This window comes from Pan troglodytes, chromosome 10 (genome assembly GCF_028858775.2).
Source record: "Pan troglodytes isolate AG18354 chromosome 10, NHGRI_mPanTro3-v2.0_pri, whole genome shotgun sequence".
NCBI lineage: Eukaryota > Metazoa > Chordata > Mammalia > Primates > Hominidae > Pan > Pan troglodytes.
The window spans coordinates 16,983,302-17,262,967 of NC_072408.2; the positions used below are offsets into that span (position 1 = coordinate 16,983,302).

At 38.4% G+C, this 279,666-nt stretch overlaps 9 protein-coding genes across 34 annotated transcripts; 5 read left to right on the plus strand and 4 right to left on the minus strand.

Annotated features, from left to right (window-relative positions):
* Positions 1-1,704: 1,704 nt before the first annotated feature.
* Positions 1,705-17,675, plus strand: KLRF2 (killer cell lectin like receptor F2). Its single transcript, XM_016922956.4, has 6 exons — positions 1,705-1,893; positions 5,173-5,271; positions 9,000-9,047; positions 13,310-13,458; positions 13,718-13,830; positions 15,963-17,675. Exons 1-6 carry the CDS (start codon positions 1,824-1,826, stop codon positions 16,105-16,107), a joined length of 624 nt encoding a protein of 207 aa, XP_016778445.2. The 5' UTR covers positions 1,705-1,823; the 3' UTR covers positions 16,108-17,675.
* A 15,274-nt stretch (positions 17,676-32,949) lies between these two features.
* On the minus strand, positions 32,950-66,847 carry CLEC2A (C-type lectin domain family 2 member A). The gene is made up of 9 exons (XM_001143480.7): positions 66,543-66,847; positions 65,902-65,985; positions 59,667-59,851; positions 58,823-58,930; positions 52,008-56,644; positions 46,477-46,560; positions 42,335-42,501; positions 36,982-37,085; positions 32,950-33,965 (listed from the first exon to the last, which is right to left on the minus strand). Exons 5-9 carry the CDS (start codon positions 52,060-52,062, stop codon positions 33,851-33,853), a joined length of 525 nt encoding a protein of 174 aa, XP_001143480.2. The 5' UTR covers positions 52,063-56,644; positions 58,823-58,930; positions 59,667-59,851; positions 65,902-65,985; positions 66,543-66,847; the 3' UTR covers positions 32,950-33,850.
* Positions 66,848-74,664: 7,817 nt separating this feature from the next.
* CLEC12A (C-type lectin domain family 12 member A) lies at positions 74,665-139,578 on the plus strand. 14 transcript variants are annotated; one of them, XM_009424824.5, is made up of 8 exons: positions 74,667-74,753; positions 92,830-92,940; positions 100,215-100,313; positions 100,587-100,775; positions 101,835-101,986; positions 103,273-103,382; positions 123,146-123,376; positions 127,908-128,184. In XM_009424824.5, exons 1-7 carry the CDS (start codon positions 74,744-74,746, stop codon positions 123,330-123,332), a joined length of 858 nt encoding a protein of 285 aa, XP_009423099.1. In that variant the 5' UTR covers positions 74,667-74,743; the 3' UTR covers positions 123,333-123,376; positions 127,908-128,184. The 14 variants fall into 14 exon arrangements, 13 of the variants coding, with proteins under 13 accessions (XP_003313529.1, XP_009423099.1, XP_009423100.1 ...); XM_009424825.5 differs by lacking the exon at positions 127,908-128,184 and adding an exon at positions 123,662-124,752; XM_016922959.4 differs by lacking the exon at positions 127,908-128,184 and adding an exon at positions 123,665-124,752.
* On the minus strand, positions 121,730-159,488 carry CLEC1B (C-type lectin domain family 1 member B). 3 transcript variants are annotated; one of them, XM_063786332.1, is made up of 16 exons: positions 159,430-159,488; positions 156,674-156,849; positions 152,691-152,821; positions 148,802-148,878; positions 144,928-145,003; positions 144,435-144,626; positions 142,107-142,199; positions 138,179-138,353; positions 137,057-137,125; positions 129,303-129,540; positions 127,678-127,942; positions 126,928-127,026; positions 125,804-125,923; positions 125,489-125,640; positions 123,787-123,893; positions 121,730-121,942 (listed from the first exon to the last, which is right to left on the minus strand). In XM_063786332.1, exons 11-16 carry the CDS (start codon positions 127,739-127,741, stop codon positions 121,798-121,800), a joined length of 687 nt encoding a protein of 228 aa, XP_063642402.1. In that variant the 5' UTR covers positions 127,742-127,942; positions 129,303-129,540; positions 137,057-137,125; positions 138,179-138,353; positions 142,107-142,199; positions 144,435-144,626; positions 144,928-145,003; positions 148,802-148,878; positions 152,691-152,821; positions 156,674-156,849; positions 159,430-159,488; the 3' UTR covers positions 121,730-121,797. The 3 variants fall into 3 exon arrangements, with proteins under 3 accessions (XP_063642402.1, XP_063642403.1, XP_009423096.3); XM_063786333.1 differs by lacking the exons at positions 142,107-142,199; positions 144,435-144,626; positions 144,928-145,003; ... (2 more) ...; positions 156,674-156,849; positions 159,430-159,488 and adding an exon at positions 139,658-139,698; XM_009424821.5 differs by lacking the exons at positions 126,928-127,026; positions 137,057-137,125; positions 138,179-138,353; ... (5 more) ...; positions 156,674-156,849; positions 159,430-159,488 and having other exon boundaries at positions 129,303-129,486.
* On the plus strand, positions 139,607-147,650 carry CLEC12B (C-type lectin domain family 12 member B). The gene is given in 7 exon segments (XM_003313485.5): positions 139,607-139,716; positions 141,642-141,740; positions 143,376-143,594; positions 144,105-144,259; positions 144,465-144,580; positions 147,186-147,223; positions 147,226-147,650. Coding segments are annotated over 7 exon segments (828 nt in total). The 5' UTR covers positions 139,607-139,625; the 3' UTR covers positions 147,336-147,650.
* Positions 159,489-159,538: 50 nt separating the features above from the next.
* On the plus strand, positions 159,539-195,029 carry CLEC9A (C-type lectin domain containing 9A). 2 transcript variants are annotated; one of them, XM_016922958.3, is made up of 9 exons: positions 159,539-159,833; positions 170,318-170,472; positions 180,683-180,786; positions 181,340-181,470; positions 182,957-183,037; positions 189,808-189,954; positions 191,736-191,887; positions 193,413-193,534; positions 194,499-195,029. In XM_016922958.3, exons 4-9 carry the CDS (start codon positions 181,380-181,382, stop codon positions 194,629-194,631), a joined length of 726 nt encoding a protein of 241 aa, XP_016778447.3. In that variant the 5' UTR covers positions 159,539-159,833; positions 170,318-170,472; positions 180,683-180,786; positions 181,340-181,379; the 3' UTR covers positions 194,632-195,029. The 2 variants fall into 2 exon arrangements, with proteins under 2 accessions (XP_016778447.3, XP_063642400.1); XM_063786330.1 differs by lacking the exons at positions 159,539-159,833; positions 170,318-170,472; positions 180,683-180,786 and having other exon boundaries at positions 180,835-181,470.
* Positions 195,030-198,507: 3,478 nt separating this feature from the next.
* CLEC1A (C-type lectin domain family 1 member A) lies at positions 198,508-252,224 on the minus strand. Of its 5 annotated transcripts, none has more exons than XM_016922962.4 (7): positions 252,141-252,224; positions 227,774-227,896; positions 218,092-218,190; positions 210,268-210,444; positions 204,529-204,680; positions 202,317-202,435; positions 198,508-200,517 (listed from the first exon to the last, which is right to left on the minus strand). In XM_016922962.4, the coding sequence occupies exons 2-7, from the start codon at positions 227,886-227,888 to the stop codon at positions 200,337-200,339; spliced, it is 843 nt and encodes a 280-aa protein (XP_016778451.3). In that variant the 5' UTR covers positions 227,889-227,896; positions 252,141-252,224; the 3' UTR covers positions 198,508-200,336. The 5 variants fall into 5 exon arrangements, with proteins under 5 accessions (XP_016778451.3, XP_520737.5, XP_063642401.1 ...); XM_520737.7 differs by lacking the exon at positions 252,141-252,224 and adding an exon at positions 240,248-240,699; XM_063786331.1 differs by lacking the exon at positions 252,141-252,224 and having other exon boundaries at positions 218,050-218,190; positions 227,774-228,370.
* Positions 240,669-242,873, plus strand: LOC473360 (heterogeneous nuclear ribonucleoprotein A/B-like). Its single transcript, XM_054663085.2, has one exon. It carries the CDS (start codon positions 240,798-240,800, stop codon positions 241,401-241,403), a length of 606 nt encoding a protein of 201 aa, XP_054519060.1. The 5' UTR covers positions 240,669-240,797; the 3' UTR covers positions 241,404-242,873.
* On the minus strand, positions 245,736-258,850 carry CLEC7A (C-type lectin domain containing 7A). 6 transcript variants are annotated; one of them, XM_528732.6, is made up of 6 exons: positions 258,574-258,850; positions 256,330-256,428; positions 255,154-255,291; positions 253,885-254,036; positions 252,141-252,259; positions 245,736-247,491 (listed from the first exon to the last, which is right to left on the minus strand). In XM_528732.6, the coding sequence occupies exons 1-6, from the start codon at positions 258,674-258,676 to the stop codon at positions 247,359-247,361; spliced, it is 744 nt and encodes a 247-aa protein (XP_528732.2). In that variant the 5' UTR covers positions 258,677-258,850; the 3' UTR covers positions 245,736-247,358. The 6 variants fall into 6 exon arrangements, with proteins under 6 accessions (XP_528732.2, XP_001144825.1, XP_003313535.1 ...); XM_001144825.5 differs by lacking the exon at positions 255,154-255,291; XM_003313487.6 differs by lacking the exon at positions 252,141-252,259.
* Between the last annotated feature and the right edge of the window lie 20,816 nt (positions 258,851-279,666).

Genomic DNA, 279,666 nt, shown 5'->3' on the forward strand with positions numbered 1-279,666 from the left:
AACTTGATCCAACTTGACCACTTTGACCCAATGAACCCTATATTTAGAAGTGCACAGAAGCATTTTATCACAAACATAATTGTGCCATTTTGGAGGCAAGGCCTGAACAGTTCCAAAGAAGCACAGTAAACTGCATGAGCAGATGGCTCAGACTCCGATGGCACATGTTCGCATTCCTTTGCTATCTCCACCTCAACCATACCTATGACCCAGGTTGGGGATGGAAAAGAGGGTTCTGTACGATCTTACACTGAAGTAGTCGAAAAAAAATAGGTTTATCAGTGGATATGTAAAATACGGCAGCTGGAATAGATGCCACACTACAGTCCCATTCAGGAGAAGGCTGTGAAAGACAGAAGTGAAGGTAAGTCTTCCCACTGAACAGAAGTTTGGACAATATGTCTGGTTGTGAACCTGACAGGAAGGATAAGCACTCAGAGAAATACATCTAAATCGTCTTATCAGAAACTAATAGGTGAGATGACTTGTCAGAAACTCAAAAAGAACAAAATAGAAAAATGAATGAGAAGCTAAGAGGTACATATAGAGATCATGCAGAATGGACACGGCATGTGTAAATATTCATTCCCATGTAAATACTCACAAGTGACATCCAGTGTTGAGGAGGAGACTCAATAATCAGGTGAACACAACATGTGCTGTGGGAAACAGTCAGCCACTTTCCCCAGACACTCGGTGTTAAATCAATGGATTGATATTGAGTGGCCACGTAGCAGAAACAGAACCATTAGCGTGTGTGTGTGTGTGTGTGCGTGTTAAGTGAAATATATATAAAATAAGGAATGTGATTATGGAGGCTGGTAAGTCAAAATTCTGCAAATGAGCATGGACAGACTGGGTACCTAGGAAGGCTCAATTCAAATGCAAAGTCCACCGTCTGTAGAATCAGGAGGAGCTAATGCCGCAGATAAAGTCTGAAGGCCATTGCTGGAGAATTCTCTCTCACTCAGGGAAGACAAGTCTTTTTGTTCTATTCAAGGCTCCAACTGACTCAATAAGGCCCAGTCACATTACAGAGGAGGCAAATCTGCCTTACTCAAAGGTCACCTATTTAAATATGAATCCCATCCAAAAACACCCTCACAGAAATAAGCAGAATGATGTCTGATCAACTATCTGGACTCTCTGTGACTCAGCCAAGTTGACACAAAATAAACTGCCACACCTACTGAAGGAAAATCTGCCTGGCGTTTTCTGAAAAACAAACAAACAAACAAAAAAGTTTAAAAAGTTAAATTCTTTGCAAGTGATTCCGATTTTCACTAACTTGAGACTTGCTGATCTTTTATTTTCCTATTTTTGTCCCATCTAACCATTGTTATTTGGACTCTACTAGTCAAATATGTCCCAAATAACAAAATTGCTATTTTAACTTTTTTAATTTGAATTTTTATTTACCTAGACATTTGTTTTGTTTGTTTAGAGATTATTTGTTTTATTTTATTTTTTCTCTTACTTTATTATAAAAGACATGAAGGAAGGAATTATGTTTCTAATACACCGCACACAAGTGGCAGGAACACACAAGTCCATTTGTTGAAAACAGTGGAACACACTAGCTACCTTTACCTTGAAATTCACAGAATTGTAGCCAGATATTAACAAGCTTATATCCATTTTCATTTACCAACACATCCTGTGTGGTTTTAGACATCTGTGTCTGAGTAAATTTTGACTATTTTTGGCCTTCCTTTTAGTTTTCTTTTAGTACCTTGTGCCAAAGAGACATATCCAAGGTTGAGATTAGTTTCCATTTTCTTTGTACTATTTTCTGGATAATAAGACATTAGACATTTGAAGAGATGGAGAATGAAGATGGGTATATGACGCTGAGTTTCAAGAATCGTTGTAAATCGAAGCAGAAATTTAAAGGTAGGAATACTGCTCCCCATCACCGCATTTAAAATTTCATTATTCTTCTAGGAAGAGAATTATCTTAGAATATTTTTAACATCTTAAAATTGATCATAATAAGGAATATAAAAATGGTCATAAATTGTCTGTTAGATTATTTAGATTCATGAAAGCATCAACAATAAAAAGTCTGCATTTTCAGAGCCATGAGGTAAGAGAAATGCGAATATGACGATGTGTAATCCTGTGTGTTGTAGCATAAGAACATAACTTTCGAAGAAAAGGCTGAAAAATTGTGTTTTTACAGAAACTTCCTCCTACAAAACTTAAAGTTTATATAAACTTAAAGCATATATATATGCTTATATATATATTTATGCTTATACATATATAATATTTTTAATCTTCATAAAAGCCCTATAGGATTGGTAGAACAATCCACTGGGAATGCGAGAAGAGAGAAAAAAAACCAAAAAAACATTAATCTTTGCTCCTTAGGGCTGCTCTGTGGTTGGCTTTGTTTGCTTTTTCAGGAATTTTGAAAACAATCTTGTTGAAATAGCAAAGACCTAAGTTAAGATGACATAGGCCAGAAATTCAGAATTACCAGTCACAGTGGCAGTTCTGCCATATGTATTGAACATTCTCGTGTACAATCACATTTTATATCTAGCAAATGCAAACTTCCCCTGCACCCCCTGCCCCCACAAAATGACACTTTTCTTATTATCTGAAGACTCAGGATCTTTTTTGTGTTTCAATATCATGAAACAAATGTTTACTTTTTCAATAGTAACTTACTTCCATGCAGCAAAAACTAGTACCATTGGTGTTAAATTGACTGAGGCAGACCAGGCACGGTGGCTCATGCCTGTAATCCCAGCACTTTGGGATGCAGAGGTGGGCGGGTCACCTGAGGTCAGGAATTTGAGACCAGCCTGGCCAGCATGGTGAAACCCCGTCTCTACTAAAAATACAAAAAAAATTAGCTGGGTATGGTGGCGTGTGCCTGTAATCCCAACTACTTGGGAGGCTGAGGCAGGAGAATCGCTTGAACCCGGCAGACGGAGGTTGCAGTCAGCTGAGATCATGCCACTGCACTCCAGCCTGAGTGACAGAGCAAGACTCCATATATAAAAAAACAAAAAAAAAATATTCAGACCCTAAAGCCCACAGACTAAATGTATGGCTCTGGGCAGAAGCTTTTAGCCTTCTTAAATCTCAATACTTTGATATATAATAAGAAAAATCTACCTGATGATGCTTTTATGTGGATGTTAAACTAAATTTACTATTTTTTAATCTATAAACTACTTTTTAATATACAAATGTGTACAGAGACTTAAAATCTGAGTATTGATACATAAAATATAAGATAATATCCATTTAAATTATGAATGAAGGAAGGATAGGGCTGGGAAAATAAATTGGGCCAGAAAAATTACTGTAGGCATGTTTGTGCTTGCTATACATTTGCTTCCAAGCTTCCTTGTTATTACTGACCTAAGGGAATTCTTACCAGTTGTTCAGTTCACATTGTGTATAAGATAAAGTTACACCTATTCCTTAAGATTGATATAATTAATCTTGATCCTAAATCAGAAAAAATATTTTCCTGAGTTCTCATGAAGCACATAAAATAATACAATTAGTGTTCTTGCAATAGTAGCACTAGCAGATTTTGTAAGACAGTTTCTTCATATAGCCCCGTGTAAGCCAATGGCATCTAGCCAAGCAGTGCTAGGATAGGCCAGCATACTGCACTTCAGGTACTCAGCTCTCTGTTCACCTGGCTTGATATAGTATGTAAATCATGGCTTACATGAAAATATTAATTTTTGGTCTATTGTTCGGTTTTTTATAAATCTTATTTGGCAAGAAGTTTAAAGTCTCCCTCCCTGGCATGTATGGAAAGAACACTTGTTAAGTACAGATCCATATACCCTTGATTGGTATTTTCTCATAAAATTGCAGAAATGTATTTTGATGATTTTCAATTAAGTAGAAGTCTTTCCATATTTGCTTGAACAGCAGAAATATCTACAGGGAAGAAAAAGAAAGAAAATTATTTTGGACTTAGTAATACAGACAATTGAGGAGTAAATTTCAAAAGGTACACTACATACAGTAAATTCTCTAAGTATATACTATAGATCTAATCAAATGCAGTAAATCCATAAAACCTATTGAAGTAAAGCATCCACACAGAAATTAGATTTGAGAAACAGCACTTTTATTATGACTTAGAAGACAAATTATTTGTGAAATGTACAACCAAGGTGATGAAATTAAATGTTTGTTTACAGATAAAATAATAAAAAATAGGGAATAATTATCAGAGTATCTCAAATTACTTTGCTTTCTCTTTGGCCACTAGCCTGGCAAACTGACTAAAATGATTGTAGATTGAGATATTAATTATATGATGTCTGCATATAAAAGGAACCTGTCATAGTTTTGTGAAAAAAGTGTATACATCCAATTTATTCAAAAGTGCTAATATGTGGAAAAAAGTAGATAAAATTGAAAGAGGATTATTATACATGCCCCTGTTTAACCTCTCTAGAGATTACTTGTTTATTCCTTTATAAGGAAACTATTCTTGCCAACTCTAATGCGATGAAATACTATAGCATAGATGTCATATAAGCATCATTAATTGGAGATCTAATACTATCTAAGCTGAAACTGACTCCTGTCTAAAGAGTCAAACCCAGAAAAATATAATATATTACAGGTGTAAGGTGAAATAAAATGTGGATATTTCCAGTACAGTGACTGGTATATAATAGAATTTTAATAAATATTTCTTTCCCTCTTTTATTTCTTAGCAGTGAGTTGCTAAATTGAATAAAACACGTAATTGTGCCTGACATAGATATATACATTTTATATATTATTCTTTCTATATAATTTACATGTATAGAATAATATATATGTTTACATTGTATATATTTATATTTTATATAATATGTTATAACAAATATTTATATCATATATAATATATATAATATGTATTTGTATGTATAATTTATATGGAATTTAAGACATCATTTTTAGGTCCTCAAAAACACCACCAAATAATTAACAAGTCTATGTCAGTACAATCCAAAACGTTTAATAATAGTAGTATCTCCTTGGTTTGGGATTCTAGACTTTTTATTTTTAAATTTTCATTTAATCATAAATTCTAATGACATATCTAAAATGAACATGAGTTGTCTCTGTAATAAAAATGAAACAGAAAAATATTTATAAAGTGAATAATCACTAGAATTCTAAAATTCAACATTTCAGATTTCTCCCTATATCCACAATATTATTGTCTTCTGCTCATATTTGGATGCATTGTGATCCTTATTTTCATTATGACAGTGATTGACCTGAAGTTCTGGCGTGAGTAGTAAATTTTTATTTATTTGAACATTTTCAGAAGATAAATGTTGATCCTTCATTCCCCTTAATGCCAAGATAAACTCTACACTGTAGTCCAAAACTGGCATATGTCATATTATAAAATTATATTAAATTTAAAAAATTAAATGCTCAAATGCAAGCTTGGTATTTATTCCGCATCTTTTCTTATAAAGAACCCCCAATAGAGGTTGACTTTATTATCTTATAATTAAAAAAGTAATGTATCTTTACTAAAAGAGTATGTGCTCATTGGTATCACTTTGTGAGATCATTATTTAAGTATATATATATATATATATTAAGACCCATCTGAAAACCATTTTAGGTAGACTTCCAGACTTTTTTCTTCCTGAAGTGGTACTTATATGTGTATACTGTAGCTATTCTATTTGAACAACCAAAGAAATTCATTATCTTTGATTTTTCTGTCTTGCTTTTAAGGCTGTGAGCTAAAATGAGTAGTGTTTTACATATAACATGACAGGAAATAGATTTTGGGGGCTTTTGAGATGAGATTTCTAAAAATAGGTGAGTCCTAAAGCAACTTCTGTAGCGTAGAAGATCCTTTACTTCTTAATAAAGGATCCATATTTGTATTGGGCAATTGGGCAATTTTGTGTTTTTCCCAATACAACAAGGGAAAATATCAGACTTTTCTCAGACCAAATATATATCCTACTTAATGTATTTTTTCTCTAAATATCAATGATATACCTCAAATTTGTTCAATGCAACATTGAAATCAATTACTAATTACCTGAAAATGTCCACTTATTTAACATTCAATGTTAAACGACTATTTTTAGTCGTTATGAATCTATCTAAGTAGGTATTGCTTTCTGTTAACCAGTAATTCTAAGAAGTTGAATCCACTGTAGTAATTACTATGGCTTTAAAAATGTTCCTAAAATTCAGGAGATAATTTCTTTTTAGACACTGAGTATGACCTTTACAGGCCACTCTGCTCTCTTGTAAATCAGTTTTCTCTTCAAATAAAATATAAATGGTAAAATGACATAAATAATGCAATAATTATTCTTTTAAAGAAAAACGCTATTGAGAAGAAATCAATGAAATTTGACATGTTGATGAATTACTAGTAGTAAAAATATTTTTTTCTAGCCATATTTTTTATTCTAATAAATTAGCAACAATTACAATATGTGTGTTTCTGTAAAATTTGTCCTTGGATTTTGACCAGTTTAAAATATTCTTCATGGCTTCCAGTCAAAATGGAGTATTGACCATAAATATTTATATCTCCTCTCTCCCAATAATCTATCCATAGAAGAAGAAAAGATAACAAAATAGAGTAAATTAATCAAAGCACATAGAATGGAAAGGGGAGAAAATTTTAAAGAAAATGAAAAGTGGATAGCATAATGCTATTGGATAAATCAATGGGGAGAACCTTAGTTCAAATAAAGCATAAAAGACAGCTGCAGTGTAGATGAAAGCTGTTCATCATGGTTAAGCTAAGGCAGGGCTCCATTTCAGAGAGGAGAGTCAGAGGGTAAATGGAGGTCTAAAACAAGGTAATTCTTTAATACATACAATGCTTATTACCAATTAAATTTAAAAATAACTTTTGAAAGCCAAAAATATGAAGCAAACTAATTAAGTGAAAGACTTTCTAAGCCATGCTCTTTTTGATTGGTGTCTTGTCAATCTGTCGGTCTATTTACACAGTGGATTTTGCCCCTGTATCATGCAAAAAAAAAAAAAAAAAAGAGAGAGAGAAGAACTCTCTAAAACAGCGAGATATGTAGATAAAGCTAGGTAGAGCTCCTGATTTATGGACTGGTGGTCGGTGCAATAAGGTGTATACCCACTTGTTTTGGTTTTGGAGTGAGAGAGGGGAGTAGTGTGTAGGTCTACTACATAGCTTGGCTATTTCTTGTGCCATTTCTTCTGAAAAGTCATGGTAGCTAACCAAATATCCCAGAGCACAGAGCAAAATGTCAGAAAAAAAAAAACATAAATAAATATAAGAGGATATCTGAGATGGAAAATCAAAAAATGCCTGTTTATCCAGAAAGGTCAATAGCTCTTTTAACAAGCTTCCAGAAGAAGAAAATAGGTGAAAAAAAGTACATATGAAATAATGAAAAAAGTAATATAAACCATTTCTCAAGAGTAAAAGCAAAACCAAAAAACATGAGTTTTCAGCTTACAAGAACCCACTAAGTTCGGAACAGAATATAAAAACAGATAATACATAGAAAGAGATGATAGATTAGATAGATATAGATAGATAGATAGATATAGGTAGATAGATAGATAATTTCAGATCACCATGAGTAAAAATATAATCCTAAAGGGTTTACATAAATAATTAGTTTTCTCCCAAAGCAAATTAGCATCAGATTTTTAAACGCACGTAAAAAGATTCTACTGGAGCAATGCCTTCAAAGTTACGAGCAATCTTGATTTTAACTTAGATTTAAAACAAGAGTAATCAAGTAAATATTTTTTCCATTCATTCTTTTGGAATAACAACAGCAAAAAAGAATGTGGGAGGTGGGTGGCTAACTTTGGATAGAATGAAGCTAGCCCAAGAATATAATTAAAAGACTTTTCAAATTAACAGCTATTCTGTTTTCCTAGCTAGCAATTAATTCTGTCTATATGAAAACAAACTACAAATAATGCAACTAGGAAGCTGAAGGAACTTGATGATATGGTCAAAAGAGTTTTTTTTTTTTTTTTTTTTTTTGGTCTGCAACAAGGGAAAATAAGATCAAGACTAGGCGTTGGAGCTCATGCCTGTAATCCCAGCACTTTGTGAGGCCGAGGCAGGTGGAGCGCTTGAGCCCAGGAGTTCCAGACCAGTTTGGGCAACACGGCGAAACCCCGTCCCTAATAAAAAAAATACACAAAAATTAGCTGGGTGTGGAAGTGTGCGCCTGTACTCCCAGCTACTTGGGAAGCTGAGGCAAGAGGATGGCTTGAGCTCAGGAGCCAGATGTTGCAGTGAGCCGTGATGGCCCACTGCACTTCAGCTTAGGTGACAAAGCCAGACCCTGTGTCAAAAAAAAAAAAAAAGTTAAGAATAGTAATAAAAATGAAAAAAAAAAAAAAGAAAAAAGAATGTCAATTAAAAAGTCCAGTGAAAAAAATAGTATACAAAAATGTAACATCATACATGAAGTCTAAGATCTCACATAATATTTAGAATTGCAGGCCAGGCATGGTGGCTCACACCTGTAATCCCAGCACTTTTGGAAGCCGAGGCGGGCGGATCACGAGGTCAGGAGATCGAGACCATCCTGGCTAATATCATGAAACCCCACCTCTACTAAAAATACAAAAAATTAGCTGGACGTGGTGGTGTGCGCCTGTAGTCCCATATGCTCGGGAGGCTGAGGTAGGAGAATGGCGTGAACCTGGGAGTCGGAGCTTGCAGTGAGGCGAGATTGCGCCACTGCACTGCAGCCTGGGCAACAGAGTGAGACTCCGTCTCAAAAAAATAAATAAAAATAATAAAAATTAAAAAATAGAATTGTGATTTGCACTTAAAGGAGTAAAAACAGATATGGCGAAACGTAGTTAAATCTGGGGAAGAAGAGGAGTGGATGCATAGGAGAAGAGAAACTCACAATTTTTATTAGTATGCCTTCATTTTCTGCTGGTACTTTATTCTCATGTACCTAGATTGCTATTAATTTTTAAATGTTTCTCATATCTTTTCTTTGCACTGAGTACAGATAAAAAAATGGATTTCTCCCACAATGTAAACATCAGCAGTCTATCAGGTAATACTCTTTTTGTTTGTTACGTGCTACTCTTAGGGGTAAATTTAGTTTTGACTTCCCTCTTCCTGGCGTTCACCCATGTTACACAGTAAGCCAACAGCACTGGGGGAGAAAGGTATGGGGCTGAAAAGGACATCCTCTTCCTCAGTGCCATTGCTGTGTATCAAATGGTTGAAAGGCAGGACAATTGTGGTGATTTCTAGGAGGAAAAAAAATAGGGTTTTAGTGAGTCAACAACAGGATGATAGTGGATTTCCTGCCATACCTAACTTGCCAAATATTTATCGAGCATCCACTGACAGGTGTGACATGTAATGGCTGTAGGCTGTAGTGCGAAGAGTGTGGGCTTGAGATAGACCTATGTTTGAATCAAGAGATTTCAGCCAACTGTTCACATGAATTTAGGCAAATTAAACATAGTTTTTTAAACTTTCAAATGAGGATATTATAATAATAACTGTGTCACAGAATATTTCATGTAGATTAAACAAACTGTGATGATTAATTTTCTGTGTCAACTTGGCTAGGCCACCATACCTAGGCAGTTTGTCAAATACCAGTCTAGATGTCACTGGGAAGATCTTTTTTAGATGAAATTGGATTTTGCATTTGTAGATTTTGAGTGAAATGGATTATCCTCCATAAAGTGGGTGGATCTTATCCAATCAATTGAAAGTCTTAGAAAAACTGCTGAGGTCCCCAAAGGAAGAGGAATTTTGACCTCCAGACTTCCTTCAGACTGAAGATATAATATTAATTTTTCCTGGGTTTTCATCCTGTTGGCCTATTCTTTGCGTTTTGGACTTGCCTGCCCCCACAATTATATGAGACAATACCTTAAATCTCTCTCTCTATGTGTATATATATATGTGTGTGTGTATATATGTATATACATACATATATACACACATATATACATATATGTAAATGCCATTGGTTGTGGCTATGGAGAACTCTAATACAGTAATACAGTGTGGAGGCAGTATAGTGCAGTGGATAAGAACATAGGCTATAGAACTAAGCTAACAGAGTTAGAGTTTCAGTTCTGATATTTATATGCTATATCAATATATAAAGTTAAATAATCCCTATGTACCTCAATTTCTTCATCTGTAAATTGGGGGTGATAATGACACCTACTCAATAGGATTTTATTTTTTATTATATACTTAAATTTTTATTATATAAATATACATGAAAGTAGAGAGAATTGTATAATAAATCTTCTTGTACCTTTAAAACAGCACCAATAATTATCAATACATAATCAATATTTTCCATCTGTATCTCCACCATCATCACTCCCTCAAACTAGATTATATTAAAGTAGTGACTAGATATTATACCACTGAATATTTAAATACTTCAATATGTGAATCTTATAGCTAAAGGCTCGTTTTGCTTAACACAATCACAATCTCACTATAACTCCTGCATTTGTTTTTGATTGATATATAACAAATTACCACACACTTGGCAGTTTTACAACATATACTTGTTACCTCACAGTTCCCACGAGTTGGGAGTCAGGGCACGTTTCATTAAGTCCTCTGCTCAGGGTCTCACAGGGAATGCAGTGTAGATGTTGGCCAGACCACCCATCTTTCGAGAGCTGAGGTTCCTCTTCCAAGCTCTCTCTTATGGTGTTGGCACAATTATTTGTGGTTGTAGGGTACAGGTTACTGCTTTCCTTCTGGCTTTCAGCTATGACTCCTCTAAGCTTCTGGAGGCCTCTGCATTTCTTTACCACGTGTCACTCTTGTACACCCTCTCGAAACATGGAAGCTGAATTCTTTAAAGGCAACAGGAGTTATCTCTGTCTTCAGGAGAGGCCTCAACCCTCTTTCATGGACTTACATCTGATTAAGCCAGACCTAGTTGGGATAATCTTTCTTTAGATTAACTCAAAATCAACAGATGGGGACTCTTCTTTTGTTTTCAAAATCCCGTCATCTTGCTATCTAATATAACCTAATCATGCAAGTGATATTTCGTCATATTCACAGGTCTTACCCATAGTTATGAAGAAATTACACAGGTCATGTGCACCAGAGGCTGGACCTATGGGGTCATTTTGGAATTCTGTCTACCGCAATTCCTAACAAAGCTAGCAATAACTTCTTAATATCCTCTAATAGTCAGCATTAAAATGTCTTTTTTCCTTTTCATTTGATTTCTTAGAATTATAATCAAAGACTTTAATTGCATTTGGTTAATATGCCTCTTGAGTCTTAATTTATAGACACTTGTCCCCTCCTTTTAATTTTTTTTTTTTTTGCCATTTATTTGTCAAAAGGTAGGTCATGGTTGGGCACAATTTCTCATATTCTGAATTTTCCTTTTCATATCTTCCTGGTGTCATTTAACTCTACAAAGATATTTTAGAAACTAAGTGTATATAAGGTGCTTAGAAACCTGCCTGGCCCACGACAATGGCTATATGTGTATGTTGTTATTATTATCTAAAACATCTAATAGAGCAGTTGATATAAAGAGTTGCTCAATAAATGTTTTTCTCAATTTTCATCCTGTATTTCTTCTTCTTTTAGAAGATGGGACTTAAATCTGAGTTACCTACAATAACTCTTTTGGACAGTTAGTGTCCACATCTTGCATCTTCTGGTGTTTTACAATGCTACACTCATCATTTGGAGTACTTTCATTGTGTTTGGCAGCACTCCAGTGGTACTTCATTGACCAGTCTGTCAATATCTACATAATAAAATTATTTCATCCAAGTGGCACATTCTCACTAGTAATAGTGAATAAATATCCCCTCTCAAATCATAACTTGGGAGGTATATGAGAGGTCATTTTATACCTTTTAGCAAACAACTATGTATTTGTACAACTGAAATTACAATTTAGTTATCCTGAATCTTTTCAATTTTTTTTAAATTATAATTTTTCAGCATTGGCCACTCTTGCCCTGATACAGCATGTATTCATGAGTTAAGAATATATATGAAGTTTCATGAATCTAAATTTAGGTCATAATAACCTTCTTCAAATTATACCTGCTCAGGTTACTTTTTAAATCTTAGCTGGACACATAGTTTAATTTCTAAAAGTAATTTTTTTGATACAATTTTAGGGTCATAGTTGACAGACTAAAATATTAACAATGAAAATATGACATGTTTTAACTTAAAAATATTTAATCCAACCATTCAACATTCAACAATAAGCATTTATTACATACAAAGTACTAAATGATAAGAGAGTCAAAGACGAATATGACAGTCCCACCTCACAAACCTTCCAATCAGGTGGAGGATATGGAGATTTTTACAAGTGAATAGGACGTAAACCATTTGTCCTTTGCTTTAGCAAAGGTATCAATTATGATATCTATGTGTTGAGTCTTACAGATAGCAGAAATTGACTGGGTCAAGGCTTCCTTTTTGAGGTGGAAATATAACTGTATATTAAAGAAAAAGTTAGCGGGTAAAGAAGGAAGAGGAGGCTATTCAAGACTAAGGGAACAGTATGAACGAAAAGCACAGGAGAATAAGTACCCAATGCATCAGTAATAGTAAGTAATCTCACAGACATGAAGTGCAGGTTGTAAAGACAATCTTGAAATGTCAAAGGAATTAGAACCAGATAGTGGAGGAAATTACATAATAAGCTTTTACTTTTTCAGTTGGTAATTAACTGTCAAAAATGTTATAATTTGCTTCCTCTGATTATGGGGATCAGAATTCACAGGCTTTGTTCTCCCCTACTCCATCATCCAAAACCCTGCCCGACTCCTGGAAATACACAGGTTAGTAAATTATTCTCATTTTACAGAACTGCTTTTTTTTTTTTTTTTTTTTTTTTTTTTTTTTTTTTGAGACAGAGTTTCGCTCTTGTTGCCCAGGCTGGAGTGTAATGTCTCGATCGCGGCTCACCACAACCTCCACCTCCCAGGTTCAAGCGATTCTCCTGCCTCAGCCTCCCAAGTAGCTGGGATTACAGGCATGGGCCACCATGCCTGGCTAATTTTGTATTTTTAGTAGAGACGGGGTTTCTTCATGTTGGTCAGGCTGGTCTTGAACTCCCGACCTCAGGTGATCCACCCACCTCAGCCTCCCAAAGTGCTGGGATTACAGGCGTGAGCCACCGCGCCTGGTCTGAACTCCTTTTTATTGACCAAAAAAAAAAAAAAAAAAAAGAGTTGGAAAAATCTATTTTCCTACGTAGTCACATTTGATAATATTTCTATCTTCCCTGTTGGCTGTAAAGTTTAATTAATTTTCCCCTATATTTTCCTTTAGGACACAATTATTTGTGCCCAAATGACTGGCTGTTGAACGAAGGGAAATGTTACTGGTTTTCAACTTCTTTTAAAACGTGGAAAGAGAGTCAACGTGATTGTACACAGCTACACGCACATTTACTGGTGATTCAAAATTCGGATGAGCTGGTGAGAAATCAAAAACAGGATCTAACTGCACAAGGGAAAATGGCTAGGTGCAAGTTCACTGCCTAAGAAGCTTGGGAGGTTTATTGTCGTTGCTTTTGAACATGTGTTAGCCACAATGTAGTCACTATTGTTCATGAAAAAAATGCTAATGTATATGAGAAAATGTATTTTATTAATGCCGGCACAGAGACTTACACTATAGAAGGCATCAAAATTTTTTTAAACAAATGAATGAATAAATACACTATTTCTTCTGCAGGAGTTCATACAGAACAGTTTAAAACCTGGACATTTTGGTTGGATTGGACTATATGTTACATTCCAAGGAAACCTATGGATGTGGATAGATGAACACTTTTTAGTTCCAGAATTGTGAGTAGTTATTTGTAAGGGAGGGGTGCTAATGTTTATTTATAGAATTATTTTTATATTAAACTTCTTCCCTTTCCATTCTTTTTTTCCTTCTTTCTCTGTTTTCCCTTATCTTTACATTTTTTTCTCCTTTTTCCCTTTTAGCTCTCTCTTTCCTTTCCTTCCTCCCCTCCTTTTTTTTCTTTGCTTCCTCTCTTCTTTAACATTCACTAATTTTGAAAAATGGGATGGAAAGTATTCATTTTGTCACCTGGCAGTTTAATTGTCCAAAATTCATAATAATTTTTAAATTTCTAAGCTGATTTAAATCTCATTTGAAATAATTTTATGCAAATACTTCTCATGTGGTAAAAGCAAAGACAAAATTCACCTATAAATAAAAGCTGGAATGTGTAGAAAGGTCTGGAGTTGAAATCAGAAAACATGAATTTAAAAACTTTGCCCTTCAGAAATTCAACTAAACTTGTTGATATCCATTTCTTTTTCTTTTCTTCTCTCTTTCTTTCTCTTTCTCTTTTTCTTTCTTTCTCTTTCTCTTTTCTTTTCTCTTTCTCTCTTTCTTTCTTTCTTTTCTTTCTCTCTCTCTCCCCCTCCCTCCCTTCCTTCCTTCCTTTGTTTCATTCTTTCTTTCTTTCTTTCTTTTTCAGCAGAGCCTTGCTCTGTGGCTCAGGCTGGAGTGCAGTGGCATGATCGTGGCTTACTGCAGATTTGACCTTCTGGGCTCAAGCAACTCTCCCACTTCAGCCTCAGAGTAGCTAGGACTACAGGTGTGGTGCCATCACACCTGGCTAATTTTTTGTATGCTTTGTAGAGACGGGGTTTTGCCATGTTGCCCATGCCGGTCTCCAACTCCTGAGCTCAAACTATCACCCACCTCAGCCTCCCAAACTGCTGAGATTACAGGTGTGAGCCACCACTCCCAGCCTGATACCTGCTTCTTTATCTGTATAAAAAGATCCACGATACTTTCTTCACATTGTTCTTATGTGAACAGCATGAGGTGTTGCATGTAAGAGTGCTCTCAAATTCTGAAGGGTCACGTTTAGACATTTTCTTCTGTGCTTTCAGTTACTAGTCATACTACCAAAACACTTGAGATGTGGTAAGTCCGGAGCAAAGGCCATGGAGTCATAGTTCATTTCAGTTTAGATATTTATCTACTCCTGGATACATCTATTCTACATTTAGTATCATCCTTCGTGAGCATAAAACTAAAGGATGAAGTCGTATCCATTTCCTGGACCTGCTTTTAATGCAATATTTGAAAAAAAGTAAGATTTATTACTAATTTTTATTATAATTAATATTATTTTTTACTTTTTTGGAAACCAGCATTACTATAAAGGTAAAATATCACTTTTAAAAGCTTTTATCCTATCATTTAAGGAAAACAACACACATGCAGGTGGTTATAACAGTGTTCAGTCTGTATTTTCTTAAATAATCATTAGTAACTGGAAAGAATAGTTTACAAAATAGCTCTCTTCAAAGGCATTCCATTTATACATTGCACATCATCCTAACCTTATACTGTGGAAGTTATATGAGGAATTTAAGAGTCACCTAATAGGTTTTACTTTGACTTAAACAAAATCTTGGGCGACTGCCTCCCAACTCACATTGTTATAGCATACCTATCACTATGTAGTTTCTATTGAAAACTTTCATTTTGGCATCTACTTACCTATAAAAAATTATTTATGCTGCTATGTGGAAAATTAATAGATAGGAGACAAAACTGAAATTATGGAGGTCAGTTCGAAGGCTATGGCTAGAGATAAGGGACAGAGAATGGTAGCTTGAGTCTAAATTGAGAAGCTGGGAGAAGTGAATGGATAGAAGAGATAATCTGGACATAGAATACTCAGGTCTTGCAGGTGTAGATAATGAGAGGTTTGAGAGGTAAGGAAGAAGCTGGGATGTCTTCTAGCGTAGCTCGAGCTTGCATGGTGTTGTTACCAAGATAGGAAAGAGGAGAAGAGGCTGCATTAGCAATGAAAATTCCATTCTAAAACCTCTGCAAAACTTCGGCTGCTGAAGAATTACCTATAAAAGTTTGGCTGGAGAAAACTTTAAAAGATACTACTATCATTTTAAGATAAATGCTGAAAAATCTGTCCTTTGTCTCTTAGGTTTTCAGTGATTGGACCAACCGATGACAGGAGCTGTGCCGTTATCACAGGAAAGTGGGTGTATTCTGAAGACTGTAGCTCCACATTTAAGGGCATTTGCCAGAGAGATGCGATCTTGACGCACAATGGAACCAGTGGTGTGTAAACATACAACAAAATGGAGAAATACTTTGCATGTTAAAGCAGAGCCAGATTTTAAAGACTTAAGATTTTTAGGTAAAGTTTCTAACAGAAAATTTCTGCTAACAGACATCATCTAAATAGGAGAAAAGTATTTTATCCTGAATTGACTATAAAGACAACTTCTGAACAGAACTTTTACTCTATGCTTGGATTTCTGGTTTGTCTTTTCCATGGCATTGACAATAAAAGCTAAATAAAAAATTAGTAATTATTTTAATAGTTATTTAATAGTTTGATTTTTTTTGCATTTAAAATAGCATAGAATAAAACAACTTTAAAGGAATGTTATTTAGCTATATGTGCTATGTGGTAGATTGGAAGGAAAGAAGCAGTATATGTACAAATATAATATTTGAAGCATGGAATTCTGAATTTTTCATCTGTGTATTATAGCCTGAAGTGTTTGGTGGGGAGTGGGTAATGAGAAATTACCTACTGGGTATAATGTACAATATTTAGGTGATGGATAAACTAAAAGCTCAGACTTCTCCACTCTGTGATATATCCATGTAACAAAATTATGCTTGTACCCTTTAAATGTATTCAAATAAAATAAAATAAATTCATGTGGCCAAATATTCAAAGCAAAAAAAAAAAAGCAAATCCATGCATGTAAATTAAGAATTGAAAGAAATACGTATGGATGTTAACAGTGCCTATTCTTTTTCTTTAGTGAAATACAAATTTATTTCTTTTTCTATCCAAATATAAAATTTTAATGTAATGCTTCTCAATGAAAAAACTACAATAATTGTTTTTATTTTTAATATATGTCTTTATTCTTTAAAGCTTTATTGAGGTCAAATTGATATACAAAATATTGCACATACTTAATTTTTACTTTCTGGTGAGTTTGTGTACACTTGAGATGCCATCACACAGCTAAGGTACTAAACGTATCCATCACCTCCAAATATGTCCTTATGTTCTTTTGTGTCTATCTGCTTTTATTTTTATCAGAACACAACACGAGATACAGTCTCTTAATTTTTTTTTTTTTTTTGAGACAGAGTCTCACTCTGTTGCCCAGGCTGGAGTGCAGTGGTGCAATCTTGGCTCACTGCAACCTCCGCCTCCCAGGTTTAAGTGATTCTGTGACTCAGCCTCTTGAGTAGCTGGGATTGCAGGCATGCACCACCATGCCCAGCTAATTTTTGTATTTTTAGTAGAGACGAGGTTTCACCATGTTGGCCAGGCTGGTCTCGAACTCCTGACCTCAAGTGATCCACCCGCCTCAGCCTCCCAAAGTGCTGGGATTACTGGCATGAGCCACCGTGTCCAGCCTCTCAATTATTTTAAAGTGCGCATTACTAAATTGTTAATAGTAGGTACTATGTTGTAGAAGAGATCTCTAGAACTTATTCATCTTGCGTAAATGAAACTTTCTGTGCTTTCAGCAGCAATTTCCCATTTCCCTTTCCCTCTACCCCCTGGAAACTAGCATGCGATTCTCCGTTTCTGTGGGTTTTATTTTTAACAGAAAAACACAAAACCCTATTTTTTCAGTATATTAAAGATTAAATGTAATCTAATTCTGCCTCTTTTTCTGCGTATGTGATGCAGGATCTTTTGCTCCTTAGTTCAGCTAAAATCCAGGTTCTTGTCACACGACCAGGAAAAATTAGGCACGTGGACCCATTGAAAAGTGAGGAGAACAGAATTTATCAAAAGAAAACTCTCAGTATAAAAAAAAAAAAAACCAGGGGAGGCATCCTGCCAACAGTGCCACCTCACAGATTGAATACCAGGCGATCACACACACAAGCTGAAGAGGCCAGGCTCCTCCTGCCTGCATAAGCTTTGAATTCTCGGTGTCTCTACCCCATTCTCCCAATGTGCAAGCAGGCCCCCAGTCCACTGTGGGCATGACCAGACAAGGCCTTGGGTAGTTTCCCTCATCTGCACAAAATCATCTGATGTAAACACTTTTGGGGTGGGTCAGAGATTCTCTGGGGACCCGCCCTTATCTGCCTACTGCATCTATCATACGCGTTTTCTATTCCTTGGATTTTAACTCCTTCTAAGCATTTGGTGGAAAATAGACCAGGCACATCGCTATAGTTATGCCATTTCTTTCATGGCATTTCCTCCAAATTAAGTGTTCTCAATTTTCATTAAAAAGAAATCAAACTTACAGCTGGCAATAAAGTACTAAAATGCTGTAAGCATAAAATGACTATTTGAAGGAATTTGCCATGTGGCTTGTTTTTCATGTGATGCCATAATTCATTCCCTTTTTATCAAACATAGTTAATCCAACTACTTTATTTTTCTAAATGAAATTCTATATAAAGTTTACTTTTCCTCTCATTTTGAAACCAGCCCAATTTCCTCATAGAACTGATATTCATGACTTTTTTGAATAAACATAGAAATTGACCCTCCTGGTCCTCAAAAGTGAAACTCACATTTGTCTTATCTGAGATCCTTCCTCGGGAAACTGACCCTCAAGTGAGGAACAGAAACTCATCAGATCACCACATCCAATCATATGCCAGACCCCTCATCCATTGCTTTCTTACTTCTTCCTAGTATTTTTTTCCTGCCTTCCCTCGTATGTAAACCCCAATTTTAGTTTGTCAAGGAGACAGGTTTGAAACTTTACCTCCCACTCTCCTTGACTACTGCACCCAATTGCCTTCTTTCCTGGCAAAACTCATCTCAGTGATTGGCGTTCTGTGTGGTGAGCAGCAGGACCTAGACCAAACCCCTGGCATGTTGGTAAGAATTTATTTAAAACATTTCATAATAAATGGAACAGCTATGTCCACTATGTAAATGAGGCAATTAACTCCTTCAAGAAGTTTTCTGTAGTTTATTCTACATTATCAAAATTTATAGCCTATTAACTGTGAACAAAGATGGAAAGAGGAGGATGAATTGCTCTGAATTGATAAATTTACTCCCTCTAAAGAAGTACATCTAACTGCCGTTATATTAAGGATAAGGATGAAGACTGATTTAACTGCTTCCTGCTGACAGGGGACACTGTTTTGGGGAAACGGCAGTCAGAGCTCCCTCAGAGGCCTATCTAAGGGGTCCCAGCAGAAGAAGCCATTGTCGGAGGCTCCGGTTGCAAGACCATTTGGAGTTTGAGGCCTGAAGGCAAGAACAGACAAACCGTATTATTAGAAAACATATATCGAAACGAAACAAAACAAGGGGAGGAGTAAGAATGGCTTGAAAATTCCGAGGTCTTTTATCAGTTTGCACAGGGAGAGGCAGGCGAAAAGCCCTACTGGTAAAAAAAAAAATATATTTACCCTTTTGCGGGCATGTTGGGCTCCTGGGATCCCTTCCCCAGAGCCCAATCCTAAGCCTACTAGTTTAACGTTTGGGAAATTAACCTTTTCCACTTTGGAGGATGTATCTGAGGGGAGTGTCCCATAGCACAGAGATACAATTACCTAACTGAGAGGAGTATCTCATAGTATGGAGACACAATTACCTAACTGTGAGGAGTATCCCGTAGTATGGAGACACAATTACCTGTCTCTCCTCTGAGAGAACAGAGGAGAAGAAAGGAAAAAGAAGGCATTTTTCAAGGAGTCCCAGGGGTCCAGGATGCATTTGAAAGGGGCACAGACTGAAGTTGAATGGCTTGCCATTGAGAAAGAGGGGAGCAGGTGTCCCTGACTCCCTTCTCTTCCTAGCAGATAGCCAGCGTATGTGAGGGAGAGAGGGAAAAGCAACCTTTTTCCCTCTTCCATCTTTGCATCCCTGAGTCCCGGTGACATTGGCAGGTCCTGCCAAGAGTGCCAAAGCGGCTTTCACCCCTGAAGCAGGGGAGGCTAGAGAATAGGAAATGTCCACTCTAACCTATGTCTCTTTCCCACCTACTGTCAGTAGCCTTGGAGTTCCCTAGACCTCATTTATGCCATGGATATCAATGTGGCCTTTATCCATGAAACAGGAAGCTTGGGGTTGCCTTAATCAGCAGGAACCAGCCACACTCACCTGCATTCTGCCTCTTAACTTCCATTATCATCTGCCTCTGGATCCCTCAGATCCAGTTTTCTTTCCTAGGGCTTTGACCTGAAGCTTGGAATTGAGTCTAGGACAAAAACATGTCTCGGAGGAGTTGCATGGACTCCTTATCATAAGTTAAATGCTAAGGTGAAAGTGAGGAACTGAGTCCTCCTCCAATAAGGGAGAGGAAAGAATGTCTTGTGACATACCCAGCTAACTGGTGGCTACAGTTATGTTGCTAGGATTTGGGTGCATGCTGCTTGGCTTTGGTTAGCTCCCTTTGTCTTACTTTCCCACAAAGGAAACCTTCCGGTGATGGGCACCCTATTTATTCCCATCACTTGGCAGGATTTGCAGGATAATTGCTCAAAACTATAATATTGATCCAGATTTTTACATTACCCATCCCTCTTGTTCTTTCTGACCTGAAGCCAGAGATTGCTGGTTGCTTCACAAGAACATGCAGGATTAGCCTAAAATGTAAGCAAAAACTTCAAAACAACTAGTGATTTTAGAATTTAATAACAAATGTATAAGCTTTGAAATATAGTTCTCTCTCTGCAGTCCTCATTTTTGTTAAAAAAAAAATCACCCTAAGACTGAGTTTTTTCCAAAATAGACTTTAGTTTTATGCTTGGCCTGATTATTTGCATAAAGTGCAGCAAGAATAACTATTTCTATGTAGGCCGTTTGGATTGGCTTTGATGGAAATTTGTTCCACAAGGAATCTCAGATAAGACCTTTTAAAGCCCAGCCCAGTCATGGGTTTGCATCCTCAAAACCCTATGAGTTGGGTGATCCTCCCTTCTTAAGGTCCCAGGATAAACTTGGAGCTTCTAGACCTGTTAGAAAGTGACATTCTTTACTGACCACAGGTCAAGAACCCTGTACAGGGACTGAGTAAGCAAGGGTATGAGGCCAGTTTCCCCACTGGACTTTTATTGGCTCTGCAAGTCGAGATTGACTTCTTAAAGGCAAGCTTACCCTTCCAGTTAAAGTGTTGGTAAAATAAACACTTTCTCCAATTGTGTCCTGTTGCAAAAGAAAAATGGATTCTTATTGCACTGATGCAAACAACCATATTGCCGTAAGTTAAGAACACTCACAGATAGTTTCCAAATTCTAGAGGAACCAGGCGGAGAGAAAAAAAACATGCTCCAGGTCTTGATTACAGGAGTATACACCTTATTTAATTATTAAAGGCCGTAAATAACTCAAAATAATGTTGACTCTGCAAAACAAAACAAGGATCAATAATATTCCAAGCAAAGGTTAAAAAGGTTGCTTCAGCTTTCTGAGTTCAGTTTATTTAGTTAACTCATGTTTTGCTTGACATTCGTGAACATTTCAGCTCTTCATGACCCCTGTACAGTTTTCTTTATTCCAATGTCACAATCTCTAAAGTTATCAGAGATCTGTATTTAAGAGCACTTGTCAAAGTTCTATAGCTTATTATAAACCATCTTTGAAAAGGATTAAAACAAGACAACAATTGTCTGTGAATAGCAAAATGTCCAGGGTAGTTACACTTAGAAACACAATTGACAAAGAAGTTTGGTTATTTCCGTGGTTTACATTAACCTAACATAACAACTTTAATTATGACTGATAGCATACACTCAGACATTAGAATTATAGAAATCCCATACAATTTTAGAGCATACATTATCTTTATTCACCAAGATATAACCTAAAAAAGATTGAACAACATTTTGGCAATCCCATGTACCTAAACATGTCAAATAATCCTGTTTACTTCATTTTTCTGGACACTGTAGGGGCCCTCTGAAGTATTTGAAAAGCCAGGTGCCAGGGAAGCCAACTTGGAGACTGAAGTTTGATTTTGGGAAGGCTGTCAAATATGTTCAAGATTTAAAACACTGATAATATGAAATAGAATTCCAGATTACCATAAATTATTTATTTTGCCAAAATGATGACTCAGAAATTTTAAAGAAGCAAAAACCTTTTATAACCCTTTACAGATTTTGCCAAAGAGCAGATTAGCACCATAGGAAAACCTTGTTATGATTTTATTTCAATGCTCAATTTACAGAAAAATCATATAATATCCTTCTTGAATGTAGCCAATATGTTCACAAAGAGAACCTCTTCTGCAAAATTAATTTTCACAATTCTTCCACCACTTCTTTGAACCTTCAGCTTTTTCCTATTTTATCTCAAAACAATCCTTTATCCCGAGGCCAAAGTTTACATTTCCATGCCTTCTTATAACCTTTTGCAAACAAAAACACATTTTACTGTTCTTACATACCTTGCTTGTAAATCTATTTTCAGTAGTTTCCACTAATGCCTAGCAATTTTTAACTTTAAGGTAAAACCTGGTAAGTTACTTTAATTGAGTGCTAAGTGTAGCCAAGGTTTGCCATTTTTTTTTTTTTTTTTTTTTTGAGATTTAGTCTTACTCTGTCGCCCAGGCTGGAGTGTAGTCACACAATCTCGGCTGACTGCAACCTCTGCCTCCTGGGTTCAAGCAATTCTCCTGCCTCAGCCCCCCAAGTAGCTGGAATTACAGGTGTGCACCATTGCGCCTGGTTAATTTTTGAATTTTTAGTAGAAACGAGGTTTCATCATGTTGGCCAGGCTGGTCTTGAACTCCCAACCTCAAGTGATCCACCCACCTCGGCCTCCCAAAGTGCTGGGATTATAGATGTGAGCCACTGTGCCCAGCTGGTTTGCCTTTTTAATGTTAGAAACAAGTGCTCAGTGCCAGGCAACCTGCTCGGGTCCCCTTCCACACTGTGGAAGCTTTGTTCTTTCGCTCTTTGCAATAAATCTTGAAAGAAAAAAAAAAAAAAAGAAAGAAACAAGTGCTCAGTGCCACAAAGAAGAACCAGCATTGAGACAAAGGATTTCTCAGCAAGGCAATTTACTTCTGCAGAAAGGTGTTGCCTGCATCAGCCACCATCGCAAGAGCACACTGAACAAAGGAGAGTAAGGGTTTTTATTCCTAATGCAGTCCCTGCTCCTGTATCATTCCCCATTGGCTGGAGTTAGACCACACAACCTAAACTAGTCCCAGTTGGCTAAACACTTAAACCTTCTATATAAGGTAGACACGTGATGGGGGAGAAGGAGGGAAGGGAAGAGGTCTGCCTGTGGAGCACGAGAAGGCTAAACTTTTTCTGAATAAGGAAAGGAATGTAGAGTGAGGCTGAGACATGTCTGGGTGTGTCAGGGCACAGCAAGAACAGGAGGGCTGTTTGCAGGATAGAAACAAGAGAGTACAAGAAGTTTGGGCCTCTGAACAAAGAACAAGGACATTACACAATTAAACCCTTTGAAGAGGAATTTATAATCTCTGGCAATTTCCCTCTTTGTTTTTTTTTTTTAATAATTCCTCCTCTTCAAATTTTTCTAACATAATTTGGCTTTGCTGTTCTTCTTGATCACCTAGGAATAAGAATATGGAGAAGGAGATGTAGGGAAGGTTTTTGTGAGAGCTGTTTCTATAAGCCTTTGTACTAGGCCTCAGGCACAGAATATGATATAATATCCTACAAGAATAAGCACATCTATTATAACAGCAAAAGAAGTAAGGATTGAGGACATAAGTCCTTCCCATCTGCTGAAACATTTTTCCATTAAATTAGTGAAGGGATCATTTATTCCTGAATTCTTAGCTAGTTCATTGGATAAAACAAGAAGACATTGTAATGCTTTTGTTATGGTTCCACTGGAAGCAGTATTATTAGGTATAAAAGTAGAATATTGAGTTCCAATCATGACACAGACCTCACCCTTATCTGCTAGTATCATATCTAATGTTATTCTATTTTCCCAAGCCATTTGGCTGGTGGGTCCTAACTGTTTAGCTGTTCATTTAATAGCATCTTTAGTATAGTTAACAAATTGTTGCTGGTTGTAATAGATGTAATTTATCCAATTTACATTTTTATTTATAGTTAACCACCAGAATAGTAGGGACTCAAACCCAGCAGTTATTTGATTTTGGGACTTAAATTCATCTGGGACTCCTCTCGGGACTCCAATGGCATCTATATAAACATGAGGGTCAAAGGACCCATGAGGGACATCTCTTGTTTTACGACGCTTTGTTTTTATCCTTTTTGGTTAATGAAATGCCAGGGTGAAAGGGATAGCCAGTTGGATCAGAGTGCAAGTGCTGCTCTGCTCCAGCTACTTGGCAAAGTGTTCAGCAATGGTCCGTCACAATACTACCATACATCCACTTGACAATGGATCAGGGCAGACTGATTGGTTAGCTCTTGGAATGACTTAAGCTCACTGCATCCCTTTAGGTCTCCAAGAATGCTAAGTTTTCTCTCTGTCATGAGAGACACAAGGTAAAATTGGCATCAGGAGATGGAAGCTGGATGGACCTCGGGGACTGACCCACAGGGTGCTGGACTTTGGGGAATAGCAGAGAGAGAGCTCCGCATGATTCATGACCCCAGGCTGTGGGGTGTTGGGAGAGAGCTACCTTACAATTTGTGCCTGGTCGGCTGGAGGACCATACGAGTGGAAACGGGATGATTTAGGCCTCTGGCCTGCAGTGCGCGCCAAGTGTAACAATCGTTTTTGTTTAGAGTGCGGATGGAATATTTAATCCTTTCCAGCCAGTCATTTGCATCTTTGTACCCCATCTCTAGAGCTATGGTCTGCCTTAAATCTTTTACCTCTACAACCATTACCTTAGTTGGGTGGTTCGAGAGATGGGAGGAGAGCGCTGAGCCTGATATGTTTGGGGACAGTGTTGGGTCCCACATGTTCTCCAGACTCTGGGTCTGGATTTCTTTATTGTTCTTAGCTGATGCTCTAGCTAACCTCAGAGAGAAGATTCCTATGGGGTCTCGTCCTGTAACATTTGCTCCTAACCAATACCATTCAAATATGGAGGGTTCTTGGGCCATTGTTTGGAGATTATCTATAATTAGCAATAAGGGGTTACACTGCAATGACTTACAATTTGGTGGGGTGGGACCATGAATAAGTTGGAGTTTCTGTTTTAGTCCTTGCAACTTCTTTGGAAAAGGGGGCCTGGCTGTCCACCGTCCATATTGGGTGGTCTGCCAAACATCCGTCCAGTCACCACAGGGACTTTTTAAGGCTCCATACTTATACTTGGTTGACTCAATACGGTATGGACATAAATACTTATCTACATTTGATAGCTGCCTTTGAGCTTGTTCATCTCCACATGAGATAACTGAACAAGCATCAAACTCGAGGGTTAAGGGATGATTAGTTTGAGTCACATTGATGACGAGGTGACTTTCTGCTGGAAAGAAAAGGGAAAATAAACAAGTGATTATTAAGCCCTTTTTAGAGTTAGTTTGGTGAGAGTAGGCCCTAGGATAACGGCCCATTTTTCTCTGATTGTGGAAGTCTCTCCTTTCACTCACATGTGGTGTGTCCATCCCCTTTCAGCTGTGCGGTGGTTTCTATAATCACGAGCACTAGATAGGGTCCTTCCTAAGCTGGTTCAAGTTTTCCTTCTTTCCAGCTTTTGATGAGAACGTGATCCCTAGGCTGGTGCTGATGTGCAGGGAACACCAAGGGTGGCGTCTGTGCTAATAGGCCTTTAGTTCAGAGACAAGAGAAAGTGGAAGACAGTCCACATACATAGCTTTTGAGGAATTGGTCTTTAGTTTCAAATGTAGGAATATCAGCAGTGGAGTGTAAATAAGGCAACCCATATAGTATTTCATAAGGAGATAAGCCAATATATTTTTGATGGGCAGTTCAGTTTCATAACAAGGCAATGGGGAGGCATTTTAGTCCATGGGAACAAAGTCTCTAGGACTAATTTGGTTAGGTGGTTCTTCGGAGTCTGGTTCATTCTTTCTACTCTTCCTGATAAAGATGGGTGCCGGGGGTATGGTATTCCCATTTTATTTCTAATACTTGGGCTTTTTCAAAACATGTACAGTGAAATGAGTCCCATTATCTGACTCAACATTTTCTATTAATCCAAGCTTAGGTATAATATTTTCAGTTAATGCCTTAACTACATTATTAGCAGTCACATTTGAAAAGGGAATAGCTTCTACCCAGTAAATGAGGTGATCCACTATTACTAATAGGTATTTCAGGCAACTGATTGGAGACATTTCTGTGTGATCAACTTGAACACTTTGAAATGGTGTTAGTCCTGGATTTCTTCCCCCAAGTGGTGATTTTCTTGGAGCCCACTTATTAGTTTTTTTTTTTTTTTTTTACATATTAGACAGCTATCTGTAACTTGTTTGGCTAGGGTATAAATTCCTATACACCCATAAACTGCTGTGTCACACATAGTTTGGGGTCCCCAGTGGGCCCCTTGATGCAGCTGAGACAAGATTTCCCTCATGAGGGGTTTCAATAATATTTCCCTTTGATCTGGTAATACCCATTTTCCTTCTTGGTTTTCTGTAGCTCATATTTTGATTAATTTTTCCTTTTCATTGGGAGAGATAATGGGGACTGCAATAGGGGGAGGAAGACAAGGGGTTAAGTGAAAAACAGGCGCTTCAGAGGAAATAGCAGCCTGTTTGGCTACCTGATCTCCAAGGTTATTTTTCTGACTTTCAAAGGAAAAGCCTTTTTGCTGTCCTGGAACATGGACAATAGCTATCTCTTTGGGTAACTGGAGAGTATTTAGTACTTGGGTGATTAACTCTTTGTGGATGAGATCTTGGCCTTTATTGTTAATAAGACCTCGTTCAGTCCAAATCTTCCCGAAGGTATGAGCTACCTCAAAGGAGTACTTAGAATCAGTATAAATGGTCCCTTCCTGGTTTTGCAAGCATTTTAAAGCCTGGCTTAATGCAAGCAGTTCACAAGTTTGGGCAGACCAATTATTAGCCAATCTTCCTGACCCTATTTCTACTAAAGCTTCTCCATCTATTATTGAATACCCATTATGTCTTTTTCCCTCAATTACCTGGGAGGAGCCATCTATAAACAAATACCACCCAGTTTTGAAAGGTGTGTCTTCTAAATCTGGTCTGACTTTTGTGTGGTAGTTCATTAAATCTAAACATATGTGTTCTCTTTTTAGGTTTGGATACCCTGTTAAGAAACCTGCTGGGTTGAGTGAGTTATCAGTGGTTAGTGTTAAATCATTTCTTTCTATTAGAATAGCTTCGCATTTTAAGATGCTTGAGTCAGTGAGTCACCTCCCTGCCTTTTGGTTTAAGATAGTTCTAACTTGATGGGGTAAGCTTACCACTAATTTTCCCCCAAAGGTTAACTTCCTGCTTTCTTCAGTTAGTAATGTGGTTGCTGTGATAGACTGAATGCATTCAGGCCACCCACTTGTACTAGGTTTAAAACCTTTGACAGGAAGGCTACAGGCTGCCTGTGGCTTCCGTGTTCCTGGGTAAGTACCCCTAAAGCCACCCCATTATTCATGTTAACAAAAAGGTGGAATGGTTTTTCTAGGGAGGGTAAGGCTAGAACAGGGGCAGTTATAAGCATATGTTTTAATTCTTCAATTTGATGAATTTCTTCAGAAGTTCACAGAAGATGGTCAGGTTTCCACTGGGTAAATTTTTGGTATAAAAGTTTAGTTTTTAGAGCATATGAATGAATCCATAAGCAGCAATATCCAACTAATCCTAAACATTTTTGGAGCTTCTGCTTAGTTTGAGGCAAAGGTAAGGATCTGATTCCTTCTACTTGTTCGGGTCCCATCCTTCATTTGCCTTTACTTATTAAGTGCCCTAAATATATAACTTCAGGTTCTACAAACTTGAGTTTTCCTTTTGAAACTCATAGTCCTTCCCCTTGTAAATGGTTAAGAAGGTGTGTAGAGAAGGCAGCTACTTTCTCTACATTTTCACCAGATATGAGAAGATCATCCACATATTGGAGCAGACATATGTGTTTTGGGGTATGAATTTATTCTGAAACCTGTTCTAAATTTGGCTAAAAAGACTAGGGGAATCTGTGAACCCTTGGGGCAAAACTATCCATCAGTACTGTTGTTTCTGTCCAGAATAAGGATCTTCCCATTCGAAAGCAAATATGTCCCGACTGTCCTCAGCCAAAGGACAGGCCCAAAAGGTATCTTTTAAGTGTATTACTGTAAACCATTGATGGTCACGTGGGATTTTGCTGAGGATGGTGTAAGTGTTAGGGACAACAGGATAAGTCATCTGGACTAATTGGTTGACAGCTCTGAGGTCTTGTGCTAGTCGGTATGACCTGTCTGATTTCTTTACAGGCAGTATTGGGGTGTTAAAAGGGGACATGCAGGGTTCAAGAAGCCCGTCTTGAATGATGCTTTAAATTACGGGCCTCAAGCCTATTCTGCCTTCTAGGGGAATGGGATATTGTTTTCTTCTTACTACTTCCCCAGCAGTTTTCAGCTTTATGTGTTTTGGAAGGACTTGAGGTCTTCCTTGATTTTCTTCTCTTGACCAGACATCAGGATGGATGTGTCTTTCACCCACACTGGTAAGTAGGTTTAGTGAGGTGAGGAATCCCTCTGGGCCAACATGTAAGCTGATGCTTAGTTCTAGCATTAAGTCCCTTCCTAACAGGTTAATTTCTGCTTCCAGGATTAATAGAAGCTTTATATGAGTTGATCGGTTTTTATACTGACTTCTGTTTCTTCTAAGATTTTAGCTTTAAATCCTTCTCCCTTTACCCCTGAGACAGAAAGTTCTGAGGAGCAGGTGATATCAGATGGAGGGAAACAAACAGAGGAGCGGGCTGCTCCTGAATCTACTAAAAACGTTATGAGTTCATATTTGGGTCCCACCTCTAAGTTTATCAAGGGCTCTTGGTGGGACTTGAGATAAAAGAGACAGAGCCCCTGGCCCCCCCTATTCTTCCTCAAAAGTCATGAGTGGAAGGACTTCTTTTTATTTTTCCCATTCGGGACATTCCCTCTTAAACAGCCCTGTTCTTCCACATTTAAAACATCTATTCTGTCTTTTCTCTGTTTTGGGATTCTTTTGGCTTGGCCCCCCTGTGTTCTTTATAGGGTCTAGCAAATGAGGTCCCGGATCCTTTAGTAGGGGGCTTGGAGCCTCTAAATGGAGGTTTGGGTCATTTATAGATTTTGGCCCCCTGGGGGCTTTGTTTAGAAATGTATTGATTTGGAGCCCCCTGTTGATAGGTGGATAGCATGAATTTTGCTTTCACTTTTTGCTTTTCTTCGTATCTTCTCACATATACCTTTTGAGTTTCTCTGAGAAATTCACTTAGAGGATGATCTTTCCAATCCTCTATGTTTTGTAATTTCTTGGAAATGTCTGCCCAACTATTAGTAAAAAAATGAAGCTTTAACATTCCTTGTCCTAGGGGATCTTATAAATCTAGGCCTGCTTATTTTTTCATTTGCTCCTTTAATCTGTTTAAGAATTCTATAGGCTCTTCATCCTTCCCCTGTTGTGTGCTGAGTGCCTGAGACAGAGTCTGAGTCCAGGGTACTTATTCTTGAGTTCTTTTTATCATCATCTCCCTCAGGTCTTGCAGGTTTTTCCAGTGAGCTATGTTGTTATTGTCCCACCAGGGATCTTGGGCAGGGAATTTCTCGTCTGCTGTAGAAACGTTTTGACTGGGGGGTGTTCATGTTCTCAAACTACCATAGTGGCCCTAAGGATCATGCCCCTTTCTTCCCCTGAAAACAGGATGCCCAGGATGGACATTAACTCAGCCCAAGTATATAACTGGGGTCCTAGAAATTGATCACCGACCTGATCTGCCACTCGATGAGGGTCATCTCACAGTGGCTTGAGTTCTTTTTTAAAGCCTGGAACTTCTGAACTGGTTAGAGGAGCATTTACGAAGCTGATGGCACCCCCTCCCTGCAGCACCTCTTTTAAGGGGCAGAGAGTCAGAGCTGATTCCCCAGGGATAGGAGATAAAGGGAAGTTTTGAATATCCTTTTTACATTGCTCTACCTCATGTTGGAGTCCTTTTAGAGAAGAGTATTTAGGCTGGTAAGGAGCTGGCTCATGGGATGATAATTCCCAAGAATTGGGGTTGTAAGGGGTGGGGAACAATGTGAGCAGGGGAGGGATTTGGAGTGGGGTCTGAGGTGGCAACAGCTGCCTGAGGGGGAGAATTGGGGGTATTGAGTGGAGGAAGATGGTCTAGGGGATCCCACGTGTTGATGGGCTGTCTAGGAATAGGGACCTTTTCTCTTTCAGAGGAGTAAGATTCTAGCTTGCTCCCTCTGATTTTTAGAGGGTAAAGGAGGACAGGTCCTTGCCTCCAACAAAGAGCATACTCTATATCCTCCAGAGACACAGGGCTTTTGTCATTAATATGCTCCATTAAAAGTTAACAAATCCATTCTTCACTGGACCCAAATTTTGGCCAGAAAATTGAGGGTTTGAGGATTGGCTCTCGAGCCCAAATGAAGCAAAAATACTTTATCATTTGCTGCTTTCTTTTACGTTTGGTTCTTTTATTATCTTACCAATATTTTAGCATAAGCCCTAGGGAACTATCAGGAGGAATTTCATCATCTGCCTGACTCTTTATTTTCCCTGTCTTATTTAAAACATTTCCCATCTTGGAGGTTTGGTATGGTGTCTAACTGGAGCAGGCTTTTTCCCTGGAGTTTTCAACCTCCCCTCTATTGGAGGTTTCTAATGCTTCTGGGGGTGTGGGGGCTCAACCTCTCCTACTAGAGATTTCTTGCCCTCCCTTCTTCTAGAAGCTGTGTGTGAGTCTCAATCTCTCCTACTAGAGATTTCTTGCCTTTCTTCTCCTAGAAGCTTAACTCCCCTTTTACTGGATGTTTCTTGCAATCTTCTCCTTTTGTTTTGTACTCACTCAGCACAGTAGTAGTGCTTGTTACCATTCACACACTTTCAACCTCGAAGATATCCCGACCTCCAAGGAAATACTTTATTGCCCCTGCAACATTTCTTACCTTGTCCTGTGCATAGAGTCACCTGGTTGCCGTGGTAGGTAAGAATCCTTTCCACCCACGTTGCTGAGAGTGTGGGTTTCTTCGTCATGCTGGGGGAGGTCCTGATCCCTTTCCCTCTGAGGCCACTGCAACGAGACAGTGTGATGCATCTCCTCATGGGAGACGATCTGGGACTCTTCCCCAGAGGAGAAAGGGTATCCCTGATGAGCCCCTATGATTGTTAGAAACAAGTGCTCTGTGCTGCAAAGAAGAACCAGCACTGAGACAAAGGATTTCTCAGCAAGGCAATTTACTTCTGCAGAAGGGTGCTGCCTGCGTCAGCCATGCAGCACACTGAACAAAGGAGGGTAAGAGTTTTTATTCCTAACACAGTCCCTGCTTCTGTGTAGTTCCCCATTGGCTGGAGTCAAGACCACACAACCTAAACTAGTCCTGACTGGCTAAACACTTAAACCTTCTATGTAAGGTAGATGAGTGATGGGGGAGAAGGAGGGAAGGGAAGAGGGCCACCTGTGGAGAATAAGGCTAAACTTTTTCCAAATAAGGAAAGGAATGTGGAGTGAGGCTGACATGTCTAGGCATGTCAGGGCACAGCAAGAGCAGGAGGGCTGTTTGCAGGCTAGAAAGAAGAGAGTACAAGAAGGTTGAGCCTCTGAGCAAAGAACAAGGACATTACACAATTAAGCCCTTTGAAGAGGAATTTATCCTCTCTGGCATGAATTAATGGTGTGATTAGTTCCATATGTTGCCAGACCTTACCAGTTGTGAAGCCAGCAAGTCCAAGAATTCTCAAAACCCCAAAAGTAGTTTATAACCTTAAAATATTTAGCAAACCTTGACTCCAACCTGCATAATTTAGCTCACCTATTTACATTTTAGTGACACCTGCATTTTACCAATAATTTTTAAGGCTGTTTTTATTTCTCAAAGATTAAAGTCATGTGAACTGAAAGTACCACAGCTTTTATCTTCTCCTTAAAAAAATACTTGATCCAAGCACTTTTCTTTAGGACAAATTAATTAGAGCTCTTTTTGTAAACATCACACACAGTATACACACAGACAGGCAGAAGAAAACCCAGTCCCTGGGTCCATTTTTTTTAAGAGACAGGGCTAGGAGAACATGTAGATATCTAACCTGATAGGGTTAGATATCTCATCACCTAAGGCAGGGCTGCTAAACAAAGCCTTGTCATGCAGTTATTGGCCATGCCCCCAGGATGTAAAGCAAGATGGAGGCCTGCAACACAAACCATACAGCCATGCACAGCACACCAGATTGGCTATAGCCCAAGACTAGCCCCACAAATCCTTTTTCATAACAAAAACTTTAGAGAGTACAAACAGTGATAGTTGGGGGGCCTGGCCTTGTAAAAATGTCCTCTAAAGGGAAAAAAAAATGTAAAGGTTAACTGCTGATGGGGTAGAAGAAGGGGATAAAAAATCAGTTTAAAATGCCTGGGGAAGAACCTCTTATTCTTATGAAAGTGGATGCTCCACCAGGGGAAAAGCTTAATTTTCATCCAATAAAGCTGAAGCCCTTGGGTGGGGAAGGGGAAGGCTGTGGTGGCTTGTGGCTGGGAGCCAGCCAGCTGGCTGTGCAGGACCCTTAGGCCATGAGTCCCAACCCCTGCATGGGGGGAGGCAGAGTGAGGAGACCCCACTTGCCTGTCCCTCTTGAAAAAGGAAGAAAATGGCCTTTCCCCTGACCCTTAGAGTGACGGGGTTTGGGGGCATGTTTCCCCCACCCTCAGAAGCTGGAGGATGAAAATAGGAGCAACAGTGAGAGGTTTCGAGGCCTCATTTCATTCGCCTCTTCTCGAGCACCCATGTTATGTGCCAAAATTGTTGCAGGACTTTTCCTTAGTTCAGCTAAAGATGGTGTTCTTGTCCTGCCCATGTCCATAAAAATCTATGCTCACAGATGTTTTAGAGGATGAGTAAATCCGGGTTTTATTGGGTGAAAAGCAAAAAAAAAAAAAAAAAAAAAAAAGGAAAACAGGATGCTCTGTTAGACCACTTCCTGCTGACCATTCTAATCTCAGGTTCCACACAGGAAGAGGAGGGACGATGCTCGCTCTTCTATGCTGCAAAAGTTGTGAACTTCCCAAGGCTCCACCTCAGTGGGCAGACTGGTGGGAGTTTCTCCCGGGCACTGCTTCCCACCTGCCTGTCTCATTTTCACACTGTAATCAAGATACTTTTTTTTTCTCTAGTTTTTCTTACTATCTATCCATTTATACTCACATTCCTACTTGTTCTGAAAGATCACAGTTACCCAGGCAGGTAATTAAAACTGCACTAATGCAACAAGGCAGCTTTGATACAACCTTTGAATGCCCTATAGAATTTAAATTTTATGAAGCATCCAAATATGTGCCCCAAATTAATTTTCTTTCCTTTTTCTTACTTGGGAGATTGCATTTTTTTTCACGAACCTACTATTTGGTCACTTTGATATTTATTACTGTAGTCTATAGAGTATGTTATAATTTTTATGTATAACTCATAATTTATCAGTGTTTATTATTTGTAGATGCTATGTTCTGAGTATTTGGGTCCTCCCAAAACTCATAAATTGAAAGCTAATCACCAGTGTGATGGTATTAGGGGATGGAGCCATCCATCAGGAGGTGATTAGTTCATGAGGATGGAGCCATAGTGAATGTGATTGTGCCCTTATAAAAGGCTCCAGAGAACGGCCTTGTCTCTTTAACCATGGCAGGGCACAGCAAGAAGTTTCCATCTATAAACCAGAAAATGGGCCCTCACCAGAGGTTCTGTATTCTATAACAGAATAAGTGAGAAAGCCACTTTTGCATAATTAGCTCTTCTTTCAATCTTGAAGTGTGATAGTCATTTTCAAGTTTTTTCTGCTCTATAAAAAATATTTAGGTTTGCTGCAAATCCACTTGATATCAATAAATCCTCTGGAACTATGGACTCCATCAGCACTCAAGAAAGCAAAGGATCCGTTCCCTATAATTTCAAACCTGAAAAAGAACACTCTAAATCAGTCTGGGAACCACTTACGGCTGTAATCAAAAAGACAATTAATAATAGAGTGATTTTAAATATATTATACCAAACACTGAGCTCCCAGAAAATATACCCACCCATCACCATATGCTGCATTAAAATATCTGGTATATTAAGGGAAAAATAAGACTGAACATAAGTGTTGGAGTTAAAATCTGTAACCCTATTTAGAACAACTTGTAGATAGGCAGATAGACACGTATAGGTATACAAAGACAGGGGTAAAACCCTTCTTTCCTTCCATTCTTCCTTCCTTCCTTGGTTCTTTCCTTCCTTTCTTCTTTCTTTCCTTTCTATCTATATGCAAAGAGAGAGTGTTTGCCAAATTCAAAGATTCCTGAAATTAAAAAAATTCAGTTTTCTGGCATAATTTTAGGCAATGTACTTTTTCAAAAAGTAAAAATAAGATTTATATTTACTTGGTACTTTTGAAACATACTGCAATAGAAACCTAAGAGACTGCATACTGCAATAGAAACCTAAGAGACTGCTTATAGTCTTTTTTTTACATTTTATCCTCATGGATAGAAAGAATCAATATTGTGAAAATGGCCATATTGCCCAAAGTAATTTAAAGATCCAATGCAATACCCATCAAACTACCTTTGACATTCTCCACAGAATTAGAAGAAAACTACTTTAAATTTCATATGAAACCAAAAAAGAGCCCATATAGCCAAGACAATCCTAAACAAAAAGAGCAAAGCTGGAGGCATCATGCTACCTGACTTCAAACCATGCTACAAGGCTACAGTAACCAAAACAGCATGGTACTGGTACCAAAACAGACATATAGACCAATGGAACAGAATAGAGACCTCAGAAATAATGCCACACATCTACAACCGTCTGAACTTTGACAAACCTGACAAAAACAAGCAATGGGGGAAGGATTCCCTATTTAATAAATGGCGCTGGGAAAACTGGCTATCCATACACAGAAAACTAAAACTGGACCCCTTCCTTACACCTTATACAAAAATTAACTCAAGATGGATTAAAGACTTAAATGTAAAACCCCAAACCATAAAACCCCTAGAAAAAAATCTAGGCAATATCATTCAGGACATAGGCATGGGCAAAGACTTCATGATGAAAACATCAAAAGCAACAAAAGCCAAAACTGACATATGGGATCTAATTAAACTAAAGAGCTTCTGCACAGCAAAAGAAACTATCATCAGAGTAAACAAGCAACTAACAGAATGGGATAAAATTTTTGCAATCTACCCATCTGTCAAAGGTCTAATATCCAGGATCTACAAAGAACTTAAATAAATTTATAAGAAAAAAAACATCAAAAAGTAGGCAAAGGATATGAACAGACAATTCTCAAAAGAAGGCATTTATGCAGCCAACAAACATTTGAAAAAAAAAGCTCAACATCACTGATCTTTAGAGAAATGCAAATCAAAACAATAATGAGATACCATCTCATGCCAGTCAGAATGGCAATTATTAAAAAGTCAAAAAACTAAAGATGCTCGTGAGGCTGTGGCGAGATAGGAATGCTTATACACTGCCGGTGGGAGTGTAAATTAGTTCAACCATCGTAGAAGACAGTGTGGTGATTCCTCAAGGTTCTAGAACCAGAAATACCATTTAACCCAGCAATCCCATTACTGGATATATACCCAAAGGAATATAAGTAATTCTATTATAAAGACATATGCACACATATGTTTATTGCAGCACTATTTACAATAGCAAAAACATGGAATCAACCCAAAGGGCTATCAAAGACAGACTGGTTAAAAAAAAAATGTGGTACATATACACCATGGAATACTGTTCAACCATAAAAAAGAATGAGTCCATGTTCTTTGCAGGGACATGGATGAATCTGGAAACTGTCATCCTCAGCAAACTAACACAGGAATAGAAAACCAAACACTGCATGTTCTCACTCATAAGTGAGAATTGAACAGTGAGAACACATGGACACAGAAAGGGGAACAACACACACTGGGGGCAGTAGGGGGTGGGAGAAAGGGGAGGAAGAGCATTAGGACAAATAGCTAATGCATGTGGAGCTTCAAACCTAGATGATGGATTGGTAGGTGCAACAATCCACCATGGCAGTACCTATGTCACAAACCTACACATTTTGCACTTGTATCCCAGAACTTACAGTAAAATAAAAATATATTTTAAAATTAATTTTCTTTGTTGATAAACAAATCTTTCCTTATTTATAAGTATAATTTGTCCTGTCTTGCATATTTCAATATTTGTTTTATTGGTTGCTTTTTTTAATCTAGCATGTTACTAAAATAATAAGGCAGAGATACATATGTATCCACGAAACAATTATATAAATAAAAAAGTAAACTAAATAAAAAATAAACAAAAATTAAAAAAATAAATATAATATTGCTTATGATGAACATTTGGAAAGCTAAAGACAACTATACAATCCTCAACCATTTTAACCCAAGAAACACTTTTAACAATTTTAACCCACCCAGGAAATGCTTACAGAAATAAAAATAAATAAAATAAGCAACAAATAAATAAAAACAAGTAGTATTCATTGTGGTGGGCATTTGGAATGTTAAAGACAACTATAAAGTCTTTAACCCTTTAAAGACAAAGAAATCTTATATACACTTTACTTGGAAAGGAGTACAAGTAATACGTGAGTTTTGGCTTAAAATTTGCAGAATGATTAAATTTGAATTAGCAAAAGAGAACTAATTGTCAAGGAAGAGCTTGACAATAAAGATAAAATAACAAATAAAAATAAAAATGGAAGATTTCACCATGTGTTATTTAACAAGGTGAGAAGAAAATGGGTTGCTCTAGGGTATGCTTCAATGTGAAAGGGCATATGTCATAGATTGGAGACTAAAAAGTTAATTCTACATGGAAAATAGAAAGATTTGTTTATAATAATACAACTCAAAATGATTTAAAATTTTTCATATGACACACCAGAATAAGAACATTCCTAATACATTGGAAACTCACCAATCATTGAATGTGGTGCCATTTGTCCATTTCCAAGAATCTCCTTGTTTCCTGCTTAGTCCAATCCAGTGCATATCAGTTCCTGCGTACCTCTTCAAAAATTCCTTTCACAAAACAAAGGGAATCAGCGATTACTTAATATGTTACAGCACATTGCTGAACATGCTTCCCACCCCAATTATTCTATCTTTTAGGATTCACATTCTAATTTGTCTTCCCTGATGCTTCTATAACAAACAGCACAGATGTTGATGTTTGGGTTAGTTTTATCAGAAAGATTTTCATTTTGCTTTTTTGCATCTTAAGTATCTCCAAATAATTGGGCTACAACCAAGTCATTGATACCCTTTAGTATGAATGTCACTGATATTGTATGTTTTTTCATATAATCAGAGATAAAACTAACTTCTATATAATTTACTGCAATGAAATCTATTATGTGATGGCTTTAGTCACTGCTCTATTGGCTTTTTGCTATTAAGCCACAAACCTTTCATTAGCTTTTTGTTCTTTTAACTTTTATTTTAGGTTCTGTGATGTATGTGAAGGTTTGTTACAGAGGTAGACTTGTGTCATGAAGGTTTGTTTTACAGATTATTTCATCACCCAAGTATTAAGCCCATTAACCAATAGTTATATCTGTCATATCTGCCATCACATAGTTCTGGGTTAATTATGGCAATGTGCTAATTGAGATCAATAGGAGAGGACTGGAAAGTGTTTTATGTACATCATTTACATAGGCACTGAACAAACTTCTGTGTTAAACAGAACAATTAACTAATTAAAAGTGAGTCTTACCCAATCCAAATATACATGTCAGTACTAGATCAAAGATAAAAGTAGACAGACTCATTAGTTCACAAAAGTCATTTAAAAATTAACTCATCCATAACAAAAGAACCATAAATCAATCACGTAAACACCACTGCAACCATTGTTGTTCTGGTTTTAGCTCTTTGAGGAATTGCCACACTGCTTTCCACAATGGTGGAACTATTTTCACTCCAACCAATAGTGTATAAGTGTTCTTTTCTCTGCAACCTTGCTAGCATTTGTGGTTTTTTGACTTTTTAATAATATCCATTCTGACTGCTGTGAGATGATATCTCGTTGTGGTTTTAATGTGCACTTCTCTAATGATCAGTGATGTTGAGCTTTTTTTCATGTTTGTTGGTGAAATGTATGTCTTCTTTTAAAAAGGGTCTCTTTATGTCCTTTGCCCAATTTTAATAGGGTTGTTTTTCTCTTGTAAATTTGTTTTAAGTTCCTTAGAGATGCTGATGTTAGACTTTGACAGATGCATAGCTTGCAAAAGTTTTCTCCCATTCTGTAGTTTGTCTGTTTACTGTGTTAATAGTTTCTTTTGCTGTGCAGAAACTCTTAAGTTTAATTAGATAATATTTGTCAATTTTTGCATTTTTTTTTACTATTGCTTTTGTTGTCTTTGTCATGAAATTTGCCTGTTTCAATGTCCAGGATGGTATTGCCTAGGTTTTCTTCCAGGCTTTTTATAGTTTGGGGTTTTACATTTAGGTCTTTAATCCATCCTGAGTTGATTTTTGTATATGGTATAAGGAAGGAGTCTTGCTTCACTCCTTTGCATATGGCTAGCCAGTTATTCCAGCACAATTGATTAAATATGGAGTTCTTTTCCTATTGCTTGTTTTTGTCAGCTTTGTCAAAGATCAGATGGTCGTAGGTGTGTGTCCTTATTTCTGGGCTCTCTATTCTGTTCCACTGGTCTATGTGCCTGTTTTTGTACCAGTACCATGCTGTTTTGGTTACTATAGCCCTGTAGTATAGTTTGCAGTCAGGTAACATGATGCTCCTAGCTTTATTCTTTTTGCTTAGGATTGCCTTGGCAATTTGGGCTCTTTTATGATTCCACATGAATTTTAAAATAGTTTTTTCTTTCTAATTTCATGAAGAATATCATTGGTAGTTTGACAGGAATAGCATTGAATTTCTGTCAGTTCAATGCCATTCCAGCCAGTTCAGCCTGGTTAAGAACTCTTGTTGGAGAACTGGTGCAGTTGTTTGGAAAACATATGACACTCTGACTATTTGAGTTACTGGAGTTCTTGCATTAATTCTGTCTCGTCTCTGCAGTGGGTGTCAATTTAACTGCAGTGTATATTTAGTACAGTCGATAGATCTCTTTTCTGTTTTCATAGGGCTGAAGCTTTGTGCAGGGTCTTTATTTGAAGGTGACTTCTTTAATTTTAGAGGGGGTTATGTTAGTGAGATATCTTTGGTGTTGAAGATTTGAGGTGTGATCCAGTAGGTTGCGCTTGGACGTATTTGTCAGTTGGGAGACTCTTGATCCATTGTGTGACTCCCTTACTTTTCCTCACAGTTGCAGCCATGTTCTCTCTCAATGTTCTGAAAATGTGGGTTTCTCTCCCACTTGAGTGCTGGCTGTAGATTGTGACTTGGCAATTCTAGGCTGCCCACTGCAGCCCTTGGGTGATCTCAGTGTTTATGTTTCTTTCCCAACTTGGAGGCAGCAATGGAAGAGACCTTAGTAGTGGTAAAAGCCAATGGTCTTTTGCTTTTCTCCTGGGAGCTTCACTCCAGAGAGATGCAAGTAAGCAATCATTCAGTGCAATCAGCCCAGGAGGGAGGGTCTCTGCTGTGGGCCCAAGCTGGAGGTTCCATGTCTGGTGATGAGCAAGGTGGGTGAGCAGAGCCTGTGGAGATGGACTGGCCTCCTCTCCTGCAACTTGTTGGAGGTGTGGATGAGAGACTTAGGGTCTTTGCTCCTTCATTAGTCTGAGGGCAGCAAGGGCAGTTCCAGTGCAGAGGCAGTGGTAGAGAGGTTTCCTGTTGCCCCTGGAGGCTCTCTCTAAGACATTCCAGAGCTGCTACTGGCTCAATAGCTCTTGCGAGGGGGGCTGGAGGCCCAGGCCTGGAGGACCCTCCTGGTGAGGAGACAAGGAGATGGGCACTCATGTAACAGTCTGGCCACTTTATCATAGGGCTGCTGTGGTATGCTGGTGGCCATCTCCAGTCCCTATTTACCTCGGATTTTCTGATACCTCTAGGTACCAACAGTGAAGCCTACAAAACAGCAAAGAAGGTGGCCTGCCCCTCCCTCTGTGAGCTCTGTGCCAGGCAGGTACATAGCTATTACCGGCCCAAGAACACCTGTAGGAGGCAGCTAAAGACCCTGGTTAGAGATCCTGCCCAGTGAGGAGGAATGGGATTGGGTACCCACTTACAAGGGCAGTCTGGCCACTTTTTTGTAGAGCAGCTGTGCCGTGCTGGGGGACCACTTCCACCCCTGGTCAACTTGGACTCTCCAAAGCCTGAAGGCTGGATGGCTAAGTCACCCAAACAGCAAAGATGGCTGCCCACATCTCCCTCTGGGAGCTGTTTCAGGGAGGTGCAATGCTGTTATTGATGGCTGGCTAGAACTCCAAGCCAGTGGGTCCTATCCTGTGAGATGCCATGGAAGTGGGTCCTGCAGAATGTCGCTGCTCAGCCTCCTGGATTCAGCCCCTTTACTAGGGACGTGTAAGGGGGTCTAACCTCCCTCTTCGCTGGAGTTTCAACTACTTTTGCTGGGAAGCCTGGAACTCCTGGCTATCTGAGGCTCCCGGGTCACTGCACATGCCTGAGAGGCTGCTCTTTTGAAGCTCCACTTAGCTCTGTGTGTCAGACTGAAGGCCCCGGTGGAGTTGGTTCACAAGGGGATCTCCTGACCCGAGGGTTGCAAAGATCCATGGGAGCAGCATGGGTTCCAGGGGTTGCACATTCACTCACCACTTCCCTGCGCGAGGGGAGTTCCCCTGGCTCCATGTCGTTCCCAGGTTGGCCATCGACCTGCCTTGCTTTTCTTCATTGTCTATGGGTTGAGTTGTTTCCTTGATTACTTCCATTGCGTGTACCCTGGATGTTTCAGTTCAAAGTGCTGTATTTACTCACCCGTTCAGTTCCTCTCTTTGAGAGCTGCGCACACCAGCTACTTCTAGTCGGCCATCTTGGCCGCTCTCCAACCCCCAGCTTTTCCTTAAAAACTAATCTATTTTCTTACTCTGTGTCCCTAGAGTCCACGTGTCTCCTTCTTTGCCCTCTTTACTTCCATTAATTCACTCGCTTCTTCGAAGTGCACATATTTCCTTCATTTCCTTGTCTCTAAATTCTAAGAGCTGTATTTTTAAAAATTTTTTCTGTCTATGCTTGGTAGAATGCAAATTGAAAAGGGTTTAAAAAATCTACTTAATAATCTAAGAACATTTAATGAAGACATTTAGATACATAAACAGTATGCATTGTGGTAAAGGACATGGCATCACTAGTCATCTTGCCTGGGTTCAAATCCCAGCCCAACAACTTATGGCTGTGTCATTGGCTGGGTTACATAACATTTCTGTGACTGACTTTCCTCATCTTTAAAGTAGGGAGAGTTATATAACTCCTTCATGGGTGTTAGTAGAAGATTACATGAGATTATATAGTTTCAGTGCTTAGAACACTGTTTAGCACACATTGTCATATACAGTTGACTCAAACAATGTGGCAGTTAGGGGCACTGACCCCCTGTGCAGTCAAAAGTCTGTATATAACTTTTGACTCCTCAAAAAGTTAACAATGCTGTGTATGGTATCTCATGCTAATTCTAGCACTTTGGGAGGCTGAGGCAGTAGAATTGCTTGATCTCAGTTTGAGACCAGCCTGGACAACATAGTGAGACCTCATCTCTACAAAAAATAAACAAAATTAGCCAGGAGTGGTGGTCTGCACCTGTAGACCCAGCTACTCAGGAGGCTAAGGTGGGAGGATTGCTTGATCCCAGGAATTCAAGGCTGCAGTGAGCTGAGATTGCACCACTGCACTCCAGCCTAGGTGCCAGAGTGAGACTCTGTCTTAAAAACAAACAAACAAACAAACAAAAAACAAAAACAGAAAACTTAGCCACTAGTAGCCTGCTGTTGACTGGAAGTCTTACTGGTAACATAAAAGTAAATTAACACATATTTTCATGTTATTTGAATTATATGCTGTATTATTACCATAAAGGAAGCTAGAGAAAAGAAGATGTTATTAAGAAAATCATAAGAAAGAGAAAATCTATTTACTATTCATTAAGTGGAAGTGAAGACATCGTAAAAGTCTTCATCCTCGTTGTTTTCATATTGAGTAGGCTGAGGAGGGGGAAGAAGAGGAGGGTTTGTTCTTGCTGTCTCAAGGGTGGCAGAGGAAAAATAATCCAGGTATAAGTGAACCCACACAGTTCAAACCCATGTTGTTCAAGGATCAATTGTATTATAGTATTAGCTATTATTGTTTTATTATGTTTTTATACAAACAATCTCTGAAATTACTGAAGACTTTTCTGTTTTCTTACCATGTCTTCTTGTGTATCAATCTGAGCAAGTTCTGCTTTCTGCAAACTACAAAATATTTTACTGGCTGTCCAATTTCTGGTATCATCAGAAAAATAGAAACACTTATCTCTCACTCCAAGCCAGTCCCCTGAACATGCCACAGGTTTAGCATGCTTGGACCATGTGGCTGAAAAAAAAAAGAAAGAAATGATCAGATAAAGCATAAGTTAAAAAGTGTTTCTACTCATTCAGGTGTATTAATTTTACTTTTTGCTCCCACAGTTTGAGGCCTGTAAGTTAGCTTCCCCCCTCCCCAGAATGAGCATGAATTAACTTCCCCTGTCTGTAAGGAAGATCATTTAGTGATCAAGCAGTGCATACTTTTTTCTATTTCCCTGGCTTCTATTTTGAGAAATGGAACCATTAGCTTCTCATAATCTATATTAATATCCTGCCAAAAACAATGCATAAAATGTAGCTATAAATTCTGCAATCAAGGTAGAGTGCTGGAGATCTGCATGTAATTTAGGTTTCAGAGGTTAGGGTAAGAAATGGAGGCTTTCCTTTACCTATGAAAACACCCAAGCTAGGAAAGTGAAACTCGCCATAAAGGACAACACATCAGTGAAACATAAGAATTAGTGAAACCTTTGTTTCATTTCATTTACATCCAGTGCTGAAGAATATGGAATAATAATGAAAGCACATTGTTTGGAGATTTACTGTCTCAAGGTTTTATTTAGGTGCTAAGTATTCAGAATAAGACAAGTCCATGCATTCCACATGTTTGAATAAATTAATGCAAGTAATAAAGAGCCAACTATATGCTCAAATGTAGGGCAAACTCCAAAGGCTGCACCCCCTACTCCACCATGATTTATTATTATTATTATTATTATTTTGTAGTGCTCAGAAGTGGATACAGGCTACTACACAGGGTGTAAGATATAATGTGTTTCAACTCTCTCTCTCTGCTCTTTTTGTTTTGTTAAACTTTAAGTTCTGGGATAAATCTGCAGAGTGTGCAGGTTTGTGACGTTGGTATACATGTGCTATGGTGGCTTGCTGTGCCTATCAACCCATCTTCTAGGTTTGAAGCCCCGCATGCATTAGGTATTTTGCAATCTATCCATTTGACAAAGGACTAATATCCAGAATCTGCAAAGAACTTAAACAAATTTACAAGAAAAAAACAAACAATCCCATCAAAAAGTGGGTGAAGGATATGAACAGACACTTCTCAAAGAAGACATTTATGCAGCCAACAGACACAGGAAAAAACGCTCATCATCACTGGCCATCAGAGAAATGCAAATCAAAACCACAATGAGATATCATCTCGCACCAGTTAGAATGGTGATCATTAAAAAGTCAGGAAACAACAGATGCTGGAGAGGATGTGGAGAAATAGGAATACTTTTACACTGTTGGTGGGACTGTAAACTAGTTCAACCATTGTGGAAGACAGTGTGGTGATTCCTCAGGGATCTAGAACTAGAAATACCATTTGACCCAGCCATTCCATTACTGGGTATATACCCGAAGGATTATAAATCATGCTGCTATAAAGACACATGCACACGTATGTTTATTGTGGCACTATTCACAATAGCAAAGACTTGGAACCAAACCAAGTGCCCATCAATGATAGAATGGATTAAGAAAATGTGGCACATATACACCATGGAATACTATGCAGCCATAAAAAAGGATGAGTTCATGTCCTTTGTAGGGACATGGATGAAGCTGGAAACCATCATTCTCAGCAAACTATGGCAAGGACAGAAAACCAAACACCACATGTTCTTACTCATAGGTGGGAATTGAACAATGAGAACACGTGGACACAGGGAGGGGAACATCACACATCGGGGTGATGTTGGGGTTGGGGGAGTGGGGAGGGATAGCATTAGGAGATATATCTAATGTAAATGACGAGTTAATGGGTGCAGCACACCAACATGGCACATGCATACATATGTAACAAACCTGCACATTGTGCACATGTACCCTAGAACTTAAAGTATAATAATAAAAAAAAGAAAAAATAATAATCGCCATACTGACTGGCCTGAGATGGTATCTCATGTGGTTTTGATTTGCATTTCTCTACTGACCAGTGATGATGAGCTTTTCTTTATATGTTTACTGGCCACATAAATGTCTTCTTTTGTCTTTCTGCTCTTTTTAATCAATGAATAAATGAACATAAAAACGTACTGTAGAAACTCTTGTCTATATTTAACTTCCAGATGTTTAGACAGCAATAACATTAAGCTCTAAGACTACACTGACAGTAGAGACTATAAACAAGAAGACTATCAGTATTCTTGAGAATGCCCGAAACCCAACCAAACCCAACCCAACCCAATCAAACCAAAACAAAACAAAGAGCAGTGCTACTTAGCCAAATTTAAGTGCTAAATTAAGCAAACCATGCATATGGAAAATCAAGTGCTGGGGACTATTTGGCCATGGCTCAGGAATTAAATTCTACCTTTGGATCTTTTTCACAAAATAAACCCATAGAACCCAGAGGAAATTTAACAACTTCATTTTTACAAATATTGCGATTCCAATGAGACAATCTTGCAAAAGGTCACATATGCCGTTATTTCTTTGTTTTTTTTTTTCATTTAACTTAATATGATAGTGAAGGAGTTCAGAACATGATGCCTCGAAATATGTCACTCAGGCATATAGACTCTTTTGAGTTAAAGGCACTTTTAAAACAGCAGATGCAAGAGAAAACACTCTGAGCTTCCTTCTTTTTCTTATAAGCAGGAGATAAAATACCTATGTGAAAGATATCTTCTCTATACCAGAAGGAAAGCAACATTCTTATAGTCAAGGATAGGTAGTTGAGGCCAAAGGAAATGTGTGCAAACAACATTTGTTAATTTAACATTTATCTTTCCAGTCACTTTTCTACTCAATTAATTACCCTAGATCAAACCTCTTTGTCTTGCCACATTTTCATAATTTATTACCCTTTGTTGAATTCAATATATAAGTGTTCAACTCTACCTGCATCTTTAGGCTTTCATAAGGAAGACGTGCATGTCACACCAAACTTATATTAACTAAACGCATGTGCTTTGCTCAAGTTGATGTGTCTTGTGTCAATTTCATTCTCAGGCCCGCAGAAAAACCCTGAGCGGGTAGAGGTAAGATTTTGCATCCCAATTAACAGAAATAAATAAAGTTTTATAGAACAAACTATTAGTGACATAACTTACTCTTGATTAAAAAGAAATTAAAGGAATGCTACAATTATGAAGGTCAAGCTGCATGGTTTTTAAAATTTATCAAGCATTAGAGTTATACAGCCAAGGTTTTTGATCCTAGGTCTGGAATGTATTATTTGTGAGAGGCAACTTACTCATTCTGTCCTGTATATTTTTTATCTGTAAATGGATTTTCTTATACCTGTATCCTAGTCTAATGAGGATTAAATACAAATAACAGAGCATAGTGTATTTAACATTAGCTCACTAATTCACAAACTCTAGAAAAGAAAATTATCTGTAACAAGCCCATAGAACTGATGTTTATGTGGGATTTTTTTTATAAATATAGAAATTGATCCTCCTAGTTTTAAAACTTGAAACTTACATTTGTCTTATTTGAGTTCATTCTTTAGGAATCTGACCTTTAGTCCTCTCAGATAGTAACAGGAAACCGAAAGTCACCAGATCACCACTTCCAGACAAGGGACTCCTCACCGCCATGATTGTCTAACCGACCACCAGCTCCCTGTTGACCAACTCTTCTTCCCTACCCCTCCCTAATTCGGGAATAGTCATTGTCTCCGGGATTGGCTCTCTGTGCCCTGAGCAATGGGACCTAGACTGAACCCCTGGCATTTCAGTAACATCGCTATTGCTGTCGCCATCTGGTGGTCATCTAAGAATTTAAGATTATTTTTCTTAAGCATCAAGGACTATAAAGTCAAGAACATAATTCTATTGTAAAACTGAGAGTGTTTGGGGGAAAGGCAAGGATTATGGTAAAAACGGTTGAACTGGTAAAAATTTGAGGACAAGTGTCTATAAAACCCTTTAATCACTCTAGATCTGGGAGATTTGGAGTTAAACTTGAGATATACATGGACCCGTCAGGCGTGAAGAACCATAGAAACTGTATGAATTAAACCACTCACCTATCATAATAATGCAAACTGTAGTAATAATAATACTCAGGAAGCATATAAGGCCAATCTTCCAGTTTTGTATCAACTTGGGAACTGCAAATTAAATCAACACATATTATACAATTTCTGAATAAACACTGACTCGATATTATTACTGGTGTATTCCTCTCCTATAATTGTTAATCAGGAAACCCTCAATCAAGTACATACATCTCAAAATAACAAAGGGTAGCAAACCATCAAAAAGTGCAAGGAAGATAAGTACCAAAAAATGATTGCTATAGCTGTTCAGCTCGAGAGAGTGGTGAGTGCAGAAATCACTGAGTTTTGGGGGAATGAGGAAGGAAAGGAAAGGAAAGTTTACTTAAAAGGTAGAAATAGTTTGGGGGATTATAAGCAAAAAGGCATAAAGATCATCAAAAGGTCCACGATTAGAACAAATGTTTATAACAGATATATAAGGCAATAGGATTAAAGACAGGAAAGAAAGGAGTCATAAGGTCATGACAGAAGACCTTAAATGAGAGATATATTTTTCTTTATTCTTTAAGCCATGGAGGAAATAAACAATGTGTTTCAGCAAGAGAATATTCAAGATAAGAGCAGCAATTTATTTATTTGTGGTAAGCAAACAAAATTAGAGAAGACTCAGGATTTGACACTCGTGGAAATGCTGTGAGGTTAAGAACAAATAATAATTCTATTAATGATAAAGTAATTGTAGCTGATATATCATTAGTAGATGTAGAAACAATCTAGGAAGAATGTGCGTGTATGTGTGTGTCTGTGTGTGTGTGTGTACAGTCATGCATAGCTTAGCAATGGGGAGATATTTTGAGAAATGTGCCTTTAGGTGATTGTGTCATTGTGGGAACATCATAGAGTGTACTTACACAAACTTAGACAGTATAGCCTAAGTTTGTGTGATTCATGATCACCAGACTACAGATAATGTGCAATAAAGTAATTTCAAGACTGGATTGAGAGAAGCCAGATTCTGAGATGTTTACAAAGAGAATGTTTGATAGGAAGAAGAGTTTGGTAATTTATCTTACATCAAGAGAAACAATAGCTAAAGATAGAAAACATAAAATGTGTTTTTTTTTTTCAAGATTAGGGAGAAATGAAGAACAAGGAAGAGGAAAAGATAAAAACCACTGCACAAATTTCAGACACCCAAAAGAGTAATTTGTGGGCAAAGCCATGTCTTACACAAAAGGTATTGAAACAATTGAGAAAAAAAGGCTTTACCATACTGCAACATCAGCTTACAAAATTTATTTAAGACATATCATTGACCTGAACATACAACCTGAAACCATACAATTTCTAGAAAACATAAAATAGTTTGTGACCATGAGAATTAGTAAAGCTGTCTTAGGGAAAGAAGAGAAAGTACAGTGTAAAATTAAAAGAAAATGATAAATTGAATTTAATTGAAATTTAAGGGCTGGGCACAGTGGCTCATGCCGGTAATCCCAGCACTTTGGGAGGCCAAGGAGGGTGGCTCACCTGAGGTCAGGAATTTGAGACCAGCCTGGCCAACATGGTGAGACCCCTTCTCTACTAAAAATACAAAAAATTAGCTGTGCATGATGGCAGGCACCTGTAATCCCAGCTACTCAGGAGGTTGAGGCAGGAGAATACTTGAACCCAGGAGGCGGAGGCTGCAGTGATCAGAATTATGCCACTGCACTCCAGCCTGGGTGACAGAGTGAGGCTCTGTCTTAAAAAAGAAAAAGAAAGAAAGAAAGAAGAAGGAAAGAAAGAAAGAAAGAAAGAAACCTCTGCCCATTTCAAGATACAAGACACTGTTGTGAATATAAATATGCAAGTTACAGACTGGGAGAAAATAGTCACAATACGTGTATGCAAAAAAGACTGGTATCGAAAATACTAAAAGGTCTGTAGTTTAGAGATATAGTACAAACAACTTGATAAAAAAAAGAACCAAAGTCTTGAACAAATACTTACAGAAGAATACACGCAAGTGAGCAATAAGCACATAAAAGATGTTCCATATTATTAGTCACAAGCAAAATGCAGAATAAAACCACAATGGAATATGACTACATGCCACTTGCACTGTTAAAATGAAAAAGACTGGCAGCACCAAGTGTTAGCAGGATATAGGGGAACCGAAACACATACACAACTGGTTGAAGTACAAAAATGTATAAGTGTTTTGGAAAATTCTTTAGCAGTTTTTATTTTTAATTAAAATATATGTCCTTCATTCCTGTTCTGGCATGTGATATTTGCAATAGATTGGAAGTCATCCCTACTGTTCTCACAGTGACAACAAAAAAAAAGCTGAGAAAACTAAATAAAAACAACACTTCTAGTATGCAGAAATAGTATTGATTTGTTAAATGTGCTCTTTTAAGTAACCCTCTTGAACTCTGGTATTATTTTTAATAGTTTTCTAGTTGATTCTATTGATATTTATTTTTATATAATCAAATTATCTGAAAATATTGCAGATACAACTCTTCCATTGCAATCCTTGTCCTTTATAATTCCTTTTGTTTTCTTATATCACTGGTTACCTTTAGCATTGTACTACACTATTGCTAAACAGTAGTAGTTACAGTGAACATTTTTTTCTTGTTTTTAATCTTAAATGAAATGTTTAAATTTTCATTATTAAGCACTGTAAAAATGCTGTATAAATTTAACATACAACATTAGCAATTTAAAAAAGATTTTTTCTATTCCTAGTTTCTTAAGAGGGACTTATCTCAGATAGACATTGAATGTTATCATGTTTCCTTGTTGTTATCAAATGCACTTACTGAATAATTGTGTGGACTTTCTTTCAAAAAATTTTAATAGGGTAGCTTGCACTGATATTCTGATATCTAAGCATTCCTAAGATAAATCCACTTGTATATGAATTTTTAACTGCTTTGTTCTATATAGTAAATAAATATTTTCTTGGAATTTCTACTTCTAATTTCATAAGAAGATGAGTCTGTTTCTTTTTGTCTTGTTCTGACTTTGTTTGGAAATCAAAAAGTCTATTAAATCGGGGTAAATTTCTCATTTTGCTATTTTTTGAAGCAAGATGTCCAGTACAAAAATTAGCTATTTCTTGAAAGATCAGTAGATTACTCTATTTTAGTTGCCTTTTCAATGTATTTATTTTTAATTTCTAAAATTCTATAATTATTTATTTCTTCTCATTACATTTTGGCATTTTATATTTCTTAGACCTCTACATTCTTTTTTTTATATTTATAAGCGCATTAGTGTTTTAGTTTGCTAGGCCTGCCTTAACAAGTTGTCACAAACTGGGCGGCTAAAATTAACAGGAATGTATTGTCGTACAGTTCTGGAGACAAGAAGTCTGAAATTAAGATGTTGGTCGGATGGGTTCCTTGTGAGGCCTGTAAGGAAAGAATCTGTTCCAGGCCATTCTCCTTGGCTTGAAGATGGCATTCTCCCTGTATATGGATCCGTCTCTAAATTTTCCTTTTTTATGAGAACACCAGTAATATTAAATTAGGTCCCAACCTACCGACCTAATTTTAACGTGGTAAAGACACTATCTCCAAACCAGATCACATTCTGAGGTAGAGGGGGTTAGAGCCTCAATATATAAAATTTTAAGGGAACAGAGTTTGCCCCATAATAATTGATGAATTATTTCCATAATGTTTTATTAAATTTTAATATTTGTGGGTTTTGTGATTATTTGTACTTTTTTGATATTTTCTTTATTGTATCGTCTTCTGCACACTTTTAGACATCTAGTTCTCTCGTCTTTTCTAATAGCCACCATTTGATTTGTTATTCCTCTCATTTCTTCTCTTTTTCACTAACGTCTCCTATTATCTCATTTTTTAATTTTGTATATTTTTCTTTCACTCTATTGTGCCAGATGCATGTTTTTTTTCTTATCTATTTTGTTTGTACACTTTTGAAGTTTCAGTTTGAGGTATTTGGCTTTTATTAATTTTAGAAGTTGGAATATTATTTCTTCAAATATTTCCTATCCGCTATTCTTTTTTTCTCTCTCTCTGTTTCAGATTCTTGTTATCTAGAAGGTGGCATTTCTACTTCTATTTTTCATATCTCTCAGCTTTTATTTTATATTTTCTAACTGTTTTCTGTCATGTTTTTAATAGCATCTCCTAGGTCTTATTCATTCTTAATCAGCATCCATTCTATTAATTAACTCCTCAAAGTGTTCTTTATTTCAAACACTATATTTCTATAATTATTATTTTCACTTGGTTTTTATTGTGTTCTTGGCGCTTCTTCATTTCATTAATATCTTTTCTTTTGGAGCATTTTTATTATGCTTTAATTAAATTCTCAGACTAGATGTTCTAATGATTCCTGCAGCCCGGCTTTCTCATAATCTTCCAGTACATGCTTCACAGTACTTCATATTTTGTCTTTTCGTTATGCAATGAGATAAATTTTCTTCCACTTTTTACTCTCTAAACTCTTAAATCTGTTACCCAGACAAGCCTGACTAATTTGTTTGGCTAAAGGAATGGAATCTTATTTCTTTTTGTAATACTAATGTCCAATTGTGTAAAATGTAGACTAATTTTTAAAATTTTTCTTATGAAGTTTTCATAGATCAAGAGTTCGTAACTATGACCAATAGTTAGAATATACAATGAAGTAAATTTAACCTTACCCTAAAGAAACTTCTAAATAGAACATCCTTAAATTAAAATGGAAAGTCTTCTAAGACAGAGAGATATTATCACTGAAAACATTCTAGTATAGGCTGCTAGAAATGCTGTAGCTAGAAATCGTATGGTAGATGAAAAGTTTTACTAGGTAGCTACTGAGGTCTCTTCAACCTTTAAGAGTATCAGGCTTACTTATTATTAAAAGAATTATCCCAATTGCCCTGGGAATTCATATCAGTAAACTCTGATAGTGGTTTCAGCTGGAGTCCTTAACTCATTTCAAGATTTTACTTTTTATCTCTTCACTGTCTTTATCTTAAAGTTTTGGCAGGCTTCCTGTTCCAGTCATTTGGCATACAATTCATTCGTTTTCTTTAACATAAACCCTCAGAACTATTGTGAATGGAGGGTGTTTGTATGTGTACCTTGTTTTTATTTATTGGTTTGTTTATGTTTCAATCCACTGAAAACAAACTTCATTGTTGGCCTTAGCTGAATCTTACAATTTTTGAAAAGTTCTTTTCAGTCTTATGAAGTCACAATCATCAAGCCTCCTTCCAGAGTGAAGCATTTGCTTTTTATTCTGTATAAAAGTGTTAAGCAATTTTTTTCCTGTGAAAGTACATTTTAAAAATATTCTTATTGAGATATAATACACGTACCATAAAATTCTCCCCCAAAACCTTCTTACACACAAGCTTATACCCTCTCTTGCAGACATAAAACTCTACATGCTCTAACAGGCTTCCACAATTCTCCAGAAGTGCTTCCCCATCCCTCACTTACTTTAGTAGACTTTCATGGTAAGTAGAGTCCATATTTTTAAGCTGTCCTGTATTTTGTTTTATCTTTCCTTTACTTCCTTCTCATTCACTCTATAAAACTTACCTATCCGATGTATGAAGCCATCAGCTCTGCCATCCCGTAGCTCTGGATTAATCATGGCAAGGTGCTAACCGATGGAGATCAGTAGGAGAGGACTAGAAAGCTTTTCATGTACATCACTTATTTAGGCACTGAGCAAGCTTCAGTCAAAAGAGACTTAACCAATCCAAATGGAAAACATCAGTACTAATTTTAGATCAAAGATAAAAGTAGGCAGACTTGTTAGTTTAAGGAAGGAATTTAAAAATTAACTCATCCATAACAAAAGGATCGTAAAGTCAATCATGTAAACACCACAACAACCGTGCTATGGAACATTTCCATCATCTTTCTTTTTTTCCTTGTGTAATCACTATCTTTTCTGACCCTGGACCCTGGCAAGCATTACTTTGCTTTATATCAACATAGTTTTTCCTTTCATGGAATTTTTTTTTTGAGACAGGGTCTCACTGTGCTGCCCAGGCTGGAGTGCAGTGGGGAAAACATGGCCCATTGCAACTTTGACCTCCTTGGCTCAAGCAATCCTCCTGCCCTACCCACCCAAGTAGCTGGGACTACAGTCGCGCACCATCATGCCCTGCTAATTTTATTTTTTGTAGAGACTAGGTCTCATTATATTGCCCAGACTGGTCTTGAACTCCTGGGCTTAAGTGATCCTCTGGCTTCAGTCACCCAAAGTACTGGGATTACAGGCATGAGCCACCACGGCCAGCCCCTTTCATAGAATTTTGTATAAATGGTATCATATAATATGTAGTGTCTTGTCTCTTGCTTATTTCATTTATAATACTTTTGAGATTCACTCAAGTTGTTGTGCAGGTAAGTAGTTCATTCCCTTTTATTTCTTAGTAGTATTCCTATTGCATGTTATACCAGAAATTATCTCTTTGATCACTAGTTGATGGACTTTTGTTTCTAGGGTGGGACTGTTACGTATGAAACTGCTGTACACAAGCGTTTTTGTGTGAGCAAGTTTTCTCTTGGATAAATTCCCAGAAATTGAATTGCTGCATCATATAAGTATGTTTATCTTTATAAAAAGCTGTAAAACTGGCTGGGCGCGGTGTCTCTCACCTGTAATCCCAGCACTTGGGGAGGCCGAGGCGGGTGGATCATGAGGTCAGGAGATCAAGACTATCCTGGCTAACACAATGAAACCCCGTCTCTACTAAAAATACAAAAAATTAGCCGGGCCTGGTGGCGGGCACCTGTAGTCCCAGCTACTCGAGAGGCTGAGGCAGGAGAATGGTGTGAACCCGGGAGGCGGAGCTTGCAGTGAGCCGAGATCGTGCCACTGCACTCCAGCCTGGGCAACTGAGCAAGACTCTGTCTCAAAAAAAAAAAAAAATTTGCTTCAGCCTGGAATCTTTGCTTTTGGTGCTTCGGTGCAGAGACAGAAAACGGGCACTCAGAGTCACACTGGTAGTTGCACACTGTATCTGCAGAGGGCGTGTCTCATCTGTACCCCGCTGGGTTACAGGATTTCAGGAGGTATTTTTGTCCACCTGCGAATTCCGTTTATTACCTTTCATTTAACAGACAGTGTCTTTCCTTTCTGCAGTTGATTTTGCTAAAGAGGCAATTCATAAGGTGAGGTCCTACTCATAGTATGACTTGCTTTCTCACGACCTCCTTCCATTTTTAGTAACTCCCTGGTCTATTTGGTGCCTATAAAAAAAGAATCTGGTAATGGAGACTTCTTTTAATATGGAAATTTGGTCTGGCAATAACTTATTCCTTTCCACATGTAACTGACCCAATCTGGTTTCCAGATGACAAGTATGCAAGCCCCAGATGTTGAGAAGCCATATTTCAACTGCTTCCTGCATCTGTTGAAATATAATTGTTCATACTTGCCATCCCTTATGTTTCTTGTAACAATTTGCACAGTTCTTGCCAGAATAAATGCCATTCTCTGTATGCTTCAGAGAATTCCGCAATTTGATCAGTGTGTGTGTGTGTGTGTGTGTGTGTGACCTTCCGTAAAACACTTCTAAAGGGTGAAAGCTCTTGTATGGCATAGACATGAATTCCTTCCTCTGGTAATAATTAGGTTATTTCCAGAAGCACAGTGTCATTTTTTTTTTTTTTGAGGTGGAGTTTCTCTCCTGTGGCCCAGGCTGGAATGCAATGGTGTGATCTCGGCTCACGCAACTTCCACCTCCTGGGTTCAAGTGATTCTCCTGCCTCAGCCTCCTGAGTAGCTGGGATTATAGGCATGCACCACCATGCCTGCCTAATTTTGTATTTTTAGTAGAGACGAGGCTTCTCCATGTTGGTCCAGCTGGTCTCGAACTCCTGACCTCAGGTTATCCACCCGCCTCGGCCTCCCAAAGTGCTGGGATTACAGGTGTGAGCCACCATGCCCAGCCCATTCTTTAAATAAAAGCTTTCCTGTTTAAGGCTTTTCAAAGGAGCAGACCACTTTGAAGATTCTCCCTAGGGTTGATATGTGTCTAATTCATTTTATAAAATTATTCTTATCTTCATTTTAAAGCTTTGGCTATACAGTCAGAAATGTCCTGGATAACAAACTATTTTGTATTTAATTTAATTTGCCTCTTCATTGTCTTATTCAACAAACATTTACAGAATGCCTAATTAGTACTTGGCATTTTTCAGGGTGCTTGAAATACGTCTGTGAACAAAATAGACACAGATTCCTTTACTCATGGGGTTTCCATTCCAGGAAGTTTAAACATAAAGACTAAAGATAGTAAACAAATGATACGATATTCCATATTCCAGTATGTAATAAGTTCCACTGAAAACAAAAGATAGGCCAGGTTAAAATTGATTAGTAATATCAAGGTTGAGGAGTGTGAGTTGCAATTTTAATAGGGTAGTCAGGGTAAGCATCACTGAGAAAGTGAAATGTAAATGAACTTTGAGGAGGGAAAGTGCCGTGTGGATACCATCATCCTGGTGGAATTGTGTGAAGATCCTAGGGCAGATGTACGCCTGGCACATTCCGGAAAGAGTGAGGAAGCCAGCTGTGTCTGGAGGAGAACAGTAAGAGAAGAGTTCAGCTAAGTACCAACAGGGTAATTCTGTTTTTGCCATTCTGAGGCCTGTGGCTAATATTCTAAGTGAAATGGGAAGATGGAAAATTATTTTGAGCAGAATAGCGGTGTGATCTGACATACATTTAATATGTTCACTCTGGGTACTGTCCTCAGAATAAGTTGGAAGGGGATGCAATCCACTCACCTAGCCTGAAAAAGTATACTTAAAAATGTTCAAAGTTCTGCTCATGTTCATAAAATTCAACCCGTAGCCCATTATTTGTTCCTTTCTCTTTTCTTCTTTACCTGTCAAATTTTCTCCACTGGGCGCTCTGACTCCTTTTAACATTATTTCTATTTCAGTACAGCTGGATAGAAATGTCATCATTAGGAGATGCAAAGCGGTCCCCTTCTAATGTGATAGTCACCACTCCAGAGATGGCTAATGGAGATGTTTAATGACCTTAAAAATGCATAAGTCTCATTCCCCATCCTCCTTTTGCTAACGATGGTCATTTTTTGTAGCACAATAATCTGAAAATTTTAGAATTATTTTTGTTCTTGTACGGTACAGCATGTAAATTATAATTTAACAACACCTGCATTTAACCTGCTAACACAGTTTACACACTATTAAATCCCGGCCCCATAGAGAATGAGAAGATGAGAAGATGCTGATAAAATTTGCTTCTGATGATGCTGAACACACCATCTATTTTTTCTCTTCTTTTTTTTTGAGACGGGGTCTCGCTCTGTCACCCAGGCTGGAGTGCAGTGGCATGATCTCTGCTCACTGCAAGCTCCGCCTCCCGGGTTCGCACCATTCTCCTGCCTCAGGCTCCCGAGTAGCTGAGACTACAGGCGCCCGCCACCCCGCCCAGCTAATTTTTTCTATTTTTTAGTAGAGGGTAAGGGGTTTCACCATATTACCCAGATGGTCTCCATCTCCTGACCTCGTGATCCTCCCACCTCAGCCTCCCAAAGTGCAGGGATTACAGGCTTGAGCCACCGCACCCGGCCAACCATCTATTTTTTCAATATTATTTTCCATATTGTTTGAATGTCTGTAATGTGTGTGAGACCCAGCTGAATTTAAAGTGTATTTAATTTATACTATTAGTATTTAATATTATACTAAATCTACCATTTAGTATAATCCCAGGTAAACAATCTTTCATTTGCTCATTTATTTAAGCAAAAAATGATAAAAATTCTTCATCATTTAGGGGTAAAAATATTTAGCATAGTTCATGGTACAAGTTAATACTCAAAAGAGAATTACTCATTATATCAGGAAATGTAAAAGCGAAGAAAAGAAAACTAGGCCAAAGTAAAATATTAAGAGGTGCAGAGACTTTAATATCAGCCAGATGTTAACCCTTGCCCTCTGTCCTTCTGAGACCCGTGTAAGTATTAGCTGGAATCTAAACCCCATAGGTTTGTGGGAATCCAGAGAACTCTCCATGATTTCTTCAAGTCACCAGGGCTTCCTTCTTCGTGGTCCTCTCCACTTCTAAATACTCACGTTTTGCTCCCATGACTCATAGCACAAAACTCGATTCTTTCACTAGTTTCAGCAACGACAGCAACAACAAATCCACTTAATGTAAATAATTCGCTAGTTTCATAACTTGACTAAAGACAAAACAAATAGATTAATTCTTTATTTACTGGACTTCCTGAGAAATAACTGAGCACAGCCTCGAAAATAGAATGTAAATTTCATTAGCCCTGTTTCTAAAACACGTGCAGTGTGGAAGGAGTAGAGGAAGTGAAACAAGCTGTTGCTCTCCTCTTATCTTTCTCCAAACTTTACCTCAGGACCCTGATGGTAGGAAGAAAAGGACACTATGTGACTTCAGTGCCTAACAACACAGTCCTGGAAATTTACGCTGTTGATACTATAGCAAACATTGTAATCATTTTGTGAGGGATTGGATTCTTCCCTTTATACTGTAGAATAAACATTGATATATCAATGTGTTTAGCCATTTAGAAATTATAAAGAAGGGGAGTGTAACTGACATTTCATTGAACATACCTTTCATATATTACAAAATTGATCTATTAATGCTGAAATAAATGTTCATTTGGCCACTCTTTATCACCATCACTGTAGTGAAACAGGTATTCTTTACTCAATAGATTACGATACACATAAGTAAACAAATAAAATCTAAAGAAAAGATTTCCTACATTTATATTTTATGCCATACATATAAACATGTGAAATTCAAAATTCAAAACGGAGGAAAACAGGATGGTTAATCATGATACATTTCTGGTTATACTGTAATTATTTGGGGGAACTTCACAGTACTGGTGTACACTTTCCTAACTTCTAGGGTAACTTCAAATTTTTATCCTGCCCATTCCCAAAATATATGTGTATTTTTATGCTTATCCAATCCGTAGTGCCAACTAATAACAACTGTTATGGGCTGAATTATAGGCCCGCAAATTTCATACATTAAGTGCCTAACTCCCAGTACCTGAGAATGTAACAGATTTGGAGATAAGGTATTTGTTTTTTTTAAAAAAGAAGTGATTGAGGTAAGAAAAGGTCTTTAGGGTGCACCTTAATCCAATATGACTGATGTCCCTATAAGAAGAAATAAGTTAGACACAGACTTGAGTGTGTACAGAAGGCCACATGAAGACAGAGTGAGAAGACAGCCATCTGCAAGCCAAGGAGAAGGGCCTTAAAAGAAACCAACCCTACTAACAACTTGATCCTGGACTTAATGGCCTCCAGAGCTGTCTTTAAGCCACCCATTCAGTGGCATTTATTACAGCAGACCTAGCAAATTAATACACCAATGTTAACTCCTGTCTCATTTTTTGATGGGCCTGTATATAATATGTAATGCCACATTAAGCTGTTAATATTTTCTTTCAAGAAAATGTAATATTATGTTTTATAGTCAGAAAGTTTAATCTGTCTTTTTTTTTTTACATTTTTCAAAGATAAAATATAATATTGGGTATATTATCACTCTCAAATCATTGTGCATTTTCACCCCAAATTGAATGTAAATACAATAATCATAAGAGAATTTTCTCAACTTTAGAAAGTTCCGCTACTAATTTTATTATATTATATACAACATGTAATATCTGGCATGGAGTGCTACAGAACCAGTATCTATTACAAAGTGGGCAGTCAATAAATGGTAGCTAGTGGTCACCTTTAGTTCACCAAAGAATATCGAGAACTCAATATCCTTTATATGACTTTCTCCACCCTGACGTTGGAGAAATTTGTAAGTGTTTTAAGAACAAAATAGATTCTAAGTGTATGATGAGTTTTTTCAAGCTATGGAATATAAAGAAGTTCTTGAATTTTAAACAAAGGTAAACTGAGGCAAACATGTTCTCTTCTTAACTTACTCTTGTGCATGTCAGGCCACTGGTGGGTGTGGAAAGTGTAGGCTTCAGTACACTCTCTAATGCTCTCCCATCAATGAAAGGCCAAAGGAACAACAACAACAACAAAAAAACAAAAGGCAAGGTCCCAGGTTGAAAGAGGAAAGGATCAAACTGCTTAGACTTGCATCCAGTTCAGGATAAAGGGAACACTTGTGACTCACATGTGGTATATGCCAATTCCATATATATACATAAATATTGATATGTGATGCCAAACCCTCACTAAAAACCATAACTTTGTCTAAATATTCTCTTTGGCATCTATTTTTTGAGGGTCTTTTGGGGGGATGATGTGGAGGAATCTATGGAGGAAGCCAGTTATAGACTCAGAATCTTTACCATGCTTTACACATTTAATAGTAAATACATGTTAGTAAGGCTTACCAATTGCTGAATGTAGCTCCATCTGCCCACATCCACGTTTTGTTTGCATTGTGCTTGCTCAGTTCAAACCAATATAAAGATGGCCCCAGATAATGCATCAAAGATTCCCTTTACAAAATACAGAGTGCTGTCATAGATCTCTTCTAGTTTTCTCATTCTCACTCCCTCCAGTGCCGTTTAAGTCCATTATTATCTTGCACGGTTACTGCAAAGGCCGTATAACGATTCCCTCCATTTACATTTGCCACTCAGTAGCCAATCTCATCACAGCAAAGATTATGATTCTTTTAAAACTTAAGTCAGATCCTATTACATTTTCCCTCATAATTTGGCAGTATCTCCCTATTTTGCTTGGAGCAAAAACTAAACTCTTTACAATAGCCTGCAAGACCCTAATGATCCGCATTCTTCACCCAATCCCTCATTTTAGATAGATTGACTGGCTGCTTCTTTTCTGTTCCTTGAATATTCCAGACATTCACTGGCCTTAAGACACACGCTCCAGCCATTTTCCTTTCCTGGAAAGTTCACTTCTAGATAGTCCCTTACCTGCTTCACATCCTTCCTAAAATGTCACCATCTTATTGGGATATAACCTTACCTGCAGTAAACCCACTCCCTTAATTTTCATTTTTTTGCATAAAACTTTCCAACTTCTAACACAATATATAAATTACATATTTAATAAGATAATTTTTCATTGCTTATCTCTTCCCCTAGGATGTAAACTCCACAAGGGCAAAGATCTTTGATTCTTTGGTTTGCTAATGTATTACACCCTAGGAGTGTGCCTGTCTTTTAGTAGCTATTAAATGAGATTAATATTGCAAAGAAGAAATCTAACCATTTCATTCTGAGAGTTGAGCCTGGCCAGAGATCCATAACTTCTGCAGTTTTCTCAGCCATTGATCCACGTTGTTTCATGTTCAGATTGAAAGAAGCAATTATTATTGATTCAGTTCCAGCCTTGTGGACACATAGTCAAATTTTCTAGGCATGTCTTGTTTCTAAGGTGCCTTGGAATTCCAACTGAAATTAACAGGTAATAGAGAAAAAGAATAAAGAAAGTATCAAAGAGAGAAAGAGTGAGCTTCAGAGTAAAATATTATTATATAGCTCAGACTAATAAAATGTGTTTTACTTACATATTCAATTTGAATGACTTAACTTTAAACATCAATTCAAAAAAATTGAATATCGAGAAGAGAACATGAAAGGAATAAGCACTGGAGAATGAGATCTATGAAAAATTTAAAAACTCAATAACAAACTTCCAGAAATTCAGTATCTTCCAGCCATTTTCCCTCCTAAATTTTAGACTACATGAATTTTCTTTATTCATCTATTTCTTTCCTAAAATTTACTATGCTCTCTAGAACAAGTTGCAGTGTAAATAAACAAATGTTTCTATATTCATAACTTCAGTGAGCTGGTTCCTATCATCAACTTAACTGAGACTATATTGTCTTTCAAAGACAGCATTTCTCTAGAAGGTGGCGCTGTTTCCTTGTCCGTTATGAAACAAGAAACACAGAGAAAAGAATGCTAAAATTTCCCTTTTCACTCTCCACTTTTACTCCTTAAGTTACTGCACTAGATAAAGGAAGTTCCTTGTTAAGGTATAATCCTGAAAGAAACAAGCTCTGAGAGCACCTCCTACCCACAGCTAAAATAAATAACTGGTTCATCTTCAAATCTGTGAGTGGGAAAATCCTCAATGGGAAGGATCAACTGGCAATATGGTTCTATATAGTTGAGAACTGAGAGTGAAGTGAAAAAATCAAGTTATCAAAGTTATTTGAATGTATCATGTTCAAAATTATTTTAAAATGTCAAATTCAAATCAATAACCAATATAAAAACCAAATACTTAATTCAAAACTTGGGTCACCAGAAAGCCAGTTTTCTCATTCATTTACTAATTAATTCATTCTTTCATTTATGCAGTCAACAACTACCGATTGAGCACCTGCTACACGCCAGACATTTTTGTAGCTCTATGAATAGCCTACATAACATACAGAAATACCTACTCTTATGGGACTTATGCATCTGAAATTATATAGTTTGTCGTAAAATAGATCAGAGTGAAGGAGAATCAGGGAATCACGGTTGTTGGTAAAACGAGTAGAAAGCAAACCACAAGAATATGGCGTCATGTAAGTCAAATGAATTTTTTTTTTTTTTAGAAAAAGGGAGTGCCAAAAGCTGCAAATAGGTTATATAATAAGGTGAGGAGGGAGAATGGACCAGTCGATTTAGCAATATGGAAGTTATTGGTGAACTTGAAAGACAAGTTTGGTGGAAAAAGCAGAGTGGAAGCTTGATCCAAGTGGATTTAACAGAAAATGGAAAGATAAAAAATTATTTTGAAAAGCCGTTTTAAGGAGGTTGCTGTACCAAGGAGAAAAACAATAAATTGGTTGCTAAAAGATAAGTGGGGTCTAATAAATTCTGTTGTTTTTGTTGTTTATTTTTTCAAGGTTGATATAGATATCAGTATGTCATATATGCTGATGGAGATGTTTCAGTTGAGGATGAAAAAAGGATGATGTAGGAGAGTGGAGAATTACTAGGGTGATATTACTGATCCAGTGAGAGAATATAGGATCTATTGTAGAACATGAATACTGCATCTACAGTTCCAGGAGTCTAGGCAGAGTGTAGGGGCAGAGATGGAGTAAGTAAGCTGGTGTGGTGATGGGAGCATTTGGAAGTTTCCTACAAATTGTTAAAATTAGAACAAGTTGGAAGCAAGGGTATAGACATGAGAATGAGCATGAGGAGAATGGAGATGAAGGAGAAGGTATAAATTGCTAATGAATGGCAGTGAAAGAGTTAATGCACTAGGGAACTATAATACAATTGCCAGTCCCTCACCCTACTTCTTTGTAACTCCGTCATAATTATACCTGGTGTGATTCTCTGACATGTGTGTTCTAAGATGATCTTTGATAAACGCCTACTTGAGTTTAAGATTCAGCACAAATATTTCTCCCTTCATTAAAGCCTTGACTACAAGCAGCTAACTTATAATCTCCTCTCCTGCTTCAAATTCAACATAGTTCTATTTAGTAATTATTTCTTTAGTGTTACAGTTGTTTGCTTACATGCTTCCATATTCAGTTAAAGATAAACTACTTTCAGGCAAGAAATACCATTTTTTTTCATTGTTGTTTCATCAGCAGGCAGCACTGTGCCTAAAGCTTGATACATATTTATTGAAAGACTGAGATATTCAGAGAAGGATTGTGTGGTAGATAGAGCTCCCTCTCCCCTCTCCCCTCTCCCCTCTCCCCTCCCCCCTTTCCCCTCCCCCCTCTCCCCTCCCCCCTCTCCCCTCTCCCCTCTCCCCTCTCCCTCTTTCCACGGTCTCCCTCTGATGCCGAGCCGAAGCTGGACGGTACTGCTGCCATCTCAGCTCACTGCAACCTCCCTGATTCTCCTGCCTCAGCCTGCCGAGTGCCTGCGATTGCAGGCGTGCGCCGCCACGCCTGACTGGTTTTCGTATTTTTTTGGTGGAGACGGGGTTTCGATGTGTCGGCTGGGCTGGTCTCCAGCTCCTAACCGCGAGTGATCCGCCAGCCTCGGCCTCCCGAGGTGCCGGGATTGCAGACGGAGTCTCGTTAACTCAGTGCTCAATGGCGCCCAGGCTGGAGTGCAGTGGCGTGATCTCGGCTCGCTACAACCACCTCCCAGCCGCCTGCCTTGGCCTCCCTAAGTGCCGAGATTGCAGCCTCTGCCTGGCAGCCACCCCGTCTGGGAAGTGAGGAGCGTCTCCGCCTGACTGCCCATCGTCTGGGATGTGAGGAGCCCCTCTGCCTGGCTGCCCAGTCTGGAAAGTGAGGAGCGTCTCTGCCTGGCTGCCATCCCATCTAGGAAGTGAGGAGCGCCTCTTCCCGGCCGCCATCACATCTGGGAAGTGAGGAGCGTCTCTGCCCGGCTGCCCATCGTCTGAGATGTGGGGAGCACCTCTGCCCTGCCGCCCCGTCCGGGATGTGAGGAGTGTCTCTGCCCGGCCGCCCTGTCTGAGAAGTGAGGAGACCCTCTGCCTGGCAACCGCCCCGTCTGAGAAGTGAGGAGCCCCTCCGCCCGGCAGCCACCCCATCTGAGAAGTGAGGAGTGTCCTCCCTCCTCGTCTGGGAGGGAGGTGGGGGGGTCAGCCCCCCGCCCGGCCAGCCGCCCCGTCCGGGAGGTGAGGGGCACCTCTGCCCGGCCGCCCCTACCGGGAAGTGAGGAGCCCCTCTGCCCGGCCAGCCGCCTCGTCCGGGAGGGAGGTGGGGGGGTCAGCCCCCCGCCTGGCCAGCCGCCCCGTCCGGGAGGCGAGGGGTGCCTCTGCCCGGCCGCCCCTACTGGGAAGTGAGGAGCCCCTCTGCCCGGCCAGCCGCCCCGTCCGGGAGGGAGGTGGGGGGGTCAGCCCCCCTCCCGGCCAGCCGCCCCATCCAGGAGGGAGGTGGGGGGGTCAGCCCCCCGCCCGGCCAGCCGCCCCGTCTGGGAGGGAGGTGGGGGGATCAGCCCCCCGCCTGGCCAGCCGCCCCGTCCGGGAGGGAGGTGGGGGGATCAGCCCCCTGCCCGGCCAGCCGCCCTGTCCAGGAGGTGGGGGGGGCGCCTCTGCCCGGCCGCCCCTACTGGGAAGTGAGGAGCCCCTCTGCCCGGCCAGCCGCTCTGTCTGGGAGGGAGGTGGGGGGGTCAGCCCCCGGCCCGGCCAGCCGCCCCGTCCGGGAGGGAGGTGGGGGGGTTAGCCCCCTGCCTGGCCAGCCGCCCCATCCGGGAGGTGAGGGGCACCTCTGCCCGGCCGCCCCTTCTGGGAAGTGAGGAGCCCCTCTGCCCGGCCAGCCGCCCCATCCGGGAGGGAGGTGGGGGGGTCAGCCCCCCGCCCGGCCAGCCACCCCATCCGGGAGGGAGGTGGGGGGGGTCAGCCCCCCACCCGGCCAGCCGCCCCGTCCGGGAGGGAGGTGGGGGGTCAGCCCCCTGCCCGGCCAGCCGCCCCGTCCGGGAGGGAGGTGGGGGGGTCCGCCCCCCGCCCGGCCAGCCGCCCCGTCCGGGAGGGAGGTCGGGGGGTCATCCCCCCGCCCGGCCAGCCGCCCCGTCCGGGAGGGAGGTGGGGGGGTCAGCCCCCCGCCCGGCCAGCCGCCCCGTCCGGGAGGGAGGTGGGGGGTCAGCCCCCCGCCCGGCCAGCCGCCCCGTCCGGGAGGGAGGTGGGGGGGTCAGCCCCCCGCCCGGCCAGCCGCCCCGTCCGGGAGGGAGGTGGGGGGATCAGCCCCCCGCCCGGCCAGCCGCCCTGTCCGGGAGGTGAGGGGCGCCTCTGCCCGGCCGCCCCTACCGGGAAGTGAGGAGCCCCTCTGCCCGGCCAGCCGCCCTGTCCGGGAGGGAGGTGGGGGGGTCAGCCCCCTGCCGGGCCAGCCGCCCCGTCGGGGAAGTGAGGGGCGCCTCTGCCCGGCCGCCCCTACTGGGAAGTGAGGAGCCCCTCTGCCCGGCCAGCCGCCCTGTCCGGGAGGGAGGTGGGGGGTCAGCCCCCCGCCCGGCCAGCCGCCCCGTCCGGGAGGGAGGTGGGGGGGCAGCCCCCGCCCGGCCAGCCGCCCCGTCCGGGAGGTGAGGGGCGCCTCTGCCCGGCCGCCCCTACTGGGAAGTGAGGGGCTCCTCTGCCCGGCCACCACCCCATCTGGGAGGTGTACTCAACAGCTCATTGAGAACGGGCCATGAAGACAATGGCGGTTTTGTGGAATAGAAAGGGGGGAAAGGTGGGGAAAAGATTGAGAAATCGGATGGTTGCTGTGTCTGTGTAGAAAGAGGTAGACATGGGAGACTTTTCATTTTGTTCTGTACTAAGAAAAATTCTTCTGCCTTGGGATCCTGTTGATCTGTGACCTTACCCCCAACCCTGTGCTCTCTGAAACATGTGCTGTATCCACTCAGGGTTGAATGGATTAAGGGCGGTGCAAGATGTGCTTTGTTAAACAGATGCTTGAAGGCAGCATGTTCGTTAAGAGTCATCACCACTCCTTAATCTCAAGTACCCAGGGACACAAACACTGCAGAAGGCTGCAGGGTCCTCTGCCTAGGAAAACCAGAGAACTTTGTTCACTTGTTTATCTGCTGACCTTCCCTCCACTATTGTCCTGTGACCCTGCCAAATCCCCCTCTGCGAGAAACACCCAAGAATGATCAATAAAAAAGAAAAAAAAAAAAATAACAAGTGTTGGTGAGGATACGGGGAAACTGGAGCTTCCTGCACGCTGGTGGGAACGTGAGTGGTGCAGCCACCGTGGAAAACAGCCTGACAGCTCCTCGAAGGACTGCACACAGAGGCCAGCATGACGCAGCAACTCCACTCCTAGGTGCACACCCAGAAGAACAAAAGCATGCGTCCACAAAAATGCGTACACACAGGCTCACGTCAGCATGACTCACGACAGCCAAAACGTGGAAAATGTCCATGGATGGATATGCACAAACTGTAGCCCATGCACACCATGAAATATTGCCCAGCCCTAAACAGGAATGGCGCTCTGACACCGGCTGTGATGGGATGAGCCTTGAGGATATTGTGCCCCATGCAAGGATCAGACACAGGGCTGTGGCAATGTGGCCACCCCATTCGCAGGAAATGTCCGGTCCAGGCACAGCCACAGAGGCAGAGAGCGCATCAGTGCTCACCCGGGGCAGGAGGACAGGGCACTGGGGAGCGGCTGCTCACATATGTGGAGCTTTTGCTGATTGGAACCTTCTAGAACTGGACAGTGCTGATGGCTGGCTTCACAACTCTGTGAACGTACTTAAGACCATTGAACTGGGCACTCCAAATGGGGGAGTTGTGTGGTATTCAAATTATCTGAATAAAGCTGTTCTAAAAAAAAAAAAAAAAAAAAAAAAAAAAAAAGAAAGACTGATTATTCTAGAAGGTGAAGCAGGTGACTAAGTTTGAAGAGCAATTAGATGCACTGTCTTGGAAAATGCTTTTATCTCTAAGTTGTTCTATATTAAGGAAGGAAAGACTAGTTATTGGTATCCAACTGAATCAATAATACAATAATTTTAACAGTTTAATTTAATAATTTTAGCAGAAATTGTTTACTTACATTTTCTGGGAAATCTTAAAATCCCCCAAAGAAGAAAAGCAATGCCTCCACATATAAAAATTGAGATGATCATTATTTTCCTTTCTATTATACCAAAGAGAAACAGATGTCATTGTTTATGTTCCAGAGAGAAAAAAAGCAAGCAAACCAACAAAAAACCCATCATGTTTATCTCTTTTCTCTATCTTCCGCGTGTTCTACTGTTCACAATTCAGCAATTAATGTATTAGAAAAATAAGAAAGGGAACTAAGACCTAACGTTTGAACATCAGGAGCCTCGAAGGTGCTTTGGCTCCACTTTCCTGTGCTATTTGGCAGAACTGTGTTACTAAATCTTCTGCCCTGCTTCCAGAACAGAAAACCAACAGTTTCCTCGTAGCGTCTTTTAATAAAATACTGCCTTTTCCAAGGGAAAATTCCAAGTATTTTTAATGAAATACTGTCTTTTCCAATATGATGGAGGAGGCTGGAATCGCCAATTATCATTATTATTGAAGTCTTTGTTTTATTAATGAAAACTGCTTTTACTTAAGACCTATATTATGGTCGCTGTCCCCTACCCTGCCCTTCCCTCCCAATGCTAAAAGGGGGCAAGCTGGGATCAAGAAAAGATGCTAGAATAATCACACAACCTCACCCACCTGGCGTGTTGGTCTTCTGCTCCACAACCTCCGTCCCATCCTTACTCTCCATCCCTTCTCCCTCCATCTCCAACCCTCACGAGGAAGGCTCATCCTTCTGTGTGTGATCACAGAGGCTGGAATAATCCTGCGGGTGAATTGCAAATTGTTAATTATATGTGGTGAGTGTGCAAACCGCAGGAAACTGACGACCCGGTTTTTCTGAGGGGTGGTGCGGCAGCAAGACAGTAGGAGAAACAGCACAGCAACCTAGCATCCTCCACTCAGCCGCGCAGGTGGACTTCGGCCAGATGGCCCCCAGGGGCGTGTCATGTGCCTTCTCTGACGTTTGTACGAGGCAGGTGCAGCAACGGCAGCCGGGCATGCACCAACGGTGCCTCTGCCCCGGCAGCGATGACTCTACAGCCCATGATTTCCGCAGCCCACGATTGGCTGGGGCACAGCGATAAGAATTCAACCTAATGGGCACCTCACCTCCCACCTGCTTGGTACGCAGAGCAGAGAATGGGGAGTCCCATACACTTCCTTTCGGGCTTCTTCATATTGTCTCCCTAAAAATCTCCGATTGGACACAGGTATATAACATAAATTGCCTGTACTGGAAAGTGTACACATTCTCTCACGCCACAAGGTGGATCTGCACCCATTTTCTTGTTTTTAATAACTTTTTTCTGTTCTATATTTTTAACCACTGTGTTCTAAGTGTACCTGTAGAGTGTTTAGTAAAATGTGGGAAAACAAAGCCATTGTTTTTACATGTTTTCATAGGAACTAATGAAAGCTTGTTTCATATACAGGCAGTTTTTATTTTGCACTGTAGTGTGTGATAATAAAAATTGCTGCACAAGCTGATATCACACCAAGCTATTTTAATAATAGGGAAAAGTATGATTTTTCCTTTATCCTCTTTTCCTGATTGAAAATTACTTTATTGTCACTCATAAACATATAGGGAAATGTAAACAACAATAAAATTAATATTTTAAAAGTATGCTATAGTTAAAACATTAAAAACACTGAGTTTCAAGTGTTTTGCTTAAAAGAAAATGAGTAGTGTGAATTGAGCACGTGCTCTTGTTGTTGTATCGCTTACAATATGGAGCCAGCATCTTTTAGATGCCTTCTCAAGCTTTTTTATTCCTAAATTTGGACAGACTTCCAATATACTATTCTTTGCACTTGAAATGTTAGGAAACACATTGAGAGTTCATTTGATGTGAACACTTTAGCTCGTATAACTTCCTCTGGGACCTCTTCATTCTTTTCATCACAACCACTTACCTTATTTTTGTCAATAAGTGTGCCTTTACTAAATTCCTCTGGTTGCATTATCTAGAGACTCTTCAAAAGGTGAATTATTAATAACCCTATCAACAGCTATTGCTTCTCTAACTTCATTTCTCTTCTATTTTATTTCCCCTTTCAGCGCCATCATTTTTTGCTGCACTTTGTGTCACTAACCAATTTCCTGTTTCAATTACCTTCCTCTTCTTGTCTTCCTGTTTCAAATTTCCTTTGGAATTTGTCATACAGTGACAAACCCATGTGACATTTACAAAATAATACAGAATAACTCTCCATGTTATTCTGTATTAACTGATAAAAGATGCAAGGTGACCAATCAATCATTGACAGACTTGGAAAAAAGTGACATGATTGGTCGTTAATCACAATACAAACATGTATATAGTGATTTGTGAACTGAAAAACTAGCATGGAAGTTTCTACTTTATACAATTACTTACAGTAAATATAATACAAATACAGATAAATACGCTTAAATAATTAAACTGTGCTGTTGGGGAGTTATTTAATTAAACTGTGAGAAGTGAAGTTTATGCATATTAGAACCACGCAAAGTAAAGTTTATACACACACCCTACTCCCCACAGACATTCTCTTTAAAATATACATATACGGCCGGGCACTGTGGCTCACGCCTGTAATCCCAGCACATTGGGAGGCTGAGGCAGGCGGAGCATCTGAAGTCAAGGAGTTTGAAACCAGTTTGGCCAACATGGTGAAACCCCGTCTCTACTAAAAATACAAAAATTAGCCTGGTGTGGTGGCAGGCGCCTGTAATCCCAGCTACTCAGGAGGCTGAGGCAGGAGAATCACTTGAACCCAGGAGGCGGAGGTTGTAGTGAGCCGGCGTCCCGCCATTGCACTCCAGCCTGGAGATAGATATATATATATATATATATATATAAATTTTTATATATATACACACACAAATACATATACAAACAAACACATATACATGTATAAGCATATATTGTACATGTATAGACCTTATTCTATACGTAAGAATTATTTATACTTATTTGTGTAATGTATTCTTGTGACTTCAGTAATTAATTAGCACAGATTTCAAAGCTATAAATGGTAGAAATGTGGTCTCTCACAGTTCTGGAGGCCAGAAGTCTGGAATAAAGAGGCTCTGAGGAAGAACCTACTTCACACCTCTCTTCCAGCTTCTGGTGGCTGCTGGCAATCCTTAGTGATCCTTACCATGAAGTTGCACCATGCCAGTCTCTGCCTCTATCTTCTTAATGAGTGGAAAATAGTTCCTAGAATTCAACTAGAAGATTTCTCTCATTTTTCATTTACCTTGACAGACCATATATTCCTTCTCAAGATGATAAATTTCAAGAGGAATAGAAACAGTATGATTGGCTTAGATTAAATTCAACCAAATCATTAGAGATAAGATCAACCTCTCCCTCATAGAAGCAAGTATATATATGGGTGTGGAGGGATTGTTTTCTTCTTACAATACTCTTAATATTTCACTTCCTACACCAGATGTGTAGGGAGCAGGTTTCTCCTCAAATCAATAAATTATCTAGGGCAGGGGGCCCCAACCCTCGGGCCATGGGCCAGTACCGGTCCATGGCCTTTCAGGAACGGTCCATGGCCTTTCAGGAACAGTCCATGGCCTGTTAGGAATGGGGTTGCACAGCAGGAGGTAAGCAGCAGGCAAGAGAGAGCAGCTTCATCTGTATTTACAGCCACTTCCCATCACTTGCATTACTGCCTGAGCTCCACCTCCTGTCAGATCAGCTGCTCATTAGATTCTCATAGGAGTGCAAACCCTACTGTGAACTGTGAATGCAAGGGATCTAAGTTGCATGCTCCTTAGGAGAATCTAATGCCTGCTGATCTGTCACTGTCTCCCGTCATCCCCAGATGAGACCATCTAGTTTCAGGAAAACAAGCTCAGGGTTTCCACTGATTCTACATTATGGTGAGTTGTGTAAGTATTTTATTATATATTACAATGTAATAATACTAGAAATAAAGTGAACAAAAAATGTAATGCACTTGAATCATCTTGAAACCATCTTCCCCCACCCCAGGGTCTGTAGAGAAATTATCTTCCCTGAAATCGGTCCCTGGTGCTGAAAAGGTTGGGGACTGCTGCTCTAGGGGACACCCACTGTACATCCTATAATTCAATTCAATTCTGACAGTATCCACCTGGAGTTAGCATCAAATTCCACAGATCAAGGGCTCAGTCCATCAAGACTGCCCTCCACTTCAGATGCCAGTGTCAAGTCTGGGCCTCTGGAACTGCTGACCAACCAGCTACAGATTGAGGGTTCCCTCGACCCCTCATCACACTTGATTAATTTGATAGAGGGGCTCAGAGAACTTGGAGAAACACTCAATGTTTACCAGTTTATGATATTAATAAAGGGTACACATGAACATCCAGATAAAAAGATAGTTGGGGGAGGTCTGAGAGGGTCCAGAGTGCAGGAGCTTCTGTCCCTATAAAGTTGGGGTGCATCATCCTCGTGGCACATTAAGTGTGTTTGCCCACCTGGGAGTTCTTGTAACCCTGTATTTTTGGGATTTTTATGGAGGTTTCATCATGTAGGCATGATTGATTACTCTTTTTCCAACCCCTTTCCCAACTATGGCTAATGTGGGGTAGGAGTGAAATGTCTAAGCCTCTAACCGTGTCTTGGTCTTTCTGGCAACCAGCCTTCACTTAAGAGCCTACCAAGAGTCACCTCATTAGAACCAGAGATATTCCTATTGCCCAGAACATTCCAAGGGATTTAGGAGCTCTGTGTCAGATGCTCCTATCACTCTGGCAATTACAAAGGTGTTAGGCACTCTGTGTTAAGAACCAAGGTTAAAAACCAAATAATAAAAGATGTCCCTAAGCACCCCTACTGTTCAGGAAATTCCATTTTTAGAAGCTCTGCACAGGAGCTAGGGACAGATATATAGATATAGATTATATAGATATAGACAATTTCATATACACTCGCTCTCCACTGACAAAATTAGGATTCTACCTGAAATATAGAATAAGAGAATGGATTTGGATACATAACCAAAAACAGTCTTATTGCCAAAATATATATATTTTTTGAGATGGATTCTCACTCTGTTGCCTGGGCTGCAGTACAGTGGTGTGATCTCTGCTCACTGCAACCTCGGCCTCATGGATTCAAGCGATTCTCCTGCCTCAGCCTCCTGAGTAGCTGGGATAACAGGCGCCCACCACTACGCCCAGCTAATTTCTTGTGTTTTTAGTAAAGATGGGGTTTCACCATGTTGTCCAGGCTGGTCTCGAACCCCTGACCTCATGATCCACCAGCCTCAGCATCCCAAAGTGCTGGGATTACAGGTGTGAGCCACTGTGCCTGGCCACCAAAATATTTTTTTAAGAGAGTGAGTGTGTGTGTGTGTGTGTGTGTGTGTGTGGAGGTTGTTTACTCATTGCAAGATATAAAAAAAGGAAGTGGTACCAATACCACCCATATAGGCAAATTGGACTACATTAAAATTTAAAACTTCTGTGCATCGAAGAGCATAATCCACAGAGTGAAATGACAACCTACAAAGTGGGAGAAAATGTTTGGAAATCACATATCTCATAAGGAATTAAAATCCACAATATATCACAAATTCCTATAGGGCAGCAGAAAACAAACAAATGAAAGAACAAATAACTTGATTTAAAACTGGGCAAAGGATTTGAATAGATACTTCTTCATAAAACATAAACAAATGTCCAGCAAACATATGAAAAGACATTCAATATCACTAATCATTTGAGAAATTAAAATCAAAGCTATATTAAGAGATCACCTCACATCCATTAAGATGGCTCCTGTGGAAAAAAAAAACCCAGAAAATAACAAATACTATAGGGATATGGATAAATTGCAACCCTAGTGAAATTTTCATGGCAATGTAAAATAATGAAACCACTACAGACAACAATATGGTGGTTCCCCCCCGCCAAATTAAACATTAAATTATAACCTGGCACTTTTGCTTCTGGATATATAGCCAAAATAATTAAAGCAGGTTGTCTCCAAGAGATTTATACAGCCACATTCATAGCAGCATTATTCACAAGTCAACAGGTTAAAGCAACCCTGGTGTCCATCGATGGGTGGACTGAAGAAATGTGGTATATACATACAATGGAATGTTATTCAGCTTTAAAAAGGAAGGACATTCTGACACAAGCTACAACATAAATAAACATTGAAGGCTTTATGCTATGCGGAATAAGCCAGTCGCAAAAGGACAAGTACTGTATGATTTCACTTATATGAGTTACTTAGAAGAGTTAAGCTGAAAGAAACAGAAAGTAGAATGGTGGTTGCTAAGGGATGGGGGAAAGAGGAAATGGGGAGTCATTGTTTGACAGATACAGAGTTTTAGTTTTGCAAGATGAAAATAGTTCTGGAGATTGATTGCAAAACAATGTAATGTACTTACTACTGAAATTTACGCTTAAAAATGGTTAAGATGAAAAATTTTGTTATGTGTATTTTACCATAATTTTAAAAAAGTAGTTTCCCAGAGGACTGCCAGACACTGAAATCCTAATGGTGAGAATCTGTAGAATCCCAAAAGTTGAGTAGAAATCAGACAGGAGATAAGTTTCAGTCATATGATGTGACTTCTGAAAAACCCCCAACAGCACTTGGTAAGAGAAAGAACCATTAACAGCAGATATCTGTGCTTCTATTTCTCTTTCCCATGAAATGCTTAAGAAACAGCAGCCAATTAATAGAGGATTTGATGATGCTAGGGAAAAAAAGAGGCAGCAAAACCGCCTGCCTCCTCTTCCGCAGGCTTCTAAGTAGAGTTTAAATTGAAGTTTGGAGTTTCAATATTGTGCTAGACTGGACCTATTAATTTCTGACATGAGACTGCTCTTTTTACTTCAAGGAACAATAAAGGCCTTGGGATTGACTCCAGACTACCCAGATGTAGGGATTTCTAAGTCTCAGAGAGAGCTTAGTGGAAAAGTAAAGTTAATTCTGTGTGTACATACCAAAGTGCGTTTCTTTCCAACCACAAGATTCACCTGTTTCTCTGTTCTCTGATCCCTGTGTATGCATTCTTCCCATTTTCATGAGTGCATCTGAGGGCTGTGGGTTAGTGATTTTCCTTGACCATAAATCCAGTAATTTTGTTTCCTGTTGAGTGGAAGGAAAGAAAGGCAGAACCTTAAGAAATATTTCATTCATACAAAATTACTTTTTAAATAAATATACAATGTTTTCTGGAACCTCGTGATTGTGTTGGAATTTTTTTTCCTATTTATTTCATTAACCATTTCATAAGGAAAGGTTTCCTCTGACTCTTTAGAATGGACAGCTTCTTTTAAACCTTTAAATCATTGCTTCTGCCTGTAATTATTTCCATTTTTCTAGCATTGGATTTTGAGATGAGTTACTTCAGAATGAGTATTTAAATGTTTTAGACAAAAGTAGATAAAAAAATCTGTATCATTGTCACATTTTTTGAGATTTAGAAGCCAACTTGAGTTGCAGTAACCAAAAATGTGGTCTGGCAAAGCCCACAGTCCCTGGTGGGTTACGATCTGAAGATGGTCTGAAGCTGAGTTGGTTGTCTGGCAGCCTTCCCTTGACTGGCCTCACTTCCAGGCACTCCTGCACAGAGCTGTGGGGTGTTCATTCCCCATCAAATCTCCTGTTGCCCTGAAAAATTTAAAGAGGCAGAGAAAGTGACAACTAGACCTAGCATTTTGGTGTATAAGTGCATATATTTCAGTTTTTTTGTTATTGTTGTTACGGCAGTCTGAATTTAGAACTTTGTGCTAACAACAGGTTACAGCAACCCTAGTGTCCATCAATGGGTGGAATAAAAAACTGTCGTATATACATACAATGGAATATTATTCAGCCTTAAAAAGGAAGGACATTCTGACACCAGCTACAACATAAATAACCATCGAAGGCATTATGAAGCTTCTTTTACTAGCAAAGTTACTTTCCAGAAACCTTAGTAGCTGGGATCTTGCTTCAGTCCATAAGCTTTCTGTGACTTGACCTAGAGTAGCAGGCAATTGGTCCATAAAAGAAACATAATGAATATCCTGATGCCTCTCAACCATCTGGAAAATATTAACCGGGCACCGAAATACTTGATAAATGCTGTGAAAAACATGGGATTGGGTGGTGAATAGGTTGACTGACAAGGTATGTAGAAGAGTGGGGAGAGTGTACTTTAGGGTGGGTGGTGAGACTAAGTCACTCTTCTCATTAAAAGAATGTGTGCTGCATGTACAAATTTGTCTTCATCTTTTTCAGCCAATCCACTCCAAAGGCTTATGGATATGGTGGCCATATTAACAAATTAAGACACAAGATTTCCAGTTAAATTTGAATTTCAATCGACCACAAATAATTGCAGAGACAACAAATACAAATATTGATGAGCAATACTTACATTAAAAATAAGTCATTTTTATCTGAAATTCAAATTCTGTTTTCCCACACATAGCTGCATGATTTCCTGCACATAGCTACATCCCTCCTCTGCTATGTAAACCCCCAATTTCAGTCACTTGGGGAGATGAATTTGAGACTGATCTGCAGCTCTTCTCAGCTGCAGCACCTGAATAAAGTCATCTCCCCTGGAAATACTTGCCTCAGTGATTGGCATTCTGTGCAATGAGTAACAGGACCTAGACTGAACCTCTGGCATTTCAGTAACAGATTTTGGTTCCCTCATCAGGAAGACATTGCTCTTGGCGTGGCTGTCACCAGCTGGGAGAATTTCCGCAACCCTAAGCAGCAGCCCATCTGTTTTAGGCAGGATGTGGGTTTTAGTCTCTCTATTTAGCATTGCTGCTGCCAGCCCCAACCACATTTCTGATTGCCTAGGAAGAACAGCCTTTCAAATTTGACTTCTGCATGTGGACAGGTGAGTGTCTTTTGTGGATACCGACAGTGGGAATAGCTCCTCTCAATTTGAGAAATTCTGAAGGAATTTCCATTGGCAAGTTCAGCAAGGCCAATTGACGGAGAGAGGAAGCACCCTGACTGTTCCAGTTCAGACACTCTTGGGGCTTGTTAGTAATTGAGTATGTGTCTGGATAAGTGAGTGTCATTTGTGGGTCCAGACAGCAGGATCTGCTTTTCTCAATTTGAGAAATTCCGAAGGAATCTCCATTTGCAGATTGAACAAGCCCAACAAACAGGGAGAAAGCAACTCAACTGTTTCAGTTTGGACTCTCTTGGGACTTGCTTATTGTTGTAGCAGTTAGATTGTATTCTGGTGGTTGTTTCTGTGTTGATGTAGTTGTGGGAGATCAGGGTTTGATCTGAGTGCAGACCGCTTGGGTGTATTCTTCAGGGTTGGTCTGCATGTGGCTGTGGACCAGTGGAGTGAGGGAACATCTCTATCCATATCACACTGAACATGCCCAATCTCATCTGATCTCAGACAGTCTTTGAATTGTAGCACTGCCTTATATTTGGATTTATTTTGCTGTTGAATGCGAATATGGGAGGGAAGTCCACGTCTCCAGGCTTCTATGCTGCTGCTCTAAGGACAGGCAGGCCTGATTAGTATGTGCTGCTGTTTGGCTACAGAGTTCTTTGGAGTCTGGAGAGATTTGGCCTTTAAAAATCAAACTGTCAGCTGGGCGCAAGAAACTGAGGTGGGCAGATACTTGAGCCCAGGAGTTCGAGACCAGCCTGGGCAACATGGTGAAACCCTGTCTCTACAAAAAATACAAATATTAGCTGGGTGTAATGGTGCAGAGCTGTAGTCCCAGCTACTCAGGAGGCTGAGGTGGGAGGATTACCTGAGCCTGGGAGGTTGAGGCTGCAGTGAGCCTTGATCACACCACTGCACTTCCAGCCTGGGTGACAGAGATCCTGTCTCAAAAAAAAAAAAAATTATCAAACTGTCATGGAAACTGCTTTCTTCAAAATTTTGTTTCACAACCTTTATTGGATTACCTATCAGAACAAATAAAGTTTAACCATGTGAACATGTTCATAAACGAGTGAGTTTGCATTGCTATCTCATGGCTGGAATTTACAGGTAAAAGCTATTGGATCTTTGTGTGTATGTAGGTATATGTGTCTAGATGTTACGTGTTGTTTTTAGAGGGTAGCAAATTGGCTTAAAAATTAAAAAGTGTTCATAAATTAAGTAAATGAGTCTAAGCATTTTTCAAGTTTACATGACTTAAGTAAATCTTTAACAAACAAGAGAGCTTTTAGATCATTTGTAAAATAAAAATAGAAATGTCTTTGGAATTGTCAGCATACTTTTTTTGTTTGGGTTTTACATTTGTCTCTGCTAGATATTTAAAGGTGTCAGGGTTTGACAAAAAGATTATAAGACTATAAACCCAGCCAAGAACAAAATTATCTTTGTGTGATTTTTTGATAAATAAGACTAATTTAATGTTGTTAGGTTAATAAAAATAGCTGAAACTTTTGCATTATTGGTGCAAGTATCCATGTATTTTACTTTATGTTTCTTTTTTTTAAAAACGGAGTCTCACTCTGTCGCCCAGGCTGGAGTGCAGTGGCGCGATCTCGGCTCACTGCAAGCTCTGCCTCCTGGGTTCATGCCATTCTCCTGCCTCAGCCTCCTGAGTAGCTGGGACCACAGGCACCCGCCACCATGCCTGGCTAATTTTTTGTATTTTTTAGTAGAGAAGAGGTTTCACCATGTTAGCCAGGATGGTCTTGATCTCCTGACCTCATGATCCTCTTGCCTCAGCCTCCCAAAGTGCTGGGATTACAGGTGTAAGCAATCATGCCCAGCCAACTTTATGTTTCTTACTTAGGTGAACATCTAATATATACAAGTTATAAAAATGGTTAACAAGGAAATAATGAATAGCTTTGATATCTCTTTTCTCATAAGTAATATAGATAATTGCTAAAAAAGTGAATGAAATATAAATGGCATAAATGCTCTAAGTGAACTTTTTGTGTAATTTAATATCTTGAAGTTATTTTGGATGCTCATGAGATGTGTGGGTCATTTCCAATTATGAAAGGGTTTCAATACAGAAAGTTAAATGATGTAAAAACCTTAATTCCTTTAAATCTCAGTTTTCCTAAGCAATCAAAAACCTAATAACAATGACATAGAAATTATTTTGATAAAATGTAAAATTTGTTTCTCAGGTCAGTTACCAAAAGGCAAAGAAAAACCTCCTGCAGTGTGATTGCTTCTCCTATCAGAATTCCATCTTGAAAACCTGAAAGTCAAACCTGATAAATGATGTAGACATATCAAGAAAAGCCAAGAGGACAGAATCAAGCTATACTGGAGGAAAACGTTGCTTCTCTAGACTTTTAAAATAAATATTTCAGCATCAGACCATGACAGCAGTTAAGGCAAGAGGGAAAAAAAAATACAGGAACTGACAAAGTTGAAGGAGATAGTTTCATTTCAGGTTCCTTCAAGGGGAGACAAGCTGACAGCAACAAAACGCAAGAAAGCTGCACTTTGGAGATATAGATCTGAGAAGTATTCAAAAAGTAACAGATTATAGAGTCAAAATCAAAACCTCTCGTCCAATCAATATTTTAAGAAAACCTTGTTCTAACCCAGGAGACTAATCTATATCTCTCTCCCCTAGTTACTGGATCCTTTCTACCCTGTTTCATAAACAACCTAAGTCCATAATTTGAATTAACCTTTAGATAACTTCTGAGTTAAACAAAATTATTTCTTTAATCAATAAGAACACATCTTCTTTGGCACATTGTACATGGAATCATACAATTTGCTGGAATTCTTATTCTTAGTAATTCTAAATTTTAATGGAAACCTAGGAAGCAAGAAATCCTGGGCTGTCTATCAGACATTAACATTTTATAGATGAGAAACATGAATGTTCTCAGGCCCAGAAACCTCAAGTTATTTTGGGACCTCAAGAAAAGAGGAATTCACCCAATTCATACAGGTATCTGCAAGCACAGATCAATTCTCGGTTGTGCTCAAGAGGCCTTCAAAAATCAAATCTGAGATTCCTTATGAAAAGTTCCAGCAAAGCCAATTTTAAAAAGCCTATATGAACAATAATTCTTGCTTCAGTTTAGGCAAATAATCAGGCAAACTATAATAAGATTAAAACAGATTTTGCAAATAAATTGGTCCTACTGTGATTTGCCTTTCATGGAAATGGGGAGCTGGAGAGAGAAACATTATGTTTTGGAAGAAAACTGTAGTACACCTGTTATTAGATTAATCTTTGACCTATGGCAACCTGGTCACCCATGGTATGGAGATACATCTGTGCTGTGCTGCATTCAGTTATTAAAAGTATAAGTTACCAGTGGAATTTAGATATGGATTCATCACCTCAGAAGTTGGTTCACTGGATGCATAAGGAAATAAAAACTAATTTTTAAAAAAAGCAAAATTTTCAATCCCTTGGTTTTTGTTATCGATATAAACCAAAATGTATCTGAGGCAGGTCTCAATTAATTTCAAAGTTTATTTTGCCAAGGGTAGGGATATGTGCCTGAAACACAAGTCTGTGCCTTTCTCCAAAGATGCTTTTGAGGGCTTCAATATTTAAAGGGGAAAGGGCAGATACTGGGGAAAGAGGAAGAAATTTTAAAAAGGTGTGGGTAGGGCGGTGGCTCATGCCTGTAATCCCAGCACTTTGGGAGGCCAAGGTGGGCGGATCACCTGAGGTCAGGAGTTTGAGACTAGCCTGACCAACATGGACAAACCCCATCTCTACTAAAAATACAAAAATTAGCTGGGTGTGGTGGTGCACGGCTGTAATCCCAGCTACTCGGGAGGCTGAGGCAGGAGAATCACTTGAACTCGGGAGACAGAGATTGCAGTGAGCCAAAATCGTGCCACTGCATTCCAGCCTGGGTGACAGAGTGAGACTTCATCTCAAAAACAAAAAAAACAAAAAAACAAAAAAAAGGTGTGGGTAGATAAGAGACAAATGGTTGTATTCTTTTGAGATTTTGATCAGACTTTCACTAAATACACAATTACATGTGAGAGTGGGGTAAAGAAATAGTCACTTATGCCTCAGTCTAGATCAGTGAATCTGCATTTTTATACAAACGAAAGGGCAGAGGAAGCAATCAGATATGCATTTGTTTCAGATGAGCAGAGGGTTGACTTCAAGTTCTATCCTTTGTCCCATACCTGTGAAGATAAGCTATCAATTTACATTGCCAGGGTGAAATTCAATGGAATAAAATGGGAGCCAGGTTTGCCTGACACAGTTCCCAGCTTGACTTCTCTCTTAGGCTTAGTGATTTGGGGACCCCAAGATTTATTTTCCTTTCACATCTGTAATAGCTAAAATTAAAGTAGGAGAATATTGGGTCAGGCCTTGAGGCCAAACCAAGCCTAGATGTGGGTCTGTCTGAACTCAGATCACTAGCCTCAAGGCTGCTCATGAAGAAGAAAATTATGCCGGGAAACCAGAAAGTACCTCTGAGATCTGTGGTTTCCTGGAAGGTAGTCAATGTGGGGAAGGAGTGAATTAAAGTAACTTCTGAAACTAGAGGGTATAATGTGAAGGAATTGTTCCATTTTGCAAATCAGTATCATTAGCTTCCTGAACCTTTACTAAAATAAATTGTGAGAGTAATTACTTTAGGCACGATGTCTTTGGTTTTAAATGCTGCAGAGTGGAAGATCCGGTTGATACAGAACCCACGGCTCACAATTGAACAGTTGCAGATGGGTACATATAATCCGGGCACACAGGAGGTTATTCCCAAAAGAACAGCCTACTTGGTGGACTGGATAAAACACTGTGAGAACTATTTACTCTGAGAAGGAGAATTGTCCCACTCCACCTATAAATGCCAAGTGGAGCACTCCAGATGAAGCAACAGATATGCTTCAAATGTAAGCCACGGGGGACTGGCTTTATAATGATGTGGCAGGCCAGGTCTCACTAATGCAGGCCTCCATAACAACTCTTTCAGTACTGACTGAGTGGTTAAGTTAAATGTTAAAAGCTAAAAAAGCCAGTGGCCTTATACAAACGCTGGATTGTAACAAAAGCCCACCACGAGTTTTGCCTAGGACTTTCCTGGGGCTTGGACCCATGAAAAGATAATGAAGGAATTCTTAACAGGACCAGATTAGGATTAAACAAGTTTTACTGGCAGTCTGAAGAAACTTCCCAGGCTTCCACAGACAAGTTTATTGGAGATCTCAAGGAAGTTCCCAAACCTCCATGATTTAGCAGGAGACAAGATAGGGTAATCACCCCAGCACCTGGACCCATATAGATTAAGTAAATTTACTGAGACTCCAGAGGAAGGTCTTCAGAACTCAGATCTCAGTTATAGATTACAAGAAGTTAATCACTCATGTGTTTAGATGAATGCACTTACACACAGACATATAACTTAGAAGGTATATAAGCTCTGGAAGACTTTGTAATTTTGAGTTGGTCTGGCAATATTTTCCAGGCCTTCTCCCTATGACTTGTTAAAGAAATAAAAACTCTCTTCCTCCCCAGTTCATCTGCATCTTGTTACTGGGCTGGAAGAAATAGCAGTCTGACCCTCAGTTTGGTCCAGGAACAATGATAGAAATATTAACTTGGCTGGGCGTGGTGGCTCACGCCTGTGATCCCTGCACTTTGTGAGGCTGAGGCGGGTGGATCACGTGAAGTCAGGAGTTTGAGACCAGCCTGGCCTACATGATGAAACCCCGCGTCTACTAAAAATACAAAAAATTAGCTGGGCGTGGTGGCGGGCACCTGTAACCCCAGCTACTCTGGAGGCTGAGGCAGGAGAATCTCTTGAACCAGTGAGGCAGAGGTTGCAGTGAGTAGTGATTGTGCCACTGCACTCCAGCCTGGGAGAGAAGAGTGAAACTCTGTCTCAAAAAAAAAAAAAAAAAAGAAAGAAGAAAGAAATATTAACCTTACTTTTTGGTTTTTGGCTCTTTCGTTGCTTTGAGTTTCGATGGTAATGAGTCCCTGGCACCTCTATTCTTGTGTGGCCTAGAATGTTTAATTGACTATAAGTCTTTTTTGACTCTAAGTCCCTTGGTTACAGGGGTCCCACTGACGAACAGGATGGACTCGGGGCAGGTAGTCATACCACCCTGGAAGTGATATGGAACAAAATAAAGTTTGGCAATCAATGCTCCCTCTGGCATATTCCAAGGAGACCTCAGTTTCCAAGAGATAAATCTTACCTGGGCAAAGGTCTTGCCCCTTGCCCTGCTGAGAGTACTGGTAGCTCCCAGAAATGGGTTAGCTCTTAGCCCCTTTCAAAATGTTTACTTGGAGACTGTTTTCCTGGACTCTCTGATGCTTGAGGATTTTTTCCTCCCCTGAAACAGAAGCTATGTCATACATGAAACAATTAGGGAACATATTAACTAGTCTCTCCAACAGACTTCATTTCTGTATGGACTTGCCTCTTCCCTGTTTGAAACCAGGGAATCGAATCATACTGAAGACCTGGAAATCCCATCAGGCTGAAGACTAGCTGCAACCACAATAGGTCAGTCTTTTTGAGGTGCTGCTGACCACCCACTCATCTATCAAGTTAGCCAGTGTTAAACCATGAATTCAACATACTCAGTAAAACTAGTCACTGTGGGATCCCTCCAGGGGAAACGGTCATGCTCTTGTGAACCTACACAAGGCCTTAAGTTAATATTGAAAGCCCAGCCAAAGATCCTAGATAAGAAACTGTAAAAGGAATATGCACTTTTCAGTTATTATTCTCTTTAAAACCACAGCTTTGCACATATAAGATATAATGAATCAGGAATACTTTTTGGTAGGCTTAGGATTGTTCTCTTGGATTCCCCAAGGGATCCACTCCAAATTCTCTGGTATTTTAAAATTGGTTTATCTATATTATTTATCATCCTAGTTCAATGTGGCCTAAAATGTTGTTCTAAAACTAAAATAAAAGTACCCAGATCATAGTGCTCCAATGACTACTTCTGATTATAGTGCCACATTTCCATTCCTTATCATTATTCCACCTCACACGTCCTCAGCATGAAGCAGCCAGAAGGATCAATGACCAGATTCTCCATGATTGAGGAAGTGATAAATAGAAAAGAGAGACTGAAACCGGCCCCGTTATCTTATAGAACTAATATTTACAGTTGTTTTTGTTTGTTTTGCTTTGGAACATAGAAATGGACCCTGTCTGGTCTTAAAACTTGAAACTTGTTTGTTTTCCTGAGTTTCTTGCTTAGAAAACCGACTTTCAGGCAAGGAACTGAAACTCATCAGAGCACCACACCCAGGCAATGAGACTGCAGATCCTTCACCCAGCATGATTTTTTCCCTACCTCTGCCTAATTTCTCTTTTTCCCCTGTCCACGTAGCATCAAACTCTGTAAGATATTTGAAGAGATTTATTCTGAGCCAAATATGAGTGACCATGCCCGTGACACAGCCCTCAGGAGGCCCTGTGAACATGCACCCAAGGTGGTTCAGGTACACATTGGTTTTGTACATTTTAGGGAGACATGAGGCTTCAATCAACTATAAACATTTACTGATTGGCAATTGGTTGAGTTTATCTAAAGATCTGGAATCAATAGAAAGGAAATGTCTGGGTCGTGGTAAGAGGTTGTAGAGACCAAGGTTTTATCATGCAAATGAAGCCTCCAGACAGCAGACTTGAGAGAGACTTCAGTATTAATGCCTGAGAGATATAATGAAGCGTGTTCGACACGCACTTCCTGTCATGGCCTGAACCCATCTCTCAGGTTAAATTTTCAAAGAGCCGTGGTTGAAGAGGAAGTCCATTCAGATGGTTGAGGGGCCTTAGAATTTCATTTTTGGTTTACACTCCCCACACAGCTACATTTCTGCCTGCACATAGCTACATTCCTTCCTCACTACATAACCTCCCAATTTTAGTTTGTTGGAGAACAAAGCCAGAATAAAGCCAATCCTAGTCATAGCATTGCAGCTTGTATCAGATGAAAGAAACCTACAAAAAGATAATTATAAAATTTAGATAAAATGTATAAAACAACTGAGAAGGCAAAATTTGAGGGGCTCCAATTAATCAAGGTTTACCGCTTATATTCTGTGTGACTGCCAGAAAAAAAGAAACAAAACTTTTTGGTAGGAAGATCATTTAAAATTTCTGTTTTTAATACATAAGGCCTGTTATTTAATAAAAAATTATGAGACAACCTAAAAAAAAAAAAGAATTAAATATCAAAACACCAATTGACAAGCCAAATGATAAAAACTGGCCTACATATGGTTCAGAAAATGATTTCAGTAAAGCTACTCTTCACCATTCTAATCCCTTTGCAGTGCCCTAGGATGGTGACTGACTCTTATGTATAATATCCCTGGACACTATTGTCCTGAAGCTCTAGGTATGTTTGTGCTAATAGGAAGAATAGGCAAAAGATTTAAAGGTGGGAGAATCCTTCCCTACAGCACTAGGAAATGGATATGGAGTTGTTCTCACTGAGTGTACCTCCAGGGAGGCAGCCTTCATCAGCTATAGTTTCTGCTGCTTCAGTTAATTGCTACCAGCAATGTTCTCTCAGGCCTAATGTAGTAATGGCTTCCCGCAGTAGCTAGCCCTGGGGTATTTCACTATCCCTCATGGTTTCCTTTGGTCTTATCTATATCTTGTAAATTGTCCTGCTATTTTATCTTCTTAAATTTTCCTTTTAATGTATAACCGGTTTTTTTCTTTTTTCTTTTTTTTTTGTATCCCAAGTGTGTGTTTCTTTTTTGTACCTGAGTATATCACTGTCACTGTGGTCTCTCAACTTTTAAGTTATGTGACTCTGAAGGTGTGTGTCTCCAAATTTTTATCCCTGTGCACTTTTCTTCACCTGTCTTCATTTCTTTCCCTTTTTTCCGTTATAACTTTCACTCACATCCATGTGAAGAGACCACCAAACAGGCTTTGTGTGAGCAACAAGGCTGTTTATTTCACCTGGGTGCAGGTGGGCTGAGTCTGAAAAGAGAGTCAGTGAAGGGAGATGGGGTGGAGCTGTTTTATAAGATTTGGGTAGGTAGTGGGAAATTACAGTCAAAGGGGGCTTGTTCTCTGGTGGGCAGGAGTGGGGGCCACAAGGTGCTCAGTAGGGGAGCTTTTGAGCCAGGATGAGCCAGGAGAAGGAATTTTATAATGTCATAAGTTAAGGCAGGAACAGACCATTTTCACTTCTTTTGTAGTGGAATGTCATCAGTTAAGGCAGGAACCGGCCATCTGGATGTGTATGTGCAGGTCACAGGGGATATGATGGCTTAGCTTGGGCTCAGAGGCCTGACATTCCTGTCTCCTTATCTTAATAAGAAAATAAAAATGAAATAGTGGTAAAGTGTTGGGACGGCAAAAATTTTGGGGGCTTGGTATGGAGAGATAACGGGCGATATTTCTCAGGGCTGCTTCCAGCGGGGTTAGGGGCGATGTGGTAACCTAGAGTGGGAGAGATTAAGCTGAAGGAAGATTTCATGGTAAGGGGTGATATTGTGGGGTTGCTAGAAGAAACATTTGTCGTGTAGAATTATTGGTGATGGCCTGGATACGGTTTTGTATGAATTGAAAAACTAAACAGAATAAGAGAAGGAGAAAAACAGGTATTAAAGGACTAAGAATTGGGAGGACCTAGGACATCCAATTAGAGAGTGTCCAAGGGGGTTCAGCATAATTACTTACTTGGTTGGCAAGTTTTTGGGCTCTATCCTTGAGTTTTTTATGTTGTCATACACCAGGCCAGATTGATTTAGGTAGAAACAACACTCTTCATTTAAGAATATACAGAGTCCTCCTTTTTCAGCAGTGACTAAGTCAAGGCCTCGGTGGTTTTGGAGGATAACTGCAGCTAAAGAGTCAACTTGGGCCTAGAGGACTGATAAAGTTTGTGATATGTCTGTGATGCTAGCAGAGAAGACACTAGAGAGGCTATGGAAGGTCGTGACAGAGGTTGAAATGCCTCCTATTCCAGTACCGAGAGCAATAGTGGAGGCAGAAAGTCCTAAACCAACAAGCAAGGGAATTAGTGGAATAACTCTTTTTTGTCATGTTGGTGTCATGAGGGGAACAGGGAGCTCTTTGGTCCTATTTGCAAATTGAATTTTGGGAGTAAGGAAAACTAGTGTGCATGTGCCTGTCCAATTAGCAGGTAGACACATGGAGGTAGAGGATCCACAGAGGAAGAAGAGACCTTGTGCGAGGCAAAACTGGAGATGCAAAATAAAAAGATGAGAAGGAGTGCTGAAAGGGGTGTCTTGTACCCAGACTCCTAGGGATCCAGCTAGGGCGGCAGCCATCAGAGGTTGTAATGGGGACTGATGAGGTAACTGCGTAGAGGGGGAGGTTCGATTTTCATGGTGTATGAGAAAACGTTGAGTGTCTATGAGCTACCTTTCACTGTTATTTATGGGGCTGGGTATAAGTAAACAAGAAGAGGGCTTTGGAGATGAAGAGTAAAGGAACATGGAGAAGGTGAAAGGTTACTAGGGGAATTCCTGTGGGTCTTTGCTGAGAGATACATAAAGGAGCAGCCACAGGAATAGTAGTTTGTGTTGTGAGAGGTCCAAATATGTGGGGAGTAGAGTTGATATAAAGAGAAAGGCGTTTTAAGTAAGTGTGGAGGAGGGCGACAGCTTGCTGATGTGAAATGTCTGGGGAGGTCTAGCTGGACCTGTCTAGAAAGTAAATGAGTTCATCAGGAGGGTAAAGGTGAGGGCTGTTAAAGGAAGTTCGGAGGTGTAGGAGACAGGAGATGTTGCCTAGTCTGCATGTAAGGCGGGGACAGCTGTGTAGGCACTGGAAGAAAGGGAAATGCAAAGCTAGAGTTTGTTGGCTAAGGAGGGATTAGAAACAGCTAGGAGAGAATGAGTAATGTTTATAGTGTGGTGGAGATAGCTGGGGAGAGGTGGAGGGTGGCATAAGAATGGGAATGAGAATAAGATTGAGTATAAAAGTAAAGAATAGAACTTCATCAGGGTGAAAGTATTGGAGGGTCCCCTGCCAGCAAAGATTATCTATCCCCTCTGAGAGGGAGTTAAGAGTTGCCAGTCCTGGGTGGGGGCAAATCCTCGAGCTTGATGTGTAGGGAAAGGAGGGGGCCTGAATAATCTATGAGGAGTAGTAGAATAGCAGATGGAACAGAAGTTATTTCCTTGAGGATAGATTTCCATGATGGAAAGGAAATAAGAGGTTCGAAGAGGTGGGCTGGTGACTTGTACTATAGCATTGCCTGCCTTTGCTGGTGTGTGGCGATTAGGCCTGGTGGAACTACTATGAATAAACTAAGTGTGTTCAGGATGAGGAACACAAAAGAAGGAAATATGTGGAAAAGGGGTGAATGTCAGGTGAATCAGAGAGATACGATCATAGGGGTCAGGAGTGGTATCCAGAATACTGTGGGAGGCTGGATTGAAGTCTGGGCCAGGAACAATGGTAATTGTCAGAGACTTAACAAAAAGGGAGTGTAGCTGAAGGAGCCAGGGAGCAGAAAGTGTATGCATCAGGTGGGAGAAAGAAAATAGATTTTGGAAATTATGAGAACCATAGAGAGTGAGTTGGGCATAGTTTGTGATTTTTTGGGCCTCTAAAAGTATTAAAGCAGTGGCAGCCACTGCATGCAGACATGAGGGCTAGGCTAAAATGGTAAGGTCAAGTTGTTTGGACAGAAAGGCTACAGGGTGTGGTCCCAGCTCTTGTGTAAGAATTCTGACTGCCCTAACCATGCCTAGGAAGGAAGGGAGTTGTTGTTTTGTAGAAGGGATTGGGGTTTGGGAGATTAGCCAGACATGATCAGCAGGGAGAGCACATGTGTTTTTATGAGAATTATGCTGAGATAGGTAAGAGATGAGGAAGAAATTTGGGCTTCACTGAAGTAATGGGGGCTGTCTGTGAAGCCTTGTGGCAGTACAGCCTAGGTAATTTGCTGAGTCTGATGGGTGTCAGGGTCAGTCCAAGTGAAAGTGAAGAGAGGCTGGGATGACGGGTGCAAAGGAATAGTAAAGAAAGCATGTTTGAGATCCAGAACAGAATAATGGGTTGTGGAGGGAGATATTGAGGATAGGAGAGTATATGGATTTGGCACCATGGGGTGGAGAGGCAAAACAATTTGGTTGATAAGGCACAGATCCTGAACTAACCTGTAAGCCTTGTCTGGTTTTAGGACAGGTAAAATGGGGGAATTGTAAGGGGAGTTTATAGGCTTTAAAAGGCCATGCTGTAGCAGGAGAGTGATAACAGGCTTTAATCCTTTTAAAGTGTGCTGTGGGATAGGATATTGGCATTGAGCGGGGTAAGGTGATTAGGTTTTAATGGGATGGTAAGCGGTGCAGGATCAGTCACTAAGGAGGGAGTAGAGGTGTCCTATACTTGTGGGTTAAGGTGGGGAGATACAAGGGGAGGCTGTGAAGGAGGCTTTGACCTGGGGGAAAAGGTGGCAATGAGGTGTGGCTGTAGCCTAGGAATAGTTAGGGAAGCAGATAATTTAGTTAAAGTGTCTCGGCCTAATAAGGGAACTGGGCAGGTGGGGATAACTAAAAAGGAGTGCTTAAAAGAGTATTGTCTAAGTTGGCACCAGAGTTGGGGAGTTTTAAGAGGTTTAGAAGCCTGGCCATCAGTACTTACAACAGTTATGGAGGCAAGGGAAACAGGCCTTTGAAAAGAAGGTAATGTGGAGTGGGTGGCCTCCGTATTGATTAAGAAGGGGACAGACTTACCCTCCACTGTGAGAGTTACCTAGAGCGTCTGTGATGGTCCTGTAGGCTTCTGAGGTGATCGATCAGGCAGTGTCAGTCTTCAGTTGCTAAGCCAAGATCTGGGAAGGAGTCAGTCAGAGAGCCTTGGGGCAGAGTTCCAGGGGCTCTGGGAGTGGCTGCCGGGTGAGTTGGACAGTCTGATTTCCATTGGGGTCTTGCACAGATGGGACATGGCTTAGGAGGAATCTTGGGCTGCGGGCATTCTCTGGCCGGGTGGCCAGATTTCTGGCACTTTTAGCAAGCTCCTGGGGGAGGCAGGCCTGGAGGAATGCCTGGCCACTGTGGTTTAGGCGTTTGGAAGTTTTTGTGTGCTGGAGATGTGGCTGGGGTTTGTCTCACAGTGGAGGCAAGGAATTGCAACTCAGAAATATGTTGCTACTTTGCTGCCTCTACTTTATTATTGTACACTTTGAAGGTGAGGTTAATTAAGTCCTGTTGTGGGGTTTGAGGGCTGGAATTTAATTTTTGGAGTTGTATTTAATGTCAGGAGCGGATTGAGTAATAAAATGTATATTGAGAATAAGACAGCCTTTTGACTTTTTAGGATCTAGGGCTGTAAAGCATCTCAGGGTTGCTGCTAAATGAGCCATGAACTGGGCTGGGTTTTTATATTTGATGAAAAAGAGCCTAAACACTATCTGATTTGGGATAAAGAAAAAGGAGCATTAACCTTGACTATGCCTTTAGCTCCAGCCACCTTTTTAAGAGGAAATTGCTGGACAGGTGGGGGAGGACTAGTCATGGAACGAAACTGTAAGCCGGACTGAGTGTGAGGAGAGGAGGTGATAAAAGGATTACAGGGTGGAGAAGTGGAGGCTGAGGAAGAATTGGGACCTAGCTCGGCCTGGTGAGGAGGCGAGAAGTCACATGGGTTTGTAGAAAAGGAAGATTAGAAAGACTCAGCAACACTTGGGGTTGGGACTGAGGGGACAGGCGGGAGGGAAAGAAGGAAGATTTGGGATGAGTTGCATTGGGAACAGAGACTAGGGAGGGACCGATGTGTAAAAGAATGCCTGGACGTCAGGCACCTCAGACCGTTTGCCTATTTTACAACAAGAATTATTTAGATCTTGTAGGATGGAAAAATGGAAAGTGCCATTTTCTGGCTATATGGAACTACTGTCGAGTTTGTATTGGGGTCAAGTGGCATTGCAGAGGAAAATAAGGCATTTAGGTTTTAGGTCAGCTGTGAATTGAAGAGGTTTTAGGTTTTTAAGAGCATAGGCTAGGGAGAAGAAGGGGGAATAGAGGGCAGAAGCTTGCCCATAGTGAAGGAGGCAAGCCCAGAGAGAAGAGAGAGTAGAGACATGGAGAGAAGGGGTTGAGGGTTCTTGCCCCCCAGAAGAGCGGTACTTGCCACTAAGGGTGAAGGAGAAGGGGTTGGGGGGTTCTTGCCCCCCAGAAAAAGTGGAGAAGGGGTAGAGACATGGAGAAAAGCAGTGGGGTTCTTGCCCCCCAGAAAAGCAGAGAAGGGGTAGAGACACGGAGAGAAGGTGTTGGAGGGTTCTTGCTCCCAAGAAAAGCAGTACTTGTCGCTAAGGGTGAAGGACCAAGGCAGGTGTCCCCACATGGTCAGACACCTCTGAAACATGGGTGAATAATCAGGCAGGCATCCCTGCCTGATTCCAAAAGGAAGACTGTCTTCCCAATTCCGTGACTGGCGCCGGAGTTTTGGGTCTATGAATAAAATGCGTCTCCTTCATCTCTGTCAGAAAAGGAAAGGAACTGAAATTAAGAGAGAGATTGAAGGGTGGTGCCAAGATTGAAAGGAGAAAGAGGTTGAGGGATAGTGAGAGAGGTTGGAGAAGAGAGTAAAAAGAGGCCACTTACTGGATTTAAAATTGGTGAGATGTTCCTTGGGCTAGTTGGTCTGAGGACCAGAGGTTGTAGGCGGATCTTTCTCATCGAACAAAGAGCAGGAGGACAGGGGATTGATCTCCTAAGGGAGGTCCCCTGATCCGAGTCACAGCACCAAATTTCACTCGCGTCCGTGTGAAGAGACCACTAAAGAGGCTTTGTGTGAGCAACAAGGCTGTTTATTTCACCTGGGTGCAGGTGGGCTGAGTCTGCAAAGAGAGTCAGCGAAGGGAGATAGGGGTGGGGCCGTTTTATAAGATTTGGGTAGGTAAAGGAAAATTACATCAAAGGGGGTTGTTCTCTGGTGGGCAGGAGTGGGGGTAACAAGGTGCTCAATAGGGGAGCTTTTCAGCCAAGATGAGCCAGGAGAAGGAATTTTAGAAGATAATGTCATCAGTTAAGGCAGGAACAGGCCATTTTCACTTCTTTTGTGGTGGAATGTCATCAGTTAAGGCAGGAACCGGCCATCTGGATGTGTACATGCAGGTCACAGGCATATACACAGGCATATGATGGCTTAGCTTGGGCTCAGAGGCCTGACAATAACAACCCACAAAAAATACATAATTTAGGTAATGGATAATGTATCACTTATGTTTAATATTGGAAGACATCTGTAATTATATTTGCAGATTGTCTCTTAGTATTCAACTAGAATGAAAATTGATATAGGTTGATTTCATATCTTGTCTATTGCAAATAGTGCTGCAATAAACATGGGAGTGCAGGTATCTATAGTATATATACACAATGGAATATTATTTGGCCATAGAAGGAAATGAAATCCTGTCATTTGCAGAAACAGTAGTGGAACTGAAGGTCATTATGTTAACTGAAATAAGCCAGGCACAGAAAGACAAATATCACATGTTTCCACTCATATGTGAGAGCTAAAAGAATGAATCTCATGGAAGCAGAGAGTAGAATTGTGATTACCAGAGGCTCAGAAAGGGGTGGTGGGGGATAAAGATAAGTTGGTTGGGTACAAAAATAAAATTAGATAGAAGGAACAAATTCTAGTATTTGATAGTACAGTGGGAAAACTATAGTTAACAATAATTTATTGTATATTTCAAAATAGCTAAAAGAGAAGAAATGTACTATTCCCAACAGAAGGAAAAGGTAAGTGTTTGAGGGAATGAATACCCTTATTACCCTGATTTGGTCATTACACATTGTATACAGGTTTCAAAATATCACGTGTACCTCCAAAATACATGCAACTATTATGTATCAATAACAAAATTTTTAAAAAACTGATATAGGCTGTGAAGGGCAAACCATGTAGTCATCTCAGATCTCAGCTTATTCTTGTGGATATAAATGTTTTAGCTGGCTCTAAACCAAGGATTTTGTATGAAGTAATACTTATTCAAATATTTTCAACAAAATAGAGTACCTTGCAAACAGGACTTTGAGATTTTTCATTTGTTTCCCTTTACAATTCATCATATACGCTTCATCTTCTAGTGTTGATTGATGAAACAACGTTCCACATGAAACAGCAGAGCAATAGAACACAGAACAGGACTCTGCCTGTGTGGTGGCCGGTTTCCATCCTTTCACAAACAAAGAGATATTTATAAACAAATATTTATATGCAAATATTTGATCCACCTAGGAAAAAAAGAGGGCTACTCTTTCCCACCAGGAGAGGCCTTATAGCCTGTGCACGTATTTGAACAAGGCAACCAGAGAGAGACTTTGATGGTCTCAACTCTACCACTCACCAACTCTGTGATGTTGGATACAAACTTAAGCACTTTGCAACTCACTTCCGCATCTGTAAAATAAGGGTGATAATAATAGTACCTGGTTTAGAGAGTTGTAAAGATAAAAGCAACATTAGTAAAGTACTTAGGATGAAGTAATCATGTTTTGAATATATTTTCCTTTAAATGTGGCTGCCAATATTTTCATGGTAATATTTTCAAATGTATTCAATAGCTTTTTCTTTATCAGGAGAAAATCAGTTGTTTTAATTAAATTGACATTGAATTTTTGATACATTTAGGAGAATTTAGTTTCTTTTTATACAGTATTGACGCTTCTAATCCCACAGCATGTTTTTCTATTTTTTCTTTTCTTCAATAGTTTTAAAATTTTTTTGTTCATTTTGGTTGTGCAAATATCTAGTTAATTTCTATCTGTAATATTTTCCTATTTATTTTTAGTAGCTCTTATAAAGGGAGCATTTTGTTTTTCCTGTCTATCCTGACATAATAAAGCAATTAGTTTTTAATTGATTTTTTAAAATATTTATGCATTCTCTTTCATATGTATAATAATAATACCTAACCATTTTATGATTTACATGTGGCAATGTCAAGAAGAATTTTAAAGTAAGATTTACTAACGAATATTAGAGAACATGCTCAAAAACAGTCCTCTCCACCCCCTCACTTCCACTTGCATTCTTGATCAAGAAGTGAAATAAAAAATACTAAGACTATTGAGTCAAACTAATAAGACACAAATCTGGACTTTGGAGACTCATTTCCCTCCCACTTTTGATAGCTTAGCTGAGGAGGAGATCAAATGTGTTGAGTCAGTCTGTAGAGAGATAGCAAGGCTGATTATAGTTTTCCTGGCCTGCAAAGCTGTTTCCAGAGCCCTCAGTATACAGACCTTGGCCATCAGTATGCATACTCTCTGGTGTGGTTTCTGGGCCTCAGATCCCTTAATATATAGGTTGGCGCTGAAGTAATTTTGTAAACTTTTAATGGCAAAAACCACAATTACTTTTGCTTTTAACGGCAAAAACCAGAATTACTTTAGCACCAATCTATATATTGTTATTTAGAGAAACTAGGCATTCCCTACCTCTCTTAGGCAAACCTATAGCTATGTAACATGGCAACGGAATGACACTAACTGTCTCATTCTCCTTGGGAGTGCTCTCTGTATGTTCAGTCTCCCAGTGAAGAGAATCCTTCTATCAGGACCTTCATCATCATACAAAAGGAATATCTATGCCAGGCCACAGCTTCAGATTAGTGAGTGTCTGAGAACTGCATCTTTTCTGTTATTTTTCTGCTTGAAAGTTTTTCACCAATAAATCCTACATTATGTCTGCACCATGTGGTGCTAGTTATTTGTGTTCTCTTGCATGACACTAATGATGTTATCCAAACACAATTTCAAAAACTACTTTCTGTAGTTGGTAAATATATAGAAATTGAGAAAAAGGAAGAAATATGAGGAAGAAAGATGTTATCTGTTGCAACAGTTCAATGTTCTTAACTGAAGCCACAGATGAGATTTGGCTCATTTGCAGACATATGGGTGATTGGAACAGTAGGTTTATAAACAGAAGTTTAAACTTGTAAGCTTAAGCTTCCGTTTATAAACAGAAGTTTAAAATTATAGGTCCTGTTTAACATTCAGCTCTGTTAACTCACTCATCTTTTTGTGTTTTTACACTTTGTCAAGATTTCTTTACATATTCATCAATGTCTGAAGAAGTTACTTATGCAGATCTTCAATTCCAGAACTCCAGTGAGAAGGAAAAAATCCCAGAAATTGGCAAATTTGGGGAAAAAGGTAAGATTTTGAGTTATGGATGTGTTGTAAGTTTGTATAATAGAAGTGGTTATAGACTTGCATCTTCAATATTAGTGATATAGTTATTATTCAACTTAAATTTTCAATGAAGTCTCTTATGTTTAAGCAAAGGAACAAAAAGTGTATGAACAAAATGATTAGAAAAAAGGGTTTTGTAAAAACACTTATCTCTGCATTGAATAATCAATCTTTTACGTTTTTGAAATTTTTTATCACACTCAATATAATTGGGACAGAATTTTTCAAATGATTGGGTTGTATGAAGATTTTATTTCTTTATGAGATGAAGCCATGGAAAAAGAAACATGTTCAGGAAAGTCATGATTTCATATGTGTGTGTGTGTGGTTTTTTTTTTTATAAGAAAATGCTTTGTGTCAGACAGAGAGACCTTTATAGGATTTCATTTGACTATCTACCAAACTAAGCATAAATCACCCTAAAATTTCTCCTACTTCTTTTGGAGATTTTTTACTAACTTACTAAAAAATAAAATATATTAAGTTAAATGAAATGAATCATTAAGGAATAAAGGAAGAAAAGAGGTAAAGAAATATCAGAAGACATAATATATTCATAATATTCAAAACCACATTATATCAAGTAACTTTGTATTTTTCAATTCAAATTAAAATCATGAAATAAGTGGTCCATCTGTGTTGACTTTCACTTAAACAAAACTACTCTTCATCTTACTCAGAATCCTATAGTTTTCCTATTATGTATGGTTCTTGCCTTCTGGCTCCTAGCCTTTTGGGAGTGAAATCTGCCCTAGCGAATCCATAGTTTAAATCAGTGTATTTGAGTTAAAAATAACTTAAACAGTGATAGTGGAGAACACAAAGAAGGGTGATAGAAACAGAAAAATAAGGAGAGAAGAGTGCCAAAATTCTCACATATTATTTAAGTTGTTGTCCTCTCTCCTCTCCCCACACAGAATATAACATCTTTAATATTCTAGCATTGCTATAAACAGAAATTTCACTGTTACATCTTGGATCCATTTATGATGAGCATTGTAAATCTTGAGAAAGGATAGCAGATTAATTCTGTTGGCTTCTTTTTTAATACTGAATTTTTTTTTTTAGAAAGAAGAAGGGTTTAAGAATTTTACAATATTTTCTGTCTTTATTTCCTTGTTTATATTTCTTCTTTTATATGCTGAAAGAGAATGGGCATATCATGAGCCTAATATTACCAACAATTGCCCTTTACTTGTCCTCTCACACCCTTTCCCACCTCTTTTCCTGCCAATCCACCTTAAGTTCCCACCACAAGAATTCCCTGAATTCATGGAAATATTGAATCCATGTCTTCTTCATGTTCTTAATCTCATCTAATTTTCTCATTATCGAGCTTAGAATCTACATTATGTAATATAACATTGTATTATGTAATGTCTACTCTTAGTCTCTTACACTTCTCCTCTTCAATGTGTGTTAATTTTTCCTTAAAAACTCCAGCTCTGGCTAGGTGCAGTGGCTCATACCCATAGTCCTAGCACTTTGAGAGGCCAAGATGGGAGGATTATTTGAGGCCAGAAGTTTGAGACCAGCCTGGGGAAAGTAGAGATATGCCATGTCTATAAAAAATTTTTTTTTAAAATTAACTGGGCACCCATAGTCTCAGCTGCTTGGGAGGCTGAGGAAAGAGGATTACTTGAGCCCAGGAGTTGGAGGCTCTAGTAAGCTAAGATCAGGCGAGTGTACTCCAGTCTGGGTGACACAGCAAGATCCTGCCTCAAACAAATCAAAACAAAACAAGACAAAAACCCCAAAAACAAACAAATAAAAACAACTCCAGTTCTGGTTAAACCCGAATATCCACCCAGTCTGCCCCAGAGTTGAATATTGCTGGTGAAAAATACACAAATTTTCAACCCCAGTTACTCTCACCTTTCCTCTGGTAAGAAAAAAGCATCCATCTACACTTTTTTTTGTTGTTATTTAAATGTCTATCCTACCATGTCCTTACTGATACTCTGCTTTCCTTCCAGACAGTATTTACGATAAGTATGTACTTATGAAGGGACAGCTCCTCATTTTGCTCTGAATTTCAGTCCATGTGTCGTTTTCAAAGACAGACTTCTGTAATTTTTTCCTTTCTCTCCTGTGTCGTTATTCTCTCTTCCTTCTCTGCTTTTCCTTTTTGGTGCACCAACATACTCTACTACTCACCAATATACTCTGCTACTCCTTTTATAACAAAACACAATCCTTGCTTGACCACTTAAGCCTTTCCATTATTATTTAACTTCTTTGTTTCCTTTCACAACTCAACTTTTGAAAGCATTTTCTTTGGCCACTGACTCTCAGTTCTTCACCTCTCATTCTGTTCTCAACCAACTCTATTAGGCTTCTGCCCCCTTGGTGCCATAGAGACTGAGCTTTAGGTCACTGATGTCCTGCCTGTTTCATCCCAATAGTCACATGTCTCTTCCATTACTTCACTTCCCTGCAGCATTGAAAAAGTTGAACAGTCCTCTAAATGCTTTCTTTGCACATCCCTCCTGACACATCCTCATGGCTTCTCCTGTCACCATGCCTGCCTCTCCTCATTCTTTGTTGATTCCTCCTCCTAGATGAAACTCTACAAGATGGAATACTCTGAAGCCCTGTCCTGGGTCCCGTTTTATTGCATCACTCAGTACACTCTTCTAATCTACCTCATTCAGTTGTTTGACTTTAAATAGAGTGACTCCCCAATATCTCTGTATGACCTTTCCCTGAATCTCAAGACTAGAAAATACATGTGCCACTTTCACATTTCCATAAGGAGTTCTAATCTCATTTTAAACTTAAAATGTCAAAAATAGTAATATTTATTTTTCTTCTAAAATTGTCTCTGTCTCCAGACAGCCTCATCTCATTAAATACACATATAAATATATATTTAAATACAATTTTCAAGTGTTTTCTCTGTGCCAGTTCTGTTCTAATTGCATTATAAATATTAAATTATTTAGTGTCTGATACTTTGCAGTCTTTCTGTCTCCCATGCTTTAACCATATTGAAACTCAGACACAGAGATGTTAAAAGGTGTTAAATAATTTTCCCGAGGTTTCACAAGCAATAAGCAGCAGAACCAGAATTCAAACCGAAACATACTGATATGGTTTGACTGTGTCTCCACCCAAATCTCATCTTGAATTGTAGCTCCCATAAGTCCCACATGCTGTAGGAGGGACATGGTGGGAGGTAATTGAATCATGGGAGCGGGTTTTTCCCATGCTGTTCTTGTGATAGTGAATAAGTCTCATGAGATCTGATGGTTTTATAAAGAGGAGTTTTCCTGCACAAGTTCTCTCTTGTCTGCGGCCATGTGAGATGTGCATTTCACCTTCCACCGTGAGTGTGAGGCCTCTCCAGCCACATGGAACCATGAGTCCATTAAACCTCTTTTTACTTATAAATTACCCAGTTGTGGGTATGTCTTTATCCGTAGTGTGAAAATGAACTAATGCAGTAAATTGGTACCAATAGAGTAGGGCGCTGCTGTAAAGATACCCAAAAATCTGAAAGAGACTTTGGGACTGGGCAACAGGCAGAGGTTGGAATACTTTGGAGGGCTCAGAAGAAGACAGAAAAATGTGGGACAGTTTGGCACTTCCTAGAGACTTCTTGAATGGCTTTGACAAAAATGGTGATAAGGCTGAGGTTGTCTCAGATGGAGATGAGGAATTTGTTGGGAACGGGAGCAAAGGTGACTCTTGTTATGTTTTAGCAAAGTGACTGGTAGCATTTTGCTCCTGCCCTAGAAATTTGTGGAATGTTGAACTTGAGAGAGATGATTTAGGATATCTGGCAGAAGAAATTTCTAAGCAGCAAAGCATTAAAGATGTGACTCAGGTGCTGTTAAAAGCATTCAGTTTTATAAGGGAAGCAGAGCATAAAAGTTTAGAAAATTTGTGGCTTGACAATGATAAAGAAAAGAAAATCCCATTTTCTGAGGAGAAATTCAAGCCAGCTGAAGAAATTTCTAAAGTCATGGGGAGCCAAATGATAATCGCCAAGGCAATGGGGAAAATGACTCCAGGGCATATCAGAGGTCTTCCCAGCAGCCCCTCCCATCACATGCCCAGAGGCCTAGGAGGAATAAATGGTATTATGGACTGAGCCCAGGGTCCCTCTGCTGTGTGCAGTCTAGGAACTTGGTGCCCTGCATCCCAGCTGCTCCAGCCATGACTAAAAGAGGCTAAGGTACAGCTCAGGTCATGGCTTCGGAGAGGGTGCAAACCCCAAGCCTTGGTAGCTTCCATGTGGTGTTGAGCCTTTGAGTGCACAGAAGTCAAGATTTGGGTTTTGGGAACCTCTGTCTAGATTTCAGAGGATGTATGGAAATGCCTGGATGTCCAGGCAGAAGTTTGCTGCAGGCATGGGGTGCTCATGGATAACCTCTGCTAGGACAGTGCAGAAGGGAAGTGTGAGGTCAGAAGCTCCACACAGAGTCCCCACTGGGGTACTGTCCAGTGGAGCAGTGAGAAGTGGACCACCGTCCTCCAGCTCTCAGAATGGTAGATCCACTGACAGCATGCACTGTCCACTTGGAAAAGCTGCAGACACTCAATATCAGCCCATGAAAGCAGCCATGAGGGAGACTGTACCTTGCAAAGCCACAGGAGCAGAGCTGCCCAAAGACGTGGGAGCCTGCCTCTTGCATCAGCATGACCTGGATGTGAGATATGGAGCCAAAGGAGATGATTTTGGAGCTTTAAGATTTGGTGCCCTTTGGACTTGCATGGGGCCTGTAGCCCCTTTGTTTTGGCCAATTTCTCCCATTTGGAATGACCGTATTTATCCAATGCCTGTACTCTCATTGTATCTAGGAAGTAACTAACTTTCTTTTGAATTTACTGGCTCATAGGTGGAAGGGATTTGCCTTGTCTCAGATGGACTGTGGACTTTTGAGTTAATGATGAAATGAGTTAAGTCTTTTGGGGACTGTTGGGAAGGCATGATTGGTTTTGAAATGTGAGACATGAGATTTGGGAGAGGTCGGGGTGCAATGATATGGTTTGGCTGTGTCCCCACCCAAATCTCATCTTGAATTATAGCTCCCACAATTTCCACGTGTTGTTGGAGGGACCTCATGGGAGGTAATTGAATCATATGGTAGGGGTCTTTCTCGTGCTGTTCCTGTGATAGTGAATAAGTGTCATGAGATCTGATGGTTTTATAAAGGGGAGTTTCCCTGCACAAGTTCTTTCTTCTCTTGTCTGCTGCCATATGAGATGTGCCTTTCACCTTCCACCATGATTGTGAGGCCTCCCCAGCCACGTGAAACTGTGAATCCATTAAACCTCTCTTTCCTTATAAATTGCCCAGTCTTGGGTATGTCTTATTAGCAATGTGAAAATGGACTAATACACATGCTAACCCTAAAGATGGTGTTTTGCTTTTTATCACTATGAGATACTGCCTACAAATGTGCATATCTACCAACTTTCTCTAAAGAAAAATCTCAGAAATTTGTGCCATAGATTTTAGCTTAAAAATGTATACTTAATTTATCCATGGGTCATCAAATTCCCTAGTACTAGCTAGTCAAACTTCTGTTCTCTTTCACATGTCATACTGTAACAGATTTCTTACTGATAAAACGACTCTGTTATTTTGCCCTCCTAGATTAAATTCTTCCAGTGGTTTCCCCAAAAATCTAACTTATTCTGGCTAGAAAAGGCTGTAAATAACGTCTCCTCCTTGTTATTTTAAAAACAAAACAAAAGAAAACAAATAAAACCTTTAACATCATTTTTCACATTGGCCACAATTCTTCTGTCCCTCTGAATATATTCTGTTTTTCAAATAGAAATCTTTTCCTTAAATTATTGTCTTTGAACTTCATGTAATTGCTACCTGTAATGTTCTTCCTACTTATTTTGCATGCTGGTTCCTATTCATAAGATTTGAACTGCCTGCTCTCTATAACAGCTTAGTTTTAAATCTCTGCACAACATCGCCAAATTTGAGATCTTTTCTCCCTTTCTTTCTTTCTCCCTGTCTCACTTATATATCTATTTATCTATTTCCTCCTACAATTAAAATTTATACCTGTGAAAACAGGAACTTGTACATCTTGCTCACTTTGATATTGTTAGCACCCAGGATAATGTCTAATAAATACAAGGCACTCAAAAGATAACTTTTGAATAATTGTACTTTTTAATAATTGAATAAGTTCATTGAATAAATAAACTTTTGAATAATTGAATGCATATATAAATAAGAAAATAATTTTAAGAAAGATAGCACTGGCATTTATAATTCTAATCTTAGATAAAATCTTGAACATGTAGTTCTTTCAGTAGTAACTATTTTCTAAAGTCTACAGAAGTTAAGTTTTACTATTTATTAGTAATTCTCTCTGGATTTCACAATATTATTGCACCATCAACTATGAGATGTAAGACATAGCTCAGAAGTATAGTGAGATTATTATGGTATCCATGAATTGGATTTTCTTGAAATATCTAGCTAGTCTTTACCTAATGTATAATAGCTTTATACATAATGATGATTTAAATAACATAGTCACAATGATAATTCGCTCACAAAGTTTATAATTCCTGTTTTTTTTAAAATAGAGAAATGATCTATTCTGGGCTTCACTATTCATTAAAAAGGAAGTATTCAATAAAAGTTTCTTGCAAAAACACATGAAAATTTTTTTGAAAAATTGCAATAAAAATGGTGTAGATCTGGACTGACTAAGATCAAAAGATAATGGGAGGACAGCCAAAGACATTATGAAAAGACAGCCTATCTTGTTCATTCTGCAGCTAAATTCTCATAATTACCTGGGGGGATACATAAACAACTGAAACTGTTTTTCTTGACATGCCACAATTGTCTACTCAAGCAAAGACTTCTCCTATTGGCTTCTCTGTTAATTTCCAGCTACTCGCTTTTCCCAAATTTGTACAAACAAAATACGCTATATCTAGGTTGATTGGTTTTCTCCATTCTCTATTATAAATTCTGTTTTTGCTTATCTGTTTTTTTAAATCAGTCTACCAGTTAACAGCTTCTCCTGCCAGAATCAATTTACATACAAAACAATGAAGTGATTTTGATTTATTCTTGACATATTCTTCAAAAATATTTTTTGAATATTCTTGAATGGCTAGCAAATCCATTTCTTTCCAATAGGCATATTAGGAAATAAAGGTAAAATGAATGAATGAATGAATGAGTAAATAATCCAAATGAAAGTTATACCATTTTTAGGCCTCTCTGTTAATTTTGCTTTCCACAGCACCTCCAGCTCCCTCTCGTGTATGGCGTCCAGCAGCCTTGTTTCTGACTCTTCTGTGCCTTCTGTTGCTCATTGGATTGGGAGTCTTGGCAAGCATGTGTATGTACTGCCCCTGTTTTGGTCAAAAGAGGAAGTATCTAGAATTTCAAATATTTAACAACAAAAGTTTATTCCTTCAGTGGAAGATTTATAATAATGATAGGTGATAGGCCCACAAGGAGGACTTACAATGTGGAACTTAGTCTCTTTCCCTCACTCCTGTAGAGTAATTGCTTTCCCTACCCCTTTAATCTTTATACTACTTCTGCAAATGATAAAGGATGATGGCTCTATTGAGAATTTACAATTTTTTGTCATTTTTTTAATGTGGAGTTCACGTAACTTTGAAGATAGAAATGAAAAAAATGAACAAACTACAAAACATCAGTGAAGAGCTCCAGAGAAATGTTTCTCTACAACTGATGAGTAACATGAATATCTCCAACAAGATCAGGAACCTCTCCACCACACTGCAAACAATAGCCACCAAATTATGTCGTGAGCTATATAGCAAAGAACAAGGTAATCTTGTATTCTCTTGGAGTTATTTATTGGACAATAAACTAAACCACTGAGTCTCTTAAGAATCATTTTATAATTAGCTAACAGCCTTTCTCTAGGGAGTCATAATTTGGGGGAAAGAATTACATGTGGTTGATGGAGAATTCATTGATATTTCCACGCAGTTAGAAGAAAAACAGAAAAAGTAGTAACAACAATAGGCCCCAAAATTATCAGGAGATAATGGTTACATAATAAAATGTTAGACAAGACAGTTTCTCTAATCTGTCACTTACTATAATTATTCTGGGCACTGAGGTTAATAGAAGACAGGGAGGAAGTGACACCTCTTTACAGGTGACTTCATTCTTAAATTTCAGTCAGTGATTGATAACAAAGTCCATAGAAAAAAATAAACTGAGACTTCACCTTTGGGATCGGGGAGTTGGTCTTCTAGTGTCTCCATAAGTTTCTATAGTCATGGTTGCTAAAACATATTCCTTTTGCTCCTGAGAAACCTCAAAGTTTCAACATTTCAGAGAACAAAAATTAAAGAAGATAAGATTGGTATAGATAGGTGGGGTTAATTCTTACTATACAGAATGTTTCCAGTAATTAGTTTTTATTGTCTTTAAAGAATATACAAAATAACAAAGAGGAATTGACATAGGAATACACACTTGAATCCAAGTGCTTAATTTGAAATTTTTTTGTTCAAGTTATGTGTCTGACACATTATGGTGGTATATAAGGAACTAGAATACAGGATTCACTTACTTCCCCTTTGATGTAAAAAAAAAAGAAACAGCATGTAATCCCAGCTACTTGGGTGGCTGAGGCAGGAGAGTCACTTGAATCCAGGAGGTGGAGGCTGCAGTGAGCTGAGATCACGCCACTGCTCTCCAGTTTGGGCAATAGAGCAAGACTCTGTCAAAAAAAAAAAAAAAAAGGGAAAGAGAGAAAGAAAAAGAAAGAAGAATAAACAGCAAATGTGATCAATGTCACACAGAGAGGAAAGGAAATAATAAGAATTATTATGACTATCAACAAAACCCAAATAAAACTATGTTCTTCTTCCAGAGCACGAATGTAAGCCTTGTCCAAGGAGATGGATTTGGCATAAGGACAGCTGTTATTTCCTAAGTGATGATGTCCACACATGGCAGGAGAGTAAAATGGCCTGTGCTGCTCAGAATGCCAGCCTGTTGAAGATAAACAACAAAAATGCATTGGTAAAGCCCAGGTGTTTCTACCATCATGGGATAGAGAGGGGTGTGGCATGTTGGAGAAGACTTCAATCAACCCACTCATGATTCTGGTTTATTTCAGTTGGGGTGTGAAGTGACTGAAACTTTGTACACTTATCTCAAGATATCATAGGCAAGGTAAAACATACAAGTTTAGGAACTTAGCATAAGAGAAATATTACTAGCTGACAGGTAGGTGAGTATTACAGGGCACCCAGAATCTATAGGTCTGTAAGCATTTCCAAATTAGAATCTAGCACCAAATTTCAGAACTTAATTTATAAACATTTATCTAAAAACAGAGGATATGGAGATTAATCCCCAGGGTTAGCAATTCCATAAGAACTACATGGGAGAATATGTTTTGTTTCTACCATTTTGTATTTTTTAATTCACTAAGAGAAATAGGCAAGTTATAGTAGGTTAGCATAAAATATGTACAAACAAGAAGAACTGAAGTAAGATGGCACAGGCAAGTGTCAGATATATTGTACTGAGTCCTTGAATCCCAGGAAAAATGTGTTTTCTAGTAGCTTTATTGATGTATTCATTTTCTTAGTTTTCCATGTCTAAATAATGTTTCCATGTTACACTTATTACATAGCATTTTTGGTCTCTCACTTAGTAATCATATATTTTTAAGCAAAATTACATTTTCTAAAAGTCTCTGCTTCCCCACAATAAGAAACTTTCATCATCCTTTATAGAAGAGAGAGAAATCAACCCACAATCTCTTCCTCATCAGATCATTCTCAAGTGACCCATTCACAGTTACTTACTCTAGAAAAAATTTTTAAAGGCTGGAATAAGAAAAAAACCTGTTATTTGGCTACAAAATTCTGGACTGGTTCTGAATTCTGTTCTGTAACCACTCACATCTGAGTGTGTGGCATTTTTTTCCTACTCTTTCTGTTTCTATTAACTCTTGTTTATAGCCATTACCCACCTCCTTTGGCCCTGGACACAATATTTACTGCTCAAATTTTTTAATCCTGAACTTGTCATCGTGAACTCTTCATTGACTGTAAATTAAGGTTATACATGGATTAGTAGGGCCTCTCTTCTTGTGAGACCAGCAATGATATTGTTAAAAATATTGAAATTTTGTAGTAAAGAGTACTTTCTTTCAATTTCTTATAATGACATTTAATAGTAGTAGTGCAATGTCCAGTACATTACCTTAAAACAGCAATTTGTAAGAAATTACATTATAATGTAAAATACAAAAGTAGGAGACTGTTTCTTAAACAGACCATCTGTATTTCCTGTAGGAATTTATAAAATCCCAGAGTAGATCATATGACTATTGGCTGGGATTATCTCCTGAAGAAGATTCCACTCATGGTATGAGAGTGGATAATATAATCAACTCCTCTGCCTGGTAAGTGTCTATTCTTGTTAGAATTTTATAGCTGGGTTTGAGTAGAGGTATTTTCCTTAGGAGCACTGTAGATTCAAATTAAAACCAGCTTCAATTGAAATTGCACGCTAAAAGAACCCTTTTCTATCATGCTTCTTTGATGTATTTTCTAATACATAAAGTTACCATAAATATCTTCTCATAATTTTGACAAGTAACTAACAAAATTACAGCAGCCAAATTATGGAGAACTCTGTAAATAATTTTATCTAAGAAAAATTGTGGAAGCCCAGAAAAGTCATTGGACTAACAAGTACTTAATATTGTGATAAGTTCTAGGGTTCAAAGATGAATGAAATATTGATTCATCATTAAAGTTACTTAACCATCAATTTTATGTGCAGACTGATAGAATTATGCTAGAGATAAAGAGAATATAGTGTGATAAATGCTTCAGTAAGAATACACAGACTAACAAAACATAAATTTTAGCAATGATACTTTTGTTATAAATGACACTTCAAATGGGCATTTTAAAAAGTTTATGGATTTAGGGGGTACGATTGCAATTTTGTTATATAAATATATTGCATAATGATGAGGTCAGTGTTTTCAGTGTAACCGTAACCTGGATAGTGTACACTGTACCCAATAGGTAATTTCTCATTCTTTATTTTCTTCCCACCCTCCTACTTTTTGGAGTCTCCAATGTCTATTATTCCACTGTTTATGTGCATGTGTACATATTATTTAGCTCCCACTTAAGTGAGAATATGCAGTATTTAAGTTTACGTTCCTGAGTTATTTCATTTAAGAGAATGGTCTCCAGCTCCATCCATTTTGCTGCAAAGTCATGATTTCCTTCTTTTTTATACTTAAGTAGTATTTCATGGTGTATATACTCTAAAAGAAAGCATGGTTTCATGTTTTCTTATCCAATAATCCGCTGATGGACACTTAGGACAATTCCATGACTTTGCTATTGTAAATTGCTCTACAACAAACATTTGAGTGTAGGTGTCTTTTTTTAATACAATCATTCCTTTCCCTTTGGTTAGATACCCGATAGTGGAATTGCTGGATCAAATGGTAATTCTATTTTTAGTTCTTTGAAAAATTGCCATAGAGTTTACACTAACTTCCATTCTGAAATGGGCATTTTTGAATGAAAAATTTAAAGACTGGTTTAGAAGAGCACTTCAGGTGAAAGAATATAAACTTTAGCTTAATATATCACATATATAGTATAGATAAAATAATTTGTTGTGTAGTATAATGAGGAATGTGGTTATAAATATACTATTTTAAGTGGTTTTATACATTGTATTTGTTCTGCTTATAATGGGGAAAAAAGTCTTTACATGTAAAAATAGTGGCAAATTCCATTTGTATTTTTTAATCTCTGAAATTTGGGAAGCAGAAAATATCAGACGAAGAAAGAAACCAGAGTCTCAACCTGCTGGACACTATTGGAAGTCCATCATTTAACACGTTTTTAGTATATACTTTTAGCAGGAGACAGCTCTGAGTCAACGGTGTTGAGGTGCCACCACAGTGAGTTTAGGCACTCAGATCCCTGCGTACTCATCACATTGGGCCATAATGGCAAATAGAATTTTTTGTTTTGTTTTGTTTGTTTGCTTTTTCTTTCACATAGAAATAGTAAGTGTAGGAGTGTGGGTCAGAAAGACAAGGTGGCGCTACCTCTGATGGTTGGCAATGATAGGATACAATGGGAGATAAGCAATCTACAAATGGAGTGGAGAAGGATATATATTTTAAAGGCCTAATTTGTAGTGAAAGACTAGAGACAAAGGTAATGTGTGTGTCAGGAGAGAGTACAGATGGAATCTTGTTTTGCAAACGTAGAATATGTATGTGTTTGTAATTATTGCAAATGGAATGGTAATCTATAATGGAATGGAAAACATTGTAGATATTTTCAATTATCAAAAAGAAAACTGAAAAAGTATATAATAATAGTATGTATGATATATATGTGTGTGTGTGTGTATATATACATCTTCACTTTATAACTCTGTTGTTTTGGGGTTTGTTTCTGAAAGGGGGTTGTAATAAATGACATCTGTACTATGTCACCACAAATAAATCTCATTCTTAAACATTTAATTGATGAACTTATTTACTGGTTGATATCATTATTTTTTTACCCAAGTATTGATGCTAAATTAATCTAAAAGATAGTATTTTTAATTTATAAATTTGTTTCTAATGCATAGTCCCTGATCACTAATCTAGTATTTATGGGCTGGTCATTAGAACTTCAGAGAAAAATCTTTTGCGAAATGTCACTTGGAGATGATGTTAAACTTAAGGTGTCATATATCTCAGGTGAATTCCTGACTTTGATGATTATAAAAAAAACTTGAGGGATAAAGGGTCCAAGTCTTACTACTCCTAGCCAATTAGACTAGGAGAATCTTATGGAATGGTATTATTCCAAATTATATTATATATGAAGGGGCTGGGGTGCTAACTCTGTAAGGAAAGGACAGCAAATATCAGATGTTAGAAAGTGGAAAAAGCAGGGAGAAATGAAGCAGTGTTTGACATTGCATATGTGTCAACATAAACAATTAACTCGGACATTCTTGATACTCTGAACATTAAATTAGATTTAGTTTAAACAACACAGAGTCTAGGGCAATAATATCATGTTGGAAGTGTAATTTTTTTTCTGTGAATATGTTTCAAATATCTGACTTGCCAAGTGTAATTCTTTACTTTCTCTTTCAGGGTTATAAGAAACGCACCTGACTTAAATAACATGTATTGTGGATATATAAGTAGACTATATGTTCAATATTATCACTGCACTTATAAACAAAGAATGATATGTGAGAAGATGGCCAATCCAGTGCAGCTTGGTTCTATATATTTTAGGGAGGCATGAGGCATCAATCAAATACATTTAAGGAGTGTAGGGGGTGGGGGTTCTAGGCTATAGGTAAATTTAAATATTTTCTGGTTGACAATTAGTTGAGTTTGTCTGAAGACCTGGGATTTTATCATGCAGATGAAACATCCAGGTAGCAAGCTCCAGAGAGAATAGATTGTGAATGTTAATGCCAGAGAGGTATAATGAAGCATGTCCCACCTCCCACTTTCCATCATGGCCTGAACCCTGGAGGAAGAGGAAGTCCATTCAGATGGCTGTGGGGGCCTTCGAATTTTCATTTTCATTTACGTTCTTCCCCTTCTGGCCAAGATTTGCCAGAGGCAACATCAAAAACCAGCAAATTTTAGTTTTGTCCCATAGCGTTGCCAGGGTGGCATGGCTCCCCATCTCGGGTCCATCCTATACTTCCATGGGACTCCCTATGGCTGAAGGCCTTATGAGTCAAAGGACTTATAGCCAATTGATTGTTCTAGGCCAGGTAAGAATGGATATGGACATGCATTTATTACCTCTTAAAATTATTATTTTAAGTAAAAGCCAATAAACAAAAATGAAAAGGCAAGTTACGAGATTGACTTATTTTTAACTTCTGTGTGTTGAGCTACTGTAAGCTTGGCTTTTTTTAAAGACATACAGCAATTAGCTATGCAAACATAAGCATTGTTCTGAAAAATATATATATAGATAGATATGTTTATCTCCATAACTCATAACTGGGAGTATTATACCCAAGAGGCTTTGTTACAAGGTATTTTTTATCCTGTTAGTAAATATTTTCCTGTAATTCTATAATAAGCAAATAAATTTTCATGGTTGGGGTAGATGCAAAAGTGACACATAATCGTTTAGAAAGCAACTAAACTTGTTTTACCAGCTGTTTAGGCATTTTTGTAACCCCTCCTTGATTTGGAGGTTTGACCTTGACCTAATTTTTTTCTTTAAAACCAGCCCTTACAATCTTCTGCCCCCTCCTCTTCTGTGACAGTAGCTGGGCCTAGAGGGAAGGGGGCTTGTATAGTTTGTGCAGCAGAGCATTCTCAGTGAAATACAGATCCCAGCCCAGTGGGATGCCAAAATGACGGAGAGCCACATCTCTGATCTTCAAAATATCATGATTTGGGTTTTCCCGGAAGTAAAACAAGAAGAGATAAATAACATTTACAGTTTGATCATTAAAAGAGCAATTTGTGTGTCAGAACAGAAAAAGGAACCTATTCCATTAGGGTACCAACTAAAAATACGAAGAAAAATTATAATCTGGTACTCGCTAGTGGATTACCATAGCCAAAAAATGATGTTTCAGTCTCCATTGAAAAAAAAAAAAAAGATTAGGACTGAAATTGAGTATTAAATGTTTTCCTTTGAAGCAATTCCTTTATCCCCCCCCTCTTTTTTTTTATATTAAAGAGAAATTATAGCAAGACCAATTTGTGTGCAAAGTAAGTTTTAGGCTTATTATACTTGGCCTGGTAATTTTGCATAAAATGCAGCAAGGGTTGGGTATGGTGGCTTATGCCTGTAATCCCAGCACGTTGGGAGGCCAAGGCAGGTGGATGGCCTGAGGTCAGGAGTTCAAGACCAGACTGGCTAACATGGTGAAATCCCATTTCTACTAAAAATACAAAAATCAGCCAGGCATGGTGACACACACCTACAGTCCCAGCTACTCGGGAGGCTGAGGCAGGAGAATCGCTTGAACCCGGGAGGCAAAGGTGCCAGTGAGGTGAGATTGCACCACTGCACTCCAGCCTGGGTGACAGAGCAAGACTCCATCTCCAAAAAAAATTAATTAATTAATTAAAAATGCAGCAAGAATTGATTGGCCATATAGGCTTCTTTAAGTTGACCTTGACTGAACTTTACCTAAAAATATGCTATTTTAGTTAAAGTCTTAGTAAAATAGCCAGTGTCTCAAATTCTTTTGTTTTAAAAGATGCTTTTTGAATTTATGCAAATGACTATACTGTCATAAAATCACAATCCAAATTTTAGAACTCAAAGAGAAATATAAATTTGCTTACAAAAACATACTTCACTCAAATAACTCAAAAGAAAAAGATTTTGTTGACCCTGCTTTAACCAGAGCCGGAGCTTTCAAACAATGTTTATTTGGGAAATGCCATTTACAAGCCAACAGCTCATGAAAGCTGTCTATCAGGCATGGTAGAATCTAGGAAAGAGGCCCCCTACTTATCAGTATTTTCTCCTAATATCCCCAGGTAGCAAGATTCTATGGAAATCATTTTTATTTTTTTATGGAACTCTTTTGGGCACCATCATTTTTATTAGCATAGGGGTAGCTTCAGTTAAAATTCCATAGCAAGGCAGTACATGGCTCTCAGGTGGAAATTCTCTGTTCAATATTGTCATTGGGAAATATTTACAGTTTTTTGCCATCAGCCCCAATAAGTGTGCCACAAATGCCACAAATGAAATGGAGGATTTGTCCTGACTAGCGCTCTGGCTTCTACCCAATACTTTGTGGGCTCAGGCAATTTTACTAGTTCCCATTCAGCATGTTCAATTAACATTTACTAAAAGAGCAGATTTATATGCCTTCAGCTTTATAGTACCAGAAAGGGGAAACATCTCCCAGTCAGATATAGTACCCATTTTCACATGACATTTAGGTAAAGGGCTTACAACTGTCTTCCATAAAGTTTGTTTAAACATCTTAAATTTTATAATTCTGTTAACCTGTATGTTTTTGTTTGTTTTTGTTTTGTTTTGTTTTTAGCCCCAGATCATTTTACCTTTTCTTTCTTTTATTTATTTATTTATTTTATTTGAGACAGAGTCTCGCTCTTGTCACCCAGGCTGGAGTGCAGTGGCATGATCTCGGCTCACTGCAACCTCCGCCTCCTTGGTTCAAGTGATTCTCCTGCCTCAGCCTACCAACTAGCTGGGATTACAGGTGCCCACCATCACACCTGGCTAATTTTTGTATTTTTAGTACAGATGAGGGTTCACCATGTTGCCCAGGCTGGTCTTGAACTCCTGACCTGAGGTGATCCACCGGCCTTGGCCTCCCAAAGTGCTGGGATTACAGGCGTGAGCCACCGTGCCAGGCCTATTTTATCTTTTCTGGTGAAAAAGGGTTTGGGTTCCCAGCAGGGAGTTGCATCTGTAAGACCTATGAGGAACAGAAAATTTGATAAGTCTTCTTAAACAGTCCTATGATTCTGTGGGGGGGGGGGCACCAATGTAAAAGGGGCTCCCTGAACCCCAAAATTTACCTTGACCTTGGTAATTGGCATATTTGTTGAGAAGATAACCCAGTTATCATAAAACCAGTCCAACATGGTTTTCATGTGAAGCATATTAACTGCTTCACCTGGGGTGCTTAACTTGGCATTTTATAGGGAGAGTTGGGCAGTCCCCTGCTGATATGGTTTGGCTGTGTCCCCAGCCAAATCTCATTTTGAATTTTAGCTCCCATAATTCCCACCTGTTGTGGGAGGGACCTGGTGGGAGATAATTGAATCAGGAGGGCGGTTTTCCCCATACTGTTCTCATGCTAGTGAATAAGTCTCATGAAATCTGATGGTTTTATAAAGGGGAACCGCTTTCACTCGGTTCTCGTTCTCTTTCCTGCTGCAATGTAAAATGTGCCTTTTGCCTTCCCCCACGATTGTGAGGCCTCCCCAGCCACATGGAACTGTGAGTCCATTAAACCTCTTTTTCTTTATAAATTACCCAGTCTTGGGTATGTCTTTATTAGTAGCATGAAAATGAACTAATACAATAAATTGGTACCAGTAGAGTGGGGCAATACTTGTAAAGATACCCAAAAATGTGGAACCAGCTTCGGAACTGGGTAGCAGGCAGAGGTTGGAACAGTTTGGAGGGTCCAGAAGAGGACAGGAAAATGTGGGACAGTTTGGAACTTCATAGAGATTTGTTGAATGGCTTTGACCAAAATGCTGATAATGATATGGACAATGAAATCCAGGCTGAGATGGTCTCAGCTGAAGATGAGGAACTTGTTGGGAACTGCAGTAAAGGTGACTCTCGCTGTGTTTTAGGAAAGAGACTAGCAATATTTTGCCCCTGCCCTAGAGATTTGTGGAACTTTGAACTTGAAGGAGATGATTTAGGGTATCTGGCAGAATAAATTTCTTTCTTTTTTTTTTTTTTTTTTTGAGACGGAGTCTCGCTCTGTCACCCAGGCTGGAGTGCAGTGGCGCAATGTGGGCTCACTGCAAGCTCCGCCTCCCGGGTTCGCACCATTCTCCTGCCTCAGCCTCCCGAGTAGCTGGGACTATAGGCGCCCACCACCGCGCCTGGCTAATTTTTTGTATTTTTAGTAGACAAGGGGTTTCACCGAATTAGCCGGGATGGTCTTGATCTCCTGACTTCGTGATCCGCCTGCCTCGGCCTCCCAAAGTGCTGGGATTACAGGCATGAGCCACCGCGCCCCGCCAATAGAAGAAATTTCTAAGCAGCAAAGTATTCAGGAGGTTACTTGGGTATTGTTAAAAGCATTCAGTTTTAAAAGAGAAACAGAGAATAAAAGTCTGGAAAATTTGCAGCCTGAAGATGTGATGGAAAGAAAAACCCATTTTCGAAGGAGAAATTCAATGCAACCCGGCTGCAGAAATTTCCATAAATAAAAAGGAGCCAAATGTTAATCACCAAGACAATGGGCAAAATGTCTCCAGGGCACGTCAGAGGTCTTCACAGCAGCCCCTCCCATCACAGATCCTGAGGCCTAGGTGGAAAAAACTGGTTTTGTGGGCCAGGTCCAGGATCCCCCTGCTCTGTGCAACCTAGGGACTTGGTGCCCTGCATCCCAGCCACTCTAGCCATGGCTAAAAGGGGTCAAGGTACAGCTTGGGCTGTTGTTTCAGAGGGTGTAAGCCTCAAGTCTTGGCAGCTTCTATGTGGTGTTGAGCCTGTGGGTGCACAGAAGACAAGAATTGAGTTTTGGGAACCTCCACCTAGATTTCAGAGGATGTATGGAAATGCCTGGATGCCCAGGAAGAAGTTTGCTGTAGAGGTGTCGCCCTCATGCAGAACCTCTGCTAGGGCAGTAGGGGAGAGAAATGTGGGGTTGGAATCCCCACACAGAGTCCCTACTGGGGCACTGCCTAGTGGGGCCGTGAGAAGGGGCCTGTGGCCCCTTGCAAGTCTGAAATACTATAGGGCAGTCCAATACACTATTCATTTTGGCCGATTTCTCCCATTTGGAATGGCTGTATTTATCCAGTGCCTGTACCCTCATTGTATCTAGGAAGTAACTAACTTGCTTTTGATTTTACTGGCTCATAGGCAGAAGGGATTTGCCTTGTCTTAGATGAGACTTTGGGCTGTGGACTGTTGAGTTAATGCTAAAATGAGTTAAGACTTTGGGGGACTTTTGGGAAGACATGATTGATTTTGAAATGTGAGGACATGAGATTTGGGAGGTCTAGGGATGGAGTGATATGGTTTGGCTGTGTCTCCACCCAAATCTAATCTTGAATTGTAGCTCCCATAATTCAACATGATGCAGGAGGGGACCTGGTGGGAGATAATTAAATCATGAGGGTGGTTCCCCTATACTGTTCTCATGGTATTGGATAAGTTGCACAATATCTGACGGTTTTATAAGGGGAAAGCCCTTTTGCTTGGTTCCCATTCTCTCTCTTGCCTGCTGCTATGTAAGATGTGCCTTTTGCCTTCCACCGTGATTGTGAGGCCTCCCCAGCCACATGGAATGGTGAGTCCATTAAACCTCTTTTTCTCTGTAAATTACCCTGTCTCTGGCATGTCTTTATCAGAAGTGCAAAAATGAACTAATACACCTTCACAGGGCAAACAGACTTTACAGTGGCATTTTTTTTTCTGGTTTACTAGCCTGATTGTTCTCTTAAAAATAATCTCCTGTGCATTTGGGTCACATGTACTTATTAGTGATTACTTAGTAGTGAGCTGTGGGTCTTGCATCAATCCAAACAAGCTTTTAAATTCTGTAGCATTTAAAATTAAGAATTTTGTCCTTAAAATGGTTATTTTGACAATTCATTATGGTAAAGATTTTTTTAAAAAGTTGAGTGATACAATCTACAAAATAAAACAATTTCTTTACATTATACCCTCTGGTTTAAAATAGTTCCTTGGTTTTCCTCTTCCCCCATGTCGACTATTTTCTTGGCAACCACAGGGCTGAGAGTTCACTTTTGCTCCCCTGGCTTCTTTGTTTAAATTTATTTATTTAGTTTTATTTGTACAATTTTTCCTTCATTTTAAAGCAACTCTTAAATAGTTTAACTAGAAAAAAAACACAATTATTTTCTTTCTTAATCAAAATTGACATCCTTATGTTTTATAAGCTTCACCAAAAACATATCTTATGCTCCTATTATTTTAACTCTTAAAATATTTTTAACTATATTAACTATAGTAATCCAAATTGCTAATGAAAAAAATAAAGAAGGTTTAATCATGATGTTAATATTTTAAATTACTGGATAAAATTTTCAGATTAAATTTACTGAATTAATCTTACCAAAGATTACTAAGGTTATGTAGATTCTATCAGTCTAGTAAGCATTTATTTGTTTATTTATTTTTAATTACTTGATTAGAGCTTCTTCATGTAGTTAGGTAATGAAATATCACTTTCACATGAAATATATAAAGATAGAGACATAATAGACATGCAAGTCCAAAAGATATTTCATTTGCCTGTTTTTCAAAAAAAGAATTCTCTCTCTTACATTAGATAATTAATAGAAGTTACAGGAGATAACAAAAGGTAGAATGAACATCCAATGCCTTTTTAAAAGAGAAAAAGGTGAAATTCTGAGATATCAATCTGAAGAATGTCAAAGAGACAGGTTATAAAATTTAAAAGTTAAAAACTTCTTGCATTGAGAATAAGTCAATATTTTAACAAAATCTTGTTTTACCAATTAATTTTATATTATCTATTTTTAAATCGAAGACCCATCTCTGGAAAGACCATTGTAATTTCTCCTTAATCACAGCCAACTGAATTATACAACTGTCTTTAAAAAAATTTCTTTTTTAGAATAAGCACTATGTGGTGCTGAGAAGAATGTGTAGTCTGTTGATTTGGGGTGGAGAGCTTTGTAGATGTCTATTAGGTCTGCTTGGTCCAGAGCTGAGTTCAAGTCCTAAATATCCTTGTTAATTTTCTGTATTGTTGATCTGTCTAATATTGACAGTGGGGTGATAAAGTCTCCCACTATTATTGTGTGGGTGTCTAAGTCTCTTTTTAGGCCTCCTAGAACTTGCTTTATGAATCCAGGTGCTCCTCTGTTGGGTGCATATATATTTAAGATGGTTAACTCTTCTTGTTGCATTGATCCCTTTACCATTATATAATGCCATTCTTTGTCTTTTTTGATCGTTGTTGGTTTAAACTCTGTATTATCAGAGACTAGGATTGCAACTCCTGATTTTTTTTCTTTACATTTGCTTGGTAAATATTCCTCCATCCCTTTGTTTTGAACCTATGTGTGTCTTTGCACATGAGATGGGTCTCCTGAATACAGCACACTGACGGGTCTTGGGTCTTTAGCCAATTTGTCAGCCTGTGTCTTTTGATTCAGGCATTTAGCTGGTTTACATTTAGGTTAATATTGTTATGTGTGAATTTGATCCTGTCATTATGATACTAGCTGGTGATTTTGCCCATTATTTGATGCAATTTCTTCATAATGTTGATGGACTTTACATTTTGGTATGTTTTTGCAGTAGCTGGTACCAGTTTTTCCTTTCCACATTTCATGCTTCCTTCAGGAGCTCTTGTAAGGCTAGTCTGGTGGTGATAAAATCCCTCAGCATTTGCTTGTCTGTTAAGGATTTTATTTCTCCTTCACTTATGAAGCTTAGTTTGGCTGGATATAAAATTCTGGGTTGAAAATTCTTTTTTTTTTTTCTTTTTTGAGATGGAGACTTGCACTGTCACCCAGACTGGAGTGCAGTGGTGTGATCTCCGCACACTGCAAGCTCCACCCCTCAGATTCATGTCATTCTCCTGCCTCAGCCTCCTGAGTAGCTGGGACTAGAGGCACCCACCACACACCTGGCTAATATTTTGTATTTTTAGTAGAGATGGGATTTCACCCAGGATGGTCCCAGTCTCCTGGCCTCATAATTTGCCTGCCTCAGCCTCACAAAATGCTGGGATTACAGGTGTGAGCCACCAAGCCCGGCCAAAAGTTCTTTTATTTAGAAATGTTGAATATTGCCCCCCACTCTCTTCTGGCTTGTAGGGTTTCTGCAGAGAAATCTGCTCTTAGTCTGATGGGCTTCCCTTTGTGGATAACCTGACCTTTCTCTCTGGCTGCTCTTAACATTTTTTTGTTCATTTCAACCCTGGTGAATCTGATAATTATGTGTCTTAGGGTTGCTCTTCTTCTGAAATTGACCACACAATTGGAAGGAACACACTTGTCAGCAAATACAGAAGAACAGAAGTCATAACAAACAGTATCTCAGACCACAGTGCAATCAAATTACAACTCAGGAGTAAGAAACTCACTCAAAACTGCACAACTACATGGAAACTGAACAACTTGCTCCTGAACGACTACTGGGTAAATAACAAAATTAAGGCAGAAATAGATGCTATTTGAAACTAATGAGAACAAAGACACAACATACCAGAATCTCTAGGACAGAGCTAAAGCAGTCTTTAGATGGAAATTTATAGCACTAAATGCCCACATGAGAAACTGGGAAAGATCTAAAATTGACACCATAACACTACAATTAGAAGAACTAGAGAAGCAAGAGCAAACAAATTCAAAGCTAGCAGAAGACAAGAAATAACTAAGATCAGAGCAGAACTGAAGAAGATAGTGACATAAAAGCCCTTCAAAAAATCAGTGAATCAAGGAACTGGGTTTTTTAAAAGATTAACAAAATAAACTGCTAGCCAGACTAATAAAGAAGAAAAGAGAGAAGAATCAAATAGATACCATAAAAAATGATACAGAGGATATCACCACTGATCACACAGAAATACAAACGACCATCAGAGAATACTATAAACACATCATGCAAATAAACTAGAAAATCTAGAAGAAATGGATAAGTTCCTGGACACATATATTCTCCCAAGACTAAACCAGGAAGACGTCGAATCCCTGAATAGACCAATAACAAGTTCTTAAATGGAGGCAGTAATTAATAGCCTACCAATCAAAAAAAGTCCAGGACCAGACTGATTCACAGCTGAATTCTACCAGAGGTACAAAGAGGAGCTGGTGCCATTCCTTCTAAAACTATTCCAAATAATAGAAAAAAAGGGATTCCTCCTTAACTCATTTTATGAGGCCAGCATCACTGTGAGAAAATCCTCAATAAAATCCTGGCAAATCGAATCCAGCAACACATTAAAAAGCTTATCCACCACAGTTAAGGTGGCTTCATCCCTGGGATGCAAGGGTGGTTCAACATATGCAAATCAACAAATGTAATTCATTACATAAAGAGAACCAATGACAAACACCACATGATTATCTCAATAGATGCAGAAAAGGCCTTTGGTAAAATTCAACACCACTTCATGCTAAAAACATGCAATAAATTATGTATTGATGGAATGTATCTAAAAATAATAAGAGCTATTTATGACAAACCCACAGCCAATATCATGATGAGTGGCAAAAGTTGGAAGCATTCCCTTTGAAAACTGGCACAAGATAAAGATGTCCTCTCTCACCACTCCTATTCAATGCAGTACTGAAAGTTCTGGCCAGGGCAACCAGGAAATAGAAGGAAATAAAAGGTATTCAAATAGGAAGAAAAGAAGTCCAATTTTCTCTGTGTGCAGATGATATGATAGTATATTTAGAAAATCCTATCATCTCAGGCCAAAACCCAAAAAGCTGATAAGCAACTTCAGCAAAGTCTCAGGATGCAAAATCAATGTGCAAATATCACAAGCATTTCTATACACCAATAATAGACAAATAGAGATCCAAATCATGAATAAACTCCCATTCACAATTCCTATAAAGAGAATAAAATACCTAGGAATCCAACTTACAAGGGATGTGAAGGACCTCTTCAAGGAGGACTACAAACCACTACTCAATGAAATAAAAGAGGATACAAACAAATGGAAGAACATTCCATGCTCATGGGTAGGAAGAATCAATATCTTGAAAATGGCCATACTGCCCAAGGTAATTTATAGATTCAATGCCATCCCCATCAAGCTACCAATGACTTTCTTCACAGAATTGGAAAAAACTACTTTAAAGTTCATATGGAACCAAAAAAGAGCCTGCATCACCAAGTCAATCCTAAGCCAAAAGAACAAAGCTGGAGGCATCATGCTACCTGACTTCAAGCTATACTACAAGGCTACAGTAACCAAATCAGCATGGTACTGGTACCAAAACAGAGATATAGACCAATGGAACAGAACAGAGCCCTCAGAAATAATGCTGCATATCTACAACCATCTGATCTTTGACAAACCTGACAAAAACAAGAAATGGGGAAAGGATTCCTTATTTAATAAATGGTGCTGGGAAAACTGGCTAGCCATATGTAGAAAGCTGAAACTGGATCCCTTCCTTACACCTTATACAAAAATTAATTCAATATGGATTAAAGACTTTAATGTTAGACCTAAAACCATAAAAATCCTAGAAGAAAACCTAGGCATTACCATTCAGGACACAGGCATGGGCAAGGACTTCATGTCTAAAACACCAAAAGCAATGGCATCAAAAGCCAAAATTGACAAATGGGATCTAATTAAACTCAAGAGCTTCTGCACAGCAAAAGAAACTACCATCAGAGTGTACAGGCAACCTACAAAATGGGAGAAAGTTTTTGCAATCTACTCATCTGACAAAGGGCTAATATCCAGAATCTACGAAGAACTCAAACAAATTTACAAGAAAAAACAACCCCATCAAAAAGTGGGCAAAGGATATGAACAGACACTTCTCAAAAGAAGACATTTATGCAGCCAAAAGACACATGTAAAAGTGCTCATCATCACTGGCCATCAGAGAAATGCAAATCAAAACCACAATGAGATACCATCCCACACCAGTTAGAATGGTGATCATTAAAAAGTCAGGAGACAACAGGTGCTGGAGAGGATGTGGAGAAATAGGAACACTTTTACACTGTTGGTGGGACGTAAACTTGTTCAACCATTATGGAAGTCGGTGTGGCAATTCCTCAGGGATCTAGAACTAGAAATACCATTTGACCCAGCCATCCCATTGCTGGGTATATACCCAAAGGATTATAAAACATGCTGCTATAAAGACACATGCACATGTATGTTTATTGCAGCACTATTCACAATAGCAAAGACTTGGAACCAACCCGAATGTCCAACAGTGATAGACTGGATTAAGAAAATGTGGCACATATACACCATGGAATACTATGCAGCCATAAAAAAGGATGAGTTCATGTCCTTTGTAGGGACATGGATGAAGCTGGAAACCATCATTCTCAGCAAAGTATTGCAAGGACAAAAAACCAAACACCGCATGTTCTCACTCATAAGTGGGAATTGAACAATGAGAACTCATGGACACAGGAAGGGGAACATCACACACCGGGGCCTGTTGTGGGGTGGGGGGAGGGGGAGGGATAGCATTAGGAGATACACCTAATGTTAAATGACGAGTTAATGGGTGCAGCACACCAGCATGGCACATGTATACATATGTAACTAACCTGCACGTTGTGCACATGTACCCTAAAACTTAAAGTATAATAATAAAAAAAAAAAAATTACAAGTGCTGCTCCAATGAACACACAAATAGTAAGAAAACAAGATAGCCTTATTGCTGATATGGAGAAAGTTTGGTGGTCTGGATACAAGACGAAACCAATCACAACGTTCTCCTAAGTCAAAGCCTAATCCAGAGCAAGGCCCTAACTCTTGTCAATTCTGTGATGGGTGAGAGAGGTGAAGAAGCTACAGAAGAAATGTTGGAAGCTAGCAGAGGTTGGTTCATCAGGTTTAAGGAAAGAAGCCTTCTCTCTAACATAAAAATGAAAGATGAAGCAGCAAGTTGTGATGTAGAAACTGGAGCAAGTTATCCAGAAGATATAGCTAAAATAGCTGAAGGTGTCTAGATGAAACAGCTTTGTATTGGAAAGACATGTCATCTAGGATTTTTATACCTAGAGAGGAAAAGTCAATGGCTGGCTTGAAAGCTTCAAAGGACAAGCTGACTCTCTTGTTAGGGACTAATGCAGCTGATGACTTTAAGTTAAAGCCAGTAGTCTTTTATCATTTCAAATGTCCTAGGGACCTTAATAATTATGCTAAATGTACCTGCCAATGGTGTATGAATGAAACAACAACGTCTGGATGAAAGCATATTTGTTTATAGCATTGTTTACTGAGTATTTTAAGCCCATTGTTGAGAAACACTGCTCAGAAAAAAAAAAAAGGTCTTTTTTTCAAAATATTACAGCTCATTGACAATGCACCTAGTCACCCAAGAGCTCTTATAGACATGTACCGGGAGGTTAATGTTTTCAGTCCTGCTAACACAGCATCCTTTTCTGCAACCAACAAATCAAGGAGTAATTTTGACTTCCAAGTTTTATTCTTTAAGAAATACACATCATAAGGCTATAACTCCCACAGACACTGATTCTTCTTATATATCAGAGCAAAGTAAATTGAAAACCACCTGGAAACAACTTACCATTCTAGATGCCATTAAAAAGATTTGTGATTCATGGAAGGAAGACAAAGTGTCAACATTAACAGACACTTGGAAGAAGTTGAATCAAACCCTCATGGATAACTTGCAGGCGTTCAAGACTTCAGTGGCGGAAGTAACTGCAGATGTGGTGGAAATAGCAAGAGAACTAGAACTGGAAGTGGAGCCTGAAGATGTGGCTGAATTGATGCAATTTTATCAGGAAACTTTAACAAATGAGGAGTTGCTTTTTATGGATGAGCAAAGAAAATGGTTCTTGAGACAAATATTATTCCTGGTGAACATGCTGTGAACATTGTTGAAATGCTAATAAAGTATTCTGAATATTGCATAAACTTAGTTGATAAAGCAGTAGCAGAATTTGAGAGGACTGACTTCAATTTTGAAAGAAGTTTACGATGAGTAAAATGCTATTTAACAGCATCGCATTCTACAGATAAAAATTTCATAAAAGGAAGACTAAATTGATGCTACAAACTTCACCATTGTCTTATTTTAAAAATAGCCACATCTACCCCATCCTTCAGCAACCACTGCTGTGATCCATCAGCAGCCATCAACATCAAGGCAAGACGCTCCACCAGCAAAAAGATTTTCACTCACTAAAGACTCAAATAATCAGCATTTTTAGCAATAAACTATTTTTAATAAAACTATGTACATTTTCCAGACATAATGCTGTTGCATACTTAATAGAAGACATTGTAGCTCAAACATAACTTTTACACGAATTGGGAAAGCAAATAATTAATGTGACTCACTTTATTGCAATAATTGCTTTATTGTGGTGGTCTGGAACTGAACCCACAATATTTCCGAGGCATGCCTGTAAGTTAGTTTTAAATTGAAAAAGACAGAAGTCAAATTTTGCTGGAGTTCACTTAGATAACATGTAGAAGATTTAGTATTTGAAATGAGGTGGTCTGATCTGTGCTACTAACGTTTGTGCTATTTTGATTTTATGTATAAGATACTTTAGATATGAATACCAGAAAAAGAATCACAGTGATTGGCCTACATTTTTAATTGTATTGTTGCCATGCACTAAGATATTATTCTTCTAAGTTTATGTGTGCTATAGGGATGTATACACATATGTTTTTCCATTTTAGGGAGATGAAACAAAGTTGAGGTGCTAATTTTGTACGGTTTTCTGAATTATTGGTTCCTACTTAGTTTCTCTAAATAGACAATTCAAAATAAAAAACATACTGATACCATCACCCAAATCCAAGATCTCCAGACATTTGAAGTAACAAGTAAAATTAGAGGTATTTCTATTATTTTTCCTAAGCCCTCCAAATCTGCTTAATTATTGATAGTCTAGAAAAAAGATAAAGATTCAAGTGTCTTTCAGTGTTAGTGCACAAAGCTTTAAGAGTAACACGTATTTATTGAGTATGTATTACATACTTGGTATTCTGATCGATACTTTATATAATCATATTAAATGAGCTTCACAATTAACTTATGAGCAAGGTAATAATATTAAACCAATTTCAAGGTGAGAAAATAGAGTTTTAAAGACACTAAATTACTTATCCAAAGCCAGATAGAGAGTAAGTTCTAAAGTAGTGATATTTCTCTAACTGTATTAAAGACTACTTGTATGAGAATTGTGTCACGATGCTGGTAAAAACCCAGGTCTCTGTGTCTCCTCAGTCTTCCCACTGAGTAACATCAGCATTTGAGTTTCCTATTTGGTTTCTCTATGTTTTAACCAACACCTCCGTTGAGATGTTTGAGAATCATGTTCGTAAATGGTAGCCACTAGTTAAAAAAGGGAAGCTGTGGGAAAGAAATGCAATTTTTGCCTATTATCCTGTAAAAGGGTGCCTTTCCACACATTCTGTAAATACTTCCTGAGTTACTCAGCAAAAATAAAGCACAGAACTGTTAGGAAAATACTAATTAAAGCATTTTTACTTGTCCTTCTGTCTAGTAGCCTCTGAAACTTGTTAAGAAGCATTTATTCATTTTACAAACCCTGTGAGTTTTCTTGCAAACTTTCTTTTCCTTCTCTAGCACAGAAAATTACTACTGTTGAATCTAACCAGAGGTAGACTTGGAATAGTAATTCTATTTGTGTAGTGTTTTAATGATTGAGGTATTTTTCTCATGAACTATCTTATACAAAGAGAAACAAATATCTCTCTGTTTTGTGAGCCAGGGTTTCAGGTTGGTGCTGGTAAGAGAATAGTGAATGGGGAAGTCATAGTGTTCGCTTTCATGGAGTTTCTGGTACAGTTAACACTCTAAAGTTCTATTTTAGGTTGTAGAACTGTGAGGTATAAAAGGTAGGTGTTATTATTCCTATTTTAAATATGAGAAAAGGGAAGTTAAAGAGCTTATGAAACTGGTTCATGATTGTAATTTAGTTAATTGACATCTAAATTATTTTGCTGATTCTAAGTTTAATATTCTTTTTACTATCTTACACTGCCTTTCAAACTTAGATATTTTGGACAGATTTCAAACATAGATATTTTGCACAACTTATATTAATTAAGCCCTAACCTATATTGGCCTGATTTTGATTTTATATGTGTATATCTGAAGATGCAGTAAATCATACCATGTTCAGGTAATTAGAAATGAAGGACAAGAAGAAAGAAAATTAAAGGAAAATAGAACAATTGGGAAGCAAATGATAAACTCACGTGATGGCTTCTGTATATTCAAAGAAGAAACTAGGTAATTCTGATAGGAAAGATAATATTAAAAATAACTCCAATGAGAAGAAAGGGAGAAATAAGCAATTTTCAGCTACTGATGCATTCATACATATCTTTTATTGTACAATAGAGCCCTTATCTGTGTTATCCTGTCCACCTCTTTGCGTTAAGGTAGTTGGTCCACCTTGGTCATGCCAGCCTTCCTCTCACACATTAAATAATGTTTGTTCTCACAGAAGGTAGGGTGCATTTTCCCATTATGAAAATAAGCACAATTCATATTTCCTTTTCCATCTTCCAAAAACTCAAACCTGTGAAGGGAAAGTTAGAATAAATTCCTTTGAAAACTAAGCAAACAGTCAGTAATCAGACTCTGCGTATAGTAGTTTGATGCACCAAATAGAGACTGAGGAAAATAGGAAAAAAAAACCAAAAACGATTCTCATTGTTGAGAAAGTTCCACCCTGCTTGGCAGTACAAGATATGCATATTTGAAAAGCCCAATATCAATTTCATGTAGCATAAAATTAGGAGCAAGGGAACAGTAGGTACAATAGGAGCCCTGAAGAAGTGATGGAGATGGCTCCAAAATAATGGGAAAATGCATTATCTACAAGATCAGACTTTAGTTCGGTATTGATGGAAGGTCAGGACTTAGATGAACTGACAGGAGATGGAAGAGCCCTACAGGACAAGTAGCTGCACTAGATGGGAATACGCTCATGGAAAAGTGAGTTGATTCAGTAGTTTTGAAATCAGGATTTATGTTGCAAGATAAATCATCTAACACAGCAGGCTGCATTGTAATTGTCTATTAAGTTATATTTATTTCTTTCTAAACTGCTTATAATGAGATGACAAGGAATATATACTTATTAGTTTATTTGGAAAATATCTGCAAAACTATGTGGCAAAGTTGTTCTATGTGCTGAGGATACACTGATAAAGAAAGACAAGAAAGCTAATGTCTTTCTTGTTGGGGAACTTTCATTTAAATGGGGCGATACCAGTAAGAAGCCCATAAAAAATAGACAAGAAAAATTGAGACAGTGGTAAGAGTTACAAAGAAACAAAACAGTGGTGGACTGTATGGATATGGGTTTAAGGGAGGCTAATTTAGTTTGGGTAGAGTTAGCCTCACTGAAGAAGTGATGTTTAAATAGAGACTTGAGTCTCAGTGGAGAGATGGTCATGGAGTTGTGGAGGCAGAGCATTCTAGAAGAAAATAGCAAGACAAAAGCCTTAAGGTAACAAAACGAGTCTGATTTGTTGGAAGAATGTAAAGAACACTAATTTGCCTGCAATTTTGTAAATGAGGCAGCAAGCAATAGGAGATAGGAGATAAAGCCCAAGGTCTGTGAAGAGGCTTGCTTGTAGTTGTAGTATCCTAAGATCCTATCTATAGTAAATACTTAATAAATATTTGTTTAAAAATTTAATTCATAATTTGAGTAATAATCAGATTATGTAAGTTTTGGTTATCAGTTTAAATTTTAATTGAAGAGAGACTGCAGTTTTGATATACAGGATGAACAAAAGATGTTGAGACTGCAGATTGGAAAGCCATATAGGAAGCAACTCCACTCAATGCAATCAGTCCCTTTGCCTGGATTGTTTGTAGAAGGACAAAGCTTCGTTAATGGACATTGGAATTATCTTGTGAAATACAATGTATCGAATTCTTGGAGACTCCCAGAATAGAAGAATAGGCAAAACAATACTGAAAACTCAAAAGGACTCTCAAGGTAACAACTTTCAACTGTAAAATAATGATATGAAATTTTGTTTTAAAAACGTGAAGATAATCAGAGCAAGCAAAACACAAAAACACACACACATGTGCATGCGCACACACACACACACTCACACATACACATACATGCACACAGTGTTCCATGGTAAGGTTGAATGTAAAAATGAATGGGAATAATATCAGAGATAAAGGTGGATTGTGGCTTAGATAAAGAGCAAAGTAATGGGAGAGAGGGGAAAGAATTGTCTTATGACCAGCGCTGTCTTGTTTGAATTAGCAGGTAAGTGACCCAGCTGCTGCTTCTATAACCCATAGTAGTGACTTGGACTGAGAGAAAAGGGAATCTCAAGAATAAGAGTTTCCAGTACTGCCGCCTCCTATTCTAAGTGTCCAGTGACTTACATATTTTCTGAGATAACGGAGCCATCCTCCCACTTCCAGACCTCATTCGACTTCTGGCGAGATAATCCGACCCAACGAATTAAACGAGTCCTGGCTTTGATGTATTCCTATTGTAAACATAAATAAACACAATGGTCAGAATCCCTCCACAGCTCTTGGTATGATAGACAAAGCTTCATGATAAGACGTTGGACAAAAAATGTTGGATTACGTCTATATTAGTATTAATGGATTACATTTGATGTTTGAAATTGTACCAATTTGACTTGTCTGAGAACTTAAAAAAAACTTATAGGACACAGGTAAAATTGTACACAAAATAGCTGATATTCTAATCTTCTTTTGTGTTTATAACATGTATTTAGATCTTCAATCAGTTGAGGATTATACTCCCAAATAGAATACCAAATATGATTCAAAGGAATAAATGTAAACAGAGAAAGGAAATGCAAAGAAATACATTGTTGATAAGCTGTATATTCCTTAGAGTTAAAGCCCTACCTGCTTTGGTTTTATTGCTCAGCTTGCCTATAAAATCTTACATATGGAAGTATTAACTTGTTTTAGTTAATTGGATAAAGGCATTTATGATGTCTTTCTCAAAAGGATTTATAAATAACGTACATCTACCTTTCCCTATTTATTTTCTTCTAATTAGCAATTATCACTATCTACTAAACTATATACTATATCATTTGCTTTGTTTCTTAGCTGTTGCTTTAACTAGAATATACTCTTGTCGAGGTTAAGCATTTTTCTTTCTGTCTTATTAACTGCATAGGTCCAAATTCTGGAATAGTTTCAGCACATAGTTGCTGAATTAATGAAGGAATAAGTGAATCAATCAATCTATGGGTAACAAAATTATGTGAAGGCCAAATGCTTATGTATTCTCAGACCTCCCAGAATAACAAGTGATAATGCATTCTTGGTAAATAAAAAATGACTTGAGCTTCTTGACAGATATGTGAGACTCAAAATGGCATTCCACAGGAGATATTGTGTGAAAGTCACATGTGACTGTTTATTTCTTAAAGCTTGAGCCACCGGGAACCCTTCTGTTATATCCTAATATTTTCTTTAAAATATATCAATATTATATACTTCCCAGTAGGAACTGACAGATAAATTCTACCTGAAATCCAACTATACAATTTCTTTTTCTGAAAAAGTTGCATGACTACTTTTAGTTATAAATCTTCAACCTGGCATCTGCCTAGACTAATACAAATTAAGGATATGCATATATGTCTCGAATTAATCTCTATATAATAGAGCTGAGATTTTAGAAAACTATCTTATTTTGCTGGAGTGGAAAGAAAAGCTAATTTATGTAACTGGATATCTTCCGTATGCGTCTGAGTCCACAGAAACAGTAAGTGGACAGCACAGCAAGTTAGAACAACAGAGGACACAAATAAATATGAACATCACTGGGCTGACTCTTCATGTGTGACCCACTAAGGCCTGAGCTGTCAGGAAGGGACAAGTCAATTTGACTGATCAACTCTATCAGTGTTGTAGAATATTATGAGTGGATTGAATATCTGGGTTCTGTAATTCTTACTAGGTTTCATAAGGGTCTTAGATTAGTACAAACTGAAAGATGTTAAGAAAAATGTAAAAAACAAAAAAGGTCAAGTGTTACATTTGAGGTTTCTCTCCCTTGCCTCCAAAATATTTGACATAAGAATCTTCTTACCACAATGTTCCGGTTGTCAATCTTCAGGAGAGTAGCATTCATGTCAGTGCAGTACTGCTTACTCTCTTCCCATGTTAAGTTGTGCCTGAAGAACCCATAGCAGCTATCTCCATAATATCTCCAGTTTGTGTCACAGGGGCTGCATTTATGACCTTGTGGAGAAACCAAGCACAGGAATGGTGTATTTTTTCTAAATTGGGCTTACATTTTCTCCACATTCAATGTTTTCTGCAGATCTCAAACTCCCTTCAGTTGCCATCAGAGAAATGCTCCAGGGGTTGGAGAGATGAAGAGGTTAAAAAAAACAATACTTACTGAAAGTGCCCTTTAGTTCTGATTGTTTTACCACATATTGGCAGAAGCGCTTTGCTAATTGTTGCAGAGCTCCTGTGTGATTTTCATTCTCATCTTGTAGGTAATTGTGCTGCATGACAGCTAGGTTTAAAAAGTAAATAATAATAATTTGTAATTAGAACCATAGAAATGATGCAAAGGTCTGTCATTGAATTTTCATTTCCTTAACTTTGCCAATATATGAGGAGTTTACTAGATACACATGATTAAATGAATGTTGAAAAGTGTGAAGGGGCTATAAAGAACAAATTAAGAAATACACAGAACTGACGCCTGAGGGTTAATAAATGAACTGTTTGAAGGAGACAATCACAAATAAGAAATCCCAACATCGATAACATCCCCAGAGCCTGTATTCATTTGCTTGAATACAAGCTTCTCAGCTGAGTTATAGAGGTGAATGACCTCTTATTTTCTGTTCTTTCTGTGATGCCAAACTATTCATTCATTTAAAAATACATACTGATTTCTTGTTATGCTTAAAGTACTTGTGATATTCAGGTAAATACTAAAGAAATACAAGAGGATAAATATTAGATTCTAACATCTTTTAAAAAAAATCAACAAATACACAAACAAGCAACAACTACACAGACTACAGTGTGCTATTGGAGGGCCATGAGAATTACAGAAAGAAGAAATGCACAATAATTTAGTAAACAAAATGAGAAACAGAAAATTTTAGGTAGAGAGAATAGAATAAGAAAAATTTCAGACAAGGGAACATGGAATTTATATATGAAATTGAAAAACTCCAGTTTGGCTGGTTCTTAGGATATGCAAGATAGGAAAAGGGACAAAAAAGTTTTTAAAAATAGTTTGGATCCACACTGAGGAGGGTCTTAAAGGCCAGTAGTACATTCTTAAAAATAACTTTTAATTAGTTAAAATCTTAAAATCTTATTTTAGTCACAAGGAAACAGTCAGTGTTCTCCTTTATTGAGATTCTCTTGGCAACTATCTGTAGGACAACTGTAGAAGTGATAAACAGACAAATAGTGACCATTGAGAAGCTTAGTGGGATATGCCATGACCCTTCAGTATTACCTTCCTCCAGTCAAATTTCTGGCAGAGTCAACACTTACACCAAATCCCCAGAGCCACCAGCCCGACAACCATCCCCATGCACAGGATCAGCAGAATCAAAGCCATCACACGCCACCAGGAGGAGGACGCAGGGCCAACTGTAGGCATATAATAAAGACATCAAGGAGCAGGCAGTATGGGGTAGCTATGGGGAAGGCTCACCCCTGCCCCTGCCCCTGCCTTCTCAGGGTCCTCCAAGTAATAGAAAGAGCTTTGCTGGCAGATCTCACCTGTGTTCTCCTGATGATCATCAACAATAGGCATGGCCCACCCCTATACCACACATCCATTCTCATCCTCAATGGACTTTACCTCTCCAAGCTGAAATATTACTTGCTGTTAAGGCCTGATGTGTTTGTATTTTTTGTTTTGTTTTGTTTTGTTTTGTTTTATGCTCACCCATGCCATAAATAATTGCTTTAATAAACAGCAAATGAAGAATCACACTCATTTGCTCACATATAGAAAATGAAGTTTCCACTCTTTTCCGTTATCCCCTTGACTTCTATGCCCTCGAGCATTAAACGCTCAGAATCTTAACGCAATTTTCCCTGCACATATATTGGATGTTTGTAATCTAAATAGGTCTGTATGAGCTTATGAAAACACTACTCAAATGCTTTAGAGCATTAACATCATTCAAGAAAAAGAAATTAAACTATATATATTATCAATAGTAGAAAAAGAAAGAATTGAATCAACTCATTTTTTAAATTAATTTCCAAATTATTGGCTCTGAGCATTCTTACCGGAGACGAGAGCTGGTTTCCGAGTTTTAATATTTAAGGTGATGTATCCATCTTCATCCTGCATGGCTTCCCGAGTACTGCAACTGAGCTCAGAGTTCAATGACTTTGCAAAATGTAGTTTCCAACTCTTACAATTTCAGTATCTGTCAGTTTATGATCTTCCTGTCTTTAGTAGGGTAGAACCATGTGAGATGGGACACATTTGTTTTCCTTTGCTTATTGTTTTCCAGGAAGCTTCTTCATAGCTGCTCAGAGATACATGGACCTTGAACACAAAAACACAAAAATAATAATAACTTGTGGTAAAGGAGTAGATAAGGTATTTGCTTCCTGCTTTTTTTTTTATCTTCAACACTAAATAAAGGGACATTCCATCATGTGTATCCTTTCTAAGAACAAAAGTTCATGCTTTATCTTAGCTCTAGCTTAGTCTAAATTATATTGCTCAAATGAGAGATTTCTGCTGAAAATTCATGGATATAGCTCACCAGCAGATATATAGTTTATCTCATTGTGAGAAGCAAGTGTAATATAATTGGATCTGATAGGGGCTAAATTAGCTGTTTCATAGTCTTGTGTTGGAAGAGATCATTCCTGATTATGACCTAGAATTTACACAACTTCTTGCATATTTCATACTTTTTTTATTTGAAGGATCCACATGAGGCAGGCCTGATGTTGCTTAGATTTAGGTATTGAAGGAAAACTATCAAATCAAGTAAAATAATACAGAGTTGGTGACTTGTTGCATTGTTCTTTAGTAGTGTTTGTGCTTTAAAGTGAGTTTCCTGGAATGGAAGAATTTTGATTTGATGAAATCACTTCATTTCAAGTACAGCGGTGCTTAGATGAATATTTGAGACTGAATGGTTCCTAGCACCTTTTCATCACAATATAATATGTATTGCACACACTTAACTTTATGAAATGGGCTTTTACATTATTTTAGCTTGCACTGAAAGTAGTTGTAAGAACAGCCATACAAAGCTAGCTGATGCATTTATTATAGGAATATTGGGGAGGATGTTGTCTATTTTGCCATAGAGTAGCTCTTACATAGTTTTATGGCAGATTTTTATTTTTGTTAAATCGCCATGACTAGCAAAGCTTTAAGTAGTAGGCATTTACCTTATAAATAATTTGAATTCTATTTTTCTTTACTTAGCAGAGTGTTAGACTTTTCAATACAGTGATTATGTGGGCTGCAGTAGCAGATATTTTGTTTGTTAATATGCCCTTTGGCATAGCCCGTAGATTTTTTTTCTCCCCTGCTATCTCCTTCACTCTGAATTTCTTGTCAATTCACTTAAAATTATCTTTCATTCTAAATTTCTTTCTCTATACTCTTCAAATTATTTTGAGAATGAGGTGAAGAATAAGCATAACACGTATAAAAGACATTCCCTGATTTTGGATAGCCAAACTTAGTATGATTCAAATATTTTTACCAAAACTAATTCTGAATTAAAAAAAAACACATTTGAAATAAATGCCAAATTTTAAGAAAAGACTAAAAATTTAAAAAAAACATTAAATCCCAACACCATTTTTGTTGCTGTGTTTCTTATCTCAGTTAAAATATTCAGGGGTTCCCAATCATAAGCTGGGTAAATTCAGTCACTTACCATTCATCTACCACTGCTTCTGTTCTCATAACTTCTGTTTCAGCTAAAAGGGATTCTTCGCTCTCCCATCATTTATCCTCAGGCTTTTCTGGAAGATTGGGGTTGGAATGGGGTTTGATCCTCCCTCTCTTCCTTCCTTTCTACATCTACTCATCAGCAAGTCCTGAGGCTATTCTGTCACAGTAACCCCTGTCTTTCACGTTCTTTTGGTCACTGCTTTCCTTCAGTGTTTTGTTACCTAAAATATACAGAAACACTAAAAAATAATCGAATAAATAACTGTGACAAAGTAACAGAGAGAAAAGAAAATGTGTGGAGGTTATAGTACAAATGACACTTTTCCAATAAAGCTTTACTCTGTTCTCTTAGGTACCAAACAGGTACATATGAAAACTTAATTTGTTACATTAAATCAGATATGTAAAGGTAAGATCCAAGGACATTGAGACAATTTTTAAATTATTGTAAACATTTTTTGTTTATTAACAAAAACTTTAAGATGGTATTAAAGATAACAATTAGATTGCTTTGTTGAGGTTTCCACATTCTCTAGGACTTGAGCAGCTGATTTCATTATAAAACATGTCCCATGTATTTTTGTAAACCACCAGGAATCTGCCAGGATTAGTTCTTGATCCTTTAATGCTTAGAACTGCATATTTAATGCCTGAAGTAGGTTAACACTCCGCCTTTGAAGATATTCCTTTCCTATATCTCAGGCTCTGGACTTTCCATTGCTTCATTCCTCTTTCTCATTGTAATTTAACCTTGCTTTTTGGATCTTTGATCATTCCAGCCACAGTCTGAGAGTCTTATATCTTATCTGTGTTCCACAAAATATACGTTTGCCTTTCTGTGTATCCCCCCTCACATGACTTTGTGGTGTTAGAAGCAAGCTGAGTGAAGACAGAGACTCTCAGGGCCAAAGGAACTAGCCCTTGATAACATTGAGTTCTAATTTTGCTCCCTCCCCACATTCTATAAATGTAAGTTGAGTTACTCAGCAAAAATTAAGCAGAGAACTGCAGGAAAGAGAGATAGATATCACAAATGCTTCTTTTCCTTTTCCCAAATCCAGAGTCTTTGCTAGTTACCTTTTAATCACCCTCCAAGTCCCGTTATTAGCTTATTTTATTTCTGCTTCAATATTTTAACCTTGCTTGAATATCTTATTCTCTTCTCCTTTTCTTCACTAAGGAAACTATATACAGCTAAACAAAATCTTTTTTTTTTTTTTTTTTTTTGAGACTGAGTCTTGCTCTGTCGTCCAGGCTGGAGTGCAGTGGCGCCATCTTGGCTCACTGCAAGCTCTGCCTCCTGGGTTCACGCCGTTCTCCTGCCTCAGCCTCCCGAGTAGCTGGGAGTACAGGTGCCCGCCACCACGCCTGGCTCATTTTTTTTGTATTTTTAGTAGAGACGCGGTTTCACCGTGTTAGTCAGGATGGTCTTGATCTCCTGACCTCGTGATCCACCCGCCTCGGCCTCCCAAAGTGCTGGGATTACAGGCTTTAGCTACCGCGCCTGGCCTAAAAAAATTCTTTATTCCAAATTTCCTGATGAAATTGAATTTAAAATAAAACCTTTTATTCATTCAATATTTTACAGATTAAGAACACTCTAAATTGTCTGTTTTAAAGGAAATATTTAATGAATGTTAATTATGTTTCAGACACTGAAATTGGTGCTGAGTATTCATGGAGAAAAATCATGAGGTTAGTCTTTATGAAGCAGAGTGTTAGATTTTAGCTATGTGAACTTCTTTAAAAAAATTTACAAGTTGGGTAATGTTTTTGTGACCAGAAATATGCTGTAAGTACTTAGCTTTTGTTTATATCCATTAGCCTATGATCAAATTGGCTTTGCTCTACCTTGCTTCACCTAAGTCACAGTTTCTAAGAATCTATTAATTGATGACGTTAAGTGAGGACTTCCTGTGTTACCCGATACATATTTGTTGAATGAGTGAAGCATATATGTATGACAGACATTATAATCCCGATTTTGCATATGGGAAGAGAAGTTTAACTAATTTGAGCAAGTTTTTTTTTTTAAAACGGAGTCTCGCTCTGTCACCCAGGCTGGAGTGCAGTGGCGCGATCTCGGCTCACTGCAAGCTCCGCCTCCCGGGTTCACCCCATTCTCCTGCCTCAGCCTCCCAAGTAGTTGGGACTACAGGCGCCCGCCACCATGGCCGGCTAATTTTTTGTATTTTCAGTAGAGACGGGGTTTCACCGTGTTAGCCAGGATGGTCTCGATCTCCTGACCTCGTGATCCGCCCGCCTCGGCCTCCCCAAGTGCTAGGATTACAGGCGTGAGCCACCTCACCCGGCAATTTGAGGAACTTTTTAATCATTACACTTCTTGTAAAAAGTAGTACTATTTACCCAGTTTCTAAATTCTTTCGACTACATTATGAAGTCTTTCATAGACTCCATTATCTATGTTTAAGGCTGAATAATGAGTTAAAGACACTAATAACAATGACAAGGAGTACATGCAGTAAGAATGAAAATTAGTGGAATACGTAACATTGTGGTTAAGACTGATCAATATACAGGGATGTCCTGTATATATTTTACACATGTAAAATATGTGTAAAAGAGAAAGACAACAAGATGTTGACCACTGTGGGTGTTATAATGATTCCAGACAGAAACAAAAGGAAGTGAGTATTTTGCAACTGGTGATAGCTATTCAGAGACTTTTTAACATAAACCACTTTTAAACTAAAGCTGTTTGCCTTCGACTTACCAGGCTTTCCACAAATACTAAATACTGTTTAATTTGGTAATGGTAGGATTTCCTGTCATAGAAAAGTATAATTAATATTTTCTCCTTCATTTACAGAAAGCTTAAACATGTGGATTTCAAAGTGAAATGAGCTTTTTTAAAAAGTTAATAAGCTAAACAATTAATAACTATCCGACCAAAATTACAGCAGAGCATTTGTTACAAACAGTAGGGAAACTGAAGGAAAAAATGTGTCAGTCTGCAGTCATACCGCAAAGTTGATCAGGCACATGTATACAAAACATATGTAAGTAAAATGTTAAACAATAAATAACAATGAATTGGATTAAGATTTACATTAATATTTGAAGAAAATGTAAATATTGACTAAGAGGAGAAAGGAGAAGGCAATGTTTTTCAGGCAGGGCAAACAACTGAATAAAGGTCAGGAAGTTCGAATACATGTACCTCTTGTAAAAAGCAATGCCAGGCGTCAGGCATGCTAGCTCACTCCTGTAATCCCAACACGTTGGGAGGCCAAGGTAGGAAGACTGCTTGAGCTCAGGAGTTTGAGACCAGCCTGAGCAACATGCTGAAACCCTTCCTCTACCAAAAAAATACAAAACTTAGCCGGGAGTGGTGGTGTGCACCTGTAGTCCCAGCTACTTGGGAGGCTGAGGTGGAAGGTTCACTTGAGCCCAGGAGGCAGAGGTTGCAATGAGCCAAAATTGTGCCATTGCAGTCCAGCCTGGGTGACAGAGCCAGACCATCTCAAAAAGAAATAAAAAATAAAAAATAAGCAGTACCATCTAACCTCATCTAATCCACCCAGTGTGATTGAGGGAAATAGTGTGATTAAGGTGAAATGGGAGAGGTCTGGCCCTCTTAGCAGGGTATGTGACAGGGGTGTGTCTGTCTGTTTGACTGTCATGAGCTCAAATCCCTTGTGGGAGGGAGAGCATGCAGACGGGCAGGTGCAGGAGTTGGGGTGAGCACTTTGGGCTGTGGCCCCACTGTAGTGTCTAGGGGTGGGTGCCTGGAACCCCAGTGTTACAAAGTTCTTTTAGCTCTGCCATCTGCAGACAACATAAGTGTTAACCAGCTCAGTGCCTCCTCGGCCTTTTCTCAAGGGCAGAGGGCCAGTGTGACAGCTTTCTGTATTCCAAGCTCTTGTCCAGCATCCCAGAAGAAACGGGTCACACATGAACTCAAAGGATGAATGTGGGGGTTTTACTGAGTTGTGGAAGTGGCTCCTAGTGGGATGAATGGGGAGCTGGAAGGTGGATGAAATGGGAAGGTGATCTTCCTCTGGAGTTTGGCCATCCAACGGCCAAACTACTCTCTGACCACTCCCAGCCAAACTCCTCTTGGCGTTCAGAAGTTCCTCCTCTTCTCTCCTTCTCTGTCATGTCATTCCACTTTTCATCTGCTTGTCTTCTCATCTCCTCGTCTGCTCATCTGATCTGGAGCCTGGAGTTCAGGGTTTATATGGGTACAGAATAGGGGGCATGGCAGGCCAAAAGGCAACTTTTTGTGGCATGAAAACAGGAATGTCTGTCCCCATTTGGAGCTGCCAGTCTCCCAGCTTAAGGGTGGGGCACGTGCCAGGGAACCACTCTCTTCTTTATAAATATATATAAAAAACATTTCAAGTTCTAGGGTACATGTGCACAATGTGCAGGTTTGTTACATATGTATACATGTGCCATGTTGGTGTGCTGCACCCATTAACTCGTCATTTACATTAGGTGTATCTCCTGATGCTATCCCTCCCCCCTCCCCCCACCCCACGACAGGCCCCGGTGTGTGGTAGGAACAACCCTCTTCTACCCAGTATTTCCCTGTCTCTTGTCTGAATCAAAGAGAAAGTGAAATGATCTAGTATATTTGAATTAAGGATTCACAGAATGTTAAGTATATCTACTATTGTACTTTCCAATTAAAATTACTATAAAACTTCATGGCAGGGACTATTAATTAATCATTTATTTGAACATATGTTTACTGATCACTGCAGATGTCCAAGGCACAATTCTATTTTCTGGGGACCAATGGTTAATGAATTATACAAGCATTTAGCTTATATTATAGTAGAAGGTGGTCAGCACAGATAGTAAAGAAACATAGAAAGCAAAGATCAAGATAATTGTATATCATGGAAAGTGTTATGAATGAAGAAAAGTGATATAATCGAGTTCTTCTGGACAGGCTCGAGCAGACCCTGGTTGTGCTCATGAGGATTGGTTTGTTTAAGCTTCACTGTCAGTGCTTGGACAATTGCCCAGGTTTCTTCCATTTTTAATATGATCCAGAATAATCCAAACTTGCTTCTACGATGACAGCTGCCATTTATTGCTCCTTCTATATGCTTTTATCAGTTATATTTGTGGCAGGAATTACATTTATGACAGATTTACTATTAAGAAAAATAAAGCACAGAGGTTCAATAACTTGCCGAAAGCCACAGGGCAAGTAAGTGTTGCTCCAGGATTTGAATCAATTTGTCTGTCTTCATAGTGCTTCATTTTAATTGGGATATTTTATTATGCTGGTCAGGTATATTCACCTGATGGGGTAAATATATTAATACATTTCAAAATAAATTCCATCCTATATTCATCCTCTGTCTCCTTCTTGTGGCCATTTATTTTCCTTCTGCTTTTAGTTTATTTTTGTTTCCTTTAAGTCTTTGATACCTCTGGCTTTCATCTTCACTTTTCCCTATTTCTTTTTTGTAAATAATTCGGAATTAATTGTCATTCTTGCCATTCTCTGGGTACTTTCCCATTGAAACCCCACTTTAAAAGTGTCCTCTGAAATAGGCATGAAATGTGAGAACAGAAAGAACAGAGTGAGAATGAATCCTTCTGTCATGTTAACTCAATATTTCTTTTAAGGTCTTCTAAATCAATAATACTTCCACATTTAATAACTGTGTTTCCATATTTTCCAAGGTGAACAATATTTTCTGACAGGTTTAATTCATGTGAGAGCAGCAAGAATTGTCCAAGGTGATTCCAAGTTTTTAGCTGAGAAACTGTACATATGGAGTGTACATTTGTTAAGATGAAGAAACACATTGGGAAAAGGTACCCATTTTTTGATGTGTTAAGCTAGAAAAATCCTATAATATATCAAAGTGAATATGCCAAGAATCCATTCAGATATGTGGTCCTGTAGATCAAGCACTGGTATGGAGATAACAATTTTTGGACATTATCAATGTATGGCTGTTATCTCAAGGCACGAATCTATAAGAAATTAATTCCCATTCTGGCCATTCTCTGGGTACTATTCAATTTAGTTCATTCCAGGATAAGTTTTTTTTTTGTTTGTTTTTTGTTTTTTAAGAAGACCAAGAATTGAACTCTAGGACACAACAACATCTTAAATTAATTTAAAGAGGAATCAGTTAATCTGAGGGAGGATTGGGTTGTGAGTGAAGCAAAAGGAAAACCAAGAGAATGGTGTCCTAGGGAACAAAGCATTTTGGAGAAGAAAGTTTGTCACGAAAAGTGAATAATCAGTTATTTAAAATTCTGTTTATACGATGTGTAAGATGAATCCTGAGAACTAGCCATTGGATGTGTTTATACTGAGGTAATGTTGACTTTAGCAGGAGTGTTTTTTAGAAATAGTGAAGGAAGGGCCAGGCGTGCTGGCTCACGCCTGTAATCTCAGCACTTTGGGAGGCCGAGGGGGACAGATCACGAGGTCAGGAGATCGAGACCATCCTGGCTAACACGGTGAAACCCCGTCTCTACTGAAAATACAAAAAATTAGCCGGGCGTGGTGGCGGGCGCCTGTAGTCCCAGCTACTCTGGAGGCTGAGGCAGGGGAATGGCATGAACCTGGGAGGCGGAGCTTGCAGTGAGCCGAGATCGCGCCACTGCACTCCAGCCTGGGCGACAGAGCTAGACTCTGTCTCAATAAAAAAAAAAGAAAGAATAAAAATAAAAAAAGAAAAAAAAGAAATAGTGAAGGAAAAAGCCTAATTAGAATAGGTTTGGAAAGATCATAGAGAAATTTTTGAACCCATTTGTTGTTAAGAAAATTAGAGAAATGGAGTGATCATGTGTATGGTGTTACGGTGAACAAAAGATGGCTTCTGCTTGTTTTAACATAGGAGATATTATATCATCTTTGGAAGTGAACATAAGTGAACAAGTAGAGATGAAAAAAATGGAAAAATTGATAGAAAGAGAAAAAGAAGGAAAATTACAAGCTTGAAATCTTTAAGGAGATAGGTGGATGGATTTTAATATACAGATGGAGATTGATCTTAGATGAGGTAGTATAATTCAACCACTGTTGAAAAGAATACTACCTCATATACTGATGTAGATGTTTTGGTATATTTGACTAGTGAAACAGAGAAAACTTCTTTCTGAATTTCTTTTTTTTCTTAAGATAATGTTAATGGAAAAGCCAGGTTATCCGTTGAGTTTGTAGAAAGAGAAGACAGAAAGAAATTTGAGAGTTTGAGAAAGAAAAAGAGATTGGGAATAATCTTTTAGGAGATTTGCAGAACAGATTGATTAGTAAGAGTGCTGAGAAGTTACATTTCAAAAACGTAAGATAAAACCAGTTAATATGATCACATTCAGCTACTTGAATGTATGCACAGAGTAGGTAGGGTTGGATTTAAACAAGCTGCATTTTCTAGATGCTTATGATGAATGAAGAGGTAAGCAAGGAAGTTGTAGCTGTGGGTAAGAAAACGATTTTTATAATTGGCCCTGGTAAGTGGTGCATGCTGGATATAATAGGAAATGAGACATGAGGGATTGACAACAATGAGAAGTTGGCATGGTCAGTGAAGTTGCTATCTCAGTGGGCACTGAAATGCTGTAGAGTGTAGAATACCCAGAGAGAGTGGGCTGGAAACATAGGAGGTGGAGATCAGAGAGTGAAATATCTGAAACAGATCATGGAAGAATTTCTCATATTGGAAATGAAATTGTCTGCACTCTAGTGCAGTGCTGTTCAATAGCCATGTTGCTAATAATGGAAATGTTATTTACCTGCACTGTCCAATTGCATAGCCAATGCCACCTGTGGCTGTTAAGTACCTGAAGTATGACTAGTGTGACCTAGGAAAAAAATTTTAAATTTAATTTAATTTTAATTAATTTAAGTTTAAATAGCAAATATATGCCTAGTGATTACTACGGTGAATAGCCTAGCTCTAAACTAGGATCATCTAGTGGGTGACTGATTTTTGTGTGTGAGCAACTGATTTCTGAGTGTGGGTAAGGTTATTGGAGGCAAATTCAAGAACTGAGAGCCCATAGTATTGGAATTATCACCTACCTGAATGTCGAAATCACGTGATAATCATGATAGGAGTAGAGATCAATAAGATTTAAGATAGTTGAAAAAATAATGAAGAAATAAGGAGAATTTGGTAAATGACTGCAACAAAGTGAGTTTTTAAATAGTGTAACTGATAAAATAAGCTACAGAAATGCTCTAAGTTTTTAAGGGAGAAAAGTATATAAAGAAATGTCTAAATTAATATGATCATACACTAATAATGATAGATGATATAGCTTTTTGGATCATAATAATAGAAAGTATGTGAGAAGTGTTATCAATCTTCTCTTAGAAATAATTAGGAATCAGGTGACATTCTTCATCATTGTTCAAGCTAAGCATCATTTCATGGATAGTGAGAAGTTAATACTTTGTTAGGAAGCTTTAAGGTATGTGAAAGAATTAAGGAAATGAGGATGAAAACCCAGTTTTTGCAAAATCTGGTGAAAGTCATGAGACGTGAGGCCAGCCAGACTTCCTGAATCGAGTGGGGACTCAGGGAACTTTCCTGTCTTACAAGAGGATTGTAAAACGCACCAATCAGTGCCACGTAAAATGCACCAATCAGTGCTCTGTAAAACGCACCAATCAGCAGGATTCTAAAAGTAGCCAATTGCGGTGAGGATTGAAAAAAGGTCAGGCTGATACGACAGAAACGGAACATGGAAGGGGACAGTAAGGAAATAAAAGCTAGCCACCCCAGCCAGCAGCAGCAACCTGCTTGGGACCCCTTCCATGCTGTGGAAGGTTTGTCGTCTTGCTCTTCACAATAAACCTTGCTACCACTCAGTCTTTGGGTCCATGCCATCTTTAAGAGGTGTAACGCTCACCGCAAAGGTCCGCGGCTTCATTCTTGAAGTCAGCGAGACCAGGAACCCACCGGCAGGAACCAACTCCGGACACGGACCAGAACAGAGATAGAAAACCATTCTTAATTTCTTATTTTTGTAATCATCTATTTAAACTGGTCCTCATGTCAATGGTCTCTGCCTTTTCTTAATTCACCTAGAATAGTAAACATAAGCATAGATTTATTATTTGTTTCAATATTTTTGATAGTGGAGTTTTATTGATATATGACTTAGAGCCTCCAAACATTTTTTTGATTATTTCATCAATTTGAAAAAAAAAACAAAAAACATGAACAAGTAACATATGTATATTTAGGTGTTTAGAGATCATGCACAGCGTTCCTAAAGAGAAAGTTTTTACATTGCCTTTCTGCATCTGCTTCACAGCTGTGGGGTGAGTGCACCTCACGCTGGACACCTTTGACTAAGATAATCTCCACACAGATATGAACCTTGGAAGTTTTAGATCACTCCCCACTCATCTGAAACCACAAAACTCATACCCAATCCTTCCCCTAAGTACAGTTATCTAATCTTCTGCCTCTCCCCAAAGGAAAGCTTTAGAGGAGATTCCTTAATTTCGTCACTCATATATAGCGCTCCCCCCATATTTTCCTGGGTTCTGTATTAACTACATATTGCTGCTGTAACAAATTACCACAGATGTATTAACTTCCGGTAGTTATCTTTTTAAAATCTTGTCCTGTGTATTCCTTGCTGTCTGCAGGATTATCCCAGGGTTGTTGTTCTGTTAGGAACTTTCCCAACCATGCCAGAAGAGGGCACTCCCATTCATACTCACGTTAAGTAGCTAAGTAGCTATCAGTTTCTTCTCCATGCCCCATTACCAACACCATGTCTCTCTCTCTCTGTCTCTCTCTCTCTCTCTCTCTCACACACACACACACGTTTGAATTTTCTATAATAGCAGCCAGGTGTGTGGCACAGCTCTTTCTGTCTTAATGTGTGTCTCTCTGCTTAATATCTAATGTGGCTGAGAATAAACTAGAACCAATGTCTCCAGGCAGATTAGCTAGCCTTAGATAGATGTAAAGAAGACAACCTGACTCTTTTCTGAAACATTCAGAGCATCCTCTACCCCGAGGATCATGGGAATTCCCTCATGTTCCTCCTGCTCTGCCTCAAGCACCCCTTCTTTGCTGCACGGCAAGAAACAGTTCTGACAGAACAGTTTGAGATCTGTAACATTCTAATGAGAATATCTCTAAGGAGAATATTTGGCTTTTCTCACTTTCTCTGTAGAGAAACAAATTGTCATTCTTCTCTTACAGAGGGGCAGTGGAGTGTGTCTGGGTCAGCTGAGTGACTACATCAAAGCTCCCAGCCTTGAAAAACACATGCTGTTCCCAGGCCTCAAGATATTGAAACACTAATTAGATAATTTAAAGTAGCGTTTTCTTCTACAATGTCTGAAGAAGTGACCTACGCGACACTCACATTTCAGGATTCTGCTGGAGCAAGGAATAACCGAGATGGAAATAACCTAAGAAAAAGAGGTAGGAGTTCAGAGAAGACCAGCTGGGTCCTTGGGGGAGTGGACAGGTGTTAAATGCTTTAATACTGGCGTTAAAGACAGTGTGCTGTGAAATCTCCAAAATGGGGACAAATAGTTGTGGAATGTATTAGAAAAGTGAGTGTTCCCAAGGTTGAAGTGAAAATATGTGGCTTTCAGAACCTCTTTAAAGTTGTGTGATATCACACAGTCAGAAAAATTCTGACTGCACATGCCAGAAATTGAGCTTGGGGAATTAGAGATTTCTTCTTATGAATATAATCCTTGATATTTATACCTTGTTAGAGATGCCAGGAGGATATTCTTTCAGAAACCAGATTGGAGCCTTCTAAAATAGAGAAGGTAGAGGACGTTTTTCTTTTAGATGATGTAACTTACTTAAGAGAAAACTGGAAGATGAGTGAGTGGATTTGAAATGGATCAGAGCTAGTTTTTCTTTTGTCGGTATTTTTTCAAATTTTAGGATAGTTGAAATCCGAGTATAATTTGTAATGTTGAACCAGTAATAATAGTATCTGGGTAGTATTTTATGTACATTATATACAGATATAATTGTAATGAAAATCCACAATAATATTCGAATATTAGTATTTTCTCCATTACATAGATGAAAAAACTGAGGGTGAGAGAAATTAGATAATTTAAGCAAGCTCACACAACTGCTATGTGGGGAAGCCCAGTCTCAGCTGGTCCTCAGCTCTGAGGACCTCAATTCTCTTATGCCTAATTGGAAAAATAGCAGTCTCCATGGTCAAGACTCTGATTTAATATGTAAGACCACATCTCTTATTTTCAGATATGTTAACTATCCAGGTTCTCCTGAATCATGTCAGTCATCTGAACTACTTTCTCCTGCCCTCTAGATTTATCTTTACATTTTGTGGGGTGCATGACATTTGAGGGAAGGATATTTACAAAAAGCCGATGGGAATAGACTTTGCATATGTCTAATAAATGTGGTCACACATTTTTGCCTTGTTTTGTTTTACTTTTTAATTCTAATTCTAACCTGTGAGGAAAAAGGAGGTGTGGATATGGTGCATATCACAGTGTACCTACAGTCTGTCATGCTGTATCTAAAACATTGTGCTAGATGTTATTTGGGCCTAAATCAAGGGATATGAAGCTAAGGAAAACATGACAACCATTGATATTTTAAACAACAACAATGACTAGGATGCTAACGGCTTTCTGGTCTATTCTGCTGTTTGTAGGTTAGACTGCACATTCTTTCCTTCTTTCATTCAGTATTCATTCATTATTTATTAGGTGATAAATAGCATGAATAATAGATAAGTTATTGTTAACAGGTAAAAGATACTTTAAAAAGTCGAATCCACTTTTACAAGGCAGATAGAACATGTGCCTTATAGAGACTTTTGAGCTCAAAAGCTTGAGGTGTCTCCTACTGTCAGCATCATCCAGAAAAGCAGTTTTTAGATCTCTCATTTATGAATTCAATAAACTTGAGGAAGAAAAGTGGGCAATGATGTAAAGCAAAAACCTTGAAATTAGGAGAATCTTCCTTTTTATTTTATTATTATTATACTTTAAGTTTTAGGGTACATGTGCACAATGTGCAGGTTAGTTACATATGTATACATGTGCCATGCTGGTGTGCTGCACCCATTAACTCGTCATTTAGCATTAGGTATATCTCCTAAAGGTATCCCTCCCCCCTGCCCCCACGAAGCTTCCTCTTAAAGTGAAGGAGAGCGGTGGAGAAATGGAGGGGAACCAAGGATGGCACCCTCATTGCACTTCATATTAGGTATTTTCTAAATGAGGGCATTAAAGAAGCAAGAAAGAAACGTTAGTATCGGGAAGCTCCCTAAGTGGGAGAAAAAACCAAAGTGAAACAAGCGCGAAGCAGTTCTGTGTGCTGATTGCTCTGTTGGCTTTCTCCAGGGCATCCAGCTCCATCTCCCATTTGGCGTCACGCTGCCCTGGGTCTGCTAACTCTTTGCCTGATGTTGCTGATTGGGCTGGTGACGTTGGGGATGATGTGTAAGTATATCAGCATCAAACCCAACAAAGGCAACTAGAAAACATATTGTAAACCATGTACTTTCAGCTTGGATTGTAGATGGCTCCTAGCATCCTGAATCGTCTGATACTTTTCTGCTGTCTCATATCTCTCCTATTCGTCATATCTTCCCAAAAAACCAGCAAAAGACATTATCAGGATTTGGTTCTAAATTCATTGTTTTATCTTGATAAGCTAAACTGGACTTAGACAAAGACTCTGTTTCTAGTTATTCATTAGAATAAAGAGCCTCTTTTCTGCCTAGACACACATTCACTTATCATTCCAATGCTGAGAAATAAAGTCAAGAAATATGTATTGAAGGAAGTGCTTGCTATTTTACTTACCTGAAAGACTTAACACTAGACTAGGTTCAGTCTGCTTACATGAGACTTCTCTAGTGGAGAGAAATCTTCCAAGTAGCCACAGCAGCCTGATTTCTATGAATGAGAAAGACATATAAAGAAAGAGGAAGAGTGGCCTGATACACCTTACCAAGTAAGAGAGTTGAACCATCTCCACATGACAATGGAAGCTCCACACTCAAGCACCACAGCCACAAAGGAACATTCTATTGATTCTGACCCATCCTCGGGAAGTTGGGGATGAACATGGTAGGGAGTTCTTGAGTAATGAGAAAAACATCCTGAAAATACAAACTTTATAGGGTTGTTAAGTACATGGTATACAGAGTAGTGAATTGGCATGGTATTCACTTACAGGGAAATCATAGTCAAGAAAGTTAATTTGCTGAATGATACTAATATCTCCTCTGCTACATTCATTTCTTTTTAATGATTTAATGGATAATTTTTTAAGATTTAATGGATAATTAGGATTTGGACATATCTTTGTCAACATAAAAAGAGACTAATGATGCACCTTGCTCTTTTGAAAAGGAATATGATGTTCAAGCAGCAGTAACAGATATTCTGGAGCCAATCAGTATGAGGATTAGCAGCTGATCTTCTAAAATAATATATATTTAAAAATTAAGTGAAAATGCAATAACGTATGTCCATTGGTTCGATATAGAAGGGTGACATTTCTTTTCTAAAATTTAGTGCTTTTGGTGCAGTGGTTCTTAAATTTGTTGTGCTGATGAAGCACCTTAAATGCTTATGAAAAGGGCATATTTCATGGACCCACGACCAGAAATGGTCTGATATGCCATTAAGATCTGCTTTTTCTTTGATTTGGTAAACAAGCATCTCAGGTCATCTGCAGAGTTTGAGATATCCATTGTCCCAAAGAATGCTGTTTTCATTAAAACAACAATTACATCATCTATCTCCAAATAAAATAAAACAAAAATAAAAAAATTTCATGAAAATGAGTGGCAGAATGACTGGCCCTTCCTTAGATGTGATGTCAGAAATATATAATTATTAAATCATTATTATAATATAGTGCAATAATAAAAATGTAAATAAAATTATAAAGAACTATAAATAATCTGGAATAGAAAGGCATCTGGTTTGTTTCTTGCATGATACCACAAATACTAAGAGCTACTAATAAATCTTGAACAATTAAGAAATGTTTCTGTCACGAGAATTATCTACAGTTATAAGAATAGAAGAATATATGAACTTGTCTCCTGTCATGTCTTGGAGTTTTGCAGATATCTAATGACATTAACTCAGATTCAGAGAAATTGAGTCAACTTCAGAAAACCATCCAACAGCAGCAGGATAACTTATCCCAGCAACTGGGCAACTCCAACAACTTGTCCATGGAGGAGGAATTTCTCAAGTCACAGATCTCCAGTCTACTGAAGAGGCAGGAACAAATGGCCATCAAACTGTGCCAAGAGCTAATCATTCATACTTCAGGTAATCAGACTTAGTCCTGCTGACCAGTCAGATGACATATGTTACCCTGGTCTAAGTTGATCACATGTACCACCTCAGAGTATTGAGAGAGTTATGTCATCCAGTGAACCTTAATGATGTTGCACTAAATTTACACACAGCAAGGAAATATACAAATTCATTTAATATTTTTGAAACCACAGGCAAATTTGGGAAGTATCTTGGAATGATATCAATCTGGATACTTCAACCCCTCATTTTATTAACTATCTCTAGGTGATCATGTTGCTCTGAAAGCTTAAAGGCATAGCTGGTAATTCTGAGGTCAGAAGACTAAGCCATGAAAAGAGAATCCCTGTTGCCCCAACCCATAACCAGGGGTCACCTTATTTTCAGAGGCTTCTAAAGCAGTATGCTTTCAGGGTGCTGGCTCTCAGTCCCTATTGTTCAATTACATGATTTTGTTTCAAAGCCTTCTCCAGTCACTCTAGAGTCTTCAGTTTATATTATTGGGTATAATTTCCTTTTCAGACCACAGATGTAATCCATGTCCTAAGATGTGGCAATGGTACCAAAATAGTTGCTACTGTTTTACAACAAATGAGGAGAAAACCTGGGCTAACAGTAGAAAGGACTGCATAGACAAGAACTCCACCCTAGTGAAGATAGACAGTTTGGAAGAAAAGGTAGGATTGAGTCTCATTCTCTAGTTATAGACATTATCCATACAATGAGAGAGAAATAAATAAAATATCTGATTCACATGATGGAAATTCAGTGCATCTTGAATTAGAATTAATACATGAATTTAATGAATGTCCTCATCTATCTTAACTCTGCAAACTGGAATGTGGCGCTCACGTAAAACTTTTTCTCTGTTTTCTCTCTTAGGATTTTCTTATGTCACAGCCATTACTCATGTTTTCGTTCTTTTGGCTGGGATTATCATGGGACTCCTCTGGCAGAAGTTGGTTCTGGGAAGATGGCTCTGTTCCCTCTCCGTCCTTGTACGTCTCTAACTATTGAGGGTAAACACAAGCTTTCCATGGAATCCTGGGAAAATTAATAATGATTGTGAGAATTATAAATACAGACATAAAAAGAGGAGTACAACATACTGAGAAAAGAGCTCCAGTAACAAATATTGAAAGGAGGTATAGTTCATTTCATCTCTGTGACAAATTTATAGCAAGGCACTGAATTTTATCTTTTGGTAGAAATGTGTTTATTTAACACACACACACACCTAATACTACATTCAAAGTATTTTATAAATACTAACCCTTGAAGAAAGCACTGTTATATTCCCATTTTATAGGTAGAAATCTTATAATAGAGAGATTAAGTAACTTGCCTGAGGTCACTCAGCTCATAAATTGCACTTTAGGGATTGTGCACTCAGTCACTCAGCTATTCTGACTCTCCAGCACCTACAATCCAAAAGGGTGCTGCTGGTCATAAGAACACATATCAACACATTTATTTATACTAAATAACTGTCAACCATTTTCTAACAAAAAGTAAGACTGAATTGACTGATTAGTTCAACAATTAGTGTCATGTTGAGGACTTGCCAATTACAATATATGGCAAGTGTCTTTTATGAATTAAAATGAACTAAACCTTCCATTTCAGGGTTTGGATGAAACTATTTAAAGGACAAATAGAATATATAACACTTGGAAAATTTCAATTTTTTTAACTATTTAAAGTTATGAAAAAATAGACGTCAACAAAAATGTGTAAGGGGATATTAGGTTTGCTAAATTCTTTCACAGACTATAAAACAAAAAATTTTGAGGAACACCTCTCATCATAACTACATTTAAGTGAAACAACTGTATTAATATTTTAAATATAATAGTATTTTTCTATTAGATAAAATTTAAGATCATTGGCATCTTAATGGATTTTTAAACTTTTTATTGATACATAAGAGATGTATATGTTTTGGGGTATATGTGATAATTTGATACATTCAGATAGTGTGTAAAGATCAAATAAGTGGAATTGGGATATCGATCACTTTAAATATTTATCTTTTCTTTATGCTAGGAGCATTCAAATTATTATTTTCTCATTATTGTGAAATGTACAGTAGATTATTGTTAATTGTATTCACCCTAATAATCTATGAAACACTAGGTCTTACTTCTTCTATCTAACAGAATATTTGTATTCATAATGGCTTTTTATCTACCTTCCTCCCCCAACAAATCATTATCCACCCCCCTCCCTCCTGTTTCACTCTTTAAAGCATGTTGTCAACGTTTTCTTAAACTGAATAATAATCACTTATCTTCTGTCAAAGATGCCATGCTTCAGCTGTGACTGAGCAGTTCCTTAAATCACAAACAATGGTAGGTCTATTATTTTCTCCCTGGATACACTTTATCTTCATCCATTTCCCAATGTTTCGTCATGGCTATTTCTACTCAAACACTAATCCCCCATTCTCTAATCACCATTATTAATCATATCAAGTCAATTAGTTTGGTTTCACACTAATAATAATGACAAAAAGCACATGCAGAGTAATACACAAACAAAAAAAGTGACAGTTACTTTTTTGTGACAAGAGCAATATTGGGTATGAACTGATTAATATTAATCTGAGGTGTTGCTACTAGACTGAGGGTTTCCAGGAGTAGTACTGTGACATCATGTAAACACATTCAGTTTTCATGTTGGAATCTAAGATGTGTCCCTTCTCCCAAAGGGATTTTAATCATTCTTGGCCTCTCTACTCACTCTTAATCAAAGTGTGGAGGAGGTGGCCCCCACAGCAGGGTTCGGAACCTACAGACCCTGGCCCCTGAGACATGCAGCTGTCAGATAAGCCAGCATGTCAAACTCAGGTTAGAGAGACTGAGCTTCCAGACTGCATAGCCATTTCCTTGACTACTGAGTAAAGGCCAAGGCTAAGATTTAGTAAACCTAGCCCTGAAGCAAGAAAAGAATATGGCAGTGTAATGCAGGTCATTTAGAAAAAAACAATGTTGGGCACAAAGAAAATTTAGATCTGACAAGTATAATTTTCTAAAGACATTATTTCAGGATTAACATCAATTTCTTAGCAGAGGAAGTGAATACTATTGTCAGAACCATATCTATATAGTCAATCATTTCCTCTTTTAACGTCTGTCTTGTTCTCTTTTTACCCACCACATATGTATAACTATGTGAAAAGTTATATTTGTGCATAGTAAAATGTGATAACTTTTTACAACAGAATGTGATTTTATTTTTATGTTTTTCTTCATAAGGTCCCAAAGAACTTCAAGTACTTCTAATATAAGCTGAACTGAGTAGATTTCATTAATGGAATTCCATATTTATGAAGGAAATACAAATTCTCAGTCCAGGATTTAAGTATTTCTCTTAAAGAATTCTACCTGGGATCATGATTAACTTAAAATAAAGAACCCAGATGTGCCAGCTCTGGGCAGATTTTGTGCCAGCTTTAGGCAGCTTCAGATTTTGAAGCTTTGTGGAGGCAGAAGTCTCTCCATATTCAGATACATGACATTGGCTGTAAGAGCAACTGAGGGCACTAAATAGTGATCACGTTTCAAATATAGAATTTATAATTAATTTTAAATTAATTTTCAGATTTAGTACTAAAGAACTTGACCAGATCAATGGATCCAAAGATGTGCTTATTTTCAAAAAGGAAATATTTATATTTCTCGCTGTAGTGCTGAAATTTTTTGGATTTGCGAGAAGACAGCTGCCCCAGTGAAGATTGAGGATTCGGATTAGTATGCTTCTTCCAAATTCTCCAAGAAGCAAGAGACTTGTGAGTAAGCCCATATGAGGAAAGAGGAAACTACGGTACCAGAGCCAAACCAGCTTTTAAAATGACTGTGTATTTACATTATCAGACAAATGAACTTGTTTAACAGAACATTCTCCAGTTCCTTGTCTGACGTCTTCTGATTTGATGTTATTATTCGGTCTTAAAATTATACCTGGGGACCAAGGGGAATAGCCATACTATGGCCCTATGATTGTCTCAGAATCATTTCACTGAATTTCTTTGCTTTCTCAAATAAAGACTCCTTTCTTTCATTATTATTATACTGTCACGTGTGCACTAGGGTGATATTTAAATATTTAAAAACTAGGGTGATATTTAAATATTTAAAAACACAGGCCACAGCACTAGAACAAGGTCCAAGAGATGCCTGTTGTGATAGTTGCTGGGTCATGTGGAGGTCTGGGGGATCCCAGGCTAAGGGTCCTGGTAGCTGGGGCTGCAGCACTGTATCAACTGATTTGGAAATATTTTATTTTAGCAAATGTTTGTACCACTGTGAACCAGCTAAGTGTCACCCTGCACTTGCAAAATAGCTTTTCTTTTCCAACAACCCTATGAAAATAAATATTTTTATTAATCTTTAAAATTTAGATAATTTATAATCTAGGCATAAGAATTTAATATTTACTTTTTTTTTTGAGACACTGTCTCACTCTGTTGTCTAGGCTGTAGTATTGTGATGTGATTGGCTCACTGCAGCCTCAATCTCCTGGGCTCAATCGATCCTCCCACCTCAGCCTCCCGAATAGCTGGGACCACAGGCATGCAACACCATGCTCAGCTAATTTTTGTATTTTTTTGTAGAGACGAGGTTTCACCATGTTGCCCAGGCTGGTCTCAAACACCTAGGCTCAAGCTATCTGCCAGCCTCAGCCTCCCAAAATGCTGGAATTACAGGTGTGAGCCACTGCCCCTGGCCAATATTTATGTGTTTGTCATTTATTTAAATTAGTAATATTGATGTTATTGATTTTGTAATCTGGGTATTGTTATAAAAATATATTCTCCTACAACTGATATTTTGTTTCCCTCAGAAAAGTCCTAATAAACTGTTTGAAGACATCAAAATAGAAGAACCATTATCTTTAATTATTTAGAACTTTCCTGAATCACAGTTTGTCAGTGTTCCTGCACACTAGATGCTAAATATTGTAAATCTAGGGTTCAAGATTTTTCCTGGAACAAAATTGCTGATTTCAGAATACTGGTAAAGGATGTAGTTTCCCATTTATCTTCACATAGTTCCATAGCTATATATAGGAAGAAAATAATGGTAAATTAGCCTTTGATACTGATTTTGCTAGATCAGAAATCTAGAATTTACTGGAAAATTGATATAATCTAAATTCAAAGTTAGATGCATTTCAATACTTTTGACAGTCCTTTGAAACTACAACTTCATACATACCATCTAGTAGCTTCTTATTCTCTAAATATTTAAAATTATCAACTAATCAATGTTTTATATATGCACCAACAGAAACTCTAGAACAAAGGAAAAATGTCAAGTGTGAAAACTTAGTAAAAATTACAAACATATTTAAGCACAACTTTTTAAATATAGACAATTATCACAGTTCAAGTAAACAGAGTTTCTTAGTTCTTATACGGGATTCAAACATAAGTTATATACACATGGATTAAAGAAGAAACTTGATTCTTTCATTTCTCTTTAGCAGTTTGCCCCTGGCATTCTCACAAAGATAAAATTATTTCTTAAAGGTCAAAATCTCTGCCTCTGACTCTCACACATTTGGGTTTCATTTTATTCCGATGAGAAAAATAAGTTCTTTCATTCTTCTATTTCTAATAAAAAAATCTACTTTTAATAATTAAAATACGTTAATTGGTTATTTTGTTCCTATTAAGAAGTTACAGGTTTTTTTTTTTTCTGGTATCTTGTGTATTTTAATTCTTATTTCATGTAAACTCTTTTACATTCATTCAAAGAAAATTTCTGTTTCTGACCTTACATTTGCTCTGGATCTTGATCAGCTCTTATTCCTAAGAGCTCCCTCCCTGCTGCCCTGCTATCATCATATTATCCCTGACAACCTCTACGGTAGATGCATAAATCCAGAGTTCTCAAGATTCACTAGCCCTTTGTGTCAGAATACTTCATCCTTTGATTCTGATAACTTAGCTTATGAGACAGGGCTTGTTTCCAGAAATTTTCATCTCTTTCTTTTTCTTTCTTTCTTCCTCTCCTACTGCCCCAACACCCTCTCCAGTCAAAATCCCTGAGATATTTTATTTATATATACAGGTATATACAAATGGTATATTTTTAGGGGAAAGACCATTGATATGGTTTGGATCTGTGTCCTTACCAAATCACATGTCAAGATGTAATCCCCAGTGTTGGTTGTGGGGCCTGGTGGGAGGTGATTGGGTTATGGGAGCAGATTTCTCATGAATGAGTTAGCACCATCTTCTTGGTGCTGTTCTCATGACAGCGAGTTCTCGCAAGATCTGGTTGTTTAAAAGTGTGTAGCATCCCCACCAACCCCACCCCACACCCTCTCTCCTGCTCCTGCTCCAGCCGTGTGAAGTACCCACCCCTCCTTCATCTTCCACCATGACTGTAAGTTTCCTGAGGCCTCCCCAGAAGCCCAGCAGTTTCCAGCATCATTCTTCCTGTACCGCCTGAAGAACTGTGAGCCAATTAAACTTTTTTCTTTAAAATTACCCAGTCTTGAGTATTTCTTTATAGCAATGTGAGAATTTAACATGGGTTCCAAACATGGCTTCACATCAGATTTACATGGATAGTCCCTTAAAGGCACAGATATTTGGGCCACGCGTCAGATCTATAAAATCAGAATGATTGGAAGACAGAAATGGAAAATCTGTAAGTTTCTCAAACTACACAGGTGATTTTTATTAACACAGCCTGAGTGGCAATGTTTGGATAAATAACCTCAATACTAACTCCCTGAGCAAATAGGCCCAGAGGCAAAGGTGCTGGAACCATCTTCAAATTGGATGGCTCTTTCTGCAATGTTAGCAAAATTAGTTTGGTTTGTGCAGACCACGTTAGGTCAGGACAGATCAGAATTGGAACAGATATAGTGACAGTTCTCAGCTATTTCACTGTTGTAATCTTAGCCAACAAGCCCTTACTGAGGGTATTAATTGGCATGGTTGGGATGGACAAGTGATATGAAGTTTGATCTATTTAGCTCTCTGAAAATAGTTCTCAATTTTGCTGCACACTGAAATTATACTGGGGAGCTTTGAGGAAATACTGATGCCTAAGATTGTCCCACCTCTTAAGATGCTGATTTCATTGATGAGAAGTGTAGCTGGGCTATTAAAAAAATTTAAATTTCCTACATGATTCCAATCTGAAGCTAAGGTTGAAAATCCTTGTACTGAGGTTGGCCCATTGGCCCCTATTTCAGTAAAATAGCCAACCCTCCATTATATATTAAGAAAACGGGTGAACTAGCTCCATTGGTGATGATTACACATGGTTGAGACAGGGACAATAATGATGATTACCTGAAACTAGGATTGATGGTATATTCGAGGCTGCATACAAGCATATATAATCATACTTGTATACATTTGTATGCACCTGGAGAAGGATTTAGACACATTAGTAACATTGTTTTCCTCAGGGTAGGTATGATGGAGTCAAATTGGGAAGAAGGGGAAATGATACACTCTTGGAATGAGAATCCACTGTGAAGCTGAGGACTGAAATCAAGAGTCAGATTATAAATAGGTGGCCAAAATTAACAATGTGGTCCTCAAGCAAATATAATTTTTTATTCCACAGGTATATTAGTTTTACTGAACAAGTAACTACAAGCAATACACCTGTCTGTCTGACTTCCTAACTTCCTTCCTTTCTTTCCTTCCTTCCTTCCTTTCTTCCTTCCTTCCTTTCCCTGCCTCCCTCCCTCCCTTCCTCCTTTCTTCCTTCATTCTTTCCTTCCTTTCTCTCTCTCTTTCTCTTTCTCTCTCTCTTTTTGAGGGTATATAATAATATAAATATAATAAAACACATCTCCTCTCAGTTCTTTCAAAATATGTCACAGCTTTTAAGCAGGTGGAAGTATCCCAACCCCTTATTAGGAAGCAGTACAGCTTGGTGCTTAAGACAATAAATTTTTTAAATCAGACAGCCATGGGTTATGTTTTTATTCTCAATGTAAGTGCTGTATATTTTAGACAATGTCTCAGTCAGTTTTGCACTGCTATAACAGAATGCCTTAGACTGAGTATTCTATTTCTTGGCTCACAGTTCTAGAAGTTGGGAAGTGTAAGTTAAAGGCACCAGCAGGTTTGGTGCTTGATGAGGCCATTCTCTTCTTTAAGAAGGCAACTGTAACCTTGGGAACGGAGGAAGGTGGGATCCTCATGTGGCAGAGGGCAGAATGGCCAAGAGGCAAAAGGGGATGGAACTCATCCTTTTATAACAGCATTAATTCCACCCATGACGGCTGTGCCCCTTAATGATCTCTTTGTTTGTTTTTATATTTAGAGACAGAGTCTTGCTCTGTCACCCAGGCTGGACTGCAGTGGTGCAATCACGGTTCACTGCAACCTTGAACTCCTGGGCTCAATTAATCCTCCTGCCTCAGTCTTTTGAGGAACTGGTAGGTACCACAGGTGGGCACCACCATGTTCAACTATTTTTCAAAAATAAATTTTTTGTAGAAATGGGATCTTGCTATGTTGACCAGGCTGCTCTTGAACTCCTGGCTTCAAGTGATCCTCCTGCCTTGGCCTTCCAAAGTGTTGAGATTACAGGTGTGAGCCACCTCACCCAGCCAATCACTTCTTTAAAGTTTCACACTTTAATACTATTATAATGGTAATTAAATTACAACGTGAATTTTGGAGGGTACAAGCATTCACACCATAGCAGACAGGGCTCTTAAATTATGTAAACCCTTTTCATAATAGGGTGACAAAACTCATGCCCATCCTCTGAGATTTTTGTGAAGAAAACAAAAAGAGAGATAACACACATGGTACAGTGAAGACCCAGTTAAGTTTAGCTGTTCTTACATTTACCATCCTCTGCTTCCCCTTAGAGAGCAGATTTGCATGATCCTTCCAGTCCCAAGAACATTCCTGCATTGGGTGCTTAGCTTGGTTTTCACCACCGATGATATTTTCCTTGGGAAAATTATCTCAGTGTAACTGAAAGGCAACAGTTTTTAAATACAAACACAACAATGAAAGTTGGTTCAGGCGGCTGAGCATCAGCTCATCAGGGAAGAGAAATCATGGAGGGGAGCAACAGGGTGAATAGTAGATGGCAGGTAGCCCTAGGTAATTACCTGAGACAGGCACTATATTGCCCATGGATTATTTTTGTATCTTCTGTGCCCTTTGTGATGTGGAGGCCAGAAACGAGGTGGACAAAGATAGGGTCCAGACCCTTTCACCTTTTTGATTCCTTAGCATAGCACTGGAAATTGTAGGGAAACAATAATTGTTACTGTTATAGTTACCAAGGCCATTATTTTCAGTTCTCCAGCTTTCTTTGTTTCTAGACAGAATTTGTTTCTGAGAAAAATTACTCTCTATGGGTGAATTGATGTTGGCTTCACCAATCTTGTCCAGCCCATATGATCTGTGAGTTGTATTTTGAGTACAGTAATTTCTAGGGGGCTCCATTCTCTCTTGTTCTTCAAGTACTGACCTTCAATTTCCAGTGCAAGAAGACAGTATTTGATTGTTTCTGTCTTTATTTTGAAGCTCTTTTGTGTCTAAATAGGACAAGTTGGGAAGGAATACCTCTCAAAACTTACAGAGCCAAAAAATGCATCAAGGAGGGTGGGAAATGAGTCCCAGGAAGGTGAATTGGACTGAAAACCAGATTTCTGGTCTCTCTTTATCTGGGTCTACCAAATGCACAACTGATATTTCGACAGGTGCGACTGGCAGCTGCAAATTATTCACTTATTTAACAATAGATTTTGTGTGTGTGTCAACCAAGTGCTAGTCGATATGCAAACCCTTGGGATAGTATGAAGATCAGCATGACAGGACCCTTAACCACAATAAGCTCAAAGCTAGGGGCAAAGGGGCCTACAATTTTTAAGATGGCCCTAACATGGCAGGAACTTGACAAATTCAATATGTGATCTCATCTGAGATCATTCCATACATGTGGAAACTAAAGCTTGATTTAGAACAAAGCTTGGCTAAGGTTTTACAGCTGGAAAGGGTGAAGTTAGGTTTTGAACCAGGTCCAATACATGCCAGAGCCCTATTATCTTTTCACAGAATCATAGCTGTGAGACAATGCAATGCAACAGAATATAGATTTATTATATATAATAAATAATAGATTTCAGCATGCTATCAGAACACAGAAGATGGTATGCAATGACACTTCCCATAAATGGTGACCCCACCCCAGGTATCATCTTGTTTTAAGTATACATTTTATTACTTTTCCTAATTAAATCCGTCCTCAGCAATTTTCTTGCCTTATGTATTGCTATCTCTCTCCATAGCCCCTGTTGCTGGTCTGATGTTGACTGATTTGAAGCCACTAGGCATGCCATCCCTACTTGCCTGCCTCATTCATAAACATTTCTTCTTTAAAAACCACTTTATTGGGTATAATTGACATGTAAAAGCTGTACATACGTAATATATGCAACTTAATATTTGTAGATAAGTATACACACATGAATAAACCATCACCACAATGTATACCATAAACATAGGCATTATCTTGAAAAGTCCTCCCATCCTCTTTATTTATTGTTATTATTTTTGTGTGATAAAAACACAACGTAAGATTTACACTCTTAGAAAATTCTAAATATACAATATAGTATTGTTGTCTATAGGCACTATGCTGTACAGTAGATCTCTAGGACTTATTCATCTTGTGTAACTGAACTTTCTACCCTTTGGCTAATACCTCCTCATTTCCCTCTCCTGTAACCCCTGGCAACCACCATTCTACTATCTGCTTCTATGAGTTTGGTTATTTGAAGTTCCTCATATAAATGGTATCATGTAGCATTTGTCCTTCTGTATCTGGCTTGTTTCACTTAGCATAACATCCTCCGTATTTATTCATGTTGCTGCAATGGCAGGATTTCTTTCTTTTTTAAGGCTAAATAATATTCCATGGCATGTACCATATGACCTAGCAATCCCATGACTGGGTATATATCCAAAGAAATTGAAATTGCAATTTCAAAGAGATGCCTGAACTCCTATGTTTATTGCAGCACTGTACACAATAGCCAACACACGAAAGCAACCTCAATGTCCACTGACATGTGAATAGAATAAAAATAAAATGTGGCATATTCATTTTATTAATTTAAACTATTTGTTTCTAAGAACTTTATATTTTAGGTTGTTAGTTAGAAATGAACAAAATAAATGCTTTTATTGCTCTATGAAAGCTTGATTCCTCAGATCTAGGCCCCCATTTGTGGTATATTGCACATTGGAATTTATCATAGGAGCAAAAGAAAGTTGTATATGTTGTCAGGCTATGTTTACATGACTATGTTACAGAATTAACATTTATCTTTATTTCTTTCCTATATTCCTGTTAGAAGACAATAGGATTATAATTCAGTTGACAGAAATGTAGCTTATGGCAGTCCTTAAGTCTGTGTCTTAACTTTGGGAATTTTGGAGGCTGGTGAAGTATAAGTATAGCTTTTCCTCTGGTTCTTTTGCTAGAAGAGAAAGCAGACTTTAAGAGAAAATTATTGCAGCACTATTTACAATAGCAAAACTTTGGAACCAACCCAAATGTCCATCAATGGTAGACTGGGTAAAGAAAATGTGGCACATATACACCATGGAATACTACGCAGCCATAAAAAAGAATAAGTTCATGTCCTTTGCAGGGACATGGACGAAGCTGGAAACTATCATTCTCAGCAAACTAACACAGGAACTGAAAACCAAACACTGCATATTCTCACTCATAAGTGGGAGTTGAACAATGAGAATACATGGACACAGGGAGGGGAACATCACACACTGGGGCCTGTTGAGGGGATGAGGGGCAAGGGGAGGGACAGCATTAGGACAAATACCTAATGCATGCGGGGCTTAAAACCTAGATGACAGGTTGATAGGTGCAGCAAACCACCATGGCACATGTATACCTATGTAACAAACCTGCAGGTTCTGCACATGTATCCCAGGACTTAAAGTAAATAAAAAATTTAAAAAGAGAAAATTATAGATTCGCATAGCTGATATGGTTTGGCTGTGTCCCCACCCAAATCTCATCTTGAATTATAGCTCCCAGAATCTCCACGTGTCATGGGAAGGACCTGGTGAGAGGTAATAGAATCATGGGGGCGAGTTTTTTCTGTGCTGTTCTCATGATAGTGAATAAGTCTCATGAGATCTGATGGTTTTATAAAGGAGAGTTCCCCTGCCACCATGCAAGACATGACTTTACTTCTCCTTTGCCTTCCACCATGATTGTGACGCCTCCCCAGCCATGTGGAACTGTGAGTCAATTAAACCTCTTTCCTTTATAAATTACCCAGTCTCGGGTATGTCTTTCTAAGCAGCATGAGAACAGACTAATACAGTACACACACAAAAAACTACATTTTTAATCATAAAAGGAACGGAAATTACCAAAAAATGTCTCCTAAGGGATATAAGGGCATGCTGGTTATAAGAATTCTCACAGGAATTCCAACTCATTTTTTAAAATGAGTAATTTTTAATTTTCTAGTAATGCATATTTCAGTACATGCATTTTCCCAGTATTTGAAATTGCATGGACCTCACTTAATAATAGACCAGAACTTATAAATTTAGTCTTAGGTAGTTTGTAAGAGATGTAAACTAGTATCATACCAGGTATTATAATCCTGGCAAAAAAATAAGCTTACTGTATTCCAATCACTTTCATTATAGATCATCTGTATGAGGTAACCTCTAGGTAATCAGAGGGCTAAATAGGAAATTCATTCCATGGAAGCAAATCATTGTGGTTAAGGGCACAGATCATGCAATAAAACTGCCTGCCTGCCTGCCTGCCTGCCTGCCTTGCCTCCCTCCCTCCCTCCCTTCCTCCTTCCTTCTTTCCTTCCGTTTCTTTCTGTCCCTCTCTGTCTCCTCTCTCTCCCTTTCTCTTTTTCCCCATCTCGCTGTCTCTCTCTGTCTCTCTTTCTCTCTCTCTCTCTCTCTCTCCCCCCCCACCCCTCTCTCCTTCTCTCCCTCTCTCTCTCTCCTCTTTCCCTCTCTCTATCTCGGATCACTTGGTAAACACCAAGACAAAAACCTGCCAAAAGAAAAAGGAATAGCTCACCACAATTTTCTAAGAACTTGACACACATCAGGGAAGAGATTGTGCCATCTTATAACAGTCACAATTTCCTAAGAATCTGACACAGTCAGAGGATTATGCCATCTTCCCACACTCACAGTTGGATGTGCCATGTGATAACCCCAGCCAGGAAGGAGACAACAGTGAGACACAAAGTTCTGTAGAAGACAAAAGCAGAACATAAGCCAAATCGTCCATGATGCTGCCTCCTGGAGTTGACTTGACCATGATGAAATGTAACCGAAATTGACAATATTCCATGACACCACCATGGCTTCTGTGCTGTGGATGGACATTGAAAAAAAATGCACAAGGTAGGAAGTTGTTTTCTTATCCTGCCTTTTCCTCTGCCTCCAAACTCTACTAAATCCAATATAAATAAAAATCTCATTAAGTGTTTACTTTTTAAAGCTTCTTCCCAGGATCAGTCGTACATTCTCTTCTTTCAGCATACTTTTCATTTACCTAGACTGAAAATTTGATTCCCTCATGAAACGTGCTCTCCTAAAACTTTCCAAAGTATTGCATTTGATTGTCAGAATTGTCAGAAGGCAGGTGAGTTGTTGTGTAAACCTTAACTTTATACAATAACAATGTATCCACCTTAGAACAATTATAAATTCAAGATACGATGTATTTTTAAAATTATTCTCTTTTTTGGTTTATATTTTATTTTCTTCTTCTTGTACACTATTATTTCCCTAGATTCTCTTTTCCAGAATGATGTGTTAGATTTGGAATTCAATAATGAAAGACAAAAATAAGTATTTAAATGAGGAAGTATATATTTCCTCTGTCTCTTTTTATTTGTTATCCTATTCAATATACAAAACCAGGCTGTGTGATCTAAATCAAGTTTCTTATCCTCTAAAGCCTAGGTTTCATATCTAAAAATTAGGAATGATATTACCAGACTTGTAAGGCTGTTGTTTGCACACAAAGGAAGAATTAAATGTGATCATTTATAGACTCGCCTGAGAGCATAGTATTTTATTATTAGGTACTCAATAATTTTTTTAACTTATCCTTACCTTCTCACCTCACCTCTGTAAATTTTAACAAAAGACAGGAGACCTGCATATTTACCAATTCCTTATTCTCTATATTGAGTAAGGTAGAAATTTTAGAGATCCTCTAAAAATTTTTATCCTTGCTGTCTTGCCATGTTATGGATTCCTGAATTATTTTATATTACTGGTCTTTTGCTCCATTGCCACCTTTCAGGACAGGGCTTACATCCATTATCTGAAAAGCCAGACGTATATATTAATTATCTTGATTTCTTTATATTAAATATGGACCATTTAATGCAATGTTTGAGTTAGTCTTACAAATATCTCATTTCCTCCCATGTTCACAATAGCCAAAATATGAAAACAACCTAAATGTTCATTTCATTGATGAACAAGTGGATAAAGAAAACATAGTGTGTGTGTGTGTGTGTGTGTGTATATATATATATATATATATATATACACACACAAGAAAAAACTTTCCACAAGAACCTCCATGTCCTCATTTAGAATTTAATTTTTTACCTCACACACCTCTTTTTTTTTCTTTTTTTACATCCACTTGACACCTTTCTGGGGTAATAGGTATGTTGTACCTGAATTCCACTCTCCCTCAAAATATCTGTCTCAAATTTGTATATACATTAGTAGGTATCAATCAGGAAGGTCTCCCCCAACCCATTCAATAGGCCCTGCCACAAAATTTGAAAAGTTTAAAAAATTCAGAGCCCTGCTTATGTACATGGGTGTACATTTTTGCAGACAAAAATCCCCTGTGCCCTACCTACTAATCAATCTTCCCCCTTCCTATCAATCTTCCTCTTCCCCTGAATCATTGGTCACAACTGATCTCTTTGTTTTCTTTCTCTTGGCTTTTCTCGAATGTCATATAGCTAGGATAATATGATAGCTTTTCAAACTGGCTTCTTTCATGTAGTAATATGCATTTAAGATTCCTCCATGTTTTTCATAGTTTGACATTTCATTTTATTGTCGAATGATACTCCATTGTATGAATGTACCACAGTTTGTTTATCCACTCATCTTTTGAAAGACATCATAATTACTTCTAATGTTTGGCAATTATGAATAAAGCTCCTGTGAAAATGTGTGTGCCAGTTTTTGTGTGTGTTGGGAGCAAGCCCCCCAAAATCCGGCCATAAACTGGCCCCAAAACTGGCCATAAACAAAATCTCTGCAGCACTGTGACATGTTCATGATGGCCCTAACACCCATGCTGGAAGGTGGTGGGTTTACGGGAATGAGGGCAAGGAGCACCTGGCCCGCCCAGGGTGGAAAACCACTTAAAGACATTCTTAAGCCACAAGCAATACCATGAGCAATTTATGCCTTAAGGGCATGTTCCCGCTGCAGTTAACTAGCCCAACCTATTTCTTTAATTCGGCCCATCCCTTTGTTTCCCATAAGGGATACTTTTAGTTAATCTAATATCTACAGAAACAATGCTAATGACTGGCTTGCTGCTAATAAATACGTGGGTAAATCTCTGTTGGGGGCTCTCGGCTGTAAAGGTTGTGAGACCCCTCATTTCCCACTTCACACCTCTATATTTCTGTGTGTGTCTTTAATTCCTCTAGCACCTCTGGGTTAGGGTCTCCCCAACCGAGCCGGTCTCAGCAGTGTGTACAGGTTTTCCACTTTCTATGGTTCCTAGATTGTATGTTAATACTATACTTAACCTCTATAAGAAACTGTCAAGTTTACCGGGCCGCGAGGGTGCAGGCTGCGGAGACAGTGTGGTTCCGCGCCCCGAGGGCCGCAGCAGCTCATCCGGCAGCTCCCGCCCCTACAACCTGGAAGGGGCGGGACTTCCGTTTGTACCCGGCTGTGGCGATCTGTGGTGAAGTTGAAATGCTTTTCTGCTAGACTGGCAACATGTTTTGATTCTTCTCAAATAACTCGCAAGCTCTTGTGAAGCACAACGGCCTACCTTGTCCTGAAGAAAACATACTCTAAGGCCCACAGATGATTAAACACAGCCATTTATGTGACAATAGCATTTTTATTTTTCTTATCAAGATCTGGGTATTTGATCCACACAATGGTAAAGATTCCCATGTTAGCCAAGATCTAAATGATTCAAACTGATGATACTTTCTGCAGAAGAGGTAAGAACCACTGGCAGTAGGGTGGAAGGTATGTCATTACAGATGATGCCGACAGAGAAGGTCATCTGAACCTACTTTATAAGAAAGGCATGATTAAAGGAGAAAGGGGAAAGGGCATTCTAGGTTAGGAAAGATTCTGAAGAAATGTAAAATAATATGAGGGTGTGAGCTGACATATTTAAGAAATGATGAATGATATGTGGGAGTATGTATCATCTGCAGAGATGGATGAGGGAAGATGCAAGTGGAGGGGAAGGCTGGGGCTGCTGGTGGAAAGACATAAGTGTATTTCAAAGGCCTGATGCTGCAGGCAGTAGACAGCCTCTGTAAACCAGGTAGCTTCCTTACTCTTGCTCCTACTGATCCCTCAGTCTAAAATGCCCTCTGCAGTTTCTCTTTAGAGATAGAGAGGGAAAGGGAGTCAAACACGAAATCTCCAGGAGGCCCTCCCTGGTTATTTCTTACTCCTCTGTTGATTTCCTTTAATCTGTGAAGTGTCTTCTAACTCGTGGCCTGAGGCTTTACTGACTCTGCTGACTCATTGTCTGGTGCTACTGATTGTGCTAATGGTCTTCGAGATTGTGTCCAGTGCCCCCCACCATTTTGGGAAGAAATTGGCTTTAGTTTTTACTCAGATTGAAATTTTATTTAGAAACGGGAGTAGCAAGGCCAGGTGCAGTTAGTTACACCTGTAATCCCAGCATTTTGGAAGGCCAAGGTGGGAGGATTGCTTGAAGCCAGGAGGTTGAGAAATGGGAGTAGCAACCAATGTCAGTAGAAGAAACAGCATATAATAACAGGATGTGATAAATCTCAGGAAAAGTTATGCACAAATTACTACGGCAGCAGGAACGAGTGAGCTGCCCGATGCTGTCAGTGAAGGCTCTGAGGGTTGGGAAGGATTGGCAGGGTTACAGGAGACAAACAAATGCTACAAATAACATTCCAAGTAGAAGGGGAAGTGAGGGTAGGGAAAGGAATGCAGACAAGGCTGAGCCTTGTTTGGAGAGCTAAGTTCAGTGTTGCAGATGGTCAGTGTCATACCTTAGGAGGGAATTGCAAATTAAAACAACAATGAGAAACCACTGTATACTATTTGAATGACTAAAATCCAAAATACAACATCCAATGCTGGCAAGGATGTGGAGCAACAGGAGCATTCATTCACCGCTGGTGAGAGGTAAAAAGGCATAGCCACTTTGGAAGGCAGTGTGGCAGTTTCTTACAGAGCTAAGTATAATATTAACATACAATCTAGCAACCATAGACGCAGGACAAGAACTCGGGCAAAGACGCCACAGCCACAAAGGTTTCTGAACAGAAAATCGACATCCCAAAGATCCCGTAACATAATCTATGCTCAATCTCCATCTGTATATTAAAATCCATCCACCTACCTCCTTAGGGATTTCTTTTTTTTTTTTTTTTTTTGAGACGGAGTCTCGCTTTGTCACCCAGGCTGGAGTGCAGTGGCGCAATCTCGGCTCACTGCAATCTCCGCGTCCCGGGTTCACGCCATTCTTCTGCCTCAGCCTCTCGAGTAGCTGGGACTAAAGGCGCCCGCCACCACGCCTGGCTAATTTTTTTTTATTTTTAGTAGAGATGGGGTTTCACCGTGTTAGCCAGGATGGTCTCGATCTCCTAACCTCGTGATCCGCCCGCCTCGGCCTCCCAACGAGCTGGGATTACAGGTGTGAGCCACCGCGCCCGGCCAACAGGGATTTCAAGCTTGTAATTTTCTTTCTTTGGTTCGCTCTGGCACTATCAATTTCTTTTCATCTCCACTTGTTCACTCACCTTCACCTCCCAACATGGTATAATATCTCCTATGTTAAAAACAAGCAAAAGCCATCTTTTGTTTACCATGCCCCCATACACACGATTCTAATTTTCTTATATTTCTTCTTAACATTTCTCTAATTTTCTTGACAACAAAAAGGTTCAAAAATCTCTCTGTGCTTACTGTTTCATCCTACTTTTCCTTTATGTTAATTAGGCTTTTTCCTTCACTATTTCTATGAAAACACTCCAGTCAAAGTCACCATTAACCTCCACATGAACACATCTAATGGCTAGTTCTCAGAATTCATCTCACGCACCAGATAGGCATTCAAAAAAAAAAAGAAGATTATTCCCTTTTCATAACATACATTCTTCTCTAAAATACAGTGTTCCCTAGGACACCGTTCTCTTCAATTTCCTTTTGCTTCATTCACAACCCAATCCTCCCTCAGATTTGGATTCCTCCTTAAATTAATTTAAAATGTTGTTGTGTCCCAGAATTCAGTTCTTGGTCCTCTTGTTTTTTTTTTTAATTCATCCTGGGATGAACTAAATTGGATAGTACCCATAGAATGGCCAGAATGGGAATTAATCTCTTGTAACCTCATGACTTAATAGCCATACATTGATAATGTCCAAAATTATATTTCCATACCATTGCTTGATCTCCAGAACCACATATCTGACTGGATTCTTGGCATTTTGACTTTGATATATTATAGGATTTTTTAACTTAACACATCAAAAAATGAGTGACTCTTCCCAATGAGTTTCTCCATCTCGATAAATGAATATTCCATACCTACGGTTCCTCTGCCAAAAACTTGGAATCACCTTTGACTTTTCTTGCTGCTCTCACATGAATTAAACATGTCAGAAAATATTGTTCACCTTGGAAAATATGGAAACACAGTTATTAATTATGGAAGTATTGTTGATTGAGAATACCTTAAAAGAAATTCTGAGTTAACATGATAGGAGGATTCATTCTCACTCTGTTCTTTAACAGTCTTTCCATTCTCACATCTTATGCCTATTTCAGAGGACACTTTTAAAGTGGGGCCTAAATTGGATAGTACCCAGAGAATGGCCAGAATGACAATTAATTCAGAATTATTTACAAAAAAAGAAATAGGGAAAAATGAAGATGAAAGCCAGAGTTATCAAAGGCATAAGGGAAACAAAAATAAACTAAAAGCAGAAGAAAAATAAATGGCCACAAGGAGGAGACAGAGGATGGATATAGGATGGAATTTATTTTTAAATGTATTAATATAGTCACCCAATTAGGTGAGTATGCCTGACCAGGATAATAAAATGTCCGAATTAAAATGAAGCACTGTGAAGACAGGCTGATTGATTCAAATACTGGATCAACACTTACTTGCCCTGTGGCTTTTGGCAAGTTACTGAGCCTCTGTGCTTTGTTTTTCTTAGCAGTAAATTTGTCATAAGTTTAATGCCTACCACAAATGTAACTGATAAAAGCATATAGAAAGAGCAATAAATGGCAGCTGTCATAGTGGAAGTAAGTTTGGATTATTCTGGATTATCTTAAAAAAAGGAAGAAAGCTGGGACATTGCCCAGGCACTGACAGTGAAGCTTAAACAAACCAATTCTCATGAGCACAACCAGGGTCTGCCTCCTGGAAGAACTCGATTTTATCACTTTTCTTCATTTGTAGCACTTTTCATGATGTAAAATTATGTTGATCTTTGCTTTCGATGTAAAATTATGTTGATCTTTGCTTTCTATGTTTCTTTACTATCTGTGCTCCCCACCCTTTACTATAATACAAGCTCATTGCTTGTATGATTCATTAACGATTAGTCCCCAGAAAATAGAAACATGCCTGGGACTTCCACAGTGATCAATAAACATATGAAATGGGAAAAGTTCTCTTGTCCCCCTAGCAGAGTGTGCAATGGAGGTATGGCTCGCTTCTTCAGTGCCCCGCTACTCAGACCTCTAGGGGAGGGGCAGACTGTGGGGCTCCGGCCCCACAGTAGTGTCTAGGAGTAAATGTTTGTATCTGAAGCCCCAGTGTTACAGGGTGCTCTTTTAGTTTAGCCGTCCATAGGTGGCTTGTGTTAGTCAGCTCAATTAGACCCCTACCTTATAGCAAGGACAGAGGCTTTCTGCATCCCAGGGTTCTTACCTTGGTGTACTGGAAGAATCAGATCACACGTGGGCTTGGAGAATGAGTGCAAGGTTTTAGTGAAAGGAAGTAACTCTCAGCGGATGGTGGAGCCAAAAGGGTGATGGTTTTCCCCTGGAGTCTGGCCACTCAGTGGCCCAGGCTCTCCTCTGATTGTCCTGGCCAAACTCTGCCTTGTTTCACCAGTTGGTGGCCTGCCGATATGCTCTTGACGTCCAGCCACTTGTGTCTTGTTCCATTGATGACTACTCTCAATGTCCAGCCACTTATGTGTCTGCCTGCTAGGGTCTTGGGGGTTTTATAGGCACAGGATGGGGACATGCGGGCCAGGATGGTCTTGGGAAATGCAACATCTGGGCATGAAGGCAGGAGTGCCTGTCCTCATCTAGGTCGGTGGGCAAAGGCCCGGTGGTGGAGCCCTCGCCAGGGATCCGCCTTTCTCTATCCAGCACTTCTCTGCCCCACTTCTGTATCACATATATTCAAATAAATGATTAATTAATTGCCCTTGCCATGAAATTTTGTAGTAATTTTAAAGGAAAGTGCAATGGCAAATATACTTAACATACTACGAATCCTCAATTCAAATATACTTGATCAGACCACTTTCCCTCAATCAATCGCACTATTTCCCATAATCGCACTGAGTAGATTAGATGATAGTACATTTTTGTTGTTGTTATTGTTTTGTTTTTGAGACAGGGTCTGGCTCTGTCACCCAGGCTGGACTGCAGTGGCAAGATCCACGATCTCAGCTCATTGCAACCTCTGCCTCTTGGGCTCAGGTGATCCTGCCACCTCAGCCTCCCACGCAGTGGAACTACAGGCGTGCGCCACCACACCCAGCTAATTTTTTAAACCATGGGTTTCACCATGTTGCACAAGGTGATCTCAAGCTCCCGGGCTCAAGCAATCCTCCCATCTTAGCCTCCAAAAGTATTGGGATTACAGGAGTTAGCCACCATGCCCGGTGCCTGGTACTGCTTTTTACAAGAAGTATACTTATTCAAACTCCCAGTTTTTATTAAGATGTTTGCCCTGCCTGATAAACATTGCCTTCTTCTTTTTCTTCTTAGGCAATATTTACCTTTCCTTCAAATATCATTGCAAATCTTAATTAATCCAACTGATTATCATTCATTCTTATTTAATTTTTACTTACATGTTTGGTATGCAAATGCCTGATAAACTTTGTGATAGGACTGCAGTCTGACACATTTTTCCCTTCATTTTCACTACTGTTTGTCACAAATGTTCTGCCATAATTTTGGTCTGATAGTTATTAGTTGTTTGGTGTATTAACTTTTAATAAAGCTCATTCCACTTTGAAATCCACATGTTTAAGCTTTCTGTAAATGAAGGAGAAAATATTAACTATACTTTTCTATGACAGGAAATCTTACCCCTTTACAAATTAAATAGCATTTAGTATTTGTGTGAAAGCCTGGTAAGTCAAAGGCGAACCAACAATTGTAATGAAGAGGGCTGAGAGAGAGGACTGAATATCACTAATAGAAGCACCTGAGGCTTTAGCTTAAAGGTGGTAAGAAGTCTGTGAAAAGCTATGACCAATTACAAAATACTTCTTTTGTTTCTGTCTGCAGTCATAACACCCACAGTAGTCAACATCTTATTGCCCTTCTCTTTTACACATCCACAGGCCATCCCTGTATATTAATCAGTCTTATCTACAATGTTATACATTCCACTAATTTCAATTCTTACTGCATGTACTCCTTGTCATTGTTATCTTAGTATCTTTTACTCATTCTTCAGCTATACACATAGATAATAGAGTCTATGAAAGACATCAAAATGTAGTAGAAAGAATTTACAAACTGGGTAGATGCTACTAGGTACTACTTTTTACAAGAAATACCATGATTTTAAAAGTCCCCCAAATTTCTTAAACTTCTCTTCCCATGATCAAAATCAGGATGATAATGCCCATCATACATATATGCATTCATTCATTCAACAAATACGTATTGGGTAACACAGGAAATCCTCACTTAACATCATCAATAGATTCTTAGAAGCTGCGTAGAAACAAGGTAGAACCAAACCAACCAGCATATTTCCGGTCACAACAACATCACCTACCTTGTAAATAAAGACTCAGAACACTTCTAAGAGTAAACATTAAAACAAATGTGAACTACACCTATTACGTACATTCAGAAAAGATGAATGAAAACAAGGTAATTATATACCCAATTTTTAGTAAATCAGTGGGTGTTGGTGGTCATAGTAGTAGGTAAAATCAAGGAATAGATGTTTGCAAAGTAAAAATTGACAGAAGCACCTTCTAAACCATGCAGTTCAACAATACACAATCAGGAATAGGGCGGGCTCACTGAGTGCTTTCGAACTGCATTGCTTATTTACCTGCATTTGTATAATTATTGGCTATTTTACAAATTCTTATTTTACAATAATTTGTATTCATTCATTCATTCATTTTCCCACATACTTATTTCAGCTCCGTGTCTCAGGTGGCCAGAGACCATTCAGGCAGCTCAGGGCCAAGGAGGGCACTGACTATGAAGAGGCCACAGACTATGAAGAGGCCACCATCCCATCGCAGGGCACACTCACACACACCCGCACTCACTCACACTGGGACCATGTAGACGCGCCAATTCACCTAACGTTCACATTTTGGGAAGTGGGAGGAAACTGGAGGACCCAGGAAAAACCCATGCAAACACGGGGACACCGTGCAAACTCCACACAGTGGCCCCAGCTGGGAAGCAATTTTTTTTCTCAACATCGTTATAACAAAACAATCTTACATAAAAGGATGTTACTCAAGAACCTGCTTTAACTGCATGTCAGTCACTATTTTAGAGCCATGGGACATTTTCTTCTGGGGTTAAAGGACAAAAATTTTATTATCAAAGGTAACTCTATGTGTGTTGGATAGTGATCAGCGTTATGGAAAAGAGTGAAGCAAGGAAGAGGGACAAGAACATGGGCTGGTGTGTAGTTGAGTGGGGAAGATGTTTTAAATGTTAAAAAAGAAAGTTCACATAGCCTAAGAATTAGTGAAGGAAGGGTTAAGAGTCCCTTTTGGCTAAAACAAAAGTTACAAGAACAGAAGCTGTGGTAGGTGAATGGTAAGTGACTGGATTTACCCAGCTTACGACTGGGAACCACTGAATATTTTAACTGAGATAAAAAACTCAGTGACAAAAATGGGTTTGGGATTTTAATTTTTTTTAATTTGTAGTACTTTTAAATAATTCAGCATTTCTTGGAAGTGAGTTTTTTATTATTAAGAATTGGTTTTTGGTAAAAATATTTGAATCATACTAAGTTTTTGTTTCCAAAATCAGGTACTGTCTTTTTTGTTTGTTTGTTTATTCTTCACCTCATTCTCAAAATAATTTGAAGAGTGTAGAGAAAGAAATTTTAGAATGGAAGATCATTTTAAGTGAATTGACAAAGAATTCAGAGTGAAGGAGATAGCAGGGAGAAAAAAAATATGTACAAGCTATGCCAAAAGGCGTGTTAGTAAACAAAATATCTGCCACTACAACCCACATAGTTACTATATTGAGAAGTCTAACATTCTGCTAATTAGAGAAAAAAAAGAAATCAGGTCATTTATAAAGTAAAAGACTACTACTTAATTGGAAAAAGGGAAGCTTTACTGCTCATGGGGGTTTAACAACAACAACAAAAAATCCTTCCATAAAGCTATATAAGAGCTACTCTAATGGCAAAATAGACAACATCCTCCCCAATATTCCTACAATAAACACATCAGCTAGCTTTGTATGGCTGTTCTTATAACTACTTTCAATGCAAGCTAAAATAACTTAAAAGCTCATTTCATAAAGTTAAATGTGTGTGTGTGATTCTCCAGTTGCTGTTTATTAAAGTAGTTATAGGATGGGTGGGCATAAAACAAAACAAAACAAAAAATGCAAACACATCAGGCCTTAACAGAGAGTAATATTTTAGCTTGGAGAGGTGAAGTCCATTGGGGATGAGGATGGATGTGTGGTATGGGGGTGGGCCATGCCTATTGTTGATGATCATCAGGAGAACACAGGTGAGATCTGCCAGCAAAGCTCTTTCTATTACTTGGAGGACCCTGAGAAGGCAGGGGCAGGGGCAGGGGCAGGGGTGAGCCTTCCCCATAGCTAACCCATACTGCCTGCTCCTTGATGTCTTTATTATATGCCTACAATTGGCCCTGCTTCCTCCTCCTGGTGGTGTGTGATGGCTTTGATTCTGCTGATCCTGTGCATGGGGATGGTTGTCGGGCTGGTGGCTCTGGGGATTTGGTGTAAGTGTTGACTCTGCCAAAGATTTGATTGGAGGAAGGCAATACCGAAGGGTCATGGCATATCCCACTAAGCTTCTCAATGGTCACTATTTGTCTGTTTGTCACTATCCAGTTGTCCTATACATAGCTGCCAAGATACTCTCAATAAAGGAGAACACTGACCTTTTCCTTGTGATCAAAATAGCTAAGTTTTTTATTAATTAAAAGTATTTTTAAGAATTTACTACTGGCTTTTAAGAACTCCTCAGTGTGGATCCAAACTATTTTTAAAAACTATTTTGTCCCTCTTCCTATCTTGCATATCCTAAGAATCAGCCAAAATGGAGTTTTTCAATTTCATATGTAAATCCTATGTTCCCCTGTCTGAAATCTTTCTCATTCTATTCTCTCTACCTAAAATTTGCATCATCCCACTTTGTTTACTAAAATATTGTGCTTTTTTCCTCCAGGAAATCTCACAGTCCTCCAATGGCACATTGTAGTCTGCGTAGCTGTTGCTTGTTTGTATATTTGTTGATTTTTCATGAGATATTTTAGAATCTTTCATTTATCATCTTTTATTTCTTCGTTATTTACCTAATTATCACAAGTACTTTATTTATTTATTTATTTATTTATTTGAAACAAAGTTCCGCTCTTTCACCCAGGCTGGAGTGCAGAGGTGCTATTTTGGCTCACTGCAACCTCTACCTCCCAGGTCTGAGAGATTCTCATGCCTTAGCCTCCCGAGTAGCTGGCATTACAGGTGTGCGCCACCACGGCTGGCTAAGTTGTGTATTTTTAGTAGAGACAAAGTTTCGCCACGTTGGCCAGGCTGGTCTCGAACTCCTGGCCTCAAGTGATGTGCCAGCCTCGGCCTCTCAAAGTTCTGGGATTATAGGCATGAGTCACCTTGCCCAATCTTATCACAAGTACTTTAACCATAACAAGAAATTAGTATGCATTTTAAAATAAATGAATAGTTTGGCATCACACAAGGAACAGAAAATGAGTTCCTTCACCTCTCTGAACTCAGCTGAGAATCCTGTATTCAAGAAAATGTCAACAACCACTTTTGGACATGTTATTGATCTAGGGATCTTTTTTATTTGTGATTGTCTCCTTCAAACAGTTCACTTATTAACCCTCAGGTGTCACTTTTGTGTATTTTTAAATTTGTTCTTTATAGCCCCTTCACTCTTTTCAACACTGATTTAATCACATGTATCTAGTAAACTCTTCATACATTGGCAATTTTTTTTTTTTTTTGAGGTGGAGTCTTGCTCTGTCGCCCAGGCTGGAGTGCAGTGGCGCCATCTTGGCTCACTGTAAGTTCCGCCTCCCAGGTTCACGCCATTCTCCTGCCTCAGCCTCCCGAGTAGCGGGGACTACAGGCGCCCGCCACCACGCCCGGCTAATTTTTTGTATTTTTAGTAGAGACGGGGTTTCACCGTATTAGCCAGGATGGTCTCCATCTCCTTACCTCATGATCCGCCCGCCTCAGCCTCCCAAAGTGCTGGGATTACAGGCATGAGCCACCGCACCCGGCCTATTGGCAATTTTAATGAAATGAAAATTCAACAAAAAATATTTGCATCATTCCTATAATTCTGATTACAAAATGTTATTATTTATTTTTTACATCTAGCTGTCATGCAGCAAAATTACCTACAAGTTGAGAATGAAAATCTCTCAGGAACTCTGCAACAATTAGCAAAGCACTTCTGCCAATATGTAATAAAACAATCAGAACAAAAGGGCGGCTGGGTGTGGTGGCTCACGCCTGTAATCCCAGCATTTTTGGAGGCCGACACGGGCGGATCCTCTGAGGTTAGGAGTTCGAGACCAGCCAGGACAACATGGTGAAACCCTGTCTCTACTAAAAATACAAAAAAAATTAGCCAGACAGGGTGGTGGGTGCCGGTAATCCCAGGTACTCGGGAGGCTGAGGCAGGAGAATCACTTAAACCTGGGAGGTGAAGGTTGCAGTGAGCCAAGATCGTGCCACTGCACTCCAGCCAGAGCCACAGAGTGAGACTCAGTCAAAAACAACAACAACAAAAACAAAAAACAAACAAACAAAAAAAAAACAGAAGGGCACTTTTAGTAGGTATTGTTTTTTTAACGTCTTCATTTCTCCAACCCCTGGAGCATTTCTCTGATGGTAACTGAAGGGAGTCTTGGGATCTGCAGAATACATGGAATGTAGGGAAAATGTAATTCCAATTTAAAAACAACAACAACATTCCTGTGCTTGGTTTCTCCAGGTGACTATAAACGCAGCCCCTGTGATGCCAGCTGGAGATATTATGGAGATAGCTGCTATGGGTTCTTCAAACACAACTTGACATGGAAAGAGAGTGAGCAGTACTGCACTGACATGAAGGCTACTCTCCTGAAGACTGACAACCAGAACATTCTGGTAAGAAGATTCTTATGTCAAATATTTTGGAGGCAAGGGAGAAAACTCTCAAATGTAACATTTGACCTTTTTTGTTTTTTACATTTTTCTTAACATCTTTCAGTTTGTACTAATCTAAGAACATTATGAAACCTAGTAAGAATTACAGAACCCAAATATTCAATCCAGTCATAATATTCTACAACATTGCTAGAGTTGATCGGTCAAATTGACTTGTCCCGTCCTGACAGCTCAGGTACATAGTGGGTCACACATGAAGAGTCAGCCGAGTGATGTTCTTGATCATTTGTGTCCTGTGTTGTTCTAACTTGCTGCACTGCCCACTTACTGTTTTTGTGGGCTCAGACTCATACAGGAGATATCCAGTTAAATTAATTAGCTTTTCTTTCCACTCCAACAAAATAAGAGAATTTCCTAAAATCTCAGCTCTATTACAAAAAGATTAATTGAAGACATATATGTATATCCTGAATTTGTATTACTCTAGGCTGGTGCCAGTTTAAAGATTTATAACTAAAAGTAGTCATGCAATTTTTTTGAGAAAATAGAAAGGTATAGTTGAATTTCAAGTAGAATTTATCTGTCAGGTTCTGTAGGGAAGTATATAATGTTGATATATTCTAAAGAAAAGATTAGGAGGAGTAAGAGAAAGGTTACTAGTGGCTTAAGCTTTTAGAAATAAGCAGTCAAATGTGACTGTCACACAATATCTCCAGTGGAATGCCATTCTGAGTCTTTCATATCTGTCAAGAACCTCAAGTCACTTCCTATTTGCCAACAATGCATTCTCACTTGTTATTCTGGGAGGTGTGAGAGTATATAAACATTTGTCCTCCATTTAATTTTCCTACTCATATATTGATTGATTTACCTATTCCTTCATTAATTCAACAAATATGTGCTGAAACTATTCCAGGACTTGGACCTATGCAGTTAATAAAACAGAAAAAATAATCCTTAAGCTCAAGGAGCATAGATTTTAGTTGAAGCAACAGCCAAGAAGCCAAACAAATGACATACTATACAGTATAGTAGGTAGTGATTATTGCTAACTAGAGAAAAGTAAACCAGGAAAGGTAGATGTATGTTATTAATAAATCCCTTTGAGAAAGACATTATGTACTCCTTTACTCAACTAAAACAAATTAATACTTCTATAGGGAACATTTTATAGGCAAGCTAAGCAATAAAACCAAACCATGTAGAGTTTTAAATCTAAGGAAGATAAAGCTCACCAATAATGTATTTCTTTGTGTTTTCTTTCTCTGTTTACATTTATTCCTTTGAGTCATGTTTGGTAGTCTGAGAGTATAATCCTCAATTGATTGAAGATATAAATATATGTTATAAACACATAGGAACATTAGAATATCAGCTATTTTGTGTACAATTTTACCTGCATCCTACAAGCTTTTTTAAGTTCTAAGACAAGTGAAATTGGCACAGATTCAAATATCAAATAAAATACATTGATATAGACATGTAATCCAACTTTTTTTTTTGTCCAGGGTCTTATCATAAAGCTTTGTCTTTATGTCATTATCAACAGCTGTGGAGGGATTCTGACCATTGTGTTTATTTATGTTTACAATAGGAATACATCAAAGCCAAGACTGGTTTAATTCATTGGGTCAGATTATCCCACCAGAACTCTAATGAGGTCTGTAAGTGGGAGATGGCTCAGTTCTCTAAAAAAAATGTAAGTCCCCGACACTCAGAATAGAAAGTAATACTAGAAACTTATTCTTGAGATCCGCTTTCATCTCAGTCCAAGTCACTTAATAATTGAAATGTGTCTCTATAACCTACTATGGGTTATATAATCAGCAGCTGAGTCACTTACTCCCTACTTCAAACAAGAGAGCTCTGGTCATAAGACAATTCTACCTTCCCCTCTCCCATTCTTAAACTCTTTATCTAAGCCACAACCCATTTTTATACCTGATATTATTCCCATTCATTTCTATATTAATCTTTACCATGGAACAGTGTGTGTGTGTGTGTGTGTGTGTGTGTGTGTGTTTAAATTGCTCTGATTCTCTGCATATATATGTATATATAGAGAGAGAGAGAGACGGAGTCTCGCTCTATCACCAGGCTGGAGTGCAGTGGTGCGATCTTGGCTCAATGCAACCTCCACCTCCTGGGTTCAAGTGAGTCTCATGCCTCAGCCTCCTGAGCAGCTGGGATTACAGGCACGCGCCACCACACCAGCTAATTTTTGTATTTTTAGTAGAGATGGGGTTTCAGCATCTTGGCCAGAATGGTCTCCATCTCCTAACCTCATGATCCGCCTGCCTCAGCCTCCCAAAGTGCTGGCATTACAGGCATAAGCCACCGCACCTGGCCCTCTCCATATATTTTTAAAACAAAATTTCATCCTTATTTTGTTACAGTTGAAAGTTGTAAACTTGAGAGTCTTTTGACTTTTCGGTGGCATTTTGCCTACTCTTCTATCCTTCAAGTCTCCAAGAATTAGATACATTGGGGTTCACAAGATAATTCCAATGTCCATTAGTGAAGCTCTATCCTTCTACACATGATGCAGGCAAATGGGCTGTTAGCACCAGGTTGTGAACTTTTGTCACTTCGTATGTGGTTTTCCAATGTCCAGTCTCAACATCTTTTGTCCATCCTATATATCAAAACTGCAGTCTCTCTCCAATTAAAATGTAAACGGATAACCAAATCTTGTACAATACGATCATTACTTACACCATTAATTATTTAATAAATATTTAGGAAGTATTTACTATAGGTAGGATCTCAGGATACTACAGCTACAACTCTTCACAGACCATGGGCTTTATCTCCTATTACTTGCTGCCTCATTCACAATATTGCAGACAAATTAGTGGGGTTTTTTTTATTCTTCCAACAAATCAAACTCGTTTTTTTATCTCAAGACTTTTGCATTTGCTATTTTCTTCTCCTAGAATGCTCTGCCTCCACAACTCCATGACTGTTTCCTTCTTGTGAATCAAGTCTCTATTTAAACATCACTTCTTCAATGAGGCTAAGTCTAATTACCCAAACTAAATTAGCTTCCCTTCAGCCCACATCCACACAGTCTACCACTGTTTTGTTTCTTTGTAACTTTACCACTGTCAGAAATTTTCTTGTCTATTTGTGGGCTTCTTACTGGCATCACCCCACTGAAATGGAAGTTCCCCAACAGGAAAGCCCTTGGCTTTCTTGCCTTTCTGTACCAGTCTATCCTCAGCCCATAGAACAACTTTGTCACATAGTTATGTAGATATATGCCAAATAAACTAATAAATACATATTCCTTGTCCTCTCGTGATAAACGGTCTAGAAGAGAATAAAGATAAGTTAACAGCCATTACAATACAGCATGCTGTCTTAGATCATCTATCCTGTAACATAAATCCTCAGCTCAAAAATATTGAATCAACTCACTTTTCCATGAACCTATTCCCATCCATTGCAGATACTTGTCCTGTCCATCTCCTGTCTCCTGTCCCATCCATTGCAGCTCTTTGTCCTGTTCATCTAAATCCTGCGCTTCCATCAATACCAAACTAAAGTCTGATCTTGTAGATAAAGCCTTTTCCCATTATTTCAGAGCTATCTCAGTCTCTTCTTTGGGGCTCCTATTGTACTAGTGTTCCCTTGCTCCTTAATCTTATGCTACATGAAACTGCTACTGAGCTTTTCAGATATACATACCTTGTACTACCAAGCAGGTTGGGAGCTACTCAACAATGAGAAACTTTTTCTTTTCCTGTTTTCCCCAGTCTCCATTTTGTGCATCAAAATACTATACACAGAGTTTGATTGTTGATTGTTTCCTTAGTTTTTGAAGGAATTTATTCCACCTTTCCCATTCACAGGTTTGGGCTTCCTGAAGATGGAAAAGGAAATATGAATTGTGCCTATTTTCATAATCAGAAAAGGCACTCTACCTTCTGTGAGAACAAACATTATTTAATGTGTGAGAGGAAAGCTGGCATGGCCAAGGTGGACCAGCTACCTTAATGCAAGGAAAGGGGCAGGATATCACAGATAAGGGCTTTATTGCCCAATAAAAGTTCTGAATGAAGAAATCAATAGCCATAAATTGGTTATTTCTTCCTTTCTTCCTTTGATGTCATTTTTAGTATTATCTTTACTACCAGAATCACTTACCTACTCCCTTCTTTGAATATCCAGAACCCAACATGTAAATTGATCACTTGCTTCTCAATCATTCTACTTTCCCTTAATTTTCTTTCTTCTTGTCTAATTTCTAATTACCTGAATATAATATGATTTACTGCATCTTCATATATACACATATAAAATTAAAATCAGGACAATATAGATTAGTGCTTAATTAAGTTGGGCAAAATATCAAAGCTTAAAATGTGTGCAGAATATCTAAGTTTGAAAGATAGCGTGACGTAACAAAAAGAATACTAAACTTGGAATCGGTAGAATAATTTAGATAATGTCACTTAAAGTACAATCATGAACAAGTCACATAGATTTTTTAACTTCCATTTTCTCATACTTGAAATAGGAATAATACATCCTCCATTTATACCTCACAGTTCTACAACTTAAAATAAAACTTTGTAGTGTTAACTACACCAGAAACTTTACAAAAACAGGCACTGTGACTTCTCCATTTACTATTGTATTACCATCGCCAACCCCAGATCCTGGCTTACAGGAAACAGAGAGACATTACACAAATACAATTACTATTCCAAGTTCATTTCTGGTTAGACTCAACAGCAGTAATTTTTTGTGCAAAAGAAGGAAAAGAAAGTTTGTAAGAAAGCTCATGGGGTTTGTAAAATGAATAAATGCTTCTCAACAAGGCCCAGAGGCTACTACACAGAAGGACAAGTTAAAATGCTTTATTTAGGTCTTTTCCTAACAGCTCTATGCTTGCTTCTTGCTGAATAACTCAGCAAGTATTTATAGAATACATGGAAAGGCACCGTTTCACAGGATAATAGGCAAAAATTGCATTTCTTTCCCACAGCTTCCCTTCTTTAACTAGTGAATACAATTTATAAACATGATTCTCAAGCATCTCAACTGAGATGTTGTTTAAAACATGGAGATGTTCAAACACAAATGCTGACATTACTCAGTGGGAAGGCTGAGGACACACAGAGATGTGGGTTTTTACAAGCACCATGACATAATTCTTGTAGAGGTAGTCTTTAATACAGTTAGAGAAATATCACTACTTCAGAACTTACTCTATGTATGGCTTTGGATAAGTAATTTAGTGTCTTTAAAACTCTATTTCCTCATCTATGAAATGGGTTTAATATTTTGACCTTGCTCATAAGGTAATTGTAAACCTCATTTAATATGACTATATAAAGTACTGATCAGAATACCAAGCATGTAATACATACTCAATAAGTGTGTGTTACTCTTAAAGCTTTGTGCACTAACACTTAAAGACAGTTGAATCTTTATCTTTTTTCTAGACTATCAATAAACAAGCAGATTTGGAGGGCTTAGGAAAAATAACAGAAACACCTCAAATGTTACTTGCTACTTCAAATGTCTAGAGATCTTGGATTTGGAGTGAATGTATTATTATTTTCTTATTTTTAACTTTATTTAGAGAAACCAAATAGGAACTAATAATTCAGAACACTATCCAAAAATTAGCCATAACTTTGGCTTTTGTTTCGTCTCCCAAAAATGGAAAAGCATATGTTCATACATCACTATGGCACACATAAATTTAGAAGGATAGTATTTTAGTGCATGGCAACAATACAATTCAAAAATGTAAGCCAATCAAACTGTGCCTACAAAGATTTTTTTCCTGGTATTCGTATCTAAAGCATCTTACACATGGAATCAAAATAACACAAATGTTAGTAGCACAAATCAGAACACTTCATTCCAAATACTTAATCTTCTACATATTATCTAAGTGAACTTGGCAAAATTCGACTCCTCTGTGTTTCAAATTACAACTAAGTGACAAGCATACCTCAGAAGTATTGTAGACTCAGTTCCAGACCACCACAATAAAGCAATTATTGCAATAAAGTAAGTCACACTAATTATTTGGTTTCCGAATGCATATACAAGTTATATTTGCCCTAAACTGTCGCCTATTGAGTACACAATAGCACTATGTCTACAAATGCACATACTTTAATTTAAAAATAAAATACTGTATTGCTAAAAATGCTAACGATTACCTGAGTCTTTAATGAGTGGAAACCTTTTAGCTGGTAGAGGGTCGTGCCTTGACGTTGATGGATGCTGACTGATCAGAGTGGTGGTTGCTGAAGGATGGGGTAGATGCAGATGCGGCTATTTTTAAAATAAGACAACAGTGGGCGGGGCGCGGTGGCTCACGCCCTGTAATCCCAGCACTTTGGGAGGCTGAGGTGGGTGGATCACGAGGTCAGGAGTTGGAGACCATCCTGGCCAACATGGTGAAATCCTGTCTCTACTAAAAATACAAAAATTAGCTGGGCGTGGTGGTGCACGCATGTAGTCCCAGCTACTTGGGAGGCGGAGGTTGCAGTGAGCCGAGATCGCGCCACTACAGTCCAGCCTGGTGACAGAGTGAGATTTCGAAAAAAAAAAAAAAAAAAAAGACAACAGTGAAGTTTGTGGCATCAATTCATTCTTCCTTTTATGAAATTTTTATCTGTAGCATGAAATCATGTGAAATAGCATTTTACCCATAGTAAACTTCTTTCAAAATTGGAGTCAATCCTCTCAAATCCTGCTACTGCTTTAAAAACTAAGTTTATGCAGTATTTGAAATCCTTTGTTATTATTTCAACAATGTTCACAGCGTGTTCACCAGGAGTAATATTTGTCTCAAGAAACCATTTTATTTGCTCATCCATAGGAAGCAGCTCCTCATCTGTTCAAGTTTCCTCGTGGGATTGCATCAACTCAGCCACATCTTCAGCCTCCACTTCCAGTTCTAGTTCTCTTGCTATTTCTAGCACATCTGCAGTTACTTCCGCCACTGAGGTCTTGAATCTCTCTAAGTCATCCATGAGGGTTGGAGTCAACTTCTTCCAAGCGCCTGTTAATGTTGATACTTTGACTCCTTCCATGAATCACAAATCTTCTCAATGACATCTAGAATAGTAAATCCTTTCCAGGTGGTTTTCAATTTACTTTGCTCTGATATATCAGAAGAATCACTATCCATGGCAGTGATAGCCTTATGAAATTTATTTCTTAAAGAATAAGACTTGAAAGTCAAAATTACTCCTTGATCCATTGGTTGCAGAAATGGAGGCTGTGTTAGCAGGAATGAAAACATTAATATCCTGGTACATCTTCATCGGAGCTCTAGAGTGAATAGAGGCATTGTCAATGAGCAGTAATATTTTGAGAGAAAAAAAGGTTTTTTTTTCTGAGCAATAGTTCTCAACAGTGAGCTTAAAATGCTCAGTAAACAATGCTATAAACAAATGTGCTGTCATCCAGACTTTGTTGTTTTACTTATAGAGAATAGGCAGGGTATATTTAGGATAATTCTTAAGGTCTCTAGGGCTTTTGAAATGATAATTGACTATTGGCTTTAACTTAAAGTCACCAGCTGCATTAGCCCCTAACAATAGAGTCAGCTTGTCCTTTGAAGCTTTCAAGCCTGCCATTGACTTTTCCTCTCCAGCTATAAAAGTCCTAGATGTCATCTTTCCAATACAAAGCTGTTTCACCTACACTAAAAATCTGTTGTTTAATGTAGCAACCTTCAATGATCTTAGCTTTATCTTCTGGATAACATTCTCCAGTTTCTAAATCAATATTTGCTGCTTCATCTTTCGTTTTTTTGTTAGAGATGGGTTCTTTCCTTAAACCTCATGGACCAACCTCTGCTAGCTTCCAATTTTTCTTCTACAACTTCCTTACCTCTCTCACTCATCACAGAATTGAAAAGAGTTAGGGCTTTGCTCTGAATTAGGCTTTGGCTTAAGAGAATGCTGTAATGGGCTTGATCTTCTATCTAGACCACTAAGCTTTCTCCATATTAGCAATAAGGCTATCTTGCTTTCTTATTACTTGTATGTTCACTGGAGCAGCACTTTTAATTTCCTTCTAGAATGTTTCCTTTACATTCACAACTTGGCTAGCTGTTTTACATAATAAGCCTAGCTTTTGGTTTATCTTTGCTGTTGACATGTCTTCCTCACTAAACTTAATCATTTTTAACTTTTGATTTAAAGTGAGAGACATGCAACTCTTTCCCTCAACTCTTACAGGCCTTTGTAGCATTACTAATTGACCTATTTTTAATATTGTTAGGTCTCAGGGAATATAAGGAGGCTCAAGGAAAAGGTACAGAGATGATGGAACAGCCAGTTGGTGGAACAGTCAGAACATACACAGTATTTATTGATATTTATCAATTAAGTTAACCATCTTATATGGGTATATAGTTCATGGTGGGTCCCCCAAACAATTATAACAGTAACATCAAAGATCACCGTAACAGGTAATAATAATGAAAAGTTTTGAAATATTATGAGAATTACCAATATGTGACACAGAGGCATAAAGTAACCATATGTTGTTGGAAAAAATGGCACTGATAGGATTGCTTGACACAGAGTTGCCGCAAATCTTCACTTTTTAAAAAATGCAGTATCTGCAAAGCGCAATAATGCAAAGCTCAATAAAACAAGATATGCCTGTACTCTATACTAATGATAGTGCCTATTTCATTGAGCTATTGGTAATAATCAAAATAATTCATGTATAAGTTCTTGAAAATAGTACTCGAAATATAATTAGCAATAAGTAAAGGTATGATTAAAAAGTACCTTTCTAAATCAAAAGTAATAAAAGGAACATATTAGTCCTTCATTGGGAGAAGCCAATGGCTCCATACAATGAAATTTATCAGGGAATGTTCTATATTTGGGGAAAAGGAGTCTTTCTGAGCCTGATTTTTAGTGCTGATAAAATTTGAGAACAATTGGAAATTAATGACAACTTAAGCTTCTGTTACTGTGTTCCTAACATTAGTCTCAATGTACATTTGGTATGCTTATGATTTCTTCCTCTGTTTCTCCTCAAGATAGAAGTGATCCTACTTTAAGCCTATGTGGGATTAGGTTACATTAATTTTCAGATCCGAATCTCAGGTCACATGAGCATCATATAAAATATTGAAGAATGGGGCCAGGCACAGTGGTTCACGCCTATAATCCCAGCACTTTGGGAGGCCGAGGAAGGCGGATCACCTGAGGTCAGGAGTTTGAGACCAGCCTGGCCAACATAGTGAAACCCTGTCTCTACTAAAAATACAAAAATTAGCCGGGCGTGGTGGCGGGTGCCTGTCATCCCAGCTACTTGGGAAGCTGAGGCAGGAGAATTGCTCGAACCCAGGAGGCAGAGGTTGCAGTGACCCGAGATAGGGCCACAGCACTCCAGCCTGGGCGACAAGAGTGAAACTCTGTCTAAAAAAAAAAAAAAAAAAAGAATAAATAAATTAAATAAATAAAATTTGCTGGATATTCTCTTCAATTGCCCCTGGGGATTCTCTCAGTTCCAACCTGTGCTTTGAGAGGCTGAGCTCAAATGAACGCATTATCAGGGCAAACAAACTTGGCCCCTGGCTTCTAGTTAATTCAGCCAATAGAAGGCACTGGTGATCAGGGCTCTTGTCAGGCAGGTCATGCAGTTCCAATAAACATTTTCAACTTAATTCTTCAGGTGACCTGACAGCTTCCCAGTGCATATGTCACACCCCTTTTTGGTTCCCTTAACACTTCCTGAAACTTTATATACAGTCCTTTAATTAAATGCCCTTAGATTACCCCTTGAGTATGCCATTTGTTTCCTTCTGGGGGCCTGATTGCTAGGGAGAAGACTGATGAATCCAGTGAGATACTGAAACAAAAGTAAACAGTGTAATTTTGCATATTATTGGGACTCATAGACTATATTACTTAGACATAACCTTTGGCCATAAAGATAAGTGGTCAAATGATGAATGATGATTAAAGTCTCAAATTTCTGATGCTATAGTCGCAAGATGTGGCAGAAACGCTAAATAATTCATGCTTTCCTTCTAGAGTGAAGTGGTCATCAAGAGCTTGCTGTGCAGGCAAAAAATACATTTTTCAAGCTCAAACCTTATGTCCAAAAGTGGGCATGCCTTTGGTGGATGTGAATGTGAGACATGCTATTCTAGGTTATAGCTTTCAAGAGCAGGTGTGGATTCATCACCTTCTCTTTTCTTTTCCAGTGGATAGAAGTCAAGGGCTCCAATGTCTCCCAAGACGAAAGAATCCCAAGTCTCATTTGGAGGAATGCTATCACTAACTAGGATTCCTGGAGCTAAAACATTATGTAAGATACAAACTTTTATTGTGTTAAGTACTGATATTTTGAGGTTTATTTATCACAGTAAGTAGCATTACACTAACAGATATACAGTATGTGAATTTATTTTAAGGTTGAAATCCCTTCCTAGGTTTGTTGTTTAAGGCTACCCAGTGATCTCCCACCCTTTACACCGTGGTTTGCCCAATGTGAGTTATCTTTATATCTTCACTATCTAGGTCACCCCACGCTTCATCTCCTATACCAAATGCAAGTGCGTTCTTTGCACTTACATCTTTTTCTTCTGAACTCACTGCTATCACCTTCAACATCTGCTACATTTTGGAAACCGGATAAAAAAATGTTCTATCATTGGCCATTCTAAATTCAGTTCTCTCTCATTTCCTTTTTCACCAAGTTGTGTTTTGGCTTAGACTTCATAAACTTCCACTTTCTGAATGAAGGTGCATCTATTCTACTCCTTAAACACAAACATATTTTCCCACTACTGTGAAAATGTAACCAATTTCAGTTCTTACACCAACCTGCTCCAAACCACAAGAGGAGTTATTTGTTCCAGCCTCCTGTGTGGACTGCTTTCCTATCAAAGCACCTCAGACATGCACGAGGAAGAAATATACACCTCTCTTCAGTGGGATAGCCCAGCACCAGACACTTACCAGAAATGTCTGTCTTCCAACAAATGTTCAGGTAACCAGTTCTAACTATTTTGTGTGAGACTTTAGAGTTCATTTTTTTTTTTTTCTGCTCTATCATGAGGCCAAGATGTTTATTCTAATCTGAGATAATCTACCTAAGGGTACTGTAATGTCCGTGAAATGCTAATGAAGTGGAGAAGGATTAAGTAAAGGTGAAAAATAAAAAGAGCAATAAACTTGATAAATGTGCGGAACTGTTTTTTCCTCTGCCTCTCTAGAAAAGAAAAGGAATACCTAGATTTGGGAAATACGTGAAAAAATACAACTTTAATTAATTGAACTCCTATTAAAACATTCTGCAAATTATCTGATAAATACTAAGAAATAAAAAAGAGAAAACATAGGTTGAAAAACTGGCAAGATCTCATTGGCCTAGAATTGTTGGCTATAGTGATTAGTTCTGTCTGTATCATTTAATATCTATATTAATTCCTGTCTGCTGGTGTAACCAATCACACAGACTTAGGGGATTAATAGAACGTAAATTTATTATCTTAGGGCTCTAGATGTCACAAGTTGAAATGGATTTCAATGGGCTGAAACCAAGGTGTTGGCAGGGATCGAGTGGAAGACTCTATCCCTTGTCTTTTCTGGTTTCTAGAGCTGGATTTATTGCTTTCCTTGGCTCATGGACCCTTCTTCTGTCTTGAAAGCCAACAACATAACCTCTTTAAATGTTTCTCAGCCTCCATTATCATGCCATGCTCTGTCCCTCCAATATCCTACCTCTCATTTAAAAGGGATCCAGATAATTCAGGCTAATCTTCCCATCCCAAATCCTTAACTTAATGACATCTTCAAAGTCCCTTTTCCACATAAGGTAACTCACAAGTCCCAGGAATTATGACACTGGCATGTTAGGCAGGGGCATTTCTCTGCCTATCACAATATTCAAAGATAAATTTTAACTATTTTTCTCTGATTAGTGTTTTGAATACAAAAAATCACATATTCCTTTTTTTTTCCCTCTCTGCAGGGTTGTAAAATTACCTTGGAAAACTTGTTCGTCTTCCAAAAAATGTATATTTAAAAGTATATATTTAAAATGTGTATCTTTCTTTTCTTTAATCATGTTCAAGTAACACTGAAGAGATGGGGAGATGTGAGACAGCATTTTTTATCTCAAAACATAAAGCCAGCATTTGGCTTGGGGGAATCTCTAAAAGATTGTTGGAAAAGAATACATATAATTAGTTTGTAAGGTGTGACATCAAAGATAAGGATAACAGAAGTATACTATTAAATCTACTTAATTTGGCAGTATCCATATCACATATATTCCAAGTTATGAGTTGTATTTCAGTGCATTTGAGCAAAGGTTCTCTTTTTCCTTTTCTTTTACACATCCCAGGCCCCAACAACTCTCAGTAGAAATGCCAATGTTAATTCCTTCTTTTACTCAATCTCAATCTATCCTTGCCCCGTCTTTTTTATCTGCTTTCTCTAACTCGGTATCATTTTTCCTATTCCGTGGTTAGGAGCATGCTGTCTTGTGATGGTGATTTCATGTGTTTTCTGCATGGGATTATTAACAGCATCCATTTTCTTGGGCGTCAAGTGTAAGTACTAAAAGATATTTTCAAAATATGTATATCATTATATATAAAACTTCATAATTTATAAATGGATGGAAAATCAATTCATATGTGAATGCACATAAATGATATAAAATAATGGCCTCAAATTTCAATCATTTGATAGAACTCTCTGAGCACTTGGATGCCACTGATAACTTTCAATGATCTATTGCATGTTTTTTAACTCAAATCATGTGCTATAGGTCTCTGGGAGAAACAATGAAAATAATAACATATTCTGATTCCATTTGTGAGTCATGTTAACATGCTAAAGCATGCAATTTGAAAGATTTCACATTCTGCTTTTCTGTTTCTAATATACATTTAAATTAAATTTGACTTTTAAATATTATTTATATTAGGCAAGTTTCAATTTAAAATGTTTAATGCAAACCTGAGAGCTTCGTTCGACCACATTTAACCACATTGCTTTTTAGTCCAAATAGAAGACATACTTTTATGTTTGGCAAGTGAAATTTTTATAAAATATAATAATTACAGAGCTTCAGATTCCAGAAAAAGAACAATGAACCTCTAACATCACTCATGCTAGCACTAAGAAAAATGTAGATGTTTCTTTCTTATATGCCTTTGCAAATCATATCTCTATCTAAAAGACATCAGCTGGAGAGGAAGAATTATGAACTCTGAGAATAAGGAAGGGAAAGGTTCAGATTTGCATTCACAAAGTATAGGAAGTTTGATCTTGCTTAGGTAATGTCATGAGCTTCATTTTCTGCTGGTTTTTAGAGGAACGTTTTAAGAATTGCCAAGAGCTTAATCAGTAATTGTTACTTCGTCTGTCTCCTCAAATAAAGTTTCACAGCTTAACAGAAATGTTAGAACTTCAAGACAACTTTCTTTTTCTCTATTTACTCTCTTTGGGTCTTATTAAAAAATACATATTTTAGGCAAATGTGAGTTCGCTTTTTAAGAAGCACACATATTAAATACCTGTGGAAACAATTTATATTTAAAAGACCAGTTCAGTCAATTAACATCTAATAATCCACCTTCTTCTGTAAAAATTGAGGACTTTAAATGACACATTGCCAAACTTCATTGTAACTCTACAATATAAGAATCCATATTTAAGTTGCGTTGCAAATATCAAAAAATATTCTTTAAATGTTAATTCTATATAATGAATTTCAATGTTATTTTACAAATGATAATGATTTGGGGTAATAAGATTTTAAAACTTAACATATAAAATCATTTCCAATTACAAACAAAATTAACTGAAGATGCAACATCTTGAAGCACTGTTGTCAAGTGAATGGGATATATAATTTGGTTTTTATATAAACATAAATCTATAGTCTCCAATTGCCAAATATTTTGTCTACTATATAGACAAAATCATATACTACATAATAAGGATGATTATAAAAGTACACTTTAGGCCAGGCGTGGTGGCTCATGCCTGTAATCCCAGCACTTTGGGAGGCCGAGGTGGGCGGATTGCCTGAGGTCAGGAGTTCAAGACCAGTCTGGCCAACATGGTGAAACATCATCTCTACTAAAAATGCGAAAAAATTAGCCAGAAGTGGTGGGGTGCGCCTGTAATCCTAGCTACTCCAGAGGCTGAGGAAGGGGAATTGCTTGAACCGGGTAGGTGGAGGTTGCAGTGAGCCAAGATTGTACCACTGCACTCCAGCCTGGGTGACAGAGTGAGACTCTGTCTCACAAAAAAAAAAAAAAAAAGATACACTCTACATTTTCCATGTTGTCAAAAGATTTGCTGTTCAGTGTATACCTAAGTGTCTTCTCCATCTAGTAAATGAAATCTCTTTATATGAAACCTATAAATCATGTTCCTAAGATAGTGAATTATTTTAAACTGTATTAATTGTGACCCAGCAGTACTACTTTTGGAAATTGTTCCTATAGATAAACCTGCAATTTAACAATAGGGGAAAAGCCTCAAATACCCACCACATTGATAAGAGACCATGTTAATAAATAATGGTACATCATCTATACAATAGAATACCTTGAAGCAAGAACAACAAAAGAAAGAAGAAACACTTCTGTATGTAAAGTGCAAAAAAGCAGCATTTAAAACCTGGCTGATGAGATCAATTGTACCCCAAACATCAGCATCATGTACCTGAGTAACAAACCTGCACATGTACCCCCTGAATCTAAATAAAAGCTGAAATTATTTTTTAAATGTATATGCTATGTTACAGTTTGATTAAGAATGAACATTTTCTTGAATTTAAACAAACAATGGAAGGTTATATAAGAAATACTAAAAGTGAGGGCAAGAAGAGTGAGATAAATAGTGACGATGAGGAGAAAAAGATATTTCAATGTTTACTTTTTGGATTTTTTTAAATGTTTTAATGCTATGAATGTAGTATATATTTAAAAAATGTTAACTCCCCAAACACAAATTGTATGAAGAAAATGTTACTTTAATGAGGATAAAAGAAACATAGCCAGAAAACCATGTGCTTAAGACTTCCAGTAATTTCTAGAAAATTCTTACAAATAAAAGTTTTTGCTTTTCTAATTTTGTCTTACTAGCTAAAAATATATACTTACAAAACTTAAATATCACTGTACAGGCATAAAGTATATTTTCCTTTAGCTTTTGTTCTAGTGACTATTAATTTTTACTGTTGTTGTTTTTAAATTTATAATTTGCCTGGGTCTTCTTATACATTTTTAACACTTAAGGCTTTAAAAAAATAAAACCAGTTACCATAATAAAACTGTTGTGTTAAGCAATAAGCAGCTTCTTCATGTGAAACATTCTGTTCAATAACTAATTACTTGTCCCAGCTAGTTACAGATTATGTTATAGCCAGTAGGCTTTGAGTTACAAAAGTCATGTTTATTTTTTAATAAATATTACATTTTGATTATGTTCCATTTTAAATTAAAATGTTACATCCAATTTTCTTTATGAAAACTTGCATTGCAAGACAAATATGAAAACATATTTAAATTATATACATATATATATTTTAAATAGGACCATGTGTCTGACAAAAAGTAGTAAATGAAAACTATAACCTTTTATTTAAAAGTATCATAACATGAACATAATGAAAGTGCTAATTACAAATTGCTCATATATATTACTAAAGGCCAGTACCTGACAATAGAAGGACTGGTAAAATTAATTATGTCATATTTATATAAAAGAACACAATGCCATTATTTAAAGAATTCTTCTAGAACCATTGTTATTGTTTTGGGAATATGGTTATGCAATATTTTCTCACGAAAGAAGCAGATTTCTAAAAAGACATTTATATAAAAATATGGTTTTCTAAAGGTTGTATATAAAATACTTTTCTATATACATACATAGAAAAGAGTTTCAATAGATATAAACCAAATACTAATGGCCATTATTTGAGTGGTAGTTTTCAAAGTAAGTAGACTTAACTTTAATTTTCTTCCTACTATTTCACATTTTCTAATTTTTCTACCACATTATTTATGCCATTAATTTTTGTATTAAAAAATCTATAGTTCAAAATATTTTCTAACAAATCAGCTTTTTAATTTGTTTTTACTGTTCATTTTCTTAATTCATCAATTAGGTATAATGTATGATATCATATAACAAATAATTTTATTTGGGGGGCGTTAAAAGTATTTTGTTTTTTTTCCCCAGGTAATTATATTGTTTTGTCTTTATTCCTCATTGCAGATTTATTACAACTTCAACCCCAATAAAGGTGCTATATTTTGCTTCCCATTTAGGGTAAAACTCTGAAGAGAAGTCTCATTTCCCTTTCTCCAGTTTTATTACAGTTTCATATAGTATAAGCTGTTCAGACAGTAATAAACAACAGCTTCTATGATATAGCTAATCTAAAAAGGTATCTAAATATAAAATTTTAGAATTATATCTTGAATCTAAGAAGAAAATTATTATTTCTCAATGTCTAAACATGCCAGATTATTAATAGGATAAAAATCAGAGCATCACTCTTCTACACTTGACTCTGGTTAGATCCATCATTTTGCTAAAAAGAGAGAAAAAGATCCAAGCAGCTGATAGCCTGGGTTTTTGTTAACTATCCACCGATGGACAGGGCATAAACATCTGCTTTCTCTAGTCCATGGCTTTTGATTTCCGGCATTTTCTTCTCAGCAGCAATGTTGATAAGTAAAACAGATCAGAATATGTAGATATGTAAATGTTTTCTTTTTCTTTTCTTGCTCTGTTGCCCAGGCCGGAGTGCGGAGTGCGGAGTGCAGGGTTATGATCTCACCTCACTGCAACCTCTGCCTTCTGGGTTCAAGTGCCTCTCCTGTCTCAGCTTCCTGAGTAGCTGGGATTACATGCGCACACCACCACACCCAGCTAATTTTTGTATTCTTAGTAGAGACGAGGCTTTGCCATGTTGGCCATGGTGGTCTCGAACTCCTGACCTCAAGTGAGCCACCCCCCTCAGCCTCCCAAAGTGCTGGGAGCACAGGCGAGAGCCACCACGCCCAGCCTGTCTTGGTCAGATGATTTTTGTGTGTGATCGTGGTTACCTCCGTTTTGTGGTTAAAAATATGAAAATAATTTTACAGATTTGCCCATTTGTTCTCCTCTTTTGTTGTTCTATTTCTCTCTAAAAGAGGATTTTTAATCCTAAAGGTCTGGCTGACACGCATAGGTGTTTTTATTTGTTTTTTAATTCACTAATTAATTTTTCTTGATGCCATTCTCTCTATACAATATGTCTATTCAATAACCACAATCTAATAATGATTAACATATCATAAACTTATTTTAAACCAATTATATAACTGAGTAGAATCAATTTACCTGATTTCAAAACCTGTATGAATTAAAGCTAGGTGTATTAGTCGACAAAAAGACAGATATAAAATACAATAAAGAATCCAGAAACAGACTCATACAAATATACCCAAATGATTTTGTCAGCAGTGCAAATCAATTGAAAGAAGGAGGATAGCCTTTTCAACAAATGGTGCTGGAGAAATTAGACATCCATAGGAAAGAAAAAAAGAAAAAGAAAATAAGCCTAAGTCTTCAACCTTACACAAAAATTAAAAGTTAACTCAAAATAGACCACAGTCTTAAAAGTAGAGCATAAAACTGTAAAACTTTCAGAAAACATAGGACAAAATCTTCAGAATCTAAAGGTAGGCAAATAATTCTTAGACTTACATTAAAAAATGATTAATGAAAGGAAAAGCTGGTAAGCTGGATGGACCTCATCAAAATAAAACATACATATTCTGCAAAAGACACTAGGAAGAGGGTAAAAAGACATGTGTTACAGGCCAGGTATGGTGGCTCATGCCTATAATCCCAGCACTTTGGGATTCCTTGAGCCCAGGAGTTCAAGACCATCCTGAGCAAGAAGGTGAGACCCCATCTCTACAAAAATAAATAAGTAAATAAAAGCCAAGTTACAGACTGGGAATAAATAGTTGTAAATCAATATCTGACAAAGGATTAGAACCTAGAATGTACAAAGAACTCTCTAGTTAGTAAAAAACTAGACCATCCAACGAGAAAATGGCAAAAAGACATGAAAAGACATTTCACCAGAGAGAATATACAGATGTCAAATAAGCACAAGAAAAGATGTTCAATGTCATTAGCCATTAAGGAAATGCAAATTAAAACTACAGTGAGATATTACTACATACATAATCAGAATGGCTAAAATAACAATAAGTGACAACATCAAATGCTTGTCAAGCTGCAGAGAAAGCGGATCACTCACTCATTCCTGGTGGAAATATAATATGCTGTAGCCACTCTGGAAAATAGCGTAGCAGTTTCTTAAAAATCTAAACTTCACACTTCCTTAAAACACAACAGTTGCACTCTTGAGCATATACCTCATAGAAATGAAAATTTATGTTCACGCAAATCCTGTACATGAGTGCTTATAGTAGCTCTATTTGTAATGACTAAAACCTGAAAACTACCTGGATGTCCTTCAGTGGATGAACAGTTAAACTAGTAGTGGTAATTCATATCATGGAATTCTACTCAACAATACAAAATAGGTGAACTATTTATTTAAACAACAATCTGCATGAGTCTCCAGAGGATTATTTTGAGGGAAAGAAGCAAATAGCAAAAGGTTACATACTGTAAGATAGCATTTATATGTCATTTATGTGATAAAATAGAAAAGGAACACAAATTAGTGATTGCCAGGAGTGAACAAGGGGTGAAGGCAAGAGGGAAGTGGGTGTACTTATAAAAGGGCAAGGACAGATCCTGATGGTAGTGGAGGAGCCGAGTATCTTGATTGTATCAATGTCAATATCCTGGTTGTGCTATTGAACTAAATTTTGCATGTCTATGTACTGATATGGAACTGAGTTCAAATATGCATGTTAATGATAAAACAAAAGGTGCAAAACCATGTAAATGTATTGTTACCATTTGTGTTAAGGGGAGAGAGCGAGTTTTATATTCATTTGCCTTCATTTGTAAAGTTTCTTTTTGTTTTATCTTATGTGTAATATTCAAAAGCTCCCAAATAATAAAATATAAATTGGTAAATCTGGTTGTTTGGGGGTAGTAAAATCAAGCAAATTAAAAATGGGTGCAAAGAGACATTTTGTTCCACGTCCTTTGTAGTGTTTGATTCTTGTACAATGTAAATTTTAAGCAAAAACCTAAAATAATACAAATTCAAGTCTCAAAAATAACAGTAATTTGTACTTGTCTTTAGTCTGTGTTGAAGGATTATTTTGCTATAAAATGTCAGGATTTTATTAGGAATGATTGCTGTCACGTGAAGTGTTGCAGGTGTCCACCATTGCGATGCAGCAGCAAGAAAAACTCATCCAACAAGAGAGGGCACTGCTAAACTTTACAGAATGGAAGAGAAGCTGTGCCCTTCAGATGAAATATTGCCAAGCCTTCATGCAAAACTCATTAAGTTCAGGTAATGGATAAAAATCAGTTTCCACTGTATACATCTAAATATATACACCAATACCTGAAAAGAAACAGTGACACACATTTTGTTCTCTGCAAAACTGTTAGGATTTTATAATAAGAGTGACATAATTTTGGTCACTCTTCAGTTCAATCTTATTTATAATATCCAATACTACGTGGAAGCACTAGGGATCCAAAAGAATGCAACTAAAGGAAATGTACGGTCAAATGCCAAAGAGGTGTGTGTGCAATTAGTAGGTCAGATTAAAAAAATACATGCACAAAAAAAAATCGTTTTATCCAGCCATTCAAATTTGTAAGGATGTTTTAATTCTAGCTCCAAATTTCCCAATATATTTAGTTTAGATATTGTTTTAGATTCAAGTTTAGATAGCTTTGAGCAAAAAAATTCATTTTGAAAATGAGAGTATTTACCACAAAATTCTTTTACGATGCAGGACCTAGCTCTTTTTTAAAATTCTATGAAGTTACTCCAGTTTAATCTTTTATATGCTTTACAAGCATTTTAAACCTAATGCAGAGTCTATTTCTACCTGTCGTATAGTTTGTCATGTATTCTATGCTTGGCATTTCATAATGCTTGTACATATAGTTTAGAGAATTAACTTTCCTAGACTGGATACCATTTACGTAATTGCCAATGAGAGAAGTCAAACATCAACCATAGTTCCTTCTGATTAAAATTTAGTCGAGTGTTTGAAGGATCACTGTGTGCCCAACCATGTTTCTCTATGCAGCAGGCCATTGCAAACTCGAGTGAGGCCCACCTCTGAGCCATCAACCTTGAATAGAATAACAATATCCATTTTGGAGACGTACAAGTCCAACATGTTCTTCAACGCCACCAATACCATTGTCTACACTATTTATACTATAACAATGTTCAGGATATTGGTTGGCAGGGATTCCAAACAAAAGATATTGAAGAGCTTTAAACAACTTAACATCTGGCCCATGGAAGCTACTGATGAATTATTTCTTGGCCTAAATACAGGGACTGTCTAGAAACCAGAGTTGTGGAAGTTTCAGTGTCTTTCCTTCTATAAACCTGTGCCAGAAACACTTGGTCAAATTCTTGGTCTTTGGTTCCCCTTTTACACATTTGACCATCCTTCTTTTGTGACTATATTCCATCTTAAAACAGGTTCCATAAAACTGATTAAACATTAAGGCTTACTTCTTAGTTGTATCAGAGTCCTAAACTAAGCATATTGTTCATTTATGTTCTTCTCCAATTTTCCTCACCTGCATGTTTTCAAATCACTCCTTAAGGCAGACTACTTGTTCTCTCCATTATCTATAAAATATTTCCTTGTTTAGCTCTCAGAATTTAAACATAAATTCAGGGCTTATTATTCAATCCATCCAATGGTCCAGTACATTTCTGGCTAAATTGGGGCAGTAAGACTAACAGACATGAAACAATAAGCAAACAAGTGAAGACAATAAACGATGTGAATTCAAAGAAAGGAAAGATTGATAAAACCGGAATAATCAGATTATTATAGAAGAGAAAAAATTTAGTTAAATATATCCCAAAATTAATTTCATATTTAAGTTAAAGGCCCATTGCAGATAGAAATTATTACATGAATCTTACTATATTGAGCCTCAGAGAAGCTGAAATTGGTAAGTGCTACATCATGTGGACCATTACGTTATGAGATTCAGCCTCACTGAGGGTGAGGCAAGGGGCTTTTTGGAGGGATATATGTTGTTAATATTTTACAATAAGATACTAAAGTAAAATGTTTATATTCAAAGCCCATAACAGCAGTCCTTGTCCAAACAATTGGATTCAGAACAGAGAAAGTTGTTACTATGTCTCTGAAATTTGGAGCATTTGGCACACCAGTCAAGAGAATTGTTTAAAGGAAGGTTCCACGCTGCTACAAATAGAGAGCAAAGAAGAAATGGTAAACACTGTTTTGTGGTCTCATGTTATTCTGAAAATATCATTTTACTTATTAAAAGAAATCCCTCATTCTCATAAGACAAAATTCCTTAATATTCTGTAACAGCAGTATAATTGTAAAAATAAAGGTAAAAGAAACAAAGTTGGAATCTGTATTTTTTGTTTTCTTTTTAATGGGAAAACATAAAAACAGGATGGTTATCTGAAATCGAGAAGAATATGTTTGTTCTATGTCCTTGGTTAATTAAAAAGAGGAGGGAATAAGGAGAATACTATTTCGTAGCATGATAATCCACTTCAAGATATACATATATTATAGTTGCAGATATGTTTTAAGTGTATTATTTTCAATGCTGTAGGCAAATATAGTAACCTATAATAATCTTGTAATTATCAAGAAAAAACAGAAGTATAAAAACTGAAGTGGTGCCATGAAATAAATAGGTCTTGAAAAATACAAGTATCTGCTAAATGAAATGTTTAATTAGCATAAAACCTAGTTTACCAATATCTTAACAAGTGAATAGGCTGGGCGGGGTGGCTCACACCTGTAATCCCAGCATTTTGGGAGGCCAAGGTGGGTGGATCACCTGAGTTCAAGGCCAGCCTGGCCAACACGGTGAAACCCTGTCTCTACTAAAAATACAAAAATTAGGCGGGGATGGTGGTGGGAGCCTGTAATTCCAGCTACGTGGGAGGCTGAGGCAGGAGAATTACTTGAACCCAGGAGGTGGAGGTTTGCAATGAGCCGAGATTCAGCCATTGCACTCCAGCTTGGGCAACAAAAGCAAAACTCCATCTCAAAAAAATAATAATAATAAAATAAAACAAGTGAACAATAAGATGTTGCCTTGAATTCATTCTACCCACAAATATATGAAATAGAATGCAAAATTGCACATTTTTGGCCCTATAAAAAATGTATACCTGCTATATTCAGTAATTAGATGAAGTTCATTTCAACAAAAATCATGAGAAAATAATTTGTTAAGGATATGCAGTAAACCAAGAACATTTGAAGTAAATTATTACAGTTGTAGGTGCAAAAAGTTATTTTATGTGCAAATTTGATGACACAAATTAGAAATGCTTCTTCTAACCGAACGTGCTCATAGTTAAGTTGCTCCTGGAATCTCATGAACTATTTTTCTACATCGACGTATACTGAGAAAGACTATTCTATGTGGTCTATGATGTCAAGAATATTTTTATTTTTGATAACGAAGATTCAGTATAACACTTTCTTTTTTTGACGTATACTACCTGCCAGGCTCTGAATATGTTGAAACTTTTAAAACCCCAGTTGCCTATTTTTTTCATAGTTTTTAACACCACATGGGTCCATACAGCAATAGAAAATAGTCTAAAAAATGTATCTGCACTTTTTTATAATACTCCCTTCTCTCCTTTTCCAGATTTCAAGTTCCCATTAATTTCTAGCTAGGCAAAATGTCACACTTTATATTTCACTAGAGTTTTGTTTGTTTGTTTTTCTCATTTCACAGTTCAATTTTTGTCTCTTATAGGATTTTATCACTGGCAGTTTGAGAAAGATTAAAGGAAGCTATGATTACTGGGTGGGGTTGTCTCAGGATGGACACAGCGGACGCTGGCTTTGGCAAGATGGCTCCTCTCCTTCTCCTGGCCTGTAAGTCTCTGAGTGAAATGCTACAAGAAAAGTTAGAAACATGAGGGAATTCAAAAGTTTATTTTACCTTGTACCATGAATTTTCTCCAAGGGACAAGCAGCATGATAATGTTACAGGCGGCTAATTGGGATTAAAGCTAACAAAATTAAGAGTAGCTTCATGCCTTCTAAGTCTCTCTCCTTCCCAGCCCTGCTTCTATTATCTTTTTTTTTTTTTTTTTTTTTTTTGAGACGGAGTCTCGCTCTGTCGCCCAGGCTGGAGTGCAGTGGCGCGATCTCGGCTCACTGCAAGCTCCGCCTCCCGGGTTCACGCCATTCTCCTGCCTCAGCCTCCCGAGTAGCTGGGACTACAGGCGCCCGCTACCACGCCCGGCTAATTTTTTTGTATTTTTAGTAGAGACGGGGTTTCACCGTGTTAGCCAGGATGGTCTCGATCTCCTGACCTCGTGATCCGCCCGCCTCGGCCTCCCAAAGTGCTGGGATTACAGGCGTGAGCCACCGCGCCCGGCCTCTTCTATTATCTTATAGAAAATTCACCTCACAATTTGAGTGTCTGATGAATAATATAATTATCAAGTGTGTTTCTTTTGTATCACATAATGTTTAGAGAATAACTATTCATTTCCACATTAAGCTTTTCAGATGGCAGTGGGGAGATGGAGAAGCAGAATCAGGTGCCTTCATATTTTGAAAATTAAGAGTCAGCAAAGAGATTCTAATTTAGGGACTGTCTTTGGGTGTCTATGTTTTCTTTTTCTTTACATGCTGTTTTTGTTCAAATTATATTAACATTCTTTATTGAGAGAAAGAAGCAGTTACTGAAGAAGGAGGATGAAACCACCACAGGAAGTTGCTGTGTTAATACAAAACAAAACAAGCAGCTACACACCTCTCATTAGTTACCCTCAGGAGCATTTCTGAAACTCCCAAATCTAACCTCAGAAATGTTGACTTGCTTTTCCAGGTTGCCAGTAGAGAGATCCCAGTCAGCTAACCAAGTCTGTGGATACATGAAAAGCAATTCCCTTCTTTCGTCTAACTGCAGCACTTGGAAGTATTTTATCTGTGAGAAGTATGCGTTGAGATCCTCTGTCTGAAAGAAATTGTGTTCAAAGTGTTCTATTACACTGTTATTTGGAATATGCCATTGGAAAACCCACCCCCACCCCCCCAAAAAAAACAGAACAGTAAACCAAAATGTGGGCCATGAAATTAGCAACCTGGGACTCAATAATACACTTGGGAATATTCTTCCGCACTGTCCAGATTTCATTTGATGTTGTTCACATTGCAAGAGTAAAACTTATTTAGAGCTACAGAAGACAAAACCCTGAAGAGTTAAGAACAAACGCAAGGAAATAATTTTTATTGTTTAAAGCCCGGAATGACTGTAACTTTCACACAAGGTACGCATCTATGTTTTTGGGGGAGGTGATGTAGTTACAGCTGACTAATATTTTTAAAATAAATAAATAAATTTGGCCTTTAAAACTCACTGTCTGTGAGATCTTTCTATGCATTTTCTAGGCTTTCAGGCATTATGTTATCAGACTGATAGAAGAACAGAGATACGAATTTCCAAACTGGAAGAAAGGCAGACTTCTATCTGCAGCCTGTAAGACAATGTACTTTTTAAGATTTGATTTCTTCTAGAAAGATGAACTACTAGAAGTTGACATAAGCAGAAGGAATAGTCAGGATGCCAGGATCAGAATGTTCTCCAGAGAATTCTGTGAATTCCCTCTTTCCTCTCAATGACCATGCCTGGCATTCGCAAACCAAAGGGCTCATGGTCTGGTCCCTCAGGGTTAACACGCCAACACTTTTGATTACGTCTTTCAGTGCCTCGATTGCCTCATTGTAAAATAACAGCAGAACTTACTCCAAAATATTGTGTGAGGAGTAGACTGTAAATATATGTCAGTGCTGAGAATAGTCTTGCACAGAGTTGAACACTCTATCAGTGCTTGGTTTTGTTCTCTGGACTACATCACCAATCATCTCTACACATCAACCTTTATTTGTGCATCCCAGGCAAAAATGATCCCTTTTTTTGCTCCTGTTGGAGGGATATTCAGAAGTTAAAGTTTATGTGTAAAATGTCAGCAACTCTCTGGAGAGAATATCTGCTTTAAAGTTAATGGATTCTCCTCAAATAAATCTATAGACATTCTCTGCCCTAAGTCTGTAGATTCCCTGAAGCATGGACTATCTTATTCCCTAGAGACCATTAATAGCAAAGAACCTTGTGATCTATAGAAAGAACAGATTCTTTAATTATTATTATATTACTTGTTACCACTTACGTCCCTGCAAGAACGCCGTACCACATAGTAGGTTCTCAATAAATATTTGCTTAATTCAGTATAATTTTATTTAATTCTTCATTTCTCATAAAGAGGAGCTGAGATTCATTAGATTATCATCTTTTCTTCCTAAGCATAAAGGCATCACTTAAATATATAAAGTAAAAAAAAAACCTAATTCTCTGAGTCACTGGAAATCATTTAAATGAAACTAAATATCCTCTTACCTAAATGTCCTTTTACAATGGGTAAGGTTGTGTAAGGATGAGAAGAGCATGTTTTTGTTTATTTACCCTTGACCTAGAGTTTAAATGTGGGAGTTTAAGTAAAAGAGATTTTTCTCTAAGTTTCTGCGGAACCTGAAAAAGGAGAATAGCAGAGAAAACACAGCATATATTGTCTCCTGTGTTTGATTTTTACAGCTGACAGCTGGCAGCTGAATGTAATAACCTGGAATAAAGGAGAAACAATAGCGGAATTTACTAGCAAAGACTGTTTGCCTTAAAGATTCTTCAAAGTATTGTCATGGAACTATGTTTAGAGAAAGGATACGAAGCATTTATAATCATTGTTTAAGAAGTACAATAAAGCAAAAGGCAAACATCCTTCAGCTGATGTCATCCCGTAGTGTATGATGCAGTATTTTCAAATTAGAATTTATCTACAGCGCAGCTGACTTCAGCTCCTACAAATCTCCTCAGCAGCGATGCTACTTTCCGCACAGATGCTATAGTTGGGTGATTCTTCTCTGCAGGTTGCTTTTGGTCCAGGATACCAAGGCTTTTCAGATACAACACTGAGTATGCCAGTCTTATATCCTAGTCCCACCAACAATGAATTGGGCATCTTAGATCTCTTTCATTGAGTTCTAAGTTAGTCTTAAACAAACGAAAAGAAAACTAAAAATAAAACTATCCTGCAAATGTGAAGAGCTTTTGTTACCTGTTTGGTTAAAGTACATTAAATGTATAAAAAGTATACATAATAATAATAATATTGGTAGAATAATAGTAGATACTATTCGAGCCTAAAAATCTATTCATATAATGAAGCGTGTACAAAAGTCACACAGACTTTAAATCAGAGGATCCTGATTTGTTTGTAATCTTCAAATACTGTAAGAATCTCTCTACAGAGGAGTTGACTCCCAAATATTAAAGCTGGCCCGGAGACAACCTGCTAACCTACTAGACTTTTCTACCTTGTTCATAATGTGTTTGTATCCTCAAAATAAAAGCTCCCCATTACTCTTCTCACACTTCCTGCTGTTACAGGGCTCATGACCTGTTTCCTGTTGATAAACCCTGAAAGCTGGTTCAATATCCTCAGGAAAAGAAAGAGCTTATTGTGTACCGGGGATCTCAGCTCTACCAGGAAAGGCTGGGCTCCTCGTTTGACTGTTCCTGCAATTTCTTCAGAATTACATAAACAAGAACCTAGAAAGAAAAAAGTCTCCTCATCCAGAAAAACCAGTTCATACAGTGCCCCTCTCTGATTCTCAACTGGATATTGTTCTTAGCAAATCAGATTTTAAAATTCACTTTATCATTATTTCCTATTCTTAATATCACTTTTCTAAAGTGTGTAGTGAGAATGCTATGCTATACACTTTTTCTGTTGTTTTGAAATGTTTGTTCACATTGTGATCAATATTGTGAGTTTTGCTATAAAGACGAAGGGATTAAGGGGAAACATGAAGAATAAACTCAGGGAAGGAGCTGAAGTATGTCAAATGTATGCTATTTTTTCCTCCTCACAATCTAAAGTGACACTATCCCTTAGTCCCAGACTTGGAATGACATACCATTCAAAACTCACTCTAGGCAGCTAGACCCTTCACATCAATGGCACTTAAAGAGTGGCTTGTCATCCATCCCTGAGCTAGACTGCAGCCACATAGGATGCTAGGAGTCAAAACTTAAATGAGTGCATGTCTCTGTTTTACAGCTTAGTCCACAAAATCATTTGACTTCCTCCTATCAGTCATATTTTCTTTCTGTAGCAACAAGGCTTACATAACAATTGCTTAACTGCAGGCTTACTTCTCATTTCTTGTTATGTACCTATTATATGAACTACTTTCATCGAAAATCTGCACTCATCGTCAAAAATATTTGGTAATAAAATGCTTAGCTCCCCAAAGTAGGTGCCCTTCTACAATTTGTTCATAAATACAAATTTCCAAAGAAGTTTGTTGTTATTAATAAATCAAGTTTAGCCTAACGCTGCCTTTTTACGTATTTTAAGTTTAGCCTAAAGGATTCTCTGTACATAATGTCAACTATAACAAGTTGAGGGGTAAACAGACCCTAGTCTACACTTGTGCCAATCACTGTGCTTTGGCCAATCAAATGTAGCCAACTGTTTGAATTGTGTTCAAATAAGGCAAACTCCGAGCTGTAAGCAATCCAGCTTTTTCTGTACCTCACTTCCGTTTTCTTTACTACGTTTTCCTTTTTCTGTCCATAAATCTTCTTCCACCACATGGCTGCACTGGAGCCTCTGAGTCTACTCTGGCTCTGGAGGCTGCCTGATTTGTGAATGCGTCATTGCTCAATTAAACTCTTTTAAATTTAATTGAGCTGAAGTTTTTTTCTTTTTAACATTGCTTATGCATGTGTGTGTGCGCCCCTATATTTAAAAATAAATCACTAGATCCTTTAAAAATATTTTCTTGACTTCCCTTACGTTTTTTATTGCAGTTCACATTATGAAACTGATTTCACATTTACTTCATTTCAGCTAACAGTAACATTATGAGGAAATTATAATTATTTCTACTTCATATGCAGTGAAATAGGTTTCATGAAGTAAAGTGACTTACCTAATAAGTAAATCAGAATAAGAGGTCTAAAATCTTCATTTTCTAACCACAAATACAGTTTTCTTTGCATGACACAATATATCAACAGAACTTGCTCGACCCTGAAGAAAATTTTAAGGAAATCAACAGAAAATTGAAAGGAAAGTTCTCAAGGAAGAATCTGCAATAGTCTTTGCTAAGTGACAATCTAACAAAATGAAGTTTATGAAAATGAGCACCAATGTGTTCTTTCTATCATATGATTGCTACTATACGTCATTTTACCATGAGATAGATGTTTATGAAAAACAAAACTGAAGCACCTCAGTTTCCACTGTTGGAAAACAAAGATTTATAATGTTATCTTTTCTAGCATAAAACCCTCAAAATTGATTTATCAGTAAACCAATAAACTTGGTGGCTGTGATGGTGTCATTCCCAATGATCCCTGTTATATTTGTGCATGGAGTCATCTCAAGAAAGAAGTGCCTCACAAAGGAGCAGCTACAAAGATGTCACTGTCTCTGTTCATCTCCCATGACCTGACTGGAAATCATGTGCACTAATGCAACTCAGCTTCCTCATCAACCATGTGTTGATGCCATAAGCTCGCCTCAAAAGATTTCATTTTAGGAAAACGTTAAAACTGTTCTCTTGAAGCCAACATGTATTTCAAAGACATCTTATTTTCTCCAGATAATCATGTAATCAGTACTCTTGTAAATTCCCCCAAAACTTTCAGTAAGGCACAATCAAAATAATGACTGCTATCAAATTTTGAAAAGCATTTCCATGCTGAATTTTCCCACTAACCATAAGTCCATTGTAAAATCACACACACTTCACAGTATTTACATTTATTATTATTAAATCTTCAGTACCTGAAAGGTATAAATATGGGTCAATGGAAGAGAATAGGAACTGAAACTATTACAGGTGCAGATGAAGAGGCTCACTTTTTTCTGGTCTTTAATCTCTCTGAAGGGAATATCGGGGACGGTAGTTCTGATATGAAACGGAGATGGGGACATATTTCTTTCCTGGGAGAAATTCCTATGGAGGGGAGACAATTATCAGAGTCTTAATGGACACAGGAAGGAATGTTTATAAGGCATTGAGATTTGAGATTCTCATATCAAGTGACATCCCTGTTGGGAAACGGCATGGACAAGGCAGATGGGGTCTTTACTGATGGATTGGGAAGGGACTAGTATGAACTGAAACAAACAAAAAGAATTCCTTGTGTATTTGCTGGTACAATCTGGGAAGTGACTGCCAATTTCTGATGGACTACTTGACTGTCAGAGAAAAGGATGTTACTTCAATGTATTTCCTCTACTTCAAAAAGTTTCTCATTCCACCAAGTGTAAGGAAGACATGAAAACAGGGAGGTGATATTAGCCATTGAGAAGAAAGAAAGCTAAAAGTTATCTCTAAGCCAAGAAGGCAGATGACATTATGGGTTTCTGAGGTTGGTTGGTGGCATGTAAATAAGACTTCTTGTGACTGTTAAATATGTGCATAAACCCAAGCTCAGAAATGCTGGTGATCCTGAACAGGAAACACGAGAACCCATTTTGTACTAGTCAGAGAGATAGTCTTTCCTGATTATGTTCCATTTCCCAATGTCTCAAGTAGCCCTTGCTTTGGCATCGCCTGGCTCACTCTGCTATTTGTAGTTGCAGAGGGCGAATCAGTCACCTTCGCCTAATGTTTCAGGGGGGACATGGAAGCTCTCTGGCTTCACCATTCCTGCCCTCCTCTCACAGACACAACGCTTCAATTCTTTGCAGTCCTTTGAGAAGATCATCCCATTAAGGATGGCCACACAGTCTCTGCTTCTTGGGCTGGTGACATCTATTATAATATGGAACCTTAAGAAAGGAAGAAAAAGTAAATTCAATCACGGTTTATTTCTAAAATAAAATATTAAATACCCATTCTTTCTAGGGTTATAAAATTATAGTCTAGATACCAGAATAAGTTTACCGGGAAACTGGGGTCATGCGCCTCTTTCTCTTCAGCCCCTAAGTTTCCATACTCATTCTTAGAAACAGCAGGTCACCCCAAACAGCAAAAATCATTTCTAACTAAAGAGAAGCTACGTGTTCTCCTCCAAATTTATATAGTTTTTCTGCCACTTAAAAAGTTCTCTACCTTCTCTGTAACTCAGTTTACTTAACTGTAAAATACAAATGATTACATCAAATATATCCTGTCTCCTGGGAGAAAAATGATATATTGTATATAGGGAAGAATGGTGTCTGTTCAAATATGGCTTTAAATGTGATATATTTTGATAGAGAAATTACCATTTCCTCTTTCAAAGGATACTGATGTGGTTTGGATGTGTGTTCTTTCCAAATCTTAGTTGAAATGTCATCCCCAGTGTTGGAGATGGGGCCTGGTGGGAGGTGTTCGGGTCATTGGGGTGGATCCCTCATGAATGGCTTGGTGCCCTCTTCTTGGTGATGAGTGAGTTCTCACTCAGTTAGTTGATGCAAGATCTGGTGGTTTAAAAGGGCCTGGAACCTCCCCCCAGCCCCTTCTCTTTTGTGTTCTCTCTTGCCATTGGACATGCCAGCTCTTGCTTCGCCTTCTGCCATGAGTAAAGCTCCCTGAAGCCTCCTCAGAAGCCAAGCAGATGCTTGTACAGCCTGCAGGATTGTAAGCCAATTAAACCTCCTTTCTTTATAAGCTATCCAACCTCAGGCATTCATTTATGCTGATGCAAAAATGGACTAACACAGATACCATATGTACTCCTGTCTAAATGCTCACAGCATATGTACGACTAGTGTTTTATATTACCCCTTACATTTTCAGCAAATATTTTCTCAGAGATTGTGTTTTTTAAAAGATGTGCTCCGTATTTTACTGCACAGAAAGCCAAGAACTCTTATCCTATCTCTGGGTACTGACAAGTTGTGTGACTTTAGGCAACCACCATTACAGCCTGGACTCCTGGGCTTCAATTTACTCACTCAGGGAAAGATCTCTCTCTCTTTCTCTCTCTCTCTCTCTCTCTCTCTCTCTCTGTCTCTCCCTTCTCTCATCTGCAGTATGTCCCACACACAAACTTCTGAAAGCAGCAAGAGAACTACCCTGATATTTTACTAATGCTATGTATCTGTCTCCCTCACTGGCTTATAAGCAGTTCAAAAGCAGGCACTGGCCGGGTGCGGTGGCTCATGCTTGTAATCTCAGCACTTTGGGAGGCCAAGATGGGCAAATCACTTGAGTCCAGGAGTTCTAAACAAGACTGGGCAACACATCATAATCCTGTCTTTCCAAAAAAGACAAAAAATTAGCTGCATGTAGTGGTGCACGCCTGTAGTCCGAGCTACTCAGAAGGCTGAGGTGAGAGGAGAGCTTGAGCCTGGGAGGCAGAGGTTTCAGTGAGCAGAGCTTGCACCACTGCACTCCAGCCCATGCAACAGAACAAGACCCTATCTCAAAAAACAATCAAACGAACAAACACACACACACACACACACAAACAAAATAAGGATGCACTATTGTTCAAATATCTTCAGGCATCCTCCTGCAAACACAGTATCCAGTACAAAGCAGAAGTTTGATTAATACTTGATGGACCAAATTCTTGAGCTCTATCACTCAAGCAAAATATCTTTGTTAAATGCCTTTCCCATAAAATATCCTGAAGGCTTACAGTTCAGAAGTGAAAGGGGTTCCATCCATCCACAGCCAGGCCTTGCCACTGTCAGGGCGCAAAAGCCCTGTCCAATAAGAGTAGAAAAACTCAGAGTAGCTCTGAGACGCGGCAAATTCCTGTGAAAAGCACATAAGAAAAACTTTAGCTTTGGTGGCAAGATTACTCACATGTACAGACATGCATGGGCCAGCCAGCACTTTTCTCAAAGCACACACAAGTCCTGCTTCACACTGATGCTCATATGCTTAAGAGAAAAAGCATCTATGCTGAGGCCAGTCAGAAATTTGTCCAGGTTTAATAACTTATTTTGTCTTAGTAAATATGGAACACATGTCGATATTCTGAAAGCGGAAATCACATCAACCAAGATTTGTTGCTGACCCATGGCTTTTAAGGCACAGAATTAAACATTAATGTTGACATAAAAATATGAGGGAAAGACTAACAAAGAGATGCAGAATGATTCTGGGACATGGAAGAATATGGAGGGAAAAGTGCAGGAATGAGGTAGTAACCGTTATAAATACCTGGGAAAGGAAGAAAAAAAGTAAAAGAAAAATTTGCAAGGATGATTTATGTCTTAGACTAGGAAGAGAAGAAAGAAATTTTTAAATTTCTATCTATAAATATTTATGTGCACACATGTGTATAGTCCTATACATGGTAATCCTTTTCCCAATATCCATATTTAACATATGTTTACATTTTAAAAGTTGTTTACTTACTTCTATCTAGTCTCACTCTGCACTCCTAATAGATATTTTTGGAGGATTGGTGGTGACAGGGTCTCACTCTGTTGCCCAGGCTGGAGTGCAGTGGCACGATCATAGCTCACTGCAGCCTCAACCTCCCCAGGCTCAGTGCACTCCTAATATTTTAACATAGAAATTATCTAAATATTTATTATAATTATCCATTTAAATAATGAGTTTCTCAAGGCCGTACACTTTGTTTCATTGTTACATCCAAAACCCCTCAGATAATTAATAAAATATACTGATTTAATGAGAGATTATTGAAAATGTAAATGAAGCTATTACCAAGCAATAGTCATAGAGTGAACATGTGAAAATAACTGTAGTTGAAAATATTTATTCCAATTAAATGGGCGGGTGCCTTCAAATTAAAAGTTTTGAAAGCAAATCATATGAAAAAGATTTAAATATATACAAATATATGAAGTTCATGATAGAAAATTAACTACATAGGTTCAACAAGAAAATTTCCTACCACGTGATATAATATAGTTCAGTTTTATACTTGAGTTTGCAGTGTATGCTGGAGGCAGAGGAATCAAAGAGAATAAGAAAAATTAGGAGGGTTTATGCTAGGGCACACTGTCTTAGTCAAAGAAATTGCCTCGCTTTCTGCCTAAATTAAGCCATCGAGAAAGGGTTATAAAATATTAGTAGCTGAGAAAAATTACAGAGGTTCTTTCATCACAGATTTCAGGAGGTAGGTAGAAATTAAGAAGTAATTAGAATGATGTTAAGAATTTGTGTAGTGAGCTGAGCATTTAATTCAATTAAATAACCCTTTGTTGATAACCTACTCTTCATCAAGAAAAATCTCTGCTAAATTCTAGAGAAACTGATAAATAAACAACGGCCATACTATTTGAGAAATTCAATTCAAAGGCAATAATAAATATGAGAGAAAGGGGAATAATCATATTTTAATGATGTACTTTAATTGCATGTACTAACTCAATATATGTCAATTTGTAGTTTTATTGTCACATTTGCCTTGACCAGTCTATCCTAGGCTGTAAACTTCTGGAAAGCAAGATATACATTTGCAGATTATGGTAATAACTTAGTTAAATATTTTCCACTTAAAAGCTTTGCCACTTTTAGAATGGAAGAGCAGGCAGCCCTATTTTCATGTTTCTGACATTGCATCAATATTATTCCTTTTCTACCCAAATCAAAACAGGAAAGAAGTTAAGACATTCTAACTTTGTTCCCTGAGAGGGGATTTTAAAGTGATATTGCTCATCTTCCTAAGGTGTGTGTATTTGTGGAGAACACAACTCCTTCTATCTACTTCAGGGGACCGTTCAAAGCAATAGGAATAAGACTCAGTCCCTGATCGAAACAGGTTCGAAAACCTGTGGACCGATATTCTTGATCCTTAGAGTCTTCTTGCCTAATGCTTTTAAGGCCTCTTTTTGAAATCCTTCAAACATTGAAAAGCCTCAGAATCTTACCAGGTCTTCTTGTTTGTTTATCTTCAGCATGGTAGAGTTTTCACTAAGGCAGAAATATTTACAGTCCTCCCAACTTTTGCTGTCTTTATAGAACTGGTAGCAATTATCTCCATGCCATTTCCATTGTTCTGTACAAGGGCTGCACCTGTGTGCTTGGAAAAAAGCCAATTTTATTGTTATTTTCTGCATGAGTCTGTCTTGCTCCTCTCTTGAAATTATATAGTATTTGATGTCCTGAGAAAGAATTAACTCTTCCTCAATATTTAATTAATTACCCAGGCAATGATAACTACAATGTTTACTGGATACCTACTAACTGCCAGGAATTATAACTGGTCCTAAGTATGTTGTAGAAATTAAAACAGACACTAATTGCTTATGTGGAATCTAGTAATAAATGATTAGAACTTTCTTGCCACTTGCCTATGAAATTCAGCACATGAAAAGAATATTCAATTTCACAAAGCATCTCAAATGTACAGAAACTCCAACTGCATTGTGTTTAGGAAATAAAGTTTCTATAATGTTCTCCTCAAAATTATCTTACATAATAGTAAAATAAGTTTTAAAAAATACGGTATATACCAATATGATGTGGAGTCTTTTTAAGGAAAAAAATACTGAGGCAAGCCTGAAGTTAGAATGCTGAATCTCCATGTGTCACAAATTAAATTGGGCATCCAGGCCAGAGAAGTATGGGTAGTGATAGCAAATATAGGTGCCGAGCCCTGAGAGCTATAGTTTTAACCCTATGTGGATACATGACCTTAGGTCATTTAGAGTTAGGAACCTAATCCAGTCTCTTGTGGGTCTGTAGTGGGATGAGAACCCAAGTCATATCTATAACAATTTCTTTATTTTAAAAGCGATCTAGTTAACATGTTAAAATCTCAGTGGCTAATACACACAGGTAGGTATTATATTATTGTTTATATCTTCTTGTAAATTTGAAATATTTCATGAAGTAAAACAAAATATAAATAAATAAATAAATAACTTAGAAGGATATCTTTGTCATGTTATGAAAAACTTGCTGTGGAGCTCAATAGCTTTTGCACTCTCTCAGACAGGTCGGCTTGCTTCAGAATTCTACCAGGAGAAATGTAACAACCTGGAGAGACTCAAGCAAAAATGCAGGGAGCCTCAGACGTTCTAAAACACAGAACAAGAATGGGAATGATGCTTACCTAAAAGGATTATTGTAAAGAGTAAATACGTAAAAAACAGAGTCCAGTTTGTGCAGAGACTTACGCATAAAAAGCATTTAATAAAGGTCCATTTCAACTATGGTCCCTGTTGTTGTGAGAACTTAGATGGGTGATATATGCTTGGAGCGCTGTGCTGAAAAAGATTATGAAGCAGCAACTGGACTCAGCAAGGAGAATCTTGGTTCATTCTGCTCTGGATTCAATAAATAAAAACTATGTAACTGCAATTTTGGTACAGTGTATTAATACCTCATTCCCGTCTCACATACAATGTTTTCTTAAATACCTTCAGTCTTCAGATATGATAAGTGACCCTCTATGTGCTCTATGTAAAAACAAGTCTCCTACTTGTAGGGGAATTAATAGAGAAATTTTCAATGAATGTTTAGGAGGAAGCAAGGGACAATTAGATCAAAAGGTGAGAGACTAAAGGACTGAGAGCCTTATGTGAAATAGGTAGTGATACTATGTAACTAAAGAGACAGAGATAGAGAAACTTCTTTACTTTCTTAACTTCAACTACCTAATATTTGATATACTATTACTTAAACCATTGGAGGAGGAAAATAGAATACAGATTAGAAGAAATTAATTTCTCTTTATATACATATAGATATAGGTATAGACATAGATATAGATAGATATACAGATACATATACCCTCCATTCCAGCCTAGACAACAGAGTGAGACCCTGTTTTCCCCACCTCTCTGCTCCCCCCAAAAATATATATTTTTAAAGGAGAAAAATGCATATTTTTGGCCAGAAAAATGGGTGGACTGAAGATGAACTGTTCTCAAATGTTTTGTCCATGGCATATACACCTAGGAAAAATAAAATACTAATTTCTAAACGGAACATGTACACTTTCTATGAACTCTCTTTACCTATAAATTACCATTTTTATATTATATAGTGCAATAAATGTTTATAGATATTTAGGATCAATAAACAATAATGTTCATATTAGCAAGGCCAATAACCCCAGGACGGGCATTCCATTTCATAAATACATGAAAATATGTCATCCAAAAAAAAAGGCTAATCGTTTTTTTCTTATAGTCCTTTCTCTCTCCATTTCTCCTTTATTTTTGCTGTGTTTTGGACAAAAGGAATGTAAGTCTGTTTATGTGTCTGGCCCAGAATTTTTTCCTCATATATCTAACTCCCCAAACAGCATTCCTGGTTTCTAATTTTCCCCTTGTAGCCAGAGAATTCTTCTTCCTTTCACTCGATCACATCTCTATGCTTCTAGTTGTTTTGACCCCAAATTCTGGAGCTGTTTTTGAATCTTTCGTTTCTCACACATCAATTTATATCCCATCATGCCATCATTTCCACAAACAATATCCTAGTTAGAAGAACCATCATATTTCTCCTAGATTTTAGTAATAGCCATCTCTTATCTGATTTCTCTGTTGCTATTCTTTCCTCTTCCAGTCTAATTTTAACAGAATGTAGATTAAGCCTTTAAAAACTTATGCCAGATCATGTATTTCCTCTGCTCAAAACCCCATAATTAATCCTCATCTGCTCAAAATAGTAGCCAAATCTCTCACAAAGGCATCTAATGCTGTACATTATCTCTACCTAGCCTCCTGTTAGTCTTCCACTCCAACCGCATGAGCTCCTCATTATTCCTGGAATATGCAGATACATTCATGTTTTAAGGCTCTTTTGTTTCCTGTTTTAACTTAAAGCTTATTATTTCTCTATATTACATGGCTAACTCCCTCAACTTTTCAAGTCTTTGCTACCATATAATCATCTTAATTCAGGATTTACGACGGCTCTATTTAAAGTAGCAACAGACTACCCTGGAATTCCTTATCCCTCTTGCCTTGTTTACCTTCATTTCTCATAGGATTGATTAATCTCTCATACATTGTATTTAGGTTGGCCGATCATTACTGTATACCTGGGACCTAGAGTTTCCCAGAATGTGGGACTTTTAGTACTAAAATAAGGAACGTTGGGGGCCAACTTGGAAATGCTGGTTGATATAGTTTGAACATTTGTCCCCTCCAAATCTCATATTGGAATTTGATCCTCAGTGCTGGAGGTGGGGCCTAATGGGAAGTGTCTCGGTCAGGGAAGCAGATCCCTTATGAACAGCTTGGTGAGTTCTCGCTCTATGAGTCCCAGGAGAACTGAGTGTGAAAAAGAGCCTGGCATGTCTCTCCCCAATCTCTTGCCTCCTGGACTCTTGTCATATTACCTGCTGCACTTTCCCCCATGTGTGGAAGCTGCCTGAGGCTCTCAGAAGAAGCAGATGCTGGCACCATGTTTCTTGCATAGCCTGCAGAATCATTAACCAAATAAAACTCTTTTCTGTATAAATTACCCAGGCTCAGGTACTCCTTTATAGCAACACAAACAGACAAAGACATCAGTCATCTTATTTTATGTTTTTCAATATACTTACTTCTACTACCCCACTAGAGTAAGTGGTCCATGAGAGTAGACATCCTGTGTGTTTTGTCAGATATGCATCAGTAGGCATTCAGTAAATACTCCAACCACACTGGTAGCAGTACGAACTAAATGCATAAATATCACTTCAGTGGGTGGATGGATGGATGGATAATGGGTAAGATGAGGGTAAGAAATAAAAAGTAGCAGATTAAAACTGAGAACTGACATCTAACCAAAAATATGTAAGAATTTTTTATGAGAAGCAGCGTTAATATATTTGCATTTAGATTTTATATTTAAATTAAATGTAACTTATTTGCATAGCTTCTCTTTTTGTTTGTTTTTATATACCTAAATAAAAATTTGAAAGACCATTTGTGTTAGGAAAATCTCGGTTACCTTAAAAAAAATTTTTTTTTAGCCAGGTGCAATGGCTCATGCCTGTAATCCCAGCAGTTGGGAGGCTGAGGTGGGCAGATCACTTGAGGCCAGAGTTCAAGACCAGCCTGGGCAACATGGAAAAACCCCGTCTCTACTTAAAATATACAAAAATTAGCCAGATGTGGTGGTGCATGCCTGTAATCCCAGCTACCCAAGAGGAGATACGAGAATCGCTTGAACCCAGGAGATGGAGGCCGCAGGGAGCCGAGATCATGCCACTGCACTCCAGTCTAGGTGACAGAGCGAGACTTTGTCTTAAAAAAATAAAAGTAAAAAAAAAGTAAAAATAAAAATAAAAATAATTTTTGAGATAGTATCTTACTATATTGCCTGGGCTGGTCTTGATCTCCTCAGCTCAATCTTCTAGCCTCAGCCTGTCAAGTAGTGGATTATCTTTTTGAAGATATGGCAACCAACAAAGGAAAGTATGCACACTGGCCTTTGTTAGAAAAATTTGTAAATAAGTGCCAGGCACGGTAGTTTACGCTTATAATCCTAGCACTTTGGGAGGCCGGGGCAGGGGGAACACCTGAGGTTGGGAGTTCAAGACCAGCCTGCCTAACACAGTGAAAACCCATCTCTACTAAAAATACAAAAAAAAATTAGCTGGGTGCAGTGGTGCACACCTGTAGTGCCAGCTACTCAGGAGGCTGAGGCAGGAGAATTGCTTAAACCTGGGAGGAGGAAGTTGCAGCAAGCCGAGATCGTGTCACTGCCTTCCAGCCTAGGCAACAGAGTGAGAATCCATCTCCCCCTACCCCCAAAAAAAGGAAAAAGAAAAATTAGTAAATAAGGACATTATGACCATTGAGGTCATTAGTCACGTAGGAAAGAATCACTTAGAGAAGTATAACTGTGCCTATTAATATTTTCTCCTGCGTAGCCACGCAATCAGGATGTCTGTTTCAGGTGGGAAGTGGTGTGTGTATAGTAGATGAGGAGACTTTGTCCTCCTTCAGATTTCCTAAAAAAAGAAATAAAAAGTGGAAACCTGAACATGTATGCCATTTCCTAAGTAAGCATGATAAAGAGAGCAGAAAAGAGAGCTGACCTGAATAAAGTGGATTATCACAAAACCTGAAAAGAATAGGAGAATAGGAATACACATGCACTCACACTGAAGCGATGCTCCTAGACTTCTCCAGCAGTAATTTTATCAATGGTGGTTCACCTACCATTGGCACTGTCATCATCTGTGGTCCTTATTAAACTACATATTTTTGATACCCAGCCAAGTTATCCTGAATTAAAATAACTTGAATTTGATTCAGGTTATCTGCATTTTCAGACTAGTCCCTGTATGTTGTTTAAGATTTGAGAACTATAGTTATGAGTTTGCTTACTTCTTACTAGGAAAGAATTTGTAAGAACATTTGCCGAGGTAAATTGAGACATACCCCTGTATTTTCTTTACTCGTAGTCTTATTTTGGTTATTCTTAGTTAATGGTTTTTATTGTTTTAAAATGTCTGCATTTGAAGAGTCCCTTAATGTATGGTATCACAGACACATATGAATCACATGATCCCAACAACTGATCATGATCTTGAAGCCCAAACCCTTTTTCAGTTTGCCAGACCTCTAGTTAAATAATACTTGACTCTCACTTTCACCGGCGGGAAATCCATCTCTCTGTTTCCAGACAACATGGGGACAGAGTGACCAGGACACACTTACCTCCAGCTTTGTTATACAGCTCACGACAGAGTTTTTCAGCCACATGCTGCAGACTTCCTGCAAGCTTTATATTCTGGACTTGAAGAGATTGCAACTCTTGGGACGTATTTCCTAATCTTTCTTCCATTTGAGAAATGGTGTCTTGACCAGTATTGGAGAGCTGGTAGTACTGAAAAACTAACCCAAATGACCAAGTCAGACTGGACAGCTTATTTCTATGTTTTATTTCCATTTTCTGCTTATGGGGAAGACAAAACAGTATATTTTTTAGTATCTCAGGCTCTGAGTTCTCATATTGCCTATATTCAAGTTTGGACTCTAGTACATATATGAGAAGTTGTATCACCTTGGGCAAATTAATTTCTTTAAGTCTGTCTAAAAATATGAAGTCATGGGGAGAAAATGGCGGCTAAGAGGGCTAAGATAGAGCTCCCATTTGGACAACAGAACAGGGTGAGGAGACTCACACTGTGAACTTTTCCTCCAGGAACCACCTCAGGAACATACCAGGAAAATTGAAAGAATGCACAGATCCTTTGAAAGGAGCAACTCAATACTGAAAATTCTGCAAGACAGCCAAAAATGTGTGAAGTGGGGAAAACCCACCTCTGAACACACATCCCTAATGGGGAACCTGAAAATCTGGATTACATGAGAAGGATTTAACCTCACCTGGAGCAGAAATGGATGTAAGGAGCCAAATATAAAATATATGCAAAATATAAAAGTAGAAGAAGCAGAGGGAAGAGTCCTGTAGGCACTCCCATTCTCCAGCTCAAGCCCAGGGAAGTCATCCCTGACTTTGTCTCACAGGGGTCCTTGGACAAGGCAGCCAGTGGAATTAAAGAGGAGACACAGGATGAAAGAAGCTTCCAAATGAATTTTGTAATAATTTCATCTGGATATGAATTTTCTTAAGCAGAATCCAGGGGGCAAAGAGGAACTGCTACAGATATCAGCACAGGAACTATGACAGATGGTGTGGGAAGGTGGGGAGGGGCGTGGCCTGAAAGCCTGCTTGCTTTCTCAGTGGGAAGGGTTGTAGCCTGAGGCAAGTTCAGAGCCCCAGGCATGAGCTGCCAGGATATAAACTTCGTGGTGTTGGTGGGGCATGGGAGGAGCAAGACTTGCGTCACCAGCTATGTGAGAGATGGGTAAGGCCTATCACTGCCAGCTTTCTCCCACTTCCCTGGTGACCTGTATGACACAGCAGAGGCAGCCATAAAATCCTGAGAACCAACCCCCATCCCCCACAGGATTCATGACAAGCCCCGTCCAAGGAGAGTGGGAGCTCAGACCTGCCTAACCCTGATCCCATGTGATGTTTTTTCTCTACCCACCCTGGTACCCAAACACAAAAGACATAAACTTGGGAGCTGTATGGCCCCGCCCATCACCTGAGAAACCTGAATACTCATCCTGGCAAACTTAGAACAAGCTTACATCCCATGTCTACTACTGCAGCTGGTGCTCTCTTTAAAGCACCACCTCCTGGCTGGAGGCCAACCAACTCAAACCATTAGAGTAACTCAAGACAGAATAACCCTGCTCCAAGGAGGGAGAAGCCAACAGCTAATTCCACTGCCTGCAACATCCTGGCTAACCAGAGGTCCTGAGTGCATCCATCTGACAACTTCACTGCTAGCATAACCAGCATTCAAGAAAACCAGCACACTAAACAGCACACTAAACATATCTACAACCAAGGACTCTCACACAGTCTACTTCACCTCCTTGCCAACTTCACCAGAGCAGGTGCTGGTATCCACAGATGGGAGACCAGAAGATGGATCATATCACAGGACTCTGCAGACATTCCCCAGCACCAGCCTGGAGCCTGGTAGCACCACTGGGTGGCTAGACCCAGAAGAGAATAACAATCACTGCAGTCTGGCTCTAAGGAAGCCCTATACCTAGGGGAAGGGGGAGAGCACAACATCAAGGGATCACCCCATGGGATGAAAGAATCTGAACAGCAGCCTGTGTATTCCAGATCTTTTCACTGAAATACCCAATAGACCCAAATGACAAGGAAACAGAAAAATAATTCTGGTAATATGACAAAACAGGATTCTATAGCACCACCAAAAGGTAAGACTAGCTCCCCAGCAATGGATCCAAACCAAGAAGAAATCTTTGAATTGCCAGATAAAGAATTCAGAAGGTTGATTATTAAGTTACTCAAGGAGATACCAGAGAAAAGTGAAAACCAACTTAAGAAACTTATTTATGGTTTTCTTTCTTTCTTTTTGAGACAGAATCTCACTCTGTTGCCCAGGCTGGAACGCAGTAGTGTGATCTTGGCTCACTGCAACCTCTCCCTCCCAGGTTCAAGTGATTCTCCTGCCTCAGCCTCTCAAGTGGCTGGGATTACAGGTGCCCACCATCATGCCTCTCTAATTTTTATATTTTTTGTAGAGATGGGGTTTCACCATGTTGGTCAGACTGGTCTTGAACTCCTGACCTCAGGAGATCTGCCATCCTCAGCCTCCCAAAGTGTTGGGGTTACAGGCATGAGCCACCACGTCCGGCCTAAACAAATTTTAAAAACAGTAAAGGATATGGATTTAAAAAATTATCCAGAGAAATAAATATCATAAAGAAAAAACAATCACAACTTCTGGAAATGAAAGACACACTTAGAGAAATAGAAAATGCAGTAGAAGGTTTCAACAATAGACTAGAACAAGGAGAAGAGAGAACTTCAGAGCTTGAAGACAAGGCTTTTGAATTACCCCAATCTGACAAAGACAAAGATAATAGAAAAAAAAAAAAAAAATGAGCAAAGTCTCCAAGTAAGTTGGAGTTATAGTAAATGGCCAAACCTAAGAATAATTGTTTCTGAGGAAGAAGAGAAATCTAGAAGTTTGGAAAACTTATTTGAGGGGATAAACCAGGAAAACACCCATGGTCTTCCTAGAGATCTAGACATCCAAACACTAGAAGCTCAGGATGTAAGGGCGATCTGGCTGCGATATCTGTCACCCCATTGATTGCCAGTGTTGATTCGGCTGATCTGGCTGGCTAGGTGTGTGTCCCCTTCCTCCCTCACTGTTCCATGTGCATCCCTCCTGAAGCTGTGCACTCGGTCGAAGAGGACGACCATACCCTATAGAGGAGGACCAGTCTGGTCAAGGGTATATGTGTAGCTGCACTCTCCTGCTAGAACCTCCAAACAATCTCTCAAATACTAGAAGCTCAAAAAACACCTGAGAAATTCATTGAAAAAGATTATCGCCTAGGTAAATATTCATTATGTTATCTAAAGTCAAGATGAAGGAGAGAATCTTAAAAGTTGTAAGACAGGCCAGGTGCGGTGGCTCAAGTCTGTAATTCCAGCACGTTGGGAGGCCAAGGTGGGCAGATCACGAGGTCAGGAGATTAAGACCATCCTGGCTAACACGGTGAAACCCTGTCTCTACTAAAAATACAAAAAATTAGCTGGGTGTGGTGGCAGGCGCCTGTAGTCCCAGCTACTCAGAATGCTGAGGCAGGAGAATGGCATGAACCTGGGAGGCAGAGCTTGCAGTGAACCGAGATCGCGCCACTGCACTCCAGCCTAGGCCACAGAGTGAGACTCTGTATCAAAAAAAGAAAAGAAAAGAAAAGAAAATGTTGTAAGACAGAAACATCAGGTAATCTATAATGAAAACTTACCAGATTAATAGCTGACATCATCAGAAACCCTACAAGGCAGAAAGGACTGGGGTCCTATTTTTACCCTCCTCAAACAAAATTTTGTCAGCCAAGAATTTTGTATCCAGTGAAACTGAGATTCATAAATGAAATAGAGATAATGTTTTTTTCAGAGAAACAAATGCTGCAAGAGTTTGCCACTACCAAGACAGAGCTACAAGAAATGCTAAAAGGAGTGCTAAATCTTGAAACAGAATCTCAAAATACACCAAAATAGAATCTCCTGAAAGCATAAATCTCACAGGACCTATAAGACAACACACACACACACACACACACACACACACACACACACACACACACACAATAAAACAAGGTATTCAGGCAAGAACTAGCATAATGAATAGAACAGTACTGCACATCTCAATACTAACACTGAATGTAAATGGCCTAAATGCTCCACTTAAAAGATAAACATGACAGAATGGATAAGATTTCACCAATCAAGTATCTGCTGTCTTCAAAAGACTCACCTAACACATAAGGACTCACATAAACTTAAGGTAAAGAGGTGGAAAAAGATATTCCATGCAAATGGAAAACAAAAATGAGCCGGAGTAGCTATTCTTTTATCAGACAAAACAGACATTAAAGCAAAAACAGTAAAAAAAAAAAAAACACAAAGACAGACATTATAGACATAGTGATAAAAGGAATAGTCCAACAGGAAAGTATCACAACCCTAAATATATATGCACTTAACATTGGAGCTCCCAAATTTATAAAACAATTACTACTAGACCTAAAAAAATGAGATAGACAGCAACACAATAATAGTGGGGGACTCCAATACTCCACTGACAGCACTAGACAGGTCTTGAAGACAGAAAGTCAACAATGAAGAAGAAAGAAAGAAACAGTGGACTTAAAACTATACCCTAGGACAAATTGACTTAAAAGATATTTACAAAACAGTCCATCCAACAACTGCAGAGTATGCATTCTTTTTATGAGCACATGTAACATTCTCCAACAAAGGCCATACGATAGGCCACAAAACAAGTCTCTATAAATTTAAGAAAACGGAAATTATATCAAGTATTCTCTCAAAGCATAGTGAAATAAAACTGAAAATTAACAATACAAGGCACCCTGAAAACTACAAAAATACATGGAAATAAAATAACCTGATCTTGAATGATCCTTGGGTAAACAACAAAATCAAGATAGAAATTAAAAAATACTTTGAACAGAACGATAATATTGGTGACACAACTTATGAAAACCTCTAGCATACAGCAAAAGCGGTGCTAAGAGAAAAGTTCATAGCATTAAATGACTACATCAAAATGTCTGAAAAACCACAAATAGACCATCTCAGGTCACAGCTCAAGAAATTGGAGAAACATGAACAAACCAAACCCAAATCCAGTAGAAGAAAAGAAGTATCAAAGATCAGAGAAGAACTAAATGATATTGAAATGAAAAAAAGAAAAGAAATACAAAAGATAAATGAAATAAAAAACGGGTTATTTGAAAAGATAAATAAAATCAATAGAACGTTAGCAAGGTTAATCAAGAAAAGGAGAGGAGATCCAAATAACCTCAATTACAAATGAAACGGGAGATGTTCCAACTGATGCCACACAAATACGAAAGATCACAAAGTCCAGAGGGGATAGAAAAATTCCTGGAAATATACAACCCTCCTAGATTAAACCAGGAATAAATAGAAACTCTGAACAGAACAGTAACAAGTAGTGAAATTGAAACAGTAATAAAAACATTGCCAACAAATAAAAGTCCATTCACAGATGGATTCACAGCTGAATTCCATCAGACATTCAAAGAAGAATTGGTACAAATATTACTGAAACTGTTCCCAAAAATAGAGAATCTTCCCTAAATCATTTTATGAAGCCAGTATCACACTAATACCAAAACCAGGAAAGCACAGAACAAAAAGGAAACTACAGACCAATATCCCTGATGAACACTGATGCAAAAATCATCAACAAAAGACTAGCTAACTGAGGCCTGGCATGGAGGCTCATGCCTGCAATCCCAGGACTTTGGGAGACCAAGGCAGGTGGATCACCTGAGGTCGGGAGTTCGAGACCAGCCTGACCAACATGGAGAAACTCCGTCTCTACTAAAAACACAAAATTAGCCAGGTGTGGTAGTGGGTGCCTGTAATCTCAGCTACTTGGGAGGCTGAGGCAGGAAAATCCCTTGAACCCAGGAGGCGAAGGTTGCAGTGAGCCGAGATCATGCCACTGCACTCCAGCCTGGGCGACAGTGTAAGACTCCATCTCAAAAAAAAAAAACAAAAACAAAAGACTAGCTAACTGAATCCAACAGCACATCAAAAAGATAATACCCCATGAAAAAGTGGGTTTTATCCCAGGGATGCAGGGATGGTTTAACATACACAAGTCAATAAATATGACACATTACATAAACAGAATTAAAAACAAAACAAAAAAATCCTATGATCATCTCAATAGATGCAGAAAAAGCATTTGACAAAATCCAGCATTCCTTTATGATTAAAACATTCAGCAAAATTGGCATATAAAGGACATACCTCAATGTTTTACATATATATATATATATATATATATATATATATATATGTTTTTTTTTTTTTTTTAGACGGAGTCTCACTCTGTCACCTAGGCTGGAGTGCAGTGCAGTGGTGTGATCTTGGCTCACTGCAATCTCCGCCTCCTGGGTTCAAGCGGTTCTCCTGCCTCGGCCTCCTGAGTAGTTGGGATTACAGATGCCCACCACCATGCCTGGCTAAGTTTTGTATTTTCAGTAGAGACAAGGTTTCACCATGTTAGCCAGGCTGGTCTCCAACTCCTGACCTCAAGCGATTGGCCCGCCTCAGCCTCCCAAAGTGCTGAAATTACAGGCATGAGCCACCATTCCTGGCCTAAAAAAAATGTATAATTTAAATAATTTATCTATATATATTTATAAATAAATAAATAGAAATGTGGAGTTATAATATTAGTTCCTAACTTCAGGAATAAATTCTCAACCTATATTTACTGCTTGATAAATATTTTTATGTATACTTTCAAATGTTACACAACATAAAACCGCCAATCTGTTTATATGTTGATCATTATATTGAGTATTGACAATATACCATATATTATTACTTATTCAGTTATTGAAAGTGTTATTATTTTTTCCATGATTTTACAGTTTGCAATTAGGATCATTGAGAACAAGTAAATTCCTAACGTCATTTGACTAGAAATTTTCAACATTCAGATTTGAAATTCAGGTCTCTACATCTAAGTATAGAAATCCCTCATGAATCATAAGAGTTCCTCTGTATTTCCAAGAATAATGGTGATTGCAAAACAATAGTTCTATCACAATGAAACAAAACTTTTGGGATCAAAAAGGGCAACAAGAAATTATTTTTAATTTTGAAATATAAGATACAAACAAAAGTATTAAAATTCCTATAAAACCCAATTTTTGACATTAAAATCTGCTCTTCTATATAACATTTTTCTTTGAATAACTGTTCAAAGAACAGTTATTCAGCTGTTTAGGAAACATTGCTGTGGGGTCTTCACCTACTGAGGCAAATTCATCCACTTTCTTTTTTAAGCTTTTTAACTTGTTTTTACTAGTTTGAAATTTAAATATTTTTAGATATGCAGTTTTCTGATTGGATTTTCACAAGTTTTTATGAAGTGACTGTATAACTTCCTGGCCTTTAAAAAATATGGTGATTAAGGAGTTTACCTACTCTCCTTGTACTGATGGTACCCGTGGCTCTGTGGGTAGCATATTCTGCACTAGCCCACTGAATCTTCTATTCTCAGAGCCCAAACCTCTGATACCCTAGTCTTTTGTGGAATGGGAGAGGGCTGAAGCATGCATTTATTTAAAATAAATGATTTTTTTAAACATTGACATACAAACAAACAGACAAAACCCTTCTTATCTCAAACAGAATGTTTAATTCTAGTTGGCAACTGATTTTTTTTTAATTCTTCTTCCATTATTCACTATTTAAATAGTTGCCATTTAAAAAAAGATACACTGAATTTTCCAAAGGCTAAAGAATTAAAGTTTAAAAAACAAATCCATAACAAGTGTTTCTCATCCTAGACAAACCTTGGAACCAGGATCCTCCCCCAGGTCAGAGCGCAGACTTACACAAAAGCCCCAGGGCTGCCAGCCCTATCAGCAGCACCAAGCACAAAGTCAGCAGGGTCAGGGCCACTGGTCGCCACGTTGAAGAGGGAGCCCTGTGCTCTGCAGGGAACAGAAGAGAAAGCAGAGTTTGGCTTTTTCTTCCTCTTGCATCTAAGTCAATAACAGGTAAGGGAGTGGAGTTAATTCTGCACAAGAACAAATTAGGCTGGACAACGGTAACGGGGGCTGGATAACTTGCTTTCTGTCCACAGAAACATCATCATAAGGCTCAGTGCAAGCCTCACTTATCACAGCTAGATTTTCTCACAAGCCCCACCCGTTTGTATCCACCCCTCAAGTCTTACTTTGCACTGAATCACACTATGCATTACCATTATCTTTATGTGGTTCTTTGTACAACCTTCTGCTTGTCAAAATTCTAATTATGAAAGACTCTCATGCAAATGTCTGAAACACAGCCTGAGAATCTCTGAACCTTACCAAGGGACAACTTTTTACATAATCAGGGGAAAGATGAAATTAATTTGTTGTTACTTTTGAAAAACATCCCCCTTCCCCCAAGTTCCGTATATGCTTTTTCTAAAAGGCAAATTGCATGTTAGTAATGGGAAGTAATAATTTTACTGTTTTTCTGTGGAATTGCTTAATTGAAAGTCCCGCTATTGTAAGGATATTGTTTATTCATTCATTTGATTTATATTTTTTCAAAAATAGATTATAAAGAAACATGATAATCAATTTCAGAAAGATGAATCTAAACTATTTTTGCAACAGTTAAATAATTTTTAAAACTGTGGCAAACATGCTTTCCTCGCCCTCCATTCCCATAAGTTTGACTAGTAATTGCAGAGGTTTTACTGTAAGTCATGAGTAGACCCCTCACCTAGTGAGGTCACCTATCTGAATCTGAATGACCTAACATATCTGAAGGGAAGAGTCTCAGTCAGGTGCAGGTAGCATCTAGCATTGTGATAAAAATGAAACAGAGAGAGTGAAACCCTCAAACAAACTGTGATCTCTTTGTAGCCCGTTAGTTCTACTTCACTGAGAATTCAAGTCACGTTCTGAAACAGAAAGATTAAAGAGATCGGAGGGGCTTTTTGAAAGGAAAATTCTTTTCCTTCTAGCAAGGTCCTATACATAATACATTCTAGGTACAGAGATTTTCCAGGCTGGAGTGCAGTGGCGAGATCTCAGCTCACTGCAACCTCCGCCTCCAAGGTTCAAGCAATCCTCCCACCTCAGCTCCTGAGGAGCCGGAACTACAGACACGTGCCACCACGCCTGGCTAATTTTTTTTTTCTATATTTTTGTTGGAGATGAGGTTTCACCATGTTGCCCAGGCTGCAGGCTGTTCTCTAACTCCTGAGCTCAAGTGATCCTCTAACCCCGCCTCCCAAAATGCTGGGATTACAGGCATGAGCCACCGCGCCCGGCCAATTCTAGGTAGAGATTTATATGAAACGTTATTTCCAAATGGGGAATGATAACTAGTAAAGAATATAGAAATAGACAGTATGATTACTATCCTCTGGAACTTACAATCTAGTAGGCAAAATAAGTTAAAGTCTCGGAGAAGACATACTGATATATTTTTAAATGTGAATCTTATTTCTTAGCAATCATCTCCTTCATAAGTAGCTTTCATTACATTTAGAATAAAATACAAATCACTTTTCACAGATTGCTTCTTTTTTAAAAAAAATGGCAATTTTATTATGCTACTTCCCTACTTAAAAACTTCAAAAGCTTTATTGCACTTAAAATTAAATCCTGCATTAGTCTTATTGAGACCTTCCTTAGCTCTTTCATGCCTTTCTGAACTATTTTCCTCTCACTCACATGTACTCCTCACAACGGTCTCCCGTTTAGTCCTTGATCTGATCAAGCTTGACCCTAAGCACCTTGTATCAGCCCTACTTCTGCCTCTGCATTAATTTCAGTTTCAATGGCACATCCTTGGAAGAGGTCCGTAAGTCCATCTCTAGCATATCACTCACCCTGTACTAGGTAATCTTTTCATGACTTGTTTCTTTTTGTCTGTCTCCTTTCTCTCCATTTAACATTCCATTACAACAATGATCTTGTCTATCTTGTCCACTAGTCCATTTCCACTACTGAAAGAAGTGCCTGGGACATAAGGGCTGAGTAAATCTTTGACAGCTTAAATAATCAAAAAATGAAATAATAAAAAATTAATATGACTTAAACTATTTAAGTTTTAAAGAGATAAGTGGGTTCTCCAAAGTTAAGTTTACAGGTTTTTGTTTTTGTTTTTTTTTTGTAGGCTATTGATTTTCAGCAACATCTATGTCAGCAGAAAACAGACTCAGCTAAATACATCTCCCAGCCATGTTGGTTTCTATACATTGACTTTTGTGAGATTATATCATGAACAAATCTAAGGGAGATTTGCTTCCTCCTGTTTCCTTCAGTTAACTGAGCTATGTGATTTAGTCTTAGTTTTTCTGGAAAAAGATGGTTTTCTCGTGGTATTGACTGTAAAAGTATTTCAGATCAGCAGAACATAAAAAAAACAAAAAAAGATTAGAGGCAGAATATATAGTTTGGGTTAATAATCCTCTCCAAAACCCTATATTTGTAAACTTCCATACAGTCCAAGAAAGTTAATCATATGGATGTTTCTAGATTCCATAGTTAAAAGTGCTTATGTGAGCCCACCACCATGGTGATTTTATTTTTCCACATACCTCTTATTACCATTAAATATATTGTATATCTTTGTTATTTCATTTAGCTTATATGTGTCTTACTCCAGGAAAAATTAAGCTCCTTCTTGGAAAATATTTATTTATCCATTATTGCAACCCAATTCCTAGGGCAGTAGTTGAAATAAGCTCAATTAAATTTAAATAAATGAATGAATAGGTCCATTATATACAAATACCTGTGTTATATGCCTGCCTACCCCTACTCAAACACAGTTACATTAATATGCATCTCAAAGTCATAATAATTTTTTAAATCCTGTGACCTCTTATAATTAATATTTGGCTGAAATTAAAAATAAGAAGTAAAGGAGAAGAACTATGACAGTCAACCAACTTATTTGTCTCTTTATAAATCTGTTTTCCGCCAGGCACGGTGGCTTAGGCCTGTAATCTCATCACTTTGGAATCCTCCCAACTGAAGCAGGAGGATTGCTTTGGGCCAGGAGTTCGAGACCAGCCTGAGCAACACAGTGAGATCCCATCTCTACAAAAGATAGCAACACAGTGAGACCCCCATCTCTATAAAAAATTTTTAAAATCCATCAGCCATGGTGGTACACACCTGTAGTCGCAGCTACTCAGAAGGCTGAGGTGGGAGGATTGCTTGAGCCAGGGAGGTCAAGGCTGCAGTGAGTCGTGATCGTGCCACTCTACTCCAGCCTGGGTGACAGAGCAAGATCTTCTCTCAAAAGTAGTAATGAAATGAAATGAAATAAAATAAGATAAAATAAAATAAATCTGCTTTCTCTCGCATAATATCGAGGACATAGGAGTTGTTGTTTTTCTGCCCAAAGGACCAAAAAGAGTGAATTTAAATTCCTACTGTGAAGTGAGGGCCTGGACTTTAGAAATCAGAACATCTTTCAATAATAATTATATTCATGAAAAGAAAAAAATACATGATCCTTCCTAAGATTGCCTCTAGGGCAGAAAAAATAAAAGAAGTATAACTGGCTTTAAAAAGTTTTTAAAAATCTCTTCTAAGAAATCCTCTTTCTCTGATCAAATTTTCATATTTTGAAATTTTTCTTCTCTCTTCCCATCTCCCTCTTGCTCTCTCGCTTTCTCTCTCTCTCTTTTTCAAAATTATCCTTCCAATCATTCTATATAAAAGACATGGAGAAACACAATCCTAGGGAGTTCATCTTCCAGGAAACCAAGCTCCCATGACGGAAAGTCCATGAAACTGAAAGTTTCACTTTTTCTTTTTCTTTGATACTATTTTTCCTTCTAGATGTTTTTCTTCTAACTGTGAGTCTAATGTTTCTCAGTTTTATTCCAAGTGCTCCTAATCATACTGAAGTCTCTCTCCAGGGATCACCCTCACCCTAACATGAGACAGATTTTCACAAAAATAAGATGCCTAGGAGGTCGCTTGAGTTTGGTTTGGCTTTATTGTGGTTTTATTTTTTGGAAGAGAACCCCTTTGCTGTCTCCTGAGGCATGTTTAGAAAGGGGTGTGGACAGGCCAAGGAATGATATAAACATCCCTAGGAATAATAAGATATATATATTAAAAAAAAAAAAACCTTTCCTGTATCCTCTTAGTATTAACCATACTATAAAAGGCCTTAGTGCTAGGGTCAAATTTTGGATACCAATTACTGTGTAATTATATGAAACTTTGTGGGTGGAGAGTTGTCAGACTTAACCAGTTACCCTTCATCAGGCATCAGAGAGGGAAAATTTTGTTTTCCACCCAAGAAACTAAGCTGACATTACCATATACAGTCTATTAGTATACCTATGAAATGCAAAAGGTCTTAAAAGCTGGAGAAGACACCGAGAGTTTAAATAATATGCATGTTACAAACTAGTTGCAGAGCTAGGATTAAATCATGTTTAACGCTATACTTTGCACACTTTTCCATGAGTCAGTCAGGAATCACAGAGACATGGGGGCAAAACTGGTGGCAATGTACATAATATTTCAGAAAGCACTTTTTGATCCCTTTGTATTTTGAAATGTAAATGTCTTTGTTTCCTTAATCCTCACATATGGCACATAGGAAACTTCCTCATGGGAATCTGAGTTCACGGGTTGAGTCTGCTTTTCTGTGTTCATGTAAATGCAGGTTTCTTTTCTCTTATGAATCTATTTCAAATATTGCTATTTCCATAATCTCTAAATGAAAATCTGTGTTATCCTTCCTATTATTTGAAAAGAGTATACATCTAAAAACATATGAGCTATTTCTAGAATATCATTGAGGTTCCAATTCACAGTATTTAGAAATTTAATTATATTTTTCCTCTTCAGTAAAAGTTAGGTGACTCAATTTTATATCCCCATCAACAGATATTATTTACTGAAATATAATTCAAAAACAACATTACCATTAATGATAATTGCTCAAATTTCTTGAGTTACTGAGAAAAATGTCTTATATGAATGTTCTCATCTAGCCTCACAAACACCCCTTATAAGGTAGATATTATTATCTCATTTTACAGGTAGGGAACTGAGGCCTAGCAGGTTTAGACAACTTATTCAGGAACACACAGCTACTATTAGCAATAGTTATTAATGAACTATTAGTAACTCCCCAGGATTGTGTTTCTCCATGTCTTTATATAGAATGATTGGATGGAGAATATTGAAAAAGAGAGAGAGAGAAATAGTTATTAATAGTAACCATAAGTGTGTTCTAGATACACTTTATTTCACTGGAAGCAACCTTTACAAAAATTGAATTACCAAGGAGTCACTTAAGTTGCCTAAGTCACTAAGTTGCACAGAGCTACCCAAGCTGACTGATTCCAGAGCTGGACATTTTCAATCATCTTCCTATCCTCCCAACACATCTCAGATCAATATTTATACATGGCAGTGCATCTGGAATCATAGAATGACAGCAGCTTGCAACTTTTCCCTTCCACATTATGAAATGTCCACTCCACCAGCAAGATGAATTCTGAAAGCATAAATTTAATCATACTTCCTCTCTTCCATAGGAAGAAGTTTTCCAAGGCTCTTTCTGTTTTAGTCAGTTTCTTAGTGTGCTGTATCAGGCTCCTCCTAATAGGATTCCATTATACTTCTTAGCCTCATGGGTCCAGATCATGTCACTTCCTCTGGGAACTCGCAAAACTAAACTCAATCAGTAACTCATTCATTCCTATATTGCTTCTGCGGCCTCCAACATTGATTTAATAGCACTAAATGACATTTACTACAACTATTGATTTAGAGTATTCCTTCCACTTCTCTAAGCACCTGAAAAAGAGGCTCCTCTAGTACATCCCATAATGTCTTGTCATTAGTAGGTTTGATTTAAAGAGTTGTTGAATCAGTTAACAGCGATTTATGTCATGACTGTGATGAGGGATTTATGCTGTAATTGAGGAAATAAAACTAAAACGCTGGGAAATTCAATAGTACTGTAATTAATGTGAACAAGGGAAAAGAGGAACTTGAATTTATTATTAAATTTTTTAAAATTATTTAACCAAAGTAATTTTTCATATTCTTTTGATAGGATAAAATTTAGTCTCTGGCAGGAATCTCAGCCTGTCAGTTATTTCATCCTCTCTCCTCTTACTGTACTGTTAATGTGAAGTTCTCTCCCTGAACTTATTTTCAATCTACAATTGAGTTAGAATTTCCCACATCTTAAAAAATCATTCTTAAAATCTGTCACCCAATGCTGTAATACCTCAGCAATAACCCATTTTATCTTCAAAAAAAGAGAGAGAAAGAAAAAGAGAAAATGACTTAAATTGTTTATTTTATTATGTAACCATCAGTTCCTTTTCAAACCACTGCTGTCAAAACTAAATATTTTCCTCCTTATTGATAAATTGTTAAATAATCATTTTAGTCTTCCTTTCGCTTAAACTCTCTGCAGTATTTGTTATTTGTTGTTTTTAAAACTCACAGTCATTATCATTGACTTTTCCAATACTCTTGAATTTATTGTCCTTCCATTACTCTAATTTTCCATTACTCTTGAATTTATTGTCTCTTGATGCCCTTGTTGTCTCTCTCCAAGACTCCTGCTTCTACCACTCTCTGCTATTCATCCCTAGTAGCTGCTTTTGGAATCTTTCATTCTTCTTGCTCCTCAGGTGTTGATATTCCCTCAGATTATCTCCTTGACACTCTCTTCTGTTCATTCATGTTTTCATTTTACATTCCCTCCCTCAGTGATCTCATTCACTCTCATACATTTTAGTTACTATCCATTTATTTGACTTAATGACTTAGGTACCTCATTTACTTTATTTATTTAATTACTATGCCAGTAATTCCCACATGTCTATGTAGCCCAACCCACATCCTGCATATACGGGTGTCTTTGGACAGCTCCAAATGCATGTCCCTCCTTCTGCAGACCCCTTAAACTCAAACTCAATTCATCATCTTTCCTGTCCCTTCTATAGTTTCTGTCTCAGTTAACAGCAGCACCATCCACATTACATCAAACAGAACCTAGTCAACCTACCACCGAAGTCCCTTTCCTTGTCTCCTCACATGTAACCAATCACCGATTATCTAAACTCCATCACCTCGACATCTTTCATATCTGATTCTTTTTCCTCATTTTTACTATACTGCCTCAGTTCAGGTTCTTCTACCCTTGTACTGGACTAGTGGAAAAATTTGGTATCGGCACATGCAGTTTCATATACCTTCAACCTATCCTTTCCATTGCAGCCAGGAAGGTCTTCCCAAAATGCAAAATTCTGTTTCTCCCTATCTAAATCCTGCATTGACTTCATTTTAACTATTGAATAGAATTAAAATAGATCAGCATGCCCTAAAATCCCTCCTTAACTTGCCAGACTTACCCCTTTGCTAAGTTTCCCTCCTCCAACTCTACACCTACGCCATACATATTGCTTATAGTTCTCTAAAAATACAAAGCTACTGAAAACCTTCATGACTTTCCCTTCATATGTCTCTCTGTCTATAGTGTCCCCAGCCTCTCAAACACCCTCACTCCCGATTCCTTATTATGTAGAAGATGTTAAAATTAACTCAACTCCACAGTTGCTCCTTCTGTTAAGCCTTTCCTGAACTCCTCTACTTAATTAGGTAAAAATTAAGCCGAGAGCTTGGTTAAGCTCTCGGCTGTACTGTACATGCTTCTGCCATAACACCTTATTATACTTACTCCTTAGTTGAGAATTGTATTAGACTTTCAATTTCCTTATGAACAGGGACCATATCACATTGGACATTATATCCTCAGTACTAGGATAACATGACCCCAAACATAAGTTTGTGAAAAATGTATGAGGTTGTTGTTTTTCATTTTCACTATCTTAATTGTTTGGCATTTTTACTATCTTAATTGTTTGGCATTTTTAAACACAAACATAGTTGTTACGTCAATTGTTATTGACAAAAGTCTAGAAATTAAATGAATGTGTGTGTGATTTATTTTTATTAATTCTAAAAAATAAAAGTTGCCAGCTCTTAATGGTATCACATCATTATGTTGAATCTGAATCCTCCACATTGCCGAAAATTTCTGAGTGATTTCTGCTGTTATTTTTATCAGCAAAGGTATATCAGATATGTTTATCTAAGAAATAATTATACTTCTATGATGGTATTCCCCTAAATGTTTGTATTACCATAAAAAGATGAAAACAAGATTTCATATATGTTGCCTAAGATAACTATTTACAGATGATTTCTTCCAAGACAATTCTTTGTAATCTCCACTTCTACTGTTTCAATATCCATTTCTTACAAAGAAGCTCCCAGATGTTGCAGCTAGTGTTTTATCTTGCTCCACCTCCCTCTCCACCCTTCAACCTCAGCAGAACTTATTTGTACATGCTGTTCTTAATTATGCTGATCTCTAGTCCTTGACAGAGTTCCTGGCTCCAGTCAAAGGTGGAAAATGAAGTTATATACAAGCTACTCAAAACCACAGCTGTAAAAATGGACTCTTCATAAGTTTTTTTGGAGGAAAACGCTTTGTATCCTATTACACATATCCTGTGGCTACAGAAGCTGACATCCCTACTTTTGTCACTTAGCTTCATTTCAAAGAGGTTGGAAATCCCCATTGTCCCTTAACAGCTTACTGGGTAGTTTAGTTAAAAAAAAAAAAAAAAGCCATATTAGTAGGTTTCAGGTGGAGGGTCATTTAATAAATAGAAATAAATAGAAAGTGAATGGAGGGTTTAGTAGGAGAAAGGAAGGAAAACTAAAAGTTATTTGATAAAGAAATAAGGAACAGGATAGTTTTTTTTTTTAAAGGTATATCCAGATTTACAAAGGTGAAGAAAACAATGATATAATCAGAAGGGAAAGGACATATTAAAACACAGGCACTGAATGAATGTTAAAATGTGGGATTCCTTTCAACATTCCATTTCTTAAGAACCTAAAGTGTTCCTTTCAGCAATTTTGTGTCAGTCTATATCAGATCAGACAGACATTCAAATATTTTACATAATTTATCATTCTCAGTACTCACAACCACCTTGTAAAGGAAGTTTTATTACTTCTATTTAATATTAATTCAAGTTAATATGAATTAATATACTTAAAGTATTTAAAACACTGCCAGCACATAATGAGCCCTTTATACATGTTTGTGGCCGTTAATATTTTATAAATAAAGAATATGATGCTACCAGGACACTTAAACAACTCATCCAAAGTTACACAGAAGGAAAGTGGCCTACCTGGTTTAGGACCTAGAACCTAGTCCTGTGTAGATTACCATGTGAGTCCTTTTCACTAGAACTGAAGTCATATTTTAGCTTTAGATTGGCTGAGTGGCCCAGGAAATAAAATCCTTCTCTAAGTGTGGGAATTATGGAACTGAATAGAACTGAAAAAAAAAAATCACTACTATGTCACAGGGTGAGTAATTGGAAATAAAATTATAAGATGCAAGCTAAATATCTCCATTTCTAGGAGGGATAGATCATCTCACACATTTCACAAGGACTGTGGTCTATTTGGACTCCAGGAGACAGGGTACCTGTGCGCCGGGGCTCTGGACGCCGAGTTGTGGCAGAGGCTTGAGAATGCAGGCTCATGGTGGTGTCCCCATCATCATCCAGCATGTCCCTCGTGCTGCTGTACTTGGCCTGCATCTGGATTCCTACAGCGGTGAGAGTGAAATGTGGTCGGATTGCCCTGGGCCGCCGGGCTACTGTGAGCTAGTTCAGGAAGCAAGGCACTAAAAGGCATTCCTAATGTTCTTTCCCAGAGAGGAGCAGGGGAAGTCTCTGACTGCAATTCCTGACTGGACAGGCCCAGCCCCTCTCCTGTGAGCTTGTACTCTGAATGCCAAATCAGTCAGGCTGAGGGGAAATAGCATGTGTTTTCTGTTTAGGCAGTCTCTGTCTAAACAGTTGTCAAAAAGTTGGCCTTTCTCGGGTCTTTTTTGTTTACCTGTTTGCATTTCTCATGTAACTTCACTGTAAAGAACGCAAGAACTTACAATAGCACGGTGTAGCACTGTGGTTCCTTCAGAGTCTGCAGAATAATAATAACTTGGAAGGACACACATCCCTGTTTCTTACCCATCCTTTAGGGAGTCACTTAGTTTAACCTCTCTGTGCCTTTGTGAAAAGAGAAGAGATTATAGGACCTAGCCCCTTCCTTTCTCCAAGAACAGAGTAGTGGTCTTTCTTATAGTATCTGAACTTGATTCGACATTTTATAGCACATTTGGTACATTATGATCACGAGGAATTATACAATTTACTGGAAGTAAAAACTTTTAAAACTATTACTAACCACCATGTGGTTTGGGGAAGCCAGTTCATTTGTGCCTAAATCTCCTAAACTGAGAAGAAAATGTTTTAGGTAATGTGAAAAAATTCTTCCTGAATCAGTACATTAGAATTATATTCCCATCTTAGTCTGTTTGTGCTGACCTACAACAGGATACCTGAGACCAGATAAATTATAAGCAATAGAAATGTATTTCTCAGCATTCCAGAAGGTGGGAAATCTAAGATCAAGGCACTGGCAGGTTTGGATGTCAGGTGAGAGCTGCACTCTCTGTAGAGGAGGAAGGCTATTCTCACGTGGCAGAAAGCAGAAGGTCAAGCCAGCCAAATGCTACATGTAGCCTCTTTTATAAAGGCCTTAATACCATCCTCAAGAGAGAAGACTTCAAGGACTAATCATCTCTTAAAGGCCCCACCTCTCTCAATACTACCACACTGGCAACACCTGAGTTCTGCAGGAAACACATTCAAACCATAACAAGACAGGTATCAGTAACAACCTTGTGCCTTTGGGAGGACAATTAACAATTTGCATCTACATTTCCTAAACTGAAAGACAAGAAGATTGTTTTAGATAATGTCTAAAAGTTCTTCCTGAATCTGTACAATAGACTTATGTTACTCTACCAAAACTTTTCCAGATGTTAGGTGATAGGTGGGCAAAATCAAGCATGCTAAACATAAAGGAGTGTCAGAATGCTCCAGTTGGGGTAGCCAGACCATATAAAAGATCTATGAGGAAGTGCACATTGTGGATTCACATGTGTTTCAAGCTGTGTGTTGTTCATCAAATTATTCTAAATTTTTTAAAAATTGGAATTTTTTTTTTTTTAGATGGCAGATTGGAGGCAGTGTTAGCATGACTCTACCACTTGGAAGGACAAAATAGTGAGTAAAAAATTCTCACTGTGGGCCAGCCATGGTGGTCATGCCTTTAATCCCAGCACTTTGGGAGGCCGAGGTGGGTGGATCACCTGAGGTCAGGAGTTCGAGACCAGCCTGACCAACATGGCAAAATCCTGTTTCTACTGAAAATATGAAAATTAGCCGGGCGTGGTGGCGGGTGCCTATAATACCAGCTACTGGGGAGGCTGAGGTAGGAGAATCACTTGAATCCGGGAGGTGGAGGTTGCAGTGAGCCCAGATCACACCACTGCACTCCAGCCTGGGCAACAGAGCGAGACTCCATCTGAAAAAACAAAAAACAAAACAAAAAAAACCTTCTCACTGTGAACTCTTTTCCCAAGAAGCAACACAGGAACTGAACAGGAAAACTGAAAGAATCCACAGACTCTTTGAAAGAAGCAGCAGGTTACACCTACACCATGAGCTAGGTGAAAAACTGTAAGCTCCCAGGGTGTGTGAGGTGAAGAGACTGGCTCCAGGATACATACCCCCACAGGGGAACCTGAAAGTCCATGCCATGGGGGAAGGCCTTAACCTGTCCCAGCACTGGAACCAATTAAAAGAGCAGTGATGAATATAAAAGTAAGAGCAGCAGCAGGAAGAGGCTTGTGTGCATTCCCAGTCTCCAGCATGAACCAAGGGAACCTATTCCTTATGCCTCACAGACCACCCCACGGAACTCAGCCAACTAGCTCAGCCAGGGGTTGCACATTGTAAAAACTCCCAACTGAAATTCACAATATAACCTCAAGTGAAATGAACTCCCTTGGCCAGAACCAGAAAGGTGAGTGGGAAATGTGTTGCAGCCGCGAGTGCAGGATCTGGGTGCCAGCTGTGTGGGTGGACAGAGAGGGGCATGGCCTGAACGCCAGCAGTTGCTATCACCACGGGAAAAGTTTATGGCCTCAGGCAGTTGTGAGCTCTGAGTGCAGACTGCCTGGAACTTAGCTCACTGCTGCTAGCAGAGTACTGCAGGAGCCAGATCTGCCTTGCCAATTGTGTGACATCTGGGTTAGGCTTACTGCTGCCTACTACTCCCCACTCCGTGTGCAACCACATCTCCAAAAGGGGCCGCTGCTTGCCATGCACATGGTGACTCAGAGTGCAGACCCACCTAACACAGCCCTCATCTGGCTTTGCCCCTCCACCCACCGTGGTAGCTTAATACAAAGGATAGAAACCCTGGGGAGATTTATAGCCCCATCCATCACCTGAGAAGCCAGACTACCTACCCTGGGCAACATAAGGCAAGCACAAATCCCACTGCTACTACCACACCTGATACTCTTTTGCAAATGCCACCCAGTAGCTGGGAGCCTACCAACACAGTCCATTGCAGCATCTGTAGGTGGAATAACACTGCACTCAGGAAGGACAAAACTACTGTGTGACCTCAGCTATTACCACTTCCTGCACTACCCTGTCTAACCAGGAGGTCCTGAGTCTATCCACATGACCAGTTTATTACTACCTGAACTAGCATTCAAGAAAGACAACACACTAAAGTTATCTATAATCAAGGAATCTCACAGAGTCTATGTCACGCCTCTGGCACCCCCATCAGACCTGGTGCTGATAACGGCTGCTGGAAAACTGGAGGACAGGTCATATCACTGGGTCCTTAGCAGACACCCCCCAGCACTAGTCTGGAGCCACTGAGTGGCTAGACCCTGAGGAGCAGCAGCACTCATAGTAGTCTGTCTCTCAGGAACTTCCACTCCTAAGGAAAGGGAGAGTGTGCCACATCAAGGGAACACCCTGTGTGAATAAAGAATCCAGATGGCAGGTCTTAAGGATTAGATTGTTCCACTGGTGGGAAGTTTCTTTCAATAGAGGCAGAATTGAAGTGCTGGGCTCAGCAGGGAATGTCTACAGCTGTCCCAACAGTCAGACAGCCCTGGTGCTTATCAAGGATCTTGGAGAAGGGGACTTCTTACCAACCTCGTCCACCACTGCAGACACAGCTGGGTCTTCTCCCACAAGAGCTCAGCATGGGTGCACCCATAGACAGACTTTGTAGAACACTTCAGGGTGACCGCATTCCCACAGGGGAAGCAACCCTCCAGTTTCAGGCTTACATAAGAGGCAGAGTCACAGTTCTCTACTTGGAGCACTAACATTCCAGCAGATGAAAAGAGAGGCCTGTCTGATCTGAATAGCCAGAATATTGGGACAGATGTGAGTCTGGGAGATGGATAGCTTCCCAGCTGACCTGACAGGGGAGCTAAGGTGGCTACCACCCTTCCCCTGATAAGACTTCAGTGTGTCTCCCTGACAGCTCCCCCAGCCCCCTTTGTCAAGGCTGAGACCTCTGCCCACCATTGGGTATTGCATTTACCCACCTTCTTTAGTCACAACTGGTTCCTACCTAGGAACACCTCCACCACTGGCCTGAAGCCTGAACCATCAACCCAGTGAATAAAATACTGGAGAAAAGTAAATAAATTTAAAAGTGCATACCACATTGGAATGAGATAAGCTTCCAGAGACGGTAAGTTTGCTTACACATTCAGCACATTACTACTATGTCTAGCATCTGAGAAAGCCATCATACAAAGTTTCTCTATAACCAAGGAAATCATACAGAGTTTTCACCCCTAAAAGCACCAAGAACCAAATTAGGCTATAACAAACTATAAAGTCAAATCCTTAAGAAGGAAAATAAGAAATAAAATCACACAGTCAAATCAAAAATAAATTTAAGAATAATTAGAAGAAATAGTCTACCCAGATGAGGAAGAACCAGAAAAGTAATTCTGTTAATATGATAAAATGGGGTTCTATAACACCTCCCAAAAGATCACATTAGCTCTCAAGCAATGAAGCCAAACTAAGATAAAATCTTAGAAATACCAAATGAAAAATTCAGAATGTTGTATAAGAGCTACTCAGGGAGATACCAGAGAAAGGTGAAAACCAACATAAAGAATTTTTTTAAAAAATTCAGATTATAAATGAAAAATTTTCTAGAGAGCTAAATATCATAAAAAAGGAACGTCTGGAAATGAAAGACACATTTAGGGAATTACAAAATGCAGTGGAAAGTATTAACAATAGACTAGAACAAGTAGAAGAAAGAATTTCAGAATTCAAAGACGAGGCTTTCAAATTAAGCCAATCAGACAAAAATGAAGAAAAAAGAATCAGGTAAATGAAGTCTCCAAGAAATATGATAGTATGTAAAACAGCCAAACCTAAGAATAATTGGTGTTCCTGAGGGAAGAAGAGAAAACAAAAAGTTTGGAAAACTTATTTGAAGGAATAATTGAGGAAAACTTCCCTGGCCTTACTGGAGATTTAGATACCCAAATCTGGGAAGCTCAAAGAACTCCTGAGAAACTCATTGCAAAAAGATCACCACGAAGGCATAGTCGTCAGGCCATCTAAAGTCAACATGTAGAAAAGAAATCTAAGAGCAGTCAGACAAAAAGCATCAGGTCACCTATAAAGGAAAATCTATCAGACTAACAGCAGACTTCTCAACAGAAACCTTATAAGCCCAAAGGAATTGGGACTCTATCTTTAGCTGCCTTAAACAGAGTAACTGTCAGTCAAGAATGTTGTATCCAGCAAAACTAAATGAAAGAGAGATAAAATGAAATGAAAGAGAGATAAAGTCATTTTCAGACAAACAAATGCTGAGAGAATTTGTAGTGCTACCAAACCAGCATTACAAGAAATGTGAAAAGGGCTGGGTGTTTTGGCTGATGCCTGTAATCCCAGCACTTTGGGAGGCCAAGGTAGGAGGATCACAAGGTCAGGAGTTTGAGAGCAGCCTGGCCAATATGGTGAGACCTCATCTCTACTAAAAATACAAAAATAAGCTAGGCCTGGTGGCTCATGCCTATAATCCCAGCACTTTGGGAGGCCAGGGCAGGAGGATCACCTGAGGTCAAGGGTTTGAGACCAACCTGGTCAACATGGTGAAAACCCATTTCTACTAAAAATACAAAATTAGCTGGGCATGGTGGTGGGTGCCTGTAATCCCCACTACTTGGGAGGCTGAGGCAGGAGGATCACTTGAACCCAGGAGGTGGAGGTTGTGGTGAGCCAAGACCATGCCATTGCACTCCAGCCTGGGCAACAAGAGGGAAAACTCCATCTCAAAAAAAAGAAAAAAGAAAATAAAAAATTAGCCAGACATGGTGGTGGGCACCTGTAGTCCCAGCTACTCGGGAGGCTGAGACAGGAGAATTGCTTGAACCAGGGAGCTGGAGGTTGCAGTGAGCCAAGATCACACCACTGCACTCCAGCCTGGGCAACAAAGTGAGACTCCGTCTCAAAAAAAAAAGAAAAAAGAAATGTGAAAAGGAGTTCTAAATCTTGAAACAAAGCTCAATATGCACCAAAATAGAACCTCTTGAAAGCATAAAACTCGCAAGGCCTATCAGACAACAACACAATGAAAAAAACAAAGTATCTAGGTAACAATTAATATGAGTACAACAGTACCTCACATCTCAATATTAACATTGAACATAAATGGCCTAAATGCTCCACTTAAAAGAAACTGATTGGCAGAATCAGTTTTAAAAATTACAAACCAAATATCTGCCATCTTCAAAAGACTCATCTAACATGTAAGGACTCATATAAAGTCAAGGTAAAGGGGTAGAAAACAATATTTCATGCAAATGAAAACCAAGTGTGAGCAGGAGTAGCTCAAAATAAAGTCATGGAGGAAGATATACCAAGGAAATGGAAAGCAAAAAAAAAGCAGGGGTTGCAATCCTAGTCTCTGATAAAACAGACTTTAAACCAACAAAGATCAAAAGAGACAAAGAAGGCCATTACATAATGGTAAAGGGATCAATTCAACAAGTAGAGCTAACTATCCTAAATATATATGCACCCAATACAGGAGCACCCAGATTCATAAAGCAAGTCCTTAGAGATGTACAAAGAGACTTAGATTCCCATACAATAATAATGGGAGACTTTAACACACACCCCACTGTCAATATTAGACAGATCAATGAGACCGAAGGTTAACAAGAATATCCAGGAATTGAACTCAGCTCTGCACCAAGCAGACCTAATAGACATCTACAGAACTCTCCATCCCAAATCAACAGAATATACGTTCTTCTCAGCACCACATCGCACTTATTCCAAAATTGACCACATAGTTGGAAGTAAAGCACTCCTCAGCAAATGTAAAAGAATAGAAATCACAATAAACTGTCTGTCAGACCACAGTGCAATCAAATTAGAACTCAGGATTAAGAAACTCACTCAAAACCTCACAACTACATGGAAACTGAAGAACCTGCTCCTGAATGGCTCCTGGGTACATAACGAAATGAAGGCAGAAATAAAGATGTTCTTTGAAACCAATGAGAACAAAGACACAATGTACCAGAATCTCTGGGACACAAAGCAGTGTGTAGAGGGAAATTTATAGCACTAAATGCCCACAAGAGAAAGCAGGAAAGATCTAAAATCGACACCCTAACAACACAATTAAAAGAACTAGAGAAGCAAGAGTAAACACATTCAAAAGCTAGCAGAAGGCAAGAAATAACTAAGATCAGAGCAGAACTGAAGGTGACAGAGACACAAAAAACCCTTCAAAAAATCAATGAATCCAGGAACTGGTTTTTTGAAAAGATCAACAAAATCAATAGACTGCTAGCAAGACTAATAAAGAAGAAAAGAGAGAAGAATCAAATAGATGCAATAAAAAATGATAAAGCGGATATCACCATCGATCCCACTGAAATACGAACTACCATCAGAGAATAATATAAACACCTCTATGCAAACAAACTAGAAAATCTAGAAGAAAGGGATACATTCCTGGACACATACACCCTCCCAAGACTAAACCACGAAGAAATTGAATCTCTGAATAGACCAATAACAGGCTCTGAAATTGAGGCAATAATTAATAGCCCACCAACCAAAAAAGTCCAGGACCAGACGGATTCACAGCTGAATTCTACAAGACGTGCAAAGAGAAGCTGGTACCATTCCTTCTGAAATTATTCCAATCAATAGAAAAAGAGGGAATCCTCCCTAACTCATTTTATGAGGCCAGCATCATCCTGATGCCAAAGCCTGGCAGAGACTCAACAAAAAAAGAGAATTTTAGACCAATATCCCTGATAAACACTGATGCAAAAATCCTCAATAAAATACTGTCAAACTGAATCCAGCAGCACATCAAAAAGCTTATCCACCACGATTAAGTTGGCTTCATCCCTGGGATGCAAGGCTGGTTCAACATACACAGATCAATAAATATAACCCATCACATAAACAGAACCATCGACAAAAGCCATATGATGATCTCAATAGATGCAGAAAAGGCCTTCAACAAAATTCAACAGCTCTTCATGCTAAAAACTCTCAATAAACTAGATATTGATAGGACGTATCTCAAAATAATAAGAGCTTTTTATGACAAACCCACAGCCAACATCATACTGAATGGGCAACAACAGGAAGCATTCCCTTTGAAAACTGGCACAAGACAAGGATGCCTTCTCTCACCACTCCTATTCAACATAGTGTTGGAAGTTCTGGCAAGGACAATCAGGCAGGAGAAAGAAATAAAGGGTATTCAATTAGGAAAAGAGGAAGTCAAATTGTCCCTCTTTGCAGATGACATGATTGTATATTTAGAAAACCCCATCGTCTCAGCCCAAAATCTCCTGAAGCTGATAAGCAACTTCAGCAAAGTCTCAGGATACAAAATCAATGTGCAAAAATCAGAAGCATTCCTATACACCAATAACAGACAAACAGAAGCCAAATCATGAGTGAACTCCCATTCACAATTGCTACAAAGAGAATAAAATACCCAGGAATACAACTTACAAGGGATGTGAAGGACCTCTTCAAGGAGAACTACAAACCACTGCTCAATGAAATAAAAGAGGACACAAACAAATGGAAGAACATGCCATGCTCATGGATAGGAAGAATCAATATCATGAAAATGGCCATGCTGCCCAAGGTAATTTATAGATTCAGTGCCATCCCCATCAAGCTACCAATGACTTTCTCCACAGAATTGGAAAAAAACTATTTTAAAGTTCATATGGAACCAAAAAAGAGCCCGCATTGCCTAGTCAATCCTAAGCCAGAAGAACAAAGGTGGAGGCATCATGCTACCTGACTTCAAACTATACTACAAGGCTACAGTAACCAAAACAGCATGGTACTGGTACCAAAACAGAGATATAGACCAATGGAACAGAACAGAGCCCTCAGAAATAACACCACACATCTACAACCATCTGATCTTTGACAAACCTGACAAAAACAAGCAATGGGGAAAGGATTCCCTATTTAATAAATGGTGCTGGGAAAACTGGCTAGTCATACATAGAAAGCTGAAACTGGATCCCTTCCTTATACCTTATACAAAAATTAATTCAAGATGGATTAAAGACTTACATGTTAGACCTAAAGCCATAGAAACCCTAGAAGAAAACCTAGGCAATACCATTCAGGACATAGGCATGGGCAAGGACTTCATGACTAAAACACCAAAAGCAGTGGCAACAAAAGCCAAAATTGACAAATGGGATCAAATTAAACCAAAGAGCTTCTGCACAGCAAAAGAAACTACCATCAGAGTGAGCAGGCAACCTACAGAATGGGAGAAAATTTTTGCAATCTACCCATCTGACAAAGGGCTAATATCCAGAATCTACAAAGAACTTATATTTACAAGAAAAAAACAACCCCATCAAAAAGTGGGCAAAGGATATGAACAGACACTTCTCAAAAGAAGACATTTATGCAGCCAACAGACACATGAAAAAATGCTCATCATCACTGGTCATCAGTGAAATGCAAATCAAAACCACAATGAGATACCATCTCACACCACTTAGAATGGTGATCATTAAAAAATCAGGAAACAACAAATGCTGGAGAGAATGTGGAGAAATAGAAACACTTTTACACTGTTGGTGGGAGTGTAAACTCGTTCAACCATTGTGGAAGACACTGTGGCAATTCCTCAAGGATCTAGAGCCAGAAATACCATTTGACCCAGCGCTCTCATTACAATACCCAAAGGATCATAAATCATGCTACTATAAAGACACATGCGCACGTATGTTTATTGTGGCACTATTCACAATAGCAAAGACTTGGAACCAACCCAAATGTCCATCAGTGATAGACTGGATTAAGAAAATGTGGCACACATACACCATGGAACACTAGGCAGCCATAAAAATGGATGAGTTCATGTCCTTTGCAGGGACATGGATGAAGCTGGAAACCATCATTCTGAGCAAACTATCACAAGGACAGAAAACCAAACACCACATGTTCTCACTCGTAGGTGGGAATTGAACAATGAGAACACTTGGACAAAGAGTGGGGAACATCACACACCGAGTCCTGTTGTGGGGCGGGGGGCAGGGGAAGGGATAGCATTGGGAGAAATACCTCATGTAAATGATGGGTTGATGGGTGCAGCAGGCCAGCGTGGCACATGTATACCTACGTAATGAGCCTGCACGTTGTGCACATGTTCCCTAGAACTTAAAGTATAAGAATTTTAAAAAGAGAGAATAATACAATCTATGGAAACAGTGTTAACTGTTTTTTCTAGTTTTGTGTCTTTTGCAAACTTGACATTGTTGATATAGAAATATAGCTTCCCAAGCTGACTGTTATAAGGCAACCATCACACATTTGTATCTGTCAAATTCTGGATTTCTAGGTTTTTGTTTGGTTTTGGTTTGATTGCTTTTTGAAGCAGTCAATATGTTATATAGTAACAAACAAAATATAAATAGTTTATCCTCCAGGGAAAAAAAAGAAATGAGACTGGAAACATTACAATAGATACCACAGAAATACATAAAATCATTTGAGACTACTATGAACACCTTTAAGTACACAAACTAGAAAACCTAGAGGAAATGGATAAATTCCTAGAAAATACAACCCTCCTAGATTAAATCAAGAAGAAATAGAAACCCTAAACAGACCAATAACAAGCAGCAAAACTGAATCTGTAATTAAAAAAAAAAAGCCAACAAAATAAAGCCTAGGACCTGATGAATTTACAGCTGAATTCTATCATTAATTCAAAGAATTGATGCTAATCCTACTGAAACTATTCAGAAACTGAAAAACAGGGAATCCTCCCTAAATGATTCCATGAAGCCAATATCACCCTGATACCCAAACCAGGAAAGAATATAATTTTAAAAAGACCAGTACTACAGACCAATATCCCTGATGAACATAGATGTAAAAATCCTTAACAAAATACTAGCTAACTGAATCCAACAGCCAATCAAAAAGATAGTACGATGCTGGGTGCAGTGGCTCATGCCTGTAATCCCAGCACTTTGCAAGGCCGAGACAGGCAGATCACTTGAGGTCAAGAGTTTGAGACCAGCCTAGCCAACACGGCAAAACCCCATCTCTACTAAAAATACAGTAATTAGCCAGGTGTGGTGGCACGTGCCTGTAGTCCCAGCTACTTGGGAGGCTGAGGCAGGAGAATCACTCAAACCCGGGAGGTGGAGGTTGTAGTGAGCTGAGATCATGTCACTGCACTCCAGCCTGGATGACAGAATGAGACTCTGTCTCAAAAAGAAAAAAAAAGAAATATATGAAAAGATAATACATCATGATCAAGTGTGTTTCATCCCAGGGATGCAGGGATGGTTTAACATAAGCAAGCCAGTAAATGTGATACATCACATAATTAGAATTAAAAACAAAAACCATACAATCATCTCAATAGATGCAGAAAAAGCATTGAATAAAATCCTGCATTCCTTTATGATAAAAACCCTCAACAAACTAAGCATAGAAAAGACTTACCTCAAAATAATAAAAGCCACATAGGACAAAGCCACAGCCAACATCATACGGAAGGGGAAAAGTTGAAAGCATTCCTCCTGAGAACTATAACAAGACAAGGATACCCACTTTCATTATTTCTATTCAGCATGGTACTAGAAGTCCTAGCCAGAGCAATCAGGCTAGAGAAAGAAATAAAAGGCCTCCAAATTGGTAAAGAGGACGTCAAACTGTCACTCTTTGCCAACAATATGACTGTATACTTAGAAAACTCTGAAGACCCCTCTGAAAGACTCCTAGACTTGATAAACAAATTCAGTAAACTCTTAGGTTACAAAATCAATGTACACAATTCAGTAGCACTGCTATACACCAATAACAACCAAGCTGAGAGTCAAATCAATAACTCAACTCTTTCACAACAGCTGCAAAAATAAATACCTAGGAATATACTTAACCGAGGAGGTGAAAGAGCTCCAGAAGGAGAACTACAAAACACTGCTGAAAGAAATCATAGATGACACAAATTGAAACACATCCAATGCTCATGGATTGGAATAAACAATATTGTGAAAATGACCATACTGCCCAAAGTGATCTGCAGCTTCATTGCAATTTCCATCAAAATACCATCATCATTTTTTCACAGAACTAGAAAAAACAATCCTAAAATTCATATGGAACCAAAAAAGAGCTTGGATAGCCAACGCAATCCTAAGCACAAAGCACAAATCTGGAGGCATCACATAATTAGACTTCAAATTTTACTGTAAGTCTATAGTTACCAAAACAGCATGGTACTGCTATAAAAGTAGACACATGAACCAATGGAATAGGAAAAGAGAACTCAGAAATGAAGCCGAATGTCCAGGCAAGATGGCTCACACTTGTAATCCCAACACTTTGGGAGGCCGAAGCAGGCAGATCGCTTGAAGCCAGGAGTTCGAGACCAGCAGGGCCAAGATGGCGAAACCCCTTCTCTACTAAAAATACAAAAATTAGCTGGATGTGGTGGTGCACACCTGTAATCCCAGCTACTCAGGAGGCTGAGGCAGGAGAATCGCTTGAACCTGGGAGGCGGAGGCAGCAGTGAGCTGAGATTGTGTCACTGCACTCCAGCCTGGACAACAGAACGAGATCCCATCTCCAAAAACAAAACAAAACAAAAACAAAAAACACAACAAAAACAAAAACAGAAAACCAAAAGGAGGCAGCGGCACCGCCCCGGCGGGAGCTGGTTTGTGGGTCGGTGGGTTCCCTGAGGCGGCGGCTGAGGAGGAGGAGTTGCAGTTGAAGCGGCTCCGTCAGCTGGCGGAGGCCAGACCTCAGCAGCGCGAGCTGGAGCACAGCCGGGCCCAAGGCGCTTTCCCCGGTGGGTGGGGACAAGTGGGCGAGTAGCCGCCGCGACTCGGCCTATCATGTCCTTGCAGACGCCTGGCGCCAACGAGAACCGAGGCCGCCCCGAGGGCGAGTCGTCGGAGCGACCGCAGCGCCCTCGAGCGGGAATCAAAATCAAAAATCGCCGAGGACGAACAGATCAAAGCCAGCAAGAACGAGGAGGACGCAGGAAAAATGCTCGTTGGTGGCCTGAGCTGGGATACCAGCAAAAAAGATTTAAAAGGCTATTTCCCTAAATTTGGAGAGGTCATTGACTGTACAATAAAAATGGATCCCAACATTGGACGGGCAAGAGGGTTTGGGTTTATCCTGTTCAAAGATGCAACCAATGTGGAGAAGGTCCTAGAGCAGGAGTACAGGCTGGATGTCCGTGTCATTGACCCTAAAAAGGCCATGGCTATGAAGAAGGACCCGGTGAAGAAAATCTTCGTCGAGGGTCTGAATCCTGAAGCCACTGAGGAAAAGATCAGGGAGTACTTTGGCGAGTTTGGGGAGATCGAGGCCATTGAAATTCCAGTGGATCCAAAGTTGAACAAAAGACAAGGTTTTGTGTTTATCACCTTTAAAAAAGAAGAACCTGTGAAGAAAGTTCTGGAGAAAAAGTTCCATACTATCAGTGGAAGTAAGCGTGAGATCACGGTGGCCCAGCCCAAAGAAGTTTATTGGCAGCAGCGGTATGGTTCTGGGGACCGTGGAAACCACAACGGAGGGAACCGAGGCAGCGGAGGTGGTGGTGGAGGTGGAGGTCAGGGCAGTACAAACTACAGCAAGAGCCAGTGACATGGTGGCCATCAGAACACCTACAAGCCATACTGAAGCAGCAGCAGGAGAGACCAACCGACCGCACACATGTTGTGTTTGGATATGGAGTGAACACAATTATGTACCAAATTTAACCTGACAAACTTTCTATGGCTTGCCCCATGTGCATTTATTTAAAATTTCCCCCATGGAAATCACTCTCTTGTTTACTATTTCCAGAACTCTAGTTATTTAGGCAGCGTATGGTGTCTGAGAGGCCAGAGGGGCATTATGGGCTGATTTTTAGTACCAGGTCCCCCAGAACAAAATGGCAGTCTCTGCTTCCTGCTGCCGCACTCTGCAGCCTGGTCCTGTGGACCCTGGTTGTAAAGAGTAAATTGTATCTCAGGAAACCAGTGTCACCTTTTCATTTTATATTATTTATGTCATACATTTCCTGTAATGGAAGTGTTAATTTTACTGTACTTTTTGGTACCTTTGGGGAATCTAATGTAAGGTATTTTACACGTGTCCTGATTTTGCCACAACCTGGATATTGAAGCTATCCAAGCATTTAAAATAAAAATTTAACCCCCCCCCACAAAAAAGAAATAAAGCCAAATACTTAACATCCAACTGATCTTTGATGAAGCATACAAAAACATAAACCTATTTAATAAATGGTGCTGAAAAGACTGGTAATCCGCATGCAGAAGAATGAAACTGGATCCCAATCTCTTACCTTATACAAAAATCACTCAAGATGGATCAAAGACTTAAATCTAAGAACTGAAACCATAAAAATCACAGAAGATTACATCAGAAAAACTCTTCTGGACATTAGCCTATGCAAAGAATTTATGACTAATACTCCAAAAGCAAATGCAACAAAAATGAAAGTAAATAAATGGAACTTCATGAAACTAAAAAGCTTCTGCACAGCAAAAGAAATAATCAGCAGAGTAAATAGACAACCCACAGAATGAGACAAAATATTTGCAAACATATATGCATCCAATAAAGGACTAATATCCAGAATCTACTAGGATCTCAAACAAATCAGCAAGAAAAAAATAATAATCCCATCAAAAAGTGAGCAAGGGACATACATAGACATTTCTCAAAAGAAGATATACAAACAGCCAACAAACATATGAAACAATGCTCAACATTACTAATTATCAGGGAAATGCAAATTAAAACCACACAATGAGATACCACCTTACTCCTACAATAATGGCCATTATTAAAAAGTCAAAAAAACAACAGATGTTGGCATGGATATGGTAAAAAGGAAATGCTTATACAATGTAAATTAGTACAACCTCTATGAAAAACAGTATGAAGATTCCTTAAAGAACTAAAAATAGATCTACCATTCAATCCAGCAATCCCGCTGCTGGGTATCTACCCCAAAATAAGTCATTATATATGAAAAAGACACTTGCACGTGTATGATTATAATAGCAGAATTCACAATTGCAAAGATATGGGACCAACCTAAGTGCCCATTAACCAATGAGTGGATAAAGAAAATGTGGTATATGTACACCATGGAATACCACTCAGCCATAAAAAGTAATGAAATAATGTCTTTTGCAGCACCTTGGTTAGAGCTGGAGACTATTATTCTAAGTAACTCAGGAATGGAAAACCAAAACTGTATGCTCTGACTTACAAGTGGAAGCTAAGCTGTAAGTAGGCAAATCCATACAGAGTGATATAATGACTCAAAAGCAGGAGGTGAAAAGGGAGGGGGAGGGATTAAAAAAACTACATATTGGGTACAATGTACACTACTCAGGTGAGTGACAGGCGCATTACAATCAGAATTCAAAACTATATAATTCATCCATGTAACCAAAAACGTCTTGTACCCCAAAATCTATTGAAATAAAAAATACATAAATAAAAATAAAAATATCTTCCTCTTGCACAGTGCCTTGTAAGAAGTAGGAAATCAAAAATTATTTGTTTGTTTGCATTGGGTTGGATATCAGAGAGCCATATAAAAGAGAAGGTAGTCAAAATTGTGAAGATGAAGTTATGTAAAGCCCATAATTGAATAAAACAGAGATACAGTGTTAAAAATTACAACAGCTAGGATCAGAAAAAAAGGCACTTAGAAGGTGCCTGTAATTATGATTCTCATAAAATAGCAATTAGAACTATTTCCCAAGCTTCAGTTATTCAAGTATATTCCTAATAATTTTTGATAAACAACCTACATTAACATTTATACTACTTTTCCTTAAAAGCTTATTTTTTTTTCAAAAAGAATATTTTTGACTATCAACTGTATGGCAAGTACTATTCTCAGACTGTTGGTCCTCAGACGATATATAAGAAACAGATATATAAGAAAGAGAAAGACAATATACAAGAAAGAGAATAAGTATCATGCTGGTGCAAAAGTAATTGCGGTTTTTGCCATTACTTTTATCCTATATACTTTCAATGGCAAAAACCGCAATTTTGCACCAACCTAATAAGTAAATAGTAGAGTATATTAGACTATAATAAATGCTATGGTAAATAAACAGAGGTAAGGGAGATGAAGAATGTAGGGAAAAAGGGTTGGTAACTTTAAGTAGTTATGTGAGTAAGCGTCATTAAGAAGGTCATGTTTGTGCAGAGATGGAAACGAGGTGAGAGGCCAGGCCCTGCAGCTTTGTCTGGTAAGAATCATTCAGGCCAGGCGCGGTGGCTCACGCCTGTAATCCCAGCACTTTGGGAGGCCGAGGCGGGCGGATCATGAGATCAGGAGATCCAGAACATCCTGGCTAACACAGTGAAACTCCGTCTCTACTAAAAAATACGAAAACAAATTAGCCAAGCGTGATGGCGGGCACCTGTAATCCCAGCTACTCGGGAGGCTGAGGTAGGAGAATGGCGGGAACCCGGGAGGCGGAGCTTGCGGTGAGCAGAGATGGCGCCACTGCACTCCAGCCTGGACGACAGAGCAAGACTCCGTCTCAAAAAAATAAAAGAATCATTCAGGTAAAGCAGATAAGAATCACCAATACCTTGAGGTGGAAGCACGTGACATGGTTGAGAAACAACAGAGAAGCCAGCGTCCTGAGTGCGGTGAGTAAAGATGAAGGAAGTAGGAGATTAGCTCAAAGTTAAGAGGGCCAGAATATGTAGCGTCTTACAGATAATTACAAAGGTATTTCTTTTTTATGTTGTTTTGTTTTTACTCTGAGATACATGAGAAGTTGATGAGAATTTTAAGTAGAGAACCGACATGATTTTATTTAAATTTAATGGTCTCACTCTGATTTGTTTGAAAATAGACTGTAGAGGGCAAGGGTGAAGGCTCAGAGACTACTTCAAAAATTATTGCTATAAGCCAAACAAGTGAACATGGTGGCCCCTCAGCATGTCCTCTGGTGTGACCATTACTCATCTCGAATTTAACTTTAAGACTGAGGTTCGGCTAGCAGCTATTTCACCTTTTCTGTCTCTTGGAAAAGTGTGGATGTTTTCTGTCTCTTGGAAAAGTGTGGATGTTTTCTGTCTCTTGGAAAAGTGTGGACGTTTTCTGTTTATTAACGTATATTTCCATATAAGCTGTGATATAAACGTGTCTCAACAGGTCAGGTACTGTATGTCTTGCACAACGTAGAGCAATCTTACTTTACACCGTCACTTTCGTGATACCCACGTCATGGGTTAGGTTGCCTGGCCTGTCTGTTCACTAGATTAGTACAGCTGGATCTTCAGCATCCAGTTATTTACCTTGATTACCATAATTTCTTGGACTCATCCACTATGTCCTGGGGACCCAGGAGGAATGAATCAAAACAAAACCAAAATTAAAATACTAGATATCTCTTCCAAACTCCATCCTATGCTTTAACTACTTAAAACAGTTAACCATACTCGTCATGTTCTCAGCCTGATCTATCTCTTCCCTTTCTTTTTTATGTTTATTATACATTACATCATTTATTTATTTATGTATGTATTTTTAATTGTACTTTAAGTTCTGGGATACACGTGCAGAACGTGCAGATTTGTTACATAGGTATATATGTGCCATGGTGGTTTGCTGCACCCATCTCTTCCCTTTCTACATTTTTTTAAGTAATGAAAACAAATTTGCATATTAAACAACAATAGTAAACCTCACAAAAATCTTTATCTTCTCTTAGGTTTTTAAAATTTTTAAGATCGCAAATTAATACTTTAATATCAAAATATCTACTATAAATATCCACTCCACCCATACCAAATTCATCATCATTTTTGGGGAGAGGGCAAATTGTGATAGTGATTGTGACACACAGGCACATAATTTAGAGGCCACGGGTTTTTCGATAAGAGTTTTTTTTTTTATTGAAATGAAATCCACATAACACAAAATCATCCATTTTAAACTGAATAATTTAGTAAAATGTGTACAATTTCTTTTCACATATTAATCAACATTAGAGGACTGTAAATGCCTCCCTAGTAATACAGAAATATCCATTGGAAATAAAAATAGCACCAGTGGGAAAGTACGAAAAAATAAGACAAATCAGCACATGAGGAAATATAGTTTCATTCCAACAATACCATTTTACAGTAATTACTGAAAAAATGGTAAAAATTGTAAAACAGTACATCACAAAACTAATAAAACATATTCCAAAATGTTAATACTTGTTCCAATGAGATTGGTTACTTTTTTATATTCATCATCAGATTTTATGTATTTTTATGTATTTTTGTATTTAAAAAGCAGAAAACTTTCCTATGAGAGCAGTTTCCCTACAATTACATATTATACAAGATTCTAGGCTGGGTGCAGTGGCTCACGCCTGTAATCCCAGCACTTGGGAGGCTGAGGCAGGCAGATCACCTGAGGTCAGGAGTTCGGGACTACCCTGACCGACATGGAGAAACCCTGTCTCTACTAAAAAAATACAAAATTAGCCAGGTGTGGTGGTGCATGACTGTAATCCCAGCTACGTGGGAGGCTGAGGCAGGAGAATCGCTTGAACCCAGGAGGCGGAGGTTGCGGTGAGCCGAGATCGTGCTGTTGCACTCCAGCCTGGGCAACAAGAGCGAAACTCCGTCTCAAAAAAAAAAAAAAAAAAAAAAGATTCTGTTAGAGATATGGCAGACGTACTCTCTGAGCTATTTAATTGATAAAGAAAAAGTAGGAGTTCCTGCTTTTTAAAGATGATAATCATAATTATGATCATACTGATGAAAATAATAAAATTGCTCTGACTGTGGTGAAGATTTTTTCCCATTTCTTCATTTAGCTATTCAGAAATATATTTCACCCTCAGTTCATAACTGATATACTGCTAGAAGTTGAGGGTCAAATCGTGGCAACACACCATGCACTTCAATGGCATTGTTGAGCATGAAACAACTCTGATAGAGCCAGAAATTAAGATTCGCTTATGGCTTACCCAAGGTAAATGCCAAGTCAATGGCAGAATGAAAATTCAAGCTTGGGGCCAGGTGTGGGGCTCACATCTGTAATCCCAGCACTTTGGGAGGCCAAGGCGGGCAGATCACTTAAGCCCAGGAGTTAGAGACCAGCTTGGTCAACATGGCAAAACCCAGTCTCTACAAAAAACACCAAAAATTAGCCTGGCATGGTGGCATGCACCTGTAGTCCCAGCTACTTGAGGGGCTGAGGCGAGAGATAGCTGCAGTGAGTCGAGATTGTGCCACTGCACTCCAGCCTGGGTAACAAAGTGAGACCCTATCTCAAAAAAATAAATAAATAAAAAATAAAAATTCAAGCTTGGCTGCCCTGATTCCATGTCTAGGGATCTACTAACTAGAAAAATAATACTAGCCTACCTGTAGGTCGACAAATACAGAAATCACAGCCTCTCCCTTCAATTTCTTGGTTAAGATTACAGTTTGCCAAGCTCTCTAAACATTTTCTGCATTTATCTTGACCTCAGCTGTTACTCTTTTCTGTTCTGTTTTCTGTCCTCCTTACTACCTTACATATTTCTCTCTCCTTCTCCACTCTTCCCCTTACATTGAAAACTTCTTCTCACAAATACTATATGAGGGCACACTACACAGTTGGTCATAAATGACTGACACATGAATCCATACACAATCTGGAGATGGGTTTTCTTGGGTAGCTGTGGTTCTGATCTGAAATCTGTTAAAATAGAATTCAGTGAGGTAATTAGAACAAATGTTAAGGAATATTGTCTACATGGCACACAAATAAATTAGTAAGGATATTGGTGAAAAGAGTTCTGAAGTGTTTCTATTATTGGAAAAGGAGGCTTAAATTGTTGTGAATCTCAAGTGGTTAAATGAATAGTCTCCATTATTAAGGCAGAAAAATGACTTAACTTTTTTTCAAGAAATGCTACTAGCTGCATAAACGTAAAAAAAGTTCCTGACAAAGAAGAAAAATCATTTAATATTCTATAAAAAGTTCTTTATATATCTTTCAGCCTATTACTTAAATGTTTCTTTATCAAATCAAGTAACAGTTTAATTAAATTATTACTGGATATACTTAATGAGTAGACCAAGCAGAAGCATTAATGCTAAAAGGGATCTAGAACTAAAAAGAGAATCAGAGATGCCCAGGCCATTTAAAGGCAGCGCAAACAACTCTGTATATTTTAATGTATCCTGGAAGCAGAATTACATTATAATACAATGCTTGACAGTTATGGAAATCAACACTGCTAAATGCAGGCATGGTCCTGTTCAGTTTGGTCTTCAGTCTCCTTAAGTAGCAGTGTTAATGAGTCAAGCTCAAAGAGCATCACTGAGCCTCAGTGCAAAAGCTATGACTTGGCACTCTTTGTCCTGGTTATGTATCTCTCCCTCTTGACCCTGAGGTTGGAAGATTGAGAAAACTTTGCTTTAGCGATGACTAAGGCTAAGATTAACTACTTAGATTCAGACCTCAGGGAGAACTCTGACCAGCATTATTCCTTAAAAATTTTCCTTGACCTCTAAGTGTTTTGGGGGCATAGACACAGCTAGATTAAATAAATGCCACCCGGAAAACCAAAGAGTAGTAACATATGAAAATGTTAACTTGGGCCCACTTGTGATTATAGAAAGAGTCCTCTAGTCATACATTTAAAATAGCAAGAGAAAACTCAAGACAAACAAGTGCTATAAGAAAGTAGAAAATACATTTGGCTGATTGTTAATAAATTCACTGTACTTAGCCTAGTAGAAGTAAAACAGTTAAGTGATTATGCTCAGCAGTTTGTACTGTTCACACTATTGGGTGAACAGACCTGGTGGTGAGAACAGAGGCAAATGAAAAAACACTTCAAATTAATTCTACAAAGATTTTAAGATAAAATGTTAACAACCCTATAAAAAGCAATCTGACATAAGAGAAAACTAATCAACACAAAAGAAAAATAGTAAAAAAAAAAAAAAAAACAGAAACAGATACATATAGAAAATTGGAATTATCAGACACAAGCTAAAACAACTATGGTTAGTGTATTCTGAAAGTTAGAAGACAATACTAAGAATGTTGGAAGAAAAAGTAGAAGTATACGTGTTGAAATAATAGATTTGAGAAAGAACTAAACTAAAATTATAAAACTGAAAATGTCACCAAACAAAATAAAAGACTTAATAGAGGCTTTTAACGGTAGATTAGCCACAGGTGAGAAAAAATAGATGAACCGGAAGATATGTGAAAGGTTATTACATAGATTGGAGCAAAAAGCTAAAAAAGAATGAAAACACAGGAAAAAGCAAAAGAAACATATAGGATGGTGTCAATGGGTCTGTAATGAATGTAACTGGGATTCCAGGAGAAGGGAAAAAAGATGGGGAAAAGCAAAATATGAAGCAAGTATGGCTGAGAATTTTTCAGTGCTGAGTAAACACATTAGTTTTAAAACATATATTACCTTCAAACAGACGACCTCTCAAAAACAACAATAAAAAATAGAAAACAGTGGAATAATATATTTGAGTGGCTGAGAGGAAAAACAACAAACCTCTAATTCTATACTTACTGGAAATATCAGTCTTAAGAAAAAATACCTGTAATGTACAGTTGGAAAGGAAGAAAGAAATAAACAACTAAAATCATAAATATGTGGGCAAATTGAAATGAATACTAACTGCATAAATCTGTGCGCCACCTTGTCTGTCTAATTTTTATATCTTTTTTTTTTTTTTTTTTTTTGTAGAGATGGGGTTTCACCATTTTGGCCAGGCTGGTATCGAACTCCTGAGCTCAAGTGATCCGCCTGCCTCGGCCTCCCAAAGTGCTGGGATTATAGGCGTGAGTCCCCGCGCCCGGCCCAAGGGCCACTTTTTTTCTTTTTTCTTTTTTTTTTTCAAATACTGAGTCTGGCTCAGTCACCCAGGCTGGAGTGCAGTGGCGCGATCTCGGCTCACTGCAACCTCCGTCTCCCGGGTTGAAGCAATTCTGGTGCCTCAACCTCCGAGTAGCTGGGATTACAGGTGTCCGCCACCACACCCAGCTGATGACGCGTAGCTGTAGTCCCAGCTACTCAGGAGGCTGAGGTGGGAGAATCGCTTGAACCCAGGAGGCAGAGGTTGCAGTGAGCCAAGATTGCCCCACTGCACTCCAGCCTGGGCGATAAAATAAAAATAAATAAATAAAGATAAATACATTAATATAATAGCATATAAATTGAGGAGAGAGTCAACAGAGTAAAGGAATGCTCTATGATTTTTATATTGGTCAGGAAGAACATAAAAATGTCAGTTAATATTAGTCTTTGATGAGTGAAGTGTACATGTGTAATTCCTAGAACAACTACTAAAAGATTAGTAAAAGAGATGTAAAAGACATGAAAGAGCACATTCCAAATGAACAACAACAACAAAAAAAACAGAATAAGAAAAAGTGTTAAATCATCCAAAAAGGAGGAAAGAAAGGGGAAAAAAAGTAACAATTCTAAATCTTTATGTGCCTGATAAGACGGCTTCAACACATCGAATAAAATGTTTACAGAACTGTAAGTAGAATCGCAGCAGAAGATTTCAACACAATTCTTTTCATATGGAAAGAGGAAGAAGCACGTAAAAATCACAGAACTACAAGCACGTGGAGCATGTTCTCTGATCACAGTGGAACTAAGCCTGAAACCTAAAACAAAGAGATAACCAGAAACACATATGTTTGTAAATTAAGAAATGCATTTCTAAATAACTCCTGGGTCAAAGAGCAGCTTACAGTGGAAATCAGAAAGTATTTTGAACTGAAAGACAATGAAAATACATTAAAATTATAGCCTTAAGTCTACATACTTGAGATAAAGGAAGGCTTAAATTCATGAGGCAAGCAGCCAATACGAGAAGTTTGAGATGGAATAGCAAATTTAAAACAAATAAATTAGGTCAGGAGATCGAGACCATCCTGGCTAACACGGTGAAACCCTGTCTCTACTAAACATACAAAAAATTAGCCGGGCATGGTGGTGAGCGCCTGTAGTCCCAGCTACTCAGGAGGCTGAGGCAGGAGAATGGCGTGAACCCGGGAGGCGGAGCTGGCAGTGAGCCGAGATCGCACCACTGCACTCCAGCCTGGGCGACAGAGCGAGACTCTGTCTCAAAAAATAAAACAAAATAAAATAAAAATAAATTAGATGGAAGGAAGTAATACAGATTAGAATAAAAGTTAATGAAAGAAATAATAAAAAGAGAGTCAACAAAGTCAAAAGTTACTTTCTTTGAAAAACCAAATTGAACGGTACTCCTACTGAGACAGATGAAAAAACACACACAGGTGTGCACACACACACACTAATAATAAGAAGTTAAAAGAGACATATTTCATATTCTGCAGATATTAAAAAGCAAATGAATGACAACAGCAGTGACAGAAACCACATAATAAGGAATAATGTATCATCAGGCAAATGTGAAATACGTTTAAAATATCTTTCTAAAATGCAAAATGTGAAAATGTGGTTGCTTTTTAACTTAATAATAAGTCTCACACATTAACTATGTACAAGACACCATGCTAAATTATTTTACTTTTATACCCATCTCACAATTCTAAGAGGAAAGCACTCTTTCTTTTTTTCTTTTTTTTTTTTTTTGAGTTGGAGTCTCACTGGAGTCTCACTCTGTCATCCAGGCTGGAGTGCAATGGTGCAATCTCAGCTCACTGCAACCTCTGTCTCCCAGGTCCAAGCAATTCTGCCTCAGCCTCCTGAGTAGCTGGGATTTCAGGCAATGCCACCACACCCGGCTAATTTTTTAGTGGAGGTGGGGTTTCACCATGTTGGTCAGGCTGGTCTCAAACTCCTGACCTCAATTGATCCGCCCACCTGGGCCTCCCAAAGTGCTGGGATTACGGGTGTGAGCCACCACACCCGGCCAAGAGCACCTTTCTATTCTTGTTTATGGAAAATGGGACTCAGAGAGGAAAAGTGACTTATCTCCAGTGTCACACAATCAGTGAGTGGGGTAATCATTAACCCAAACTGAGGCCTGGCTTCAAAACCCATGCTCTTAACCAGGGGGTTACACTGACTGACAGTGACTGCTCCTTGCCTGGACAACTTCAAACATGTCGATGCCTCCCTGGTAAGAAAACCAGAAGAATATCTGTGTTGATGCTACTAGATGGCCTCACTCTTTTTCACTCTAAGGTCCTCCTCATCTTTCTCCTCTTGTCCTAGTTCACTCTTCCTCTTCTATATCTTTCTCCCTCTCTTTCTCATATATGGTGAGCAAATCAGGTTCTTAGCTGCTTGACAGAGGTTTTCATAGATGAGATGGAAACCTCTCTGAGAAAAAGGATGAAGCATTGTCTCTCCAAACACTTACAAGTTAGAAGAGAATGTTGATCCATCCTCCCAGAGCCATGGTACCTCAGTCTGGGGCCGAGAAAGGCCTATCCAAAATGAATTATCAGGTTGGGAAGACACTTGTTTTACTATAAATCCCTGTAATGAAACATATACAAATATATAATAAAGAGAGAGAGAGAGAAAGAAACTATTATCATGGACGCTGAGAAAAAGACAACTGATTGAATCACTTTGGTAAAGAATGCATGCCTAACCTGACATCAACCTAGAGAGAAGTGCCAATTTTTGAATGTCATTGAATGTCTCAAAAGGCCTATCTTATTTATTTAAAGTAATTATCATTTAATTTTCCAAAAGAATAGATTTGTAATGTGAGGACTGTACTGCCTCCATTCAACCTATCTGACAAAATCCCAGATGACAGTCCCCCTAGGCAGTTTTCATGGATGATTAGCCATTGTCTTCTCCTCCAATTGAAGAAATAAATTGATGCTACTTTTGTTAAGAAGTACTTCTCAGAGTTAGGTAACAACTTAAAAATAATTTAGTCCAACTGTATATTTTATGAATATGTAATCTGAGGTTCAGTGAAGATATCTGAATTGTTTACAAATCTATAACAATTTATTTTCAATTATAGGCTGGCCTAAAAGTCAGATAGACTTGTAATCCAATACTCTTTCTTTGCCATATATCTAGTTCCATTAACTTTAATATAAATTATTACTACTGGGTAAGACATTACAGAAACAAAAACAAAATAAGAATAGTGAAAGTAGGTGTAGAAGTTATAGACTGGTTTGGATTTATAACATAGAATTTTTCCTATTAACCCCTTATCTTACCTCATTGAAGCTCTACCCTTCATTCATGATGTGTTATAAGTGCCACTTTTTCTGAAAACTTCTTAGGAACACGGGGATCTCTTTAAACTCCTATAGCATTTATTGCTAATGCCAGATATTTAACTTTTAATAGCTGCTGAGTTGCTTTTTTTTTACTTAAAAGATTATATGTGTCCTGTGATAGCAGGGTTATGTTTTAACCCTCTTTGCCTTTCCCAGTATCTTGCAAAGAGTAAATAATTTCTAAACATATATTATCTTTGTTGCCATTTTTCTTGATAATTATGATGACAAGGAGAAGAATTTTCTACTTTACTTCCACCATATTTAAAAATTGAAATACAAACTCACAAAAATGGGTAGTGTCCTGATTATTGTAGTCATGCATACATGGAGTATGTTTGAAAGGATTTGTTTTAAGGCGAAACACAGTTTTTTAAATTAGTTAAAAATAAAAGCATATACTATGCACTTTATGTGCTTAAGGCATGCTATGATTATAATTATAGAGATATTAAAAATGAATTTTGGCCAAGTGTGGTGGCTTACACCTGTAATCCCAACACTGGGAGATCGAGGTAGGCAGATCGCTTGTGCCCAGGATTTTGAGACCAGCCCAGATGATATGGAGAAACCTCGTCTCTATGAAAAATACAAAAAAAATTAGACGAGTGTGGTGGTGCACCCTGTAGTCCTAACTACTCAGGAAGCTGAGGTGGGAGGATCACTTGAGCCTGGGATGTCGAGGCTTCACTGCACTCTAGCTTGGGCAGCAGAGTGAGACTGCCTCAAAAAAAAAAAAAAAAAAAAAAAAAAAAGACTTCATTTTAGGAAAAATTGTCATTACCTGGAATCTCCCTCTATCTTCCTTCTGGATACACACCACAGATAATTATAACAGAAGTCTACACTTACCAATTCATTTGAGCTGTCTATCTTTAGGAGATTAGAGCCCAGTTGCGAGCATTGTCTTTTACTTCCATCCCAGGAATTTAGTGACATGCTGAATAGATAACAGCTCTTCTCATATATAATCCAATTAGGAGGACAAGGGCTGGAAAGAACCCCTGGAAATAAAAGATTAGTACCATGAGGTTCATAGCATACCAATTCACTCTTTTAGTGTGAACACCATTCATCTTAAGGACACTTATGAAATAACCAATGAGTTGCCATTTTTATATTTCATTGTCAATTCGAACTATAGGGATATGATTTTACAGATGAGAATACATTAAAATCTTCCTATTCATTTAAAATTTAAAAACGAACTAGCTATAAATAGTATTTTAGGCAGCCAACCATCCTTTTTTTCTTCACTTGTCTTCTATTCCTTCTAATTCAGCTCAAAACTACCTTTCTCCTTAATAACTCCTTAAAATAAGTCCACTCACAATCAATCATTGAGGTACACAGCAATTTCATATTGCTTCTTATTTTATGATGTAAGATCTACTTCATAATGTGACTTTCCAAGTGAGAAAAGTATAGGTCAATTATTCATATTACACACTATCTCTGTTATATATTATTAGCTACTTAATAAAAATAGTGAGAAGGTATGGGTCCAGAGATGAAAAATTGAAGTGAAAACATTAAGTCATAGTCAATTATGATGCAATTAGAAGTAAAAGTCAAGTGTGTATAGAATTGTAATTAAGTAAATGAAATTGTATGGTTAAACAAATTTGATGAGTTTTCAGGGACATGTGTATTCGGTCTACCTCTTTTGTATATTTTTAATATAGCTTCCTTATTCTTGGCAACATTTTCCCTTCTTTCCTTTCTCCCTGTCATTCTTCCTTTCTAATGTCATATTTCCTACTCTAACTGTATCGCATTTAAAATGTCAATTCTGTAAGGGGAGAGAACACTTTTATTTGTATCAAATTATATGATCTCCTGTAGATCTAAGCACATAGCCAGTGATAAATCAGTTACTGATTTTAAAAATTAATAAAGTCCAATTTAGAACTGTCCAGCCAACTGCATAGGGTACTTATAATTTCACCTTATTGTATATATGACAGGGATACATTACACTAAGGTAATACTAATATGTGTATTTGCCTTAAATTTACAATCATTGAATCTAAGTGTTTTTCTTTACACCCCTGCCCCAGGCATCAGCACCAAGAATTAACCCTCTTGAGTCAAGATTCCGTCCTTTAACTATGCCCTTGCCTGTGGTTTTGACAGCTTTGGTAGGAGTCACACTGTCTTCTAAAGATGATTGTGTGGGTTGACTGTGGTTCTCTTTATTTCTTGATGGAAAGTAGCCATTCTCCAATGTGTTGCTTCCTGAATTGGATCTCCAAATAGCTTCACATACCAACAATAATAATAGTGACAGAAAAAACGTCATTCTGCTGTGTTTGAAAATTAAAATCCCAAAACCCAAATGTTATTGGAATAAAAGAATACATTATTGATTAATGATAAATAGATGATATATTGCTGTGGAGAGACAAAGACGGTTGATAGAATAGATGAAAAGAAATACATAACTTTTATAAAGGAGGTATAGTAAAAAAAAAGAAAAGAAAAGAAAAAAGAAGGTGGAGAAGAAGAAATAGAATGAGGGAGGCAGCAAGAGGCAAATGTCATAGAGTCAATTGGACCCATGACAGATTTGAAATAGCAACATCTTTCACCTTTCTTCTGTTATTTAAAAATGAGAGATCCTTGAGAAACTGCCCAGTACCTATAACATAGAATGCACTCAATAAACATTTGACTAATTAAGGAATGTCATGAAGACTCTCTGAAGGTGACTGACAACAGATTGCATGTGATATAAAATCTAAAAAAAAATTAATCCATTACAAAATATCGACTTAAGACCAAGTGCCTCAGGAAATTTCTGGTGTATTCAAAGGTGTTTATATTAAAGATCGGAAATAATTTCCTTAAATAATGTGAATCATAAAAATAGCTTAATGTCCATTTAGTGAATTTATTTCATTAGGAAGACAGCACCATATTGTACTTTCTTCTTCAGCTCCGCTTGTTTTCTTCATTAATTTATCCTTTGAATTCCACAGCTTTGAAACCAGCTATGCAAGGGAGGTAGGAGAGCAATGTAGTTAAGAGTATGAGTTTTTTAGACAGATCACCCAAATTTCTAATCATGGTCCCACCACTAACTAGCTTATAACCCTGGAAAGGTAAAATAACCTCTCAGTCTCTCACACCCTTTATAAGTGAAATGGGCATTAACAGCACCAACCCAATACAGATAAAACCAGATTATATACAAATTAAAGTAGATTATGCATGTCAAGCCCTTAAAAGAGTGCCTGGCACATAATAATTGCTTACTAAATTGTCTGTTGTTAATCTCCTCCACCAAATACTCACCCATGGTACCCAGGACCACAGCTATCACCAGTATTACCAAGCATAGGATTCCCAAAATTACAGCAATGAGGCGCCAAGGAGGAGATGCAGCACACGATCCTGAGGAGCCAGAGGGGGCAGAAATGGAATAAAGAAAGAGAATGACGGATGGTGGGGCAGTTTAATTCTACAGTTCATCAAAAATCTGGCCTTGCACGGTGGCTCACACCTGTAATCCTAGAAGGGAGACTGAGGTAGGAGGATTGCTTGAGGCCAGAAGCTCAAGACCAGCCTGGGCAACACAAGGAGACCCTGTCCCTACCAAAAAAAAAAAAAAGAAAAAGAAAGAAAGAAAAAAAAATTTAATTAGCTGGGCATTGTGGTGAGCTCCTGTAGTCCCAGCTACTCTGGAGGCTGTGGCAGGAGGATCACTTGAGCCTAGGAATTCCAGAGCAGCATAGGCAAAAGAGTGATACCCTGTTAAAACACACACACACACACACACACACACACACACAACAACAACAACAACAACAAAAAATACTGGCAAATTTTTAAGTGAATTATTAATCACTGCCTAGGTTACCTGGTCACCTAGGATTCGCTGTGCTTCTCCACCAGTAAGGATACCTTCTTCTTCAATTGCTGGAATTGTAATTTCGGCACATTGGCTTGATAACTGTATGCTCCTAATTTCAGTTCCACATTGACATCTACAGGTCTTGACATTAGTAGGATTCCTGAAATCCCACTGATTCTTAGAGGAAATAGCTTAATGTTGGGGAGATAGCACTGATTACTAAGGGTAATTTTCCCTTTTCATATGTTTGTTGCATGACCCTGGGCAAATTACTCCCTTTGTTGTTTTTTATTCCTCTTTGTGAAACTGGGGTAATAATATCTCAAAGGATTATTGTGGGAATTAAACGAGCTAACACATATAAAAGCACCTTGTTTAGAGACTGCTAGCACATGATAGGTGTGTTGTTACAGGATACCGTTTGCCTACACATATGCATAAACATGCGCATGTCTCCCTACCTCTTGCCTCATCCACTTTTTCCACGCTTCCTCAATAGGTTGCCCAAGAAAAGAATTACATCAGTGCTGAGAGGAAAATATTTGTGCAGTGTGAATAACCAGAAAGCAGAAGAAAGCAAACTCTGGTGTCAAAACCGACAAATGATCTCTCTCTCTCAAAGATAATAGGGAACTAATTTTGTGTGAACATTGCCATAACCAGAATGTATTTCTGCTTTCCACTGTGACTAAGCTGTCAGGACATTTCATAGAACTGTCACATAGGAGAATCGTAGAGTAGGCTAAATCACCCATTCTATGAATACAGAGATCCTCCAATGCCCTTCTTTCTATTTCATTTCATTTACACTTTGTTTAAGACTCATGTCCTGCTGGTGGGATGTTTTTATCTACCATATGTTCATATATTTTCCATCACTGGTATACCAATAATTGTTTTTTGTTTAAAAACAATTTAAATTAATCTCTTACCACAAAAAAAAAATGTTGTTCATATATATACTTCTTTAAGTTTCCTGGCCTCCATTCGATAATCTAGCCTTTCTATCAAACAAGCAACAAGTCACTCATACAGAAATCCTTTATCTTTGTGCATTATCCCACTTATTACCAATTCCTCACTGATGAAATGTCTATATCTATAGAAAAGAGAAATTCTATTTTCTGCCATCAGACATAATTAATTTAAACACTAATAATTGGTCACTGAATAATTTTCATGAAAAAAGGTTTAGGGTGCATTCAATTTATCTTCAGTGACATCTGAAGCCTTTAAAAGTATATCCATAAAAATGTACACATCATGAGCCTCTCAAATTTTCTCCCCTTATATCTTTTTGTTTTGTTTTTTTGTTTGTTTTTATTTTTATTTTTTTTCAGAGATGGAGTCTTGCTCTGCCACCCAGGCTGGAGTGCATTGGCATGATCTTGGCTCACTGCAACCTCCACCTCCCAGGTTCAAGTGATTCTCCCACCTCAGCCTCCCAAGTACCTGGAACTACAGGCGTGCACCACCATGCCCGGCTAATTTTTGTATTTTTAGTAGAGACAGAGTTTCACCACGTTAGCCAAGCTGGCCTCGAACTCCTGACCTCAGTCAATCCACCCGCCTTGGCCTCCCAAAGTGCTGGGATTACAGGTGTGAGCCACCATGCCCAGCCTCCCCTTAGATCTTTTCAAACGGGAGAGCTAAAGGCACACATTAGAAAAAACATATATATATACCTTTCTCTGAAACAACAGCTATCCTGGTATTGCTTCGAGAGTCGAAGTGTAATTGAGTATATCCATCTTCATCCAAATTTTCTAAATCAGGATGATATTCCATTGTTCTTGAGAGCCCCTGAATAGATTTAGCATTTGGGAGCTCTTTTCTTTCTGCTCCTGAGATGACTGTCTGTGGACGAAAGAGAATCTCTGAGTCAAATCATGTGGGCTAGATACTTACCGGAGTTTAACAAATTAAGCTTAAGTAGTTCAACCAGATATTCAAGAGCAGGAAATGAAACTATGCTGTGGTAATTTTCCATTTGTACCTTTAGATCCTGTTTCTGAGACTGCTGACTCAGGAAAACTAAAAGGCAGCATAGCAGATGAGTCTTTGTTTCAGACCAAATGTAAGAAAAATGCATAATGTCTTATGCTGCCTTCATTACTCTCACAACTAAATCTGACATTAATTAATTTAACCGATGTAAACTATTACAGTTTTGGTGCTCCAAGTTTACCATAACTTTGTTCATGTATTTATTCATGTATTTTTAAAATTTCATAAACAGGTACTGGATGCCCACCTTTTCAATTGGTAGGAGCTTAAAATACAAGAAAAAATGATACCTATGAAGAAACTCATTGCTTAATAAAGGAAATATATAGATAGGTAAATGAGGGATGGCATGAGGAGGTGCATTGTTGTAGCAACAGACAGAGAAAACAAATCTCTTTGGGAATTATCAGATATTAAGACAAAATAACATTTATTGAACAATTACTATGAGCTAAGTACCACATGTTGTACATGTTTTCTTGTTCAATCTCACTTTTCCAAGTCTATATAGTAGGCATTATTATTTCTATTTTCAAATGAAAAAATGAGACAGAGAAAATTTAGTCTCTTTCTCAGGTTTAAGAAGCTAATTTTTAAAATTTAGAGCAAGGAATCAAATCAAATCAAATCAAAATCAAAATCAAATCAAAGCTGACTCTTGCTGCAAAACTTTTCTGTTACGCTACACTGCCTCTTTCATCATTCCGTACACTTATATTGCAAGGAACAGCTTATGGAAGGTGTTGGGACTGAAATATTATGTTAGATGTTTGATTTTTTTCCCTCTCTTCTAGTTTCCATAGTAATGATCAAATCAAAGAAATATAGAAAACACCTAACATTGCTGGAAACTGAAGAGGTGTTCAACTCATTTATCCGACCTTGAAGCCAGTAGAGTGCAGGAGACATCTGAGTGTTGTCAAAGATCAACAAATCTGGATACTAGTTAATGTGGTGAGGACAGGTTTTATTCAGTAATACCATTGCAACAGGAACCAGTGCAGCATTAACTTAACTCAACTTCCCCAAAAGTAAAGCTGATGACATTTTAAAGTGGAGTTTGCTAAGGAAAAGATACTGAGTGGTGTTAAGGAAAGTTAATGTGACTAGACCCTCTGGATTTGTTAATTGGCCCTTATCCAGAGGACAGAGAAACTTTGCCTATCTATATGACAGAAGGACATGGTGATAGTTGAAGTGAAGCACCCAGCTAAGTTGGTCCTTATGCTGCATCTGAAAGAAAGAGCAAGATTTATCTTCCTGAATGTTTGCATTTCAAAGAAACAGCTCCCAAGTCCTTGAAGAAACAGTTCTGTGTGGTAGATTTGCTTCTCAAAGGGCAGAGAAAGAATTTAACTGTAAGATTTCTTTTTCTTTTCTTTCTTTTTTTTTTTTTTTAGATGAAATTTCGCTGTCGTTGCCCAGGCTGGTGTGCAAATGGCACGATCTCGGCTCACCACAACCTCCGCCTCCCGGTTTCAAGCGATTCTCCTGCCTCAGCCTCCTGAGTAAGCTGGGATTACAGGCATGCGCCACCACGCCAGGCTAATTTTGTATTTTTAGTAGAGACAGCATTTCTCCATGTTGGTCAGGCTGGTCTTGAACTCCCGACCTCTGGTGATCCGCGTGCCTCGGCCTCCCAAAGTGCTGGGATTACAGGCATGAGCCACTGCACCTGGCCTAACTGTAAGATTTCTAAAGTAACTGCTCTAAAAGGAATTCAGGAGCCTATCTGTTACCAAGTTTTTTGTTGTTGTTGTTGTTTTGAGACAGAGTCTCGCTCTGTCACCCACGCTGGAGTGCAGTGGCGTGATTTCGGCTGACTGCAAGCTCTGCCACCTGGGTTCACGCCATTCTCCTGCCTCAGCCTCCCGAGTAGCTGGGACTACAGGCGCCCGCCACCACGGCTGGCTAATTTTTTGTATTTTTAGTAGAGACAGGGTTTCATCGTGTTAACCAGGATGGTCTCGCTCTCCTGACCTTGTGATCCGCCCACCTCGGCCTCCCAAGGTGCTGGGATTACAGGCATGAGCCACTGCGCCTGGCCTGTTAACAAGTTTTAACTGGAACAAAAAGTAAATTCTCCTAGCAGCATTGGGCTTCCTCAGGCTGGCCTTTTAAGTAGTGCTGAATTGGCCATTTTCGTCTTGACTGCAGGAGATAGTTTCAGGAGACTCTTGAGCAATGGCATGGAGGTAAAATCTACCCTCGAAATAGACCATTCCTGTTGTGGGTACAAATGTAGAAACCTTGGAAGAGAAAAAAAAGCATCTCCAAATGTGGGAGTCAAAAAAAAAATGGCATAGGAAGCAAAATTCAGCTGTGTATGTTTATTTGTTTGCTTTAGGTTACCTGTGGGTCATCCCTCTTTATTTTACCCATAGCGGCTCTGTGTTCCATTGCATTCACTTTTGTTACTTTATTGGACATCCATGTTTCAGGTCTGTATCCTATAACTCAGCATCATCTTTAGTAGAAAAATACAGCAGAATGTGATGCAGGACAGGCCAAACAGGAAGGTCTCTGGACTGTCCCAGTATTGATTCAACCAGAGCATCTCTGATGTTGCTTTTTTGATAGGTGGAAATTTTATATACAATTTCATTTAGAAAAAAAGCAATTGAGCAATGAAAATATTTGGAAGCTATTCACCTGACAAATTCCATTCACTTTTTAAAAGAGGGATAACAGGCCGGGCACAGTGGCTCACATCTGTAATCCCAGCACTTTGGGAGGCCGAGGCGGGCAGATCACTTGAGGCCAAGAGTTCAAGACCAGCCTGGCCAACGTGGCAAAACCCCATCTCTACTAGAAACACAAAAATTAGCAGGGCATGGTGGTACAGGCCTGTAATCCCAGCTGCTCGGGAGGTTGAAGCATGAATCCTTTGAATCCGGGAGGCAGAGGAGGCTGCAGTGAGCTGAGATCCTGACACTACACTCCAGCCTGGGCAACAGAGTAAGACTGTCTAAAAAAGCAAACAAACAAAAAAAAAGGTGGACGCAGTGGCTCACACCTATAATCTAAGCACTTTGGGAGGTCTAGATGGGTGGATAACCTGAGGTCAGGAGTTTGAGACCAGCCTGGCCAACATGGTAAAACCCCATCTCTACTGAAAATACAAAAATTAGCCAGGAATGGTGGCACGCCCCTGTAATCCCAGCTACTCGGGAGGCTGAGGTGAGAGAATTGCTTGAACACGGGAGGCAGAGATTGCACCACTGCACTCCAGCCTGGGCAACAGTGTGAGACCTCACCTCAAAACAAAATAAATAAATAATTAAAAAAAAGAAACAGCTCAATATAGGTGAATTAAATTACATACGAAGGAAAAAACTTCAAGTTACTTGTAGAGCTTCGAATTTCAGAGTCTACGTTCTATCCAGTAAATGCAGCATGTGGCATTGCTGCTTCTGACTCTGTCACTGATGGACTGTGTGACTTTAGATGTATTGTTTAATTTTCTATGCTTGCTTCTTCACCAGTAAAATGATAATGGGTCTTAAATCTCTGTTGGGATCCTTGTATGGCAAATAAGGTAAGTACAGAAAAACTGATAAAAATAGATTCCCTGTGGTGTTTGAGCTCAGCTAAGCCAGCATGAGTTAACCAAAATGATGTGGTAAAATCAGCAGGCATGAATGAGGTGACGGTGCCATCTGCTGCTTCGTTTTAGGAATTTCAAGGTAAGTTAGAGGAAGTTAATCTATTTTACTCATTTGCAAGTAAAACTGAAAAATTTCTGCAGGCTAGACCTGTCTCATAATAAAAATGGCACTTTCATTCTGCTAAAAGGCATCTATGGTTCTTCATTCCTAAGGAATTATCATCATTAGGAGTTAGCTTCTATTAAGATCACCTGTTAGAGTTCAATAATTACCATGTACATTTATTTTTAATTTTAAATTTCTGCCACCATCAGTTCCCAGAAAGAAGGGAACATATCTTGCTCAGTACCAACTCCCAGTGCCTAGAGTGATGCATTGACTACATTAAATGGATGAATAAGATCATATAGCTATCTATTTTTAATTTGTTTATTTTCTTCCTCCATACCACACTGTAGGCACCACGAGAACAGGTTCTAAGTATATTCATTACTGTCAACCCTGTTAGCACTAAAGAAAGAAGGTATTCACTAGAGCGTTGATAAATAAATGAATTAATTAATGAGTAAACCAAAAATGAGAAAAAAACAATTCTAATCCATATATCTTTGTAAAAATAAGAGTAAAGGGGAAATCAAAATATCTGAAGTTGTTATTTTTTATCTAACTTACTGAAGTATATATTCAGCCTTTTAAAAATTACACAGCTGGTCAGGTGCAGTGCCTAACACCTGTAATCCCAGCACTTTGGGTGGCCCATGTGAGTTGATTGCTTGAGGCCAGGAGTTCGAGACCAGCCTGGCCAACATGGTGAAACCCCATCTCTACTAAAAATACAGAAATTAGCTGACATGGTGGTACATGCCTGTAGTCCCAGCTACTCGGGAAGCTGAGGCACAAGAATAGCTGGAACCCAGGAGGTGGAGGTTTCAGTGAACCAAGATAGTGCCACTGCATTCCAGCCTGGGCAACAGAGCAAGACCTTGTCTCAAAAAAAAAAAAAAAAAATTACGTAGTAGATATCCTGTAGCATTTTCAAAATATAACAAAGTAATAAGACAGGCATAAGTAATTATTTTAATTTGTAAAAGGTTTGGTATTTATTGTAAATAAATAAGACAATGTTGTGTAAGCTTACCGAAGGCAGACAATTTGATATTTATGAATATACTGAGATAGATTTCTGCTATCAGTATTATAGGATGCTTTACTGAATTTGAATTATTTATAATATTGCTATTGGATTGTATGTTATCTGAGAGTTGAGATACAAATTATCTATCAGCTGTGCTGTTAAAGGAGTAAAAGAACTAGGGAAGATCTGAGACATTTGACTGTTTTTGGAATATAACATGGACCATTAAATTTAACTGTGTTGTCACCGAAGGTCAGTTTAATAATTATCAAAGCCCTCAGATTTCCTTATGGTCCACATACAAGTCAGATGGATGATACTCCTACTTAATTCTGTGCTTCCCAACTCTGTCAATGCTTAGAACTCCTCAATTCTTTTATATATATATATGAATAACAATTAAAATGTATGCATATGTAAAGAATAATATTAAAAATATATCCAGATATTTTTAATTTACTTCCAGGAAACGAGTACTCCATTAGTTTTATGGGTTGTGGCACATTTTTACAGGTGTTATCCATCATGGGATGAGGGGGATCATGGAAAAGTGGAGATTAAGAGGATCTGGGAGATAAACACAGATGCAAAGGAAGTACATTTGAAGATATTAATATAAAGATGGAATGCCTTAAATTTGCTCATTTTACTTGTTACGTTTTAAAAACTTGAACAGGCCTGGCGCAGTGACTCACACCTGTAATCCTAGCACTTTGGGAGGCCAAGGCGGATGGATCACCTGAGGTCAGGAGTTCAAGACCAGCCTGGTCAACATGGTGAAACCCTGTCTCTACCAAAATACAAAAATTAGCCATGCATGATGGCGGGTGCTTGTAATCCCAGCTACTCGGGAGGCTGAGACGGGAGAATCACTTGAACCCAGGAGATAGTGGTTGCATTGAACCAAGATCATGCCACTGCGCTCCAGCCTGGATGGCTGCGTGAGACTCTGTCTCAAAAAAATAAATAAATAAACAAGCAAAAAAACAAAAACAAAACAAACAAAAAAACCTTAAACAATAAATTCAGGAAAGTGTACACATTCTGCTAAGCCAGCACAGCCCAAAGTTTACTGTATGAAATACTCTAAGGTAATTGGATATTTGAAATTACATTCACTTATATACCATCTGTTCCCATACCAACTCAAGTTTTCTTTCAGAGCCCCAATAAACCTCAGAAAAATCTCCACAATTAAAAAAAAACCGCAGAAATGCTGGACGTTACTTTTTATGGTTAGTAAAAGATGGGCCAAGTCAGGATATGTTCCACAGCATGCTATTTTAACAACAACAACAACAACAAAGAATCCAAAGCAATGTTTACCAGTGCAATTAAACCTAATTAACAGGTCCTTCAGATTATTTGACCAATATGTTCTAAGAACTTAAGAATCGACAATCAAAACTAGAAATATTTATAGGGCTTTAAGAAGATTAAAAAAATAAACAAATATATGAGTAGCTAACATTTCTTGAACTCTTACCAAATTCTAGGCACATTGCGAAGGACTTTATAAACATCATTCCATTAAATCCTCAAATATCTCTGAGGTAGCTATTAGTGGTATTCCTCTTTCACTTGAGAACTTCAAGGCATTAAGAAGGTACATAACTTGCCTTAGACAACAGAAATGTTCAGTAATTAACTGGGATTTGAACTCAGTTCAACTTCAGAGCCCTTGTGCTTAACTATCATATTTATTTCTCATTAAAGAAATGCATGCATGAACAATAGTTTATTTACATCAGGAGTCAGTAAATATCTTCTGAAAAGGGAGAGAGGGTAACTATTTTAGATTTTGCAGTCCACTTTCAGTCTTTGCTGCATATATTTTTAATAACCCTTTTAAAATGTAAAAATTTGTCTTAGATCACAGCATGCACATAACAGCCTTCAGGCCAAGAGCTGAAGTTGTAGCCCTGATTTAAATGATATAGTTGGGATCAAAAAGCAGTATATGAACTAATAGAATTATCCCCAGGATAGATCAGATCATGGCAATTGCCTCTGAATCTAAGGTTTAAGAAAATAATGCACCAGTGTCTATAAAGATTGAAGACAGAAATAGTAAGGGCAAATGGACAATGACTCACAGGCACTGTGAGCTTGGCTAAAGAAGATAGCTCTGTCATCAGCTTTGAAATAGAAGCTACCAGACACAAAGTCAAGAATCCATCTTTCAGTATTGAAGTACAGTTTTTTTCCCCAGGGATACTCTCAGTTCAACTTATCTTTGTTCAATGATATCAGTAGCTCTAACAGAAAGAGAAGCTTAAATACCTAATTACAAAATAGTTATCTTGAACTTTTTCTTATAGCCGCAATAGAGTAACAAGGACTCAATTCACCTTCCAAATTAAAACAAACAAAAGGATATACATATATAAAGCAATAGTTTTTAAAACACTGGCTATCAGGTAATCAAGGACAGTGATTCCTGAGAGATGGAAAGCAAGCAAGGTGAGCTCTATAATCGCCCTAGCTTACCAAGTTTAGAATGTTTCCAGGCCACACACAGGGAAGGGGAACTGAGGATGAGGCTGGTAAACTCCATGGATTAAAGATATATAAAGCTGAAAGCCAGAGAAGAAAAAGGCAAACAGAGTTCAGAGGAGAGTACAAGAGAAGAGTAGGCGCATCAAGAAAGAACTCAGAGATCTACAGAGGATCTTGCTTGAGGACTCAGCAGAGTTCAGATCAAAGCACAAGTGTGAGGAGCTACCAGAGGGTCCAAGGAAAGAAACATCCAAACTGATTAGATGAAACACTTCCCAGTGCTCACACACAGCAAGGAACAGTGCCCTTTCCCAACATCGAGGCTGGAAAAGATCATAGTTCAGTGAGGCTTTCAGTAGGCTATTCAGAAACTCTTGCCTTCATAGTGGGAAATAATTAAGCCCCAGAATGAGAAATTCTTTAATATTGCCTATCATAAAAACAATAACAGAAACGTCACACTGTTTCTATGAAACTTAAACATATCTCATAATGAAACTCATAGGAGCACAAACCTATCTAGTATCGACCAAGGCAAAATGAACAATGTCTGGCTTTCAATCAAAGATCAGCAGGCATGCAAAGAGTTACAAAAATATGACCCATAATGGGGAGAATAATAATCAAAACCAACTCAGAGGTTAGAATTAGAAGATGTAGACATTAAGATAATTAATGTGTTCAAAACATATTTATATATTTTAAAAGTTATATAGAGATGTAGAAGACAAAAAAAAAAACAACAAAGTACACTTTTAGAAATGTAAATGACAAAAGATAAAATTAAAAATACACTGTAAGGTATTAATGGCAGATTGGACACCCAGAAGGAAAGATTAGTGAACCTGGAGATATAACAAGAGTCACTATTAAAAATGAAGCCCCGAGAGAATATAATTTTAAAAGGAAAAGAAAGAAAGGGAAGAAGAAAGAAAAGTAAAATAAAAGAAGGAAGGCAAGCAAGAAAGAAGGAAAAGAGGCCAGGCACGGTGGCTCACGCCTGTAATCCCAGCACTTTGGGAGGCCGAGGCGGGTGGATCACGAAGTCAGGAGATCGAGACCATCCTGGCTATCTAGGTGAAATCCCATCTCTACTAATAAATACAAAAAATTAGCCAGGCGTGGTGGCAGGCACCTGTAGTACTTGGGAGGCTGAGGCAGGAGAATGGCATGAACCTGGGAGGTGGAGCTTGCAGTAAGCCGAGATCGTGCCGCTGCACTCCAGCCTGGGCGACACAGTGAGACTCTGTCTCAAAGAAAAAAAGAAGGAAAAGAGAAGGAGAAAGAACAGAAAGTAATAGAAAGGAAAGAAGGCAGGGGGAAGAGAAGCGGAAAGTAAGAGAGGGGAGGGGAGGGGAGGGAAAGGGCAGAGCAGAGCATTAGGTTGCTGGGAGATAATTTCTAGCGCCTAATACATGTGTATTAAATCCCTTAACAGTGTGTGGGAGTGGGGTAGAGGTTGGAGCAGAAAAAATATTTGAAAAAATAATACTTAACATTTTCAAAGCTAATGAAAAATGTAAAACAATAGATCCAAAAGCTAAAGAACTCTGAATACAAGAAACAAACAAAAAAACTTCACCAAGGCACATCATAATAAAAAATGCATAAAACCTGTGACAAAACGAAAATAAAATATCTAACAAAAGCATAGATAATTATGTACAGAGAAACAAAGAATGACAGAATATTTGTCATAAAAAGTAATACAAGTAAGAAGACTGTGGAGTAACATTTTTGAAGTATACAAAAAAATCTGTCAGCCTAGCATTCTATACCTAGTGAAAATATCATTTAAAAGTACAGATGAAATAATGTTTTCAGACATCTTAAATCAAAATTAATCACGAACAGAATTTCAGTAGAGAAAACATTAAAAAAATTCTTCAGGAGGCCGGGCACGGTGGCTCACACCTGTAATCCCAGCACTTTGGGAGGCCGAGGCAGGCAGATCACAAGGTCAAGAGATCGAGACCATCCTGGCTAACACGGTGAAACCCTGTCTCTACTAAAAAATACAAAAAATTAGGCATGGTGGCAGGTGCCTGTAGTCCCAGCTACTTGGGAGGCTGAGGCAGGAGAATGGCATTAACCTGGGAGGCGGAACTTGCAGTGAGTGGAGATCGGCCACTGCACTCCAGCCTGGGCGACAGAGCGAGACTCCGTCTAAAAAAAAAAAAAAAAAAACGGAGGAAAAAAAAACAGGAAATAGATCAAAGGAGACAAATTGAAAACAAATATCAAGATGACAGACTTAAGTATAATTAATCAGAATTGCATTAAATGTAAATGTTTTAAACACCCAAAAGAAATTGTTAAATGATGTAAAATAGCAAGCCCAAATGTATGTCAGCTAAAAGGAATATACTCTGTTTAAAGACAAAAAAATAGGTTAAAAGTAAAAGGATAAAAAAAGATATATCATGCCAATATTAATCAAAGAAAAGCAGGAGTGGCTGTACTAATTTCAGACTAATAGATTTCAGAACAAACATTACTAACAGGAATAAAAAAGTTTACTTGATTAGAGGTCATTTCATCAAGAGAGAATGAAAATCCATAATATTTATGCCTTGATTATCAGAGCTTTAAAATATACAAAGAAAACCTGATAGAACTACAGGAGTAGACAAAATCATAATTATTATCAAAGGTTAGATACTCCTTTTTCAATAATTGCTATGATAATAGACAAAAAATATCAGCAAGGATATAACAGACTTCAACCAGACCGGGGATGGTGACTCATGCCTGTAATCCCAGCACTTTGCGAGGCGAGTCAGGTGGATCACCTGAGGTCTGGAGTTCAAGACCAGTCTGGCCAACTTGACGAAACTAAGAATACAAAAATTAGAGGGGTGTGGTGGTGTATGCCTGTAATCCCAGCTACTCGGGAGGCTGAGGCAGGAGAATCTCTTGAACCCAGGAGGCGGAGGTTGCAGTGAGCCAAGATCGCGCCACTGCACTCCAGCCTGGGGGACAAAAGCGAAACTCTGTCTCAAAAAACTATATATATATATATATATATATAGCCGGGCATGGTGGCACATGACTGTAATCCCAGCTTCGCAGGAGGCTGAGACAGGAGAATCGCTTGAACCCGGGAGGCGGTGGTTGCAGTGAGCCAAGATCGCGCCACTGCACTCCAGCCTGGGGGACAAAAGCGAAACTCTGTCTCAAAAAACTATATATATATATAGTCGGGCATGGTGGCACATGACTGTACTCCCAGCTTCACAGGAGGCTGAGACAGGAGAATCGCTTGAACCCGGGAGGCGGAGGTTGCACCCGCGCCACTGCACTCCAGCCTGGCTGACAAAGACCGAGACACCTTCTCAAAAATAAATAAATAAATAAAGACTTGAATGAAATTATTGTCCGCATTTATTTGATGTACATTTTAACAACATTCCATCCAACGACAACAGATTACATATTCTTCTTAAGTGTACATGGAAAATTTGCCAAGATAGATCATATTTTTGGCCATAAAATGTCTCAATAAATTTAAGGGTTTAAGTCATTAAAAATGTTTCTTCTCACATGGAAACTAATAGTATAATGATTTCTGGAAAATTCCCAAGTATTTGGAAATTAACACATTCTAAATAATCAATGAATCAAAGAGGAAATTGGAAGGGAAATTAGAAAGTGTTTTGAACTGAATAAATGTGAAAAATCACCATATCAGAATTTGTTGTATACCACTAAAGCAATATTTAAAGGAAAGTTTAAAGCACTGCATGACTATACAAAAAAGAAGAAATGCCTCAAATTAATGAACTCAGCTTCCATATTAAGAAACAAGAAAAAGGAGAAATTAAAACCCAACTAAGTAGAAAAAAGAAACAATAGCAATCAAAGTAGAAATTAATGAAATAGGAAAAATATATAGACAAAGTCAATGAAACAAAGAGCTTTTTTAGACAGCAATTTCAACTTTTATTCTAGATTCAGTGGGTACATGTGCAGGTTTGTTACATGGGTTAATTTCATGATGCTGAGGTTTGTAGTGCAGATCATTCTGTCACCTAGGAAGTGAGCATGGTACCCAATAGGTAGTTTTTCAGCTGACATTTCCCTTCCTCCCTCCCTCCCCCTTCTAGTAGTTCCCAGTATCTATTGTTCTCATTATTATGTCCATGCGTACTCAATGCTTAGCTCCCACTTGTAAGTGAGTACATGCAGTATTTGGTTCACTGTTCCTATGTTAATTCACTTAGGATAATGGCCACCAGCTGCCTCCATGTTGTTGCAAACAACATGATTTCATTCTTTTTTATGGCTGTGTAGTATTCCATGGTGTATATGTACCACATTTTCCTTATACAATCCACTGTCAATGGACACCTAGGTTGATTCCATGTCTTTGCTATTGTGAATAGTGCTGTGATGAGCATACGAGTGCACGTGCTTTTTGGTAGAGTGATTTATTTTCCTTCAGATATATATCCAGAAATGAGATTTTCAGATTGAATCATAGTTCTGTTTTAAGTTCTTTCAGAAATCTCTAAACTGCTTTTTATAGTGGCTGAACTAATTTACATTCCCACCAACAGGGTATAAGCATTCTCTTTTCTCTGCAGCCTTGCCACCATCTGTTGTTTTATGACTATTTAATAATAGCCATTCTGACTGGTGAGAGATGGTGTCTCATTGTGGTTTTAATTTGCATTTCTCTAATGATTAGTGATGATGATCATTTTTTCATATGTTTGTAGGCCACTTGCATGTCCTCTTTTGTGAAGTGTCTGTTCATGTCCTTTGCCTCTTTTTAATGGGGTTATTTGTTTATTGCTTGCTGATTTGTTTAAGCTGCTTCTTCTTCTTCTTTTTTTTTTTTTGAGACAGGGTTTCGCTTTTGTTGCCCAGGCTGGAGTGCAATGGTGCAATCTCGGCTCACTGCAGTCTCTACCCAGGTTCAAGTGATTCTCCTGCCTCAGCCTCCTGAGTAGCTGGGACTACAGGCGCGTGCTACCACACCTGGCTAACTTTTGTATTTTTAGTAGAGATGGGGTTTCACCATGTTGGCCAGGTTGGTCTCGAACTTCTGACCTCAGGTGATCCACCCACCTTGGCCTCCCAAATTGCTGGGATTACAGGTGTGAGCCACCACACCTGGCCTAAATTTCTTATAGATTCTGGATTATTACACCTTTGTCAGATGCATACTTTACTAACATTTTCTCGTATTCTGTAGATTGTCTAATTTCTCTGTTGATAGTTTCTTTTGCTATGCAAACCTCTTTAGTTTAATTAGTCCTATTGTTGATTATTGTTTTTGTTGCAATTGCTTTTAAAGATTTAGCCATAAATTAACTGCCTTAGCTGATGTTGAGTAGGGTATTTCCTCGATTTATTTCTAGAATTTTATAGTTTGAGATCTTAAGTCTTTAATCCATCTTGAATCAGTTTTTATGTGTGATGAAAGGTAGGGTTTCACCAGTTTCAATCTTCTGCATATGGCTAGCCAGTATATTCCAGCACTTTTACTGAACAGGGAGTCCTTTCCTATTGGTCATTTTTGTCAACTTTGTCAAAGACCAGATAATTGTAGGTGTGCAACTTTATTTCTGGGTTCTCTATTCTGTTCCCTCAGTCTATGTGTCTGTTTTTGTACTACTATCATGCTCTTTGGGTTATTGTAGCCTTATAGTATAGTTTGAAGTTGGGTAACATGATGCCTCCAGTTTTGCTCTTTTTGCTTTGGATTGTTTTGACTATTCAGGCTCTTTTTTGGTTCTGTATGAATCTCAGGATTGTTTTTTCTAATTCTGTGAAAAATGATACTTGTAATTTGATGGTAATAGCATTGAATCTGTACATTGCTTTGGGCAGTATGCCATTTTAACAATATTGATTCTTCCAATCCATGGGCATGACATGTTTCTCCATTTATTTGTATTGGCTCTGATTTCTTTCAGCAGTGTTTTGTAGTTCTCCTTGCAGAGATCTTTCACCTCCTTGTTTAGTGGTACTCCCAATAATCATTTTATTTGTGGTTATTATAAGTGGGATTATGCTCTTAACTTGGCTGTCAGCTAGAATGTTACTGGTGTTTGGAAATGCTACTAAGTTGTGTACATTGATTTTGTATCCTGAAATTTCGTTAACATCATTTATCAGTTTTAGGAGCATACTGGCGAAGTCTTTAGAGTTTTCTAGGTATAGAATCATGTTGTCAGTGAAGGGAGATAGTCTGACTTCTTTTCCTATTTGGATACCTTTTAAGTCTTTCTCTTGCCTGATTGCTCTGGCTAGGATTTTTGGTACTATGTTGAATAGGAGTGGTGAAAGTGGACATCCTTATCTTGTTCCAGTTCTCAAGGGAAATTTTTCCACCTTTTGCCCATTCAATATAATGTTGTCTGTGGGTTTGTCTTCGACGACTCTTATTATTTTGAGGTTATCTTTGTTTAATGCCTAGTTTGTTGAGGTTTTTTTTTTTTTTAACCATAAGAAGAGGTTGGATTTTATTGAAAGTTTTTTCCATGTCTGTTGAGATGGGATCATATAGTTTTTATTTTAAATTCTGTTTATGTGGTGAGTCACATATATTGATTTGCATATGTCAAACCAACCTTGAATCATAGATATAGCCTACTTCATTGTGGTTAATTAACTTTTTTTTATTATTAATTTTTATTCTTTTTAGAGACAGGCCTCGCTATGTTGCCCAGGCTGGTCTCGAGCTCCTGAGCTCAAGCAGTACTCCGGTTTCAGACTCCCAAAGTGCTGGAATTACAGGCATGAGCCACTGCACCCAACTGATTGTGGTGAATTAACTTTTTGATCTACTGGATTTGGTTTGCTGGTATTTTGCTGAGGATTTTTGCACCTATGTTTATTGAGGATGTTGGCCTCAAGTTTTCTTTTTTGTTCTCTCCGAATGATACTGGCTTCATAGAATGAGTTAGGGAGGAGCCCTCTCCTCAATTTTTTGTAATAATTTCAGTAGAATTTGTACTACTTCTTCTTTGTCCATCTGCTATAATTCAGCTCTGAAGCCATCTGGTTCAGGACTTTTGTTGGTTGGTAGATTTCTTATTATTGTTTCAATTTTGGAATTTGTTATTGGTCTGTTCAGGTTTTTGCTTTCTTCCTGGTTCAATCTTGGGAAGTTATATGTTTCCAGGAATTTATCCATTTCCTCTAGATTTTTAATTTGCATAGAGATTTTCATAATGGTCTCTTAGGATCCTTTGTATTTCTGAGGAATTTGTTGTAATGTCATCTTTGTAATTTCTGATTATGCTTATTTTTTTTTTAATTAACCTACCTTATGGCCTATCAATCATGATTATTCTTTCAAAGAACCAGCTCTTGGTTTCATTGATCTTTCATATGGTGTTTTGCAACTCAATTTCATTCAGTTCCTCTTTGATTGTATTTTTATTTTTTATTTTATTTCATTTTTTTGAGACAGAGTCTCACTGTGTCACCCAGGCCGGAGTGCAGTGGCACGATCTCAGCTCACTGTGACCTCCACCTCCTGGGTTCAAGAGATTGTAATGCCTCAGCCTCCGAGTAGCTGGGATTACAGGCATGCACCACCACACCAGAATAATTTTTTTTTTTTTTTGAGACAGAATCTTGTTCTGTCACCCAGGCTGGAGTGCAGTGGCACAATCTTGGCTCACTGCAACCTCTGCCTCCTGGGTTCAAGTGATTCTCCTGCCTCAGCCTCCTGAGAAGCTGGGACTGCAGGCAGATGCCACCATGCTCAGCTAATTTTTGTATTTTTTAGTAGAGATGGGGTTTCACCATGTTGGCCAGGCTGGTTGTGAACTCCTGACCTGAAGTGATCCGCCCACCTCGACCTCCCAAAGTGCTGCGATTGCAGGCATGAGCCACTGTGCCTGGCCTAGAGTTAGTATTGATATGTGACATTGATCCTGTCATCATGTTCTTAGCTGGTGACTTTGTAGTTTGTATTGCATAGTTGCTTTATATTGTTGGTGGGCTATGTGGTTAAATGCATTTTTGTGATAGCAGGTATCATTCTTTCATTTCCATCTTTACAGCACTCCTATAAAGACGTCTTGTAAGGCTAGTCTAGTGGTAACAAATTCCCTTAAGCATTTGCTTGTCTGAGAAATTTATTTCCCCTTCATCAGTCAAGCTTAGTTTATCAGGACATAAATTTTTTAGTTGGAATTCCTTCTCTTTAAGAACACTGAAAATAGGCCCCAATCTCTTCTGACTCATAAGGCTTTTGCTTAGAGGTCTGCTACTAGCCTGATGGTCCTCATTTTGTAAGCGACCTGACCCTTCTCTCTAGATGCCTTTACATTTTTTCTTTTGCATTGACCTTGATGAATCTGATAACTATGTGCCTTGGGAATGCTTGTTGTGTCTAGTATCTCATGGGGGTTATCTGTACTTCTTTTTTTTTTTTTTGAGATGGAGTTTCACTCTTGTTGCCCAGGCTGGAGGGCAATGGCACGATCTTGGCTCACTGCAACCTCTGCCTCCCAGGTTCAAGAGATTCTCCTGCCTCAGCCTCCCAAGTAGCTGGGATTACAGGCATGCACCACCACGCCCAGCTAATTTTTGTATTTTTAGTACAGATGCGTTTGCCATGTTGGCCAGGCTGGTCTTGAGCTCCTGACCTCAAGTGATCTACCCACCTTGGCCTCCCAAATGCTGGGATTCAGGCGTGAGACACCACGCCAGGCCTTATATTTCTTAAATTTGTGTGTTAACATCTCTAGTGGGAGTGGAGAGATTGTCATGGATCGTATCCTCAAATATATTTTCCAAATAGCTTACTCTCTCTCCTCTCTCAGGAATACCAATGAGTTATAGGTTTGGTCTCTTTATATAATTCCATATTTCTCTGGGCTTTTGTCCATTTTTAAAAAATTATTTCTTCTTTATTTTTGTCTGACTGAGTTGATTCAAAGAACCAGTCTTTGAATTTCTTCACAGCTTGGTTTATTCTGCTATTAATGCTTCCAAATGTATTATGAAATTCTTGTAGTAAATGTGTCAATTCCAGAAGTTCAGTATGGTTCGTTCTTAAAATTATTTTTTTCAGGCTGGGTGTGGTGGTTCACGCCTGTAATCGCAGCACTTTGGAAGGCCAAGGCAGGTGGATCGCTTGAGGTCAGGAGTTCAAGACCAGCCTGGCCAACATGGCAAAACCCTGTCTCTACCAAAAAATACAAACAATTAGCCAGGCCTGGTTGTGTTCGCCTGTAATCCTAGCTACTTGGGAGGCTGAAGCAGGAGAATCGCTTTAACCTGGTAGGTGTAGGTCGCAGTGAGCTGAGATCGTGCCACTGTACTCCAGCCTAGGTGACAGAACAAGACTCCATCTCAAAAATAAATAAATAAATAAATAAATAAAAGTTTTTTTATCTTTCAGCTCTTGGATCATTTTACTGGATTCCTTGGATTGCGTTTCAACAGCCTCCTGAGTCTCCGTGAGCTTTCTTTCCATCTAGGTTCTCATTTCTGTGTCTGTCATTTCATTCTGGTTAAGAGCCATTGCTGGGGAGCTAGTGTGCTCATTTGGAGGTAAGGGGACACTCTTACTTTTTAATTGGCAAAATTCTTTCTCTTCCTTTAACTGTGGTGTAAGTTGAATATAGTCATTTGCTTCATTTATGAGTGCTGTCAGAGGGCCAAGGCTCTGTACAAGATCTCTGTGGCTGGATTCTTGCCCTGAGTTTCACAGACCAATATTTAATATACTGGCAGAATATTTTTGGTGTAATTTGGGCTATCATCCAGCAGATGGCGCATAAGAGTAACGGCCAGCGCTGCGGGTTTTTACGTTTCAGCGAGTTCGCAGCAACGTCCTGTGGTGTGGCCCAGCGCGGGGAGCTGACCCCACCAGCTCCGCTCTCAAGCCTTCGGAGAGTCCTCTCCAGTCACTATCGTCATTCCCGCATTTCCTTTGCTAGGCTGTCCGGGCTGGGCAGATCCCTCAGGCGGACACCCATGGCTGGCAGACCTTCCGCGCCTGCCCCTAATCTGGGCATATCACTCCCGCGGTTTTCTGAGACTCGGGACTCTTTGCCCGCTGGAGCGCTGGCCATGAATCTGGGCCCTGCACTGCGGCGCTGCACGCCGCAGCCCAGGGCTTTGGCCTCAGCCAGCACATCCGCCATTCTGCACCCCAGGTTCCCGCGCGGGCTGCGACGGGGCCTCGGAAGTTCTCCCAAGCGGCTGGGAAAGAACTCAGTCAGGCATGTCGGCCTGCAAAGCACCCAGGATGGGCAGTGGAGTCTGCACCGTTGACACGCTCCTAGAGCGGCCAGGCAGAGGACTTGAGAGGGGCTGGAGGGCAGGAGGTCCTGCGGAACAGAAGTGTCCCACTCCGAAGGGAAAGTCGACCCTGCTGTTCTCTTTGCGCGGCAGTCAGTGGGGTTAGAGTTATTCGGAAGAGGACAGGGAGCCTTGGGGGATGGGTGCGCATGGCCATGTTCCACTGGAACTGCCCCCAACGCAAAACAAACAAACAAACAAACAACAACAACAAAAACCGGGCTCTATGCAGGCTGGAGTTCTGCCTCTGCCTGCTTGTAGGGCATATCCCCATGCCAGTTCGAATGTTTATGGGGAGTGTAGGATCTCTTGTGGCTGGAATCCTAGAGGTCCACAGCAAGAGTGGGCTGCCTTGCCAAGGGTTGTTCAGGGCCAGGAACTGGCCCTGGTGTTCCAGAACCTGAACAGGGTTCCCGGTCTCCCTTTCTGTCAGCGGGAGTGGTGCTTCCTGTCTGCGTCTATTTGGCCATCTTGTCTCTGTTGACCAAATAGCTTTTTTGAGAAGAAAAATGAAATTGATAAATCTCTAGCTAAGCCGATTAGTTTAAAAAAAAAAGATACAATTAACACTGTCAGGAAGGAAGTGGCAATGCTAAAGATTCTACAGATATTCAAATAATTTTTTTAAATGGTATGCCAATAAATTAAACAACTTAGATGAAGCTCATAAATTCCTTGAAAGTAACCACCAAAGCTCATTGAAGAAGGAATCCTTTGAACAGCTCAACGTCTAAAAAAAACTGAATCTGGCCGGGTGCGGTGGCTCACGCCTGTAATCCCAGCACTTTGGGAGGCTAAGGCGGGCGGATCACAAGGTCAGGAGTTCGAGAGCAGCCTGGCCAGCATGGTGAAACCCCGCCCCTACTAAAATACAAAAATTAGAGGGACATGGTGGCTCGCGCCTGTAATCCCAGCTACTCGGGGGCTGAGGCAGGAAAATCGCTTGAACCCGGGAGGCGGAGGTCGCAGTGAGCCGAGATGGTGCCACTGCACTGCAGCCTGGGCGACAAAGCAAGTCTCCGTCTCAAAAAAAAGAAAAAAAAAGAAACTGAATCTGTAGTTGAAAACCTTACTACAAAGAAAACCCTATGCCCAGATGACTTCAAGGGTAAATTGTATCAAACATTTAATGAAGAAATAGTACTAATTCTAAGCCAAATCTTCCAGAAAAATTGACATTGAGAAATATTTATCTGATATTCAAATAAGGCAAAGTCATAAAGAGAAAAGAAAACTATGTTTAAAAATACTGGCCATGGCCGGGCACGGTGGCTCACACCTGTAATCCCAGCACTTTGGGGGCCTAGGCGGGCAGATCACCTGAGGTCAGGAGTTTGAGACCACCCTGGCCAACATGGTGAAACCCTATCTCTACTAAAAATGCAAAAATTTGCTGAGTGTGGTGGTGGGTGCCTGTAATCCCAGCTACTCAGGAGGCTGACGCAGGAGAATCGCTTGAACCCGGGAGGCAGAGGTTGCAGTGAGCCAAGATCGCGCCACTGCACTCCAGCCTGGGCGACAGAGCAAAACTCCACCTCAAAAAAAAAAAAAGTACTGGCCAAGCATGGTGGGTCACACCTGTAATCCCAACACTTTGAGAGGCCGAGGTAGGAGGATCACTTGAACCTGGGACTTCAAGGCCAGCCAGGGCAACATAGGAAGAGCCTGTCTCTCTCTCTCAAATTAAAATAATTAGCTGGGGATGATGGTGCATGCCTGTGGTCACTGTTGTCCCAGCTACTTTGGAGGCTGAGGCAGGAGGATTACTTCAGCCTGGGAGGCCAAAGCTTCAGTGACCTGTGGTCGTGCCACTGCAGTCCAGCCTGGGCAACAGAGTAAGACTCTACCTCTAAAAAACCAGAACAAAACGAACAGAAACAAAAAACCCATAAATATAGTTGCAAACATTCTAAGCCAAATTTTAACAGAAATAACCCATAATATAATACATATAACAGATCTAATCCATTAGTATAATGCAATCCTAAATTGTTTTAACCTTATATAATTAATGAGTGTAATTCATGTTAAAAGACTAGAAATTTTTAACCTAAAAAAAATAAAAAGACTAGACATTTTTAAAATAAAAATGTATATATAATCATTTCAATAGATGTAGAAAAATATTAGACAAAATTAACACCTATTCCTGATCAGTCCTCTAAGAATGCAAGGAACAAAAGGGAACTTCCTAAAACTGATTAAGGACGTCTATGAAACATCTACAGTTTACACCATACTTAGTGGTGCAACACTGAATGATCTCAAGATCAATTTCAAAATAAGGATATTGTTCTCACTACTTTTATTTCGCATTGAACGGGAGGTTCAGGCAAGGAAAAGAAATAAAAGCATTGGAAAGGAAAAAATAGAAGTGCTTCCGCTGGCACACAGAATGATTATTTACATAGAAAATCTGATGACATCTACAAAAAAATTACTAGAAGAAAGAAATAAGTTTATCAAGGTTTCAGAATATAAGGTGAATATTTAAAAGTCTATTATATTTCTCCATACTAGCAATAAACATTTGGAAATTAAAATTATCAGTGATAATTCCCATGTACAGTAGCATCGAAACTATGAAATATATATGGTAAGCTAACAAAATATGTAAAAATATCTGTAAGAGAAAACTGCAAAACATTGCTCAGAGAAATTTTAAAATACCTAAATAAATGCAGAGACACACTTTATTCAAGAGTCAGAAAAATCAATATTTTTAAGGTTTCAATTCTGCCCAAATCGATTTGTAGATTCAATGTAATCACAATCAGAATTCTAAAAGAGTTTTTGTAGAAATTAGTGAGCCAATTCAAAAATCAATATGGAAAATATAGTGACATAGCTCAGCCAAAGTAACTTTGAAAAAGAAAAATAAATTTGAAGGACTGTCACTGCATGATTTTAAGATTTATTATAAAACTACAGTGTTCAAAATAATGTGGTGGTGGTGTATAAATACACAAATACACAAATACAACAATCAGTGGAATAAAATAGAGAGTTTAGAAATAATCCCATGAATATACAGACAACTGATTGGTGATAAAGGTGCAAAAGCAATTCAGTAAAGAAAAATAGTCTTTTCAACAAATGTAACTCACAATTAACCCCAAATAAATCATAGACCTCAGTATAAAACCTGAAGCTATAAAATGTCTAGAAAAAAATAAAGGAGAAAATTTTTGTGACCTTGAGTTAGTCAATGAGGTCTTACAAACCACAGCAGAATAATAAAAATGGACTTCACT

Coding starts and splice junctions, on each gene's coding strand:
- KLRF2 (XM_016922956.4), top strand. CDS start 1,824: ATGGAGAATGAAGATGGGTATATGACGCTGAGTTTCAAGAATCGTTGT. Junction 5,272..8,999: donor GATTGACCTGAAGTTCTGGC/GTGAGTAGTAAA, acceptor CACTGAGTACAG/ATAAAAAAATGGATTTCTCC. Junction 9,048..13,309: donor AAACATCAGCAGTCTATCAG/GTAATACTCTTT, acceptor ATTTTCCTTTAG/GACACAATTATTTGTGCCCA.
- CLEC2A (XM_001143480.7), bottom strand. CDS start 52,062: ATGATTAATCCAGAGCTACGGGATGGCAGAGCTGATGGCTTCATACAT. Junction 37,086..42,334: donor TTGATACACAAGAAGACATG/GTAAGAAAACAG, acceptor GTTTTGTGAAAG/GAATTTTTGAAGAGGTACGC. Junction 33,966..36,981: donor GGCACCACATTCAATGATTG/GTGAGTTTCCAA, acceptor GTTCTTTTTCAG/GTTTGAAATTATAGGGAACG.
- CLEC12A (XM_009424824.5), top strand. Junction 92,941..100,214: donor TGGCAAATTTGGGGAAAAAG/GTAAGATTTTGA, acceptor TGCTTTCCACAG/CACCTCCAGCTCCCTCTCGT. Junction 101,987..103,272: donor TAAACAACAAAAATGCATTG/GTAAAGCCCAGG, acceptor TATTTCCTGTAG/GAATTTATAAAATCCCAGAG.
- CLEC1B (XM_063786332.1), bottom strand. CDS start 127,741: ATGCAGGATGAAGATGGATACATCACCTTAAATATTAAAACTCGGAAA. Junction 125,924..126,927: donor GGTGGCTCTGGGGATTTGGT/GTAAGTGTTGAC, acceptor TTTTAAACCTAG/CTGTCATGCAGCACAATTAC. Junction 123,894..125,488: donor TTGACAACCGGAACATTGTG/GTAAGAAGATTC, acceptor TGTTTACAATAG/GAATACATCAAAGCCAGGAC.
- CLEC9A (XM_063786330.1), top strand. CDS start 181,218: ATGAAGGTGCATCTATTCTACTCCTTAAACACAAACATATTTTCCCAC. Junction 181,471..182,956: donor GTCTTCCAACAAATGTTCAG/GTAACCAGTTCT, acceptor TTCCGTGGTTAG/GAGCATGCTGTCTTGTGATG. Junction 183,038..189,807: donor CATTTTCTTGGGCGTCAAGT/GTAAGTACTAAA, acceptor TGTCACGTGAAG/TGTTGCAGGTGTCCACCATT.
- CLEC1A (XM_016922962.4), bottom strand. CDS start 227,888: ATGCAGGCCAAGTACAGCAGCACGAGGGACATGCTGGATGATGATGGG. Junction 202,436..204,528: donor TAAACAAACAAGAAGACCTG/GTAAGATTCTGA, acceptor TGCTTTTCACAG/GAATTTGCCGCGTCTCAGAG. Junction 200,518..202,316: donor ACCCCTTTCACTTCTGAACT/GTAAGCCTTCAG, acceptor TCCTTTCTTAAG/GTTCCATATTATAATAGATG.
- LOC473360 (XM_054663085.2), top strand. CDS start 240,798: ATGCTCGTTGGTGGCCTGAGCTGGGATACCAGCAAAAAAGATTTAAAA.
- CLEC7A (XM_528732.6), bottom strand. CDS start 258,676: ATGGAATATCATCCTGATTTAGAAAATTTGGATGAAGATGGATATACT. Junction 255,292..256,329: donor TGTGGTCCTGGGTACCATGG/GTGAGTATTTGG, acceptor TGGTATGTGAAG/CTATTTGGAGATCCAATTCA. Junction 247,492..252,140: donor TCAACATTCTCTTCTAACTT/GTAAGTGTTTGG, acceptor CTATTTTAACAG/ATTTCAGATCAGAACCACAG.